We start from the raw sequence: 288,358 nt of genomic DNA, 5'->3' as shown, positions 1-288,358 counted from the left end.
CGCTTTTCTATCTTCAATAGAGTTCTCTCGATGATCGAAAATAAGCCGGTGATTCTCTCTCATAGCAAAAAGAGGAAACCTCAGACGACAGGAACGACTCTGGTATGTCTCCAGGAGATTATTCAAGTAATTCAACATCTCCTATGAGCGGACGATCTTTTTCAGTGGCTAATTGCAGTCTATCACCCGAAAGTGTTTCCTCGCCAGATTCCATTCATTTGGAATCTAATTCCGGTTACAATACGCAAGAAATGTTTAATCAATGCAGAGTATCGCAAGATTTACGACCCAATGGAGATTCTAATGCGACATCTAACGACAGCACTTGGTCAGATTCGTTTCAATGTCCCGTTTGTAATGATGTCAGTACAAATAGGTATGTCGGTGCAAAAGTATTCTACCATGTAGAAATATATATATATTTATAAAAATATAAATTATATAATAATAATAAATTAAACTATATAAAATATATGGATATTATTCCAGGATATATATACATCATTAACTTTTACCGCCAAGATAGTTCCGAAAGTATGATAGTAGCAGAAAAGTTTATAAAACAAAAATTGCATAAAAAATTTGGGAGTATAATATGACGTCAGTTTTTTTTTGCTAGGTATAGTCGCTTCCGAGATTTTGAAGGTCAAGTTTATTTTTTTATATAAATAATAAATAATAAATAAAATGCTATGTTTTGCATATATAAATAATAAATAATAAATAAAATGCTATGTTTTGCATAAATAAATAATAAATAATAAATAAAATGCTATGTTTTGGTACTTATTTTCTGATAATGACTATCGTGGCAAATCCAACTATATGCAACTAATGTTTACTGTTTAAATAAAATTAATTTAAATTTAAATAATTAAAAAATGTAATAAAGTAAATATTTATTAAATACGGAGGAATTCATCAAACCTGACTATGTCCGACTGTTCCGTTCTCTGTCGGACAACTGATGACAACTGAACAACAATGACAACTAACGAAATTCTGATAAAACCACGAGGCGGATGAGCTGTATCGTAGCTGGCTAGTTCGTTAGATTTGAATTTCGTTGGCCTTCAAAAATCTTAATATTGCACATCATTGGATTCGATTTAACAGCCGTTATCAGAAAATAAATGCTAAAACATAGCATCCCATATAAAAAAACAAACTTAATCTTTAAATCTCGGAAGCGACTACATCTAGCAAAAAAAACTGACGGAATATTGTAGTACCCATTTTCCCATGCAACTTTTGTTCTATAAACTTTTTTGCTACTATCATACTTTCGGAGCCTATCTTGGTGGCAAAAAAGTTAGTGACTCACCCTGTATATAAATTACATATCTACTTAATATATAAATGAAATATAATATTTTGTTATAAATAATATATATATTTCTACAAGGGTTATTATATAAATTATTATCAATTGGATTAATTAATAATTATTAGACAAATGATAATATTATTCGTTTGCTTAATAACAAATTCTAAATAAATTGTTATATTTTCAGAGATAGTTTCTCCGAGCATCTAATAAGTCATTATGGCAATAGAAGTGAAAACATAGATATTAGAAGAAACGGAACGGAAAGTCCCGTTCCGGGACCATCTGGAGTAAGTAGAAGACGTGGTTCGCGTAACCGAGGTGAACAATCGGAAAATCATGAAACCGAGGAGGCTGGTCTTCGAGTACCCCGTGTCAATTCCCAAGGAAGAGTCAAAACATTTCGTTGCAAACAATGTTCATTTCTTTCAGTGACCAAACTTGAATTTTGGGAACATAGTCGAGTGCATATAAGAGCTGATAAGCTACTTACATGCCCAAATTGTCCGTTCGTAACTGAATACAAACATCATTTGGAGTATCATTTAAGGAATCATTATGGCTCGAAGCCGTTTAAATGTGATAAATGTTCCTATACGTGCGTCAACAAATCTATGTTGAATAGCCATCTTAAATCTCATTCTAACATTTATCAGTACAGATGTGCTGATTGTATATATGCAACCAAATATTGTCATTCGCTCAAGTTGCATTTGAGAAAATATACTCATTTACCCGCGATGGTACTGAATGCGGACGGTTCACCAAATCCATTACCGATTATAGATATTTATGGGACCAGACGAGGCCCGAAAAATAAAACTAAAGCTCAAAGGCTTCATGTTAAAACTACCCGAGCTAGCAGAGCTAACCGATCTGAGAATGCGAGACGATCAAATGCGCAAGAAACAATAGTAACTACTGCTCAGACTCCAACTACGATTTCTTTAGAAACTTCAATGAATTTAGCCATCACCGGACCTTCGACCAGTGATTTGGTAAGTGATGTAAATAGTCAAACTAATGGCGTTGTCAATGATGCGAATACAGTTAGCCGTTCTCCGTTAATGGCTTACAATCCAGTTTTAACTGATATATCGGTACCGAATCAAAATCCTGTTGAAGAAACTCAGGAAAGGTTGATACCATTGGATCTTAGTGTACGCGAGCAATGTAATTCTAATGAAAACACCAATGGTATCGATCAATCAAGAAAAAGATTGCTTCCTTCGACGAAAGCAAAAAGTACTAGCAGACGAAAAGGGAAAGCTTATAAACTTGACCGTAGGCAAGTTATTTCGGAAAACGAGAGTGACGAACTTATAACATCTGAATTAAGACGCCGTTCGGAGTCTACTACAAGAGTAGAAAATCCTATACCCAATTTAGAAAATGGCATAGAGAAACATCAATCGGAAGGTTCTTCGGAAAATCATCATTCGGAAGATAGTTCGGAAAATCATCAATTGGAAGGTCCGAGAGAAAATTATCAACAGGCAGGTTCTTCTAATAATCATCAATCGAAAGGTTGTTCGGAAAATCATAAACTGGAAAATCGTTTGGAAAAGACTCAATCGGAAAATTGTTCGGAAAATCATCAATCGAAAGGTAATGAAATAAATTATTTGGAAGAGCTTCCATGTTATCAAATAGATTATCAGGTTCCATCGTGTTCACGTGATCCATGCCCCGCGACGAATCCTGCATCATTTGTCTGTCGGCATTGTGAAATAGCATTTGCTAATGCACTTATGTATTCGGCGCATATGAGTTTTCATACTCCTAAAAATCCGTACACTTGTAAACAGTGCGGCCATGAGTGTAAAGACAAAATAGATTTTTTCATACACATAGGTAATTCGGAACATTAGATAGGTTATCAAATTGAATAGTTATTAATTTTTCCTCAGGTATTTTTTTTTCAATATTACGCGCTTAAGTTTCCTAATCTTACCAAAGTTTACGTAGTATTCGCCAATATTAATATATATTAGATAATATATTTAGAAAATTATAATAAGAAACAAATGAAATTAATAAAGACGAATAAATCTAGCTTTGAGAACATAGAGCAAAAAGAAATTTCATTTGATATAGCTAAGTTAAACTTAGAAATGCTAATATTTAAGCGTAGAAGAAAATAAATTATTTTTGATATACTAGTCATCGTATTGTAAGTTCTTTGTAGGAACAATTATACGAACAATTAAAATAGTACAATAGCTAGTATAGATGATAAAATAAAACATTAAGAATAATAATACACTTAAATAACGTACCTAAATAGTGAAAAGTTAACATATTAATAGCTTTATTATTAAAGTTAATATATAATAACTGTTTGTGATTTCATAATCGTATGGTATATATGAATCTATAGTGAAAGATATATCTTCTAAAGCTATAGTGTTTTGCGATGTTTATTATTAGGTATATAAATAATATATACAAGAATATATATTTTTTGATTCCAAAGTATTTAACTATCTAAAGTTGAGATAGAGTAATTATTATTTTTTGTATCATAATATAGGATAAAAAATTATAGAGCAATCGAAAAATGACTGAAGAAACTTTGTGCCTGAGCTTACGAGAATTCATGTGCCTTTGTTAGATTGTGGTTCCAAGTTTGATCAGACGAATCGTGATGATAAACATTTTCTTTTTTGATGGACGACATTTTTGTTTGTATCCTATCGATTGACCATATGATCTTCTTTTCTTTATTTTTTTTTTCATGTTTTTCCCTTTACGTTGACATTTAACGCAAAATCGTTATTTACTTTTTCCCAACAATTGTTCTTCTTTTTTTTTTTTTAATTAATTCATACAACACGAATCACGATCAATCGTAATTACACGCGATTCTCGTTTTCTCAATTATATTAAAATGGCACGAAATATGTACAATGAAAATAAATAGTTGCCTTAAATGTATATCTTTAGTTTATATCACATAATTTCGACCTATATAATAATTATATATAAGAAAAAATTGCGATAATTAATTTGCCGACATTTTATTGATACATTAATATCAATAAACAAATAATCTATGCATAAATTTTATCACTACATTGTTAAAAAAAACCAATATCTGTACAATCATTGAAGTGAAGCATCTAAACGAGAAAACAACTAATTAAGAAAAAAGTTACAAATTATAATTATTTATTTTTAATGGTAGAATTAATAGCATCGAAATTTTTTTTGTATTCTGTTTTATCGATTGCAAATTGATAAGAGGTTGCAGTCCTACTATTAATAATTTTTTGTATATTAGCGAAAGGTAAACGGAGATCTAAATGATACAAAGTGTTGAGATATAATTTGAATATTATCGACTGTTGGAATATGTCGAATATTTCAATATTTTGTTTCCGTTTAATCAACTGATTCGAACCATTTCAATTGCGTAATATTTCGCATATATAAATCTACATTAAATGTTTACTGAAAAAATTAAAAAAAAGATGATAAATTCTAAAGTATCATCAAAGTATTAAGCTGATAAATGGTCAAGGCGTACGTCGTACCATATGACCATTTGGTTGACCATGTCGGTATTTCAGGATTCTACTGACAATTTTAATAATTGTTATTGATAAATCATGATAGTAAACTAATGTAATACAACAATTAAATGATGGTATATTGTATTTTCGATTATATACAACGTTCGAATAGAAATGTTATTTAATTTTGTACACTAATCTCATTAATATTCTCCAAAATTTATAGAATAATTTATCGTTAGTGCTATTATTCCGAAACATTATTAATGAGAAGGTTCAATTAGATGCAATGTTCATTTTTTCGTTTCTTCGTTGTAAAAAAGAAGAGACTTATTTCTCCGATAATTTTTCTATCGAACGTCAAACCGTATTAGATAATAACACGCCAATCAATTGTCAATCAATATGCAAATTTCTACAGACCGACACACCCATGGGAAATTTCTCGCCTAATTTCTTGAACCATTGGATACTATAAGCCCTGGAAAAGGTCTTAAATTAATAAAGTAAAAATTCGATCAATTTTTATTTCATTTTCTAAAAATTTTCTTTAACTCTAAAGTGATCTCTATTAACTCTAAGTTACTCTAAGTTAACTCTAAGTTCCTCAGTTCCTTCATGCAAAAGATAATTTTTAAGTGATAAATATATTACGATCTAGTCAATTAGAATGTATTTTCTGTTTATGTAAAAGACAAGAATAATTATAATAATAAAAAATAAAAAAAAAGATGGAAAGAAACATAAATTGGAATAATGTTTTATCTGTGTGTGTGTGTAGGTGTGAAAAAAAAAGAAAAAACACGTACACGTTGTGTATAGTTTAACTCTGAAAACGTGGATGCTGCAAACGAAGCTCTCCCTTTGTGATTTGCTAACGAACCGATTAAGGGACGAAACGAGCGGATAAAATTTAACAGAAAAAGGGTAGTCACGTTGTGACAGAGGTGATGACATTTTTGAAGCGGGGTGTCGTGACATTTAAAAGCGAAGCTTCTAATTTCGATCGATGGAAAAAGAAACAAAAAAAAGAAAAAAACTGATGTGTGTACTTATGTACGCACGTAAGAAGTTATACTTCTTTGGCGTACCAAAATGAATATAACATCAACAACCTCAAAAATAACTGCAAAAAAAATAAGTACAATCTTATTTATTTATACATGAAGAAGAAGAAGGGTTTAATTAAAATAAATAAGAAATAAAATAAGAAATAAAAAATTAAGTAAGAAATAAGAAATAAAAAAATTCATCAAATAATAAACTTTGAGGTAAATTTTCTTCGTCAGGTGCAATACGTAAATATTGTTCTTCATCCCACATTAATGTCGGTTGGTGCGCCGTAAGACTCTCTTCTACAGGAATGTGTTCGCTGACATCATTTTGTCCAACTTTGTCGTGAATTTGATTATCATTAAAATATTAATCATCAATTTTAATATCGTACATTCTATACAATGGAGACGGTATTAAAAATTGTAGCCAAGCTTTAATTGTACGCTTGTTAACAATGCCATGTAAGTAACTAGATCGGTCAATTTTCTTACGTTTAATATGTACATTTATACAATAATCGTTATCGATATTTCTTTGAAGAGATTTGACCATTGTATTAACTGAAACAGGCAGGTTAATTAATTGACCATAACTGGCGTATTTACCATTCACATGTCTCAGACGTCTGATCTGCATAAAAGAAATACGAGGCGAAATTAATCTTTCAAAAACTAAATATAAAGGTGGTAGATGCTAAGGTACATCTGGATATTTGAAGCCGTTATATGTTGATATTAGAGGAATATTCTTCTTGTTTAAAGCTTGTATGCATGTATTACAAAGCTTAGTATTTTCCATAGGTACATTAGGTATAAATTGTATTAGAATATCCTTATGTTCATTAGATGGCTCTTTTAAATCCTTTTTAAACCACAATCTGTCACATACTGAGCATGGATGTTCAAATGCATTGCCCAAGAATTTTATTTTAAATTCCTTATCAGCTCGTTTAAATTGATGATAATTGCTATATGGTAAAGAAGGATCTAAATCCATATCAATTTGCTCGCCAGTGGAATGATTAATTACTAACTGGTCTGAAGAGTTAGAATAAATAGAGTGTACATCTGATTGAGGTAATTCCTGATCCATGATTGTGTCTTGGTTTAACGAATTGCGTTCTTCATCCGGTACAATGTCTTGATTAGACAATACATGTATAATCGAAGGATCAGCTAAATATTGATTATTTCGTGCTTGAGATCGTGAACTTTGCTCCATGTTTGTTAATGTAATGTTTTTTGATGTTATACGATGATGACACGGCATAAAAGAATTTTCCATATGCACATCAGCTCGCACAGTAATATAGTTGTGATAGTCATATTTTGCAGTAGACAAATCTTGAAGAAGTAAAAGTAAAAAATAAAGACTAAATTCCCAAACGTACTAAAAGAAGTATAATTTCAAAAATAATAATTAGCAGTACTATTAGTTATTGCTGTGAATTTTAAATTATATAAATTTGTACCGGTAATCATAGGCTGAGCCGATGGTTCAGAAGTCACTAATAAATTCGAAGTCGATGGGGCGCATAAAGTTCCATTCGCAGACAATTGGTTTTCTTGAAGAAATAAATGTAAAATAAATGTCAAAAAATAAAATAAATGTAATAACTTCAAATAACTTCAAATAACTTTAAAACATAAAGACCAAACAAAAAGAAAAAATAATTAGCAATAATATTAGTTATTGCTGAGACATTTAAATTATTTAAATTTGTACCAGTAATCACAGGCTTAGCCGATGGTTCGCAAAGTAAATTAGAAGTTGACGGAGTACATAAAATTTCATTCGCAGGCAATTCATATGCTTTTTGAATCATTTTTCTTCGCAGCCAATGAACCCTACAATGTTTTGCATTAGCACGCATTATGTTTTCCTTATTTTCCTCATTATTTTCCTTATTTTCCTGATTCCTTTTCCTATGAAGACGATAATCTCTACATTTCTCTGCATTAGTTTTAGGCATATTGAAAACTTAAAAAGAAATTGAAATGTATACTGATCCTGGTCAATAAGAAAGCTGCAAGAGATTATAGTTTAATAATAAATTCAAAATTAAAATAATTAAAATAATTAAAATAATTAAAATAAAATAAATAAATTTTCAACAATAATTAATAACAAATAATAAAATTTAAACTATAGATAAATGTGAACGCTTAGTCTTAATTTTTGTATTGTTGCTAAGGAGAATAGTTGGAGATCTACGTCCGATCGGCACTATTGTTTTATTAATTTAAATCGAAACGTGTCCAGCAACTTTCTGTAAGATTTTCTAGCCAATCTTTAGTGAATCTGAAAACTTAAGCCACACAACATTTACTTCTCCATCTTCATTGTATTCAATATGAAATAACTACAATTTTCCCGAATGCCAATATATACTCTACATTTGTAAATAAAATAAAATATAACTTCAATAAAAACTTTAATAAAATAAAGATAATAAATATAATTTAAATAAAATACAATTATTAACAAAATTAATAAAATAAAACAACAAATAAGAAAAAGAAAAACTCTTGGTTAAGTAAATACAAAGTATAATACTATATTGGCTCGTCAGACAAAAAGCCTTGTAGCTTAAAAGCTCTGGTTGATAAATTAAACATAATAAGGAATTGCGGTTTTAACAAAAAATTAAACATGAATCTCACCTCTTGCTCGCTTCGCTTGTATACGGATTCAGCAAAAAAGGTTCACCTCGTTTATGGAAGTATAAGGAATACTTATACTTTTCTTATTTCGTTCTAGCTTAAATCGCTTTGTTCGTCGCTTTCTTTGTAAATTCTTCGCTGCTCATCTAAGACGTATCGTCGTAGGCGTCCAGTGGAAGAATAGGACGAGTGCTTTGTTTAATAGGCCCAGCAGGGCGTGCTTAGCAACGGTTTAAAAAGTGGGGAGGGACGATAAGAAAATTTCGTTATTTTCAATCTTTTCAAAATGATTGAGCCGCGTATTTCGAATATACGTTAAGAATCTATAATCTTTATAAATGGTACATAAATCGTTATTACGTTGAGTGCCTCACGAATTCTGAAGGAAATCCTCGTCAGGCTATGCTCGTTATTTAGTATTGAAAAAGAAGTATAACTTCAAAACAATCACAATAAATTCATATTGCACAATACGTTTCCATTTTTTTATGCTACACTCTCCATATTTTTATAATTAATTACAGATTACCTATCATAATGATAACATATTATTATTATTATTATCGTTATTAATTTTCCTTGTTAGTTTTTAATTTTTCTAGTTTATTAATTAATGTTATTATTACATTATTAGTATTATTATTATTAATTTTATTTTACATAGAATATAGTTGATAAAGAAACCTGTTTCTCTTCCCTGCTTGATGATCAATAATATTTTCTAATGTAAGAAGATTATTTTTCTTTTACTATTATATTTTTATTCTCATTTATTTATTGAGGTTATTTAATTTTATATAAATATATATATATATATATATTTATAGCGTGACCAGGTAAAAAGGAGGAGGATTGAAAATATGAGTAGATAAGCTACTAATTATTCTTTTCTATTAAGTTAACTAAATAACTTCAAAAAAAGAAAAGAAAAATATTTTCAATCGATCGATATATTATATATATATAAGAAAGAATAAAAAGAATAACTTCAAAAATATAAAAATATAGATATCAGTCCACATTAAATGTAAGGGAGATATATCGAATTACTTTATGCGTCAACGGCCATGGCGCGGTTACAGCATTAGTTCTCGCTCGATCATTTAAGTAAAGCAGCGCTGAGTACGATTAGTATTTGGATGGGTGACCCGCTTGAGAAAAAAAGGGGAAGAAGAAGAGAGACAACTTCATGCCGTAAACTTGAAATCGTATTTGTCGCGCGTCGTAATTACCGACAAACTTCATGGTGTCGTTTTCCCAGATGCTCGGAACCAAATCACTCCCCATTACATTTTCCCAAACGCGCCAAAAGAAGTATAACTTAAAAAAAAATAATAAAATATCTATTTAAAGTAATGAATCGAAAATTAACTGATTCGGTTTCTCGAGTTTGGTCGATATCATCAGAGATTGGCCTAGATTTTAACGTTGAGCCCTTTGAAACGAAACTGCCAGTTAAACGAATGCAATTTTCGATATGGAGTGTTGAGAGCCAGCACTTCGCTGACAATTTAGTTTTCCATTGGCATAGTAATAAAGGTGTCTTCTGTCTCGATAGTACAAGGAAAGCACATAATGTCATAAATAAAAGGGTAAAAAGGATTGCTGCTTTTATAAATGGTTAATGCCCTCACCATTTTATTGTCCTCCTTTCTATATCTCTGAATAATTGAATACCTCTTATCATTTTAATTTTTCATTGTGTAATATTATAAAAATAAAATTAGCTTATTTGATATTTTGTTCTTCTTCCTCTTCGTCAAAGGATAATTACGTTGATTTTCGAGCTAAGTAAATTCATTAAGATTCAAAGAGAATTTTAGGAGGATCGGTACGTAAATACGATGAATAAAAGAAACGGAGAGAAGGAGAGAAAACGATTTGAGTAGTTGCAAAGGAAGTTAGTAAGGTAATGCAACGCGAAAAAAAGGAAATTTGCATAAATAATAATAACGGTTAATAATAAGTAACTACTGTCAGTAAATTAAGGTGAACGAGTTTTATACAGCTAACTTCGAATATATATTCCTACTCTCGAAATGATCAATTCGTTTGATTGATGAACCGCGCCGTCGTCACGATTGATCGTCCATTCTTCCTTCTGCTTTTCTTCTCATTGTCACTGAGAAACCTCGAAACGATTCCTCTTTTGTTTAACGACATTCCTAAATATTTAAAAAAAGAAAAAAAAGGAGGATAATTAGGATGAAAATCGTTTGAATTTTTTATTTTTTTTTCATACGCAAAGGGCTATCGGAATTAATTAAAAAAGAGATGGTACGTTTTTATTATTATACACAATACTACCGTTTAATTATGAAAATTCGATAAACACGACGTTAAACACGTCGGGCTTCTTCGGATGCTTTGCCCTTTTTTTTGTGTGGTTTTTTATGTTTTTTTTTCTTTCTTCTTTAGTTTGTATCATTTTTTTTTTTTATTTTTTGTTTGTTTGTTTGTTTTCCGTTTGATATTTATATAACAGATCGAATTTATACACGATGATGTTACCGATTCGACAGTGAAAAGTAATTCAAAGTATTTCACAAAGTATTTGATTATACTTTGATTTGGATATATTACATGGATTTTTTGTTTCTTGAAAAATGAAACGTATTCTAATAAGTCCGTCAATTCGTAATAGGTGTATTAGCTACATCACGTATTCACATTCTCTCGCTCTAACATTCTTGAACAAATTTATTTGCACGATAGACGTACGATACATACACGTAATACATTCTCACATCCAACATTAAAAAACGAGTGGGCCATTTTAATCGTCGTTGCACACTCGTTCCTCTAATATATATCTTATCATCCGTGAAAAAACACACAGTCGCCGTATATACACATATTGTAATATATTTATATAATATATTAACATTTTATATATAATAATAAATTCGCGTCGATCGTGTCAAAATATGATTAAGATTCTTATCGATCTATCACACCTTTTTATCTATGGTTTACACATAAGCTAATACGAGATATATGTATATGTATATTATACATATATATATATATATATATGATATATATATGTATATATATACATATACATATGTACAAATCGTTTAGCATCATCGTTTGAACGTATTAAGAGTTAAAGTTATTTTCCAGGATTTAATTATCGATCCGTGTATTTTCTGGGTAGTAGAGCTTTTTCTTGATAAATTCTGTACGCTAAACTCGTTTTTATTATACATACCATACGTTTAGTCTGCTTCGTAAAAGTATTTCTTTCTAGGGGGAACAAAAAATTTTTTCGATCTAATGAGGATTTTTCACCTTAATTAAAATATTTTGAAAAAGTTGCGCGAAGTTTTATCCGTTTATTTCTTTTCTTTTTCATGTTTTTGTCGACGTCTTTCGAGACGAATACAAGCATACTACGATCGAACGAACGAATGAACATTTGTTCCTTAAATTTTTATTTTGAAATAAGATAAAATTAAAAAAAAACTTTTCAGACAAATCCGATGACTGGCGTTTCGATTTGATTGGCGTGAAAATTTTTCCAATGCTTGCGTTGGAACTTCGTTCGATTTGATAGAAATTCGTTAACGAGTTATCAATTCGTCAATATAAGTTTAAATCATATAATATATGTATAAAATAAAACGAGATCACGATCGATTTGAATTGTGAAATTTTAAACGAAATTTTCAAATCATTTTTTCTATTTTCATCCGTCCCTCCCTAAAATGAATTCAGTTATCGTTTTGAAAATTTAAAAATGCGTCCTACCCTTTGTCCACTTTTTTCTGTTTGTTTTCTTTTTTCTAATTTCTTTTCGATTTTGTTTGAAAATCGATAGCATTCGTTCAGTAACTTTGAACCCATTTTGTTATTGTTCCTCGTCAATATCAGTAATCCTACGTGTTTATTGTGCATTTTTATGATATTATTACGACGCGCCTAAGTTTAAATTTCGAATGGAAAAGCTTGGTTGGTAATATTGATATTCTTCGAACTCGGGTGTCAAATTTTCTTTTCATTAAGAATCCGAACGTCGAGAGAGAGAGAGAGAGTCCGGAAATCGGACGTACAGATCGGATTATTTTATAATTGCGTAACGTAGCTAAAGCTATTTTATACTTTTTTAGGCCATCGTTCTTATAGCGATACCTCTTAAAACGGTATAATAATTCACGAATCGGTCAGACTATAAACTTTGTCCGTGCTTCGTCGATAATCGTATTCGACGTTGCGAATAATAATTTATTAAGCTTTGGCAGTGATCGCTTCGATTTTGGTCCGACTGCAACGACGTACGTTTTTATTTTTATTTTATTTTTTTTTTTTATTTTGTTATTACATATATAATATATATATGTTTTATTATATTTCATTTTCGGTCGTCCCCTTTACGACGTTTCAACACTCTCGAACGTTTCGATAAAGCGACACTCGACGAGATCCAGGTTGCTTTTCCTTTTTAAAATTTTATTTCTTTTTGTTTTTGTTTCGTTTTCATTTTAAAACGATAAGTTTCTACGTAACGACTAAATTATTAATAACAAATTGTGTAAAATAAATGAATAAATCTTGTTCATTCTCTCCTATATAAATATCAATCAATCGATTTAACGATCGGTTCGCCTTATCGAACGTTATCGAAAAATAAAAAGCAAATCATGGATTTTTTCAATCGATATGTGTTTGACCTTTATATTCGAACGTCTTTCCCTTTTCTCTTTTATATTTGAATCCTCATTTCCTAACCATTGGACACAGGTATTCGTCGCGTTTTTCCTGTTTTTTTCTTAATCCGAGAGTTTAGACATTTGGTTTGTCTTTTTAATTGACTTCTTCGTCGTGTAATTTTATTACACGTTCGATGAAAGGAAAAAAAAACGAAATTCAACATTTCTAGAATTAAATAAAAAAGAAAAATAACGAATCGTTTATTCCTCTGGAATCGTTTGAAGACGAATACCTGCATCATGATCGGCGATAACGGATTCCGGAACTGTGCGTTCCGGGAACGCACGTTCGATTGCGTTACGATTGACGTAACGTCAGCAGCGGCAAAAATAGCGGCGCAAGTTTGCAGCGGCAGTTGCAGCGGCAGTTATCAACAGCAGGTTCCGTTAATCCTCCAAAGGAATAATAATTCGTTTTTCCTTAATTTCGGCGCATTTTTATTCGGCGGATATCGTTAGATCGTACGTTTCCGCCGACTATGTGTGCTATAAACACGTCTCCTTCTGGTCGATCACATTGATCACGACGGAGGCCTGAGTTGGCAGCTCATTCTGGACGGGCACACCTGTAGGTACCTCCTCTAGTATCGGTCAAAGGGTCGTGGTCCTCGAAACCGCTGCAGAGGGTGGCGGTGGTGGTGGGGGTGGTGGTGAGATTACCACATCTGGTTCACCCCCTAGATCACAATCGAATCTCCAGAGAATGCTCTCAGGGTGGTCACCTCCTGTTTCAAATTGGTATTATCTTCTTTTTAATTTTGTTTCATTACTTTTTTCATTTCCTAGTTTCACGATTGATCGTGGTTAATCTATTTGATAATTATTTATGCTTTTACCTATTCATACGGAATAATACGAATGGAAAATCATTTTTGATGGTAACGATATATGGTAAAAGGGAAAAAGAAAGATATGATGTTGCAGAGAAAGATAAAGAAAGAGAAAGAGAAAGAGAAAGAGAGAGAGAGAGAGAGAGAGAGAGAGAGAGAGAGAGAGAATTGCAATTACTGAGAAACGAGTCTTCGTCATCGACATCGAACGCATCTAACCTTGACCCAAGACGATGCCTGAAGAACCCCGCCTCTGTTTCAGTGGGGCTGCCTGGTGCTTGTGCGTGTGACTGTGACTGTGACTGTGGCTGTGACTGTGTGAATGAGAGTGGCAGTGTGTGTGACGCGTGTGCGTAGGTGTGACTTTGCACGCTGGCTGTGGTGGCTGCTGCTGCTGTTGCGGCTGCTGTTGTTGCTGCTGTTGCTGCTGCTGAGGACGAGGATGAGGATGAGACCTGTGCTAGGTGTTCCCGCCACGGGCCGCTCCCACTTGATCGAAGCTCAATGATTTCTTCATCTCCGTCATCGGCAATGCACCACCCTCCTGCTGATAAATCAACGAATAACACGTGTCAGCTATATATATCTCGGAGAGTATCTCAATAGATATATTATTTTTATTATTTTATAGTATCGTTCATTTAACAACAATTAATTCGTCGTTCGTATTAGACTTTTGTATCGATTATCGATATCATTGTTTTCCCTTTCCCTTTTTGTTATTTTATTTTTCTCGTTTCATTAAAATTTTAATCGCAAAATGTTCAATTTTAATTCCCCCCCCCCACCTTCATCTCCCCCGTAAATTCTCCTAGCACTTTCGATTAAATTCACCGATGAGGCTAAATCGAGACGCTGTTCCTAACTTCCCCCGATTGTGATTAAACTTTAAATCGAGGTGACAGGAACACGATGGGAGAAGATCGCTAGTAGGAGGAAACAGTAGACTGAAATAGTGAAATCTCATAACTTGTTCGTAATCAATTTCCCTGTTTACTTTCATCTGCAGTGTTTGCTTTCCATAAATAATGTAAGAAGTATACACGACCTACCGCGTGCACGCGCACGCGCAAGATTTACTTTTTTGTGTGTAAAATATCGCGTATCGTATTGCTATTAAATTGATTCTTTTTTTTATATTTATTTTCATCTCTTTAACCGCAACATTTTCTTTCACCTATCCATCCGCCGCTCATAGGTCGGTTGATGATCTTGAATGTGTGATCTGGTCTGGAAAAATCACTTCCGTACCGATCACGAGCACTATTCACGGATTTTCCTTTTTCCAAGATGGTAACAATTTTTTACGCTTCAGGACGTTCCTTTCCTACCTCTTTTTGAACGGCTCGTTTTAACGTGAAATATATATAAATATAGATATCTCAAAGATGCACAAAAAGCTATTCTTATCTATATAGAAATTCTACACGTGATATCGATCATATTTGTAATTATTACATTAATGCACATAAAGCTAATAATAATTTGTTATTGAAATAAAAATAAAGATAAACAGAATTATCGCTTAAAAATATTATTTTTTGCAAATGATGTTTGAAAATATTGCGACTCGTTGTTTGCCCACCAGGGATAACGACAACAAAATACTCTTTTAGTAGAAGAAACGCAAATTTAAAGATACATTTTTCAAAGAAAGAGAAAAATAAATTGGGAGAGAAAGAGAGAAAGAGAGAGAGAGAGAAAGACAAATAGATGCGGAAATACACAGAAATAATTTACGAATAAAACGATACTCTTATTTACGATACTTCCTTGATATTCATGACGGAATTCAGTTTTCCTTCGTGTTCAAGAGTGACTTACAATCCGAGCTTACCTGTCAGAGTTAAGCAAATGACTGGGTCCATGAGTGCTAGTACTATGTTTTCACGGTAACAAATAGTAATATCTTCATTGTTATCGAAAGGAATGTAAAAGTATAATATATATTACTGTGAAAGATCCAAATTGGAGAATGTCAAGATTCGCATGGTCGTTTGTCAACACATATCAAATACGTCGATGAAAAACCGAATATTTGGTTTTATTCTTATACACCAAAAAACAATACGAATCTTGACATTCTCCAATTTTGGTCTCTCACAGCATATTACGTATTATTTTTTTGTTCATAATGTTCACCAAATAAGATTATTTTCCTTCTTGTGGAAGAATAAGATTTTTGTAAGTTACAGAGTAGTTGAAATCGAATTACATACCATGAAAACGAGTACAGGCTTTGCGAACAACGAATCTTATTCTTTCGAGAGAAATGCGACTCGTTCGTGCTCGAAGTAACTATTCCACCCTTATCACTCGTCCCCTTTTCTACGTTTCTCCTTTCGTACGAGACTCTTGATTCTCTTACCTTTTTGATAAGAGAAAGAGGAGAAATATCTTTCAAGATATAAATAATGAATCGTATAAGATTAGGGAAGACGAAAAAAAAATTAAAAAAAAAATAAAAACGAAATAATCCGGCACTCGTGAATCGCGTTTGCATATTCCTTTATCTTGTTATATAAAAATTTGAAATAATAATCGAAAGAAGAAGGAACGTTGATCGATCGGGCCCTTTATAAGGGACAGGACTTACACCATTTAACCTAGGTATATCCAAGCTGGGTACGTAGGTTGTTTCTTCGTGTCCACTTGAATAATATCTCGTTCTTCTTCTTGTGACACGAGGACTGCATCTGCCACAGGATACTGGGACCGAGGAATTCCGCGATTTGGAAGCTGGTCTCTGCCGAGATCCGCAACGAACGGCGAATCGTAATTCCGAGAACATTTCGGCACACAGTGACTGCAGATTCCGTTCCGTGTCCAATCATATACCGCATGCAAGCACGACGCGATGGCAGTGTGTATATGCGTTTTGTATGCGTGTTTGTTTAATTGTATATAACGGATTGGAAAATGAAATAAGAAAGGAAAGGAAAAAGGGAAAGAAAAGAAACATTGAATACGTGTCGAAGGATAATTGGACAAGAGTACAATGTGGCGCGTGCGTTTACCGTCGTTGTTAGTCATCGATGATGATCGTGTAGGTCATTGAAGAATCCAGCGGGTACAGCAACACCAAGAGACAATACACAAATAAAATAATAACCGTCATTCGATCGCATGCAAAAAAACAAAAAAACAAAAAATAAGGGACCCACGATAATTTTTTTATCATCCCTTACATTATCCTTTTCAAAAATGAATTATTTCAAACATTTTGGATTCTTCTTATTATCGTACAAAATTACTGGCCGATTATAATTTTGCCATTAAAATCTAATGATTGAAATCAACATTGAACAAAATATATGTAGGTATATAAAACGGTTTATAAGTAGGGTCAACAGGATGAAGAAAAAATTTCATTTCGCTCGTCATGCACCGAGCGACTTAACGAGAAAGAAACTAGAGAAAACTTTTGCGCAATTATTGGCGCTGAAAGGGGATGAAGTTTGCTTACCCTGTCGGAATGAACGTTTTTCTTGGAATTCCAGCAGAACTCGAGGATAGCCACTAGAATCGCTAAAGCAAGACCGCAGAGCAACACGACGAAGACACCACCTAGAATGGCAAAAAGTGCAAGTTCATTATTTTAGTGCTGACTCTCTCTCTCTCTATCTCTATCTCTCTCTCCCTCTCCCATCCCCCTTTATTTCTCTGTTTTGCTATTGTTCTTTCTCTTTTTTATTCCTTTTCTATTTCTAATCCGCACGCGAAATACTTTCGGATTTTCGACCTTAGCCGCTAGCAGATTCCACGAACATCGAAATGCTGCACCGTTACTTGTTTTTCCTTTATTTCATCCCTTCATGTTTCTTTATCCCTTCTTACACCCTTTGTTATGTCCCTTTCTATTCTCACTTTCTCTTTCTCATTCTTTTATTCTCTCTATCTTTCCTTCCTTCCTTCCTCCTTTTCTTCCTCTTCTTCTTAGTTTTTGTTTTTCCTTTTGGTTCGAAAAAGTTTTACAAAGGAAAGACGAAAGTCGGGAGAAAAGTCCGAAGAGAAAAAGTTTGAATTGCGGGAAAGAATGAAAGATATATATATATATATATTTTCTCTCTCTCTCTCTCTTTTTATATATATATATATGAAAGTGAAGTAAACTAAAGAAAAGAGTAAGGATAAGGTAGAAGAGAAAATCGTGCGAGCAATATCCAAGAAGAGTAGCATCGTATCGTGACTCGTACGTAGCAAACTATCTTATTCCCTGCGGTATTAGCTTCGAAATGGTGACATTTTCGAAAACATTTTCTTTCAAATTGCGTTCATAATTCGAACAATTAATCATTATCCTTTTTCCTTTTGTTCCAATATTTTAACAAACGAATCGGTCATGCTTGTCGTGCTATTTATTCCATCTTAGTCATTGTTTATCTTACGTTAATTATCTCTTCTTATACTCTTGAATATATATATTTCGTTAACGATGAAGTATGAAGTCTCTACGTGGACTAAACTTTTATTTACCATTTTCGTGTAATCGCACAATCTCTGAGGATACGTGCATATACACATAACGTTTCATAAAGTATTGTGATAGGAAATTGCTGTTGATTTTAAATTATTGTTTATGGCATGTCTTGGTTATGATGTATCGTCGAAAGATTTCCGAGACGATAGATATAGAAATATATCACGAAATTATGACAATGGAATATCGTAAACAAAAAACACTGACAAACAAATAAAACCAAAAAAAAAGAGATTCATCTTCTAATTAATTTTATAATACAAATTATAAATTTATAATATAAATAATTGTAACATTAAATTAAATGAACTTAATGAATTTTTAATTTATTCACTTCACTCAGTTCGTTGTCATAATTATCGAGATAATATAAACATCGTAATCGTTTCCAACATTTTGCAAAGTTCTGTATTATCCAAACCGATAATACTTGTTTTATTATGTTTCGTAAATTTATGAGACCAAGTTGTATACGATTTATAGTTATGAAGAGAAAATTTTTCAAAGTTAGTTCCTACTCATCGATGACAAGTTTGCTGCGCATGAACGAGGAAAAACTTTAGAAATTCTTTTATACACGCGAAAAGAAATACGACGAGCGAGAGAGAGAGAGAGAGACACGCGTTTCCTCTTCAAATTCTTTCGCGCTAATGAACTCCTCTCGCTTGCTTTTTTATTTTTTTTATTTTTTTTCGAGAAAAGATTCGAACGAAAAGAAGACGATCGCAACGACTTGCACGTATTTTATCAAGGAACTAAAGTTTTTCCTTTTTTTTTTCCTACTTTTCTTCTTCTTCTTCTTCTTCTTCTCGCATGTCTCCATCATCTCGTTGAAAGTTCTCCTCGTTTGGTTTGTACTGATAACAGATTCGTAAAGAAAAGAAAATAAAAAAAAAAAAAAAAACCAGAAATAGGAAATGAAAAAGTTACTACACGTAGTAAATGAAAGACGCCTAAGTTGTTGGATACGGTGCTATTACTGCCAAGGTAATATCTTTTTTCTTTTTTCTTTTTCTTTTTCTTTTTCCTTGCCCATAATGAATTTCATGCGACATTTACGCCCCCAGAGATGGTCAGAAAAGGACTCAAGTAAGATTTGCATAACTGTGTAAAGCGTGATTTACGTGACGTTCACGACGTATCACCGGAAGAGAACAAGTTTCGCGGACCGTCGCGGATGAATTTATATACATCTATTTATTATATATACGTATACGTGTATATATGTGTGCGCGTGGCTATATAAATGTACTTATCTATGTGTATGCAATGGATCCAACGATGTAAAGTGAATCACAGAAATATTCGTACACCTATTGTCCATTTAAAACAATCAATATTTTAGAAATTTATTTCAGGATTGTTAAGCTTTCGAATTGATATATATTTTATTGCAGAAAAAAACATTTCATTATGAGAGAAGTAAAATTTGACACAACCGATGAGAAAGTTTACAGTGAATACGAGTACGAATTACTTTTGTCGTTTACTGTACACGTGTAGTTCTCTTATATTACTCCTTTTTTTTCCTGATCAAAGATAACAAAAGGCATGTCAGAACTTTGGGAAGATCCTGGAATTCTATGAGGTCCCTTTTCAACGTGCTTTACAGAAACACAAGTAAATACTAGCCATGAGGAAGACTCGAGTTACGCAAACCTTTCTCGCGAAAGTTCATAGAAACCTTCTCAAGTTATAATTACTGGGAAATTAATGGAGTAAGACTTTCGAAGATTGGATTTAGTACGAATGACCTGGAGAATTCCTTTCTAACTCTTTGCCCAGAGTTTCGTTAAATGTCATTATTAAATTATTGGTTAAATATAATCGAAATGTAGGTAATCCAATTTAAGTGATACGTTTCTAATATATAATAAAGAATAACATTTTCTAATCGAATTTATTGAAACCTCGATCGATATGATTTAAATTTATCGTTAATTGGGCGATGCACAAAATTAACTATTTCATAATATACGTTTGACATCTCTAATGAAAATAACATTTTAGCTTGTTCATTACCGTTTTCTCATGATGATTCAAAGCTTTACTATAGGTAAGTTCATTAAACCTGAAAGCAGATATTTGATTGCAGAATATATTTGCGGAATTAATTCGGTATGTTTGAAGTTACGATGTCATAAGTCAAACCAATGCTAATAGTAAGTTTGCTTATTTATCTTATATATATATATATGTAATATAATATAATATATATAATACAGTAATTTTCAATTATAAAATGTAATTAGATAATTAAACGTTTACTTGTAATCATGGATAGTGTTGTTTGCGTGAAAAATATTATACATGAGTCAAAACGATGTTGTCAAAACGATGATATGCAAGAAATTGTTAAAAGGTTGTACGGTTACAAATAAAACTTTGAATATAAGACGACAGCTAATATAAGATGTTACATTTACTCTGGTTTGAAAATAAACAAGAGCATCGTCTTGGCAGAAGAGCAATTAGTAGCACGTCTGCAATTTCTAGTAGGTTTTCCCAAGTGAAACGCGACAGTTTTCCGTCTCGTTGATCGCGAGAAAATTTGTCTCAAAGTTAAAAAGGAATATAAATATCCGGTAAAACGGACTGGGGGGAAAAACAATTAAAACGTTCTAAATATAGAGAAACAATTTTGAATCCTAATTCTTTTTTTTTTTATCCACGAGGAAATTTTTGCTCATCAAAGAAGTTCTTAAAGTTTTGTTCGATGATCGATTTATTTATTTCTTTTTTTTTTTCATTTTCTTTCGAAGTTTCATCTCTTCTTATATTCCACGTGACTTTTAACGGAAGAGAAGAGAATTTCCAGCTTACGATCGTTAGAGAGGTAAGACCGAGAGGTAAATAGCCTAGCATCGTCGTGTTAGGTTCTCCAAGGGCCAGGAAAACGGTAGTCGAGTTATCGTTGAAACATGCAATTAGCAGTTTTTCTACAATTTAGTAGTATTTTTCGTGGTAAAGTCGCGTAGACCTCTTTACACTCTTGTCGAGTATCTTCCCACCACTTGCTAAAGTGGATACTTATCTAATTTACGAAGTACGGTGGCTAAGGTGGAAGGTAAAAATAAAAAAATAAAGAAGAAGAAAAAGAAGAAGTAGAAGAAGAAGAATCGAGAAGGAAAAGATCATAAGGTAAGATTTCTTCGGAAGGAGGAGGTGGACTTTTCTACTAAAAACTTACTGAAAATAAGGAAAATATAAAGTTCTATTCTTCTCGGGAATGTTTTTAAGGTAGAAAGCATTATCTTTTTATTGTTCAACTAGACCTTGTCTTAGATGAACTACAACAAACTTCATATTTCGTACGAACGTAAAAGAAATATTATATTTTCCTTCGGTTAATCAAACTTCCTTCTCGTTATCTTTTTTTGTGTCAACTTAATTTCAAATTTTCCGCTCAACATTGAAATTATTTCCCGACGTTTAAAATATATCCATCGTACTAACGTTTTGAAATGATAGGCATACGTTTATCCACTTATAATAATGGAAACAAAACAATTGTAGTACAATGAAAGCAAATCAGGACTCTCATTTGATAGACGCTTATACTATAAAATAGAACTTTAGGGTTGGTTAGGTGAATTTGAGGCTTTCTAAATTTCCCAAAGTCGTCGTGAATACGATGTTTCTGGTTGGAACGATCTACGAGTTTATGTACCACCTTTAGATTTACCTTCGAAGTATGTAGTCAAGCATTTGCATGTTAACTCGTACGCTGCTTGCTATCATTTGTTGTGTGGTACAGTAGAATGGATTTACGAGGACGATCCGTTGTTGGATCGATTATATTTCCCGTGCAGTTTGCTTTTTTTTTTTCGTTTTACATGCCGTACGAATCATAAGAGATTTTGTTATTAAATCTTTTTTATAAAAAAGAAAAAGAGAGAACATTCGCGGTAATAAACTGTCATCAAAATTTTCATATTTTTCTCTTGAACGTTTATAAGAATGAAATTTATTAAAAAGAAATAAAATATATATATATATATATATATATATATATATATATATATATATATGTGTGTGTGTATTTATATTATTTATAAAAATCTTCTTACCGATATTTTCGACCCCAAGAGCATTAGCCTTACTCTCCTTATTCTTCTCGTCTCTGTTACACACGTCTCCCGTATTCTTCCACCACTTATCGTAGAGGATCTGTATTACACCTTTCTCCTGTAGCTCGAGAATGGCCAGAGATATTTTATCCCTCCAGGGTGAGCCTGCATATAAAAAGCCTTCGTTAGTTTGGTCAAGGATTCTCCTCGCGACTTGCCCTAGCTAGCTATGTGTTCTATCTACTATCTTTTTCCACTCGTTTATTTTTTTCTTTTATTTTCTTTTTTTTTCTTCTAATTTCTACGTCTTTCTTCAGTTTCTTTATATCTACGGTAGACGAATAAAGCTTCGGTTAAAATGGTGCTTCTTAGCGTAATCCCGACGAGATTATTACATTTTTTTATTCTTTCTCTCTTTCTTTCTTTTGGTTAAACTTTAAAAAGGATTATACGACAGCTTTGTTGATTTTGACTTTTATGTTTTATTTGATTTTAATTTATTTTATTTTTTTTTTTTAAATAATAGTAGACAAGAAGATATAACGAACAGTTCTTGGTAATAACGTTAGCGTGTACTTTTTTTATGGACAATTCCAATGCAAACACGTATTTGCAATTAAAAGAACTACCGAGTTTAGGCAAAATAGAGGATGGACCTTTGTGTTCTGTTTTTACATGTATCTTGTTGGAAAAGCTTTTTGCATATAAGCATGATTGTAAAGGCTAGTTTGAATAAGGTAGTCGGTATGTTGGTAGATATGTATTTCAAGTTTTTTCATTGCCTGATGTATTTTCGTGTTATATATATATATATATAAATAGATGGTTATAAACAACCAACAATTCTGGGAAATATTGCAAACAGAATAATAACAGAAATAATAATAAGAAGTAGCTGGTTTCTACATGAAAATTTAATGCCTCTAGATTATTCGAAATTACCTTTTGGCGTTGCAATTCCGTATCCCTTGCTATCCAATAAACCTCCGATTTGTGTTAAATTGCAATCTCTCTGGACTGCATAATCAAGCATCGTAGATTCCATGAGAAATGCGTAATCACCCTCCAGTACCCTCTTAACTCCTTCCTCGTATGTTTTCACAAAAACGGAGGGAGTTTTTGATTCCATGAAACTCCACATTTTTTGATAAGTTCCAATTTTCGAATCCTGACAATGAAGTAGGGAGAGGAGAATTTTGATTACAACTGACGAAAAATAAATCTAAATGATAATTTAATATATTGAATGCAATTCTCTCTCTTTTCTTTTCTTTTTTTTTATCTATATTCTAAATATTTAAAAAAATATTTTTTAGGTTTACCCTAAAGAATGTCATTGTACTGCCACCTTCCAAAGTGCCGTAAGATATCTCGGTTTGTTCCGCCAAATCCGCTGCATTTTCTATCGGCGTTATCATCCTTTCAACCGTTAAAAAGGCAGCGAGATTCGCCGTATACGAGGAGATTATTATAAGAGTGAAAAACCACCATATTCCACCGACTATTCTCGTACTGGTTGCCTGAGGAAGATAGTAACGAGGATCCTTTATGCCAAACGAAGAAAAAGAAATCTGCGAGCAATCCTCGATAACGATTGCGGTCATTTTTTATATACCGATTTTATTCTTTTTTTTTTTTATAACAAAATAAATCTTCACATCCGAAAGTAATTTATAAATCTTAACACTTGACGAATGAATTGTTGTATCTTTTTTTCTATTTTTCTCTTGTGTTTTTGATCGTTGCAATTTTATTACAATTATCGTCAATTATTTATTATTTAACACAAAAGTGTTATTTTTGTAAATCTATTACTTATCCAATCGTTAAGTGTATAAGAAACGGGAACGCTAATTTACTCATTTACATCAATTCGATGTTTTTCCGAAAGAAATTTCAAATTAAATTCGAATTAGTCGTAGTAAAAAATTTCATTGCAACAAAGCTGGTTGTGAAATTTTATTAGGAATATAAATCCGAGTTGTGTGATAGGGATGAGCAGCTCACTTTGAAAAGTCGAAGGATAATTTCTGATAAACTTTTCTCTTGTTTTAACTGTTAAATAATGCTCGATAAAGGGATAGACCCGTCGGCAATAGATTCGATTTAATTTAACAAACTCGTCGAGCGATAAAATCGAAACTACGGTGCATTAAAATAAAACTCCTGGACTATTCGCGCCTTTCCCATTAAAGGCTAAACTTTTTCCTTTCTTTCTCTTTTCTTTTCTTTTCTTCTCTTCTCTTCTCTTCTCTTCTTTCACCATTGAGATCATTCGTTAAAATTTGAGAGAGCTATTTTAAACACTGTGAGATTCGTTCATTCGACTTCTCGTTTGATATCATTCTAAATGTCTCTCTATTTTATGGTACACCGATATACTTGGAAAATAAATCGAAAATTCATGAAAACCAAAAGGCTTTTCAAATTTAAGGTATAGTATAATCGTGTCTATATTTCGAAGTTTATATCTTCGTGATATTCCAAAAATGTAATAATACGATATCTCTTTATGCGTTCGTTGCATTTTCAACGAATTTCCTCTTTGAAGATCGATTTAAACGTCTAAAAGAAAAATTAAATATATTTCTATCTTACAAGACGATAATCATTTTTCGTTCTTACTTTTTTTAACAAAGGAAATAGAGGAAAAACACTTTTCTTTATATTTTATCATATTCATTAATAATAAATAATAAAAAAAACAATAAAGAGAGAGAATTTTTATAATTAAAATTAAAAACAAATAAAGTATCGTTTGTAGTATCTTGTAAATAAGCAATGTATTTAACATGTAAATAAAATATTAAATTAACAACGTAAATATGTTGCACCAAATGCGTGTTCAATATACGCGTATCCCTAAAGAATCGAATACGATTTCCATTCAATGCACTCACATTTTACGATTTAATCATCATTTATGCGATGGATATTTTTGCACCTCTACTGAAATGAAGGTTGTACTCGATTGAAATAGTATAAACGTGCTATAAACGTAACTCGTTTTACAAAAAATAAAACGCTTGAGTGTAATAACGAGTTTAATTTTTCGTGGTTCACGTTGGTTTTCACAGTTTACGTTCATGATGGCGAAAAATGTGGGAGGTATAGAGAACGATACAGAAAATACAACAATAACGTTCTTGAATGATTTTCATTTGTACAACATTCGCATATATATGTTATCCTCCTATACTTTCCGTTTATCGAAAATCCAATTTAACGTTATATGGGAAAATAACTATGTATACACAGGCAGGAACGTACATAAAATTGTACTACGCGAGTATCACGTTGAATAGTCGATTAGTATGGAAATAGAAATGACTTATCGAATTAACAATTCGCGAGTGAGATTATTATCGTGTTTGTACAATCTCGATAAAAGTTAGAATAAGAATATTTGTTTTTTCTAAGTCGGTATCGTAAAGCATGGATGATGATAATAAAAGAAAAACAAACAAACAGATGAATAAAAAAGAAAAACAAAATTTTAGGTACTACGTTTAAGGTAGGTAATAAAAAAATACGACGGTTCAACATCGGGTGCTCAGCTGCAATGTGCATCTAGGATGCAATGACAAACTCAGCCACGATTTATCGTTTCCCGTGATGCTCACGTAGATCGTGGTCGTCTCGACTAGGATGTTCACCGATGCAAACTCAGCTTATGTCTTCAATTCTTCATCTTTTTTATCAACTTATTTATATATGTTTTTGTGTTACGTAAATACGTGCATATATATATATATAAGAAAAATAAGTTACGAAAAATAGTCGATAATACTTTATTTTTACAATTTCATCTTCCGTCCAACTTTGAAAAATAACATCCAAGGAACATCGTACATTTTTCCAGATAAATTTTCGAGATATATATTTCGATTACAAATTTCTATCTGTATGTATACGTAAATGGACAAAAACGATTATGAGGAAGTCGATAGTGTGTCGATATAGATTGAAAAGTTGCGAAACCCGGTAACTCTATAGTGACACGTTTACATTGAAGTTGAGATCATTGCACCGTTGCATAAGAGTACCGATCGCAAGAAAGAGAAGCTATTGACTACGGGTGATCTAATAATTGTCGTCTTGTTTCTTTTCTTTTCCTTTTCAATTACTACCAATTATATATTTACAATAAAAACGAGGCCGATCTTATCGCAAATATAATGCAAGTACATATATATAAAAAAAAAAAAAAAAATATTAGAACAATTGGATCATAGATAATTCGAGAATATCCTTCGTCAGTTCATTTAGTGAATTCTAACGGTTATGGATAGTTTCAAAAACGATCGAAAACTTTCCAGTACCTAGCAAATATGAGAAGAGCTTTCAGAGATGTTTGGTGGGTTTAAAAAAAAGCAAAGTTATATATGCGAGCTAGAGGAATATTTACCGACCAAACACCCGTAAAAGCAAAGAAAAGTGGACGTGCTTAGGAAATACGTTGAACAGTGATGGATTGTGAGAAAGGGAAAGAAAGAGAAAGGGCTAGAAAAAGAGAGAAAGAGAGAGAGAGAGAGAGAGAGAGAGAGAGAGAGAGAAACCAAGGAAGTAAGTTAACAATTGAAGGAGAATGGTAAGAGAGTGTGTTGGTCAGAGTAGGGGATGGGGATGGTAGTGGTTAGGCGAAAGTTAGAGAAGTAGTGCAATGGTGGAGCACCTCGTTTAGTGTACCTTGGGGTTGAGTCCGCTGCCCTGCCTGAGGAAAGTACCGGTGATGAACCAGAAGCTGTTGCTAACGCTAAACTGGTTTTCGACGACGTCGCTATCCGCTAAACAGGGATGCGGATTGTTCCACTCATAAGGACTGAATCTTGCCATCACGAACAGTGTGAAGCTAACTAGCATATACGCAGCCAATACGTACAACCAGATCTCCACAGCCAATGGATTCATGAAGGAGAACAGTCGTGTTGGCTGACTGGAGGGTACCTAAATAACGTTATGCTACGATTTTAATTAAAAAGAATCTCGCGAAATAGAAATATTTGTATAGATCGGTGGTTAGTAGACGAAATTATCCTTAGTTTACAATATTCTATTGGTCGATCGTTGTTTTGTCGATAAATCAAATTATTTAGTGAGTAGTAATGTTTATTTATAAGAATGTTTTCATGAAAATTATTAATTATAAATTTTGTTTCGTTTATATATTAAATATTTGTAGATTATAAAGCGTTAGTTTTGTAAGAATTACTTTTTTCAAAAATTTATGATAAATTGTTTATGTAACACAAATTGTTTATAATAATTTATTAAATTTATAATTGAGTGCAACGATAGCATTATGAATAATGCGATGATGGAATTATTAAAACAAATGTTTTCAATACTTTTTTTTTTACTAAATTGTTTATAAAAAATTGTTTATAACAAATTAGTAAATTTATAGCTATATAATATTTAGATAGCAATACGATTTACGGGATGAAAATAATTTTTGATTATTATTTATAACAAATTGTTTATAACAAATTGTTAATTAACAATTTCTGATATAATTGTAAAATGGATAAAAATTTATCCTTTAATGTGGTCTTTGTTTGAAGTCTCTATGATTTTTATTTTCAGAGATATTTCAATTTAAATAAAAACTATTTATGTTGACCCAGTAATCTATATAATTTCTTTCATAAATAGGCGTTAACACATTGACCTACATAAATTCTTAGAATTCAGTAGTTTATACTACTTTACTACGCTTTGCGTACGCACGCTACTACTACCACGCGTATCAAATGTCTATTGAGAATTATGAATGAAAAATTGAAATGGCCATAACTTTCGAACGGAATGTTATAGAAAATTAAAACCAAGGCCATTTTCAAGGAGAAATTATCCTCTTTTTATCTATCTACTCATAAAATATCCTTATAATAAAAGTGATTTAAACAAAATATTAAATATTATCATTTTTTGACACATAAAGATAAGAATACTGTAAGATAGAGATATCTAAAGAAAAAAGAAATTTTTTAATTTTTTTTAGCAAATATTCAAATTTTAACTATTAAATTACTACCAGTTTTATATAAATCGATATATGAATTAATCATTTGCTTAATAGAATTTAACAAACAAAAAAATAGAATAAATTGATAAAGTAATATATCGTATTATTTATTATTGAACGGTTATAAAAATTATTCTCATTTGTGTGTGTGTGTGGGGGGGGGGATATTAAACTTCATTATTTAAAGAGATTTATTTTAAATATAAAAGTTAAATAATGACTAAGTAAGTTTAAAATATAAAATTTTAAATAATTTTAATAGTTGTTCTGCATATAGATAATATTATTTTGTCATATCGAAATTAGAAAAGCTTGTGATTAAAATTTTATTCATGATAAAGACCTATTTTTAAAAATAAAATAGAAAATTCTCTTTTCTATATATATATATATATATATATTAGTAAATCTTTCTAGTCATTTTATATAATAATTTTTGTTTTAATTCATGCACTAACTGAGGAGACCCACAAATATTCCATTATTATTTATCAATTGGTTATATAAACATGTACATTAAAATATGTATGAGTTTATTTCATTAAATTTGGGTTAATAATAGTAATTCTAATGGTAACATGACTTCTAATAGGAAATATAACAATGTATATATAACTAATTTCCAAAGTAATAAACTTTATAAATATGTAATCCGACTATGCAGAAAATTATTTATATTTAATGTAATTTTAAGAATACAATTTTAATAAGCTATTTCATTAATTAATATTGAGCTTGTTATATTATTTCAACAAGAACAATAATCTCTCCGTTCGTTAGTACTATGCTATATAAAATCAATAATTTATACGAATTCAATTTGATTAAATTAGATGAATCGTATAATGAAAGAAAAAGAAGAAGATGTATAAAAAAAAAGAAATCAAAAATAAAAAAAAAAACACATTAATAATATTAAAGTTACCTCACCTTAAATAAGATTCCAATACCAAGATTCATGAAAGGCTTCGTGAAGTCTATCACGCTTTCTCTGGCATAATTGATCGTCATAGAAGCTACTGCGAGATCTGCTCTCTGTAAATTACAAACGAAATACGATAACATCTTATTTTTTATTTCAATATTTATCTTTAATACTTTCGAACGAATCTACTTTTTGAGAAATAGTAATAAAATGTAATTATAAGGAAAAACATTTGATGATACGACTCGCTAAAGTACACTTTTGATTTTCAAGAGTATTTTAAAGTTACTTATATTTATTTAATAAACGAACAGATATATATAATTCATGATAGGAAAAGAAAAATATATGAATGACTTATAAAAGAACGTTCTCCTTTTTTTACTGGCACTCACAGTGAACGTGCTTTCTAGGTTAATGTGCCGTTCTTTTTTTAAGAAGGTCAGATGCCTGTATATCTTTTATAAAACGCTGATCTTTGGGGTTAAGAAAGTAGCTTAGTCGGCACTATTATTACCGCGAAAGACGCGAATCCTTTAAGATTTATAGGTGAACTTATTTCCATAGTAATTTTTAATGTCCCTCGTCGAACGAGACTTTTCGTTGAATCTTTGAATCATTTTATTTCTCGAAGAGAGATGTGGAGAAATTATTCCTTTTTTTTTCTCTTTTCTTTTTCTCTTTACAGCTTCTTATATAAATTTAGTTTAATTGAAACAATTAATTGAATAATTTAACAAGAAGCTCTTAATTATAATTATAAAATAGTATAAATTAATTATATCTTAATTGAAGATAATAATTAAGTAAGATGCTATTAAAAATGAAATATTAAAATGTAACATTCGTATAATTTAATCGTTTGAACTTTATGATAATTATTGCAAACACTTGAAATTCGATAAAATATTTAGAACGGCATAAATGAGACTTTGGAAAGTCTCTTTGTGCTTTTAAAGTATTTCACTAACATCTTTTATGCCTTTATAACATCGAAATGCAACGTCGAAGTACTGTAATTTTCTTCTCTACGTTCGAAGTATGCTCATTTGAAGCCTTTCGAAGGAATGCTTTTTGTCTACATCTCTTTTTTAATGCTTCTGAAAGAAACGTTGACCTAAAAGTGTTACCGAAATAGTCAAATATTGTTCGTCATATAACATATTTTAACTTTATATTTTCGATCGAGAAATCTATTTGTTAAGATCACAAATAAGTTGACAAATAAATATGCATAATAGATACACGCATATTTATATACGAATATAATCCGTACAATATCTCGTAAAATATTCAATGCGTTTTAAACAGAACGTTTTTGTTTGAAAGTTTGAGGAAAAAAAAAAGTTATATTTTGAAAAAAAAAAGAAGCAAGAAAAATATATGTATCCACGTGGGCAAATACGTATCGGATTTTAATTTCAGTAAGTCGGTATTTTTACAATTCAAATAGCGCGCGTAACATCTGTCAGCCGATCTCTGCGAATCGGAATATTGGATACGTAGGTTTTTTTTTTATTTTTTTACTTTTTACTTTCTTTTCCTTTTTTTTTTTTTTTAAGGGAGACACATTAAATTAGATGATCGTTGTGTGGCAGTATGCATAATGAATTTTCTTTCGGAGGGACAGATTTATTGCGTTGGTAGTTGGGGACTGTTTTACATATAAAATTAACCTCCGCCTTCTTCATGAACATGACTTTACCGATTTTCGATATTACTTTTTCTACCACCTTTTTTTTTATTATACATAACTTTATTATATTTCGTTTCCTATATATTATCTTTTATTACTTCATATAAATTATAATATTTCATATTATGTGGAATATGATAGAATAATTTTATTCGTTAACAAAGATATTTATAATAACATCCAATTCGATATGCGGCTTACCTTTTCCATAAGCTCGCGTACAATGCCATTCCACTCTTTGGTTTCAGGATTATAAACTCCATACATATGGTCAGGTACTAGACGAATAACATACTGAAAACCAACTTGACCGGCAATCCATTTGAGTAAATCGATACAAAAACCTTCGAATCTTGCATTTCCAGTTAAATTTTTATCCTCTTTTACCATTACGTATGGTCTTTCCTATGAAAAAAAAAAATAAATAAATCTCGTTAAAAATAATGACTACATATAAAAATGTTTCTTCTAAGTATATAATAAGTATGAATTAGAAGTAAAAATTTGTAACGATAAATAAGAAATTATGATATATGAAAATATTAAACATATTTTTTCGTACATTGTCTTATAATTAAAGCGCAGTTCGAATGTATGACCTTTACATTATTCATTCTGTAAATCTCCGATTTATCTGTACATGTCGTGTTTATCTTGAATAATGGATGCAATTCATTTATAAAGCTTTTAAAATGAAACATTGCTATCGCGAATGTAATAAAACACGTATCATAAGTTTGTTTTTTATATTTATATAATATATACAATCATGAAAACAAATATAATGTTAACGATTCGCGATATAATAAATTTCGGTAATAAACAATAAACTTGATGAAGCAATCAGAGATATATTTATAGTGGAAATGATATTTTCGAAAATAGAAATGATTTGGTGGAAATTCATTAATTACGACGTCGAATATAATATCATTGATAATTTCTAGAAATAATATTTCATTTCGTAGTATAATATTTGACTTTTGATTAATTTCTTGCAAATAATCAGGTCTGAGCACTTTATTCATATTCTAAGATGAAAAATATTTAATTCGATTGTAGTATGATTTACTTCTCTTGTCATTACGACCAGGGTGATATTCGTCGCCGTCGTTTCATAAAAGGCACCCACATCCGTGATATTAACGCCACTTCCAGGCTTCCACTCTCCTACTTTCACAAGATCTTCCTTCTTCAACTTTAGTAGATCCAATTTGAAATTATTTCTCTTGCCTTCGTTGAACTCTATATGTCCGGTTAACCCGTGTAAGCCTGCCTGCAGCAGAAATTTCTGGAGCTCGATTACGTTCGATCCTGATTTATTATCAATAATATTGTTTTTCTAATTGACGCGAATTGAGCGTGGATGGGGGAGGGGAGAAAGGGAAAGTAGGGGGAAGTTTAAGCAGTTTGTTTTAAAAAATTTTCAATGAAAATTTAAACTGAACGTATTACCGACGATATCAAATTCTTTCTCAGAGTAATCAAATGAGAACAACAACAAATGATATATTATTCAACAATGTAAACGTTTTTGTTTTTTAACTTATCGTACGATTCGTGTTAATTAGCACCCGCGGCCTACGAACGAGAAAGTCTGTTCGCGATACGTCTAATTTATGGATGCTATCTGGTACCACCCCTTCCCTCTACCGCCCCCAACCATCGATATCTGGTCGAATCCCATTCCCCCCTCTCTCTTTCTCTGTATTTCTCATACTTCCTTTCTTTCTCGTACATATGTAATATTCGTCATTCGAAATCCTTATCGGTTGTAAAACTTTACCAATGAGAAATCGTTTATTCGTGGAACTAATCTTTAATTGGCATCGATTGCCTTTTATTAACTTGTCGGAAATAGGAAAAGGAAAAAGGTTTTTTAATGTTTAATTAAACTTCCTTTATAATTTCAACAGAATATAACGTATTTAAAAGGAAGATCGTTTCAGACAATTTTTTTTAAATACGTTAAGCATAGTTTCGTTTTAAATGTAAATTACTTTAAATCGTATGAGTCACATCGAATCGAAAAACTTCATGGCGGAAACATTGGTTAAAAAAATATGTCCAAGAGTTGACTAATGAGTTCTTATATTCGTGAACAATTTTTAAAATAGCTTCATTAAGCTGCTTGAATTATTACGAAAGAGTGAAAATATTTTGATAAACCTTCTGAATCACTTTAAAAATAAATAACGAAATAAATGTTCGCATAAACGATATATGTGTTCATAATTATGAAAATGGTCTAACAATAAGTCAAAATTACAAAAAAATAAGTTTATCAGTTATTTTACACCAGATTATTTTAAACTAAATTAATTCAATGTAACTTTCACGATATTGTCAAAAATGAACCGTTAGATAGTGTTTGTTATTTCAATATTATATAGAATTCATGTAGTGTTTAAATGTAATTCCTTAAATATCTCGAAACAATAGATATATGACTTAGACCACTTTCATAATTATGGGCACATGTATATATATATATATATCCAAATAAAAATATAATTTAACCTTTTATTGCATTTTATTTTTGATACCGTTTATTAATTTTTCAATCGTATTTAGATTTCGAAACAAACAACGATATAAATGTTAGCTTTCAATATATAACTTTTCAATAAAAATCAAAACTTTTCATCGAGTTCGTTTTTAATTTGATAATCTTTTTTCTGTTTTTTTTTTTTTATAAATTCGAAGTTATAACGAATAATTCACACAATCTTTTTATTCTTTCTCAATTATTCTCTCTCTCCCTCTCTCTCTCTCTCTCATAAATTTGATCGTACTCCATATTCGAAATAATTCAATTGAAAATGTCGTAATGTACTCCTAACAAAAACTAAAACAATATATATAAAAGAAAGAAGGATATGATAGGAGGTGAAGTCAAAAAAAAAAGAAAATATCAAGATCTCTCGAAGAGTGTGGAATAGCAATGAGGATCGATTTTCTACAAAATTGGACAGAAAGAAAGAAAGAAAGAAAGAATCGTAAGGGTGTATAAGGTGATGGTGGTCGTGATGGTGGTCGTGGTGGTGGTGGTGGTTATTCGCGTTTTACGTTCTCTTAAGGAATATAGAAAAGTCCTTCTCTTGGTGATTCTTTTACTATTTTTTCTTTTTTTGTTGTTCTCGAAGAAGCTTCGCGATTATTCGCTCGACTTTTTCTGAACTTATACTCGAGCACGTGGCCAATTTTCTTCGTACCATATCTACCGAATGAAAAGAAAAAAAAAGCAAGGGAAAAAAGCTTATAAAAAGCCGTACAAAAGGGAGAGGGAAGAAAAGAATGAAGGGACGAGAAGGAGGGTTGAGGAGGGGGGGAGGAGAAAGATAGGGATGAGTCGACGGAATAATTCGCAGGAAGCACCGATCGTTCCGTCTTGTAAGTTTCTCAGGACGTGCATCCGACATGGTGTGCTCGGCCGATTCAGGATGCGCTTTGATGCGCTTCCTGGTCTACGAACGTCAGGATCGGACAACTCAATTTCCATCTCGTTCCTTCCTACGAAACTTTCTAAATGAACGCGCATGCTTCGGATAAAGTTGATCGTCAAGAGAAAATTCACTCCTTATTCCATATTTTTTTTTCCTACAATTTCATCCTTGATTATTTTTTTAAACCACAAAACAAGCTTTTGATTAAAGATATATTAATATATAGGTAATATTGTTAGGTTGATAATTAAAATATAAATGCGGTTTGTAATGATTCTTGTATTTTGTTCTGTTTCAAGATTAAAAAAAAATCTATGTTCTCTTTTTCTTTTTTCTTATCGAACAATAATAATAATAATAATAATAATAATAATAATAATAATAATAATAATAATAATAATAATAATAATAATCGAGAGATAAAATATAAAGGATAGGATTGTTTCAACGAATATTGTTAAATCTAATTTTCTCACTTTGAGCTTAAGGGGGAAAGGCATCAGTGACACATGAATAATTAAACAGCGTATTTAGCAAATAGCTCGAATGTATAGTGAAACCTATGTTAACTTGTATTCCTATTTCTACCTATCTCGAGTATACCATCTTCCTCCTAACGTCTACGAAAGTACATAAACGCGGAACACAATGTTATCCAAACGTTATACAGGAGGATAGAACACGTAGGAAACTAAGCACGCTCTCTAGCTTCTCCTAGGAACACACAGAGACATTATTTCGTATGTCATGCACGGACACACATAAGGTAAGAACGTATATTAACTTCACATTACAGCTTGAAATTGAACTAACGGGATGGATTACATGGTCCCAACTTACACCCACACGCGGGGGCTGTTATTTTTCATACTTTTCCTGTGTTTCTTTTTTTATCTTTCAACTCTTCTTTCGAGAAAATTCTATAGGACAATAAAATTTAATCCTACATACGTGTAAAGTTTCTTTTTTCTCTCTCCTCTTTCTCGTTTTCTCGGAAATATTATTAATTCATTTGACAAAATATTTTTAAATAGAAAGGAATATAAAAAAATACTTCTCTTTGCTTGCGATTAAAACTTCGTAATAAATGGAATTGGTTAAAAAATGTATGGAAATTACTAGCGTTCGTACGAATTTAAAAAAAAGAAAAACATTACACTCTCTGTGTAAATTAGTTTCTTTTATGTTTAATTAATGTTACATTACATGATCGGATAAAAACTGTTGATATTAAAGCAAATTTACAAAAAAGAAATAATATTAAATAAAATCAAATAAAATGGAAAAAAATTAAACAAAAGCATAAATGTGAAAAGTAAAAAAGATAGACGATTGAAAACATTTTCTAGTTTCAACCGCGTCTATTTAATATGTACGAATTCAAAGGTCTGCGAGGACTCGTTCGTTCTCATTGAAAATACGGAAAATTTACATTTAGCGATTCGTCAACGCGTTCGAATTGGAAACACTCATCGTACTATCTGTCGTTTGATATGCCTCGTTGTTTCCCCGTTTCGAAATTGTAGAAAAGCGAAGAAAAACGCTCATTAAAAGAAAAAATACAAAAATATGCGTCCTTGTTTTCGAATACGTTTAAATATTTTCACTCGTACGTTTTATTGATCGTAATTGTTCAATAACCACATATCCTAACATATCGAATTTAAATTTCTTCTTCGAGTAAAAATCAAAAATATTTGTTGAAGATTTTCTATATTTCGTTTGTTTGTTTGTTATTTTATTAATACTCAATTCATATTTTTCGCAATAAAAGAATATTCCCATATCTATACGGGGTCTCGGTTATATTCCGCGTGTTACATGTAAGCTAAGAAGTTATATGCAGTTAAGAAGAAATATTGTCACATTTATTTTCAAGGAAAACGATCGATAGGGAACATCGTTTAATTCATTTAACAGAGAGAGGATTTTTGTAATTCCTGTCGATTTTCTTCTCGATTTTGTATGTAAGTATAATCGACGCGTTTATCTGTCTCACAGATTATCTAACTCTCTCTTTCTCTCTCTTTATTAGTTTTGGTATTTGCTTAAGAAATAGATAGAGAGATAAATAAAGAAAGAGAAAGAGAGAAAGACAGAGATAGAGAGGAAAAGGGAGGGAAGGAGAATCGTCGAGGCGCCAGACATAATCCAGTCTACGAACTTTAGTGAGATCTTCCCGAATCTCCCTCCAAGAGTTAGAGTTGGTCTACAAGTCAGTTAGAATTCGGATGACTTCACGAGAAGAGAAAGAGAGAGAGAGTTTGTTACAACGACGCCTAGATTTGCCCGCAATTCTAATAAAGAAATGACGAGAACCCAAGGAAACCTCGTTTGACCCAATTAAATCCGTTCGATAATCGATAGAAAAGAAATTGGTCAACCACCCCCTGTCAGAGACGCATAATATTTCCAACATCGGAAACTTTTTTCCCTCCTTCTTTTTTTTTTTCTTTTCTTTTTCTTTTTCAAATATCCCGAGTAATCGTTTCTCGTCTCGAACGTTCCCCTCGTGGCTCGTTACCTTTTCCCTTATTTTTTTTTGTTCTTTTTCTGTTCTTTTTCTGTTCTTTTTTTTCGGACCGTTTCAATTTCTCGCGTTTTGTTTCCCTCCGCTTACTTTTTTCTCTGCTATCTTTCCCGTCTTCAATCCGAAAATTTTCTCTCTTTAACGAGCTACGATTTTTCTTACGAAATAATAACATAGAAAATTCGTATTATCGTAGTAACACGGGTGTATACGAAATTTTGTCGAAGATTTATTAGTTTTTTTGGGGGGACGGAGGGGGTTGATCTTATGTTAGACCAATGATCGGAATTTTCGCGACATTTGGTGTAAAGTTTTGTCAATGAGTTTAATTACGAATGAATATGTATTTCGAATATGATCATAAAAAATATCTTCGAATAGAAGGATTATTAAAATTTCTCTCCGATATATTAATCCTATTAGATTAAGAATTTCTAATGTATTCGTAATGGAGAATACTCGAAGGAAGGAAGCTTTAGACTAGTTACGGTTCTTATTATTCCGCATTGGTCTCGATCCAGCGAATATTCATCTCGAATATCTAAGGAGAAACTTGTTACTACTCAGAAGTGCACTAAGGTTGCTCGTTCGTTCGTTCGTTCGTTCATTTCTACGTTGCATAACAACAGTTATATTTCCTCGCGTCGATGGACTTTGTAGATATAGGCACTAAAGTTATGAAAAATTTTGATTAGATTTGAACTTATTTGCGAATTCACGAATGGATCGATCGCTACGAAAAATCGATAACCAACGTACGTACGGAATTGATGTAGTTGTAAAGGGAAAGACCGTCGTCCCAGGGTTCTTCCTTTTCGCAAGATAAATTAGCGGGTCTTAAATCGTGGCTTCTATCCAGTGCTGCCAATCCATGGGCAAAAACTTGTACGCTGTCGTACACCAAAGCTGGTTCTGCCTGAAACATATTTAAACCGTTCGTGAGACAATAACAGATAGATAAATATAATATAATATAAAAAGATTTTATATTTCGCAAAGGATTTTGTTCGGCTAATTTTTCTTCTCTTGGGAACAAAATAACGGTTCTTTAAAATAATAACAAAAGAAAACGATTATGACGTAAAATATAAGGAATAGGTTCGTTTTATTCAAGAGTTCAATTTTGATAGGATGTAAAAGAGAAAAAATAATTCGAAAAGTTGTAACATCCGCGAAATATACCTCTCAATTTACGTTCGTAGGAACTTACGGATGAGATCGAGTTAAGGAACGCTTCAAGTTTCATTATGCGAATTGTATAGAAGGAAATACCAATTCTCGACTATTTGATGAAACTTTATTTTTTCTTTTCTTATATTAAAACCGATCTGTCATTAATAATTCTTAATATCTAAATGTAATTTTCTTTTTTTATTTAATTAAGGAGAAAGAGCGTTAGATATTCGCCGATATAAATCTAACAATTTATTCGTGCACGACGATAACTTGTAGAGTTAATATTACGATTTGAGGAAAATTCGCATTTTCATTTTTTAGTTCGAAGTTTCTACCAACCTGGATAATACCGGTTTTATTTAGAATCGCATGGCCAATCGGTTGGAAACGTTCCATCTGTCGAAGCGTCTCAGCGACCTTGGCTTCCTCGAGATCAACCAAGCGGAAGGCCGTCATGTTGACGCTGTTATACTTGAAATCTTCCAAATCAAACGTTTCGATATCCTGGAGACAAGGGACAGGTGGTTGGTTGATCGTGAACGATCGTAAAATAATATCTTATTCGAGTGAAACAATGTAAAAATATACGACGACGACGACACATTTCCATAACTCGAATTGCAAACTATTTCAATCGTATTCATGATGTCTCGTTGAGAAAAATTCTCTTCTTATCAAATGATTTTCAATTTTAAAACTTATAATCGAATAACAAATTCGAACGGGAGTTAAACGTAACAATGAATCCCAATCATTTGTTCATTTGATTGTTATAGAATTATTTTATTGAAAATTGTTACGATATATATATATACATTATTAAGTTTCCGAATGTTACTTTAAATTCTATTTGAATTCTATTTTTTTTAAGCTGCCATCGACTACTATTCCCGCTGACCATCGGAAGTCGACCGGTGGCAATGTGTCCAATCAGTTGGACGTTCGAAACGAGAAAAAACGGGTTGGAAAATAGGGGGAGAGAAAAAAAGAATAAAAATACGAAAAAAAAGAAAAAGAAAAAAAAGAAAAACAGTGAGGTTCGGTGAATGACACCGTAATCACCAGTTGTATGGTTCAACGATTTCAACTAGTCAACTGTCTACTCTTCTTCTTGTCCTTCTTCTTCTTTAGTTTTCGCGGCGAGGAAAGAGAGAAATAGAAATAGAAATAGAAATAGAAATAGAAATAAAGAGAAAGAGAGAAAAAGCGTCAGGTGATTTATAATTACACGGGGACGTAAGCCAGACGCGTCGCGACGCATTACTCGCGACGGGAGATCGTTAAAGTAAATAATGCAGTTCTCTTCAGAAGAACGCCGACGATTCTCGAGGAGGAATTCGTTTCGAAAGAAGGAAGGGAAGGAGGAGCAACTTCTTTCATCCTTTTTTTCTTTTTTCTTTTTTTTTTTCTCTTTGATTCCGTTTTTCCTTTTCCTTTTCATCCTTCCCTTTCGTCATTCCTTTATCTTACTGGCCCCTTTTCTTTCGAATTATAACGATAACGATTCTAACCGGGGGTCGCGAGGTCTGTTACCATTTTGTACATTGCACGCGTATGCTACTCGCTGTCTGTTTGTCTCTCTGCCTGTCTGCCTGTCTGTCTCTTCCCCCGTTAAGAAACTCATTTTTCTTTTGATTTATTCCAAGACAGTCGAGAGTAGAAACGAACCATTCGATCTTCGTCCGACCGAGTTGAGAAAAAAAGTAACAACAAAAAGAAAAATGGTCGACGTATTATCCCCGCGTGCCGGATTTGAAAACTCTGACTTCTTTTTCTTAAACCTCATTATTTATATCGTTAACAATAAAAACAATCTTTTATAACATCTTTAACAGAAAGAGTAAGAGAGACGGAGAGAGTGAGAGAGAGATCAATTTTATGATTTAAATAATGATAATTTTATTCTATAAACTGGTTTTTCAATGAAAAGGAATTCGATATCGTCAAATAACGAGTTTCTCCTATTTGCTAAAGAAATACATTCGTAACGTTTTATCGGTATTACGAAACTGCTTCACCGAGGATCACGATTGGGAATAGACTCGTATCGATAATCGATGAACTTTGGTAAATAAATTTTATCTATATTTGAATCGTAGTCCTCCTCCCCCATGTTCTTCTATTTCCATTCAATGCGACCACATGAATTTCATTAATTTTCATCGACGACGAGGAGACCCGATGCTTTTCACGTGTTTGCACTTCATTATTTGCGTCACTGCGTGTTCGTTGTACAGCAGATATGGTACTACTTTCATTGCTGTAATACTAGATCCTATAAACTTCATTTGACAAAGAATTTTCGAAATATAATTTGATTTGAATTTTAATCTTTAGTCGAATTATTAGCTTCCGCAATGATTGAAGGTCCAATTTCGAGAAATAATTTATTAATTAATTGGAGCTTTGATGATAACTGAAAATTTTATTATTTATATAATTTTAATATATGTTTATTTTATATTATATGTTTTATATATATTATACCTAAAATGTGTGCAAAATATCGCACAATATTTCTCATTACTTTAATTCCATTTGCGACTTTGTACGAAGTTGAGTTTTCAACAGTTGTTGCGACAAAATCTAAGTAAGTATTGCGGGAAAATTAATGTGGAGAAGGAAAAGAGAGTGGTTATCCCTAATTTAATTCCACTATTTGAGAAAATGTATTGCGAACAACAGGTTAATTTTATCCTACTAATAATTAAAATTTGTTAAATTTGTTTAATTACACTATTTTTTCTATGATATCAAAAATGCTTTTTATTTATTTTTATTCAACCATTGAAAAAAATTATTGGCTCTTTCGCAAAATGCACTTGTTAGCATTTGACATAGAACGCTTTAGGAAAATTTAGATTCAACAAAGGGTGCTAAGAATTGAAAAAGTTTAGGAATATTACTGTATTATATAATTTTTATAATTTATATATAAAGTATCACAATTAATTAGATGCCTTGATATTGATGAATAATTAATGAAGATTATTTCGAAGAATAACAGATGTATAATTATTTTATAAATAAATAATAAATTTGTGTTTTAAATTTCCCGTAACGTTTTCTTATCTCTAGAAACCTCGATAATATCATGGTAATACGTTTCGTCGGTATTACTCTGCAGTTGAATGAAATTTTGTGAATGTGTAGTTAGAGAAGTTATATATACAGAGAAATATATAGATACGATCTATACACTTTATAAATTTCTCAAGATTAATATAGAGTGAGTATTACTTAAAATTATGCACCGTTACGTTTACTAGATTTTCGCATGAAAATTATTGGTATAATGTAATTAAAATGAAGATAATCTAGTAAAAAATATATTAGTATAACTTTATTACATATTTAATGAGTTTTACACGAAAGGATTATTTATAATAAATGAATTAAGAAAATACGAAAATTATATACAGAAAACGGATATGGAATAAAACACATGAAATACATAAAAGTATTATATGTATAAAAGAGAAAGCTTTTTCTACGTATAGAGGGGTTGAAAAGATTTGTTCAACCTACCAATAATGTTCTATCTACCAATAATGTTCAAGAAAAAATTTAGTAAGCGTAATAGTTGAAGATTTGTTGGTTATTCAAATATTTGTCTTTGAATTTGTTTTCTTTTTCCAAATCGGATCAAAGAATTTCGTGGAAAAGTATACTTACGAACGTGGTGAACATGTAGTGGTATCTGTAGTCATTCATTTGTAGCTGCAATATCTGCAACAAAAAGGAAAAACCAGAAAAAAATGAAAAAAAAAGAAAGAAAAAAACGATCAGATTTCGAAAGCGATCGAATTGCTATCGAAGTGTGCATGTACTCGCGTTGCATTCGAATGACAATGACTATACGTTACTGGCTTTAGTTGAGTTATCAGATAAAAGCTTTTATCTTTAGGAATGTAAGAACATTTTATTCCTTTCTGGGGGATTTGGAAAAAACGAAAAATACATGCTGACTAAAAAGAGAGAGAGAAAGAGAAAAAGAAACAGAGAGAAAGAGAAAGAGAAAGAGAGAGAGAGATTATAAGAGATAAAAAAGAAAAAAAGAAAATATTGGAAAGAACAAAAGTAATATGGGAGTATGGGTAAGCATCGATAAAAATGGAACAATTTTTCAAAGCACGTCGATAGATTTTTTTCAACTGTGCAACAATTCGAATAACTATGACAAAGGAGAGAGAGAAAGAGAGAGAGAAAATCATTCGAGCGTACACATATACGTACGTACAATGACGCGTCGATGGTTCGTTGGATTATGCAAAATCTTTTGCGTTTTATCGTACGCAATCTGGCAATTGGAGAAAGAGTTGAAAATTTGGGAAATACCCCTGCTCCCCTTTTTTCCCCTTCCTATCAACCATTTGTGTTCCTTTTTACCTATGCATTATTGTATAGTATACATAAATGTATATATATATATATGTATATATACACATATGTATAATACGAGACACGAAACACGTTGTCACGAAGTTGGCCCAATTCGCATGAATTGTTTTCGACGTTTGTTTCGTTACCACTGACAATTCGCATGATTTAATTTTACGAGCTGGTTGCTTTCACAACCAACGAACGGCACTTCGCCGAATGAACGCTCGAAATGGACGGTAGGGTATTTGTCATTTTCCCCCTACCCTTTCTTTTCTTTCTCTCTTTATTTCTTTTTACGAACCTTTGTACCAAATACGAACGTAAGCACTTCCGATGTGGACAATTTTTCCCGTGCATATCGAATATTTATAAAATATCAGAGAACCGAAAAGAAAATCGTGTTGATTTTTAGTTTCTTAATTTATATTTTTGTCGATTAAAAAGGTTATCATCGATTTTTATTGGTAATTCCAGTATTATATAATATATAATATTTTATTTGAATTAATATTTTGTTTTTATTTATTTTTTTTTATTTATATCAAAAAATATATATTTATAATACCGTTTTTCTTTATCGATGACAATCGTTTATCGAGGTAACTCGATATCGGTATAAGATAAAATACGCGTATCCCTTGTTGAAGAACAAACAGATAGACAGATTACTTGACAGCCATGAAAACGCGAATTCTCGTTCGAATTTTGTTATTCTTTTTTTTTCACGAGTGTATGAATAGGTTCGAAAATTTCAACTTTCAAAATTTTAACTCATCCTAATAACTTTACATTCTGAAATAATATTATTTTTAAAGAAATTTTCACGTTTTCTTTGAATTCTTTTCTATCTTTCTTATAAATACATTAGAGAATAAAAGATATTATTATTATTATTATTTTTTTTTTAATTCTTTTGTTACTTCGAAGAAAGACGATTTTATACGTATACACGATATAAATGCATGATAATATTGAATATCAAAATAATTACTATCGAGAGTATTATTATTCATCGAATTTTTCTTCCAAATAATTAAAAAAAATTTGCTCATATAAACTGAAAGAAATAGAGTCACATCCTTTTCTTAGCCCTTTCTCTTTTTCCTACGATCTTATCTAAACTTTTATATTGTCGTTATATCGATTGAACTTTACTCCTGAACGTGCCAAGGACACGCTTCGATGAACCTTCCTTCAGAATAGTTCGATTTTCTCAAGAATCGATCGGTAGATCAACAGAGCCAAGTCTCGAATGCTTTTCTCTCTCGAAATATCGTTCTACCAACGTTTGCAATTTCCTTCCAACGGACAGAGAAAAATTATTACTATCGACGAGCTATATCGTAAGAAAAACAAAAAGTCAAGACAGAAAGTTGATTTCGCGAATATACAAGAATATATGAAAAATTTATTCACAAAGTTTTTGCAATTATACATATACATATATATGTATATTTATTACGAATTGTTTTTCCTCAAAGCTTATTTTTCTATCTTATTCGAGACATTTTATTTTATTTTTTTATGGTTACCGCGAACTATAAAGAAAAAAAAAACGTTTTTTAAAATATAATACATAGTTACAGATGAAAACTTTTAAATCGTACTTTAATACTTTAATTTATGATCGAAAAAGTCAAGATACTTACGGCACGAAAAAATTGTTGCATGTGCGCTGGATCCGTGTCGACGATTAATTTGAAAATTTCCTTGTGTCTGACCTCTTGTAAAACTTGTCTGTAAGATCCAGGACCTGCTTGACGTATATACATTTCTGTTCTCGCTGATGGCGGTGATTTGACAAGATCCTGTAGTTTGAATAAACCTACCAACCAAAACAGGTGCGAAACGTAATTAAATCGAATTTATCAATTAAATCGAATATTATTAAATAATTATTCGAAAAAATAAAAAGAGAGAAAATTAATTCAATAAATTATCAATCGTATAAAATATTTTTAATCTTAAGATTACGAGTACAGAAACCGTCGACTTATAAAATATCTTATAAATTGTCTGGCTCTTTCCTTTTTACGATTTATACCACGTAGAAATAATAAAAGACTATAAAAAAGTTCTTTCTTTGACTTCATCTCCGTTTTTGGATTATAGTATGTGTACGCGCGTGTACGTGTGTGTGTGTGTTTATGTGTATACATTGAGAAGAACACGATTTCGAAAAGCGAGAAGTCTTCCTTCGAGCGTGAAAAGTTAAAAACGTTTGGTCGTGTTATGCGCTTTAATGCGCTTCTGTCGTTCATGGTATGTCCGCAGGGAGTAGGAACAAAAGGTGAAGAAGGAAAGAAGGATAATTCAATTTGTTGGAAAACAACGGAGGCTTTGGTACCATACCATACGAAAAGAACTCGACGAAGTGGCAATCTGTAGTCTCTTTATAACAGCTTCCACCTTGTTCGAAAAAATTTGTTAGAACGGTGGTGGTGATAAGGGTGAGCGAAGGGTAAGGAAAAATAGTCCGTCGTCGGTCCCTTCATCTAATTCGATCTAGTGTACTTCTCGATCGTCACAGTTCCCTTTTTCAACACGATAATCTTGTTTTACTTCTATGTACTGTCTTCAACTTTTCCCGTTTATCTTTTAAACGAGAAGTACTTCATATATATATATATATTTATATATAATATTACATCTATAAATGAAAAAGAAAATAAAAGAAGAAGAAGAAGAAGAAGACGGAAATGTCGATAAAATCAGGTTACTTGAAAAAGAAAAAGAAAGAAATAAAAAATATTCCTTGTTTGTAAATTTTCATTTTATTTCAAAGTCACTGATTTAGAGTGACATCTTAAAAGAAAGTAAAATAGAAAGAGAAAGAGAAAAAGATACGAAAAAATACAAGAAATAATATTAGAAAAAGGAATGAGAGAAGAGGTAAAAGAGATAAATTACACAAAGAAATACACGGTAAAAATTATCGCTGAATATCTTTCCCTCCCGTTGTTCTTATTAAGAAAACGTTAAATTGAAAAATAACAAACTTCGTCTCTGTAAGATGCATCTTCCTCCAATTACGACGTACTGCGCTTGCTCATATCTATTAATTGCATTTTTTTCTTTTCTTTTTTTCTTTTTCAAGAGAGAGTCAAAAGAAAGGGAGGAGAGCTAAGCGCAAAGAAAAAGAAGTAAACGCTCAAGGGTATGAAGAAAGTCTACTTTATGGAGTAACCTACAAACCTGCCCCCCAATCCCACCCCCATCTTCACCGTCACTATCACGAAGGAATGGCTAGGGGTTGGTTTGCAGTTTGAAAATTTATGACACGATACCGAAAGTACCTATCCTCTACGTTAGGACCAGAAAGAATTTAAGAAGGGATACATTTCTTTCCCATTACCTTTTTTTATTTCCTTGAACAGTAATAATAAAGTTAATAACTAAACTCACTTACTCGTAACTATCGATCTCGATGAATTATCTAAAACATCACGAACTTTCGCGATTCTTATTTATTTGTATTTATCTAACGTTATTATTTTTTATTCATCTTAAAAAAAGTTTGCAAGAAGAATGTAATAATACGAATTTTAAAGATGGATCGTTAAAAGTGTTTTATTCTTTCGAAAGAAACCGGATACATATTTTCGATATAAAAGATTATCGAAAATAATCAGTCAAATTGTTATAATTGCTCGATATAAGATGTCGGGATTTCTTTTGCTCGTTACTTCGACGAAGATTAAATATTTTTTTCGCGAACTTTTATCACTAATCATAGGTAATCGATACGTAGTAATACGTAATGTATTAGCGTTTATTTTTCTTTATTTCTTTTTATTTTTTTTTTCGATTAATAAAAAGTGGAAATTCAAAAGTATATATAAAAATTTTCGTTTAACCTTAGCCACATATCATTTACTTTATATACTTGAGACACCATCATCTTGTTATTAGGATATTACTCTTTCGTAATGTCGCAACTTTTACGAGTAAAAGTCGAAAGGCCGGTGATAATCCGCCGTGAATTCGACCGGCTGCGATTTCGAGTAGTAGAAATTTTAACGCTGGAAATTCGTGGCATCCGAAATACGTTGGATAGACGAAAACTATTTTCTCCTCTTCAAGTTTTAACGAACTCTAAAACGGGACGTTACTCCACTGATGAATATTTGGATGGGAACGTATGCGAGTATATTCTCCTTGAAAATGTTACACCGTTGAAATACCCGGAATATAGCTAGATATGCAGATAAATATGTAGATAAGCATGTGGGTGAGCATCTGCATACGTATTTTAAGTTGTAATACGTACCTGAGAAAATTTAACGTACATATACAGATAGATAGATATTACGAGAAAGAATTATCGAAGATTTGTTTGAGGAAATTATTATAATAGATGTTATTAATATATAAGAAGAATAACGCGCGATTATGAAAATTTAAGTAACTTCAAAATATCTTTATCTCGAAAATGTACTTATTAGTTTTTATCATTCTCGTTGAATGAAGTTTTACAAATTGTACCTAGTTACAAAACTTACCATTGTTTCTTTTTTCTCGGTGTGTAACGTTTCTTTTTAAGAAAATATCTCGTTTTGAAACTTAACTCGTTAGATTTTTCGTTGTATTTAGATTAAATATACGAAAACTCGTTTTGAAATAATGAGATTCTTAAAAAAGCTTTGCCGTTTACGTTCACGAACATATCGAACCAATTAAAACGAAGTGGATGATAGTATACATGAGGAGAGAATGATATTACGATAAAATGAACGTATCAACAATAATTATATTGAATATCGATAAATTCGAAACGAACGAACGTTTCCGCGTACATTCGAAACTTTATTTTCGTTTTTGCATTCGTTTTTATCGAAGTGTAACAACAAATTTTAAGATTTTTAAGCTCGTTCGAGGAAATTTTTAGAGTTCGATTTGAAGTTCATTGTAAAGGTAAGAAAAAGAAGTGAAGGAAGCAGAAGCCTTTTTGGACCTTTCCAGGTGAACGATTTTTCTTTTTCTCATATTCTTTTAAGGTTAAGAAAGAGAGAAAAAAAAAAAGAAAAAAATTGTAGGTTCTACATTGATTTCGATTGTTAACTTCTTTTTCTTTCAAGAGGAACACTCTCGTTTCGTGAACCGAGTTTGAATCGTATTTAAAGATTACCATTAAAAACGGAATATAAAGGGGGACAAACGTTGGGAGTCGCGTTACGAGGTTTACAGAGTCGCACGTAAACATAGTTATATCCGCGTGGGTATGACAGCTCGACATTTTCTACGTTCCATTCACGTTACCAAGGGCTACCTAGTACTGTCCACCACTTATACCAACTGATTCCAACGTTTTATTTTCATGGAAAACTCATCCCCGTAACAACCAACAAATATTAGACGAAAAAAATCTACATACGATTTAATTCCGTCCTACGATTTTTCGACGAAATCTCTCGAAAGGCAAACCTTTTCGATAAATTTAAACAAACTCTTGCAAATGATCGTTAATTAATTAATTGTTAATGTAGTTATAAATTAGAAATAAATTGTTCGAATATCTGTGTACATATGTATAATATAAAGTTACGTTATCCTATTACGAGATATGAATATTAATTAACTATATTTTTCGTGCAAATGTGAACTCGTTGAAAAGGCACTGCACTCACCGTAATCTTCTTCGTAAATGATAGCTACTCTAGTCCAATTCAGAAAGGACATGAGGTCCTTAAAGGCTTTGTTGAGGTGATCCTGAGCCGGGTAGAGATTTATGCTAAATTCCTTGAACGTTGGCTCAAAGTCGACCCTTGCTTCGAGATGAGGTACGTCTAAAGCTTCGCATATACTTTGGATATGAGCTCCTAAAAGAGGATCCGAAGGTCCAAAAATACCTTGAACGGACCTCGATAACTGCTTACACGCTGAAACATCAAGATCCTTTTCTTACTTTTCAAAATACTTTGATTGAAAAATTACCTAAGAATATTTTTTATCTTTTTAAGTGATTCATTTTTTGTATTCTGGGAAATAGACGAATTTGAAAAATTAATGTCTCTGAAAAATTGATTTCATATAATAATTAATTATCAAACATACTTTTATCGATGATACAAATGTTCACTTCGTTGACAATAACCATTGTGGTATAGAAATGTTATTTGAAATGAAATTGAATCGATAAGGAATCGGAAAGAAACGTTTTCTTTTTCAAATGTTGAAAAAAATCCGTAATATTGATGGATGACGCCGTTCTTCAAAATAATTGATAAGTATTATGCAAAACTTTAGCGATCGTTTCCGTTTGGTACTCGATTCAGTCTGTTTATAAAGGCAAGCTACTTTGACGATCATCAATAGCAATGTATTACGTAGTGAACCGGACTGAACTGATGGGATACGGATGGACATGATTTACGACTCTTACGTGTACATATCACCAATGAAAAGCAAGAAGAATGACCAGTGAAATTGATACGTTTTCGAAGGGTCCATTTCCTTATCCATTATCCTTTCAGTTACGAAACGCACAGATAACGTTTTTTCACGATTTATCTTTATTCTGTATTCTTTTTCTTTCTCTTTTTCTTTTTCTTCTATCATTTTGATCAAGAAAATTATTCTTGGCACGCTATGTTATCGTCTATGTTGACGATAACATTGGCGTCGGCATCAATATATATATAGACAGGAATTGTTCCAATGGGGGAAATGGACGAACTCGATTTTGAAAATACTCTTGTCGCGTTTAAGCACAGACACCGCACTGTTTTGCGGACAACGTACGAATTATTCATGACTGAATCCGAAATTTCTTTATTTTGAATCGCAAGGGTGGAATCGACGAATGTATTCCAACTAGATCACCGTGCCGCCACACGTTGATGTTGTTACCAAACGACGATTTCGTTGACTGCTTGCTTTCTCTTGTATTTGACCATTCGTATTGTACGTGTGACTTTAATTTATTTCCGATTTTTACAATTATCGTGTTCCTTTTTTCTTTCTCTTTTTTAAATCAAATGATGAAACTATCATTCGAAGATTAAAGAAAAAGGATACCTGTTGCCTCCACGTGCGATAAAAGTGAAACTCGTATTATTATGTGGAAAATAATTAATTTATTCATCTATGCAGTGAGATTGTTTCTTAAAATTTTTCCTTGATAATTATTGATGTAGTGTGTTTAGGATTAAAACAGTTAAAAAAGAATTACATTATAGCCCAGTCAACGCGGGCCATACCCGGAACTTTTCTTGTTTATGCTTCAAAACTTGATCTAAGGGTAAGTTGACGACGCTGAATCGAATGGTGCTAATTATAATAAAATCAGCAACCGGCATCTTGGGGAAAAAGGGTAAAAAAGGGTAAAATATAGCCTTATCTTAGAATCTAGGCATTTAATCGAAAAAAGTTTCAAACAAAAGTTGTAGAGAATTAAAATATACATAAAAAATGTTCTATGAGTTATCTTCGTATTTTCAAAAATAAGCGAATAAAATTGGATTGAAGATGGGAACAAAATTTTAAGAGTGGGAGAAAGCAAGCTTATCCCTCCGTCGCGTTTTACACGCGAGCGAGCTAGTATGCGTGCGAGCGTCCGTGTGCACTAATACACAAACGAAGGATCTTCGGCAATCTTCGGGACTCTCGGTCTTGCATGCAAGTGCGAGTGAGAGAACAAACCGATATTTCTCTCTTTCTATTTTTTCATTTGGTAGCCAGAATTTTTCGTTTTGGCCATCGTGCGTCGAGCGTTTTGTATATCTATATATATCGGCGTATAAGCGCGGCATTTTTAAATCGAATCTTGATGCTTATGGCACGCCGTTTCTTTATTTATTGTCAAAAATAATGAACCTTGAGTAAAAAAAAAATAATTCATTTTAACAGAAACTATTATTATTTAGTTGAGAGTAAAAATAATGAATTAATTTTGTGTCTCGCAATAAAATTAATTAGAATAATTAATTGATATAAATTCGTTGCCTCACAAAAATTTATTTGTATATCAAATTGAATACGTATTCTCTTTAAGACAAAATTTAAAATTTAAATATTTTTCCTATTAAATTATGTATTTTATAAAATTTTAAATTACTGACTTTTTGTCTCGTAAAAATTTATTAGTGTATCAAATTAAATACATATTTGAAAAAGAAGAATTTTATATCCACACATAAAATTAATTCAAGATATATGAAAGGATATTCTAAAAACGTGGAATTTATTTTTTGTCTATACATAATTTTAATTCATTTTTATTATGTTATAAGAAAGCAGTAATGCATTCCGATTCATCTTCGAAGTCTTAAGAATTGTACGAAAAATATTGAGCAATTATCAATTGGTGCGTTAGCGTAAGTAGTAACGTCTTCGCTTCTCGCGCTGGTTTATTAACGTTCGATTCTTCGCGGGGGAATTATTTTTTTTATAAGTTTTTCTATCCTTAGGTTATATAAATTATTTTTACATTTCCTAATTTCTAATTATATATAGAAAAAAAATTAAAATTATTACAAAAAAATTCAAAGCAATAAATTTTTTTACATCCTGCACAAATAAACGAAGTTTATTACTTAAATTACAAATTCATCCTGTAAATATCATCCTAAAAAATGTATCGTTTCGGCACGTTAAAAATTAATTTTTGTTATTTATTTGATATTGTTTTATTTATAATTGGTAATTTTATTACTCGCGTAATAATGTTGATTTCCTAATAAAATTTATATCGTTAGTGCAAAATTTAAAAAAAATCTGAGGTGAGACTCATAGATCGTCTCCTTGTTAAGGATAGAAAAAGTTATAAAAAAAATAATTCCCCCACGAAGAATCGAACGTTAATAAACCAGCGCGAAAAGCGAAGACGTTACTACTTACGCTACGCACCACTTGGTAATTGTTTAATTTTTTTCGTACAATTCTTAAGACTTCGAAGATGAATCAGAATGCATTACTGTTTTCTTATAACATAATAAAAATGAATTAAAATTATGTATAGACAAAAAATAAATTCCACGTTTTTAGAATATCCTTTCATATATATCTTGAATTAATTTTATGTGTGGATACAAAATTCTTCTTTTTCAAATATGTATTTAATTTGATAAACTAATAAATTTTTACGAGACAAAAAGTCAGTAATTTAAAATTTTATAAAATACATAATTTAATAGGAAAAATATTTAAATTTTAAATTTCGTCTTAAAGAGAATACGTATTCAATTTGATATACAAATAAATTTTTGTGAGGCAACGAATTTATATCAATTAATTATTCTAATTAATTTTATTGCGAGACACAAAATTAATTCATTATTTTTACTCTCAACTAAATAATAATAGTTTCTGTTAAAATGAATTATTTTTTTTTTTACTCAAAGTTCATTATTTTTGACAATAAATAAAGAAACGGCGTGCCATAAGCATCAAGATTCGATTTAAAAATGCCGCGCTTATACGCCGATATATATAGATATACAAAACGCTCGACGCACGATGGCCAAGACGTAAAATTCTGGCTACCAAATGAAAAAATAGAAAGAGAGAAATATCGGTTTGTTCTCTCACTCGCACTTGCATTCAAGACCGAGAGTCCCGAAGATTGCCGAAGATCCTTCGTTTGTGTATTAGTGCACACGGACGCTCGCACGCATACTAGCTCGCTCGCGTGTAAAACGCGACGGAGGGATAAGCTTGCTTTTTCCCACTCTTACAATTTTGTTCCCATCTTCAATCCAATTTTATTCGCTTATTTTTCAAAATACGAAGATAACTCATAGAACATTTTTTTAGTATTTTTCAATTCTCTACAACTTTTGTTTGAAACTTTTTTCGATTAAATGCCTAGATTCTAAGATAAAGTTATTTTTGACCCTTTTTTACCCTTTTTCTCAAAAACGGCACTTTCCACCTCAAAAAAATTAGCACCATTCGATTCAGCGTCGTCTATTTACCCTTATATCAAGTTTCCACCTTCTTTCCTGAGATATGAAGGAAACGGCCCGCGTTGACTGGACTAACTGTGGAGATTACGAGAACGCTTTGTACGCACTCCCACTCTTGGGTGTTAGGTAGATTTGGAAGAAAGACGGTTGATGACCAATAATGGATCGGAAAAGGGACTAGGACCGCCCTTGCGTACCCTTTCCCCCTCCGTCGGCGGTAGGACCGATGCATAAGAAAGAGAGTTAGTCTTACGATTGCGCTTCGAAAAGTATTATGATTGCACTGGAGTTATGTATTATAATTAAGTATTAAGAAGTCTTATGGTATTATGTCGAGATATTAAGTGGTCGTATTATGTTGAAGTGTTATGTGTTCTTATTGAGTGATTATTAGTTCTTATGTCTTATGTGTTACGTCTTTTATGCTTTATGTTTTCTTACGTTTATGATTATGTTATTTTGAAGCCTTATGTTTAAGTGATTTTATGTATGATTAAATATATGTGTACTCTTAACTATTAATCCTGACAAACAGTTATCTAAATAGTAACGCCCTTTAATCCTTGCATCCAGACCAGAGAAGATCTATCATCATCTCGTTCTTTTCCTTTCGTTTACATAAGCAAATACGAAAATAATATACAGGAAACGTCTGTCATTAAAAAATTGTACGTGTTGGTATAAAATAAGAAAATATACGGTTCTTTTAACGTCTAATTGTTCTTTAGTATCAGAATCAATTGAATATTCATTAAAGTAAGACTAATATAAAATACATTTGTTAAAATATGACACACATATCTATAAATATACTTGAAATATTGAACAATTTTAATCTGATATTTTATTAGATGAAAATTTTCAAAACTCGAAGTCATCATTTGATCAGGAACGTTAAAACAAATGTATTTTAGTTTAAACAACCTAAAATATTAGTAAAGAATATTAGAATGTTCGATATACTTTAAATAATTATTAATTAAACGAAAAAAATGTATAATGTAGTCTAAAAGCACGGATTATAAATTCGACGTACCTTCCTTTTCGGAATCCACCGATAGACTGTCTCGTTGTCCTCTATGAAAGTTCCTTTATTAAATGTTGCTTATATGACTTTCCGAACGTTGCGCATGTGTATAAAGGAAATAATATACCTATTTAATAGAATTTAAGATTAAAACATTCTGATTTTAGTATTTTTATCTATTTTACGTAATTATTTTAATGCTCCTGCGAATGAGGAAAAATTTTCATCTAATAAAATATAGAATCGAAATTAATTTATATTCTGTAAACGAAAAAAAAGATTGAGAATGAATGATGATAGATCTTCTTCTGGATGCAAGGATTAAAGGGCGTTACTATTTAGATAACTGTTTGTCAGGATTAATAGTTAAGAGTACACATATATTTAATCATACATAAAATCACTTAAACATAAGGCTTCAAAATAACATAATCATAAACGTAAGAAAACATAAAGCATAAAAGACGTAACACATAAGACATAAGAACTAATAATCACTCAATAAGAACACATAACACTTCAACATAATACGACCACTTAATATCTCGACATAATACCATAAGGCTTCTTAATACTTAATCATAATACATAACTCCAGTGCAATCATAATACTTTTCGAAGCGCAATCGTAAGACTAACTCTCTTTCTTATGCATCGGTCCTATCGCCGACGGAGGGGGAAAGGGTACGCAAGGCGGTCCTAGTCCCTTTTCCGATCCATTATTGGTCATCAACCGTCTTTCTTCCAAATCTACGTAACACCCCGGAGTGGGAGTGCGTACAAAGCGTTCTCGTAATCTCCACAGTCTAGACCACCAGACGTTACTTGATCGGAAATAAATATTATATTCCTTTCTTAAGAGGACCCTTTCTTATGAATTCTACAGTTCTATAAGTTTTCTATTCTATCGTAAAACAAACTAAGATTAGATTATCCTATAGCCTATCCTAAACTAATATTACTCCGTTACAATTCAAAGTACGTCAATATGTATGTAATGCTTAAATAAATGTATATCTGTGTAAAAAATCTTAAATATAAGTAGAATGCATAAGAGTATTGGACATGACTTAAAAAATTGTTAATTAATCGAAAAAAATGTATATTGTTGTCTAGAAACACAGAGTATACGTTCGGCACACCGTCTTCTTTGAAATTCACCTTCAGACTAGGACGTTGTTCTCTATGAAGGTTCTTTTATTGAAAGTTGTTTATATGACTTTCCGAATAAGGAAATTCTATTAATTGGGGCTATTATTCCTTTTATACACATGCGCAACGTTCGGAAAGTCATATAAACAATATTTAATAAAAGATCTTTCATTGATGACAACGTGCCAGTCTGAAGGTGAATTTCGAGGAGGACGGTGCTCCGAACATATACTCAGTGCTTCTAAATTGCAATATACATTTTTTTCGATTACTTAACAATTATTTTAATACTCTACTGATTTATTAATATTTTAGATTGTTTAGACACATATATATTAGTTTTAACATTACATACTTAGTAACGTACTTTGAATATTAAATAATTTCGATTTTATGTTTCATGAGACAAAAATTTTATTCTCGAAGTCATCACTGCGCAGGAATGTTAAGAAAAAATATACTTTAGTTTAAAAAATTGCATAAAGATTAAAAGAATGATAAAATTAGAATGTTATAATCTTAAATTTACTTTATAACGAATATTATTTCCGTTATAGATATGCGCAATTTTCGGAAAGTTATATAAACAACATTTAATAAAAAGAACTTTCATAGAGGACAATGTCTCAGTCTAATGGGGGAGTTTTGAGGAAGATGGTGCACCGAACATATACACATACATTTCCTTCGATTAATTAACAATTTTTCTAATACACTAATATACTCTACTTATATCTCAAATTGTTTAAACACATATATATTGAATTAAACATTATATACTTATTAATATACTTTGCATATTAAATAATTTCGATCTGATATTCTATTAGGAGAAAATTTTATTCTCGAAGTCATCACTATGCAGGAATGTTAAAAACAAATATACTTTAATTTAAATAATACAGAATATTAATAGGATACACAATTAATGTGTTCGATATACAGTAAGTAATTGTTAATTAATCGAAAGAAATGTATATTATTGTCTAAAAGTAGGGAATATTAATTAGACGTACCGTTCTCTTCTAAATCTAACGATAAACTAACTTGTTTGTCCTCTTTGAAAGTTCTTTTATTAAATGTTATTTATACGACTTTTCTTAGGCTACATACATATGTATAACAAAAATAGAATTTATTCTTCTGAAAGTAATATATAAACAAGAATCGATATAAAAATGTTAATTATCTTCCATAGATGACAATAAACTAGTTCAACGGTTGATTTCGAAGAGAACGATGCACATCGAACTTATATTCTGTTCTTTTACTTATGTTAGACGTATCTCGTACATACATACACTCACACACGCTAAGAACTTCCATAATCTTGTTCAACTGTCGATCGTCTATGAATTTTATCTCTTCCTAAGGTATATCAATGTTCCATCTCTTTTTTATGTCGTTTTATATAATTTTATCGTTACCATCGTCTTAAAAAGTTTTACTCTAAAAAAAAGAAGAAACAAATTTAATCTATTATTTTATATCCTCATTATCATAATTCATCAACGATAACTAAAAATTTTTTCTATCCAGTTCTATATTCCTTGATATTTTAAGATAAATATATTTTACAATAATAAATCAATCAATAGACAATTAATCAACAACTAATCGAATTTTAGGTTAACGAGAAAATATTTGTAAAAAAGCGAATGTTGCTTTAAAAAATCGATCTTCCTGTTAATAAAATTTTCTTTGATTCAGTATAACGTCGTGTTCAAAGGAAATACATAAGGGTCGGCACTTCGTTACGATATCACTCACAGCTTTAAGGAACTGTTACTTACTTATATAACGTTCTAAAAAGAAAAGTTTTTTTGTTTTTTTTTTACTCAACGTTCTAACAGTTCTTCTTTGATGTTTACTTTCCGGTTAATCTCTTTCGATTATTAGAAAATGAATGACATGTCTTACAACTAAATATTGTTGAAAAAACAATTCTTTTTCTTTTTTTTTTAAATTGAAGCATGAAAAATCTGTACAGGAAAAAAGATACATAATATATTATTTCGTAAAAAATTTTTTATATGAAATCTTAATGTATCCATAGCTTTCAACGATTTCAATCAAGTTCTTTGATCAATAGTATGGAAATCGATGACGTCGAGGAAGCCATTTCGAGTCAGTGACGAATCTATCGACTACCCTTCGGCATTTGATTCCAAACAAGTCATCGACCGATGCTGATATCTACAACCTATTCGAGTTTAAGCGCATTCTTTCGGAAAGCCCGCTCGTGCTCATCCCGTAATTGAGTTTTTTTCTTTTCTTCTTTTTCGTATTTTTACCATATACGAAAGTACTCGACGTAAAGTAAAAAAATGAATGGAGTCAATGCGATGTGCGTTTCAATGTGTAATTAAATCGATGTGTACTTTTTTTTTCATTTATAAAATACCTACTTCAATAATTATCCATTTAATATCATCGTCCAACTTTAATCCTATATATTTTTATTTTATTTTATTTATTTATTTATTTACTTCTCACAACAAAAACCTTATTGCACTTAAACTCTATTGCAGCTAATACTTTTTCTATTACTCCGGATATAGCTTTGCCATAATTGCTTTCACAACTTTGCTCTCTCTCTCTCTCTCTCTCTCTCTTTCTCGAACCAATACTTCTATCGTATTTCAAGATGACTGTCTCGAACGGTTGATCGTTTCACGAAATTCATGAAGATTCGTATTAAATCGATATTTCTAACGTAAATTCAATTTTCTAGACGTTTCACGTTTTACTTCGATTCTTTTTCTTCTTTTTTTTCTTCTTTTTTTTTTGGCAGACATTGCTTGCAGTCTTATAAACGAACTACCCCCGATGGTAAGCACTCGAAATATAAAGAAGATTCACCTCGTATAAATAACAATTTTCTACCAGACCTTCTATAGAAAAGGATTTGTATGATTCTAAGAAAAATTTTTACACAATAGACTAGTTGCAATATACCGTGTCTGGAGATTCACTCTACTTTTCTATTGAGTATAATATGTCTGTTGTATAAAGTAAAATTATTTCTAAGGTAGATAAGGAATAAATGAATGAAAGAAAGAAAGTAATAAAGAAATAAAGAAAGATAAAGATAAAATGAAAAAGAGATAGGTAAAGTATTGAAGGTACTGAAGTATTGATATCTTGAAGCAAGAAAATTTACGAATAATATAATTACTATTTATTCTCATCGTTAATTAAATGTAAGTTTATTTAAAAATATTTAAAAAGATATTTTTTTCACCAACCGACCTATCAGCCGGACAATATGCAAAATAAAAATTTAGAAAAGTTTGAAAAAAATCAGAGATTGCCCTTGTTATATTTCATTTTAATTTCGTATAAAAAAAAAGAAAAGAGAAAAAATACTTTTTCAAAAAATTCACGAAAGTCCTACATGAATACAATATTACGTAAAAGACCAAAGCCTGAAGCAATTGCTTCTAAGAGAGTAGTAGTCAGTCTTAAAGGGGATGTTCGAGGATTTCAGCCAATCAGGGCTTTGCTCGAAAAGTTGTCGACCCTTGTGTCTAGTATGACATAAAACGAGTCAGCAATAAATGTAATGCATTGATAAACACTTTTTCATTCCAGTGAAATTACCCTTTATAAAATATTCGATTTTTTCCAACATTTTTCAAATTCAAATTCAAATAATTAATTTCACGTTAACGTAAATTATATTATACGAGTTACTCGTTAGGTAAGGGAACAAAAGAAAAGAAAAGAAAAGAAAGAAAATATATAAAGTACATACTTGAAATTGATTCAAGCATCGTCTGCAGATCGTTAATTCGTGTCTTATCGAAATATGTCGGCCTGAATTTCTGAAGTATTTAAAAAACATCTTACCATTTGACCATGAGTATGCGTATTGAACGTGCCATCTCAAAAGTAAGGAAAAGCTTTTTCTCTTCCGAGAAAATTTAATATATAAATATCGTTAAACTCACAACGATCATGCTTATGATGCATTCTCGTTTAAAAAAAACTCTTCCTTCTCGTTAATGACTATTTGTATACAAAAATGTTTTAGAATAAATAAGAAAAGATTGCAATGTTGAATCCAAATGCACGAAGTAATGTAAATTATAAATGTATATATATATAATATATGTATATAATATTATATAATAATATATAGTATTTGTGAATTATAATTTTGTATTAATTTTTTAAATTATTCGAAAATTATATATTTATGTTCTAATTTCTATTCCCATATTTTCCATTAGTCGGATAAATCTCAAAGCGTAGTAATTAAACTACTAATTACGTGGTATGAAATATCGATTTAAATCCTTATGAATGATTTCGATATGTTAATGCAAGGCATAGATTATTCGCTTTACGTCGATATAAATTGAAATACGCGTGTTTATGACGTTACACGGGATATAGATATATTTTTAAATTTGTTTCGTTTCTTTATTTTTTATTATTTTTTTTTTTAATATTTACCTTTTTTTGACGTCCGAAAAGAGTCATCCTTAGGCACATATTGAATATCGTAGACCAGCGTTGTATTTGGCAAAAGTGTCTTATCCTTATTGATCTTATAAATTGCGTATTTAAAAGCTAGTTCCGAGGGACTATCCTTCTGATCCTCCGTGAAGATAGCACCTGTAACAGGTTCGAAACAACTATGTTATATTGCTTGAATTTTTCATGGAATAAATTTAATTATACAGAAATAAAAAAGGACCAAAATTTATTTTAAGTAACAAATTTAATTAAAATTAATGTATAAAAAAATCAAAAACATTATTGTCAGGATGTCACAGTTGACGTAACATATTGCTTGATTGATATACGTTATATATACTTATATATACGTTAGATATACTTTTGGTAGGTATATGTGGTGCATACATATACTTACATATATACATTCCTATATTACCATCCTACTTTACTTTCAATTAATGATTTTACCGTGGCACAAGAAGTTAGAGAAGTAGTTTTAATTAAATTCGAATAATTACCGTACTTGGTGTCATGCTTATCCTTTAAGAAATTGCACTGCTCAAAGAGTTACTATCTGTCGGAGAAGGAAGAGTTAAACATTTTCAAAGATTATTTTTTCATAAAAAGATTTTTATATTCGATCAATATTTTGTTTTTAATGTTTTTTTCTTTCGCTTTAAGCTTCGCTGTCGACATTATTTATTTGAATAAATAATATTCTTGTTTATTAATGTCATAATTTATTAACGTTTCATTGAAAAACACACTACATTTTCTATCTCGTTGATACATCGGAAAAATGAATTTTTCCGATGATCGTTTATTCGTTTTTATTTCAATGAAAGATAACCAATTCGCAGGTTATTATACTCGTACCTTTTAACCAATTGTAATAGAGTTCATTCGATAAGAGTGATATGAAATAAAATTTTGAACTCGAAGTGAAATTAAATTAATACAACGATAACCGAAATTATTTTATGTTCTTGATTAGTAGTTTGGGTAAGTTTCTTCGGGGAAAAACGAAACTTCATCTTCTTCGGTGGTAAAACTTTCTTAAGAGTTAATTCACCGAAAGAACGAATCAATCTTCCGTTCTTCCATGGTATCGTTCTCCCTTTGAGCAGTAATTAAATGAAATTAATTAATCAAGTTTGTAAGACATCAATTTATTGGTCTTATATTTTTTTATTTCCTTGTTTTTTTGTTTTATTTTGTTTTAAAATTCTTGATATTATAATGATCTTATCATCTTCTTGTTCGAAAGAATAAAGAAGACGATGAAAGAAAAAAGAGAGTTATAGTATCGATTGTATATCTATAACAGATGGATGTTATATTCGATGGAATGACACGCCTGTTAGTGACATTAAACATGCGTACATCTGTCGTATAATTATACAATAAATCGCCTTTACATTGCTACTATGTATATCTAATTATAATAGCCGTATGTGAGCGGCTGTAAATCAGACTGGCTAAGCGTTTCTCAAAACGATGTACATTACTGGTATATATATATATCTGTATATCTTCGTATATAACAAATCCCGTTAATTATCATCTCTTTTAAACCATTAACGAGTGATAAAGAATACATAAATACATATATACGATGAAATAATAATTATATTTTCGGAAAGAAATTGATCAAGATATTTTTCACGATTATTATCAAATGAAAGCTCACAATTGGTACATTGTCGGTATTTTAAACGTTGAATCGAGCGAAAAACGTAGTCGTTAAATCTTTTCCCTAAGGATTGAAGCTTGGGAATCTGTGTTTCCCAGGTTCCCTTTTCTCTTGTCCTTTCTTTTTCATATTCAATGCACGATAGGAGGAATATGCTTCGTCCCACGTATTGGCACTTACCTTACAACTCGCATTAACATTCGAATAGGAATATTCACCTTTCTAGTTTATCGAGATTTCAGCTTAACCTCGGACGCGACTAAAAATATTATTTTATTACTATCATTTATACGGTTTTTTTTTTTAAATATTATAATATTTATATTTGTTAGAATATTTTTATATCGAGCGTTTAGATTTGATATATTTGGTATATTGATGTTAAATGAATTTGTTAAACACGCGTATTGTATTACCTCGTACTCGTATATAAAATTCGTCCTTTCTTACGCAATTTTTGAAATGCTAATCTAAAAAACGAATATATATATATATATATACATATATTATTTTTCTTTGAATAAAAGCTAATTTATAGAATTGTATTACACGAATGGAATTGTAAACGATTGAGAAGAGTACTAGAAGGGAATCGAATTTATTGAGATTCTGAAAACTCGATAAAGATTCCTACGTTGAGAAAGGCTCTACTACTATTCTTCTCGCACGTGACAAAAGAACTTCTTTATATACATACATACATACATATATATGTGGATAGATAGGTGACATACTTCGTTCTATTGTAGAATCAACTCATCCGCAGACAAGTAAATTGAAAAATTCGAGACGTATGTATGAATCCCATGGAAAATTTCCCTAAGCTTTACAAAATTTAATACATTTCTTATAATCTATTTTGAAACTTATTCATCTATCGAATGAGTTATCATATAAGAAAAAATGTCATAAATAATAAATTATAATATTTTTTTTAGCTATCCTTAAAAAATAAAGAAACAAAATAAATTAATTCTACGTGTTTTTCTTTTAATGAGGTGCGAATAAAACTTTAGAAAGAGAATCGAAGAAGGTAGTATTTTTCTTTTTATCCTTTCAAGATCGTTTCAAAGGAGATTTCAAACAAGTCTTTCTCTTCGGAGATATCTGAACTCAAATGGTTATTGAAATCGAGTGTCGTGACTAGATAAAGAAAGATGAAGTCACGAATAGTAGTTGGTGTTGCTCCGTTCAAGTTTAGGTCGTTCCAAAAGACGAAGGTTGGTCCTTAGAGATCGCAGGGCTCCACATCGATTTATCCAAATGCGAATACTTTAGCTACTTTCTTTTTATTTTTTCCTCCCATAATGAAAAATCAATCTTATTTTTGTTAGTTCGCATTTTTAAACGAACATTTCTTACTATATTGTTGATTTTGTTTTGAATAGTAATAATCGAAAAAACATTTATATACAAAAATTGATCTAATCGATTATAGAAAATTATCGATTGTTTCTCTATATTTTGGGAATGCTTTTAATCATCGGTTATCTTCTCCGAAAAGAGAAAGAGGAAAAGGGCTGAAAACATGACGTTACCTCCATCGACCAATTTATTAAGTTTACAAAGAACATTGTCATTGTGATTTACGAAGCTTCATCGTTTCAAGCGTTCGTTGCTTCTGCGGATGGGTAAGCTTCCTATTTTCGCTTGAAAAAGAATTCCTTTTCATCAATTTCGGTCAAAGTGTATTCTATAACTAGAAATATGTCGTATTTCGAAACGTCATCGTGTTGTACGAATGTAGCAAAATTCGTACCTTTGATTTATTCTCAAAATTGAACATTTTGTTTTATATAGTTTTGCTTTTTTTCTTCTCCTTTTTGAAGTTATACTTCTTTTGGCGCGTTGGGGAAAATGTAATGGGGAGTGATTTTGTTTCGAGCGTCTGGAAAAACGACACCATGAAGTTTGTCAGTATTTACGACGCGCGGCAAAAGTTGTCTTCTCTTCTTCTTCCCCATTTTTTCTCAAGCGGGTCACCCATCCAAATACTAATCGTACTCAGCGCTGCTTTACTTAAATGATCGAAGCGAGAACTAATGCTGTAACCGCGCCATGGCTGTTGACGCGTGAAGTAATTCGATATATCTCTCTTATATTTAGTGTGGACTGATATCTATATTTTGATATTTTCTTTTTCTTTTTTTTATGCTTTCTTATATATAATAATAATAATTATATTTTTTTTAAGTTATTTTTTTTCTTTGAAATTTTTTTTTGAAGTTATTTTTGAGGTTATTGAGGTTATATTCGTTTTAGTACGGCAAAGAAGTATAACTTCTTACGTGCGTACGTAAGTACACACACCAGTTCTTTTTCTACGAAATTTCTTTTTCTCTTTCTTCGAATTTAATTAACGAACGAGACAATAATTTCGTAGAAGTAACCGAATAAACAAGCCCACTGACGAGACGTCATTCGCAGTTGCAACGAACTTTGCGAAAGACCCGTTCCGAAATGTACGAGACTTGGTTTTCTTTTCTTTCAACGGAGAAGATTTATGCAAAGTTTATCGATCGTTCGAACACGGTAGTATACTTTGTTCTTCTTCGAATATCCGAATGTTCAATGAGCGCGAACGTTAAATTGGATTTTCCAAATGTATGAAATAAAATATCATTCGTTTAACATTATAACTTGAATCTTTTCTTCATCCGTTTGCATATGTGCTGCTATTTTGTATTATATTTTCAAGATTAATTAATAACGATGACAATAATATCTACCTTTTTGTTCGCGGTTAAATCTACGTTAAATATAGGAAGTGATGAGAATCTAATTAATCACTGGTAGGATGCAATTTCGGTATCTTTCCGCGATACAGAATAAATCACGTCAGCAGCTGTTATCAAAGTTTCAACCCTTGGAATTTCACCGACGTTTTAGACGTAATTGGTAAAGTAACTATCTATTGTATCTTGAGAGAAGCTCTTTGACTCTCTCTCTCTCTCTCTCTCTATTTCCTCTCTCTCTCCCTCTATGAAACATCCCCAAGCTTCCCCCACTCCATGTCTTATAAGATGTACGCACCAGAATCAAGAAGATCGAAGGAAGCAAATAGACTATTGTTTCAGCTTGATCCATCTCGATCGTATCGTTTGTACACATACCATTCTTGATATTGCATGAGCCGATCTGCAAATATTTTCTCTACCAACTGGCCAAGAGAGAATGTGATATCGATGAATAGAATAATATTACCAATCCAAGAGTTTAATATTATAGAAGGTTTGCTTTGCGAAATAATATTTATTTTTAGATAATTTGACAATGTTACTTGTTGTTATTTTTTCTTCTTTTTTTTTTGTTTTAAAATAGTAATAATATATCAGATCAGAAATCGACGATACGATGATAATGTTTAAAGGATGAAAGTCGTGTAAAAAGTATGAAACGAATGCACCATTTGCAAGAAAGTATTTCTAACGGAGCCTATTTGCTTGTCGAAGGAGAAAATTTCGTTTATTTATTTCTTTGAGGTTGATTCATGCGATTGACGTTAAAGCTTGAATATATGTATAATAAATTTTTATGAAAAGGAAGGAAAGCATCGACAATTTTACATTAACGATTTTCACTCTCGCACGTTTCATGCTGTTAAGCCTGCTTTACGTTATACGTGGCTTTTCATCGGTATAATATTCTATCATATGAATAACCTCGTTGGATGAAACGAATTAAAATAGAGGAAACATGGATATATAGATAAAATAAAATAAAATCTACATTTATATAGCTTCTAATGCGTATTGAACGTTCAGCGTAACGGTTGCGACAATTTTTCTGGTATTTCCGATTAAAAAATTCCGTTCAAAAATTTGTAAAATAAATGCTATTCGTAATCCGTAAAAAAATATATATATATACATATAGCAAATGTTTTCGCTGATTAAATTTTTTTATAGAAATATCGAACGGTAAGATAATATCATATAAATCATGGATAAATAACAAAGGAAATCCGTCTTTGACGATTTTATTTGGTATCGTTGTGCATTCTGATCCTTTTCAAAAATATTCGAACTGATATATCGAATAATATCGATGCTTTATATTAAAAATTTCTTCATGTAAAAAGAGTTATATCGGATTAAAAGACGACAGAAAAGATATATAATATTTTAACAAGTTAATAAATCAAAGTCAGATAAGAGAAAAGAGTCAAAAATACACAAAAGAAACGTATTACATTTACGCAATGATATTAGCAAACGAGAAAATATGTTAGTTGTCAAGAATGAGGATGAAAGCATTCATGGAAATAATAGGACGGTAAGTCTCGCGTACTCGGGTGAGGACTTGAATTATCGTAGTTCGAAGGACATTTCATCCCCCGAGGGAAATACGACCGACCGGATGCAACCGGAACCGATAATGTTCGGACGTTGGGCAAATGCCTGACCAGATACATTGTGCAACTAACGTTCACCTCCCTTTTCCCTCCTATATCTCTTCCCCTTTCAGCATATCACCATGTGCGGCTCGTTCTACCATCTCGTTCGTTAAGCTCAAAGCTTTGTCGGTCTACACCCTAAGTTATCTTCCTAAAGATTAACGACTAATTACAGTAAAATAACAATCCTGATCAATCCGTAGAAGCTTTCGATCGAATGGCATGATGACGCATTATTCGGTTTATTTGATGTAAGGGGGGATATGTTGATAAAATCTTGCAAAAGCACTTTCGAATTAAGCAGACTGATTACGTTACAACGATGATCCTGATCAATCAATTAAAACGTTTTATCAATTGAAAGTTTGGAGATATTATATTTATTTATAATAATTATATAAGATCATAATATTATTAATCCATAGAAGCTATCGATTGAATGACGTGTTAATATATATTATTATTTATTTGATATTAAGCAAGTGTAAATGGTACTTTGTAAAGAACATTGAATTAAATAAAGGAAAATATAAATGATAAGTATTACACTGCTATGTGGTCACGACAACGATGAGCATAAGCGAGGAAAACGAGCACGAAAGTGACGATAAGAAGTTTCCTAGGTGCCTCCGAAACTCGTTATTCCGTTTTCTTAATTACAAACAGCGTAATTACGATTCTCTCTCTTTACGATTATCGCACCGTTTCAACGATATCTACCTTACTTACTTCTTCGTTATGCTATTGCTACCTCGCGCTAATTATCCGTTATTCCAACGTGTTTTATTAACATCTTCATCGAGATAAATCTTCTACTTCTTCTCCTTTTTTCTTCTTCTTCTTCTTTTGTCGGTTTACTTTTTCAAAGAGGAAGATTATACTCTTCTACTTGTTCTTTTAGTTTAATTATTTTTTACTTATTCATTATCGGCCCTTTATCGATGGATACATTTAATTCTATAGAAAAAGTTATTTTAATTGGAAAAAAAATTTCAATCGACTTTAATATATATTTTAATCAAAAGAAAATACGTTGATTGATATAAAATAAATAGATTTATTATATATATAGATTAAAAAAATAAAATGTGGAACCTTACATTTACCGCGAGAAATCGATCTCCAGTATGACGTTCACTTTATAACGACTTGACTTTGACTGCCGTGCTGAACAAAACATTGAGGAAAGAAAAATAGTGAGGGTTCATTGCTTCATCATTTCATCGACCTTAACGTTCGGTCGATGTCAATAAACACGACAACGTTCTCAAGGGACTTATCAAAGCATACTGAAAATGAAATTAAACGTTGTTTCGTATTATTTTCATTATTTCTTTCTTATCATCCATACGAATAAATCTTCTTTTGAATTAGTTACGTTGATGATATTGGTTACGAAGGAAAATTACAAAAATATTGGTATGTTTGCATAATAAATGTTCCTTTTTTTTTTGTCAGAATACTTTTGTACTATTACGAGTTCTCCTCCTCACTTTACACGCTTGCATTCGTTTAACGATTTTATAAAATCCCATTGTACATACATATTCTTTTTCACGTGTTCTCGAACAATTATAAAGTATCTAGCTCAAGTGGAAATACAAAGTAGAGTTATAGATGGGTGAAAGGTGAAAAGTGAAATAAAATTTTTCTACAAAAGTTTCATCGTTAATATACAGGAGAAACTCTGGGGTTTTTCACTGGACCCTTGTTCACGTGGTTGGAATATTTGTGTTAAAAAAGTTGAAACTCGAGGAAGAGAGAGCTTTTCTCGTTTGTTGAAAATTTTCAGGAATCCGTTAGAAGTTTTCTATGGAAAAGAATTGTAGATCTCCACTTTCCAACTGTATTAGATTAGAAGACTTTTCTTCGACGTAAGTAGATTATCTACTGAAGAACGATATAATCCTTCGTGATGAATCTCGAGGACTTTTGAGATTACTTCGTTTTTTTCTCCTTTCTCTCTTTTTTTTTCTTTTTTCTTTTTTCTTTTTTTTGTTACAACTAAGTTCGAAAAAATTTTGGAAATCACTGGACAGCTAATGCTTACTTGTTAACGTTCGTTCATTTGAATTGAAAACGATGATAAATATTATTCTAATGTAGTATCATTTGAATATTTATAATCTGAAAGATTCCAACCTTACAGCGTTGTAATAAAACGTTGTATAAAAGGAGAGAGAGAGAGAGAGAGAGAGAAAAGAATACGTTTCAATAGAGATAAAAAAGTAATTGATAACATTTTTTTTATTCTTTTTATTAAGGAAAAGCAAGCTTACTTTTGAATATTCATCGTCAGTTCAATCGAGGTTTTTTATGTAAATGCGAATTCACGAAAAAAATTTCCTATTGCAGTTATGTTCTAGGATCTTTTAAAATTCCGATATCTGTGCGTATTCGTATTCGAACGCAAAGTAATGTACAGTAGATGCACTCAGCTAATGTTGAATGGTGTAATAGCTATCAGTATACTGACTGGCAGTGAACATGAAAGAGTATCTATCTACCTATAGGGGCATAGTAGACAACGAATAACTGCCAAGTTTCAGGATGTTTTTCTCTTTTGATTACATTGCTTATCATATGGCTCAAGAGTTAATATCTTTAACTTTTAAAAGTATGTAATACGTTCGTGAATCGAAATAATAATTAAAAAAAAAAAGTAATAGTAATATGCATTATTCTCACAGCTTTCGCCAAGAAATAATTTGATTTACAATTATGTTATATTCACACATTCTTCCACACTTGGAATGCGTTTAATGACTATGAAAAAATGAACAGAAATAGATATAAAATTACGAAATATTTAATATAAAACAGAAATAAATATCAAAACGTATTTTTGGACATAATTATTTATAAAACAAAATTTTATAAACACGTGGAAGTTTTAAACTCCACGAATGATTTTGTTCTAAGCGCAAAGTCGAGAAACAAAGTTTCGTAAACTCCGATATCTTCTTATTCTGGAAATATACTCGTATATGGATTTCGCGCGCAATCAGCGTAAACTCTGCTCGAAAGCTCACAGTTCTCACAGTTTCCTAGCAGTCTGTCGACTAACATAAGTAAGATACCAAAGTTTATCGTTGAGTCGCGAACGCCACGAAATCGCGAGCGGGAGTTTTCGAATCGAAACTTTTCTGTGAAATCTTTCGAAACGATAAGACCAAGACCCAAAACCATTTTCTTTCTCTTTCTATTTCTCTCTTTCTTTCTCTCTCTCTGTCTTTTTCTACCTTACATCTTTTCTATTCCTCTCGATATAATTACTTCTTTCTATCCCATCGAAAGATTAATCTCGAATGGAGTAGGTACCTATAGATACCAACCGGCTGGCTGAGCATCGTTGGAAAAAGTTTTTCGAGTAGGCGAGCAGAGTCCGATCGTCTTGAGACTAGATTCATTATCCCGAAGTATTTCGCACCTTGTTTTTTTGCCTTATCTAGATTACTTACTACTTTCAAAGTTTTTGATTTTTTTTATGTTCTTATTCTTTTATTCCTTCCTTCTTTTTCTTCCGAGAAAAAAGTACGAAGAAACCGTACGAAGAAACTAATTCTTTGATTGCTTTCAGACCAAAGGAGGAAAATCGTTCCTTTTCTTCTCGTGAACTCTACTAGTCTCTCTCTCAAACTTGCAAGAACGAGCTGACTCGACTACGACGACGACGACGACGACGACGACGACGACGACAAGGAGGCTCGATTTTAGTTAAAAGTCATTTAAAATACGTTACAGAAGAATACCGTTTGAAAAATACTTTCACTAATGTTAAACGTTACAAAAAGAAACTCGACTTTCTTTGGGAACTTGTTCGATCTTTGTTATCTTTGTTAAATCATTCATCATATTTACAATATATATATTTACATATGTAGATTATTTAAAGAAACGGTGCCAAAAGTATATATTCGTGACGTCACTTGACAATCGTAAAAGACAGCAAGCAAAAGATATCTCGTACGCGTAACGAACCGTTTTTCATTCTTTATACCGTCTTTAACGCGCGCTACTTTCCGCGCCATTTCTTGGCAACTATGGTTGCCTGTCTGGCTGGCAAGCTTTCGTCTTTAAGATGCAACCCTACTTTGCTTTTCGCCTAGTGGCTCTCTTTTTACTCTCTCTCTCTCTCACTCTCTTTTTCTTTCTCTCTCTCTTTCTCTTGCTCTCTCTCTTTCTCTTTCTCTCTCTATCTACGACTTTTGTTGTCGAGTATTATTTCCGTTTCTCTCGATATTCATCTTCCTTATATTCTTTTCTATCTGGAACAATCTGAACGATTCTCTTTAAATCTTACCATTCGTTCGTAAATATTCTTCATTTTAAGTTACGACCACGATACTATTCAACCCCGTTATAGATACGTACGCACACACACACGCACGCGTGCACGCACGCAAGCGCCGAATCCATTCCGATCGATGTAGTACGCCTCGTCGACTTATCACAACCATAATTTCTTATCTACACGCGAAATATCGAACAATAATGAAAACGATTTATCTACGAATCGATCGTAACATTTTCTCTTAACATATTTTTCAATTTATATATCTTGAAAATCAATCTTATTTATAGATAGATTCATCCTACGATTATTATTATTATTATTATTATTATTATTATTATTATTATTATCATCATCATCATTATTATCATCATCATCATCATCATCATCATCATCATTTTCAATTTCTCGTTTCTGTTTGTAAAAAATTGAAAAAATTATTCCATAGCATAGTTTTTCTTCGTATTGAAAAGAAATTTTCTTTCGGATCTCTCGAGTTTCTTCATTTCGTGTATGAAGAAAAAGAAAAAGTAAAGGGGACTAACAATAATAGAAGAATAGTACGAGTACCATTAAAAGTGAGGAGAATAAAGGAAAGGAAAAATCTTGCAACTTGTAACATCGGTGCAGTAAGGGAAAACGTCGCACGGGGCATCGAAGTCGAGGGAAGACGCAACTTTGGCACGTTCTTCGTACCCGACAGCTCGTTACACCTTTCAAACCTACAACTAGATATAAAAATGAATACTAAGAATGAAAAAAGAAAATAAAATAAAATAGAAAGAGCAAGAAAAAGAGAGAGAGAGAGAGAGAGGCGGACGTTTGCCAGACAGATAGACAGACAGACAGAGAAATATAAGAATAAAGAAAAAGACAGATAGACAGACAGACAGACAGAGAAAAAGAGAAAAAAAGGAAAGGAGAGGATAAGAGAAATCCAAGGCTTAGGATAATCGTAAAAATGGTGGTCGCCTTTCGTGACGTTTCTTTTCTCTTACCATTGTCCGTACGTTCTTTATATCCCATCTCTGCCTACGTTATTCTACAGTCTAATCTCTTTCCTTTCCTCTGCTTTGTATCTTCGTTTCATCTTGCACTAAAACAACCTTTCGTATCTCTTTGATCGTTATAATTTCGGTCGGAGGATATACTATGTACATTACGCGAACGAATCCCGTCGAAGAAATTGTCCACCTTCGCAGATATAGATATATCTTAATAGAAAAAATTTGTTTAGACCGTTGTCGAGTTCATCTTACAATTCATTATTCCAAAGAAAAAATTTTTAAGTAGACACGTGTAGATAGAGATAAATTTGGTATACAATTAACCGAGAAATATTGAAAAGAATGAATTTTCCTTTTCTCGATTTTGAAAAAGATAAATTTATCTTTGTTTCGCTTTTAAAGTTTCTATGCAAAATGTAGGATGAATGAATTTGGAAACACGAGTGCTCACTTTTCTTCTCTCTCTCTCTCTCTCTCTATCTCTCTCTTTCTCTTTCTCACTTTTGGTGAAGTCCGTTTGTGGTCGGAAACGGAAAAGGAGCAGGAAACTCTCTGGAGGATCTCCTAATGCTTTCGTAAATGTTCTCTACGTGAGCCGAATGTTAGTTATGCCAGTTCAGCAAATACGATTCGTTGGTCGTTACGTCCGTGCATGGACATCGTCCGTCAAAGAACCGTGTCAAGCGTTAGGGATACGAGATATACGAACAACCGGAAAATAGACATTTCTCGGTTGATGGATTACTTTCCTTTTACTTTTATTTTAATCTATTTTAATGTTATTTTTATCCTTCGTCGTCGAAATATTATTCATCGAATTTTATCGATATTCGTAATAATTTCAACATATCGAAAACGGATTTACGTATCGTTGATTTTGATAAACAAAAAAAAGGAAACACACATATATACACACACACACACACACACAAAATGTCTTTTCTATCTCGAATAAAATTTATTTTATATATAAAATAAAAGAAAAATTCAAATGAACGTGTACGATACGCCCGCAGAATTCGTTTATGGGGATCGTATTATCAAATTATGTCTATCAATACACGTATCTCTCGATCCGAATAGAAGAATGTTATCGATGATTGGATGAGCAGAAACATACTCGTGTCGTTTTTATGCGGTTAATTAAACACATCGATAAGAAACTCTATGCTCGTTTTATCCTGATTTTGATGTCCTTTTTTCTTTTCCCGTTTGTTACCTACAAATCGATTTACATTTGTCCAATTAACAAACTTCTACGTAAAGTTTCATTATTTGGTTAGATTTTCTCTTCTCGATGATAATCGATAAAGATGTTATGTGTGTCATTAACTCGGGTATGAAATTCATACTACGATCTACTGGATAATATTTCGATTAATATCTATTGTTGACTAACGAGTAGAGATACATATGACCGTTATATACATGTACACTATTGACCGAAAGTTTCGGGTACACCTGCTGCACTTGCATTAGATACTTATGTGCTATGCAAATTATAAGTTCCATTTGATCTAAGGTCAAGAGAAAATTGGTGGTATCTTCTAAAAAATAGTTGGAATAAGTTGCAAATGGAAAAATTGTAAAAATTATTTGTACGAATGTCAACATTATGTGAAATATAAAATACAGGAAAAGTGTGGTTGCGTTGATGAACGGGATGTTTAGATACATTTAATAATACTTTACTAAATTTTTTTACTATAGTAAGTAATCCTAATTAATTACCTATTTATATAAAACAAGAATTTATATATATTATATACATGTTGGAGTTAATTTGTGAAATTTGTTAATTCGCGAAATAATTAGCTATAACATGAAATAAACAATTACATAAATACATAGTAACAAAACACGCAAATGTATACGCGAAATAAATTTAATACTTTTTTAAATATCACTTTTATATAATATTTCTCGAAGTTAGAAAAAGATGAACAATGAATATGAAAACAACTATGCAATGCATTGCACGAACACCGAATCACCTTTTCAACGAACACGAAGGTTAATGTGTTTACAAGTTCGGCGATGAGATTCTTAATAGAATAAAAATGAAAAAACAGTCGAATGTAAATATCGGTCGAGGAATGAAATATGTATATATACGTATAAATAAGATATTAAATAATCGATAAACACAATTCTTTTGTTAAATTTAACCTCTAGTTACCTCTTCCTCTCAGTTATTCTTCTTGGCTTCTAATAAGACGTGTTCCTGTATTAGTTATTAAACATTTTTCTAACTCAGTTTTCTTTTCATTTACATTAGATACGACATTTTATATCCTTTTTTTTTAACGATATTCTAATGAATAATATTTTAATAATTAATTACTTCAGGTGTATATTGTCTTATATTATTATGTCACTTTCCAGCAGCAAACTAACTTGTGTATGGAGAACTAGTTAGTTTAGTAATGACATCTAGTGGCTAAAAAAGGAACCAATTTCGGTGCGTAGTATAATAAATTATTAACGTGTAAGCACGAAGCGTTCGTGTAAGATTCATTAAAATAAAATAAAAAGACAAATAAATATGTTTTAATATTACTGTGGAAGTGATAATATTATATATGTGTAAAAAAATAAAAGTAGAGCTTATTGTGTTGTGAATAATTATCGTAGTTAATCACATTAAAATTTAGATATTAATTTTTCATTTTGCAATTCCAAAGCCTGGTAGCAGTTTTGTTTTTTGTCGAAAATATATTTGGAAAATTAAAAAAGATCGATAGACTAAAAGCCTGACAACATGTTCTAAAAAGAAGTCTAAATCCGAATATGAGAGTGTCTTCGGTGCATTTGGAAAGAAGTAATTTTTGATTACCAGGTAAGTTGAAAATGTTTAACCTAAAAGATACATGTTGATGCAAACAATTCAATGAATTGCAAATTTGATTAATTTTTAATATTTTGTGTAGATATTATATCAAAAAAGATGATTTTTTAAGCACAGTATTGTAAAACTCACAACATCACTGATATATTTTCGTTACCATTTCTGCATTTTATTAAAAGACCAGCTTGGAGAATTTTTTCAACATTAATATTGGGTTGGCAACTAAGTGAGTGCGGATTTGTTGGTTGGCAACTAAAAGTGAGTATGGTTACTTTAATAAAAATCTACAGGTTCCTGGAAGATCTCTCTTTCTCTCTTTTTCTTTTTATCTATCTATCTATATATCTCTCTATTTCTTTGTATAAATAAGTACTTACATAAATATATATAACTCCTCTAAAAAAAAAAATTGCGGCTCATAGAAACAACACTCTGCCTCGGAATAAGTAAGAAAAAAAAATGGAACGAACATATTAGCAGAATGGACAACAGAAGAATCGTCAGAATTGCACGGGATAAGTCACCGATTGGCCGCAGAAGTATGGGGCGCCCACAAAAAAGATGGTGCGACAATTTAACAGTGCAATAGGCAGAAAAACGTCGTTACGAAACAGGCAACTTGCCTAAACTAAAGAATGAAGAAGAAGAAGAAGAATAAATATATGTATATATGAAGAGATTATTAAAATAAATTTAATATATTATGATATATTGGGTTAGCGACTAAGTGATTCCCCGAGACCTATGTTTTCAATAGGTTTTTGTTAAAAGTAACCATGCTCACTTAGTTGCCAACCAAAAAATCCGCGATCACTTAGTTGCCAACCCAATAGAAATTTTTTTAGTTGCATTCAAAAGCATATGAAAAGAATGTTATTATGTAGTAAAACTAGTAGTTTTAAGAAATAGCGAGGTTAAATATGAATTCACAAGAGGCGACTAGTTAAAATATGAGATTGAAGTTTCATCCCAAATATAAGACCATTTGAGAACATAATATCTAGTAATCTCAAAATATTTCATAAAAGAGTAGGTGTATTCAAACTTTTGGTCGGTAATTTATTTCTCTTCCTTTCTGTTATGTTATCTCCGTTTAGCTTAATGTGCATGTTGCAGTCAAGTAGTATCAAAGTGAGAATTGTAAAGAATCAACGTCTAAAAGATAAACACAGCAGTTTTAATATGTTTTTTCTTATATAGACATAAATACTTTCTTTTTTGATTAAGCAACGTATTATTATATTTTCTATTAATAAAAATATACACAAAGAACAGATTGTACTCACTGAGCAGGAATGATTCTACATGTAAAAATTAGTTGATAAGAAATAGAAATATATTTTTCCTTTGAGATCTTGTTTTCGTTTAAAAATTTATTGGAGTAGAAGTGCATTGAAATATTTCTTCAATTATTTATCAATTATAAAATATTATTTTCAAGGCACACGATCGATACTTCATTTTTAATATTGAAAATATACTTCCTTTATAATTAATCTTAACACCACTAGACAAGAACAATTGTTATGGCCGTTTAATAATAAATGATAGCATATATTGTATAATATTTTACTTAATCAAATTTGTCTAATCTTTGCTTTGTGGAGTTAATCGATTTCGCAAATGGGTTGGGTCATATCAGTTACATTTGTTTTATAGTAATATAGAAATAGGATAATTTGTGTTAGAGGAAATGTGAATTTCTTACTGGTGTGAAATTGACTGGTATGCTGTTATTGACTGCTGGTATACATCATCTGGTACAGTACATAGGGTCAGACACGAACGAAGCCTGTGAAGCCTTATATTGGCACGATTAGTTAAGTCGACGTCCACCTATATAAAGCGTTATACACAGGACCATATTCTGCAAACGAGAAACTTTCCTATAGACTGAAATAATATTTTATAAAGATTAGATTTATTTATATTCATACAAATGGATTAAATATAATCGTAAATATAAAAATCTCTGAACGACGATTCTGATATCAAATAACGACGATATACGTGTATACGTATCACATTCATAAATAATACATAAATCAGATTGATGATAACGAGTAACGAAATGTCAAGAATTTATGTATAATACTTTGGATTTAATATAGGAATTTGTGATAAATTGAATGTTATTAACAAATAGATATAAAAATATGGAGCATCTATATGTATTATATGTTTCGTATCACGATAAGCTGATCAGAGTATCGATCAGAGTGCCTATTCTTTATTCCGAAGCTACGTTTGATCAACCACGACTGTGAGGTTTTCATTGTCCGATGTCAAAGGTTTCTTAGTATATATTCCAAAAGAAACGTGCAATTGTGCCAATGAACAAAATGGGAAAGAAGACTCGAAGGAAGAAATTGAACTATAGTATATAATAAATTTGACAAATACTTTGAAGAATTCTTCTTATTTATTATCAATTTTTTTTCTCTTTATTGTTTATTTTTTTTTCTTCAAAAATGAAGACATGACTGTGAAGATAGGTGGGTTAGAATTTCACAGAAGACAGATAGTACACTTGGAATAATGCATGAGGCGGAATCGAGCGTAGTCAACGTCTACGTTACGTGTTCGAAAAGAATGTGCATCTTACTTACTTTATGGAGGTCGATCGAGTGTTGGGATTCGCATCGACCGGAAACACAGCTCTTATTCTTGTCGTTTATTTTTTGTAAAGAATAGTACAACGAGACTATCTAGTTTCTCAACGATTTTTAAACGATATACTATAAATAAAAATTTTCAAACAAAGTGAAAAGATTTAACGAAAGAGATAGAGAATTCATTTGTATCTTAATTAAAAATTTAATGTCGTCCCACAATATTACTTTTTTTCTTTTTAGTAAGTTTCGTATGCACGATATTTTTTTTATTTCATTTTATTTTACCGTAAATAATGTATAGTATCAAAAAAGTAAAGGTAGCAGAATTGATTTTATATATTATTCGGTAAAATAATATAATATAAAAAGATAAAATATTGTTCGTGCAAAACTCGTTGAGATAAAGTAAGAAATTTTGTAAAAGATTTAAATTTTAGAACGATATTTGGTAAATTATGATCGTTATAAATATCGAGGAAGTATTTTATTGACAATTAGAAATACCTTCAATCTAAAAACAATTATTTGCATACATCGATTTACTTAAAAGCTACCAACCAACTCTCGGTCGATCGTGTCGAGTGGAAACCTGGAACATCCTAAGAGTGCACTTCAGTTCCGCAGATTTCAGCAGAAGAGTCCGAGCGTGTAAGCCTTGGGTGATATTGTACTAGGTAGGAAGCAGGTAGAGAGACAGGTAGAAAGAGAGAGAGAGAGAGAAAGAGGGAGGAAAGGGGAAATTTCGCAAGGTCGAACTCTCGTCTTCCATGTCTCTTCATGTCAAGTTTAAACTCGTGGAAATGGTCGTCGTATTTGGTAGACAAGCACCCGTCAGTTGCGAAAATTACTCCTTGCGAGCTCTCGTATGCTTCACGAGCAGTAAAATGAGGAAAAAAGTACACTTTTGAAAACAACATGGACACGATCGATGATAAATGCAATTCGAATATTTCATTTTTTAACGTAATCATTTTTTTTTATATAGGTATATTTGTACGATTCTTTTTTTTTTATTGCTGTTTCAACGGTGCTTCAAAAATAATTAAATTATATTTTCAAAAATAATTAAATTATATTTTCAAAAACAATGGAAAGAATAATGTGATTTGCGTTACGATTAATAAAATAATTTATTGAACAAATGATGAAAAGTTTCAATCATTTTTATGGCTTAAGGTAGAAGTAATTTTGAAAGTGAAATATTTATACAGGATGGATCAAAGTATGTAAACGAGCTTAAAAATTAATTTTAATATTTTTAAACTATAAGCATAGGGACAGTTTATAACGTTTGAAAAGAAATTTGGAAAGATTTTAATCGATTTTTAAAATCACTGTACGAGCTTGGGTTGAAAACTTTTGAGCCTTTAATGAAAAAGAATTTTTATATTTTTTTCTTGAATAAAAGTGAATTTGATTAAAATAATTTGTTTCAGGGATAAGTTGAAAACTTTTCAACTCACCCACGTAGTAGAATGTATTTGTGGTTAAAAGAGATACGTAAATAATTATGCTAGCTAGCATCGAAAAATATAAACATAATTTGTCTGCACTTAATTATGCAAAACAGTAGAGATGAGTAAAATTTCTTCTTCCTAGGTAAATATATTAATCAAAAGAGAAACAGTTTTGATTCTGCGCAATGTCAGCGACTTTATTCGCTTCATGATCATTGAAATTACGGAGTGGAAATTATACATAGTTATAGAGAAAGAGATTTGTATAAAAGCAAACGTAGCATTACCCGTTAGAATGTTTGCGAGAAAAGCTGTAAAGTCAAAAAGAAGAATTCTCCGAAAATGTTCAACGCACAGAAGCCACATTCTTCTTCATTCAAGTATTCTCGCCTTTCTAGTCTTCTTTACGTTCCTTCATCTTCTACTTTAGCTTTCTGCTTTATTCTAGCAACGTATACCTTTATATTCAATCCCATGAATTCCATCTTTCTTGCGTGGTTTTCGTGCACGTTACTATTTGTATTTGTCTTTTCTTCTTTAAAAAAGAAACGAAGGAAGGTAGGAAGGAAGGAAGGAACGAACGAACAAACCAACGAACGAAATAAGCGAGCAAGGAGGCAAGCAAAGAAGGAAGCAGGCAAGGAAGGAAAGAAGTAAAGAAGGATGGAAAGAAACGAAAGGAAGGATATAATGTGTCAGATAAACAAACAGAAAGGATGGTGTAATATTGTAAGGTTAGTTGCAATATGAATCGGTTTTTTTCTAGAATGGATAGTTGCTCAATTTCGAGCTATATTATCTTATCCGTATAAATTCTTTCATGTTGAAGAATGTTATATCCAAAGTGGCATTTGCAAGACTCGTTTTATACCTATATGCAGATATATGTAAACACCCATATACATAGGAAAATTCTTTGATATTCATTAGTCCTAATAAGAAAGTTCTATATTTTTTTAATGACACATAAAAGCGTATATGTTCATATAAATCTTTAATTGAAGTACTACCATTGAAGAAATGATTCAGAGGTAATTTATAGAGATGTACGATTTTTATCTGTACCATTGCTAGCTATAAGAGGATAACAAATCCAGTAACTGTGATACTGGCTACTCAATCTCACAACTTTTTGAACTTTTCCTCTCGCGAAAGATAATGTTGACCGCTAGGAGATCGCATAGGAGGATCGCCGAGTCGTGAGTCGAGAACGGAATCACGGGAAAAATTCCACGTAGTCGGTATCAGTCATGATCCATGTTGAATAATGCATGCTGCTTTGAAGCGATAGATGGAGAGGGTAAGAAGAGATGTGGGTAGGGGCTCGAGAGAAAGAGGATACTTCGAATAGAGAAGGAAAGAGAAGCGAGTTGGCATAACGCACGTTGTGGATTTCCTTCCTGGTTGGTTTCTTCGCAAAATTCGGTGCTATTCGTTCCTTTTCTACGCGAAAATAATGCATCAGACGCGAATAGAAACATAGTCGATATCGCTAACAAAGATTTTCAACGTAAAAGATATAATGTGAAACTCGGTCACTTGATATTTACCATTCTCTTTCATTTTATATTGTTTTGTAATATATATATATAAATTTTCATATATTGTTGTTTTTTTTTTCTTTTTTTTTTTTTTTTATTATGTAGAAACTCTATATATATTTCCTATTCGTGCATAGTATAAAAATTCGTATACCATCTTCTTGATTGAAATATTTCGAGCTTAACCATAGAAAGAAAGAATTTGTTTTTCGATCAAAACTTTTCAATCCATAAACGAACGTATACTACGAATCATAGAAATTTCGCGTGATCTAATTTTCTTATTTTATTATTTTTTTTTGAAATTTATCGATTGCTCAACGTCGAGCGACGAATAATAGTCGAATGTTAATACAGCGTAAGAGCTTTTATACTTGGGGTTCTCGCAAATCGTAGTCAGCAGTGATAATGGAAAGCAGCTGCGTTCGTAGTGTTTCTCGAGATAGACACCTTTCAATTTCTCGAAAAGCAGCACGGAATCGGGTCGTGGCTTGGATCCAAGAGTCGGACAGACTCGACGGTTCGATAGCAAACCGACTGGTGACTAGTTTCTCTTGCGTGTTCAAAACGCATCTCTCGTCTAGTTCGTTTCACAAAATTTTCCGATAACTCGTTCGATTTCGAGAACCTTTCGAGGAAGGCCGGCCGACTATAAACGGCATCATTTGAAATTTACCAAGCTCTTCTTCGCGTTTTCTTCAAGGGTTTTTTTTTCAACGAGATAGAAAGAAAGGAATGGAGGGGGGGGATGAGAAGATAGAAACGAAAGTTTTTTTCTATTCTTTTTCTATTTCTTTCTTTCTTCGATGATATATCCACATATGCTATATGATGAGGATGTAACAAGAAAATTGAAATGGGTTATATATGTTGGATCGTGAAAATATAAGAGAAAAGAGGATAAAGAATTTTGCGGCGATTTACGGAAATTGCCGAGTCGGAAAGAGAATTGTCGTACATACCCATTGTAATTCCATAGAAGAAGGGAAAAAAAGAAATGTGGACAAAAATAAAATGGTATTTAGTTTATTTGTATCCTAGATTCCGCAAACATTCTTTTCTTTATCCTACTTATTTATTCGAATTATATTTTATTTATTCATCGGATATGGTTAATCTTATTATCCATAGGAATCATAAATACTATTAAAATACGAATTTTTTTGATACAAAATTATACTTACTTCGTTTTCTCTGTAGAATAAAATAAAATAGATGGACGAAAGGAAACTTCTCGTATCAGCGTGATATTGATTAGTACGTTATTATTAACTTTTAATGTATTTGTACACGTACACGTACAATACACGAAGATTAAATTATATTGTAATTAATTTTTCTTAGCACAAGTTGGATTGATTTTAAATGGCATGTTGTTTTTATTACCAGTAAAGGAGTATGGATAAATTGTGTTAATAAATGAGGAGCGTCGATTGCAGGCTCGTGTTTAATTAAATAGAAATGTAATTTGTATATAAATTAAAGAAAGTATGCATTTCTTTGAAAGAGTTCCATTCAGAAGAGAATCGAAGGTTAATTTGAAAGTGGGCAGTATTATAATACTGCCCACTTCGTATACGTCAGTGGTAGTTTGCCATTTTGTTCGTCCAACCAATTAGCTACGTGATCCGCATTCCCTTTCAGAGCGGAAGATGGCACGCGGCATCACGACTAAACGTTTCAACGCTTTTCAGGTGTCCCAGGTGTTCGATAACGATTCGACTAGACTGCTGCTAAACAATAGTAGGGGGAATGACGACGACGAAGACTAGCAATGTAACCTATCAACTTGTCACGAATACGCACGCGATAGTCACGAACCAGAGCTTAATTGTGTTTGCTAAACGCACGGTCTAATCATCCGGGTGTATAATTATTCAGACTATTTGCTCGTTCAATACCGCTTCTCGATGTAAATTGTAGTTCGAAATGTCATCCCTCTTGTTCCGTGTCACGTTTAATCGAACAATCATTTCGAGAAAGATACGATGGATTAGAAAAAGATTTTTATACGTTTATATTAGATATTATTAAATTCAATATATATTTATTTATTTAGATAAAAAAAAGGTATTTAGAAATTTTCCAATATACTTGCACGAATATAAATGAAATGGAAAACAAGGTTGTTTTTTGAATTATTGAAACTTTCTTTGAAAATACTATGAATGAATGTAAAATTGTATGAAAATGTTTAACCTGATATTTCGTGAATTCAATAAAGAGGAAAATAAACGTTGAATAGGTAACGTTATTAAATGTTAATTAATGCAATCATTCGTTGATTTATTATTAACGATACTGAAAGAGATTTCATAAAAGATCCTCTCTATTCTCCTACCGATTACACTCGCAAAAATCTTTGCTAAACGTATAGGTACTGAATTATACACTTTAACAATAAGAGCGTTAAATGTCTTGAATACTTGATAAGTTTCCTCTCTAACAAGTTTCTACTCATTGTCAGGTAACTTCGAACTTGCCTCCGGTAGTACAAATTTTAGGCGAATACGCGTATACCAATGTACGCGTACTCCCTTGATATTTCAACGTAACGACTAACGAGAATATAGATACACGATCGGTCGTGTTAACGCTTAATGTCCTCCTGTTATTCCTAAAACTAAATCGAATGGGTCTACTGACACCGGACTATACTTTGTGAAAACTTAACGACGATCTATCGGGAACAAAATGGGAATTTCTAAACGAATTTCTCTACGAATCGATCCGACCTCAACATCGTATAGAAAATTAATTAATGCTAAAACCTACAAAGAGTACTTTAGGAACTTATCTTCTTACATTTTAAACTATAGAAGCTATTACGAATGAGATAATGTATTCGTAATGAAAGAGAAGAATGTATATGGAAAAGAGAGCCACTAAATAGGATTAGTATGAAAAGTTCACATTGATCCGGTCGTTTGGTTTGGTGAAAATACGTCGGTTCTAGAAAAAACTTAAACAATTAGCTTGGAACGAATTTCTCTGGTGCAATGGCTATTAATTAAAGTCGCCAAGTACATACGTGTACAGTTGAAAAGAATGGGTTTCGAGTCGAGTCCACGTCGAAGGTATCAATGAAAGGAGGGGAGAGTCATTAGGGATGGGGGTTATTCTTGAAAACCGGAGAAAAAGGAAGCAATAGGAATGTTCTTTTTGCGAGTGGAGCAGAAACAATTTCGTTTCTATAATTTTTAGCGGTCCTTCGAACGAATTTTCTTTTTATATCATACATTTCTTCTTACTCTTTTTTTTTTTATTTTCATCTCCATACGAGAAGATCCGATCCATCAAAGTCAGTTCGTCAGAGTAAAACATCCGTTGATAGGGAGAAAATCGACGAAGAATTACGGATAAAGGACCCTGGTGATTTCTTCGAAAATCTTTCAAGATAAAAAATGCCACTCCATTACAACATCGACAACGCGCTTTTCGATCTTACACGGATCGTCGATTTTCCGCCCATTCGAACGAAAGCTCGTTCGAGCATGTAGGACTTATTGCACGGCAAGTTCCTGCAAACGCGATGTATTTAGTACTTTTTAAAGGCTTTTCATGCGAGTGGTCGTCGAAAGCAGGACTACTACCAATGTCTGTCTCTCTTTCTTTTTTTTTTTTTATGACTTTGATCGATAACAACGATAACATTGAAGAGAATCAAATACCATTGTCCAATTATGCATAATATCACAAAGTAGCATTAATTAAAGTTTGCATCTGCTTTTTGAATTTGTCGACTCTTAATATCGCGTTTTATTGGAGTATAAACATCGTTTGCCTTTATATCATTATCATCATTCTCTATCGTTTTGTATCCTTTTAACAAAATTTTCGAGCTTTGTGTTTTAATCGACAAAGAAACTACCTTTGAATTTATTTTATCGCGATGCGATCGGGAGAAAGAAGATTGCCCGTTATTTCAATTTAATCCGACTAAAAAGGGAGAATTCTACTTGCGAAGAATCACCTGTCTCAAGAACATCCTGAGTAATAGGAAATATATATATATAAGTAAGCGAAGAAGATTAGTCTCCGACACTCAGCTCAGTACTTTCGACTCTACAGAGACACGAGAGACTGTCAACGAGGGATGCATGAAAAAAGCGTAGACGCGGCGTAAAGCTAAAGGAGGCTAAAGGAGCCTGTTTAAAATTCGTTGAGGAAGGGGTTGAGGAGGAAGGGGTTGAGGAGGAAGGGGTAAGGAAGACTCATTCAATGTCTCTCGAGGGGAGAAATTGAATTGAGGAGGAAGAGGAGGGTAGAGATTCGCGTAAAGTCAGTGTTACTAAATAACAGAGCCACAGTCGTATTCAATTACTTTACCTATCCTACTGGATTGGGTAGATTTAATCGAAGCTTCGAATTTTCGAAATCCAATTAGTTTCGTCGGAGTTCATTTTCTTGATATCTCGTACGAGTTCTAAGGGCAAGAAAATAACAAAAAAATAGTAGGAGAGAGAGGGAGAGAGAGAGGTTATCGAGAAACATTGGTGCAGTCCGTGCGTTTCAAGGCTAAGTGTATTTTCTACTTACTTTCTCGTTTGATTGTCTTTTGAATTTTATTCAGTAAGACAGTATACGCGAGAGAACGAAAGTGCGTATTTTGAGATTGCATTGCTGTCTTATCGTGGTTATCTCCTATCCACTACATACTGCAATTAGATTTATTCTTTATGAGTTTAAATAAAACAAATGTACGTATTTCTTCTTAGTACATACTTCCTTGTCTGTCACTCACTGCACAATTTTTCTACCGAAATTCTTTCAACTCCGTTATCTTAGGATCTAACGATCTCACGAACTTCCCTTCTCACTTCCGCGTTCGTTCCCATTATACTGAAGTTTTTCTCTACCTTCTCTCTTCTTAAAGAAGAAAGAAACGGACGTTGTAATTGCAAGTTCTTCTTCCTCTCTCGATAAAGATCTTTTTTACGAAAATTCGGAAAATTAACTTCAACTAACTTATTCTTTATGATTTATTCCTTCCGTTTTCTTTTCTTTTTTTAATTTTATTTTTATTTGAATCTAGGACTTCTTTTACGATTTTTAATTTGCATCGATTTGATCATTTTCATCTAGCAGAAATCGTCAAGTTTTTATACCTTTTCTAATGTAATTGAAACTTTTCTATCGCAAGGATCTTTCTAGTCATATTTATTTCTTACTAGGCTTGTATCTCGTTGATAACCTTTTTCAAAGAAATATCTTTTAATTCCTGAGATGGAACATATTAATATATCTTATGTAGAAGCTTGCTCCCTGTTGAATTTTTAATTGCCATAGGAAATAAATAACATTATGTTCTATATATATCTATAATTAAAATTGTCAGTGACAATAGACCGTGTATGTTGTAACGTTTTATCGTTTAACTGATAATATTTCAGTAGCTTCCAGCTAGTGGTTCGCTAGTAAAGCACTATGAGTAACGGACAAGCTTTGTAGAATACAAATCAAACAACACGCCGTTGTATATTGAAAATGAAATGTTCATTGTGAGTGAGGTCGAGAAACGGGTAGCAATGAGTGCATGAACAAACACATGCGATTTTCATAAAACCCATTACGTACTAGAACTATGTATATATATATCAACTATTTAGTTGTCCTGTAAGCGTAAGTGCAACAACCAGACTAGAAAAATAACTTTTAAGTGAACGAACTATATTTGATCGTTCATCATACAAGTTGCAGGTGTACTCCAAGCTTTTAAAATAAGAAAATAACAATGATAGAATATCATATTTTATATGATATAATAATCTATCCAATCTCCGTAAGGAAAAGAAACAACATCGATATATCGATGATCTCAATCACGAGTTAGCCATTAAGGAATGAACTTGTTAAAAATGAATTTAGTATCAAGAAAGGGAATTTAAGTTACGATGCACTTTCATCTTCGAAAAAATTCGTTTTGTAACTAACGAGCTTTCGATCATTCGAAATAAGGGACTTCTCTTCGATTGAATATGTTCTGCTTGATGTAGCAAATGCTTTCGATCGTTCGCCAAGGATCAAAGGAAGTGCTCGTCTATCCGGCAAATGGATTGCCAGACATGCCGTTTATGGTATGTTAAGCCAATTGTCAAAATGGAGGGCCATTATTGCGTAGCCTTCGGTGAATCTAATTAACCTAGTGTTATGTGTGAACTTGCGATTCTAACTTTGACATTATGTCAGATTCTATTTCTCTTTGTATTTGTGTGAGTGTGTGTGTGTGTGTATCTCTTTCTCTCTTTGTCTATCTCTTTCTCTTTGTCTGTTTGAGTCTCCCTATGTTTCTCTATTTCTCTCTTTCTTTCTCTCTCTCTCTCTCTTTTACTGTCTCTTACTCCTAAAATTAAAAACCTTGGTGTCAAGGTAACTTTCAAAATGTTGATTAATAATACCACACATGCATCCTTTAATAGGTCACATGGGTACATTTCTAACACACGAGTCTCTCAGTTTGCTTTTGTACATCGTAGGGTGAAGTTGAAATGCAGATTGGTCTATCTTTTCGCATAATTATTATTTTTAATTTATGAATTGTCTTTTCCTTTTTTTATAGAAGAGATTTACATAATGGAAAGATGGACATAATATGCGTGTAGATTTATTTTATGTATATATAGATATAATTATTTATTTATTTTTTTTTTTAATCGTATCTTTCTTTATTTCCCTTTTTTTCTTATCATAAAATACGTTTCATCAATGTTCCGATAATTTCTTTAAAGAAATTTCGATATTTCTTACTGCGAGAAGCAGACTTACACGTTCGTTCACTCATTCGAAGCAACGTTTCTTCTTTCGTAGAATGGTTCCTCGTTACACTGGAAAAATCATTTTCTTCTTGCGATACTCTGTTAAGGGCTTTGCCTTAGCCATTTCTTCTTTTCATTCGTTTTACGATCATTCATCATTTCTTTGTCTCTTTTGTGTAAACGGGGTCGATATATGTAATATAAAAGCGACTGGTATTATTGTAAATGTAATATATTTTCGTCTATCGTTAAAACTCACGTTTTATTTAACGGATCGGTTCGCTTTTAATTACTTTAATGTAATATTATACCTTTGTTATGTTTCTCCTCGAGTGTTCGAATAGTAAAGAAAGTTCAAATGTGGCGGGTATAATTTAAATATAAAGTATTAGCTAAGCACGAAAGAAAATTAAAAGATGAAGAGAGAAAGAGAGAGAGAGAGAGAGAGAGATGATAAAAAAGAAAGTGTAGGGATGAATAGTGAATAGTCTAAAGGGTGAGAAACGAGAAAAGTACTGTTAAAGAGTTACGTGGGACACCAAAAAAATCGAAGGATTTGTAAGAGTAGATCCAAAGCTTAGTTATAGTGATAGAGCAAGAAAGAGAAAGAGAAAGAGAGAGATAAGTAAAATAAGGACACTCCAAGTGAGAACAGAGAACTATCCCAAAGTTGCGAAAGGGATTTTAGATTAAGAATAGCACGTAGTATCTAGTTTCTATTTTACTTCTTTATTAACCTTTCCATTGGTCAATTCGATGGATTCGATAAATAACTTTAGTCAATCGTGGTTCAAACATTAACTCAACGGTCAATGAAAAAAATTGAAAGATTGTTTCGTCTTCAGATTTTGTTCTTTTTTTAATTATTTTGTTCACGAAGTATTTCGTAATTTTATCTAACGTTATATAATACATATTTAAATAATAATTGCGTTTGTTTAATTGGAAATATCAATCTTGCTAGTCGATTTATACGATCGTTAATAAAACGTGCTTTTACGTATAGGTTTGAGCGTATAAAGCGATTGCAAATATAATCGTGCACGTAAATTAAGGGAGAACGGAGGTCGAAGGATATCCTAAGGGATATACGGTTAGGCCGGCTTTTCTTGCCGCAAGGTAATTTCGTTGACGTATGTTCTTTGAACCATTTCTCTCTTGCCTCTCTCTTTCTCTCTCTCTGGAGCAAGTGGAAAAGCATGTCGCTCGAGTGTCCTTCGATTCGACGACTTTACTTTCTACGTCTAAATTAATTGGACGTTTTTTTCAAGAGAGGGAGAGAGAAAGAAAGAAAGAGGAGGGAAAAAAAAGAATAAAAATTCGTGATCAAGCAGTCGAATAAAAATTCAAGATGACTCTATCTTTCCGCTGGCAGCGAATGGATCTTTGTAAAATGGGAGGCATAAAAAAAAATTGATAAGAAGAAAAAAATAATAGGAAGAATTGTTGTAGGTATATATATATATATATATATATTATGGTACTTTAACGGTGGTTATCGTCCTAACATTTTTTCTATCTTTCGCTAAAATAAATTTTCATACAGCGTTGTCACCATTTTCATTGCAGTGTGTGTTGCCTTAGTCGTCGTCGTTCGTCGTCGTCGTTCGTCGAGCATCCTTTCTCAACTGCTAACGACCAGCCAACTCTAGAACGTGTTACCTGTGGCTAAACTACGTTATGCGTTTTAATTACGGTATGAATTATGACAGAGGATACATTTTTTCTATTCCGCGTTTGCGTTTTAGGTGTACCGAGGCATAATGGAGCTCTTGGTAAATATGCATCGAGAGTACCGAAGAAAGTTATTAATCGATGAATATAATATTCTTCATCCTTTTCCCTTCATCTTCTTCCTCTTCTTCTTCTTTTACTAGTTATCCTCTTATTTATACGAAAAGATAAATTTCGATCGATAGATACGGTAATTCTTTTTGTATTTTTTTTGTCTTTTTCGTTAAATTGTACGTAAGATTAATGTTTGAAAATGTGTTGCAACATCGAACATAACAGAATTAGGCACGCTTTATCACAGGTGTGTAATATGTGTCGGAAGTTAAACGCGAAAAGGGAAGTTTATTGGTGGATTAGTTCGAATGGAGCGATACGATTATGCTAACTGATTCGAAACAATAGGTAATCTTTTAAGACGATTAGATATGAACAGTTATATTCCATAGTTACGGATAATTCATTCTAACAGATAAACCATTACGTATAGTTTACGATTAAATCTATTCAATCTGCGGAGAGAGATAAAAACAATTAGTAGGATTCGTTAATTTAATTAATGGTAATTAAAGATGATTCGTTTGTAGTTGGAATGCTCTTAAATTGAGATTGTAGGGTAACCTAGAAAAGGGGAATGTATTAATGAACACGAAATTTGAATTATTCAGAGAAATGACATCTACGTAGATTACAATTGAATTATTATTCAAGATAAGACGTATATCACAGTTTCGTCACGTCTCAGTCAAAGTTACGCGAATACTAGTTAAATATTAGGCTACAAAGGCCGCATGGTTAGAACGACTATCGGCCGAATCGAAGTTACATAGCTAGGAAGGTCTAGAGCATTATTAGCCGGGGCACGGTCTATGCAAATGAAACATCAGTGGACTGCGCTTTTCGCTTTTCCCGTTGGTCTCTTCCCACCGAGGAAATTTCCTGTGGCGAAGCAACCAAAATCCCTTTAATGATCACGAGAGCTTCCTTTCATGGGATGGATCCATTCGAGCTAGGAGATCAACATCGTGGCCATGTTTCGGAATGGCATTGTGTTCCATTAAGGGACCAACATTCAAGATTGATCTTTGTTCATTCGAACAGAGAATGGATACATTAACAGTCTTGCGTGGAAAATACTTGGAGGTAATGTATTCAACCAAAAGACAATATTGGAAATGAAGGATAATTATTCATTATTTTCAATTATTTATTTTTGAAATTATTTCGTTTTATTTTATTTTGTATATGCCTTGGATTATCTCTATCGATCGATGCAACCAACACGTTCTAGTAATTCTCTATTTGGGAGTTAACCCCAAAATTTTGCACTCTAAGATGAGGATTTCCTTGATCGGATTAATAATATTAATCAATAAAGTTTTCGAATAGGGAATTTGATCTAAGACGCGTTCATGCTTTAGAACAGTAATTTACTAAGTAATTAATAATTAATATATATATTTTCGAAAACGAAAATAAATATCTTTCTTATATATTAACGAGATCTTATTTCTATACTCGACAAAATGAAAATCAGACGAAGAGATTCTAAAGAATTATTCAAAACCGAATTCCCTCTAGACGACGCGATTATTATACTCTATAATACGATATTGCTTCAAACAATATCGTTAGGGAACAAAAGTTTTTTGCTTTCTTTGAAGAAAATTTTCAAGAAAATTCAAAATATTTTAATGATCTCATTTCAAAGAAATTTTAAATGATTATTTTAACCTTTCACGATGATAACGCTTGTGTGCATTTCATTTTTTCGCTTCGATAAACAAAATTGAGAATCAAATTATTGTTAAACTCATTTAGCGAAATAGCTTTGAACGATGTCAATTATTAATTTTTGGGTGTTTTTTCCTTTGGGGCTAGGTGGGGGAGCGGGGGTGGGTGTAGGAGGAAACAAAATTTGTTTACAGGTACCCGTTGTGTCGTCGTCGCCGTCGTCGTTGTCTATCGATTTTAATGTTATGACGTAAACATCCTTACGATCGATTTCCATTGTGCGACACATAATTTCATTCGGCCAGTTTGTGGAGATCCTATGGCGCCGATATCGAAAAGGAACATGGAGGAGGAAGGAGAGAAAACACGAGAGAACATCGACATAACCAAGAGAAAGAGAGTGAGAGAGTAAGAGAAGGAAAGAGAGAGAGAGAGAGAGAGAGGAAGATTAAATCGAAAGCTAGTGGATCTCTGACGAGAATTGTTGGCAAATAATACCTTTCACGATAGAAAGAAAGAAAGAGAGAGAGACAGAGGGAGAGAGAGTTCGTGGGATTAAACCACAATTTAATCAAACCGATTGTAAATCCTACAAACTGTACGACGGAATCAAGCAGGGAATCAAAAAGATTCAAAAAATGTCGTTATGTAGGTGTTAAATTTTGTTTTCTCAACATTTTCAATTCTTTCCGTGCTTGGGTGGTAATCGGAAACACATCATAAAGGAATATAATTGTTTTTCTTCTTTTTTTCTTTGTCCTCTTTTTATCTGGAAGAAGCTTCCATTTATTTATTACATTTGTAAAATAAAAAGAAGAAAGAATTGAAGGAAAGGATTTTCCGTAAAGGTATACTATTCGTGACGAACACGTAGGAAGATTCGTTTCTATATTTGTTTCATTTATTCACTTTTTAAACGATGAATATTTCGTACGAGAATGTTTATTGGAAGTAAAAATTAATCGAAATTTTCACGTCCGCGGTCGCTAAATCGGAGCCTACCTATGGGATTCCAAAATAAGTTGTAAATAAATTGCGGCTGCTTTGACAGCTGCGGGGGAAAATAATTCGTTGGCACCGATGCGAATAAATCCTCGTGACCCTATTCTGCTTTTTCGTTTTTTCTTTTGATTTTTTGTTTGTTTGTTTTTTTAAATCCTTGTTGTATTTAAATTCTACGTTTAGTGAAATATCGTCACTCGGGCGGATAGACGGACGGATGAACGTTGGTACATACTAGAAAGAACGAACGGCAATGTTCGAAAAGTCGAAGATACCACGAATGGACAACATTTTTCAATTAGAATCACATTATTTCTTCTCCTACGGTTTTAACCATTTGCCAAAAAGTTTAATCAAAATAATTGTAATTGGTCGTGAAACTAAATTGAAATAAACAAAATTCTCGGCATATTTGTTCTTTTCGAATACAGATAGGCGGTATGAGTAAAGGGGAAGGGATTTTTTAATTAAATATTTTTGCTTATACAACATAGAAGAAAATATTTATACGGCACAGCTTGATTTCCTTTTTGGCGAAAGCTTGAAAGCTGCGAAATCAAATGAAGCAAATGAAAATTTCGTCAAATCGCTCGAATTCACACAACTGATCGCTCGCGTAAACACACAGACGATAAGTGTTCATCGTATTTACTCTCTCTCTCTCTCTTTCTCTCTTTCTCTCTGTTCAAAGTTGGATTCGTCGGATTCGTCGGATAAACGATGCACCCGAACCGGACCAATGAACGAACGAACGAACGGACGAATGAAAGAAGGAAACACTTGTTTCTTTTTTCCTATCGTTGGAACGAGAGGTGGTTGTAGTTTCCCTTTTTTACCGCGTTTCTTTCATTCTTTAAATTTTGCTTTGGACTCTTTCTCTCCTTTCCTATCTATCTATCTATCTATCTATCTATCTATCTTTCTACCTTTCTCTCTTCATCGAATAGGTTTCACCGTGTTACACACAGAGTTCGGACACCCGCGGGAGCGGTAAAACAATTTTATGACCCTGCCTGGAATCGCGGAAGCAAAAAGGAACGTGCGTGCGTTCCCGACCCCGACGATAAAGTATAAATTATGAAGCCACCTGTATACAATCGCTGTTTGTTTGATTTGCCGCCATTTTTTACGGTCTTATTAGAACATACGTAATTATTGTTATTGTTGTTCAAGTTATTACTACTAGATCATTTGTCTTTCTTTAACATACAATTAGTCGACACGAGTCATTTGTGTATTATTTTAATTAATTATTGATTTTTTCCTTTTTTTCTTCCCCCCCCAACCTACCCTCCTCTCGTAAATATTCCCACGAGACGTGAAAAAAAGTTTTCATTGGGTTCGTTAACTTAACAACACTTTCTTTTCGTTCGCAAGAATAAAGAAGGCAAAAACTTGTGTGGTCCGTGGAGACGCATGCTCAAAGGGGGAATAAACACGCCAAAAGGAAATGTACGATCAGTGGAGATACTGTTGAAAGTGTATCGTAAAGTGTATATTGAGAAAGAAAGACAGAGAGAAAGAGAGAGAGAGAGACGGTTTGGAAGATGGGGGGAACTTCGAAAGCAGTATGAAATCAATACGAATATATATTGACGAGTCTAGTCTCTAGAGTATTATTAACATTCGATTCATACATGTTAGATTGTAGGATTATAATAAATTTTAAACCATTTTTATTACATTCAACAATAATGCAAACATAATTCTGACATTGATAGAATGTTAATTCATTGACGATGAATCGCATAAAATGAAGGAAGGAAATCAATGGAAAGTGTCGTCCAAAAAGATAAAAATAGAAAAAAGAGAGAAAGAGAGAGAGAGAAAGAGACAGACAGTGAGAGAAAATCCTTGCTCGAATCCTAAAGGTTTAACCGACAACGATGGGAAGTTGGAATAAGTCCTTGATTGGATCGCGAATTGTTAGCAACGATAGTTGTCGAACTTTCAAACTGCAATCGCAAAGTTTCTATCATTTCGCGGCTTTTTAATTAACGCGTTAGACTGATAGATGCTTTGCACTTTAATACGATAACTTAGATATTATAAAGTAAATATCTTTGATTATTAATATGAAATTTGATAAATTGGAAATTATCGATGATGTATACCAATTTTTGTCTTATCCTTGTTTTTAGTTTTAATTTTTTATTGGGAACAAATTTGAGAATCTTTTTTTTCATTGAAATAATTTAACGAATTTTAATAAAACAATCTTTTTCAAAGAGTCACGCGTTATTAGCACGTGTACAAATGTTTTTCATTCATTTATGTAAAAAGCGTTACGTTAAGTCGTCGAGTAATTGGAAGAAATGTTTCTAGAATACAGGTGTAACGCGTTGAAGAGAGACGCTTAATTTCATTAGCGCGTTCCACTTTTTCATCGAATCGAAGAGACTTGATTGGCGAAGAATTTCGCAATTAAAATATATTGGAAATAGATGTATCAAATACTCAATTACCCCTCCCCTCTCTTTCCTTCCTTCACGTAGAACTAGTGAAATAATCAACGCGGAACTTTAACTTTCATTAAAATGGAATTTCGTATGACTTGTTGAGGAGAGTAAAAGTCATCGATAAAATTGCCTTCGCATTATTTTTTGTTTTCCTTCTTCTTCTTCTCCTTTTTTTTTTTTAATTTGTCATATTTATTGTATTGTTTTCAGTTTTTGTTTTTTTTTTTTTTTTTTTTTTAAATTTCTACAGATTTAAGGAAGTTCAGTAATTACTAAAAGTTTTCTTAATTTCTTTTAATTAATGTAAGTACTTAAGCTTCTTTAGATGTAATTTCATTTTCGTTTGCAACGAATCGAAGAAGAAGAAGAAGAAGAAGAAGAAGAAGAAGGATCGAAGAGAAGTGTCTAAATCTTTGGTGGGCTTGGCAACGAGGATAATGAAGAGCAGATGTTCCAAAAGAAAAATCCTCGAGACGAAAGGTTAGTCCTTTCCTTTCTTTAATCTTTCTTTCTTTTACTCAACAATTGTTCTTCAAGAGAGAAAACGGTATTTTGCTAATTCCTTTTTAATCATCGATCGATATAAGAAGGATTGCTGGAAAATGTACAAAAGGATTAATAATTGTTTTATTGTCGTTAATTGTTAAAAAAAAGGGTAGGGGGGATAAGTTAATAATTAACACGATTAAAATATAACATTGATAAGTAAATAAACGTATTTTCAAATTAGCAAATACATTTTTTATTGTCATTATAATAATATTCATAACGTTTATTATATTATTCTACATAATACTATTTTTTTATTACTGTCTTTTTCATAAAATGATAAATTTATTAAAAGAAAAAATGGTATGACATATACTAGAGTCTTTCTTATTGACCACAATTCTCCAAGGACTCCAAAGCTGGATATATCGAAGATCCAGAAAAAGGATTTTCCATCACGACTGAAAGCTTTTATTCCACTTGGACAAATAGAACATGGCGCAGAGTTCGACAGGCTGATCTCATCGCCGAAATGACTGCTTGTTCCACATCCCGCCCGACAATATCAGCCTGCTAACCCTATCCTTCTTCTTTTATAAAGAGAACAATTCTTAACGTAGTTCTTCTTAAGTCACTCTTTTCCGTATTGATCAAGCAGTTGTCAGCAAGCTTCCTGTATTATTCACGTCGTTTCTTAATTAGATTATCCACGTTTTATCACTATTTATACGATAATTATTTTTCTACTTTTTTCCGCTTTTTTCTTTCTTTATTTTTTCTTTTTTGCAGTTACTTAACATATCGGATAATCGATAATATCGTAGTTTAACACGTTGACGCTGACGTGTAGTAGCATCGGTCGCTCTCACATGTGAGCTTTTCATCGGGTTGTTTGCAATACATTAGATAATCGCGTTAGATAATCTTCGAATGAAATGAATTTAGTCGATGTTAAAACGCTTTTTATTGTTGAAAAATAATTAAATATTAACGTTGAAAAGTTGACAAGTTTGAAGTATTAATTATGAAAATATAGTTGACAAATTAAGTAAAGTAAATGAAATATTTAATATTAAAAAAAAGTGTCAGTAGATAAAAGTAAAATAACTACTTTTATTGGCACGTTCGATGAAGCGTAAAATACAAAAAGAAAAAAAACCAACGTATTGAAATAAAATAAACAAGTATTCTCTTTTAAAACGTTCTATTATAGAAGATTTACGAACGAATCGAGATCGAAGACCTACGATTTGAACTTTATCGAACCAGTTACGAAATCCTTTCGTGCAAATTCTCCTGTCGGATATAAGAAAGGATTACGTTCACCCGCATCTGGTTATCAAAAAGATTTCGATAGCTTTGGATTCATTCTTACGTCTAGACTAGTATGAACTGAACCCAACGTATTTATTTTTTCAACGACGAGTATAACAAAGCTTTCCGCTCTTTGTACGTGGGTCAAAATTTTCGAAGTTTTTTTGTTTTTTTATATTTATTGTACATACAGGATCAAATTCGATCTATGAAGAGTCAGTAAATACATACGCGTATCGGTATTATCATATATTATATATTTATATTATGGTCACATTATACAGGGTTAGAAAGGCCAGTAGTTTACTTGAACCCACGTATAAAAAGCAGAAAAGAAAACCCTTGTTTTTTCTTTCCTTTTCTTTTTTTTTTCTCTTTCTTTTATCGTAATAAATGTTGGTGACAAAATTTCTAGGGCGGTTACCACGAGAGAACATTTCAAATGAAACGATTGTTTGCTGAGTTAGGAGTGGACGCGTTCGTTTTCCCTTCCGCAAGCACCTATCTTTCCGCCATAAAACGGTGAAAGAGAAAGAGAAAGAAAGAGAGAGAGAGAGAGAGAGAGAGAGAGAAAAAAGAATGAGAGGAGGAAAAAAAAATCGAGATAGAGAGAGGAGTCCGAGGAAAATAGAAGGTAGACGCGATTCCCGTGAAAGAAGACAAACGTCGATCTAGATTTTGTGCTAGGATCGAATCCACGCTATGTTTGCAATTGATTGCACCATGCTTGGATTTATTTGACAGTTAAACAAAAATATTGCATCCCACTCTTTCGTATATTCCGATCACCCTATCTTTCCTCCCCTCCCCCCACTTCTCCGGTCTAAACGTATTTTTCATTAAATTTTTAGAACGAAACCAAAATAAGAAAGAAAGAAATAGGGATCGAGGGGAGTGATGGGGACTGGGAAAAAAATTTGCGTATGAAAAATTCGAAAATTGTCGCTTTACCACCAGGAAATGGAATAAACAGGGAAATCGTTCGAATCGTCGTCCGTCCACCCCTCTTTCCCCTCTCTATTTCTCTTGGATAATTATCCTTCTTCTCGATATGAGAATTCTTCGTCGAGTTCCTCAACGTGAACAGGATCTTTCTTAACGATAATCCTTATCTCGGGAATATGGGAATATTCGATTTTATTGCATAGTTACCTCGTAAAGTCTTCATCGTTCAAATCGACATTTTCTTTCTTCACTTCTTTTTTCTCTCTTTTATTTTTTTTTTATGTTTTTTTTTAGTATCAAATCGTTCGCAATCATTTGATATTTTCGCTTGAAAAATTGTTCAATGGAAATGTAGTTATATATTTTCACCTTTTCGTCTCCATTTTTGTTTTATTATCCTTTTATTATCCCAAGGGAAATTAATATTGATATTTTATTATTTTTATATATATACATAAATATTTATATTATATATGTACAATATTTTATTATTTTATTATTTTGTAGTTGTGGAGAAGTCAAGGGAATAGAGAGAATTATAAATTTCTAATATCGAGTATCCAGATATCAGGTATCGAGAATATGTCGTTCGATCTGTAGTCTTCGTTTGCCTTTGTCGCACCTCGGAGATTACATTATTTGTAGGAAAATCTCGTTAATGTAATCCTTGTATGTTCGTTTCGTCTCTACGCTACACGGGGAGTCGATCGTTCGCGTTAACGACCCTGGTTAGAGATTACGGTTAGCGTATTATCGCGTCGTTCTAATAAATTATTCGCGATAACGTTGTTTAATACTCGAGAAAGTAACCTTTTCTTCTTCATTGGCGTTTGTAAATGCAAAATTCGCGAAATCATCGCGTTTAACGTTTCTCATTTAAAATTCGTTTAATTAAAAATGTCGCGTATAAAGTTTGTTTTGTTCACATGCGATTAACATTCGATTCTGTTTTTAAACGAACTTGTTTTTTTTTAACACGATCTATCGACAACATTTTTCTAAGAAGAAAATCTTTTTCGTTTGATGCAATATATTTCTTTTTACATAAACACAATTAGATGTATCTTGCATATTTTTGTGTCTGTGCGAGCAAAAGCAAACCGAAAATTATTCCTTCTCTCTCTCTCTCTCTCTCTCTCTCTTTCTTTTTTTTCTTCTTTTTCTTTCATAAGTGTAATCAGATATGAACTTTGACAATCAGTTGCCAGGATTGGACGGTGGACGATAAAAAGAGGCTTCGATATTTGCATTGAAAGTATCAACTTCGATTGCTAGATTCTAGGTTAAAAAGCGAATAATTTATGGCACGTTCGATTTATCGCTTATAGATACGTTCTTCTCAAGAATAAATTAAAAGGTGCCTTCGTATACGATAGATAGATACCTAGGCGGCCTTTTATAAAAAAGAAAATGCCGAGTTTGCTTCTTCCCCATAAATTTTTCCACGATTTTGTCGTTCGATCAACTTTTATTCGAAGACTGGGAAGAACGTGGTTATTGTTCTTCATCGATTATCGAACATGAAATTACTATGACGAAGTAGCGTTAGAAAGAAAAGAGCAAAGAGAAAAGGAGAGATTGGGAGAACAAATTAGGTGAGAAAGAAGAAAAAGAAAAAGAAAGCTTTCAGTGCGAGAATATTACTTGAAATATTCTATATTATACGGAATCGGTAATAACCACGAAAGAGGAGTCACTTGGAATAATTTTCCTTCCCGATTTTAATGGAAATTCTGATGGTATCTCGTCGGAAAAAGGGAAAGATAAGAGTCTTTTTTTATTAATTGTTTGGCGTTCTTACATTTATGAGATTTTTTTTTTATTTTTCATTTTTCTTGTTTTTATCGACATCGATAAAATTCTCTCGTATGGATCACATTTGAATGCAATTAAGAAAAATGTAATATTTCTTCTTCCCTTTATTGTTTCATTTTTCTTTTTTTTCGGAATATCCAAATTATCAACGATCAACATATTTTTACCGAAGCAATTAAATTACTGGGTTATCTCGATTGAATATCTTTTTATACGAGAATAAAATTAATTTTATTATTCATGTTTTCTTTTTTTGGGGTTTTTTTTTTTCAATATTCGAATATCACGCCAACAACGAAGACCGAATTTATTATAAATAATTAATCGTTCTAATTAGTTTTGATTGTCTTGCATTTGATAATTGCATCGATTAAGATGAAATAACTTTAGAGGGAACAACGGATCTCAATTGCGTTGAGAGAGGCAAGAAGAAAGTCGCCTTATTAACGCGGTCGAGATACCACGTGGCTGAGGTTGACAATGAGTAACCGTATCTTTTTAGTGCTTCTTCTAAGCATATTAAAATTCTTCGTACCACCACTCGTAGTTATAAATCCTCAATGCTGTTACCTCGATGGAGGGTTCATTTCCGCTCACGGCATGCCGCCGAGAACTTTATTAAGCATGGATTTTACGAGCGGATAGTCAAGCTCGCGTGCCGCTTATATATGATAAAATTGCCACTACGACGCCGGCATTATAATAATCCTCTGGCTTGTTGGAAAGTTTAAAGAAAAAGAAAAAGAAAGAGAAAAGAAAAAAGAAAGAAAGAAAGGAGAAAGAAAATATTTCACATTTTTTTTTCATTTTCTTTCAGTTTTTTCTTCGCTTGTCGTGTGTAGAATTCAACGTCAGTGGCTTTTCAAATTTTTTCGAATAATAATTCTTTGATTATTCTTTAAAAAGTAGGAATTTAATACGTTTTTTTTTCTTTAAAGAATTCTTTAGCATATTTATTGGAAAGACGTCAGGACGAATAAGTGAAAAATGCCATGAAGAAACTTTGAAAATATTCATGAAGTTTTATGAGGAAATGCGTTTTTCGCAAGACAGAGGGAAAGGGTACCGAAGGGAGAACGAGACGGTATCACACGTGACAGAATTATAATGCTCCCTTAAAACTTTTACAAACGGCTTTTCTTCTATCTTTGCCTTTAGGTTATTTCAAAAAATGCAATGTTTGCGATATCTTTGCTTTTCTTTAGATTCAATTCGTTCAGTTTCGAAGTTAATTAGATTTTGTTTTATTTAATTATTCACATCATTGACAATAAGAAATAGAAAAGAAATATTCTTTCTATAAAACTTTTTTCATCCGACCAACGATATTCATCATTTGTGATTATGAGGATTGAATTATGTGAGAATTCAAGTATATTTCTTGTGATAAATTAAAGTAGATAAAGCTTTTGACGTTTATTCAAGCGTATGACTTGTACGAGTTCAGTTATTTGCATCAAAGTAGTCATCGCCAAGAGTAATCATCACCGATAATTTAATGAAATATAACGTTTATTAGAAATTTTGATATCTGACCTTTGTCAGAAGTTAACTAGTTGCTTGCGGTTTTTGGTTCAGACAAAATAACGACATTGTACATAATGGAAAAGTTTTCTTATTACATTTTCACTTTCGTATTTTGTATTAGGTATCGTAATAATTAATGTTACAGGAAATTTGACTTTGATCACGAGTTGATCGAAATAACAAATTTGTTTGACAAAATACAACGAAATTGTTTCACGTCGGTGTCGTGGGTTTCGGCTTTTATATATTTTTTCTTTTTTTTTTACTTTTGTAACAAAACAGAACGTGTTCAGTTCCCGTTCGGCTTTCTTTGTTGTTTAAACAAAAGGTATATGCGTCAGTGCTTAATATCAGGGAATAACCGTTGTCAGTTTGACACGACCTATCGGCGTAGAAAGACCTATGTATAGTTTGAACTTTTGTTTTGTTGACTAGTATAGTCTTCGTTAGCTTTTTCATTTTGAATACATACATACTCTGTGGTATTTCTACCATACCTTATTTTATAAGTTAATAAAACTTGCGAAAAGAAGAAAATTATTTTTATATGAATTAATTGTTGTTAATAATATATTTTTTGTATGTATTAGTAAAGTTAAAACGTCTATCAAACACTGTTAAACGATCTGTTTAAGATGAAAATTGTCTGACAATGAGTTATGTACTGACCAATTGCATTTGCTCACGCACGATTGAAACAATGGTCGATACATAGTTGAAGCATATCAACGCGAACATTTAGCAAATAGAACATTTCCTGTCTTGTACACACATAAAGGGGTGTAAATTCCGACCATACAAATTCCACATGGTAGTATAGTATGAATAACGCTGATGGTAGCACCACTTTATTCCTTAAACTTCAAAACTTAGACAATTCGCATCATAAACAGATCACCGAGCAGTATTTTGGGAAACGTATTCAATTTTAATTTTATTATTACATAGTAAAAAAGAAGATGACCTAAGGTTTATTATGATTGTTTACTTTCATGAAGATAGTAACGAAGTTTATAGCTTTAACCTGTAAAATAAAGTTTGGTAAGGGTATTGTTTTCATTTAGTCTGCAAGTATTGTTCAGAGAGTTTAATTTATTAGAAATAGTTTTTCTTATAGATTTAGTTTTCAAAGATAATATAAATTTAGCTTGAAGGGTATTATTCACTGCAAGCATGTCAAACTCATTTACCATAAATTTTGAACCGAGAAGAAATTCATAATAGGGAGGGAAATAATGTTGTTATTATTTAATATAATAATTATATGTTAAAAGAACGAAAATATATAAAAAATTTAATTAAATTACTAAAATACACACTGGAGACACGAAAAATCATATTGATTATTAAATTCGTTGCGCCGCAGGCAACATATTGGCGGGAACGAGTGTTTGATATGCCTGAAATACGTTGTCAAGAAATTTGCTACTCATTATTAGATACGAGAAACGTATCGAACTTAATAAACGCTTTTATAAATACGTCAGGGTTGAGTTTCGTTTACGGAAAACATATCTTTTTTTCACAAGAATTTAATTACAACTAATTAATTTAATTCTAACTTAACTTTAGGTCAAGCACAATCAGTAGAGATTATAATAAAATAAAAACGAAATTTGATTTACACATTAGCAATTACCAAGATCTCTAGCTCGTAATTCATGAAACGTTCTTCTATCAGCGTAGTCTGGTTGGTGCAAAAATAATTGCCGTTTTTATAATCTTATATTCGACAGTGGTTTTCCAGCTACCTATTATCCAGTTATGCTCATATAATATACCATTGTAAAGGGTGAAATCCTCTCTACCAAATACGACTTATACTGTTATTTTCATTGTTTAATACTATAGAATTAACGATCCCAAATTTGTCATCGAAAAAAAGTAAATTCATGCAAATTGAAATAGATAAATTAAGCAGCAAAAATTTATTAGAATTTAAACCATGCTTTTGACCAATAAATAATTATCTCGCGTACAGTTCAATTTCAATTTTAAACGTTTCATTATGAAAAGAAAATGTTGAAGATACGCGAATTATTGTAAAATAACGATTTAAGAAGAATTATTAAAACAAATCATCGTAAATTAATACATATATATGAGTTGATTGAAAACATTTGAATCTAACATAGAAACAATTAGGTTCTCTTGATCAAAATTTGTATATTTTTCGAAACAGTTTGAAAACTTTTTAAACGAGCGTAATCTGAAAACTCGTTGACTAGTTTTTTTTTATATTGATCGTGTCGTTAGGTGTTACGTTAATTAAAGATTAAACTTACCAATTCTGATGACAGGTGGCAGCGACATGGCAGTGGTGACTAGGATGACGATTACGGCGAACAACAGTGCCATCATGTCCGAACGTAAGCTCGCATTCGCAGCTGCACGGTTACAGCATCGTTCTTGTTCGACACACGTTCGTATAATATGAGAGTGAACAAAGTAACTCGACAGAGCGTACGAACGTATGCACGCGATACAACACGGTTTATGTTAACACTTTCACATCAAATTACACGCCGCTAACGAAGATCCATCGAAGTACGCTTACGTTCTTCCGGGCCACGCGATCTTCCATCTTGCACCAAGCCTGCAATCAAAAGTAGAAATTATTTTCTATCTTCATCGAACACTTCGATCGATTTTTCTTTCTTTTTTTTTTTTTTTTCTAAATATTCGAAATAAAATGTTCTTCGTATATGTGTCGTCGATCGAAAAGTTTTATCAATTTGATAAATTATATGCAGTGAGGGACAAAAGTATTCGTACAGTAATTATGTGAAAAGAAAAAGATCTGTATTTTCTACATTATTAATTTTAATAGATATATATTTGCAGGTCACGTACTAACATTAGTAATAAGTAATATAAATGAACTAAAGTTAATTATATTATTTTGTAACTTATATGAGATTTGAGTATTCATCGAATGGTAAAATTTCACCGGGACATAAGTATTCGTAATTAATATAAATGTAATTGTTATTATTTCGTAGGATTCTCTTTTTGACGAATAACTGCATCTAATCTGTTTGCTATGGATACGAATACTAAGTTTTTAATAATATCCGATATAGATTTTTTGAAATATCGATAACGTTCTGTCAAATAAGAAATTAATTGTTTAACTTTAATTATTCATTGTTATTTTTCGTCAATTTTAGTATAAAAGTCGAATGGATTAATTTTGCTCGATATATTATTTACGACGTACATACATATATACATTATTAGTTGCAATTTTCCGTTTTCGTTAGTTTTAAAAATAAATTACGTACAAGTGACGTACGTATTAGTTTACGAAATTACACCGAGTGATCGATTCTTTTTACTAAAGAGAACGAATTCAATTCGTCGACAGTTTGCTTGTATTTTTCGTAGGATACGCGTCTCGTAATTTAATCGAAAACGTGCCGTAGTTACATTCTTATTAAAGAAACACGATTGGAATAAATTTGTATTTTTCTTTGTTTAATTTTAAATATCGATCAATTAAAATAAGAGCAATTTATTGATAAATCCTGGCAAACATATAGACATTTTCTAAATGACAATTTTATTGTTTGATCATCGTGAAAATATAAAATTAATGAAGGGAATCTTTTAATGAATTAGTTTCGATAAAGATAAATATACGTTGCATGGTCGTATTTAAGTTAAAGTTTCGAAAGAGTAGGGGACAGACGAGCAAAGTACGTAATCTCGTTACAGAGACGGTATGATGGTAGAGTATCTAATCGAGAGACCTACTTTTTGTAGACGGGGAAACGTACAGCAGCACACAAAGTGCAATTGAACTTATCGATCTCTTCCTTTGGGTAGATATATACGATATATATATATATAAATAAAATGAAAATTAAATAAAAATATATTACTATTATATATATACGCGTATAAATTCAATATTTATTTATCGAAATATATTTTAAAAATATATTTTTCCAAATATTCTAATGGATTTCGATCGGTTACACAATATGTACGATAGTACGAGTATTAAGCGTGTTTTATATGTAAAAGAAGTTCATTGTTATCCACCTGATAGGAGCAAGTATATATACTATGATATCTCTAAGGTGAAATCACGCAAACTATCAAACTCATTCCCAAAGGCGCGTTTTCCGTTAAAGCAAAAAGAGAAAATTCAGTGTGCTTTCTGTACTACTACCTTTATCTAAGAGGAATGTCAAAGGATCGCTTTGTTATTTATAAAGGAGTATCATTCGAAAAGCGTTTTCGACCTTCGAGACGATCCCGACTATAAGATAAGAACACTCCCTCTCCTTAACTTGATATCTTCTTCGTCTAGTCAGAGAATCAGTATCTCTCGTGTCTTAGATATCGATGATATAAAAGAAACGTGAAAGCAAAGTAAGTATGTACTATCATTTTGAAAGTAGAAAATATCGATAAAAGGATAAATAAGAAAAAAAAAAAAAAAAAAAATAATAATAGTAATAATATTAAACCCTTTTAATAGTATCGGACAATGTGATATATCGACGACGTTCATTTTTTTTTTTTATGATTTTTTTACTACGATTTTTAACAAATATTTAAATACATTTTCTATTGGTTTCCTGATACGTTTCTTTTTTATTTACTTATTAAATATCTATTTTCTAAAAAAAATACCTATTTGCTTGAATCCTATTTTTAATCCATTAACTTGGATCGGTATTTTTTTCCTTTAGGGTAGAATTTTTTTCGATCGGTATTTAAAAGAATTAATACGTCGAACATCATTTTTATTTTCATTCGTATCTTTCGTAACATTTACATAAATGGCAAATGTAAATAAATTTTCATACATGCTATACAAATAGCGATACGATTTTAAATTATTTTTATTCTCTCTCTCTCTTTTCTTGGGAAAAAAAAAAAACAAAAATTGAGTTGCGATCTGGAAATAGATATCGGAATCAAAAAGCCGTGATGCATCCTTAAAGCATCGAGCATCGAGCAGTAGCAGCAGAATCTAGTGTCGACGACATACGGCTCTACTGTTAGAGTTAACCCGTAGAGCGTAAATTGTAAAGGGATTCGTGTTAACCCAATTTAGCAAGAGGCAAGTTTGCCTCTCGCCAAGCTAGGTTTGTTTGCCCTTCCTCCACGCGTCGTGGCCTTAAACGCATGACCGCGCACGCGCTCAAAACCCTTTCGATCGAATACTGACCGTGTGATCCAAGTTGACAAGTTCGTTGGATTTGAACTTGTTCACTTAATACTTGAAGAAATTTTTGAAATGATTGTAGATAGTATCGATTGTTATATATATATATATTATCTTTAATTATTATCGTCGTTTGAACTAGACAGGACAAACAAACAAACAAACAAACAAACAGAAAGAACAATCTCAGGGTAGGAGACAAAAAACAATCTTACGGTAAGAAATATATATATATATATATATAAGGAAGATATTAGTAAAACTGAGATAGTAGTTGGAACTGGATAGGAAACGGTAGCAATTCCGGATGTAAGATATTCAAAGAGAACTCACGAGTCTCTCGAGGCGGAACAGCTGCTAACGAAGCTTATCGTGCGCGGGAATAGAAACGGGGCCGAGGTGAGGCTTTTAAAGCTCCGAGTCCGTACCTTTCGAGAACGAGGGGTGCTTTTCGTCTCGGGGGACACAAGAGGAATTTCAGAGAGAGGGAGAGAGAGAGAGAGAGTGAAAGAGAAAGCAACAACTTCACTTTACTTTACCGACGATAAAAAGTGAACAGCGTTGTCCCTTTGCAGGCTTTACGATCACAAGTGGAATTAACGGACTACGACTGCCAACGTCTTAGATCGTAAATGAAAGTAGGCCGATTCTGATTGTTAGTGAAATAACGATTTAAGCTTTTTGTCTTTGACAAAATGAAATTGTCTAATATATCTCTTATTATGAATCTACAGATATATTTTCTTAACGTGTTTACTTCATGGTCAAATGATTAACACTTTTGGGAAAGAGTTTTCCTATTTTCCTTTTTTTTTTGTTTTGTTTCTTAGAAATAAAGTGATATGTAGAAAAATTGTATGCAATAATTATAGATTATCTGACATATTTTAATAACTAACCCTTTATTAAGTGTAATTGATCGTATATACATATATGCGTGTACGGTATGTTTGCAAGTGTATGTGTATGCCTGGTATACGTACGTATCTATACAAATATGTATTTACGTATTTCACAAAATGATATATTTTTGGTTGGCTGAGAATAAATCGTCTAACACGCAAAAGGGAAATGTGTAAAGCACGAAGGGTATGCTCGACAAAGTAAGGGAAAAGTTCATGTTGTTTCGCTCGTTTATCTAACGTGTAAGAAAAGAGAGGAATGTAATTTGAAAGTTAGAAAAATGTTCACCCTTATCCCGGAAAGTGTAAAACCGTATGTTATTTATCGCGTTTCTTTTTTTCAAGTTTTCATTTTTTTCTTTTCTTATTTTTCTTTCTTCTTATTTTTGTCACTTTTTTATACACTCGTATTATAACTGTTCAACGTAGTTATTTAACAGCTAGCAAAATGTTTTCTTTATTAAAATCTTTCTTTCCCTTTGTCTTTTGTGAAATAGTAAAATATCGCCCTCAACTTCTTTTTAACGATCATACTCCACACCATGACTTAATATTTTTGGAAAGGGTTTTTTGCTTTTAAGGAGAAAAAACAAAACTCGCCGAGACAGAGAGCGTGTATGTGTGTGAGAGAGAGAAAAATAAAGAAAAAAAAAACCGTATACTACCTTTAATGTTTTTTTTACTTTTACATTTGTTTCCTTTTCCAATAATTTTCTACAAAAATACCATGCCGAAGTTACCAAAGAAAATTTATCGCTTTTTTTCTTTTCGAAGTATATTTTTTATTTGTTGGTAAACGGAGAATGAAAATTTTTTTCTTTTTTTACTTCCTTTTTCCTTTTTCCTTTCTTTTTTTATTTTTTAAACAAAATACATTTAACGAAAATAAAAAGGAGGAATAATTTTTAATTTAATGCGATCTCTCGTAATTCATTAAATGCAGCATTGGCAGCTTACTTGCAAATACTAGCGAAGTATTTTAAATATAGTTCCTGTTGTTTTGTTTTGCAAATGAACAGAATCGAATTTACGATGAATAGGTGGTGCCTACGGTCGAATGTTACAGTACAGTATTCATCGCACTGGCATATAATGGAGTGGATATAATGCACGAGGAGAGACAAAGAGAGAGAGAGACAGAGAGAGAGAAAAAATAAAGAAATGTTTTAGCGTAATTAGAAACAGGATTCTTTAGAAAAAAAATTTTCAACTTCTCTTTCATGAAATATTTAACATTCGGTTTTATTGTAATTCTACGTAATTAACAGCCTATTTTGTTGTTTGTTAACATAAAATCAGTTTCCCCGCGTCGTGTTTCTAAATTAAAAAGTGGTGCACGTAGCAATAATTAAAATCTGTGCGACATTAAAGGAAGAAATAAAAAAATATATTTTCGTTACAATAAAATCATGTATTGCAAAAACGTTTAAAATTGAATACTCGCTATATTTCGAACAACGTAAATTCATGTTCATTTAATTGTTACGATATGGTGGTAAACGTTTAAAATGTTGGATATATATTCCGCATGAAAAATGTTTGCAATTGCGATTCTCATCATAGCGCAGAACGTGACTCGTCATCGAATAACTAATGATAAGAAAACGTTGTACCTTTTCCTTTTTTTTTTCCCCAGACCTTACCCAACGATTGTCGTCTCATCTCGAATCTCGGTGAGATCGAGGAAGACAAAATGAGAAATGAACAATGGAAATGGAACAATTTTTATCTCGATTCCAGTTTCTCGTAATCATTCCAGAATGACTCGAGACGTGCATGGTTTTTTTTTATTACATATATGTATATATATATATATATATATATATATATAACTGCAAATATAATGAAATATAACAATAGGATAGGTTATATAAAACGTCATTTAATGAATTTAATAGAAAAATGTCTATTGGGAATCCTAAATAATGGGATGAATAAATAATAAAACAGATAATGCGAAGAGATTAGAAAGTAGCAAATGAATGGAGTTAGCATAATACCAATATGATAAATGAGCATAGAGTAACGAAAGTGATTGTGGTGTATGTACATGCATTGTCTATGTATATACACAACACACATATTGTGTATCTATGTATGTGGAGAGAGTGAGAGACCGCGGTTCCGTGTTCATTAATTGCCATTCAATTATAGGCTGATTGATTGAATTATGCGTAACTCAAAATGTAAAATCTAAAGACATTTTGATTCTTTGCAATAGTAATTAGCTGTTACAATCTTTTTAATCGATCGTGCCAAAAAATATCCTTAAATCGTGTATGTTATTTTTAAACGAAGTGACATTTATCGATCTACCTTGTGCGATTTCTTTCAGCGAACGTCTCATTTTCGTCAGTCTAGAGAAACTCTTTGATCATGGTCACTTTATACATTGTCCAGAAGTGTTTTTTCTTTTTAACAAATGTCTATTTAAATTGGAAATATCATAAATCACAAAAATTATAAACAACGTAGAACGAGTAGTTCGTTAGTTCGTTCGATCAATCTTATTAAACACTCACTCTTTCGTACGAAGTCGTTTAATTTTAAAAACTCTTTCAACAACTTGTCCTTCGTAACATAATTATCGGGCATTTGAAAAATTGACACAAATGTTTTTTCCAAATCACTAGGCCTAGTCGTCATTCACATAGCGCATTCGAAGATGATCGATCGTGTGGTCCGCATTATATATAGAGAAAACACTTCGACGAACGAAAGATTCAAAGTTGGGTAAAAAGAAAACTTAATTTCACTGTAAATTTTTCCGTATAATAATTATTATTTGATGATTAAATGTGAGAGTGAAGAGAACATATATGTAAAAAGAAAAAAAGAAATAAAAAAAGGAAAAATGAAAGAGTATTTAAAAAAAAAAAAAACCCGTGAAAATTGCTATATAATCTTTCGACGCTGTTAAATCCTGACGATTTCAAATGAAATTATATTAAAATAATCTCTCCACTAAGAGTTTCACCAATTTTCACTGGAGAATAACGTTTCCTCGTTCGTATATTTCCCAGAAATCTCGCATAGAAAACATTGTTATCGTAATCCGAATCACTTGCTCGTATAGCATATATTCATGCACGCATTATCTCATTTGTAACACCATATACTTGTGGACTTTAGTTATATTTGATCGAACACGCACATACAAATTAATATGAAAAGAGATTTTTCGTTTTCACTTAATGTTTCGATCAAGTTCAAAAGTAATTAACGATTATTTTTTATTCAAATTCGGGTGTAAGGAAGAAACGTCCTAATTGGTGGATACATGATTAATAGTAATAATAATAATAATAATAACAATAATAATAATAATAATAATAATAATAAAAAGAACAAAAAAAGCAAACGAAATGAAAAAATTCTAAATTTCTGTTTGTTGTTGTCGTCACTAATATAAAATAAATCCACAAATCCAAATCCAAATTCAAATCAAAATGTAAATGTAAATGTAAATGTAAATGTAAAAGAGGGTTTAAAGTAGACAATTGAGTTTGGATATTGGATAAGATAAGAAAAGAAAGGGGATTAAATTATTTAAAGGTTTCGAAAGGATATCGTGAGGATGGCACACGCACTATATCTATCTATCGAAGGTTGTGACACGCGAGTAAGAGAACCTTGGAGTTTTTGGTACGCGCGGTCCGTTGATCGCGAAAGACGCGCGGGCACTGGCTCCGGCAGGACTTGCCGCCACCCCCGGACGAGTGCGCGGACCGAACGGTGGAGGGTGGCTGCCTAGCTTACAACGGGGTTCGTCCACGGGGGATGACTGTTGAGCTCGACTTAGAGAGAGTGAGAGAGAGAGAGGGAGAGGGAAAGAGAACGACGACGATGACGACGACGACGGCGACGGCGACGACGACGACGACGACGACGACGCCTAAGGCCGATAGCTAACGAGTAAGAGAGAGATGGACGACGAATAGAGGGGTTGAAACCCAAAAGGAACGAGAGTGGATAGATGCCCGAGGGTGGGAAGCAAGCCACACGCAACTTGCGCGCCCTCTCCGTATCATTCCTATCTCTCTTTCTCTCTCTACCTATCTATCTATCTATCTATCTATGTATCTACATATATATCTATCTATCTATCTATCTATGTATGTGTCTCTATCTACCTCTTCATCTTTCTCTCTTTCTCTTCCTCGTCTTTTAAAGAAGGACCAAAGTCAAGATCTCTGCGAGTTGGTCGACTCGAACGACCCTGACCATCGCACCAAATCGAGTACTTCGTTAAATGTTTTATCAAATTTTCTCTCTCTCTCTCTCTCTCTCTTTTTTTTTTTTTATTCCTCACACTAGCTATCATTATTTTTTTGTTTGTATAAATGACCTCAAAAACATTCTCTCAAAAAGTTATGCGCGAAAGAGAGAAAGAGAGAGAGAGAGAGAGAGAGAGAGAGAGAAAAGAAATGAAGAATGTAAAATAAAGTATAAAATGTAATACAATTGATAGGACATTAATTTTCATTATAGTTCGTTTAGAGATTTGTTTCAAATCAACTTAGGAGAAGTAGAATATAATTTGCGTTGGAAAATACAGTAGAGGCGACGAAATTAAGTGAAACGTTAAGGGTTGTTCAGCGAACAACTCGAGGGTACGAGCCGTAACCACGAAGCCAGGCAAGAGTGAGATGGAGAGGGGTGGGAAAGACAGAGACGGAGAGAGAAACGAGAGGGGCGTAGAAACCGAGGCGACGATGAAGAGGGTTTATACGAGTGTTTGAGTGAGACAAAGAGACAAGATATAGAATAAAAAAGTAAGAGAGAGAGAGAGAGAGAGAAGAAAGAAAGATAGTACGCGCACGCCTAAGTCGTCGCCTCCTTCCGACACCCCTGGAGAACCGAAGATACCATACCGAGAACCAAAGTCGTTTTATCTGGGTTAGTGAACGTCGACCCTGACCACCTCCTACGTAAAGAGGATTGAAATAAACTCACATTTATCAAGCGTTCCATTCTTACGTAAGCGTATATACTTTTCACTGCTATCGAGTTAGTAGTAGTAGTAGTAGTAGTAGTAGTAATACTACCAAAAACTTTGCTGAAAGATATAATATAATACTTTTTTGGTTTTACGCACGCTTTACTCTTGTTATCATTTTTTCTTTTTTTTTTTTTCTTCAATCTAATAGAAATATCTTTGACTTTTTTTTGTCCAAGTAAATGTGACAAAATGAGAAAAGAATATGGAATAAATATGAGAATATATGGAATGTAATCTTTCGACGATTGGGACGATCTTCGATTGGATGATTAATTATCAGTTAGAGTTCGTATTATCGAGTTTTACTCGTTAACGACCTTTTTTTCTTTGGTTTGTTTCGGAATAACATTTATTATCGCGATTAAACTTTACTCGTGAACGTGAAAGAGAGATAACGATTGGAAATACGATTAATTGTTACAATAATAAACCGACCGTTCTCGTTTTCTTTTTCATTTCAGGAGAATCTTTATATTCTTTGCTCGAAGAACGGGTGGAAGGGTGGGTTGGGTGGTTGGTAGAAGGTAGTGGGTTGATGCTGATGGCAAACGGCTGTTGTTTTCCGACTGACGAGTGAAATTGAATGAAAACGGTTGAGTCGGCTAAGAGCTAATGGCCGAGCATATTTCTCTTCTCCTCTTTTCTTCATTCATTCATTCATTCGTCGCGCTAAATCGGAACAAAGAAGAACTTTTAATGAGTTTCTATCGTTCCTAATTCTAGCGACTTTCAGCCCTCCAGGTTTATCTTCGAAGCATCGTAATATCGAGCATTGGCGGCGGGAAGGGAAGGGGGAAGAGGCTTTACCTAAGGGATTTTTTTTTCATTTGTCATTTTTAAAAGCGACAATTTGCGAATTATTACAGATAATTCTTCGCCGCTTAATTTTTACGAGTAAATAACGCATACCTGATTATATATTGTGAATTATTAAAGGATAGAAATTAATTATCTCAAATGGTTTTTCCATGAATTTTAAACGAATCTTAATGGCTCGTTGTATCTTTCCAAATGTTAATTACAATTGTTTTAGTTTGAGTACAGGTAAGTAAGTACGTAGCCATCGTACAAGATGTCTATTCGATGGGACGTCTTCAGAAAGGACAAGAAGACGTCTTGGCACAAGTCCAGGAAAACTGCTGACAAGCTCTTCCGCAAAGATGTAGCTCGGTTTGCATGACACGCTCGACTAACGGGCTAGCAAATTCGCGTTGCAGCATGTGTGCAAGAAAGGAAGATATTACTCATCGTCGAGCATAACGTAAGGACATTACCGATAAGGATACCATTTTCCTGACAGTCCAACTATGTCTGTTAAATTTCGTCGATGGAGAGTTGAAATTAAGTTTGCTTCTCGATTAGAAAAAAAAAAAAAAAAGAAAAAAAAAATTAAAATAAAAGAATGAAAGAGAACAAAAATATAGGTATATAATAAAAAAACATTTTAGAAGGAATGAGTTGGTAGTATGATATGTCGAAATGATAATGTTAACTATAAAACGTAAGGTAGGAAATAATAGAAAATTAAATCGAACATTTTCTCGCTTTATGATGTTTTACGTTATCGAGAAAGTAATTTTTCATAATTTATGAGTCGCAATATTCGCTGGGACTCGTTAAAGGAATGAGCAGGCAAAATTGAACACGTTTTTAGTGAATATTCAAAAATCCAGGGAGAAGCTCGAACAATGAACGAGAGGAGACACTATAAAAGCATTTAATTTCATTATACGTATTTGCAGTACGTGAGGGTCCAGAGGTTTTTATTATTTACCGATTCAACTCGTACCGTACCAGTGTCCTTGTTCGCACGATCGCAAAAAAGTTTACATATATATATATACATACGAGTGCACTCTGATTAAATAGCAAATAATATCACGCCCTTCCGGATTACAAATTCCCTTTCGAGTGTTTCATACGAAGTTTCTCGTGATTTATACGATACGAATAATCGAAGAAATAAAATAGAACTTCCATCCTGTAAATCTGAACGGCTAACATAATATCTGGACAAAATATTCACGATGGATAGAACGGAGATGAATTTTTTTGTGTTTTGATTGAACAAAATTTCGACAACGAAACTTCCGCGCGATACGTATTATCTTCTAAGAATGAGAATATTTGATTGTTCTATTCTCTCGGTGGACAAAACAATAGGAGAACAACGAAAAATATCATTTCACTTAATAGGCGAGAAGAATAAAAAAAGAAAAAAGGAATAAAATTAAAAAAAAAGAAAAAACAAGCAAAAACAAAATGTAGATCGACCTGAATTGTTATTTTCTCGGAGGGGGGAGGTAAATGAAAGGAAAAAAAAATGAAAGGAAGAAAAAACAAGCAACGCGTTAATCGTTTGCTTCGAAAGGATAAAAAAAAACTGAAAGAGAAAAAACGCACTCTTTCAGCATCTCCGCGTCATCACTTTATCTCTTTTACTTTCCCACTTTTCGAACTTTCTTTCGCCTTGTTTTTTTGTTGTTCTTCCTCCCCCCTCGTATTTTTTGTCCTCTTTACGCATTTTGTGTTGTTCATCTTTCCCTCCCCCCCGTTTGTTCCTTCGCCATTTCCATCGAAACGTTTTCGAAGGAGTTCAGCTCGGTGTTGAATCAAACGGGACGCGTTGCCCGAAGGTACGAAATATCTCGTATCCGCGCGCTCGTCGTATCCCTTTGGATTATTTTCATCCCTCGTTTCCCATTCGCTCACCACACTACACCACACCACCCGCCGCCACCCCTATCGCGCGTCATCGTTCCTCCTGAAGCGCGCATCTCATCGTTTTTTTCTCTTCCTATATTTTCTTTTTCTCTTTCTCACTTTTTTTCTCCCCTCTCTTTCCTTTTCTCTCTATATCTCGTTTTTTTCCCTTGTTTTCTTTTTTTTTCTTTCTCTTTATTTTTTTTTTCTTTTTCGTCGCAATCAGACTGTTCCAGTTTCGACAGAAAGCTTTATGATCCTATCTCCCCCTTTCTTTCTTTCTTTTTTTTTTCTTTTCTATTTTTCTTTTTTATCCTCTTTTTCTCTCTTCTCTCTACTTTACGCTTACGATCAGCCGACATTACGCGAGAGGAGGTATACCATGAATACGATGTTACTGTCGAACGGATATCTTTTTACTTTTTTCCCCTTGAAATGTGTACAACAACCACCGACATTACTACTAAAATGATGGAAGCTTCGAAATTGTTTTTTTCTCTATTTTTTCTTTTTTTTTTTCTTATTTTTTTTTTATTTCCATTTTACGATATCGTATCAAAGAAACGCGAATTCGATTGATTTCGTTTTATGAAATATATATTTTTTGAGAGAAGGGAGTGCTCAAATTTGGTCAGTTAGTTTTCATCGCGGATGTTCGTCAATCCTTGTCACGCAGTTTACGCGCAAAATAAGTTCGGAAGGAAATTTGAACGACTCACTTGCTCACACACTCACTCACTCACTCTGTGTACGATTCGGTTCAGATCGATATTTGAAAGCATTGTTCATAAAGCTGTCTGTCGCGTTTATATCGATTGCCAGGACCTTGGATCGCAGCCAAATTGTCCGCTACTCTCTCCCTCTTTTTCTGGCTCTCTTCATTTCGTTCTTCTTGCCGACTAGGAGAATTCATCCTTGACTGGGTATATCTCCTTTCTCCCTCGTTCTTTCATTTTTCTTCTTCTTTTTCTTCTTTATCTTCCCTCTCTCTCTCTCTCTTTCTTGTTTCCCTTCCCTTTTCATCGTATCCTGTTAACGCTACTTCTTTGTCTACCACTTTCCTCCACCGCCCTTTTTTCTTTTCAACCCTCTCATAGAAGAGGCGCTAGAAACGCCGGTTAGAATGGGAGAGGGAAAAGTTCAAGGGGGAGGAAGAGAGCAGTTTCATCTACACCCTCGAGCATCATCGTCCTTTTCGTTTACTCATGAATTCGAGTCCCTCGATCTTTTTGTCATCGTATAACATCCATCTATCCATCTATCCATCCATCCATCCATCCATCTCTTGGTTTTAGTTTAACTCGTTGCAAAATACTCGCCTTTTTTTATATCTTTCTTTCCATTAATTCCACATTACTATATGCTTGTGTGTACATTTGTTTCATATTTGTCTCTATCTAACTATATCTATCTTTCTCTCTCTTTCTTTTTCTTTTTATGAACAAATAATGAATTTGTTCCTTAATTATGATTTACGTGTCAAGAACGGTATCATAGATTTCTATAGAAAAAATAAAAAGGTCCTTATTTATGTTGAAATAATTAAGGAGAAATTTAAAAAAAAATATATGTATATATATTTATGTATACATATTATATAATACGTCGTTTAAGCGACCATCCGATATAGTCCTCTCGTCTAAAAAGGTTAAAGGAAAGGGTAGGCAAAGGGAATGATATACGTCGACACCTCTTTCTAGACTGGCCATTAGATAGACCATTAATTAAGATGACAAAAGCAAAGGTCGACTGAAGGTAAAGATAGCGCGTTGAGGAAAAAATATTTTAGAAAAAGAAAATAAAAAAAATAGAAGAGGAAGGAAATGAAAAAAATTAAGGGAAAACAAAAAAAGAAAAAACTGCAGAAAAAAGAAAACCCCCAAAGCCAGGAAGAAAAAAGAAAAATAGGAGGAAGGAGAAGGGATAGAATGAAAAGGATTGGATGGAAGGAGTAGGGGCATTCTGAATCTTTAAGAATCATCTTCTTCTTTTTAGCCTTCTGTTCTCTTCCTCCCTCTCTTCCTTCCTTCCTTCCTTCCTTTCCCTTTTCCCTCCCACGTTGTTCGACAACAAGGGTCGTTTCTTCTCTTATCATACCGAAAATAAATCTAGAGAAGGTTTTCGCGGAAGATAAATTCGAGAAACGCAACGAAGCGAAGTAACTAACGACTTCCCATCATTCAAGATTCATTTTTTTTCTTTTTTTTCTTTTTTTTTTTTTTTTTTTAAATGAAAATGCGGGATAATATCGAGGACATTCACGATTTCTTTTCTGGGATTCTCTGAATCCCTTTCCCTCCATCTTACTTCTAAGATTAATTAATAATCGTGTAATAGACTACGTTGGTAGTTTGATGATATTTTTAGAATGGCCTGGCGCCTTTATGCGCATTCAGGAATCTTCGAGTGATTATAAGAAGGCTTTGCATCGATAGACATTTCTCATCCCTCTCTTTTATTATCCTATCTCTTAGATAATTTTATACCGTTTCTTTCTTCGAAGTTACCTTGAATTAATGACGAACGAACTTGGCACGTTCAATGTCACATCCATTTAGAAAAACGCGAATAAGAAATAAAAAAATAGAAAAAAAAACATACGAAAAAGAAGAAAGAAAGAGAGAGAGAGAGAGAGAGAGAGGAACAGAAGAAATAGTAGTTTGGCTTACTGTGAGAGTTGGCTCTCAGTGATAAAGAAAGAAAGAGAAAGAGAGATAGAAAGAGAGAGAGAGAGAGAAACCATGTTGGCGAAATGAACGGTGAGATTCGTTCTTTCGGACTAGTGTATAATTCATAGTAGCTGGAACACGATCCCGGTACAGGAGTCCGAGGATAACCCGGTTAAGTTGTAAAGGATGACGTACGAGCACAATTCTAGTCCGGCCACGCAGATTTAACGAGCCTCCACACCACGAGGATAACCAACCCCTCATACGTACGAGTCCACTCGATGACAGCAGGATAACGTCGAATAATTTTTCTTCTTTTTTCGCCCTTCCGATATTCTTCCGACCTTCCGATAATGGGCATCGTACCGATAACTATACTAGGACTTTTCAAAAAGAACCATAACAAAACCATTCTTGGTATCTGTGAAGTACGTTTGAAACGAGTGATAGAAATGTTCGACTATTTCTTATTTCTTTTTTTTTTTCTTTAAATTGTATCATCGTTACTTCGAAATTTTACGTCTGTCAGGGTTATTTTAGGTGTGCGATAACTATTTGGATTTTTCAAAGTATCGTAAAAATAATTATCGGATCTACAAAATTACGTTTGAAACGAAATAATGAAAATATTCGATATTCTAATCTTTTATTTTTTTTTACAAATTGTATCACGTGTGTTATAACTCTGAAATTTAATAATTTAATATTATATAAATCCGTGACAAATTGTATGACTCAACACGTTACTTTACCAGCAGCCTATTAATCTTTTCTTTCTTTAAATTTTCTTTAATTAATTAAATCTTAATAATTAAATCTTATCTTTCTAAAGGATATTCGTACAAATAAACCATTAACAATTATCAGAACAAATGATGTCATAAGTTTTAATATTATTTCATCAGCACGAAACCATGTGTTATTATCATAAAATTCGTTTTTGATATCTATTCAAATTACCATCCATAAGTAATGCGTACAAAATGAATTAATAAATTTACGAATAAATGAGATAAAATACGAGGTAGAGTTTATAAAAATTTGAGGCTATTCTCTTTAATCATTTGAAATAATACGAATGCGCATATATGTTTCAAAAAAGAACAATGATTAAAAGGATTCTTCGTTCAAAGTGTTGGCATTAAAACGGGGAAAGCAATGTGTAGATCTTTGAACGAGATCGTTGGACGAGATCATCGAAGCGTATCAACGACAACGCCTTCTTCGCAAGGTTACGTAGTTACACGTTGCCACAAGAACGAACGAGCGAACCGGAATCATACTATAGAGGAAAGTTCCTCGTAGGTGGAAATCGATACGTCGTGACACGAATTCCCCTTTTCGTATTTTCGTTTGATAAGTAAGAATTTTCGTAAATTGTCCGATTTAATTTTAATCGGATCCAATCATCAATCAAAAATTTCGAAAGAAAATTGTTTTACTTCGGTATAAAAAAAAATAATCGTATCTATTAACTTTTTCTTTTTTTTTTTTTCCTGACAGATATTTGTTCATTAATTTCTTCGATCTTACATATATTTTTCAATTTTGTATAATATATGTAGTATAATACTTTTTATGTTTCAGGTATTTGAAACAGGGTATTTTTATATTCAAAATTGCTTTCAGAAGAAGAAGAAGAAGAAGAAGTAATAGAAGTAAAGATCGTTTTTATTCGTAAATCGAATTAATTTAAGTGTAATAATTACGTTAGTACGTGAAAATCGATTACACGAGAATTATCTCGAAAAGATATATCTAGTTTTCTTTCGGTATAATTTAGAAATAAAACGTAAAAGTATCATCAAGCAGGTTCCCGTTGACTGATTCATCTCGTTACATTTAAGACGATTTTGTTCGCTGCACCGAACTGACTTAAAGGAGTAAAAAATTTCTTTTTCCCGCACGTGAGTCTCATTAACGGTTGGTGTCTCGTGGCAACTGGTTTACACGAATGCATTCGAATAAGATTTAAAAAGAAAAAAAGAACGAAAAAAGGAATCTTCTTATTTGTAAATTGAATTTTTAGTTGAAACCGGTTATTATTCGTAGAAGAAGAACTGAACGATATTCTTAATGATCGTCGGACTTGGAATTGCGATTTCCACGTTGTTACCAAATCCCTCGTTTCGCGTATATATCGCAATAACGTTAAGTAAACTTAAATCGCACAATCAGATTCGATCGAATTTGAATTGAAATGAAAGAAGGAAACAGTTCCACGAATGTAATTACCTTTGAAGAAAAGATAATTAATGGTAATAATACTATCTTCTATGATCGAACAAAGATGAGATTAAACAAACGATCGAAAAAGAAAATAAAAGAGAGAAAAAGTGACACTTAATTTATTTCCCGTCCCGCGTTGTCTATGTTAGTTAGGTAGAAGTAATATTTTAGAGCAACCGAATGAAGCGTTCTTACATTTACAATGCAAATGGGATGGATAGCTTTTCGTCAATGGTGATTAGTTAGCTCGAGATTTCCGTATGCTCGTTCTTCCGTAGCTCGTAAAGTGTTCTTCGTAATGGCGGAAATGTAATGGCTATTCCTATTTAACCAACGATTAGAAATTTGCATTACAAAGCAGTTTAGAATTAAATTACCTTATGCTTATCTAATTATTCGTTGATATGTAGAGAGAGATTATTTCATAACGGATCACGTTGTATATCGTATGGATATTTCAGAAGTTCATTTTCATAATTAGATGTTTGTTCTAACTTAAAATCTATGTATTATAATATATATATTTTTAAGAAATAGATAAATTATAACAAAATAATTTTTGCAAACTTTTGACCAATTGGATTATTTCTCGGTGTTAAACATTCTTCTATTACGGTTGAACAAGATGGGAAAGATTTTCACGACGTTAGACGGACTTAAGTTAAAAGCCAGTGAAAGTGTTCCTGTGAAGCATGACGAGAGTAATGACACACATACAGTTGCAGCCACATTTATGTGTGTTCTACCGGCTCAACCAACAGCCATGCCGACGAACGCGAAACGTTATCGCGAAAGGAGAACTTATGCTAGAAGGTAAAAGAGAGACGACTCTTGAACTGGAAATTGTTCGATTATAATTTATTAATAATTAATGCGAATTTTATATATTCGATGAGTTTTGTTTTGTTTTTATCGATTGTAATCTTCGTAACAAAGAAAACCATACATAATAACAAAATGCAAAGAAACAAAATATCTAATTACGAATTCGTATCAATTGTCCTAACCGTCTTGCAAATGTTTGATCGCGATTATAATTTTTCATTAAAGTTTAAAACTTCCATTTATGCAAACGTTAACGTTCGTGTACGAACAATGGTAGGAAAATCCGTTGTAATTGGTGATGAAAATTGCTCCAGAGGATTACGTATTTCGAAAGAGTTATTGCAGACGAACGAAAAAAAGGAAAAAACAAAATAGGAAAAAAAGAGAAAAAAAGAAAACAAGAACGTTGCCATAATTACGATGCAATCGATATCATTGCCCAATCTACTTTTTTATTTTCTTCTTTTATAATCTTTTTTTTTTTTTATTTTTATAGTTTCTTCAACACAATGCATTTAATAAAACGCGATGCAACTGACTGATTAATTATCCTATTAAATAAACGATAAAGTATCGTGTCATAAAACATAGGCTATTTGTTACAAATTTTCCGGTATAGCGATTCTAAAAGTGATATATAAGCTTCTCATATTCGTTCCTATATACGTTACAGGATGCCCCACGCCTGTTCTGATATTATGAAAGAGAAGGAGATAGAAGAGAAGAAAAGAAGAAAATAAAGAGACGGAATAACAAGATCGAAGAAAATATTCGACGCGGGGGAGATCTAATTTTTAGAAATAACGTTTCGTACGAGAGCAACGAAAGGAGAACAAGCTCGTAGGAAACAGGGGAAAGGACGGTAGATATAATACGAGGTCCGGTTTTATTACGGTGTCTCTCTAGGCTTCAGAAATGTGTTCCCGCGAACGGACATGCACGCATGCACGTATGCGGCGAACCATACGAACACGAATGTGTGTGTGTGTGTGTGTGTATGTATGTGCAACGATGCACATATCGATCGCGCATGCACATGCCACGTGATTACCATTCGATACGGAAATTTGAAATACGCGCCTGATAGGAATTGATTTGCTTTTTTTGGGGGTTTTTTTTTCTTTTTTTTTTTCCTCTAACAATAATCAAATCCTTCCCCGTGTTGTTTTTATTTTTCCTTTTGCATCGTATCGAAAAAAATTTGACGGCGAATTAGTTGGTAATATATGTAATAATATTTAGGATAAACAAATTTTTGTTCAACATATTGAAAAAAATAACGACGAAAAGATTATAATACAATTTCATGTATAAAAAAATGTACGTAGATACATATAAAAGTAAAATATACGAACGCGTTCGGTTAGTTTAACAAGAAAAAAAAAGGGAAAAATAAACGAGCTTAACGTTGTTAAATCGAGATAAAAATCGAGACTGTGTTTATCTGTCTTCTTTATGAATATAAAGTTTGTTTAGTATTCATGCGATTTACTTTATATATCAAGTAACGCTGACTATTATTATTTTCATAGTCAATCATTATACCGTATACGCGTGAATCAACTGGTAAGATCAAATTGGTTAGTAAAAAATAAATATTCATACAAAAATTTACAGGGGCAGAAAGGATGGAAAGGAGGGAGGGAAGCAGGGGGAAGAGGAAGAGAAGGAGAGTAAATAACGAAAAATAAAAAAAAATAAAAATTGTGTCTGTGCATCATAAAGAAAAGCGTCATTAACGTTAAACACGGAGTCGAGCGTTTAGCACGAATAGAAGATAGAACCTAGGAGAATGAGAAAAGTGAAAGAAAATGGCAATGCGAATTATTTCGATAGTGAAGGTTCGTGAGGGAACGGGGAGGGGAGTGAACAGCTGTTGCTTGCTCGCATATTGCTGAGATTTGAGCACATGGCGCCTCTCGTTACAACGCACTTGTGAAACGAGACTCACCTTGAAGCACGCACGAGGAACGAGAGTAATCATGGTTTAACGACCGATTGAAATTTTGCCCGAAATGCTTTGCGATGGATAGTAAAAAGAAAAAGAAAAGGAAGAGAAAAAGGAAGAAGAAGAAAAAGAAAAAAAAATATAAAATGGGAGGGAAGAAGATTCGTTCAATAAGAAAAATTTTCAACTAATGGAAATAATTGGAACAATTTTAAGCAAAGAGTTATTTTCTACATTACATATATATATATTATTCAGGTATCTGTATACTGTATAAAATGTACTTTTTAGGATAGTAGTTTTCTTTTCCATTTTTCCCGTCTTGAAAATTTCGTTCAGCTACCCTTACAGCTTTCAAGCTTTCCCCTTTCAAAGCAATCCCCTCCTTTCCCCATAGCGCTCCCTTCTACTCGGCTTTTCCACTTTCGCTTCTCATTCTTCGTCACATCTTTCAAGCTTGTCTAAGAGTTACGAACGTCTTTGAGAAAAGTAGGAGCCCCGACTTATCCTCGTAGAAGTTCAAATCTAGCATCCGTCGGTAGCTTTCCCTTTTAGCCCAGTGAAATTTGGCCAGAATGCCTTAATTTTTTCCATACTGATGCAAACTTGATATAAGGGTAATTTGACGACGCTGAATCGAATGGTGCTATTTTTTTTGCAATTTGACTTCAGCGTCTTAAAAAAAAAGGTAAAAAATAGCCTTATCTTATAATCTAGGCATTTAATCGAAAAAAGCTTCAAACAAAAGTTGTAGAGAATTGACAAATACATAAAAAATGTTCTAAGGTTTATCTTCGTATTTGCAAAAATAAGCGAAAAAGAATGGTAAAAGTAATTGTAAGAGTAGGGGAAAGCAAGTCTTACCCCTCTGTCGGCTTTTACACGCGAGCGGGCTAGTGTGCGTGCGAGCGTCCATGTGTACTAATCATAAACGAAGGATTTTCGGCAATCTTCGGGACTCTCGGTCTTGAATGCAAGTGCCAATGAGAGAAGAGACCGATATTTCCACCCTTTCTATTCGTTTAAGCAATAGCGAGTATTTTTTTTCCATTTTTTTTGGCCATCCGCCATAGTTGAGCGTCCTGTATACGATTTTTTCTTTCGGTAGCAAGCATTTTTCGTTTTGGCCGTCGAGTGTCAAGCGTTCTGTATATCTATATATATCGGCGTATAAGCGCGGCGTTTTTAAATCGAATCTTGATGCTTATGGCACGCTGTTTCTTTATTTATTGTCAAAAATAATGAACCTTGAATAAAAAAAAAACAATAATTCTTTCTAATTTTCTTAATAAAATTTATATTAAAATATTTTCTTTCTTTTTAATTTTTTTTTCCTAATAAATTTTTCTTAATAAAATTTATATTAAATTTTTCTTTCTTCTTAATTTTTTCCTAATAAATTTTTCGTAATAAAATTTATATTAAATTTTTCTTTCTTTTTAATTTTTTCTTAATAAATTTTTTTTAATAAAATTTATATCGTAAGCCAAAAATAAATTCGCACTGCTTATAATACAAATGCATTTTTTTTTAATTATATTTTCTATAAAATTATTATAAAATACTATTGAAAAAATAGAAAAAAAATTTATTAAGCTTACTTCACAATAACGAAAAAAGAAATAAGAAAGCAAAGAAAAAGAACGAAGAGAAAAAGAAAGAAAGAAAGATAAACATACTTGTTAGCGCTGTCAAGATAAAATATAGGTATCGGTGACGTGAAAAACATACACACACTGTAGCTACTGTAGCCACTACACTACTACAGTCAAAAGAATAGGTTAATAAATTTTTTTTCTATTTTTTCAATAGTATTTTATAATAATTTTATAGAAAATATAATTAAAAAAAAATGCATTTGTATTATAAGCAGTGCGAATTTATTTTTGGCTTACGATATAAATTTTATTAAAAAAAAATTTATTAAGAAAAAATTAAAAAGAAAGAAAAATTTAATATAAATTTTATTACGAAAAATTTATTAGGAAAAAAAGTTAAAAAAAAAGAAAAAATTTTAATATAAATTTTATTTAAAAAATTAGAAAGAATTATTGTTTTTTTTTTATTCAAGGTTCATTATTTTTGACAATAAATAAAGAAACAGCGTGCCATAAGCATCAAAATTCGATTTAAAAACGCCGCGCTTATACGCCGATATATATAGATATACAGAACGCTCGACACTCGATGGCCAAAACGTAAAATTCTCGCTACCGAAAGAAAAAATATAAAAAGAGAAATACCAGTTTATTGCCTCACTCGCACTCGTATAAAGAACGCTCAACAATCGATGGCCAAGACAAAAATACTTCTTATCGCCTAAACAAATAGAAAAGGGAAATATCGGTTCTTCTCTCACTCGCACTTGCATTCAAGACCGAGAGTCCCGAAGATTGCCGAAGATCCTTCGTTTATGATTAGTACACACGGACGCTCGCACGCACACTAGCATACTAGCGCGCTCGCGTGTAAAAACCGACAGAGGGGTAAGACTTGCCTTCCCCTACTCTTACAATTACTTTTACCATTCTTTTTCGCCTATTTTTGCAAATACGAAGATAAACCTTAGAACATTTTTTATGTATTTTTCAATTCTCTACAACTTTTGTTTGAAGCTTTTTTCGATTAAAAACCTAGATTCTAAGATAAGGCTATTTTTTACCTTTTTTTTAAGACGTTGAAGTCAAATTGCAAAAAAAATAGCACCATTCGATTCAGTGTCGTCAAATTACCCTTATATCAAGTTTGCATCAGTATGGAAAAAATTAAGGCATTCTGGCCAAATTTCACTGGGCTATTTACCCTTACACAATTCTTTCTTCTATTATTTCGAAAGATCGCACGCTCACCTCGTTCACCTTCGTTCGCCTCGTTCACATCGTCGGGATTCGTAGATTATTCTATCGAATAAGAAAAAAAGTTTCTTTTACCAACAACACACGGTATTTTCCTTTACGTACCGAATCCTATTTTCTATAACCCGTTCGATTATTCTTTCAGACGATGAGAGAATAAAAGAGATGGCGGCTGTGTAGGGGTGAGGGTGGAGAAAAAAATAAAAATAAAAACACGTTGCGCGTTCTATATCTCGAGTCTCATTTTTAAAATTATATTGGATACCGAGCTACCGTTATTATTACATCGTTGAATATTCAAGAGACCTTGGCTCGATACAACTTTTCCAACTTAAAAGCATTTTCTATTCTATTTATTTATTATTTTTTTTTTTCATTTCCTTCCTTTCTTTCTTTCTTTCTTTACGTAATCGCGACGCAAATATACGAAAGCCTTATCCGTCGATTTTATTTTCTTTAAAAAAAAAAAAAATAAAAATGGGCGCGCCAAAAAAATAAAAAAAGAAGAAGAAGAAGCGAAAAACAAGTAGGTAATACGCGTCTGTTGATTTCATCGAAATTGCATTTTTATTCGTAGAATTTTCTTTGACTTTTTTCACCCGTTTCTTTTTCTTTTTTTTTCCTCTTCGAAATATGTTATTAGACCGATACCCTTTCCCTTCTTCCTTCCCTTTGGCATATACCCCTCTCTATGGCATATCAAAGAATAACGACACCAGGAGAGAAGTGAACGAAAGGATTTATTTCGTCGTTTCTTCCCTTTCTTAAAAACTTCCTCTTGCTTTCTCCTTCCGTGTTTCCATTTACCTGTTCTCGTCTATATTTCCGCACCGCGATCGCGGGAAATCGCGAAAGAAGTTTTTACGATCGTAAATATAGCAAGATCTCTTTACGATCAGGAAACTATCTACCCCGCATTTATGATCGCGCATTGGGGGCTTCTTGTTTATAGAGAAGTAATAAAAATTTCATACGGTATCTCCTCAACCGATGACGAAATGTGCGATATCGTTGGTAGAATATCAACGAAATAAAGAAAAGAAGGAAAAAGTAAGACTGAAATATTTTATAAATTATTTTTACATGATTTCAAACAATTTCATTATGTATTTCATATTATTTTATTACATTACATCGAAGTACAATTAATTATCGTATTTTTATTCGATCATTTTTTTTTTTCAAAATAATGACAAAAAGGAAGAAATAAGAGTGAAATATTTTCAAAATTATATTTTCAAACGATTTCAAATTTGTTCGGCAAACGATCTAACAAAGTTTCCGTGCTACAGTATAATGCATTAATTTACTTGAATCGTTTGTTTTTAGGGGATGATATTAATATTGAATAACCTCATCTTATATTCATTTACGGATGTTAAACTTCTCCACTAACTATGATTGGGAAACTATAAAATTAACCCGAGAAACGTACATCGAGGAAACGTCGAACATGAATAATTGTAATGCTTAGGCGGGAGGAGGGTTACTTTCTAATAATATAATGTAACGCTTAAATTTGCTTCGATTAATAAAAACAAAAAAGAAAAGAAAGGAAAAAAAAATTGATGATTACTTTTATTATCACAACTGTCGTATCCTCGATGTTACGTGATCACTATTATGTATAACGAAGGTCATTTGTTGTAATTTGCAACTTTCACCACTGGCCAAGACAATTATGATTAGTCGACAATGCGTTTGAAATGCATTAGGTGTAATTCATTCTCATGGGTTCAATTAAATTTTTTAACGAACCTACTACGTTTTAATAGAATTAATTAAACTAGCTGTACGGCATAATAGACGATTCTACGTACGTTAATCTCGTTTTATCAGTGACAACAAGGGAGTTATAACTTCTCCCTGGACAGCATATTCTCATCATTATAATTTTTTTTTCCATTTTTATTTCGTTAATATATTATTATTATTATTATAACATTCGAAAGTAACCGAGCGTGCGAGCGAGTACCTCTATTTGTTATAAAAAGAACAAAAAGAAAAGAACAAAATAGAAAAAATAAACAGAAAAGATCTCAACGATAAATCTTTGAGATTTACAAGTATGATCGTGTTGCGTTTATTCGAAAGTAAAGTAGATAGTAATTATTTACGTATATTTGTTTAGGTTAAAAAGAAAAAAAAAGAAAGAAAAAAGGAAAGAACAAAAAATCGGGAATAGGATGTTCCTCGAGATTAAATCTTATTACACGCCGCTTTATTATCTAAATCGTAATTGCGTCCTATCGAGATCATGATAACCATCGCTTCGCGCGGTTTCACCTTGGGCGAATAATAATTGCGCGAAAAGTGGACGAACGTGTACGAATCGGCAAATAATAATTTTGCAATACTCCGGTAAAGAACGGTTATGTGCGTTATATCTACTGGAAACTTCGTAAGTTACATATAATTAACTTAAATTATATTACTATTATTATATTATTATTATTATTATTATCGATACTAATGACGTAATCAGAATTGTTGTATTTTGTTTTTATTTTCCGAAAGCTTCAAACATATAGTATAAAACTTAAATATCTATTATTTAAATATCTATTATTTTATTATTATAAAAGCAAGTAAGCCGTAATTAACGCGATTTGCAACATCTTTGGAATCATGGTAAAAAAAAAAAGAAAGATTATGAAGAGGAAGAAAGGTAATTGTCTAATTTGGATGTTTCACTGATATTAAATATAAAATAATATTTGATTTATATAATTTTCATTGTATATTTGATAGATCGATCGTTAGATTGCAATCGATTACGGAAGCATCGAGAATCAGGAAGGAAGAGGGTTGTAAGGTCAACATTTTCATTTCCTTGGGTATGGGATATTACGTAACGAGAATTGAGAAGTTCGCGACTAGATTTGAACGTCGCCTTTCACTTATGAGGAAAAACTTTAACGTGTACTCTCGGTCGCGTTTACTTTATCATTTGTTCAAAAGGCTAAAAAGGGGGTCGAATAATTTTTCGAATTAATTCAATAACGATGTATGATGATTTTGTAATATCTAATTAGTTTAAAGAGAAAAATAAAGTAATGCGTAAACCTTATCTTATTTTAAAGTCTTGACACGAGTCTCGGTGAAATTTGAAGAAAAAATTTGATGAGAAAATTTGATGCGAAATATTTGATCGAAGAAATTTTCCCGGACAAACTTCTTTTTTCAGGTGTAAGAACGTAATTTCTCTTTCTTTTTTTTCTCTCTCTCTCTCTCTCTCTTTCGGTCCAGATAGTGAATCGTAGAAAATGTTAACTCGTTTTACTTTTATATATACCGCTTTCCGATCCAATCAAAGTATCGCGTGCCTCGTACGCGTCGCGAAATTAAATCGTTCTTAAGAAAAATTCCTATGAGGATTGCTCTCGGATATATCGCGTAACGCGACTTTGTTACTTTATAAATTCTCGAGAAAGTTTCTTGGATAGATATATAATAATATAATCGATACAATTAATAATAATAATAATAATAATAAAATACCAATGAATGAGAACGTATCATTACAATTAATTTATTTTTTCTTTTTGCTTCCCTTTTTCTATCTACGAATACATCCACAAATATTTTTTATTTATAGGTGATAGTTGAGATTATTTAACACGGATTAAGGGATACTTTATTTATTTATTTTTCAACAAATTTTTGCCTACACTTTGCACAAAGGATTTTATCTGTCCAAATTCGAAAGGAATTTTCAGATAGGACGATCATGCTCGTCAATTAAACGTACTCCGGTCTATAATCTTGATAATCGCGATTACGAAATCACGCAAATAACTTGGAAATTTATGCTCGAATGGATTATTTTCTTCCATTATATGTCGGCAAACGAAACTAACAATGAGAACAGCATGAATAACAGCTCGCTTCTAGGCGGAGGTCTCTTACGTAATCGATTTCTCGCTGCATTATTATGTTATCACGACGAAGTTCATCGAGTTCTGCGTTTCCTCCCAACCCACACTATTTTTTCTTTATTTCTCTCTCTCTCTCTCTATCATTCTTTTTATTTTTTTTAATTTTCTATTCTTTCTCTTGTTGCTTTATGTAACAACACTTAATAAGGTATTCGCGTCCTCTCAGCTTTTTTCTAATACCATAAACGTTTGAAAAATGAACAATTTCAAATTATTTGAAAATCATATCGAATAATAATAATTATTATTATTATTATTAACTAGACTTCCTAGGGATAAAGAATATTATCGAAAATCGATTTGTTTTCGACGAACCATACATAGATCATAAATACACAAACACAAATTTCAATGCGTGCGTTCGAATGTGCAAGGTCAACCTTGCCGCCCCAACTTCCTCCCCCATTTTTATCCTCTAACTATATAATATATTTCTATATTTTCTATCGATGATAAACGATTATATCAAAACGATCGATCGATATTATATTTCATGCTATAGCATTGAAAAATATTAAACGATTTGGTCAAACCGTAATCGTCGAGCTATCGTTTGCACGTTCTTCCGTTCATTCGTTCGCGATCGTTCTTCTTTATCGGCATTTTTTTTTCCTTTCGTTTCTCCCACTGTCTCTCTCTCTCTCTCTCTCTTTCTCTCTCTTTCCTGTCTCGTAGAGCCAGTAGAAATTAACGAGTCGGAAATTCTAATTCAATGGCAAGGCTGCCGAGAGAGTCGCGCCTTTCTTCCTTCGTCCTCCTTTCGAACCTTCTCTTTCTCTTCTCAGTGGGTCGAACGTTCGTTCGTTCACTCGTTCATGTTCGGTTTCCCTCTCGGAGGATTCCCTCGTCGGTTTCTCGGGGTTTTTTCTTTTTTTTCGATGAGACCTTTTTATCACCCTCTTTTCTTTTTTTTTACTTCTTCGCTGTTCTTCCCTTCAAGCCACAAAGCTACCGTGAGAAAGGATTTTTCTTTTTCTTATTTTATCTTCTTCTTCTTCTTCTTCTTCTTTATATTCTATTTCTTCTTTTTCTTCCTCATTGGTGTCGGGTATTTTAATCCGACACAAAACCAAATCTTTACCAAGCTACGAAAGATATACTTCGATGCGGACACGCTTTTACTCGTCTCCGGTGATTAAAGTTGCAACGCCCGTTGAATAATCGCACGTTGGATAATGTGGCCTCGATCCTCGACAGACGAAGATCGATAGTACAAAACGACCAAACGTAATCCTTAAGAACGTTCGTTATTTTTCATTATTATTTGGTAAGAAGAAAAATATAGGGAAAACGTAAAGGAAAATCGAATAAAAATAATATCGTAACATTTCTATATTCCTCTTTGTTTAATTATTTAAGGATTTTATTAAGGATTTTAATAAATCCTTAATTAAAGATCATTGATCGAATTGTCGGGGGGAGGGGATAGAAAAAGAAAAAATTTGACAAAATATTAGGACGATTGTATCGGATTACAATAACACGTTTTATGATTTAAATTAAAATTATACTTTTTGTTTTCAGCGTCAATTACGTCGTAACTTTTAAATACGATAAGTGATTAGAGAAAAAGGGATGTTTAAAAATTCTTAGGATAAATAGAAAATATATTTATTCTAATATGATTTGGACAGAAATAATATTACGAAAAAGGAATTTTAATCGTATAGGAAAAGTAATTAAACGAACAGAACTTTCACCCTACGTTCGATCGAGCTAATGATTACTTTGCCGTTACTGTGAAAATCATCGATTATACTTGTAATCGGATTAACTTTTCTGTGGTTCGGAAAACGCGTGCGGGTTACCGTGAAAACGATTGCATCACTCTTCAGTTACCTGCGTTTGACGCTTCGTATTCGTTGTTGTCCGACGAGCTCATATCAATCGATAAAATAAAATCAGGAATATAAATAGAGAGAGAGAGAGAGAAAGAAAGAGAATATTAGCAAAAGACAGAATGAAACGCCCAACTCGAATTCGAAATAATTTGAATGATGAAAACGCATAGCATTTTTTGAAAGTTCGAAAACCATAATTATTTCTCATATTTCACACGGAGAAGGAGCAACGTAACCTTTGATTGAACTTTTCACGTGGGATATATTAAAATTAATTTTCTCTCTCTTTTGTTAGCGATCAAACGAAATTAAATGAAACGAAAAGTAAATGCGACGGAATAACAATATCTACGTTGAAGTCAGAAAATCGATTCCGCAGGCTCGCCCCCGCGCACGGTCACGCACGGTCCAGTCCGGGCCTATCGTGCATGAAAATACGAAGGTACATAATAATTTGCTAATAACGACTATTCGAAGCGAAACGTGTTTTCAAGTAGAGTACATACCTTGTTCTAATAACAGAGTTATTGAACTTTGATTTCTACCGCAACATTTACTTCGATTTCACTCGCACTATCGCAACGCATACACGTTTATATATATATGTATGTATATATATTTGACGTGTTACAAACACATTTGAAAAGCAGCCACGCTGAGTCTCGTCGGTTTAGTTTATGTAATGCGTAGAATTATAAGCAACTGCCGGTAAAACCGCAGATCTGTTTATTCCTTGCATAAATGTGCGTCCGGTTTGGTTGGTATCCGTGCACGAGCGAGAGCTTATCGGAAAATAATGTGAAAAAGAAAAACGCACCGTGGCCTATTGCGCAAGATAAAAGTGAAGTAAAGTAACGGGAATGGTAGTAGTATTAGTATTAGTAGTAGTGATATACACTAGTTGCGTTATTTTCTACGCGCATTGCCCGTGAAATTAATTATATTTTTATCATTATACAAACCTTAAAGATAAGTTGATCATTGCTTTAGAAATATTGTCCGATGTGACCCAATTGATTTGAATTTTTTTGTTTTTATTTTTCTTTATCCTAATTGATTTGCATAAATCGCGTGTAAGATATTTTCCAAGGAGAATATGTTTTAACGTAATCTCTCGTTTATATTTTTCTTACCTTTAAGTACCTACCTACTTGTACCTAGTACTTGTTTGCCATACGTTGAAAAATATTGTCTGACAAATCGTAAAATGATTTCTGTAAGGGAGGTTTTTCTTTTTCTTTGCCGATACCGTTACATCAAGTTCGATCGATGAGTTTGAAAAAGAGTTTGTTTTTCGAAAGAAAGTAGAAATAAAAAAAAAAATTATTGTTATCAAGAATTTTAGAAAGCAAATTTGTTCAATAGATAAATTGATCGCGACTAATCGGGTTACGTTTTTAATTAAATCTAGTATTTTCAAATCGATCGAAAACGAGCAAACGGAAGTTAAATTTCCTGATTATGAGTTTCTCGAATAATAGTTTTCTTCATTTTCAAAATCTCCAATTAATTGAGACCTCTTGAGATAACAGTAGATTTATAGAAAAACTGAAAGAGAGAGAAAAAAGAAGATATAAAATAGGGGAAGAGGAAAATATACGATCCAACTATCGATCATCATTCATCACGATATATTTGAAAAAGATAACGTTTCTATTTTCTCCTAACAACTTTCGATACGACCTTGAACGAAGATCAGCGTCCTTGAGACTATAAGCATCGTAATGAAATATCTTAATGAAGCATCAATTAAAAGAATTTTGTAAAAACAATGAACGATTTCATTAAATGTATTTAATTTATATAATACAAAAATACATTACCATTACACATACGTAATATTATTTCTACGTGGCAATCGGTTTAACCGTTAAAAAGGGTTGACATTTCGTTGCGAAAGTTTAACAGTCCAAGTATAGCTAGTTACGTAGTACACATTCTGCGGTTAGTGCAGTGTGTAACACTGATACGCATGACTAGGTATACCGAACGTATATCAATTATTACTAATGGGGATTGATATGACACGCTTGAGTCGTGAACGAAGTAAAGACCTCGAAACGTAACGCGATATACGTTTTTTATTATTGATTTCTATTATTTTCTATAAGGTAAGAAGGTATTACTTTATTTTATCACTAAATCATCGGTGTATTTTGATTTCTGTTTGATATCTTGACTTCTGGAAATCATGAAAAAAGGATGTATTAAGAAAGACGACACTGTCTTTGCTCTTAGTCAAACTGAAAAGCTTAGACACAATGGAGTTTACTACTGATGGATTGCACCACGTTATTCCGAAATAATCTACATTATATTCGCTAGACGGGTGCATATAATAGATGAGTTATGTTACCAATCTATTTCATTCGTCCACAGTACCAGCACTTACTTTCCTACAAAAGCATCCCACCATGACGTAGAATCTCTAACCTTTATATCGATCGAAATCGTCTTCTACACAGGTTTGCCGAACCCGTGAGTTCTTACGATTTTAAGCAAATCTTACTTTTCACGGAGACACTATAATACTTGGGATATAAAAAAGTGAACCTTTCGTAAATGCTACCATGTGGAATGGGAAAGCGATATCGGGATAAAGCCTTGTTAAAATAATATTCAACTTTTCTTTTTTATATCTCATGATAATTTTAACCTAACTCGAAAACTTAAGATCGTTTGCGATCGAAGCGAAGAAAAGAATGATCGAAGTTATTACATAAAAATTTATATATAGTATACGTGCAACGATATTACGATAAAAAAACAAAAAAATACACTGAAAAATCTCATTTATTTTTACAGGCTCTTCAACGAGTATCAAATGATACTTTTTTTTTTAAATAATTTAAAAAAATATTTGATAAAATCTAATATTTAATTAAAAATATTCCAATTAGATCGGAAATATTTTTATCTAGATATGAATCTAATGAAAATGTACCTTACCGTGTTTGCTAATAGCTTATAAGCTAATGCAAACTCTAATTTTATTAATTAGCTAATTAATTAAGAAGAGGTAGAAACGTTACAAAAAATCGAAAAAGAACAAAAAATAATAATGCAATGTATAGTACATACAATCAGTATATTAGAATGTTGTAGATGTAATAAGATAGTTGTGTGTGTGTGTGTGTGTGTGTGTGTACATACTAATCAAGAAATCAATTCGTTATTAGAAATCAACTAAAGAAAGATAGAGAAAGAAAAAATAATAATAGAAATAAGAATAGAAATAAGAATAAGTTGAAAACTAACAATCGAAGCTGCGGCAAGGCTCGTGGAAACAAGCGTGAAACTCGATTAGAATCTGCATTTTAATTTTTTATTTCCTAAATAACACTTCCCCAGCTCCCACTCGAAGCATAGGCGTGGATACGTATCTTGCGTAACGTAAGAGCAAAGCGAATTCAGTATGATCGCATCGAACTCGCAACTTGCAAACACAACGCCCGCTATTTACCACCAACTCGCAACAGAACGTTGAGAAATAAAAAGAAAGAGAAATAAGCTTTTGTGTGTGCCTGTGTGTATGCGTGTGTCAAGTATTCTTTCTCTCTCTTATACACACTCTTTAGTTTTCCCTGCCCTCTCCCTCTGGTTCCTCAAACACAACTCAAACACGAATACGCACTTATCTATTGGTTTGTAGATGTATCGTATTTCACGCATTAATTCATCTAAGACATCGACCTTTCGATTTTCACCACGCCTGTTTGCGTCACTTGCATCTAATGTTAATATTATTCTCGATACTTTTCGTATTTATTATAAAACAAATGATAAGTTTCATACTTTTAAAAGAGGAACAGTCGACGTTAAAACTAACGAATTTTCATGTTTTACCATAATTGAAATAACGTTCACACGTAGAATGGGTCTCATCTCGTATACACGTAGAGACATGTTTATGAAATAACCGATTTACGAGTAGGGTGTAGGTTTATTACAGACGATGGGAATGTTGTAGAGACGTTCGCAACGATGGTTTATAGGATACCTACGACTCTTTGATAACGGTTCATGAGAATATACGATCATGATGGGCTTGATGTATTATGTATGTACGTTAATGCTTGAGATGAAAAATGATCAATTTTCATAATTATCATTGATTTTCCATGATCATTTCCATATTTACGATATTCTGTTTTTATTATAAAGAAGAAGAAAAAGTAATGAAGACAGAGTAATAGGGTTGTAAGATTAACATGATGGATATTGTTCATCAGACAGTATAATTAGGAGTCTATTTATTAGTGTGGGATGCGAGCGCCTCCAAGCCAAATTTAAATAGGCATTCGTGAAATGATTGGACGGTGGGCCCTGGATAGCTCAATGGTTAAAGAGCAGTCAGCCGCCCGAAAAGCGGAAGATCCGGGTTCGAGTTCCGGTCCAGTCAGTCCAACAGCCCAATTTTTTCACGAATTCTACATTAGATTTATCAAAAGGAGTACATACAAATGAATGATATCAAGTGGTTGCTCTTTTTAAACGTTCAATTAATTCGAATATGGTCAAGCATTCGTTAGAACCGAGAACTGTAAGGGAACACGATTCGAGAAGCTGAGAGAACACAAGCGCGTGCGTTAATTGGTGTGGTGTGGCCAATGGACACGGGAAGGGGTTAGTCAATTTAACGATCTCTGTGACTACGACGTCTCTTCGAGGTTGTTTGAGCGAAACTATATCAGAGAGTTTCGCGTTAATCGATTCGTTACTAATGCGATGCCAGATAACTAGTAGGTATAGTAGGTAACTTGTACATACATACTTGTATATGATATATGTATAGTAACATTGTGCGAGTCCTATAGATCGTGGCACGATCGGAACAAGTTATAGAAAAGAACTAACGTTGAACGTTAATTGGTCGTTACTACGACGTACATATATGTAAACGTTAATTGGTGTGTTTGAGAAATCGAACGATTTCCTCGACTTATAGTTCGTTAAAGGTCGAAATCGAAGGAAGTAACGATATAGAATCGTCTTAAGAGAAAATTCTGAAAAAACGTCTATGAATTTCTATGATATCATATACATATATACATAATTGAAAAATATTGAAAAACTCGTGTATTATTTTTCCAAACGATTGGATAAAAATTAATCGGTAAAAAAAAGAGATATGGTAATAATTTTGCGATTAATAAAAAAACGAAATTAAGAACAAGATGCGATATTTTTTGTAACGAAAGAATACATTATATTAAAAGACGAGGAGAAAAAAGTAATCGACTTAGGATGAGAGAAACAAATCGAAGAAGCTTCCGGTGATTCCTTAGAACGGATAACGCCTGATTCCCGCATCCGGAGACACCTGGTTATAAACGGGTAGTGGTAACGCCTTCGGCCTAGATTCTAGAGCATGAACTTATCGGGAGCGAGCCGTGGCTATCGTTGCGCAAACGACCACTCCACAATGCCTTGGAACATAGCAAAAAGTAAGTGGCAAGCTCGTTCGTTCACTCGGAGTACCGATCGAAACGACACCGCCGATTGGTCGATCGAACGATTCGCGTTCTCGCGTGCACGTTTCTCTATACAGTGCAGATTCGATCTCTGCACTATCTGTCTGTCTGTCTGCTAGCAGCATTCGAGTTGCACGACGAACGATTTTTTTTTCTTTCTTTTTTTCCTTCTTTCCATCTCTACGCGTTCTTTTTCTTTCTCTTCCTTTCTCTCTCTCTCTCTCTTTCTCTCTGATTTTTCACCACACCATTATCTCTATTTTTCACTCTTTCTTTTCTTTTCGTTCGTTGATCGATACCATTCGATGAGTCAATTAACGCGACGCATCAACTTTATTTAGTAATGCATCATACCTTGTTATCTTAATAACCAATCTAAAGTACTCGAAAGATACATGGAAAGATAAAGATGACATGATGGATTTGGATTAGTAAAGATTTTTTATTACTTCTTTTCTTTTCTTTTCTTTACGGAATTTTTTATTTATAAAAAGAATAAGGTGAAACATAGTTTAACAGGTTAATGTTATCGGGGTTGTTTATGCGGATGAAACGTCTTTAGCCGACAGGAAGCTACTAACCCCCCCCCGGATGCCGCCCCGTTTGGAATTTTACTTCGAACTACCTGGTGGTAGTATATTGGTATATTGACGTATCGACTTAAACCACGACCCTCGTCATCTTAAGAAACTGTTATCTTTCCTTCCAGTTTTAACTCTTTCGTAAATAAATATTTACGAAAGATTGGAATCGTTAATAAGTGATCTGGAATGTGAAGTCGAGTAATTATTTCGATTTTTCATTTCTTTTTTGCTCTTTCTCGTTTTTACTTCTTTTTATTATTATTATTATTATTGTTATTATTAATGCATCAATGACGTCAATGTTCGCATTAACCGATATGTTCTATGTATATTCATACGTAATGTATAAGTCATCGAGGAATCATTAAAACATTGAATTTTTTTGTTTCTATTTATCGCGAAAGTTTTCCAACGTAGTGTCAGACAAATATGCCGGTAAAAGGAGCAACTAGAAACGAGAAAAAGAAAGACAAAGATAAAGAGAGAAAGAAACAAATCGAACGTTCTTTAACGTATCTCTTAGCTGTCTCTAAAGTGGTAGAAACGTTTTTGTAAGAAACTTTATAGCCTGTAATCGTTAGAACGTTTGGTTCTGTAGTCAGAATAACCGGCTATTACACGAACCAAGGAATTCAGGTTTTCGCGTGCTTCTGCAATGTCGCGAATGAAAAATTCAATAAGTTTGATGTTTCTTCCGAAATAATTGTGAAAAATGATTAAACGTCAATCCGCAATAGCGTACGTAATAAATATAATAAGAAAATAATCGTTATAACAGAAAATACGATATATATTTTTATCCATAAGACAATAAAGAATAGAAAAGAATCACGCGATTATGCAATCGACGAAAGTTTTTTTTTTTTTTCAAAACTCATTTACACCTTAGTTTGGAACAATGGTTGGGGAAGGTACGTAATCCAGATAAATGCATCGATAGATAGATAGATCGTAGGTATCGGTTTGGCAATATTTAGCGCGCGCGCGGAAAGAAAGTGAACGGAGAAAATTGTTAGTTGTAGGTATGTAGATGTTACGCAATCTAACGTGCTAGCCGGCACGTTTATTTTAAGAAAACTAGACCCTAGGTCTAGTTTTCCTATTGCTCATTTCTCTTAATCCACAGTTGGAAAAGTTTTAATCGAAGGTTCTCTTATACGTGGGGTCAATGTCGAAAGTCCATCATATTAGATTCGCGTGTTTATGGCGTGGAAATATGGTGGGACGACGCGGAAGAAACGTAATGCGATTTCGCAAACGAATATCACATTTTAAGGGATGGTGTCGAAAATGCTCGACTATGTTATGAGAATGTATCGTGTTACTTCGCTCGGAAGAGCGCGTTCGTTTACAAACGAACTCGCGTTAACGAGCTCGCGATATTCGTCGTAATGGGAGTTGGAAATAATTTTCTAACGCGTATATATATATATACTTGGTTATTGGACGGTTATATATTAATAATATTAAATGAAAACATTTCGCTAACGAATAACGCAATTATTACAATATCATTGTTCATTTTAACCTTATATCATGACAATAATAAACTAAAAGAAAAAAGGGAAAGGGTAGGTTTTTTGTTGTTTTTAAGAACGAAAAAATGAGTTATCTTGATTCGCATGAAATATAGAAAGCTTCTCATAACACAAATACCATTTGCTTCCTCATTCAGTGAACACCATAAATGTTAAGCGTTACTGTATTATTTTTTTCTCTCCTTTTTTTTCCATTTTGTTTGATTCCTCTTCGAAATTAAATACGTAAGAATAATTCGGACAAATTGATTTCATGTAATCCATCTTGTTCATCTTGAGATATTTTTATTTTTAAAGCATATCCTTTTAATGACAATTTGACACGATGTCGAGTAAATTGGTGTTATCCTCGTTCTTACGTATCCTTAGTATGGGAGACGAAATTTCATCAATATTTCATATATACGAGCAAATATATGTCTCTTCTATTATTTTCGTAGCTTTGTTTTTTGAAGAATCGTTATATGTCTGGCTGCGTTCTCTCCCTTTGACGAGAAAAATCGTTAGATAAACAAATAGTGCTTGTTAAGAAGGTAAAGTGTATGAGTATGCGTGGATAGTCGCTAACTATTACGAAGAAAAAATATTGGGATATTGGCGTAGCAACTAATTAACGATAGAACGAGTTTTTAACCAACGATACGAGATAAGGACTCGTATCGACACTTTGCAATTTCAAACTTAACGAAGGGTAACCAAAAAAAGAGGAGTATTATCGCAAGGAAACTGGAACGGGAGACCCACCCAATGCTAAAAATGTTTGACAAGAAGACACGTAGGGGGAAGATGCCTGAGCATAGGAAGCGAGGTCTGATCTATGCTTTGCCTGTGGTGTTGAAGAACACATTATCCGTCACTGTACAAAAGCGTGCAGATAAAAAGCGAAGGACAATATGTTCGTCGAAAAAAGTCGGGTGAAATTGCGATTGTCTCGGTCTATTTCCCTTCACGTAGAAACGCAATCATATTCGTGACATTCCTTGACTCCATTGAAAAGAAAATTCTGCTGAACCATGAGATCGCAGCGGATAATAATTGTAGGAGACTTCTACGCCAGACTTCAACGGAGGTCTGGGGGGGACCCAGAAAGGTCTGACAAAATGTCAGAGGGGGAGAGTTAGAGATGGATTAGAACCTGGGCACAGGGGAATGGACTGGACATCATAAACGTAAGAGGTAAGACAACCTGTTCGCGGCCGCACGGGATTATCCGTGGTCGGTTTGACATGGGCTACGTTTGCTGTTAGATTGATGATCGGGACATGGACAGTAGATATCGGGCTTAAGGTTGCGTCCAGCAAAACGGAAGACGATCATGTTTACAGGACGGGAGGGGGCAATGATAAAAGATGGGAAAATCCTGCACCCATCTTACCGCAAAGTAACAGGGTTTAGCGTGCCACCTGCCCTCACCTCTCCATCCAGTGGCAGGAAGACAGTTTTTTAGTCGGTACAAATCCGACACAACCCTCTAGGATCCGGCCTAGGGGAATTTTATAGATGTCTACTTAAAAGATTTTTCTCCCTGTCGCAAGAAAAAAAAAGAAACAAGCTAGCTTGCCAGCTAACTTGTTAACTTAGATCAGCTTGACTTGGCTTATGGTTAGCTCGACTCTATTTAGCCGCGGCGATCTATCGTTTTCTCTGTCCGCCCGGCCAATAGATCCTGTCCACTGTTGGTTGCATTTTATATGCGTACATGGTACTCGTGGTGGTGGTGGTGGTGGTGGTGGTGGTAGTGGTGGTAACTAACCCAATCGGCTCCAATACGAATTGCATGCGTGTAAACTACAGAGACGAGGTCGAATCCGAGAGCGTTGCTGAGAACGAAGTTGAACCCAACTCGAGAACCGTTCTAGAGATAGAAAGAGAAAGAGAGAGAGAGAGAGGGAGAAGTACTCGTGCCAACGTTGCACCGCCACGGAATGCAGTTATTATTCAACGTTTACGCGACACGCTCTCGCGAGCGCCGTACCACTCCGTTCATTAATATGCGGCTAGCTATGGCATACACACAACACATACACGTACACGTACACCTACCTACATATGGATTTATCTGCATACGTCATCCTGTAAATTGCTCTCTCTTTGGACTAACCTAATAACTGATTTATTCAAAATATTGAAAAATTCCAGAGAAATCGAGGTGAGAGGGATTTGATATACAATTAGTCAAGATTTTTGCATGAATTTAGACAAGTTTTTAATGAAGCATGTTGATAAGCTTGCTCGAAAGTGAACGAAATAACGCCTTAAGGACGAACGAGATTAGCTTTAATAGTGTGTGATTACGTGTTTATATAATCCAACTAATTAGTATGTAATTAGCGTAACTCGATATTGTGACTGGGTTTCAGTGGGTTTTATCTTTTGTTATAAGTAGAATCGAGATGGGGGAGAAAATGAAAATTTTATTATCTTTTTTCGTAAGGTTCTAGGTTACGAGTTCAAAATGTATATTTTTATGTTTGTGCATATGACAAAAAGGATAGACAATGGTGTACGGTTTATAATATATTTGGATTCCCTGGTACATTAGTAACATCAAAAATTCATGTAGATCGGATAAAACCTAAAAGCACGTAATCCCTCTAAATAAGAAAAGTATGTTTTTTCGGAATAATCTATTTTTCGTTGATGCGTCAAAAATGAAAAATGCTAACAAGTAATGTTTATTTTTAATAACATTAACAAATATTTTTTTTATTATCTTACTTATAATATAAATTTACTTATATAATATAAATTATAATATAGATTTACTTATAATATAATAAATAGATATTATTTTATTATTTTTTTTATTATACTATGTTTAGTGCTGAAGAATGAGCATTCGAAAATCTATTTTTTCGATTATTCCGATAAGAGAAGTTATCGATTTTAGTGAAATAGACGAATAGTAACAGTTACGGAGATCTTTGAAAAGATCGAACTATCCTTAAATATCGTTTTTCCATAAAATACGATTAGATGATACTTATTCTTATCTATTTCGATCGGTCCCATATGAAGGGAATTATCTTAAAATAAATTTCTTAGATATCACCAGGTTCCCCAACGGCGACAGAAGATTGGAACATAAGATGGGATCTTCAAATTGTTTGGAACTTCGTAAGAACGTCGGAATCGTTCGTTCCTTCACGACACTCGAAAAAGCAAAGAGTCAAAAGTGTTTGAAGAGTACCGCATCCTCAAGAAAGTGAGTTTAGACGCGTATATTGGTTTACAAGCCATGGATACCTTGACCACTTCCTCGGAGAAGATCCGGCCAGGAAGCATCCTCGTAATCTCTGAAATAAGATTTCAACGAATCGATCACAGATATCGCATGACTTGCCACCACGTTCGTTCACTGCATTCCTTGCGGTCTCTGATATTTCTCTCCGTATCCAAGAAAACGGATGTTTACTTACTACTCGTTTTAAAAGTTTGGACATTGATCGACACTCGTAGTTTGAAATTTTTCTATCATCGTCGAATAAATAAATGTCTTACCAGATTTTACGATAGCTCAATCGCATTATTCGTGATTGCGTTAAAAAATAATAAAAATTTAATAAAATTCGTGTCTATTCGTATTTTTCCTTGTTTTTCTTTTTTTTTTTTAATAAAAATAGATACCTTATAAGCTCAATAATAAAAAAACACCAAGAGTTAGATTTCAATCAATCGAAATGAATTTGTAAAACAATTGGGAGATCATTTTCACGTTCTGTATTCCCTCAACGGGATAGATTTTAAAATCTCGATAGGGTTTTAAAGAATTTGTAGGGATTTGTGAGAAGACACGTTTGGGGAGGGAAGAGATTGGTCGAGCATGACACGAAATGATACGAAATCTTTTTCTCGAGGGAAAATGTTGTTCACGACTGTACCGAAGTAGAGATACCCGAGGCCATTGGATGCCAAAGTAACTGGGGGTATTCCCAGAGCGTAAACCGGAGCATTTTCTACACGCATAGACACGCACTCGGTTACCGATCGCTACATATAAGCGCAAGTATAGGCGTGTCTCTCGTTTCTCTCTCACTCACACACACACACACGAATACATACACTCTCTCTCTCTCTCTCTCTTTCTCTCTGTATTTTCCATTCGGTTGGAGTTCGGTCGTGTATGGGCGCCCTCTCCACGTGAAAAGGAGAACTGGAGAAAGAGACCGGTGCTAGCTAGGAGTCGTTTATTTACCCTCCTAAGCACCGTTCGTAGACCGGAAGAACATTGTGCAATCAATTAGCATACGCATTCCTCGTTCAACTGGTGCAACCCTAACTTCCATTCCAATCTCTGTGAAATCGATGCCAAGTACCTACTTTTAATATTTACTAAACACGATTAATCGTGTCTTTTCAATCCCGTACCGATCATCATCCGATAGTTTCAACGACGAATGTCCTATTTTAAATCGTGGGAAAAGAAGTTTTAATCCATTCTCCCCAGCTAATCCTAGCTATTCCTTTTAATTCGTAAACGAAATCAATGGATTTAGATCGATAACATTTTCCTTTCGAATCAGCCAATGTTTTAGCATTTAAATCGAACGCTTGGAGTATATTAGAGACTTTGTCAAGAAATTTGATATCGGTTGGAAAAATTGAAAGATAAAAGTAAAAAAATATAAGAAGTCAAAAGATAAGGATAATCAACTTTTTTCTAACATATTTTTGTTACAAAGTATGAAACTTAAGCGCGCTTGAAATACTCCAAGAATGTACTCCCACGATATCTTTGTAAATGTAAGGTTTTACGTAACGTTCTTAGTAGACAACCACCAACGAGTATGGACATTTCCCTAGCGAAGAGCATTGATATTTATGCAAATTATCGTGATACATATTACGGACAATACACTCGAGACTCGATCACCGGAACGCGGAGAAAGTATAAACCGATCTTGTAACGGTTAAGTTTAAAAGTTGATATTTTTTATAAGAACAATCGAGTCCCCCGATCGTATTGCTGACGAAGAATTAAAAATGCGAAAGTTAAAACGCAAGTTAAAGTATTGAACTCGATCGTTAAGCGAGTTTCGTTATATGACCTAACACTTTGTGTTTCATAAATATATCTGACAGTGGGCTCTTTTTTCTTATTTTTTTTTCTTTCAAAATCATAGATAGGCGGCACGTGAAATTGAGAGGTGATAAATTTCCCGTCAAAACGGGAACGAATAAAAGGTTCGCAGCGATTACACGAGGATACACACTGGTGATTATGTGGCCGAAGGAACACGGAAATTACACTTGGTTTCTATACCGGTCGGTTTGTTGGTCGATCGGTTTACGCGGTTCGACGCTTGAACCGACCGCTAAGGATAGATGATCTTTCGTGAGCTTAAATGTCACGATACGTATACTTTATACCGAACTCGAGATAATGCGATCGTTTAGACTGCCCATTTCGAATTTTTCAATAAACCAGAGTAATAATATCTAGTCCCAAGAGAAAAAGAAACAATTATTTTTGATCAATAAGGAATTCATAACGTTAACGTTTGATATTTAAAAAAAGGAAAGAAAAGATCTATAAAATCTTAATCGTTATTCGATCAAATGATAATTATTCTTTTAATAAATATCTTAAATAAGATAATAAATTACTGTACCCCCACTTCTATTAAAAATTGTAGTAGAATTGTGTCATGCGGTATTAATACGAACGTGGGTTGAAAAGCTTAAAGCCTATTTTCTTTAATAAAAATTGTAATATCGTAAAAGAGATATCAACCCACTCACGTAACTTACAATTAGTCAACTATTCCATTTAAAAAAAAAGAAAAAAATGTAAATAATATATGATACGATAGTTTCGTATCTTATAAATAAAGATCAAGTTAACGAATATCTTGGATAAAATAATAAACTATTGTATTATATTATATATATATAGAAATATATCATAGAGTATTTTGAATAAATCTTTTGAATATTAGACAAGTATTATATCCGAAAGAAAATAGATAATAACGATAACTCATAGTCGTATAAATTAGTATCAAGTTGTCAGTTGTTAATTGAAAGTACTTTATTTAAGAATAATATTAATGTGCATTAGATAATTTCACTATAAACGTATTAACGTTTAAGGAACTCGGGTTAAAATATCGACGTACGTGAAATCAAGGCGGATAGTGTAGCAACCGTCAATGTATACAACATAGTAATAGTATATATGATAGAACGATGCGAGAGTATGTCCGAGCTAGCAAGCAAGCAAGCAAGCAAGCAAGCAAGCAAGCGAGTCAGCGAGCTGCAGAACACGGAAATGATGGGCAGTTCTGTGCTGGACAGCGGTAGCCCACACTATCCCACTGCTCCACCTATTGCGTAAGATACTTTCGAGCCTGGTTGCAGTTTCGAAGCGAAGTGTAGCCACTGCTTGAAAGAACTAAGGCACGGGATCCTTTTTTTTCCCCCCCTAGTTTTTTTTCTCCTTCCAATTCTCCTATTTCTACCTTCGATTTTTACCCGTTAAGGTCGTTCGATCGAAAATATTTTCTTTTTATTCGTATTCTTTTTTATTTAACTGCCCTATTATTTCGTTACAATTTGTCTCTATGATGATTTTTTCTTTTCTATTTCTTTTATTTTTGTTTTATTTGAAACGTAATAATTCATTCATTCATTCATTCATACTTTTTCTTCTTATTATTCTTCTTCCTTTTAATTTAATTTTGTTTTTCATTTTCTTTTTCTTTTTAGTTAAATCTATTTATTATTACGAGCCTTTCGAGTAGACAAAACTTCATTCGTATTCATGAGCTCGCTAAATTATCAGTCGGCGAATTTTCACAGTAAATATATCTCTTCATATATTTAGTCCAGTTAGAGTTGCCTGAGCTACTGTTCATTCGTTCGTTCGTTCGCTCATTCTAATTTTATTCATTTTTCATATTTTTCTTTCTTTGTTCTTCTTCTATCATCTCATTGCCAGTTTCTTTTTTCACAAGAGAAATAATGAAATTCCTTTTTAGCAAAAGATATTTAATTTAGCGAAAGGGAAACTGATAATTTTGCAACATATGCAACGGGATCAATGTGATAGAATTAAACTGTGAAAATAGAGGTCTAGAGTAGGTAAAGTTACAGCGTCCGGTACATTTACAGTCAATAAAGTTATTCCATCAAAATTTTAGGCTTATCTACCGTTATAACTACGAATGAACTAGGTATGAAGAATAGATATATTTGGATAAGCACTTTAAAACTTATAAGACATACATTATAAATGAATCAAATAAAATATCATTTGATCATTGTAACAATCATTCGTGTCGTTAAATAATTTTTCTATCAAATTAACTAACGAAATATAATAAATTATTATTCGTAAATAATAAATTGTATGGTTGTTTAAAAAATGTAAACGAGTTAAATATTAATCAAGTAAATAATATTTGAGTTAACGTACAATAAATGAAATTATTCGTAAAAAGAGATGATTCAAATCTAACGACATTGGTAAAGTTAACATTTCTACTATTTCTAATAAGAGATGACCATTCTCGATGCAATTTGCATTCTGATAGATGCACTCACGCTCGTCTATTTTCACGGTGTAAGAAAGAGAAATTCTTTATAGAGAAAGATAGATAGAAAGAAAGACAAGGATAGCAGCTGGTAAGACTAGCAGACAACTAAGAAACCAGCTAACCGGGCAACCTACTGACTGACTCTCTCATATTCCCGTTTGAGTTAAGAGACGTGAACTAGACGCGTTTTGTTTGTGTGTGTGTGTGTGTTGCGTCTCTCTCTCTTCTTCCTTTTCACTTCTTCGCACAATCAACTCGATTTTGTTTTCTCATCTATCGAGATGATCTCGATTTTAAAATCGTACCTCGTTACAATATCGATCTTTTACGAAATACGATGCATAGTTAAAAGAAAACGTCAAAGTCGAAATCGAATAATCTAAACGAATAATCTCGAATACCGAAGGAGGAGCACGTAGTCATGAAACAAGACTAGTTTATGCAGTGGCGTAAACGAATAATCGAGTTTTCCCATGAATATCCCTACCACTCCTACCTACTCGCTATTACTTTACTTTACTTCTCGTTCTCTTTTATAATTTATAGTATATAATTTCTCTCCCGTTTTCACATCCTTTCGTTGCATAAAATATAATATATATCTCTGATGAAATCGATCTAATTATTGTGTAGTATATACTATATATTTACGAAAAATGTATTATAATTTCAATCTGTATATGCGTTATAAATATTTCTGATGAAATACTTCTTAATTATTGTATAGTATATACTTAAAAAAAAAAAAAAAAAAGAAGAGAAATTTAACATTTAACATAATTTATATCAATAAATGCTTTTTATTTTTTTTTTGTTGATTATTGTTATATTGTAAAAATAATTTAACATATTTCCAAGCTCTTAGCTCTCTTTGAAATATTTTATTAGAATGTTCTAGTAGTACCTTGACCAATTCTCATTCGACCTTGCGTTCTTGGATATATTGCAATAATTTTTAACTAGATAACGATTGGACGATAAAATAGAATAAATAGGTTGATCTAGAAGGGAGGATTTTGTGGGTAGGAATACGTTTGCGCCTTTGGCACAGCATCGTACAAACAACTTGCCGTTTCTCTCTAGTTGGTGTACCTATTCTGCTACGTATGCATGTACTATTATACATATATATATATCTGTATGCATGTATGTACTATGAGAGAAAGAGCAAGTAAGAGAACGCATGCACGCTTGCGCGCCTCGATTCGTTTAACCGCGCATCGTTGCGCAACCATTTGCCTTTTCTTCCGTTCGCACGGAACGAAACACGCGCGAACATAGAATGCATTATAGAAATAGTATTAATTTTCCTTGAAATTTTTACATATTTAACTTTTGGATACTACTTTCGATCTATCGATAAATTTGTAAAAGAATTTACACGTTGAAATATTTTTATAACAAGAAAATATATTTCCCGTTTTTTTTTTCTTCTCTCGTTTCTCGTATTATTTATTCATTTTATTTCTTTGTTATATATATTTATTGTAAATTATCGGTTAAGATTCGTCACTGTTGTACTCCCATGGAGAAAGGGATACGCTCCGATTGGTACACTCTCGATGCATAAGAACTTTATTGTCAATGTTGCTATACTATAAGTTGCTTTGTCCCTGAAGCAGGTACATACACCACCATGCAATGTCGACTTGTACGAACTTTAATAGATCCCTTCGAACGATCCTTTTGACTCAAACTATTTGACTTTTTTTTCTATTAAACGTTTAACTTTTATTCAATAAATCGATGGAAACTCTCTCAACTATCGTCCCAACACTTTCTTTCTTTTTTTCTTTTTGTTTTTTCTATTAAATAAATCAAAAAATTTTGTTCTTTTCTTCAACATTTATCGAAGATACGAAATAATGTAACGAATAAAGTAATCCATAGCACCTATCGTTCACTTTCAATCCGTTAATTATCGCACGTTCGTTAAGTAACAGAAAAAGAAATGAATTAGTTCGTTCGATAGGAGGACAAAAAAAAAGAAAAAAGTATTTAACGATCTATGAAACGTCAAGGATCGTTACCGTTAAGCGACACTATAGAGCTCTCGACACCTGTATTTGAATTCGGTTCACGGATCTAACAACTATGTAAGTGGTCTAGAAAGTGGACTTATCAGAAGCGGATGCGTGAATACCGATGGCCCGAAGCATGTGGATAGCGAAGATCGATGAATTCGCGATAAACGTTCTCTTATTCGGAAATACCGTGGAAATCGACTTTCATTTTTATTCGTCGTGTTCGTTTGCCAAAATGGAATTCTCTTTCCCGATAATGTAATATATGAAATAGAAATTCGCATACGATAATATCGAATGAAATTATACGAAACTGACAATCAAACGATCAATTTATTTCTTCGAAAACGTGTACGAACACGCACGCGAGCGCATGTTAGATAATAAATGGGAATAATCATAATAATTAATTCAAATAAAATAGATAAATATCGAGTTTATCAATAACATAACATCACTGGAAAATTATTAGGACAAAATTAAATCCCTCTGTTTATTTATTTTCTTTCTTTTTTTGTTTTCGCGCAAACAAACCGACGAATACGATAACGATGATGACGACGACAACAACAACGACGAGATTCGATCAATCGATCGATAGATCGATGTAACACGACCGGCGCGTGCGATCACTTTCGCGCCGATCGAGCAACGATCGAGAAACGATGGCGGTGCACGAAGGGTGAACGAGAACGCAAAAGAATCGACTTGAACAGCGTACCCGCTTTATATATTCCAAACCGGTCAGGGCTGCCGTGCCCCAGCTAGCTAGCTAGCTAGAAAAGATTTGTACGGGCGACTTTCGCGATCGGGGAACATTTTTCGTAGACTTCAAATAATATAATGGCTTTCACTTTGCAAAGTAGGAAAATTATGCGTTCGTGATAGAACATGAAATAAGACGAAAAGTAGTAAGCTAATAAGCACGATGTAACGAACTAACACATTTTTTTCTCTTTTTAATCTCGTAATAATAATAATAATAATAATAATGATCTTCCATTCTCTCGTAACTCTTCTTTTTTCTTCCACCCTGTCCGTCCGACTCCTTTTTTACCACCTCTTATCCATCGTCTCACTTTATCTTTCTTCAAATTCCGTCGAAATTGACAATAATCCGTTCATTTAATTTAAAACTCCTATCATTTCAAAGTAGATTTCTACTTCAAATTACAAAGTAGATTCTCTTGGATTTTACTAGTCTTCGCGAGAAACCTCTGATCGAGGAGGAAGGACCCGAGAAAGGGTTAGCAAGAGGGATCCTCCATCTCTACTTCGTATCCCTTGGTTTTGAAACGTTCAACTCCCGTTGCTCAGAGACGGTTATTCGATAGTTGAAATTAGTAGGGTTGAGGTAATAAGTAACGAACGAGGTACAGCAGTAGCAGCCAATCTATTGAGAAAAGAATTCAGGTCTCTTAAGCTCATTCAACGACCCGTAATTCCAACTCTTTAGAACGTTTCGCGTTGCTCCAAACGCGAAACTCCTTTTCGATGCAAGGTGCCTCGTTTCCACGTAACGAGCGGGCCATAATCAGGACTGCGCGTCGCCATTTTGGGATCCCTTTCTCTCTTCCTTTCTCTCTTTCTTTTTGTCAACTGTAAACGACAAAGTTTTTCCCTTAACGACTAGACTAACTAAATGAAAACTTCGATTCGGTAGTTTAGACGATCTTCTAGGATATAAGAAGCATGCCTTGGAATAAAACTTTTTTGAATGAACAAAGTCAATCTTTTTGAGTATCTTTTAATTTTTCCTTTTTTTTCTTTTTTTTTTTATCAAACTTTATCATTGTCCGTATCTATCTAAGCAAAAGCCTATATTAAACGACTATATAGGAAGAAAAATTAACGTTTTATTAAATTCAATTTTATTAAACATACCGTGACCTCGTAAGTATTCGTTCGAGGTAAAAAAGATTACGACCGTGAAAAGGAAAAGACTAACGTTTATTACGTTTTTATTCTTATCTTTGCTTTCGGCCCTCTCGGTTGCATTTCTATGTACGAAAGAAAGAAATATAATTACGTCAATTATTCGAGGATGCACGCGTTTAAACACGAATGGAGATACGCTTATTCCAGAATACGTCACGGTAAAGGTAAGGAAATCATTCGTAAAGAAAAGGGAAATAAGGATTTCTTGGATGAACGTGTGGCGAATCATGCGATGAGAAAAGAGAATAACGAAGAATCATTATTCAAAGGGTCAAGGAGAAAGAGCCCTAGTAGATAGACAAACCTCTTTTGGGTTGTCACGACCGGGTGGTGCCAGGTTGCACTCGGTGGTCGTGTCTCCGGATTGGGGGAGCGGAGCGGAATCCTATTCGAGTTGCAAGTTGCCGCCGCGAGTATAGGCGAGCAAAGGCGAATATCGACGACGACGACTAGTAATGGCCTCCCCCCGCCACCCCCTCACCACCCCCACGGCTCCCGGCCACTACGGAGCCACTACGCCGTCACTGGTATACGCAAGGATTATAGTTTTTCTGGGGGGAGGGTGGTGGAGCGCCTTGCTTTCGAAAGGATGGTGATTGTGGAGCGTGGACAGAGTAGAGTTAGGCGTATATAAGGCCTGCCGGCCCGGCCCAAGTCAGTCATTCACCGGTCTACCAGCTCACCATACACACACCAAACATGAAGGCCTTTGTGAGTATCTACGGATTCCGATACGGGCTAAATTACGGGGCTGAATTACGGGCTATATTACGATCTATATTACGGGCTCAATTACGAGCTTCTTCGATACGGGGTGATTTATTTCGCCGGGGTGTATCGCTTTCTTATATTTCGCAAAATAATCGTGTAGTTTTCTCGTGCCACGAATCGGTCTTTAAACTCGCTTTATTATTTTCATTTCTTTAACCCCTTTTGCTAAATCATTTAGTTTTCAAATCAGTATTCTTTTTCATACTTTTTCGCTATAACTCTTTCCGATTGATTTCGTCTTACATAGAATTTGTTTCGATCATTGCAATTCCGAGCTAAACAAATGTTCGTACACTTCGATTATCGATTTTGTTTTCCTTGTCAACGCATTAATCTCTAACGCATTAAACCCTAGCCGCGTTAAAAAGAATCGCTTATCTTGTTGAACGACGACGATTCAATGTCAGGGTTCGTTTTACCCATTTCTCTTTGTTTGTCGTCCGCGAAACTCGAAAGTAGACTCAGACGGATCGGCACCATACAACTGTTACGACTTTCATTCATAAAGTATGCAATCTGGTCGTCGTCTATTGCGAGTCAAAGTAAAACCGGTTGTAGGTATCATCGTTCTCGTCATTGAAAAGGAATCGTATCGGCGACCGGTTGTTACCGTCCTTGGTGAATCCTTTGCTGATTCTTCATAGACGAGTATCCCGAGTATATAACTTAGAAGTTACGGGATGATTTACAATAGATCGTGCTTTTCGCGAGATTTCTAGACATTAGAGATTACGAAATGCGATCTTTAGAGTCGGGAGGGTCGCGGGAACGTTCGGTCAGACTCGTCGCACGGCTCACGGCTCACGGCTCGCGAACCTTCGTTCCGCGTTAACGGGATGTGAAAGTTTCGAGAAGTCGTTTTTAGATATGCATAATTCCAGGTCGCGAAGCGGTGCCATTTAAGTGCAATGTCTTAAGTCGGGCGTGACACGCGAGTTCATCATCATTCAATCTAACTAACGCACTTCCTTTCGAACTTACTGAGATAAGATGAAAAAGATAAAGAAAAATTGGCTCGAATAATGGTCTCGAAGAAACGGAAAAGAGGATTTCTAGTTAAAGCTCTTGCTCGGTACGAGTTAATTTATCGAATCTCGTGCAATCTCGTGCAATCTCGCGGCTGGCTTAGATCGTGCGTTCGATTGCGTCCAAGTTTAGTTTCGAACGATTGCATAAAATCCAAGTCGACTTCTTTTTCTACGAGTATACGAAAGTGCCTATTAGCGAACGGAACGGTTGGTCGGCCAGTCGGTCGGTCAAGAATTTCTTCCCCTAATATGGTTTTGTCGCGTTAGGCGTGGTAACCAAGTCAAAACGAGAGAGAAGTTGGCTGCCTTCGGAGGAGTGTCTCCTTAACTATGAGAAAATGCGATCGGCGCGCGCTATCATTCCAATTACGAAACGTTACGGCACAACGTTACGAGGACTAACATTTCGCGAACAAAACATTTCGCAAAGATATTTTTTTATAATATATCATAATAATTTGAGGACAAGTATCATGAGCGGAACAACGAATCGGATTTAATCGGGAAAAGATTTATCGCAAATTTAGAGAGACGAAGAGAAACAGTTACTTCGAACGGATATATTCATACGGATTCCGGGAACGGAGCAATCGCGATTCCGAGTGAAAGCTAAACTGGCGCGCGGACGGTAGTCGTCTCGTAATCGCCTACGAGCCAATGAAAATAGAGATTCGCGTTGGTAATAGTCGGTAGTAGAGTGCTTCCGTAAACCGATATAACTCGAGTTGCAACGTCATTTGATATAGGTACGAGGGAAATCGGTTGGCGTAAGTGTATCGGAAGCACAAGGAGTGTGGCGAAGCTTCGATGATGACCGATTGGTTTAGGTCGATCGGTTGCAATCGAAGTTAGTAACCGGTTTGATTCTTTGCAGATCGTGTTCGCCTGTCTAGCAGTAGCGACGGCCCGTGCCGGTATCGCACATGGTGGCTACGGTGGTTACGGTGGATACGGCGGATACAGCGGAGGTGCTGGTTTGGCCATCACCGGTCATGGAGGAGGTCTCGGCAGAGGTGCCGGACTTAGCGGTGGACTCGCAGCTGGTGCTGGAACCGCTGCCTCCCTCCAGGGTGGTGCCTCCAGCTTGGGATCCGGTGGTCTTGGTGCTAGCTACGCTGCTGGTGCCGCGGCGGCTGCTGGAGCTGCAGGAGTTCAACAAATCGTCTCTGGAGGAGTAGCAGGAGGAAGGGCCGACATCGGACCTGCTGAAGGACCCAAGGCTAATGTAGGACCCCAGACTGGCCCATCCGATCTCGCTGGACCCCAAGAAGGTGCCAAATCCGTAGGTGGACCCCGTACCGGACCATCCAGCTTGGTAGGACCTGCTGCTGGACCATCCACCCTCGTAGGACCATCTCAGGGAACCGCCACCCTCGTTGGACCATCCCAGGCTACCGCTAGCCTTGTAGGACCCAGCTACGGTGGAGTTGCCTTCTACGCTGGTGCTGGTGGAATCAACGGTGACGATGGAAGCTCTGGCTCTGCTGCCGCTGCCGCTCCAGGTGGTGGTGCTGGACTCGCTGGTAAGTATCGAGCTCCCTTCCGACAATCGTCTACAATTACCTAGAGAATCTCATTTGATCCGAGCTCTTCTATTTTTCCCTACCTCTTTTCTCTCAAATCAGGACTCGCTTTGGGAGGTGCCGCTCTTGGCGGTGCTGGTCTTGGCGGTGCTGGTCTTGGTGCTGGACTTGGTGGCCCTGGTGCCATCGCTGTCATCGGAGGTGGACCTGGAATCGCTGGTGGCATCGGCGGACACGACGCCGGAGTTGCTGTGATCAACGGCCCATCTGGCGCCATCCACGCCGGACTCGGCTCCCACGGAGCTATCATCCCCGCACCAATTGCCCACGGTTGGTAGACGGTTCAAGACCCCAGCGATCTCGGCTCGGCGACGGCGGCAAACCCACCACAGTCACTTACCGGTCTCCGGACGATCCTCAAACGCGCTCACAACGTCTTCTTCCCAAAGCTTCGTCCAATCTCGGAACATGGTAGGAACGCGCATCGGTCTTAAAGTGGTATAACATCTATACTATCTTCGGTGGTAGGATGCGCTCGGCGCAACGGGATTTTCACTTCAACGAATTATCCCGTTGTTTCACCGATCCGTCCTAGCCTCCCCTCGATGGATGATAGGCCGGCTCGTATCGGCCTCGAGAGAAAGAAAATGAAATAGAGAGATGAAAAAAAAAGAGAGAGAGAGAGAGAGAGACGGAGCAAAAGAGAGATAATATATCAGAATCAGAGAGGAAGGAAGAGAGATAGTGAAACGGGAGAATACGCATCGTGAGCCCGGCCACTCGTGATTCGCGGTACGCACTTTCCTAATATTGGAAATTTTAGTCAATTGTCGCTTCGTACGACCAAAACGATCGGTCGTTACCGCGGTCGCCGGGCTCGAGATCTCGCGCACCCACGAGCCGGTCAGGAATCGGCCGCATCCGATCAAGATCTAAGGACGCGTGCCTGTTGCAAGCTATACACGCAAGCACGATCGACCGGCCGCCGCTCTCGGCCATGCTCTCGGAAAGTGGACAAGCTTTGGCGCTTCGTCGTCGGACCAACTGGGTTTGTTCTGTTTTCTGAACACCCCGCCGTTGCTCCGGCTCGAACTCTTTTTCTTCTTTCTACGTCTTCTTCCACCATCCGTAAGGCCGCTCTTCGCGCACATACACTTTTTTTTTTATTACTCTTCTCTCCCTTCGAGCGGGGCTCGACGCCTCGTGTGTTGTTATACTTACTGCCGCACCCAAGCATACATATTATTATTACATTGCTCGTCCATGCGCATTATATGTTTCTATTCTCTTTTTTTTATATATATATATAAATATGTATACATACTACTATTACTATTCTACATTTCTTCGCGTAACTATATATATACATATACATATATATATATATATAAACACATTGCCACACACGCGCGCACACACACCATTTACCATATGTGTATTCGTACATATACACACACTATACATATATTATATTATTATGTTTATATGTTAGTGAAAAGGAGAGACCGGTAGATTATGGTAGGTCAGCCCTTCCCGTGAGCGAACGAATGTATATAGATGGCGCGCCGCCGCCGGCCCCCGACCCCGCCCGCCCTCGTCATACCCTTTCTTTGCGATCACGACTAGCACCCCACCACCACCATAGATAGATACCACGTATTTATAGCGTTTATACATTTATACAATACTTTATATAAAATAAAGCATCAGTATTTAAAAAAATATTTTCTTTTTAATCCTCATAATAATAACCAACCTCGTAATCCTTAATAATTTTGTAATCATTTTCTTATTTTCTTTTTATAGTTACTAACTCTTGCGATCTAACGATTATTCTTATTCTATATTGTATCAACATATTTCTCAATCATGAAAAATCATCAATAACTACGATCGAATACTAACAAACTAATCGATTCTGAGTTATTTTCATTTTGTGTATACAAATATTGACCTATCTTAAATCATCCATTCCTATGTAAACACTGCATCGATATCGATATTGCACTCGTATCCGCGTACGATTGGATCAAAAAACCTCGTTTGTTTTATACGAGAACAAAGTGTATTTTTCGAATGGCAAATAAAGAGAAGCGGAAAAGAAAATAATTCATTTCGGTTATCTCATATCTAGTGCAAGGGTGCATAGGTGTAACTAAACTTGATAAAGTAATCTTGTTTTCATTTTTTGTTTTTTCTTTCGCTTTTGCTTTTGCTTTTCTTTTTTTTTCCATAAGAATCGAAAAATCTCACTCACCCATCATTTTTTTAGCTCCGTTCTTCTGCTCCAGTCCGACGAAACAATAAAGGTGGATATCGATTAATCGATAGACCAAATTTCGACCATAGGAATTGGAAAGAAGAGAATAGACCGGAAAGCAACGGTTTTCAACCTGCACACGAAAAACGTCGATTAATCATCGAAGTTAAATCATTGTACTAAGGTAAGGCTTCTTCTATGATTTATAACAGTCATAGTTTGTTTCCTCGATATTATTAGATTAATTTCTATAAATTATAAAAGACCATTCGTCGTTTTTCATCTGCAAAATCCACGTATACGTGGTATCGACGTTTTTTTTCGGAAAACTCGAATAAGTGACTTTTGTACATCTCCTCTTTACCAGTCGATGATTCGTTTGCAAATGTGTCGTGCCCAGAAAGAAAGAGAGAGAGAGAGAGAGATTTTATCTTCGATAGCTACTCAAAATATTTCATTTCGCTATTCGGGAAATATAATTTCCTTTTCGAGAAGTAGTTTTCAAACTCGACGAACGAAACGATAAATTAATCTTCTATCTCTCTCCCACAATCTCACTCTCTCTTTTTGACTGAATATTTTCCAAAGTGGTTTAGTGGCTTTTAGCGATACTTTTTCTATTTGTATTTTTACATAGGGAACCAGGAGACCATTCGTGGAGTCTCAAAAAATTTGCATTCGAACGTAAAGCAATTTTCAAGGTTGGTTTGGATTTATCGTAACAAATTTTATCCGATTGTTTTTTCACACGATAATGGAATTAGTTTCAATTCAAAATTGTTGCGATTGGCATATTATTCGTTATTAATTTATGCAGATAGATTTATTAAGAAACACTTATGTATATGCATAACGATAGTCGTTTCACATAATGTTTACAAACATTTTGAAGTTTAGAACTTTCGCGTAAAATAGCAGAAGAGGCTTTCAGTAAGGTTAGCCATATGAAACGGAGGCATATCTATACCAGAATATTCCAAGTTCTGCTTAACGGTTCACTTCCTTATTTCCCAGGAGATATTCATCCATATTAAACGCTTCACAAGATATGTATATATTAAATATATATATATATATAAATATATACTGGGTGGTCCAATAACTATTACCATCCTTAAAAATCTCGTTAATTCCTGATTTTATAAGAAAAAAAAAAAGAAAAACTTATCGAGACAAAGTTGTATTATTTCAAGGATTATATCAATAACGGTTGAAAATATCTTCTTGATTCAACTACGATATTCCAGGATTACTATTATTTTTATTTACTTTTCAAAGGAGAACTTAAAAAGTATTATTTATACGAATTAATTAATTCTACCTTTCCGAATAAAAAACTTGTTAAATACCAATTGCGTATCTTGAAATAACGTAACTTCGTGCTAATAATTTTTTTGCTAAATTAAAAAATTAGAAAGATATTTTAAGTGATAATAGTTTAATGAATCACCCAGTATACATTATTGTACCACCCAGTTACATTTCTGATTATACTTTAGATATTTAAACCGCAATCTGTCGTATTTATCTCTTCCTATGTGTTAAATAAAATTGGTTACTTTTCTAGAAAAGTTCTAGTCTATTACAGTTAATTTTATTTTCTAAGATGTAATCAAATAAACGAATCATCCAGGAACCGAACAAACAACAACACTTTCTATTGGCATTAACTCGAAAAGATTTCACCGTTTATAGATTTCATGCTACGGCAGCTAAAAGATTAATTGATAAACTTAATTTTCTCTGTTACGTTTGTTTATAAATTTAGTTCTTTTTTATTTTAATCGAATTATTAATTTTTCTTCTTTTTCTTTTTTCTGTTTCAGGAAAACAATCGAGAGAAATCAAGATACAACGAAATACGTCAATTAATTACATACAACGCAACGAATTGCAACGAATCACTACAGAATATTATTTGGAAATAACTAATAAGTTTTAATTAATATTTAATAAATTATTTTTAACGAGATCAGCAATCATTTATGTTCCGTTAGTAGTTAGGTACTTAGCAACACAGTATCTTTCTTGTTTGTAATCGAGATTAATGACTGAATTCCTGTGAAATCGTTTAAGCGAATGTCTTGAGATATAAATAATGCTTTAGTTTTCTATCTCTCTTTCTCTTATTCTCTCTCACTTTCTTTCTCTCTTCCGCGATATATTGCTTTAGCGTTCTGCTGGAAAAAGTTTTTATCGTTTGTTTTGTTATATCTTACAAAAATGCATAATCCTCGTAAAAGATTTTCTGCCATTAGGTAACTTTTAAAAGTATAATAATATAAACAGCCATTTTAAAAAAGAATTTATAGACCTGCAAGAAAGACTATTAAAACTTATAAAACATTATTGTAAAAATGAATTGTCATTTATTCGAATAAATAAAAGATAACTTGGCAAACGTAAATAGTAAATCAATAAAATAAGGAAAAACCAATTATATAAGTATTCGCTAAGGCGTGATAAACGACACAGAGATAATGTTTTAACGCGAGCATTAAAAAAAAACATTTCGTAATTTCTGCCATTAAGTACTTGGAATTCAAGCAGGCCAATAGTAATAATGACCGATCGAAGAGGCGTAGTCCTTTCACTCTCGAGGGTGGTAATTACAGTTGAAGATTATTCTCAGAAGAGTTTGTTTACAAGTTATTATGACACAGAGAGAAGTTATTTTGGGGCCAAGGTCAACTATCTTTGAAGAAGTATCGTCGTACTAAATCGAAGAAGCATACCACTTATTCTTTCAATAATAATACAATTACAAATTAACAACGTCCACGATTTCTCGTGATCGGTTAGTATCCGTTAAACTATTATATAAATTAATGAAGTTTTCTGATCGATAATATCTCGTGTTTTAAACGTAAACGTTTAATCATACGATTAAACCGTACGTACATTCATTCTAATTCAAATCGTTCCGAAATTACCACATCTGCCGAACTTTCACGAAAGTGGTAACATAACGTAGTAATCGTTATCGCAAACGCTTTCGACCACGGATCCCACAATGAGGTACGATCGGAGGTTACTCCCATAAGCCATAACGATTGCGTTGAGTCCGGTGGTGGTGGTGTGCACACCAGACAATGACTGCAAATGTCAGTCTCACCATTAACATCGATCACGTTCAATCGTGGTGTTCTTCCGATGAACGGCAACCTACGAATTTCAAAGCGAGATTTCTCGTTTCTTCGGATAAAATCGAGAATCGATGCCACCACACCATCGATAGAGAGAATTGTGCCAATCGAATGGAACTAGATCGACCCACAGTCTCTCTTTATATTTTCTCTTTCTATCTGTTCTTCTCTTTCTCTTTGTTAAACGTCATTTTAAAGGTCGACAATTCACCTCTTACGAGCTTCTTTGTCTTCCATGAACTTTAATCGTAGAAATACTAACGGACATTACACATCTCATTTCCTTTTGAAACATGAGGATACATACATACATACATACAAACATACATAGCAAATCACGTTATAAATCGAAAACGTTAATGATATCTATCTGTATATATAGTTAGAAATATTATGTTCCCTTCTTAAACAAATATCTACTATTTTTTCGTTAGTTTTTAATTTAACAAATGATCGTGGTAATCGTAAAGTATAAAATTATCTGTGTACGTGGTGAATCACGACGAATAAAAGACGTTCTCTAAGATGTTCGTTTAAAACACTTTGGTTGAAATATTTAATTGAGACAAACGAATGAATAAGTATACCTATAAGTATATATAGTAATCTTTCTGTCATGTATGTTAGGATAATATCAGTGAAGCTAGATGAAAGTACATTTCGAAGGAATTAGAACAGTATAGATCACACGATATTTCGCGATTTAAAGGTCGAAGTCGTATTATACTTTCCTATGAGAATCCTATTAATTATTGAGAACCTCTTTATCTATCTTTTCACTCGACATTGACTTTAATGCGAAGTGCATATAATTTTTAGTCTTCCGAACAATTTAGACCGTGATATAACGTTAAATGGTGCACTCACCATTTACCATTATTTTTATGAAAAAAATAAGAAACTGAAAAAAAAATTCCAATCGTTGTGTCCGTTGAAGCATTAAGAAGATTCACGACTCTGATATTTCTTTGAAGCATCTCGATGGAAATTTGCTACCTTTGAAAGTAACGTTTAAAGACTCCTCAAGGCGCTTTAATTTTGCGGTCGCTTTGATCTCATCCTGGAGAGAGAGAGAAAGAGAGAGAGAGAGAGAGAGAGAGAGAGAGGTAAGAGAGTATGAGAAAATTTGAGAGTTATTTTACGAAGTAATATGAACTCGGATGGATTTCATCATACGGATTCTAGGTTTACAAATTTTATAATTTTAACCTAGAATATATATGTCATATATGTATATATATCATATATAGGTTAGTTGTTATAATTTACATTTCAAATAACATATGATCTTTAATCCATTGTACATATGTTAACGATAATTAATAATTAATAAATTATGATACGCAAATGAATAATTGGATTGCACGGTAATACGATATGACATTGATTATATCGAAAGCAAATAATTATTCGGCTGTAGATGTCACCGCGTTGACAAATAAACGGTTAAAATCTCACCGATGATAAAACAAAATTAATAGACGCGATATAGTGTATTTGTAAATCCCCCCCGTAGATAATGAAATAATTATTAGTTCATTATTCGAAATGATTAATAAATCAATTCAAGGAAATTAGTAGGTAGATAAATATATATATCCAAAGATAAGGTTTAATATCATCATTTTCACGCGTTATACTATTCTTGGATGACTCCGAAGGTCATGCGCAAGAGGGCCATATCTTCGAGGGTGGGTGTGCCGGATGGCAGCAAGTTTCTTGCACAATGCTCGAGTCACCACCATCGACGGATATGATTTGAAGGGATCAACGGGGGCGCGGTCGAGATTCTACACCAGGTGGTATATAAACTCCGTCGAAGAAAAGCACGAGTACACTCGACGATCAGAACTCGGCAAGATGAAAGCTTTAGTAAGTATTCCATATTTTATTCGATTTTCAAAAAATTCATTAATTTCGTTACGCGACTTGTAATATTTTCTTTTCTTTTTTGTTGTTGTTGAAAATTCTTCTATAATCGTTTTTCACTTTCAAATTTATATATTTTACGTGTTATTATATCTAACAAGAGAATATAAAGTATAAGTATAACGTACACACATACCAGCACGAATTTGTTAATATTCAATTGCGGAGTATTCAAATTTGTTTCTAAATTATTAATAAAAGATAAGACAAACTTACCCCCGAGCAAAAGTTCCTATCTCAGGTTATCGTTCTCGTGGTGTGCATCACATTTGCAACCGGTGCACCGTCCTCACGAGAACGTCGTGAAATCTACTCTGGTTACGGACACGGTTATCATGGTGGATATCCTGGACATGGGGTCGCCTTGGCTGGACCATTACTAGGTCATACAAGTGTGGCTGGTCCTCACGTTGGAGCATCCGTTCTTTCCGGACCCTCGATTGGACCAGCCAAATTATCCGGATCAGCTTCTGGACCGGTTCACGTATCTGGTGCTGTCGCTGGTCCAGCCGTTGTCACAGCTTCCGTTGCCGGACCGGCATATGTCGAAGGTTACAATGGACCATACGATGGTGGATATTATTCCTCTCCTTCTCTAGGAGGTAATTATTTATTGATATAATTTCTCGATGTTATATTTCAAATCTACGTTTTAAATTTTATCTACATTTTAATACGATTTATATTATATATTCAATTCGTGCTAAATATTAATATACAAAATTTTTATATAATTCAATATATTGGTTCATTATCTATTCATATCTCTTTTTTTCTTTCTTTTTTCTTTTATTTTAAATAAAAGATACATTATTAAATTCATTCACTTTCTCCGATTTGGATTTAACTTTTATTTAATTATTCTATCGAATTGTCAAAGAGATTTAACAAATAATATTGAAATAAATTTCAACGATGGAATTAATTTGAATCATTTAACGTGTTCATTTTATAGCAATTAAGCAACATTAATAATTTACTACTTTCAGGTTATGCTTCTCCTGGCTATACCGGTTACGCGGGATACGCAGGACCCGCAGGACACGGTGGATACGGTGGATACGCAGGACCCGCAGGCCACGCAGGACACGGAGTAATTCTCGCAGGACCTGCATCCCACGGTGCAGTTGTATCAGGACCCCATTCCGGTGGCTCGTCAGTCGCCGGTCCTCATGCCGGTTCGGTGATCATCGCCGGTCCCTCGGGAAAAATCACTGCTCATGGTGCCGGATACGGTAGTGTTCATGCTGGATTACATAATCACGGTCATTGGTAATGAGAGTGACGTCCCATGAAACGCGTTTAATACTCGTCCCTAAAATGATCGATTTCTTTTCTACCCTCCCTCCCCCCTTTCTAATCATTATTACTATCTTTTTCTTTCTATACATTTTAACGATAAGCTACGCTCGTTTACTTATACGTTATTATTTTATTTTATTTTTTTTTTATGTTTTTTTTTTTTTTTTATTACTTTTCTCTTACTTTTTGGATCCCATCCAACCTTTTCTCCGACGCCAACCAAGTAATTCATTAACTTGATATTATTACTTTTTCCCTTTCTATCTTTTTCCATCTCTTTCTCTTTCTCCTTGTCTGCCTTTTTTCTTTTCTTTCGTTGTGTCTCTCTTTATCTTTTCTTTTGAAATATCTTTCGCACGGTTTTACGACGACGCTAGGAGCATTCGCGGTGCTTTCAGCTGAATATGCGTATTTATAACGATGGTTTCTCTTGTAAGAGAAGAATAAATGTGCTCTCCCTTTTCTGTAGAAACATTTCCAGGAAACTAAGAGATTTCCAGGAATTAGAGATTCTTTTTAAGGACGCATTCCGTTTTTAAATCTGTTATAATTTCTACGCAAGATGTTTGCGCAAGAACGAACGATACTCGTATGCGTTAAATTTAATTAAATTTGCTGCTAAAGAGACTCGAGGAAACGAAAAAGAAAGTGAAGAAAAGAATATGCGACGGTAGAAAAACGTGTTTTTAATAAAAATTCATATTAAAATAAAAAAAAAAAGGAAAAGAATTTATTGATGTTAAAATAATTTTCATCTCCAGCCATTTGTTTTGAAGTCAGATGAATTATTTCCTACCTCCTTCGTCACGTCTAAATTTTTTTATCCTTCCATTTTTATGTCAAACAAATTTGATAGAAATAAATTAACATAAGTTGTTACGTTTTGTTTTCCATTTTCGTACCAAACAACTTTGAGAGAGATCGATTTAATATAAGTTATTATATTAAAAAAAAAAAAAAAAACATAAAATAACTAAAGAGATATTCTTCGCACAGTACTATATTTAAAATATTTTATCGAGATACTCACAGGCCACAGCGTTCCCATCGTAGTCCGATCGACGTGCACCGTTTCCGATGCATCAAGGCGAATGCATCTCAGTGCATTAGCGCGAGACTCAGACTACCGTTCCGTAATCCCTTTTCCTCTTTCCCTCCCCCCTTCTCTCCTCTCCTCCCCTTTCTTTTCCTCTTTTATCCTGTCGTCATCCCATTTGCTCGTGACGTATTGCGAGAATAGAACACCGCACCCCCACGAATTCCAAAAGGTCACTCATTTGTATCAATCGTGTTAAAATCAACGATGCCCATCTTAACCGAAAGAAAAAAGAATTAACCACTGAGAATTGAAAATTCATTTCCAATGTATTTTTTTTTTTCTCTTAAATATTCCGACGAATTTATACTATGAAAACGAAGAGGAGAACTTTACTTCTTGACACTTCTATCATCTTTGTTAGAATTTATCTATCACGTGTTTGATTGCACGTAATTATATATAATTATTTCTTATAAAAGTACGGTATTATTCGTGCTAGAGCACATGATTATATTATATTATTCGATTATTTCGAGGCAAACAAATAATAAAGATAATTTGTTTTCTTCTTTTTACTTTTCTTTTTTTGATATATTTTATAAAACAATCCAATGTGTACATTTGTGTATGTTCATTGTCATCATCGTAATACAATGATCGTTGGAATAAAATAATTTCATACAAGTAGTATAACGTTGTAAAATATTTCTCCTCTTTGCTTCATTGTAATATATTTATTAAAAATACCTTATAATATAACTTGAAACATACATCGATATATAAATCACATATTATTGTAAAATTAACATTTAATAAATAAATAAGTGAAAAGAAAGCATGTTAACGAGTTCTTAGAAGAATATGAGGTAGATAGTAATACAAAATATCGAAGTTGAATTTTTGTTCTTTCTTTTGTTTCCTTTTAAACATCCGCATAGAATGATAGATAGATATATATTATAAATTTACCTTGACGTTATAATAAATTACTCGACACGTCACATAACACAGGTCAGAGTTAGAAACGTGTCGCGAGACGGATAGATCCTCGGCTTTGGCTACCGTGTGATATTCAAGACGGCATTCCTCATGATCGTTCCTCGAGACTCGAGACATAAAATGAAGAAAGTTAGCGCAATTGTTTTCCATCTGTCCGTTGTCGTAGAGCGTGAAAACGTAGTAGAAGGAAAGGCGTGGCCGATAATAACGATGTTTTTCTATCGTTGTCCTAGATCATCGTCTATCCATCGACAATTTTCGTCGTGTCATCATTTTCTTCGTATAATGATGAACCCTTCGATAAAAAAATAAACATTCGGATAAGTATGAAAAAGATAATTCGCACAATATCGATCTCTGTGTTCAATCAAAATTCAAACTAACTTTTTTATCGGGTTTATTGTTCGTTTGCTAACATTTTTTTTAATAAGATAAGTATCATCAGCTTTAAACAAAAAAGTATTCTTTCAGTTAATTTTTTGATTCTTTTCTTATGAAGTATAGGTTAATAAATGAAAAAAAAAAAAAAAAACGAAAATTTGATCTAAACTACACAAGTAATTTTGAATTAAACGTATAGTTAATACCAAAGAGGACCATATGATCTATCTCAATTTCGACCAGAACGTAAGAAAAATAGCTAAGGTTAACTAACGATGGGGTTACTTAATTTTTAGTTTTGTTTTTTTTCTCAAAAAAAAGAGAGAGTAAAAAAGAAGGAATGAAAGAAAGAGCCGGTTTGTCATCGGCGCACGCTCCTACGAGATACAGGACAAATCACAGGAATGAAAAAAGAAGAAAAAAAAAGGGTAAAGGGTAGGACGAGAAGGAAAAAAGAAAGAAGATTTTTCTTTATCTTCCTCTTGTTGTAGTCTGATTCAAACAACACAACCAGAAAACGAGTATCCGTGATATTCCCATTGTACTCACCGGAAGAAGCGAAGCTTTTTTCCCTTAACGAGGAATTCGAAAGAGGGTCGAACAGTCGAGTGTCCGGAAAAGCTTGTTCAACTACTGGGCTTTTCAGCTTTCATCTTGTGGACCACCCGTCTCTACTACCATCAGGATTCGTTCGTTCGATTTGTATGAGCAACCGATCTCTAACTCTCTAACTCTCTCTCTCTCTCTCTCTCTCTCTCATTCTCTCTCTCGATCGATCAGCATCAGCGCAACTTTCCATCGAGCATCGCGACGGGACATTGTCGCGCAAGCTGATGCTAAGTGAGCTTTTATACAAACGGTGATCACCGACTACGGTAACGCACGTGGGTCGGTGAACTGAACTTGTCGAAAGAGAGGAGGGTGAAAAGGCGGGGCTGGTTCTTCTAACCTGCTTCGCTATTTCTCCTATAGCAATGGCGAAAAAAGGAGGGAATCATAATAGGAAAAAAAAAAGAAACAAGAATAGAAAAATCCTTCGTGAAGGATAGAAACTCGTTGTGACGCAAGTGCGTTCTTGATTCTGGTGGACCCAACAACGAACGATCTTATTTGGAATAGTTCACGATCCGATCGAGAATCTTACTTACGCTACGGTATTTGATTCCTCTTTTTTTTTTCTTCATTTTCCTCAACAATTTGCTCGTTGCGTCGTGAATAATTTTATCTGGCATTCTATTATAGTTTTATATCAGTTTTGTACAATATTTTTATTTTTTTATTCTCCTCTCCTGATCACGATAACAACGAAAAATGTCTAATATCGTTTGTATTCGAAAATTCGGATGAAAAATATATATATATATATATATATGAGGAACATTTGTTAGAAGAATTTAAACTATATGCCAAATAAACAGATCTTGAAATTGAACAAAGAAAATCAAAACTTTGACCACAGCTTTGCAGCCTTTTATAAGAAAAAGAAAAAAAAGAAGTTTTGCTTTTTCTTTGGAAAGAATTGGATGGGTAAAATCTGAAAAGTTTGCCGGTAAGTCAGTCGTGAAACGATTACTTACGTCGAACGTAAGGAACTTTGTTCGCTCGATTCCAATATCAAGTTTGGAAAAAGTGATAACACGTCTAACGCGCATATTTCTTTTAACCGGGAAGTAGAATTCCGTAATATCGCGGAATTACGGAAAATCTTAACGAAGTATCCTCTTAAGGAATGTTAAAACTTTAACATTATTCTGTTTGTTGTTTTTATCTTCATTGTTATTTGAATTTTTTCTTATTCAAGAATTATACACCCCCACATATTATGAGTTTAATTATTAAAGATAAACGATTAAATATAATCTGTTGATCTAATCCTATAACAATAGGTGGTAACGCTAAGGTTGAACTTTCGTAGTCGAAGGAAACGACGACAACGAGGGTGAGGACGAGGATGATGACGACAAAAAGAATGAAGGAAAGGTGCGAAAGAAATTTGCTGATCGTAATCACCTTGTTGAAAGTAGAAACATAGTAATGATATTCCAAACGCGATCCATAGAACACACTCGGTGATCCATTACGAACTTGGCTACGCGACAGGACGTTCAACGCGTATCTGTCACCAACACCACCACCAACACCACCACCACCATCACAACTTGCGCCACTTGCGTCGGACTACAATGGATCTCGATATTTTTTTTTGTTTCCACTATCAACGTTGAGAGTGGGCACCGTGCCTCGCCTAAACGGATCCAAGATGGATAATGCATTTAATATCCTTGTGATTTGATATTTTTTTCTCTTCCTTTGAGAGAAAAAGAAATTTGTTTAAAAAAAAAAAAGATAAATCGAAGGTGTGATACTTGTTACAACAAATATCATTCCAGATGTTATCCTCTTTGTCGAGGATGTAAAATTACGATATCGAGATCACGACGAAACTTCGAAAACTCGTTTAACTTCAGAATCCGGGATAAATGATAGCGATAAAACGTTCGCGTAATCGCCGCAATGTTGTACGTGTACGCTCGTAATTATTCTTTGTTACGTTTTAATACTCGCATAGATCTCGAGAGAATAGATTTAACGGTATTATAAGGGTACGATCGTAAACGCGAAAAAGATTTATCCGAGGCTTGGTATATCAAAAATAACATTTCGATTTTTATCGGATAAAAAAGAAACAAGAGAAGAAAGGAAAAAGAAACGATGTTACACGTATAAGTAAATCTCCAAGGGAAATTTCGATACTCGTAGGGCAACGATGTGATTTACATGTAATAATGCGTTATCGATCCCCTCGTTCTTGTATGCTAATCGGTATTTCGAAACAATAGTAATTGTCATTTACTTCCTGTTGAGACAAATTGTTTGCGTTCCTGTCGAATATTGAAAATCAATCGTGTGACTACAGGTCAATCAAAGAGTATTTTGCAAGATGGATAAACAAACAACAACCGGACGTGGATGCTTATCATTTCGTTGTATTGAGTAAAGGGAGCAAATGTAATGGAATGGAGACTGAATAAAGAAAAAAAAAGAAAAAAAGCCGACAACGTGTATGAGACACGCTTAGGTAGGAGGTAAAATCGAGGTGAGGCGTCAGAGGCATTTGAGCGAGAGACACGGAGAGACTCGATGGGTGGTGGTTCGAGGTTGATAAGGTGTCCGTTGTGTCAACGGCCACGCGGGTAGCCCCGCGGAGAATGTTTGGCGTGTCCCGTGCCCCGCCTTAGGCTTCGAAGAATAAGAGGGAGTACGGATCGTCGAGCTAGGCCGGAGACAATAATACTCGATCTCGTATAAAAGCTCGTCGACGAGAGCGTTTAGGTAGATCAGATCTGCCTTAGCTAGCAAGAACAGCTACGAGGAGTCACCGAACAACAAATCCAACAACCCTTTCCGACAACCCACCGAACTCAACAATCACCATGTATACCGTAGTAGGAAGCATCTTAATCGCCATCCTTTCGGCAGCATCAGCTGCACCTTCGGGTTGGGCACCCGGTGCAGCCCTTGCTGGGCCAGTACTCGGTGCGGCGGCACTAGCTGGCCCAGCTTTGGGACCAGCAGCCCTTTCGGGACCAGTCGTTGGACCTGCTCGAGTATCCGGAGCAGTTGACGGAGGTGCCGTTGTCACCGGTTCCGTTGCTGGACCATCTGTAGTTTCTGGCAGCGTTGCTCCAGGTACTGCAGTCCTTGGAGCCGCCTATGGATGGCCAGCTGCTGCAGCTCCAGCTTCGCTTCTTGGTCTCGGATGGCCTGGTAAGTCCTTTGATTAATTCGTATTGCGGAATAAACATGTCATTGCTACGTCGGCTTTACTTATTTTCTTTTTTTTACTATCTTGTCATTTCTTAATAATGAGTTAACAATACCTTCGTAAATACGTCACAGTTTGAAAACAGTTTCTTTCAAAGGTGTGACTTAACGAATACCGATCTTGTCGGATCTAGTTAGCGACGATAGATCAGCATGACACTTTAACATCCATTCTTCCGCGTTCAATAACTCTCTCCTTGTGACATCTAGGCGGACATGTATTAAAATGGCACGACGTGTTTTTTCCAGGTGCGGTTCTTGCCGGTCCAGCGGTTGGACCTGCTGCCCTTGCCGGTCCTGTTGCTGCTCCAGCACTCATCGCTGGACCCTCCGGTAGCATCGCAGCCGGACCTGCTGGTCTCGGTGGAGTGGTTCGCGGATACGCCGGTCACTACTAATTTCAACTTGGTTACCCAATAACACCAACGACTCTCGACTGATCTCTCATATGACTTATGCCAATTTAAGATCGAACGCAACGTGATCTCCGCCATTATACCGCAAATACCTCCCTATCGTTCGAACCTCTTATGTGTTTTATGTACATAACAAAACGTTCATATATTATGCAAACATAATAAATATATAAGCAAACATAATGAAAATATTTCTACGTTTCATGAATCCAAAAATACTAATTAGTAGAGGATTTATTGGTGCGGACGATCCTATAAGTCGAAAACAATTAGGACAAAATACTGAGTTTTAACATTTATCCGAGATATCCGTTATTATATTATTTCGTAAAATTAAAATGAAAAATTTATGAGTTATTCCGTCAGACTTATAGGAAAATTCCCTGTATCAAAATTGGTCGTAATTAATTTACAATTAGAAAATAATTGGATTTACCCAAATGACACGTATAATATCCGAATTGTGAGATAGATATGTTATTGAATCCAATGGAATCTATTATTCCAAATGATCACAATATATACAGTGAGTCATCCATCTTAGAATTAGACTATTCCATACCGGAACAATGGCATCTTAGAGGTGAGTGTCCGTCTCCATGCTGTATTTCGCAGGCCATTGTGTCAGCGTCGTCGTCGTCGTCCTCGCATTTGTTGGTCTGTTGCTATCTTCGGCACAACTGATCGGAGTCCACCTTTGATTTCAATCCGTTCGTTTGCCGCCAGTAATCGTAGGAAATTGCCTCAACGTTAGTGCAATCAGCCGAGTATTCTCCGTTCGAACATTGCTGTTGAGAATAGAGACGAACGAAAGTTCAAATGCAATACCGATAGTCATGTTGGCAGGGAGAAACGGGATCGGTATTAACGATATTTCCTCGTAACACGCGTTTTTCTCAATTTCCGCTTTCGCTAACGTTCCTCTGTGCTTCCAGATAGGGACAAACGTAGAAGTGGCCTGGCTCCAGGATCGACGAGATTTATTTATAATACTGCAGTGACATTTAAATGGAAGAAAAAAATAAAAGGAATTGTTATTCAGGGTCAACGAATGGTATAAAAGCATTAATGTCGATCGTATAATTATTAGTCTTTGAAAGATCAAAGAAAGAGCAAGAAAAATGACACCTTTGGTAGAAATATATATATATACATATATTATCATTTCATTAATAATATCTTTAAAAATAATTAACTCAATGATGGACTAATATTGTAATTATATCAAAATGCAATAATCGAATTTTTTTATAGATCCTATTAACAATTATCGTCGGAGCAGTTTCTGCTGCACCGAGTGGAATCGTAGGACCTAGTACAGCTGTGGTTGGTCCCCATAAAGGAGCAGTAGCTGTTACTGGTTCAGTCAGTGGACCCGTTAGCGTAAGTGGTGCAGTTTCTGGATCTGCTGTAGTATCTGGATCGGTTGCTGGACCATCTGCGGTAATTGGTTCCGTTGCTGGTCCTACTCTTGTCTCTGAACCATCTTTAGGTGTGAGTGCGTTAGTCGTTGGTAAGCATCGTTGGAATCTAACAATTAACAATAAAAGCGTGTAACGTTCAATTATAAAAATAAAAAAGAAAACAGAAATAATAACCGTAAAAATAATAAACGTCTAATAAAAATATGTTTGTAAAAATATTTTTATACTCGAAAAAAAGTATTTCATTCAAATGCATTGTTTCAGACAACGGATTGGAACATGGCACGGTAATCACAGCATCTCACGCAGCAACAGCATCTCTTGCTGGGATACCGCTAGCGGGAACTACTGTAGTCGCTGGTCCGGACGGTGGAATAATTTCTACGAATAGCGTTACTCACGGTGCTGTAATCCCTGCTGTCAATGCTCTTCACGGATGATAAAGAAAAGTTAATTTATATTTGAAAAGCTCTTTCGTCGTCCTACTACATTTTAAAAACGATTAAATAAAATTATAAATATGTAGATTAATATATATATACCAATTTATATAGTTACATCAATTAAAACGTTTAATATAATATATTCTCAAAGGATTTTTCCCTTTTTTCAATTGCTTCGTATATTTCTCTACTTTACATTTTTTTTCGTTCATTATGAACTATTTTTTCAAAAGTCAAAAAGAAGCAGCCCTAGGAACAGAATTTTACAGAATTTTATGTTGGGAGAAAAGATAAAAAAAGAAAAAGAAAGAAAAAATGAAGTAAAAAAAGTAAAAGTTATGAGACTAGAAGTTGCACCTGCATCGTGCTGTTAAGCGCCTACGCTATGAAAACGAATAGATACGCGTGTAAGTGTAATCGTATATGCATATATATGTGTGTGTATATGCGCATAGAAAGAAGGAACATATTCAAACATGAAGAAGCGAGTAACGATCCTCGTGGCACGTGGCAAATGATACACGCGACACACGAGATCTCGTACACGGTCGTCGTAATTGTTTCGCCTCGTTACACGACGAATCTAATGGTGTAACGGAGCAGTAATCGTTTCATTGCCAAGTACGGCTATCTCAACTAAGCTCGTACACGTTCCTTTTCGCGCTCGAACGAGTCCTTTTTTTCTCGTACCTACTTATTCTTTTATCAAGGACAGTATAATAACGGTAAAGATCGCAATTTTCTTCTCTCTTTAAAATGAGTTAACGGAAGGTATTGATATTATATTTCATTATATAGAAAAAGTATATATTAACAATTTTGTTCCTAATTTTGTTTTTTGAAGTTATACTTCTTTTGGCGCGTTGGGGAAAATGTAATGGGGAGTGATTTTGTTCCGAGCGTCTGGAAAAACGACACCATGAATTTGTCGGTATTTACAATGCGCAGCAAAGCGATTTCAAGTATACGGCATGAAGTTGTCTTCTTTTCTTCTTCCCCCCTTTTTTTCTCAAGCGGGTCACCCATCCAAGTACTAATCGTACTCAGCGCTGCTTTACTTAAATGATCGAAGCGAGAACTAATGCTGTAACCGTGCCATGGCTGTTGACGCGTGAAGTAATTCCATATATCTCTCTTATATTTAGTGTGGACTGATATCTATATTTTGATATTTTCTTTTTCTTTTTTTTATTCTTTCTTATATATATAATAATAATTGTTTTTTTCTTTTTAAGTTATTTTTTGAAGTTATTTTTGAGGTTATTGTGGTTATATTCGTTTTGGTACGGCAAAGAAGTATAACTTCTTACGTGCGTACATAAGTACACACACTAGTTTTTTTTTTTTATAATTAAATCTCAAATGATATTCCTTTCGTGTATATATGTAATTTTGTAAAGAATATATTCTTTACGAACAATACATTATCATATTATTATTATTATATAATTTGTCTCTATTCAATAAACAGATTGTCAATTTTACGAAGGAAACATTTCTCAACTTATATCCGAAGAATGTATGAATAGAATCCGATAACGGAGATCCCTTGTGAAACATCGATGGTGCAACAATGGGGATATTTATTAAAGCGTCCCATGTTGAAAACGTGTAATTTCTCCATCGATCGTTATCTTCGAAATTAATTGTGATTATAATGTATCATTAAAGTTAATGTATCATTAAAATCTTTGGATATCTCTACTCGTTAATATAAACCGACGGAACTTTGGTTTTCCGCATAGCGTTGATTCACTTCCGTAAAAGATAAACGAACCTTGCCGGGTACTTAATGAGTCGACCCGTTTAACATTTTAACGAGTGAGTGTCATAACTTATGGAAGATGTCTTTTTTTTTTTCTTTTTTAATCTTAACTCAAAGATTTTACGCTAATTAAAGGATAGATATTATAATTAAAATTAATAAGAATTCGAATAACGTTAAATTAATTCATTGTTTACTTTCGTCATAGCCGATTCAACCACGTGGGAATGGATTCTTCTATTTAATTCTCCGTTTCCGCGTTTTCATTCGTTGCTTTATTGGACGCACAGAGAGGACAGACATATATATGTTCGTACGTACATACATAGATACATACATACAATTATATTTACGAGAGAACGAAGCATTTGCCGAAAACCGTTTGCTTCCGAATCGTGCCGATATCGTGGCTGGCATCCGTTCACCGTTGGCACCCACTCGATAATTGTTTCACCGCACTAATTATTTTCAGTCTATCGTAGGACCGTTGTATTTGCGCTTCGATGCTCCCACTCCCCATATCGAGCGATCGGATATATATTCCGCAATTCGATATTGTCCTATGCCGATAAAAGTACATACTTCAAAACGAATGCGACGTTGTCCCGGACCCCTTTGATGATGTTGTAATAATTGTTAGAGAGATGAATTACGTTGAAGAATTAACAGAGTGACAAAAATTCAACTGATAACTATCTGTGAACTGTAATAGTATAATGTTACAGTAAATGAAAACAATATTTGAACGTTTTAAGGAATTTAGAAAATGCACGTATATAAAGAAATACATTCGAAAAATGAATTTCCTTCCAAAGTTTATATTATATTTTAGATGTTTTTATTAAAAGAGAACAAATTTTTGTTTAAATTTAAGAGAGAGAGAGAGAGAGAGAGATAGAATGAAATGATACATTTCATAAAGCCTACAAATTTAAAGATTCTTTATTCAATTTAAGAGAAGTTATTTAATTTTGTAGAAGATATCAGAATATTTCAATGACTCCGCTACTATACACATCTATATACAGAAAATATCGTTCACCCTAGACCGGAATACTTTTTGAAAAGGAATTCATCGCTTCGAAATCGGCACAAAGGGGCTTGGATCTATGAATTTTTCAATAACTACCCTTACCCCTTAACCGCACTCTTCCCTAAACTTCCTAGGGCAATCCTCTTTCGTAGCTTCTCCGAGTCTTCGTTGTCGGCAAAAACTAAAGATCCATCCAAGGAGTCTAAGAATAGAAATTCTCAGGGAGAATTCCCGTATCGAAAGTCGCGTATCAAAAGTTTCGAAGTTTCATCGTGCTTCTTCTTTCAAGGATCCAATTATATCTTTTCTCGAAGAAGAAAATAAAAACAATATATTGATCGTATTCATTTTAATACGAATATCAGAACAAATACATTTTGTTGAAAAAAAGTTTTGATTTTCCTCTAAAAAATATTTATATTACAAACTAATGACAAAGATCGAGTTTAATTAAATCCTAACGAGAAGGATATATAAAGAGTATTGGCTATAGAAATAAAATATAACCGGTCGTTCAAGATTAGAATTATGCAAGTTGTTAACAAGAAAGTAGTATAAAGGTCTCGGTCGCCGTCGTCGGTGGATCTGGAATTTTCATCTAATATTTTAATGTCATTTAAAACAAGAACCACACCTTACCGTATCGACTATTGATAGTTTGAAGAAGGGGTTGAAGGTTAACAAGAGTGATAGTGTTATTGAGTTGGTATATAAGAGCGATGGATCGAAGGGTTGGATATCAGTGAAGCCTACCAGGACTCATCGACAAGAACAATCATGAAGTGTTTGGTAAGTGGTTAACTTTATTGATTAAAGAATTGATTAAAGAATCGACGATATAAGAATCTTGATCGTTTTATCGATAGATTCTCATCGCCGCTGTAATCGCTGTCGCGACGGCTTTGCCGGAACGCGAACGTCGTTCCCTTGGTTTGGGACACTTAGGCCTTCTCGGCTTGGGGCATGGTGTTGCAGTGGCCCCTGCAGCTGCCGTTGTTGCACCAGTTGCACCATCGGTAGCCGTGGTAGGTCCTGTAGCCGGTTCTGCAGCCGTGGTTGGCCCTTCAGCTGGATCCGCAGCTGTCGTTGGACCTTCCGCAGGTTCTGCAGCGGTAGTGGGACCTTCCGCAGGCTCTGCTGCTGTCGTAGGACCAGTCGCTAGTGGTGCTGCTGTTGTTGGACCCGCTCATGGCAAGTTGAAATTATTGTGTTATAATTCGTTAATAGAATATTACTTAACTATAATTTCGAGTTAACGGCCTTGTCACGTTAGAATACTAGTTCACGTCACATCACTCTCTTTGATAATATTAAACAGACCTAAGAAGGTGTTCGTAGAAATGTAACTCGAACCCGTAAAAAGGGAACATGAAAAGTCACAATACTTAATTATTGTTTAAAATTAATTTAATTAATAACATCCGATATTTTATAGGTTCCGCTGTAGTTGCCGGACCAGCTGGAGCAATCGTCGCTCCTGGTGTAGTACCTCATGGTCTAGTGGCTCATGGCCTTTGGTAAAGAAAAAAATGTCTCGACTCTACCCTCGCCTTGCTTTCTACGATTTCAACAATTTTCCGCCTGGCCTTTAACGTTGATGCGAGTTTTGAAGAAAATTCGTCTCGACTCAAGACCAACTTTCTACTCTCGACTGCTTCGTTTCGGCGGAAGGACGCGCTTGAGATCATGGAAACGCGACTACGAGTTTTAACCTTAGGCAATTAAACGCTATCCTCTCGAGCGAAACTTATAACGACCCCCTTAAACGGCTTATTAGCTCCATTATTATCGCATCTCGCTCAATGACTCGCGAGAATAATACTCTTAAAGCATCTATTATTATTTTTTTTCTTACTCCACGATGCGCCTTTTCTTATCAAAATAAAAGAACTTCCGCACCATATTTTTGTTTCGATTTTCTTCCTTCTTGATAATTGACTTTTGTCTTCCCAGAAAATACGAAAATCCTTAATTCCAAAAATTTTCCATTTAAAAACTATTTATTCTACTTTTTATTTTTATCTTACAATTAACATTCTCACAATTACACGTTTTAACTTTGTAAAGATGATTAGATATTTATGTCTAAGTAAATATTATTTAGCAATAAGAAAATAAATCTGTTCAAGCATTAAAAGGTTTTAAATACAATGCATTCAATTAAATTTTTTAAATTTGTCACCTTGTATTGTCTAAATTAACTAAAAGAATTTACTTAAAATGATCCATAAAAATCGGCACGAACTTTTCCGAACAACTAAATCCATTACTTCTTCGCATTAAATCATGAAGAAGTACATATACAATAATATACAAAATAATTTGTAATAAATTAATGGCCACTGGATAAATAGAAAAACAAATTATTTCTTAGATTATAAAAAATAAATTCAAAAAAGAATAGCACGTTTGGTAACACCATTTAAATACAACGTTCCAATTATTTCAATTCTTTCTCTTAGTTATTATCAACAACAATTCTATATTATCATAGGGCGTGACGGAACGCCCTTTATTTATTTTCTTTCTTCTTCCTCAATCTTTGAGATAAGGATTTCCTCCAAATTTTCTTCTCTAGTAAACATCCCGCGGGATGTTCGTTTTTTGAGAAACTGCAAAAGGGCGGGGCCTTTAATACGCGTAGGTCCCTCTCTTCTTCCCTTCCATTTCTCCTTTAAACTAGTTAACCCAAGGGGGGACCGGCCACCCCTCCCTACGGAGGAGACTTGATACCCGGTGGGACTTGAACCTGCGACGACAGTTATTCCAGGCGAGCGCTCTAACCATTCGGCTATACAAGATAACCGGTCAGTACGAAAAAGTATAAAAAATATAAGGGCTCGTTCTTATAACTTAATGTTACTTTTTTTAAAATTGTAAATTTTAATATAATTTAATTTATGTTAGTAATTATTACAGAAGACTAAATTGAAAATATTGTAAAAATAAATTGAATGATTTATTTTTTATTGTAATTATTTATTCATATTACAAAATAAATCATAAAATCAATTTTCAATATTATTAAGAAACCGAATGTTTCTTATTGCTTTTTTGAGTTATATAAAATAAAAATTCAAACAAACTCAATATATCGAAGGGAAAGTATTTCTTAATTCCAAAAGTTTAATTGTTACGTTTTAACAATTAGTTATAAACAACTTATTATAAACAAAATTTTGAAAAATAATTTTTATAAATCTACACAACACAATCTTTCACTTGTTATCGATTTTATGTGTTACAATCTAATTCCTATTTGTTTCACGATTGAATTTGTTTTAATTAGGAAAAAAGTAATATTAACAATAATTGATTTTTGTATCATCAAGAGAATTGATTTCTAGGTCGAGAACGATATAATTGAGATTGTTTACAATAAAAATAATTTTCATAGGTGATAGAACGAATAATGAAATAATCTAAGATATTTATTAAACGTGTATTATTTTTATTGAGTAAATATCAATAGTATTATTGAATTACATACTGTTATTAAATAATTTGGACATATCGAAAAGGAAAGAGATATTTTATAAAGCGTAGTATATTCTTATTAGAAGCATTTTATAATTACAAGAATCGTAAAAGCTTGGCATTTTATATTGTCGAGGGAAATCATCGGTATAGTGAGGTAGTCTAGCGACGAAGGTGAACGAGAGAGTTCAACATCGAGAAAGTCGAACGACATCGTATTCCATCGTATACATAGTGACGCGCAAGGTCCGTATAATTATTCCAGTGAGGTTCAACTGTGGTTAGTATCCCCCGATGATTATCCGACAACGGCTCCATGGGCAAGTCCAGCCACTACTCCAGCCACTACAAATGTCCTTTCGTTAAAACCAATATCTTACGAAAATTTCATGAATTAGATCATAAATAAATACATCTATTTGGTTGTGTGTCTGCAAAAAAAAAATTCTTTTATAGATTAATAACATTACTAATTTTTGAACATATCCGCAGGGTGAAATATTTTAATAGCAGCACACAGTGAGTATACAATAGTACTTTTTAAGAAAATGTTTTGTTCAAAATTATTTCTTATTAGTAACGAATTAATGGGTTTTTAAAAGAATGACTTGTGTTGTATTTTTATCGAAATTTGTTTTTTTGTTAGAAACAGATCCTATGTAAATTTTTTCTCTCTCTCATATGAAGTTTCCTATAAAGTATGAACCTTCTTCTAGGTAACTATTCAAATATTTCTATTAAAATTATACATTACGTGAAAATGATGACATGAACATAATGATAAAACTAGATGAATATGTACATTATTAAATATTTGACTGTTTACCAGGAACATGAGCTGCCACTACCCCGGGTGCAACTGCAGATACAACAGCACCACCATGAGGACCAACCACGGCGGCTGGGACAGCTGCTGGACCAATTATTGCAGTTGCTGGCCCAACTAAAGGCACACCCAAGACACTACGACGTTCTCTTTCCGGAAAAGCTGCCACCATCGCGAACATAGCAAGTACGACGATCTAAAAAAATAAAAAATAATAATATATTTTTGCGTTCAATTCTTCTCTATATCTCCCCAAATTTTAAACGATTATTTTTACCCCGTTGTAGTATGAAAACAAAACAAAAACCAATAAGCTTTAGATATCTCCGAAATATATATTTTAAAATCGTATCCTTTAGAAAAAGAATTTCTCAAGGTATTATTTTATTTTTATCCGTTGATTTTTATGCAACACACAAAAGTCTTCCTACATAGATATACTTACTAAAAATTTCATGATGCTAAAGTTGTTAACTGCGACTTACTCCTGAGGTAAATGCGGTCAATCGATGAACATCATTCGACCTGCTTCGTCTTTTATAGTACTCCTTCCCCTAACTCGTAATAACGTGCCGTAGATAGAGATCAAGGTAACGCATATCATTGACTTTCCAGGTGGTAGGTATGCTGTTATCGAAAGGGTGTGGCTCGACTAAGAACGATAAATCAAGAACCGTTTGTTCATGAAACGACCACCGCGTCTTGAATTCAACATTGCTTTAGAAACTAATCCAATCTTATGAGGATCATTCGGAAAGCCCTTTAGTCCTTATTCGGTTATCCATAATACAGTTAATTCTATAACCTATTTGGAATCTTACTCTAAGGATAAATCCATATTCAAGTAGATTCATACAATGCCGTAACAATGGTAGGATTAAAGACTGGAAAGGAGGAATGTGATTGATCGTGACGCGTTACAATATTACGAGAATATCTTCCTTCATTTTACGTTGTCCTTCCTTTCCAAAGAAATCATCGAGGCGATGATCCAAGGTACAGTGATTCCTTTTTTTCGTTTCTCCTCGAGTATATATAGTCGTTGGAATATCTCATGTGGAATATCAGTAACGCAGGTGTAATCGAACGTTAACGTGGTGAGGTATTAAAAATTTTTTCTTTCGAGAAGATTTAGAACAAAAAAAAGAAAAAAAATAATAGCCTAACGCATCTCTCGTCGCAAAAGAACAACAATGAAGTTATCGGTAAGAAGAATAGAGGAAACTTTAATCGTACTTCGTCAACCAAACTGGCCGAACTAAAGAAGAAGAAAAAAAAGAATAAAGAAAAGAATGACAAAAAAATAAATTAAAGAAAATAAAGAAGGGGGTAACGTGTTGCGATAAGGGAATTCGCGTTGGTGGGCGAATAACGTTTGAATCTTGCCAGATGAGAAAAGTTTAATTCGTTTGTTCGTAGTAACGCAATGGCCGGTGTCGTCGATGAAATACGAGCGACAAAGTATCGAACTCTCGTCTTCGTGTACGTTCAAACTAGAATTACTTATTTCTTCGTTCGATACGTCCGTTAGTAGAGTATCTTTCTCAAGCATCGACTACTATAGTATACGTATACCTTTGCGGCGAATACTAGCTACGTAGTCCTCCAAAGGTTCTTTATCGAACATCCTTCTCGATAGTTAACAGAGAAAATTTATGTTCTTCCTTGTTTCGAACCTTTTCCCTCTCGAGTTACTTCTACATCCAGAGATATCGATTTTTCAAAGAAGTAAATCACCAATTACCGAGACTCTTACAACTCTTACACGATATCCAACTTATATATTATTATCGTTTTATATCCACTAGATGATAAAACTGTAATAGTATATAACATTTTATATATATATGCAACGTTTCATAATTAATTTATTTATTACAATTTACAATATTGATTATTTATTATTGAGAAATATAAATCAAATCTTACGAACGTTATGCGTTACAAGTTATGTACGTGTTATATAAAAACGTTACGTCGAAAATTGCATCGCGGAAGTCGCGTAATCATCGCACGTTTCTCCGATACGTTCTCTACGTGGATATTTGTTCTTTGTCGAAAGAAAATTAATTGGTATTATTATTTGTTCGAATTTTACTGTATATATCTCCTACGTTCTTATATATATAAAAAAAAAAAAATAAAAAGAAGAAAAAAAAACTATCTCCGTGAATTTCCATGCATTTTTGTTTTTTTATTTCTTCGTTTACATCGATTGTACATTTTGTTAAAATATTCTTACGTATTATTTATTAATGGAAATATGCAAATTGCAAGCGTAGATGATGTCACTACTCTCTATGCATTTATATGTACATTTAAACTTTATAAATACGAGTATTTACCTTTTGCATATTGTTATATCCATTCAAACCTGATGCAACGATATCCGAAGGTCGGATATTGTTCTCTAATCATAAAACGTGCTGACGCGAGACACGACCATAAACTCGTAGCGGAAATGTAAGATGATCCGTTAGATAATTTGCAGTACATTATACCACAAATGCATAGTAATACATTTCTACGAATCGCATTATCCATTTTGATTTAATAACTACCATAATATAAAAGATTTAAAATACAATATTTTATACTATTAATATAAAAATAGTATAAAAAATAAGGAACGTATTAATAAAATTTGTTCTTCTTCCCAGCTCTTGACATTGACGTTATTCTCTTTCGCTCGTGGAAATATTTGGCCTAATCAAGAAAGAGAATATGTTACTGAAAATCCACATAATATTTTATCCGATTATAACGTGCAAGATTCATCGGTTCGTTCATCGAACATTCCGATCTTATCAACGTCGATTCTTCCACCCTTAAGAAAAGGTATTTCAATTTCAGATATCATATTAAATAAATTAATATTTGTTATAAAAATAAGAATATAAATAATTCATATTATCTTTTGTGTGATAGATTCTACTTCCTGGGCAGGATTTTCTCGTAATAACGAAGGATCTACGAAGAAATCTTCTTTGATCGTAGTCAGTCCTACAGAAGCAACTTTCTCTAATGAAAACGAAATGATGATCGAGCCTATAGCAGTAAATACAATTCAACGATACAGTACCTCATTTACAACACCTACTGAGATAATTTCACCAGAGACAAGAACACCCGTGTTCGAATCGCTAATCAATCCAAGAACGATAACGGTAGCTCCCGATGGAAATGCAAATATAATTGGTATCGAAAGGAACGATGAAATTGCATCAGACGATAGATCGAAGAAACTATTTCTATGCGGATCTCTACGGAACGAGTTGATCGTGAGCAGACCTGGAAGTGGCTCGGTGTTTATCAAAGGTGAATTTTCCCCCAAGTTATTACGGTTGCGCAATGAAATTCTCTAGTTAGTTTCTACCTTGGAATTCTATTTCAGGTGCATCGAGAGTTGCCATAATCGATGATGGCGCTCAAAATTCTGTTATCGTCTGTCCACCAAGTACGAGTTTGATACCACCATCGTTTACAGATGAAAGATTACCAATGGATTTAGAAAGGAAACCATTGACACTAAGACCAAGCGTTATTCTATCCGAGATACCTAAAACTCGTGGTTCCAACGAACGACCTTCGACAATCGTATTAAAAGATTATCTCTTACCACCGTATACCAATTGAAAAAGATAAACATGCAAATATGTTTCGCAACATTTTTTTCATTGAAAAACTATTCGACCTATCGAACGGTAAATGAATGCTCTTCTTATCGCTCGACATCGTACGGCAATAAAAGTAACTCGTTATATTATAAATCGTCGATTAATAATTTGTACGTTGACCTTTACCACAAGTAAATTGATTGAACGTAGATGTTAATCAAGCAATAAAATGTTAGTAATGACGTTTCATCGGATAAACAATATATACATATGCACAAAACATTAAATAGAAAGCAGCAAGCAAGGACAATAAGATTAGAATATTATTCATTAACATCATAGTACCGTTAACTGATTGATTTCCCAAATTAATTATTACCGATAATATAATCTTTCCTATTATATACACTAATTGAACAATTCTGTTAACAATTTTCGATTTTCCGATCGTATTTTATTTAATTTATTGATGTCATTTTCCTTTTGTTTTTGAAATCTACCAATGAAATCAGGTTAAAAGCAGATGAAACAAGGCTTGACAATTAAGCTTGGAACTCAATTATCAGTGTATCCTTTTCTCTGGTTTTCTTTCTCTATTTGTTTCTCTATTTCTCTGTCTGTCTGTCTCTCTCTCTCTCTCTCTCGTTCTTTCTCCTTCGAAGTAAACGGACTGTGTCGAGTTGGCTCACTCTTAGGGCTCGTATTTGCCGCGCAGTTTCACGAATATTTATTCGTTTCATGCTTGAGCTTCTCTCAACGATTTTAAGCGTGGTCGTCGGCCACCAAGCCAAAACACTTTTGAACTTTGTTTCAATGCGACGTACAATGGAGGAGAATATCTTTGAATGTTATATATACATATACAAGATGTTAATGAAATTAATTGAACATTATACAAAAATAATATTAATTTTATTCGAGTTTGTCAAAATATTACAAGCTTTTAAATCATATCATTAACAAAACATTTTCATAATTAAAAAAAAAAAATTCCAAGGAAGTTTTTAAGCTGGAGCTAATTCCGAAGCAGTTTCAATATGCGGAACAACTGCAACTTGCGAAACAGCCGCAACCTACGGAGCAACTGCAACTTGCGGATCAGCCGTAACCTGCGGAACAGCCGCAACCTGCGGAGTAGCTGGAACTTGCGGAACAGCTGCAACCTGCGGAACAGTTGGAACTTGCGAAACAACTGCAACTTGCGAAACAGCCGCAACCTGCGAAATAGCTGCAACCTGCGGAGCAACTGCAACTTGCGGATCAGCCGTAACCTGCGGAACAGCCGCAACTTGCGGAACAGCCGCAACCTGCGGAGTAGCTGGAACTTGCGGAACAGCTGCAACCTGCGGAATAGCTGCAACTTGCGGAACAGGTGCAACTTGCGGAATAGCCGCAACTTGCGGAATAGCTGCAACTTGCGGAACAGCCGCAACCTGCGGAATAGCCGCAACTTGCGGAACAGCTGCAATCTGCTCAACACTTTGGACCGGGACTATCGCTGGTGATTCAACAAGAACAGGTTCGATTACTTTTTCAATTATTTCTGGAGACTTGATTACATTGCATCCATTGGTGGGTTCTAAATGACCTCCTCCTCCATTATTTGGACTAGAACGTAAATTGGTAAAGTAGGATCTATAATTGTTTAAAATTGATCTTAATAAATCGGCTGCAATTAACGTGCTATTGTGCATGTGTCTTCCAAAATTACTCAAATTTAATTTTTTAAATATTTTTCCTATTGAATGACCATGATGGCGACAGACTACCACCTGTGACAGATGAAATAGTATTAAAATTTTAATTATATTACATTACATTTATTTTTTTTATTTCGTTTCATTTTATTAACATAATACTTACGTGCATCGATGCGAAGAGAAAAATAATCGCTAATGTTACTTTCATCGATTTCATTTTACAATTAAATGGAATCGATCCTGTATGTAACTTCTAATGCAACTCTTTAATTTCGTACTCTGAAATAAATTACGTTAAACGAGTCTCTTTTATATGTATTCCCAAACACTATACACTAATAACAAAAATATTCGGTATTATCTTTCGAGTTTTCAATATATCATTGATACAAAATTTATTGTTTTCAGCACGTTTCGTCGGTCAGCCTCAACCGATAAGATGTACTCTTTTCATTCTTCATTTACGTAAGTGAAGACCTTTCGCGTAGTCCAAGTTCGAGAAAGTTTTCAATTTCTTAGATTGTTTAAATGTTAAATAATATTTGTAATTAAAATCGATATTACCATCCCCCTTCAATTATATAATATATAAAGAAAAACAAGAATTTAATGTCATTTATTATCATACAAAAGCGTTCGAACGAAATGAAATTAAGATTTATAATTGCGGTGAAAACATAGAAGAATTTCTTTCTTCGTGCAAGCGAAATTTAATTAAACCGTAGTTTAAGTTTCTACGACTTCGGAGAATATATTTTTACTTCAGATTGAAACTAACGTTTCGAACGCGAATAATTTGATTATTTTTCGAATGATCAATGATTACAAAATTTATACGTTGAATTTGTTATATTAATTTTTTTCTGTTAAACATTTTTTATTGATTCATTTCTTTTTTTTTTCCTATGCCGTGAATATAATTACGGGATAATTAGAAATTTGTAAAAGCATATTTGAAATTTTCTGATAGTCGTTTGTAAAGGGCACCTGCAAATGTTCAATTTGGAAAACGATTAATGTTCTCTCATTCGAATGAAAAATTATTTTTACACAGTTTCGTTGGTTCAACGCAATTAACCCGGGATTAATGTATCCGATATTGTATAAAATTGTAAATGAAAAACAATCTCGCTTTCATGAAAATATAAATTACTGCTTTGTCGTCGTTAATTCTTTAATTCGTGCATTCAATCTTCAAATAATATTTATTGCTGTAATTAAAAATCATTTTCGAAATAAGCAATGGTACATTATCTTACCCGATTGGAAAATTATGGTAGGAACAAAAATACAACTGTTGAATTCATATTGTGTTTAATAAAAAATATCATGTTATAAATTAAACTCTTTGAAATAACCACAAATAAATGTTCGATCGAATTTAATATGCGAAATTAAATTTGTATCGTTCGATGCGATGAAAAAGACAATACTTCTTTCGAAATTATTCTATAATTCGGATACATAATAATTTATCGTTTATATGTGACAACAGTAATTTAATATAGTATTAAGAACAATCTAGCATATTTGTAAAGATTCTCTTTTTGCTTATAATATTATTATTATTATTTCGCGATATGATGAACGAGGACAAAAGCTTTATAATTATCTACTTAATAATCTCTATATATACGACAGTTTAATATTTGTCTTCATTTTTCGAAAAAAAAAGTATTTTAAGTGAACGAATTAATAACGATATGACATGAATAAGCGATAACTTCATTATGTACTTTCATTATCGATGCATGCCGAATACGTGAAACGAATCGTAAAATTGTTTGACCCTCTTTTGAAAATGTTATTCCGGGTATTTGTTGAGTAATCTGGTACCTCTACTTTGCATAACGATAAAATATTCTCAAATCGATTTAATCTCAATCAACTAATTATCGATTTTACAAATATTTTTCCAAAAGTAATAATCAATCGTTATTAATTCGTTTAACGAGAACGTATCTATTTATTCGTAAGATAATAAATATCGTACTTTTTTCTCTATGGAATCGTAAATGTTTCAATTGTTGTGGTATCTCCGCACAATTAGAAATAACAACGTATATTCTTGTTTCAGGATTAATTCATTAAAAGAATCATCGATAGATACACGTAAATATGGGAGCACTTTGATATTCCGATTATTACAGTTAATTTGAATTTAATGATTACCAAAATCATCAATGCGTGAACTACGATAATAACAACCGTGTGAAAATTGATCCCTTAATATTCAAATTGATTGCTGAAGTAACCTTTATGATATATTTAATTTCATTATTATCGCGAATCCGATATTCTTTCGAGGTCGTTTAAAGTTAAACTTTCGACATTTCGGAACAACCATTAGCATAACAAAAGTGTAAAAATAGAAAAGAAGAACCGTAAACGTGGTAGAAGGTTTACGAGGCAAAACATGTTCTCGGTTAAGCATAAACGCTGTTTCAACCATTTCAAATGATTCCCATAGTTTAATGCGTTTACACAGGAAGTCGATGCACTTTTCTTCTTTCAAAAGAATCGTAAAATCGAGCGTAACGGAAGTCCGTATCAGCGGTTGCAAGAGCGAAAAAAGAAAAGTAGGAAAAAAAATAAAAATGAAAATAAAAATACATTCGGTGGGAAACGTTGAAACATAATAGCTGCATTAAGAGGATTTAATCATTTCCGAACGTACGAATAAACAAATATGTTACCGATTTATCCGACGGTTAATGAAATAATTATAAAAGCAAAAAGAATCCTCCTCCTCTTTCGCCCCCCACTCCCATAAAAATAAAATAAAAGGGAGAAACACTTTAACCATGGACAATTCGCAGTGTGGTTACAACGTTCGATAGAAAATTAAATAAAGTCATTGGGAGCTTTTCGGGAATGGTCGTGAACGGTAGAGAACGCACGTCCGGTATTTTGTGCTGGTAGGTATTATTTTCGAAGCATTTTCCCGACATTTTCCTGGCATTTTCGAGCCAGAAGCTCGATATAGTCGACGAGGGAGGAGATAGTGCATTAGGGAAGAGAGTGCACGGAAGAGCACGGATAACGTGGGCATGGTGTACGACCATTAAGAGAATTACCAAAGGTGCGTAGTTGCTGTTCCTTGTCGGCCCGAGCATGGGGAAAATTGGCTCGTTTATTGCGTTTTACGTTGTCCCTCGACGTTGTATCGATATAAAAACAAGAACGTTTGATCTACCGTAATAGTATTTTAACCCTTTCACTACGAGTGTGTTTTTCGCGGCGGTACTCCTACTGAAAGGGCCGCTGCAACAAAACTGCATGCACGTTGCGCGAGAGACCGATCGTCAACAACCGAAACTCATTTTTGACGTATTTTGTTGGATATTGACAGTTTTTTGTTCGAAAGAAACAAAATACTAACACTACACGTCCAGAATTGGATATTTGATGTGCTATAATTGCATACGCTCGTCGTATGTAAAATACGCGAAATCTTATGTTGAACTATTGTAGTTGCCCGTAATAGTGAAAGGGTTAATCAGAAATTTCTTCTTCTTCTTCTTCTTTTATATCTTCATTCCATCCCTACTACTTTGTTCTAAGAATCAAAATAAAATTCCCTATCATTTCGTTAATTTTCTTTTTGTTTCTTTTTTTCGATCGATTCGATAATACGAAAATACATCGAACGAAACTTTCGAAATCGTCTTTTAGTTAATCGTCGTTTAGAAACGTTACTTGGCAGACGGGTTATTCGTTCTCGCTATACTTGGATCGATGCCATCTTTTCTAATGTCCGTGGGCTTAAAGGGATCTTAAAAAAGGATGGATTTCATGATGCCGAACTCGTAAAGCGAAATTCTCCAGTTGCAATTTCTACGGTTCCCTATCCTTCCCCAAAGAGGATTAAATCTACCCATCGAGAAATACTTATGTGTCTTTCTTTTAATCTCGCCAAGCAGGCTTCTATCTCAAAGATTGAAACGTTTTCACATACATCCAATCAACGTGTGTTACCATTTTCGTAAATGTTCTTCCAAATCATTTTTCTCTTCCTTTATTTACCACCAGCATCCAGTTTCTACCCTTCCCCCTTCTCCTCTCTTCCTCTCTTCAATCATTTCTATCCCACAGCTGTTTTGTTTATCACGTTATTCCATTTATATTTAGTTTTACGCCCATTTACTTTTTTATTTTATGAAACTGTAATATATTATATTGAAAGTAGACATTAAATTTGTTATTCGTTGAAAAGAATTTACTGGTCATGAAAATGTTACTTAACATTTCATGCGATGAACGCATACGCGTATTAAAATCATTTATTTATGTCATTATTTTTATCAAAAAATATTGCATCGTCAGATTATATTTCATAATATATTTTACTTGCGTTTACGATGCAAATAAATTTCTTGCATTTGTATTGCATTGATATAATACAAATTTTAATATAATACAAATATGATAATAATGTAATCGATAAAATTTGATCGAATTTTCATAGTATTGTAATTTTTATTTTTATATTTAACTTGTAAAACTGTAATAATATCTTTAAAACTTATCCAACGTTAAACGAAAATAAACAATTCGTCGTAGAAATATTTGAAGATGATATAGCACGAAAAATAAATGTTCTCAAGGTATGAACAATTGCAAATTGTTACGTGTAGGAAATAGATAAAAGTCAGTTTAATTTCGTCATACAATTGACGAAAGTCGTTCTTATCTTTTTGAAGACAATACCGACGTGTCTTACGAAAGATCGAGCATACCGTTTATCTTCTATCATTTTTAAATAAAAAAAAAGTACTCAATTATATTACGTTTTATTCCTTTAACGATAGTAAGAAAAATTAATATATACCATATCAATATTCTTTTACATAAAATCACTTTATTACCAATATAGCGATAAAATTTACACCTTCGAAATGTAACAGGTTAATATTTTTACAAAAGGATTTGTAGCTTTCGGAATAAATAACGTATCACTTATTCGATTGTAAAGCTCAATTAATAAATTTAATAACGCAATATCGAAAACTAATAATATCATGAAACATAAAATATATTTTACCTTTAATTTTATATAACAATAATATCAATAATTAAATAAACCTTAATTATGGTATAGGATAATAAAAGATAAAAAACGTACGTATTTTAATAAATACCAACGGATCGATCCATCGGTTTTTCGTTCTTGTATTATTTTTTTATTTTTTTATTTTTTTGTTCGAATAATAAATCGATAACGCGCGCTTTAGTCCGAGACGACAGTTATAAATTCCTCGTTCATCATTTTTGCTATCTTCATTCGTCTTCGCTTGTCTCCGAACCGAAATGGAATGAAGCTTTTAATGAAGCGAACATTAATTTCAAATTTTCTTCATATTATATCATTAAAATCGTTTGCGTAAATGATATTCAACGATTGTTCTCAATACTGACGAATTAATCATCTTATAGATTTATTCGTACGAATTGAAAATGAAACTAAGGATAATTGTAAATCGATAACCGACGGATAAAATAAAAATGATTATATTATAGATTCCGGGAATTGGAAATAAAGGAGGGCGGGGGAGGGGGTTGTTACAAAAGAAAAAAACCAAAGCAAAAAGAAAGAGAGAAAAAATAAAAAAAAAAAGAAAAACCAACGAGAATTTAAAAAATCGAGCCAACAAATAATGGCGATCAGTGAAAAAACAAAAGCCCAGTTTATTTTTGTTGTGCCGGGAAAGAATGGAACGTAGCTGCATCATACGATCGGCTAATTGCCTCCCATTTAACTGGCTTTTAACCAGCCGCTTATCGTTTGGCAACGATATTCCCAAACTCGTTTCGGAACCATTGTAGGCGTTCACCTTCCCTACCGAATGCCAACGAGAAAATGCCTTGTAATCCAGAGTAATTTAAAGATAACGAAAAACGATATAGTCCTTACAACGCACAGGTTCAATAAATTTTCCCAAAACCATCCCTGACGGGGGATAAAAAAAAATCTTGGATTATCGTCTCATAAACGCGAACGTGCATCTTGTTTTCCAATATTTTTCGAACAAAAATTGATAACGTCGATTATTGTCTTTCTAATTCTTAAACATAATTCAATATTTTTTGATAGGATTTGTTCGATTTGTATCGTTGATTTATCAGCGATATCAACAAGATAAAGTGTCTCAAAGCTTCATTTTTTAGTTCTCATAATTTATATCTGGACTAGCAATAAGCTTCTAATATATCATCATTCTTAACTGTCATCAGTTTGAACATATTTATGGTTAGTTATAGAAATAAAGAGATCAAAGTTTCTTAAGCTTCTTTTATGTTAGTAGAAAACCGTTAGAGAGGACGACTCTAACTGTCCGAGACCAAAGCTTTTCGATAAAACTTTCTCACCAGCGAATACGTTAGCAAACACTTTTAATCCGTCGAGGCGTAACTTTTCATTGGCTTTCTGCGACAATGCCGAAATCGATGACAAACTCGTTCCTCCATTTCTCCATCCGAAAATAGATAACCGGCTCTTCTGAAAACGAGAACAACTTTTACCAAGTTCCAAATAGAACGTGTACGTAAGCACTTATTTACGTTCATCGAAAGAAAACTTTTCTAATCTAGCACAAAATAGGCGCAACAAAAGTGATTACAAATTTATTTCCACGTTTCATGATTTATTTAACAAAATATATACTTCAATTAGTGTCTCCTTACTTTCCTCCCCCAGCATCCCGGAAAGTTCTGAAAATGAATTACAATCGAATTTGGGTCGTAAAAGATTTTGTAATACGGTTTTCAACGTTGTACTAAAACACACGTGTGCACCACGTAGCATGTGCATTAAGGAATTAAGGATCTGTGTTATACACGTGTATTAACACATGACAGGAATTAAGGATCTGTGTTCTTAACACACATGTACACACTGCAAGTAAACCGTGTTTTTGGATTCGCGAACACATGTAAGTATACATATATACATGGGTATTCAGATACGCGGATCAGTTAAAGTATTATCGTGAAATAAAATATTTGCTACAAGTATATATAAATATATTAAAGAGTTGTTCATTTCTAGTTATTATCAAGATAAGATTTTTTATTTTAATGTTCAACTGCTATACATGTAATATTATATTTATATACGTGTAACACAAATACACACGGATTCTTATATTATAAATTACACGAATTAAAATTTATATTTTTTTTTTTTAGTCGCAAGATATCTTTACTGTAATGTACAATTTTGTGAAAAAGCAAATAATAAAACACAAAAACGGTGATAATCTTTGATTATCTAATAGAAACAACAACTTTAGACAAGGATTATGAACATAATCCTTTCATTTGACCTCATTCGCTTACAAATAGAATATATTCCACAGAGATTTTCAGAAAAAAGAAGGAATGAAAGTAGAAGGAAGGAAAATGTAGAAAGAGAAAAAATAGAATAAGATATTTCCTCAGGATTTACCCAGGAAAGCTTCCACAAGGTGAGCGGAAGTAAGATACGAAATCCCTAATTTTAATAAGCCAGTATTATGCACTAGGTCAATGGCTACGTCGAGATTTAAAAAAACAAAATTTTAATTCTTTTATATTTTCGAAAAAATTCTATTTGCACGTTTTCAAACAAATTTTATTTTCCAACTATAATTCATTAATCAGAAATAAATTAGCCAAATCGCAATACAAATTAGAAGATAATATAATACTGTAAGCCTTGGGAATGGATTGTCGTTTATTCCCTTTAATAAATGAACAATTACATTTCTATGTAACTTTATTAAAAAGAAACGAAATGGATCTAATTGTAAATAATCAGGAAAATAACTACTTCAATTTTTCCCGCTTGATACAACGCCATCGGCCGGAGAAAGTGGCAAGCAGTAAGTTCTTTAGAAATCTCTGTTACCAACTTGGAAATAGCTTAAAATAATATGAAGGTTTGTGTCTAGACTAAAACTTTACTCCGACATCGCGAAAACGCACATGTTGTAAGACCTGTTGCTCGGCTTATCAAGTATGCGTGCAACTTTAATCGATTCTAATTCAACTCTATCATACAATTTCGAAGAAAATAATTCATTCACTATATCCAATTAAAATCGAAACTATCGATTAAAGAATTAAAATAGAATTAAAACAAAATAAAATATATGAATTCGTTATTATTAAAATTGATTTTAAACTTGCCGTATATATATATAAAAAGAAAATTTTTTTTTATTTTATGTGTAAAATAAACGTATGATAAAATATACAATTGATATATTAAAACAATCAATTTTTCGTTTGCGAACGAATCTTCGTATAAATTAATTAAAAAATTAGAAAAAAAAAATAAAATTAGAATAAACAAAGATAAAAGATAAGAGAGATATTCTCTCCCCTGAGATGTTATACGTTGTAGCACGTGGTAACAGGTGACGCATGCGCAAACGTTGTCGGAGCACATGGCCGGCTCGAGGAGGAGTATTAGATGATCGGGTAGATTCGGATAGCTTCGCGAGTCGACGACCGAACTACCGACAGTCGTGCGCCGGCCGCTGTCACGGAAGGATGTGTTTATTTATGTTTGTGTGACGATGATTCTCGAGTATCCTTACAGGTTATGTTTACGCGTGTTGTCGGGATAAAACGAGAACGAACGTTTGAATTGCTGCGCGTCTAATAAATTATATCACTCTCATCTATTGCAAGGAACTTCAACCTCATCTTAACATCTAATTTTACTACTTTACGAGGCAGATCCAAGGAAATTCTCTACGAGCAGCGTTCATCAGGAAAATCCAACTTTAAGGAAGGATCGAAAGGAAGATAGAAAAAAATTGTTCCAAGTAAACGATTATCCTTTTTTATCTTTTTTTCCTTTTTCATACCAACAACTTAACTTTTATATTTTTGATCGTTAACTTATATGTACTCTTTCTTTTTTTTTCTTTTTTTAAACTAGCTTATAATAACTCGTGCGATATTTTTACCTTTTTCTTTTTTTTTCTTTCTATTTTTATTTCGTTAATCTTAAAACAAGAAATTCGTGAAAAGTACCTGTTCATCGATCATCACGTGGTGTCTTTTGAAAATACACGGTAGATACGTTTTTTATTTTGTCTTTTTTCTTTTTTATTTCGTTAAGAATTATATAAACAGGTCAAGTATACGACTCGAACGTCCTCCTTTTATCGGGGCGTACTAGTAAGTTAGTTAGGCGAATATGGAGCACGTCGAAGGAAGGAATCGTTGACCGTTCGAAGTCTTACGATTTCAACTACGAAGCTTCTCTATATTTTTTTTTTTCTTTTTTTCTCTTTATCTCTCCTGTTCTCTTGAATAAACGACGACGATATTGGGAAAAAACTTTCTTCTTCTAACGAATCGAATTTTCTTTTTTAACTTTTACACGTTAACGTTCGAGCAGACGACTAGTTACTAAAAGTACTTTACTTTTATTTTGTATTTACGTTTTAGTTCGTATTTAATTGCATTTTTTGAAAAAAACTTCGAACAAAAGAAGCATTTAATTCTTCTCTCTTTTTCTTTTTTTTCTTTTTTATTAGAGAACTACGAGAAAATGGACTACGATAATCGCAGATAATTTTCTTCGAACTAGTACGTTTACCTGTAACTTAATTACCCGTATTATATTTATATTTAGAATACATTATCTTGATAATTGTTAAAACATATCGAATATAAACGACCGTTGACCTCTACAACACGTGGTGCCTATCCACAGTACGAATTTAAACCGTACAAGAGTTTTATGCAGTGGTAGCCATTTGTCAGAGCCTGTAGTATGGGAATCTGCGAATACCATTTTCAGCTGTATATATATATTTGTATATATGCTACACATATATGCCGCTAATTTTATAATCGACCATAACTCTGTTGTTGTTGTTGTAATTGTTGTTACTCCGACTGGCTGAAATGAATTTATGGTAGATCTTTTTAAAAGGAAAAAAAAAACAAAAAACTCGTTGCATAGATTTTAATTGTATCGAAAAAAAGGATACGTTGTTTTCAATTAATACGCGTTAATTATCTATTTTCATTTAGTGCGTGCAAACTAAAAAAGAAATATACCTTCATTTATATTATTTTCTTTTTTTTTCTTTTTCATTTCTTTTCTTTCTCCTTTAAGAGAGACAACCCCCCGCCTCCCTGTACAAAATGTCAGAGTAATTCGATTGAAAAGCAGTTTACGACATCGTAACTATCGATAAGTCTTCTGCGTTTCACGCGGTAAACTACTTTTCACAGAAAACTAGACGTGAACTATTTGTCCCACGTGCGAGTTGAAGTACCGGCAAATTAAAGTGAAACGTGCTCTCGTGTTACGTTTTCTTTCTTTTTCTTTTTTTTTTCTTTTCTTTTCTTTTCTTTTCTTTTTATTTTTCTTATTCTTTTCTTCCACGCGCACCTGCTTTTCGCGTATCTTTTTCGAATAGGGAAGACCATTATTTTGTATCCTTTTACTTTCGGTAGGAGGTTAATCGTAAGAATAAAATATGGGGTACATCGTCTTGAGATTTATTTATTCGCGCGCGAACGGTGGAAATAATTTTGGTAATGTAATATATAATCATTTCCTTTCTTTTCTCTTTTTTTAAATACCAATTTAAAATGATTTAAATTATATCGGATATTTTTACTTTATTCGTAATAACCATAATAATAATAATAATAATAATAATAATAATAATAATAATCGCGGTAACTGCGTTAGTGTCGCGTTTTAATTCCACTTTCATAAAATTACAGAGATATTTTAACGAGTTCGCGGTTAAAAAGTTTACAGAGTCATTAAACGTTATCTCCATTTAGAGTTAGTAATATACTTCGCTACCTAAATTTTTATTTTTATCACGTAATAATATAACAAATCGTAAAAGAATGTATACATTGAAAGAGATTGAAAGAAATAGAGAGAGAGAGAAAGAGAGCAGAAAATTGTCTTGAAGAATGTCTTATACTAGTTTTCTTTCAAAATATTTCATGTATAGAAAAACAGTAATGTGTAAACAAAAGTGTAAACAAAAAATTCAAAAATAAGGAACATGCGTGACCTCCACGTGCGATTGTAGTAAAACTCATTTTATCACGTAGAAAATAATCAGTTTATTCGTATATGCAGTAGCTTTTTAAAAATCGTACACCGTTACGCTTATCAGATGTATTACATATTTAATGAGTTTTAATTGAAAGGATTATTTATAACAACGAATAGTTTCGAGTCTCACACAACGACAAAACTTTTATTTAATTTTTTCTTTTTTTCTTTTCTTTTATAAAAGTAAATTCCACCAGAAAAAAAATACCAAAAATTTGTCAACCCATTCCCATGTATAATACTATATTTAATCGATATCGCAATATCGCAAAGATGTTTTGGAAGGTCGATGAATTATGAAAATGGGTAAAAAGGATGAGGAAAAAGTGCTAAGTGAAAAATATATATTCGTAAAATAGTCTTACTAAGGTGACCAATCTTTTCGTTTTTCTCTTTCTTTTTCTCTTTCTATCTCCGTCCCACCCTCTCTCTCTCTCTCTCTCTCTATCTATCTATCTCTCTCCTTTTCTCTCAATATCCTATACTTTTTCGAGTTCTTACTCATCCTTTTTCTCTCCCTCTTTCTCGTGATTAAGGCGTTTCTATAGCCACGACGAATTATCGTCGAATAAAGCCGCTCGATTAAGGCGAGCTGCGAGCGACGGCAAACGAATCGGAAGAATTTCGTTTAACAGCTCTCTCTTCTTCTTTTCAAAGGACTCTCTCAAGTTGGAATTCAAGAGAGCAAGATCGAAAACAAAAAAGAAAGAAAAAATATCTTTCAATGATGTCAACTGTCTCTCCTTTTTTTCTTTCTTTTCTTTACGTATTAATTATAGGAAAATTGACCGTTAAAATAAATTTTTAAATATGAAAAGAAGTAAGAGATATATATTTCTTTCTTATTATTATCATTTGCCGAACGCATTTAATATCATTGACGCGAATGAAAAAAAAAATAAACTCTTTCTATTTCTTCCACTACGATATACTCCCGAGTATGCGTACAAATTTATGAAAGAGTACATACCGTTTATATTACTTGTCGCATGGAATATCAACGATATTAAAAACCTCCTCGTTTTATTACATTTTCTTGTTCCTTTTCTTTAAGCGCTTACCCGAACATTATAAATTCTTTTTCGTCTTCTGATAATATAGTCGAAAGTTCTTTTTTTTTTCTTTTTCTTTTCTCTTTCCTTCATTCAAATAAATTTATTATTTTAAATTATAAGAAAATCGTTTCTCAAAAGTAGATACGCAAAAGTAGTTATGTAAATCGTAAAATATTGATCTTCAGAAAAAAACATAAAAAACTTGTAAAGTGAAATTTATCCAACAACCAAAATCCAATGATTTTCCCAACGTTACCAGCTAAGAACAGACAAAACGATTTTAAATTAGAATCTTTTCATTTAAACTGTTGGATAAATCACGTTGTAAGTTTCCTTTCTTATTCGATTCTTATCGTTTCGATTTTCAATGGAAAACTTTTCTTCCCTCAATGTCGTGGAAAAGAATTGGGAGTGTAAAATAGGAAACATTCATGGTGATTGGCCAACATCGGGGGTGATTCGACGGCGATTCGATGACCGCATTGAAAACTTGTGTATACATAGATACATACACACATACATACATACATACATATATAGATACGTTGTACATATATACCACCTTATGTAGGAAGTCGGAGTAGGAACGAACGAACCCTGACTCATAAACTCCAGCCAATGGATGTGCTTTGAAAACACGCGCTTTCGAAAAGTCGCCAGCCAGTCTGCGAGTTGGCACCACCACAAAATATACGACATCGAAATCTTTCCACGAGCGAACTAAAAGTCGTACCATTGTTTCTTCTGAAGCGAGGCGTATACCAAAAAGAAAATCGTTTCTTTCCTCTTACCGATCTACCACCCTCTTTTTCCTCTCACCATTTTCACGATTCTCCTCCACGAGACTCATGAAGGAATCACGACATTGAATTAAAGTCCTCGTACACTTGCTTTTCCAAGCTCATTTCTCTTCTCGTCTTCTTTTAATCCGAGTCATTTGACATCACGCTAGTATATACGTATATATATATATGTATATACGATAACAAGAGTAAAGACCGAAATCAATTGTGTTGGTGAATGAAAAGAAATCGAAAAATGTAATTGCGAGAACATTTTCAAGAATGTTATTAATCTCGTTTATTTGATATTATTAATTAATCTTATCGATTATACTCGTCTAGAAGACAAAATTGAGAAGAATCGAAATATCGGATTGTTAGAAAAGTAACATCGTTTTTTCGTATAGAAATTTTGTTAATCGCATTTACCGATACCGAATTTTTTTATTGTAAATCTCAAATATTATTTTACATTTTAACAACAGAAATTTCTCATCAGACGTGATTTTAAATCCGACGAGTAATGTTTCGTTGGCATCGCATCGGAAATGAAAAATCAAAATCAGCATTTTCGTTATAGTAGTTTATTTTACTATTATTATTATTATTATTATTATTATTGTTGTTGTTATCGTAGGGATAATAATGCAGTCCAAGCAAGAACAAAATGATGTGCCATTAATAAAATTACTTTACCGAATTTCGTTATGATAATTTCGATTGGATAGATGCATCCACGTTAAGATCGTCCAATTGAAGATGATGACGGCAAAATGAATTGAACGCACCGATAGTTTATGCTGATTGTCGCATAAACGAAGCGAGAAATATCTCAGAAATTTAATTTATCAAATTCACGATGATTTAAAACGCTTTTTTTTTTAATTGTTTATACGAAAAAATCTTATTTGTTTTTCTTTTTATTATTTAAGAAACGAAATAATTGTTCAAACAATTTAATAGATATTTATCAGTAATCTTGTTAGTCGCGAAGTTTTCTATTTTTTGCATCGAAACTCTGAAACTAATTTCTTTTACAAAGAAGCCTTTTCAAAGCACTCACGTTTCTTTCTCTCTCTCTCTTTCTTCCTATCTTTCTTCCTTTCTTTCTTTCTTTCTTTCTTTCTTTCCTTCTTTCTCTCTCTCTCTCTTTCTATTATCGATACGATGTAATCGTACGCTCCCTTCGTAGCTCGTTCGCGGTTTTACTTGTGTTAACTTTAAATAAAGAAAACAAGGAAGGTAGTATTAAAGGAGAATGCGTCTAGACAAATTTCTGGTGTTGTATTACGAGCCAATCCATTTGCTAGATCGCTGTAGACGTATCGCACAGACTATGGAAGGACTCAATAGTTCGATGCAAAATAAAAAAAACCGCTGCAGAACTAATGCATCGATATCCTTAGTCCTTTCTTTTCCTTTCTTTCTTTCCTTCTTTCTTTCTTTCTTTCAACTTTCAGAATATTCAAGATATACTTACGCCCAATCAATCTTATCGATGGAAATGTCCATCTTATTTATTGAACCATCGAATATAATGTATCTTTTACTCATATATATATATTTTATATGCTTATATATATCGATGCTGCACACGACTTTGAAAGCTTTTCAAGATAGTCGTAGCAAATCTTCTCTATCATTTGAACGTTACATTCTTCAACGTATATATTAGATTATCCTTCCTTTTTAAAGTTTATTTTCTTTTTATTTTGTTTTTAAATAAATTCTATATGAATAATAATATTTTATATGGGATGCATATACAGGATAATGAAAATAGAATTGATATTTTAAATTAACGAATAAAACAAGTTTTCTTTTTTAAATGTTCACGTTTATTGGTGTTTATGTAATTAACGCGCATGAGGGGATGGGGTAATTATACGTGGAAAATGGTATCGGTAAAATGGTAATTTCTGCTTCTGTTAAGGCTAAATTTTCAATAATGGATTAAAATTGCAAGTTTTATTGCGCCATCATTCTACACAAGGAAAAATGGAAAAGTTCTGAACTTTTACTAAAACAACTTTTATTTTCTTTATTTTTGTTGAATAAAAATTAAGAGTTGGTCGGTAAAAGAAATTATTTTTACGTTAAGTTAAAAAATTATAGTTAACCCATATCATTGTATAATATGGAAAAACGTAATAGGACAAAAATGTGTATTCAAATAAAATTAAATTAAAAAATATTGTGCACGTAAAATTAACTATCTAAGAAAACTTTTTGGGAACGATCAAATACATTAGAATTTTACAGTCTTCCTTTATCATCGTAGACATTGTCGTCTCCTTCCATCTTCATTATTGATCGTCACGCGACGTTTAACGAAAGTCTCCGAGACGAGAAACACTTTTTCAATATTTGTTCGTTAAAATATCATTTGATTCGTAATGATTGGAAAAGCATTAAAAAAAAAAAAAAAAAAACGTGCAGCTAGTTTCCTCCAATTCAATCGGAATTTAAACTCTTCCGCTTCATCTCTATGGAAAGATAAAAAAAAAAAAGAAAAACAAAAAAAATTTTATTCTTCGTCAGAGATTTATATACGACCGTAAAGAATAAACGAATATATGATATCCTTGTCCAGACAGGACAAAGCTATAGTTATTTTTTTTTATCCCGTGAAAGGTAGTTTCAATTGAGATCCAGGGTAGAATTACGATTCCGAGTAAAATCAGAAACGACTAACCTCGTAGCAATGTATTTTCCACTCGTAACTACCAAACTCCAATGCATTTCGATATTTGAAAGAGCTTCGAGTACTATCGATATTTATCGGTAAATGGCTAAAAATACACGAAAGACCGCTTTTGACTCTCCAAATGCGAAATAATGTAATGTAAATAATATACACATACACACGCATGTTGTATTCATGTTAGGTATATTATTATTACTGTCTATCGATAAATAATTTCAAAATAAAAATGTAATAATGTACATTATTTCCTATAAAATTGCACCATTTTTCAAACTTTATTTGCGTTCTGTTATATCGGTTGGATTGTAAAAAAAGAAAAAAAGAAAAAAAAGAAAAAGAAAATAAAAAAAATCGAAGAGAAAAAAAAGAAGAAAATAAAAATGAAACAAATAAATATTGTCTCGTTCGTCGTTACCTGTACGAAGCATTTCGATGTTATGTGTCCAAACGCGTATCATTTTTTATAACGACAAGTAAATATACGCGATGGTAAACGCGTAAAATAAATCGGGGGAATACAGGAAGATGGTCTATCAATAACTTTGAAAATATAGGAACGAATCGTGTCACCTTGAGATACACGAGATCGTATTCTCGATGCATGTAATCGTAAATATTTTTGTCCACGGATAGATATATAACGCGCATTAAAAAAAGTATTCTCAGTATCTTTCAAATGTTAAATAACGAAAAGAAAAAAAGACAAAGAGATAAATAACGCAAAGTACAAAAGTCAATCTTATCGTAGTGTTATTTTTTTTTTATCCTTAGTTATCTCGATAAATTCAACAAATGGATTTATGGTAAGAAGTAGGTAAGAAGAAAAATTTATCTTCTGATTTTTCCAGGTAAATGCAAGAGAATCGGAGAAATTGCGTTGCCCGTGGGCATAGACGCGCGTGAAAAGGGCCATCGAGGGTCCGGGACGCGCTGGGTTTTCGAGATGAGCTATGAATCTGGGCTATCTGGTAGCCTCCGCTTTCGTCCTTCAGCTGCTTCGGCTGCCGTTTGTCGTCGAAACTTTACCCTCAGTCGTGAAAATCGGTGAGTACTTAAATAGATATATATATTTGTGTTGTTTTATACATCCCCGATCAAAATCCGATAGATCAAGAGTCACAAGTTCAGGTGAAACGAATTCAACCGGCAAAAACGGTGCATCATTTATATTTACGGATTGGATCAAATGTTAAAAATAGGAACACACACAAAAAAAGACGAAAACGTGAAGCAGCGGCAAAAGCATCAACCGTGTAACCTATTCGAATTTTTAAATTTTAATAGGGACAGATTGAAGCTATTTAATTTTTGCCTCACTCTAGACTTCCCACTAGAAATTCAACGTGGGTTGTTAATTAATGAGACTGTTCTCGCTGTGAACAGTCGCTGTTGTTGTCTTGCCGTGACTAAAGTCACGGACCGAATACGGATGAGTAGCATAAATTATCGTAGGATGGTATAAACCATGAATCCAGAGAAAATCCACTAGAGTTGGCAATTCGTCAGTATTATCCACGATTATGAAACGTTCTCGTTAAACTCATTATCGGTAACTATTAGTTTTCATTTAACTGATTATTCTCTCTTCGTGAAATTTTGATAAATAATCGAGTCTGATTAAGGATTCGATGAATATTAAAATTTAAATAAAATATTAATATTTATAAAAGAAGAAGAAGAAGAAAAAGTATTAGTCTACTTTTCTTATTCATTTCATTCCAAGAAATTAAATCATAACTCGATCTTCTGAAGAAAATTGAAACTATTCTTATTTGTTTTCAACTCATGAAATAATGGAAAATGGCGAGATATGAAAGAGACATTAAAATACATCAAATAATCTCTTTAGAAGACAAGAAGACAAAGTAATACCTAAGTAAAAAGTAAAACAATGCAAAACAGTTAATGAAAAGATGGTTTAGAGTTAAATTTCACTACGATAATTGTGTGTGTGTGTGTGTGTGTTTGAAAAAATTTGTTATGTCTATCTATACTTTATTATTTATTTCATTTTGTCAAAGAGAAATGTTTTAAAGTAAATTCTACATTGCTCTTACAATTGAAAAATGTCTTTTCCCCAAAGATAGTAGTAGCACGAATATTCTTGGACGGACAAGCTGAGTGATATGTGAAGCTCAACTTTTGCTTAGATTTCTATGGTAACGACATTCTTATTATGGTGTTCTCTCTTGCTCGAATAGATCTTATTCTTCTTTTCTTCCTTCTTTTTCTTTTTCTTCTACTGCTTCTCCTTGGAAATGTCGGTGCCCTTTTTACATTGTGGGTTTCTTCCAAATGGAGAAAACGACGAGAAAATACGGTGAACGAAAAGAAACTGAAGTGGGAGGAAAAAAGAAAAAGAGAAATCTAGTAAAAGAACGATTTTACATGTAAACGTGCTATAATATTCCTGACGAATTTTTCTTATTATTCGAAAGTGTATAAAAATTTGTTCGTTTTTTGTTATAAACGTATAAACCACTCTTTCCGAAACTTTATTGTAATATTTATATTAAACCAAAAAGAAAAAAAATTTGTTTTTGAAATAATAAATTAAAATATATATTTTTCATGTCAATATTTTCATTTACGAGTGGTAATAATTCATAAGATTGTTTTTTTATATCTCGAATGGTTTCTCTCACTTAACTTCTCGCTACTTCGTTTCTCCAGTAACTCCCTACGGTCGGTTTTGAAAAAGAGGAAAAGAAGGAAAAAATGAAGAAAGAAAAGAAGGAAAAAGGAGAAAAACGAGGAAGTGAATCGTCTATCAGGGATACGAATCGTGTAGAAACATCGTTTCAAGCGTTAGTAGTATTGTATGGGCCGAGAAGCCATTTCTTTCGCAGTAAATCCGTGTATGAAAGAAGAAAGGGAAGAGATAAAGAAGAACGTTTTGAAAATGAGGCGAACTCGAAAAATGCAGCTTTTCGTTCGCGAATCTCTTGAAACGAATAACTGTGTTGGCTTCTTCCTCTCCTCCTCCTCCTCCTCCTTCTCCTCTTCTTTCATCACCTTACTCTTGTTACTTCTCTTTCTCTTTTCTTCACCAAGATCTATCCAAGCTCTGGCAGGGCTCTTTCGTCCCTCGTGAAACGCAGGCTGGATAACAACGTTTACAAGCGCCAATATAAACACCAGGCAAAATTCATTTCCCTCTCAAAAACGTGCTACACTCTGTCGCGAGCCGCTTACAAAGCCTCGGTGCACCTTTTCCTTCTTCCTTCTCTCCTTCACAAACAATTTATCTTTTCTCTTCTCTCCGTAAGTTTCTCGCGTTTCTACTCTAAGATGAGAATAAATTCGTTGGTGAGAATGATGACTCCTTCTGCAAACGTCCTTTTCGAAAAGTAATGTCGTGGAGTTAAAAATGCAAATTTATTTAATCAGGTTTTAATTTACTAGCTCTTATATTTTAGTTTCAAAGTATTATATAATGTAGAAAAATAAAAAAAACTGGTGTGTGTACTTATGTACGCACGTAAGAAGTTATACTTCTTTGCCGTACCAAAACGAATATAACCTCAAAAATAACTTCAAAAAAAAACTTCAAAGAAAAAAAAATAACTTCAAAAAAAAAATAATTATTATTATATATATATAAGAAAGAATAAAAAAAGAAAAAGAAAATATCAAAATATAGATATCAGTCCACACTAAATATAAGAGAGATATATCGAATTACTTCACGCGTCAACAGCCATGGCGCGGTTTCAGCATTAGTTCTCGCTCGATCATTTAAGTAAAGCAGCGCTGAGTACGATTAGTATTTGGATGGGGTGACCCGCTTGAGAAAAAAGGGGGGAAGAAAAAGAGAAGACAACTTCATGCCGTATACTTGAAATCGTTTTGCCGCGCGTCGTAAATACCGACAAACTTCATGGTGTCGTTTTTTCAGACGCTCGGAACAAAATCACTCCCCATTACATTTTCCCCAACGCACCAAAAGAAGTATAACTTCAAAAGTATAACTTCAAAAATATATTTATTAGAAACGTATAATCGTTTAGTAGTAGTAAGTAGTAGTAGTAGTAGTAGTAGACCGCTATCGGTAGAAATTATTCTCGATAAGGCAAGTGATTGGTCAATCGTTTCGGTGTTCAGAATATTCGACCATCGAAATGGTCGTTTGCTTTATTTAGGACACGAGTTGGAAGGTGATAGTTGGATGGACCTCAACCGGAAGGTTATCGACCAAGCAGAAAGTTCCTTGTGAGGAGATCATCCGGCTATCGTGGCTAGCCATGAGATTCGGTTTCAAATTTCGTTTGAAATTCGTCTTCGTTCGTTCATTCGTTCGTTCGTTTGTTCGTTCACTCAGTCACTCACACTCACTCACTCACTTACTCTTTCGTTTATTCGTTGGAAGAAGAAGTACTTTACCTTTTCGTTAAATGTCTTCCGGAACTTGTCGTTTCACGAAACTTCCTAGTTCTAACAAGAGTTTCGACGTAATCCTACAGTTTATTTACAAAACAACTTCGTCTTGTGTAAAACCTAAACTACCGCAGTATGGCTAACGTTAAATCGCTTTTCGATGGACTAGAATATCTTAGGATTCCAAAACGTCGTTTTGGAATATAATAGAATAAATGTATTTATTTATAATGAGACATTCGAATTTTATTAGAAAATTTCGAAAAATTGATCGGTAAGAGTATTATTTTTTTTAAACATTCGTATCGGATGACGTATCATATGCATGCATAATGGGTGTTTTATATTTAAGACTGGATAACATATAAGTATTACAAATATTTGAAATTTGAAATTAACTAGTGTCTTTGAAATAAAAGAAAAAAAAAATAGATAAAACATTTTTGAGTCAATATTTCTTTGCATACACCAAAAAGAAAATAATAATATTACATATCAAGAGTAAATAAAAATTCGAACGTCGAAATTGAGGTAGTTGGTTGATCATGAGTCAATTTCGAAACTATCATTAAAGTTTAAGTAGATCGAAGTAAGATGTTTTGTTTCTATTTGCATTTTTATCGCTATTGTTAACCGTAATAATATCGGAACGCCTTTTACCATTTGCATACGAACGATATGAAGGGAAAACTCGTTCGCAAAACCAATCTCGCGGTCATTGAACATCATCGTGGCCTTATCGTGGTCTTATCCTGGCCACTTGCTGTCCGAGACCAGTAGCGTGGAAATCGGTTATCTCGAACAACAGGAGCAACTTTGTTTGAGACAAACTTTCGATATAACGACAGTATTCTCGTAAAAACGATCGCGATTTCGTTTTCTTTACAACATATCATATCACAACACAATATCGTACACCCTTATGATTTATTATTTCATTTTCTTTAATCGATCTTTAATTTTACTACTCGTTTTACAAAAACGAACGGAACGTTTCGTACTCATATGGGGCAAAAAGAAAAAAAAGATAAGAGAAAGAAAAATAGTCACTGTGTGGTGTAATGAGAGCTATACGCTAGGGCTATAATGCGATTATACTTGAGGGCTTCACCAAAGTACCCCTAAAACCGTCCGATTCCGACTATCGCTTCGTTCTAGCTAGGATATCGTCCACAATAAAATTTGTCGATAGAAAATTGCCGATTCTAAAGCCGCAAATACTTTTTCTTTTTATCTGTTTTTCTTTTTCTTTTTTTTTTTTATCTTTTTCTTTTTTTCCCTTTTTTTTCTCATTACTTCCATACCTGATAAGAAACGCGAGTAACTCGTAACCATTTTGTGGATTCCCCTTCTCCATTGATGGAACCGATGAAATCGAAATAGAATTTTTCTAACTTTACGTCTTCGCACTAGGGGAGGATCGTATAATAGCTGACATTGTCGCCCCACTTTGTAAAAATCGATAGGAAAACAATGTGAGATATAAGAATTAAGAATAGAATTTAGAAATGACTTATTAGTATGCTAACTGTCTCCAATGTGGAACGCTTATTTTTAAAAGATTACCATAAATTAATAAAATTTCGTATATCAAATAATTAATATTATAAAAGATTTAAATATCTTAAAATTATGATAAAATATATTTTGAAAAAGTACAAAATGACGATTTGAAATATATAGTATCCAATATTAAACATCCAAGCAATTGGATATCCATATTGCGTACACACGTATTTTAATAACAAAATAATAATTATATTACAAATCAAAAATAAATCTAACAGTACGGGATATAATCCAAAAAATGTATTTCAAAGTAATATAAGTATTACGAAAAATAAAATATATTTCACATAATTATCGATAGAATTAACGTTGTTTTATATTCCAAGGTATAACAATGTTTCATATCGGTTACAGTTACCGTCATAACGATGATTTTAAGTGATATAATAAATTGAGTAAAAATTATGCACGAAAGCGTAGAAAAAAGATATACAGATAAAAAATAAACAAATAGTTATTAAATCCGTATTTAAGCGTACAGAATGAAGATAACCTTAAAAAATAACAAAGGAAGATATATTTTTGTTTTCAAGAATAAAGAAGATCGTTGAGATAGGCGTCTCACGCTTTCCCATTATTAGAACCTTTCGCAGATAGTCCCCTCAGCGTTGATCTAAGGAACATGACAGGAACGGTAAATATTTTCCAGGAAATACATCCATAGTATACGGTGGATGAGACTGGATAGTTGCCAGCCACGAAACTCCGAACGTTGACCCAGCAACTTCTCATAGCATCTATCGAAATATTAACGCGTATCTTCGCCTTCGATGCTAACTTATCGATAAATGTGCATATCGAATCGTTTACTTTTGTTGTTTTTTTATTTCTTATTCCTCCTTCTTTTCTTTTTTACTTATTCACAGTCAGCACTTTCCTATTTCCTTAGAAACGACACAACAACCTCGAGAATTACATTACAGTTTTACGCGAACGTACCGGGTGGGGGAGGAGAAGGTAGATGATAATTTTAACAAATACTTCTTTCGTAGAAAGTGGCAATTTGGCGAAGGAAACTTTTATCTGATAGATTATAAAGAAATCACACTGGATATATATTGAAATCTGATATTGTAGAAAAAGAAAAGAAAAAGAATAAAGGAGAACGATGAAGAAATAGATGTTAATCGTCAAAATTTATCTTATATATGTTATCGTGAATTATATCGAAATTAGATAATGTCAAATTCACATGGTCAGTTGATATATTTCAAAAATATTAACGTATAAGAATAAGCCCAAATATGTATATATATATATAGAACGAGAGGTTGTAAAGCTATTTGAAAATTTGATGATAAAATAAAGGTTTATCGGGTAAACATTGATTTTTCATTTTACAAATCGATCGTTAATTATCGTTCTTTTGGTAAAAAAAAGATCTAACCGTCTATATTAACTTTATAAAATGTCCCAGCTGTCGTCGTAGTCGTTTTCCTTTCTGGATAACGTCTAAATATAATGGCAAAGTCGAATAAACACAGTAGGAAGGGTGGTGGCACGCCCATTAGCGCGTAATTGTCTTCACGGCCGTTCGTATAATAACCATCCTGAGACGACAACGAAAACGACGATGGTGACTATGGCTACAAGGATAACAAAGACGAAGACGATAACGAGGAGGATAGTATCCGATTGCTAGACGAAGGCATCATAGAACATGAATTTCTGACGTCTTCCCCTATCTTCCATCTCTGAGTGTTATGTACAATACCCAAACCCTCCATCCCCGTCCTCTTTTCTATCATTTTCTAAATTTAACATTATTTTATCATTGATAGAAATAAAATCAAACGATTCTAATTAATTTCTATTATTCTTTATAATCGTATTACGAATAAACGATCTTATTGTTAAACGAATAGATGATCTTATTGTTAAACGTTTATTTTCATGCATTATTTTCGCGTGGATTTAATTACTATATATATGTAATATTTTATTTTATTATACTTTGACAAATTTGTTCTCGTTTTCTATCATGGATTTACGAAGGATTTGAATACGATCGATGATTATTCGAACAACTTAATCGAGAAGTGAACTTTCTTTAAAAATTGTTAATCCAACGGGAAATAAAATATTAACGAAAAAATTGTGTCGATAATGTAAATAACGTTCGGATGGTATTACTGGGTTAAAGTTTAAGGAGTATCGTTAAATACATTATGGCGTAATATAATGGAAAAGTTCGAAAGACGATTTGATTTATACAACGTTTATACTTGGAAGTTTAAGCATCCCAAGTTCTTCCGGCCAAGTAAATTTAATATCAGTCTTAGTTTCGTTTCGTTTCGTTTTGGGTTTTCCAGTTTTACCCCACTCGTCATTTCCAGTAACGCAATAACACTGTTATCGCGAAACGTTGCTTGGAATATCCATAGACATTCCGTAGAAATAGCAGGGATGGCTTTACTATCCTTAGATGTAGAAACGGTCACGTTAATTTCAACCGCGAATCTCGTTGCATTATTCAACAACGGGCGCATTCGTCTTGCCAGTTCACAGCTTCATCCATATAACCAACTTGAATTAGTTTGCAGGTGCGTAAACAGTCCGTTACTTTACCAAACAGATCTATACTTTTTGTCATGATTTACTTTATTTACTTATTTATTTATTTATTTATATATTTATATATTTATATATTTATATATTTATTTATTTGAATAAATCGCGATCGAGTTTCGTTTACATTTAGAAAAGACATTTTGTTCTTGAAAAATATTGCAAACGATTTCTCGTCTCTGCTGCATCTTACAGGCTCACGCGCAAACTTGGGAACATCATATTTGCGAAAGCCTGATTCCGTATTCATGAAAAGCGTAGAGATTGAATCAATTCGCAGGAAGGTTGAGACGGAAGAATGATGAAGCCGCGAAAAAGATACTTTGCTTTTATAAGTAGGTATCTGTGTACGTATATATATATTGTGTATAGATGTTACGTACCTGGTATCGACGAACTGACATAAATGAATTTTTTCAAATTTATTTGTTAATTTTTTCTTCTCTTTTTTTTTTTGTTTTTGCAAATGCAAACCTTTATATAATCGAGACTAATATATAAATAATAATGGAAAGTTACGGATAGGAAAACGTTACTGGATAATGAATATTTGGTGTCAGTTAGGAAATATCGTTATTCTTCTATGTCATAGAAAGAAATTTTGATTCTAACGCGTTAATGATTTATTGAAATTACATAATGTTGTACCGGTTGTAACGTTGTAAAATTCGATAGAAAAAACTACATTTCGTTAGTTAGTCGTAGACAGATTTAATCTAATTTATGAGTTTAAGGAAAAAATTGTACAACGTGTTACCCTCATAGATAGAATTGAACGTAGGAATAATTTACGTTAGAATATTTATCGATTCCGTTTTTACGATTGTTTAGAAACCTTGTCAGAAACACTTTAATATTTTCTCAAATAAAATCGATCGTTACGTGTATTAGAATTTTTCCAAAATATAATTGCAATCATAATCTCTTTCGTTTGTTAAACTATATCAATGGTATTGTAATATAAACAAGAAAATACGATAAGTTTATTATATAAAAAAACAAAAAACCATACAAAATGAAAAACAACAAAATAAATAAAACGTTAAACATTAATCATAGATTCGTGTGGACAATTTCAAAAGAATTATTTCAATTTAACAAATGTTTTATGGATCAAGTGTTTTCAGTAACTCTAGCAAATACGCTTTTCAGTCCCAGGAGCGTACCGAATGGAAAGCGGATTGTGCGTTTAATGATGCAGGGAGTGGTGGTGAGGTGATAGGAAGGATTGGTGTCCTGTGTGAACGGCAAGAGAAAGAGAGAGAGAGAAAAAGAGAGACAGAGTGAGAGAGAGAGAGAGAGAATGTCGAGAGTGGTTACGGTGCCGAATTTGACACGTATGTAATACATACGCATGTATCTAAATACACATATACGTGTAGAATACATAGAAATGTATGCGGGTATCTTTGCGCGTGCGCGCGTGACAGAGTGCTTGTAGCACCTCGTAAATGCTTTTCGTTGTGCACGAAGCAATGTGGTATCGTTAATGAGTCTAATTTCAAATGGTACCATTGGCTTAGAGAGAAAGAGACAGAGAGAACATTGATGACAAAGATGAAGAGACAGGAGGTACCTTAACATGAAAATTAATCGTATTCGTGAGTAATGTAAACGATGAGAGAAAATGTTGAATATATCGGATACTATTTTATTTTTATATTAGGTGTACAAATAAGTTTCCGCCGTTTTAATGTAGATAGCGCGGCGTGGAGTTTCCGTTAACTTTCGCAGATGATATCCTGCTTAAAAATTAGTTTGGACGTTTAAGAACAACATAACCTATTAATATTATTGATTTCATATTGGTAAAATATAATTTTTTTTAGTTGAAAATGTCCAAATTTAAGCCAAATAAGCGTCATTTGCGGGAAATATTAGTTTACTTCTTTAATATAAAGAAATCTGTTGCTGAGGCGCATCGATTGCTCGTAGAAGCATATGGTGAGACTGCTTTGAGTGAGAGAACGTGTCGTGAGTGTTTTCAAAAGTTTAAAAACGGTGATTTCGACGTAGAAGACAAAGATCGCAGTGGAAGGCCAAAAATTTACGAGGATGCAGAATTGGAGGAAATATTGGAGGAAGATTCATCTCAAACACAAAAAGAACTTGCTGTAACATTAGAAGTCACTCAGCAAGCAGTCTCACATCGTTTAAAATCATTAGGAATGATTAATAAACAAGGAAATTGGGTTCCGTACGAATTAAAGCCGAGAGATATTGAACGCCGATTATGTTTAAGTGAAATACTGCTTGCTAGACATAAAAAAAAGGGTTTTTTACATTGTATCATCACTGGTGACGAGAAATGGATACATTATGATAATCCAAAAAGAAGAAAATCATGGGGATTACCAAGCCATGCGTCAACATCAACAGCAAAACCGAATATTCACGGAAAAAAACTCATGCTGTGTATTTGGTGGGATCAGCTGGGTGTAGTGTATTATGAGTTGCTTAATCCGAGCGAAACAATCACCGGAGCCCTCTATCGAACACAATTAATGAGATTGAGCCGAGCTCTGAAGGAAAAACGCCCTCAATACTATTCTAGACACGAAAAAATTATTCTCCTGCATGACAATGCTCGTCCACATGTAGCGGCTCCCGTGAAAAAGTATTTGGAAACACTTGATTGGGAATTGTTACCCCACCCGTCGTATTCACCAGACATTGCACCGTCCGATTATCACCTATTTCGGTCCATAGCACATGCTCTGTCGGAGCAGCGGTTCAAATCATATGAAGATACCAAAAATTGGGTTGATTCGTGGATAGCCTCAAAAGACAAGGAGTTCTTCCGACGTGGGATCCGAATGTTGCCTGAGAGATGGAAAAAAGTCATTGCAAGTGATGGGCAGTATTTTAAATAACCTTAAAATTACCATTCTTCTAGAATAAATTCTTAATTTTTAATAAAAAACGGCGGAAACTTATTTGTACACCTAATATAATTTTTATTTCATGAAAATTTTCCTTAACCCGAAAGGGTAATGCAACGTTAACAAGAAACATTAGTTTAATAACTTGTTAGTAGCGTTTAGAAGAGCACCCTCGGCATTCTCGTCGATTTAATTTCGACGAACTCGGCGCATCCTCCCGAAATTCGATACGCCATATAGATAATACTAACAGTGAATGATAATAATACATAAATAAATCAAATAATAACAATCGAATTAACGTTTAATCGGATCATATTAATGTTTAATCGGATCAAATGGTTTGATCGAATCAAATCAAAATCAAATATTCTATGTTCGTTAATGCATCTGGTGTATGTAATATTTATATTTTGTGTTTCTTTTTTCTTTTTTTTTTCTTTTTTTTTCTTTTTTTTCTCTTTTTGAAATAATGGATTAGATAATGAGATTGAAAATTGATAATTCCTCTGTGTGTGTGTGTGTGCAGTCGTTGAATACGTGTGATCTATAGGAGTCCGACTGACCTATTAATTCATACAGCTAACGTAAGAGAAATTTGGAAGATTAATATGGCCACAGGTCGCATAGGCGGTTACTATTAATGGCCAAAATTATCGGCTACGTACACGGTACCATCTCAGTCGCCAAATAGGTATATCGACTTTGTTCGATAAAGTACTTTTGTCGTTAGGAAATCCGACCCAGAAACGACTTGGCACTAACTCACACACCGCTACGGTTTCGATCACATCGAATTAGGGCTACGAGAATCTTTCCCGAGGAAAAATGATTTTGACACTTTGAATAAGCTTCGTTATTCTTTATAAATCGATTATTTTTAATGCCTACGCTTATCTTAAGTTCATCTTAACAACATTTTATTACAATTTAATAATGAATTTCGAATAACGTGACAGAATTACTTTTAAAAGGTATACCTACCTGTTTTTTTCCCACATACGATGTGGGGGGAGACCAATCTTTCTACTAATATTTTCTCCATTTTATTTTATCGGTGTCTCTCAAAGGACCTAGTCCTAGTCCTAGTCCTAATCCTAGTCCTAGTCTTCTTCATCGTCGTCTGGATATAACATTTCGATCTAACAGAAAAGTTTTTCTTAAAAAAAGAACTTTCCGTTCAACTTTTTTAAAAAGTCGCTTATCCTCTAACTCCCTCCCCCTCACCCCTCCCCATTTTCACCCTCTTCATCCAACTCACCTTTCTCAACTTATATGTACCTACTTCTTTTCCACTTTTCTTTTACACCTCTCTTTCTTTTTACTTATCTTTGATCAATCGTTTCGCCATCTGTCTCTGACTTGAGCTCGTTCGATAAAAAAGAAAAAAAAAGAAAACTTTTTGTTTCTCTTTTTTTTTATATTTTCTTTAGTCTCTTCGCTATCATCATCCTATCTGACAATATTTTGCTCGGGAGACTGACTGAGAACATTTTTTTAACGAAGAAGAAGAAGAAGAAGAAGAAGAAGAAGAAATAAAATAAAAAAAAAAAGCATTTTCCGAAATATCTTTCAGATGATCTTCTTCGTGTAAGGAAGCCAACGTCGTTTTTCCGTCTCTCTTTCTATCTTCATTCGTCTAGTTCTTCTCGTTTCAATTACTTGCCATCTTATCCTCTCGAGAGTCACTCAAGTCCTCCAGAATTTTAGTTCTTCCCGAAATATGTTCTTCGAAATATGAGGCTTTTATTATTACTCTTTTTTTTTTTCTTTATTTCAAAATTAATATAATCGTAATATAGTTCGTCGAGAGAGAGAGAGAGAGAGAGAGAGAGAGAGAGAGAAAATACTCTTAAAACTAAGTTAACATGGGTACTGTACTTAATTACATTTACTTTTTAACTTCGAATATTCTCTTATATTTGTATATTAAAAATGTATTTTCAATAATAAATATAATTACAATTTCTCTCTCTCTTCCTCTCCCTCTCTTTGGTTTATGGAGACATAAAAATTTCTACTAATTTAAATAGCATTAATTTTGAATTATGTAATTAATATTTAAATTCACAAGTGAAAACCCAAAAGGAGACGAAGACAAATTATAAAATAATTCTATTATATGGAAATATGGAAAAATCGCAAGTAATTTAAGTTACGTTAATTTTAAATTAAGTGATTAATATTTAAATTATTAAATTGAAACGCAAAATGAACGAAAGAAGAAAAACTTGATCTATTATCTATTAAAATAGTTCCGTTGTATAGTAACATTTTTAAATGAAATTAAATATAAATAAAATAATGAAAATTATAATTATTAAATGAAAATTATAATTTAAAATTAATAAGTGGAAATGCAAAATTGACGTTAGAAGAAATTTGAATAATCGTGTATAATACATAATCGTTTAAATTATAATCCTACAAAAAAAGAAAAGTAAGAAAAAGTATCCAATTGGCGAATAACGTTAATCCAGCAAATCAGATTTTTGTAGTCGATAACTAAAATGGATATCTCGACCTTACTCGAAACTTTTTCCAAGTTCATACCGAAGTTTCTGGAGTGTTGAGAGAAACTCAACGATTACGAATTTTAGTACTTAAATAATGTCGTCGATCTTTGCACAGGAAGGGTAGTATATAGTAGTCCCTACGTGCTTCTTCTACTCGATAAAAGTTTTAACGACAGGTTCGTTACCAATGTCTTTTGATAGGAAATACTTCATATTGGAATTTACCGAATCTATAATAAAAAAATTTTTATCCTGTAAAAGAAAAGTTTTACGATCTAATTATTTAATAGAAAAATTTGTCGATTTGTTTGACTGGAGAAAATAGGATAAAGCAAAAAATTGTTGGAATTTTCTACGAGCGAATGGACAAAATATTTTATATGATTTGATATATTCTAAAGCGTATACACCAATTTTATATTTGATAAAAATTGATATTACTACAATCGTGTCGATATATAAATTAATCGTTGTATTTATCATTTTGTATTAATCAATTTATTTTTACAGATATAAATGTATATATAAAAAAAGATTTTTATCAAAAAGAACTAATTGCAGTAAGTTCATCGTGTGAGAAATATACTCAAGTTAATTGCTACCTTGGTAACTAGGGAAAAAAAGAATTGAAAGAGAGAGAGAGAAAGAGAAGAATACTTTCCCTCTTCGTTGGTTAAAACAATTTGTGGTATTTCAGAAGGGCAAAAGAAAAGTTGGCGTAAGTTAGACACGAAACGATACAAAAACTTGTCCACCCTCGGGGAAAAGATTGTTCCGATAGGAAAGTTCATCCGACCGTTTCTGAAAGAAACGAGAAATAGTCTCTAGCACACGAATTTATCGCGTTGCAACACGAACTAACTTTTTTTACTATCGACAAAAGGGAACACGAACGAGAAAATTCGATGATACGAGTGTTTTATCAAGGGAACAAACTTTAATAAACAAGAAACAAGATATATATATATATATATAAATAACAAAAATTACTATGCATCATTTTCTTATTTCCCTCGAAATTAATAATATTCGTTAATTTTTGTAAAATAATCCGTCCAAAAAAAAAATCGGATTTAATTCGAAGAAGAGTTAAGTTTACCACCTATATCATATTTCTAAATTTGTATTTTTTCTTTCAAAGTAGATAAATTAAGTACGACCGATAATCGTTATCCATCGTCACAATCGGAAAAGAATTTTTCGCGAGAAGTTCTCTAACGAGTTCAATCGGAGTTTTAATCGATAAACCGTATCACGATATACACTATAGGTTTGTACCCGTGAGAAATTAGTAGAATTAACCTGTATAGAGATAGTAGCAGCATGTGTGTATAGATCCACGTTCGATATTCTACGATCCACCGGGATTGTCCTCGATCGTCTTGAAAATGGTTCTGGGATAAACGTGAAAATGAGGGTATCCTCAATTCGAGCCAATCTGCGACTTTTCGATTACTTCAGATCTACTTTTTTTTTAGATTCTAAAACTCGTTGCCCTAATGTCTTGGGACATTCTCCGTTCACCAATAAAATCATCCACGTATATATATATTGTATATATACAGGGTGAGTCAGCAAAGATTACATTTTTAAATTATTTCCTACTATTTCAGTTTTAAACAAAAACAAACAAGAAATTTGTATTAAATCAAAATTGTTTTTACAAAGGTTATGTTAATTTCGATATGAACGTACGACCTACAATCATGGGATTATATAAATATGGCTAAGATAAATAATTTAAACGTTATTCAAAGGTTTCACAGAAAGAAAAAATTGTTCCATGATATTCTTGCAACGAGGAGTATAAATTTTTTCGAAAATGAATCGTTATGAATCATAAAAGGGTTAATCGTATTGGGGACAATTGGATGATCTTAGAATATAATAAAACTATATTTAAACTCGAAAATGTCAAAATATCGATATTAAACCGTTCATTGACGTTCGAGACACGAACCGATGGCAGTAAAAGTGAAAAAGGCGAAAGAACGCAATAAGATAAAAGCTTCCGGAGAAGTGAATGTACTTTTCTTTAGAAACCACACATATACACGTACATACATACATATAGAAGTATACGTATTAGTTTCAAGGGTACAGTAGGATACAGTAAGGATCGTTAGACAAGCTGTAGTGTTCGTTTTCTTCTTCTTCTTCTTTTTTTCTTTTTTCTTTTTTTCTTTTTCAGAGTCGTTTGTACTCTCCGTTCTTTCAAGTTGTTAAACGTTGCTAATGATTAAGTGAAAGCATTACACGTTGGACAGGAGGTATTCGAAAGCATTGTAACGAAAGAAGTCGTCTGTGTTGATGGTGAAGAAAGGAAAAGAAATGGAACGCTTAACGCGTTAGTTACGGAAAAGAAAAAAATAAAATAAAATAAAATAAAATAAAATAAAAAAGAAAAGTGAATAAATGAAGTGAAGTCTATTTGAGCTTTCGAGACTAGAAAAGATCTGATTTCCTACGCGTATGTAAGAGTACATACGTACGGTAAATGTACGGATTAATGGGGATTAGTTAACTGTAGTTACGTTTCATGTTACAGTTAACTATAACATGAAACGAATGGTAAAAGAACATTGAAAAAGAGAGACAGATAGAGAGAGAGAAAGGAAGAACAAAAAAAGAAAACTAAAAAAGATGGATTTATGGTTGTGAACGTTGAAAGAATTCGATATTGAAGTTAATTTGTCTAAAATTTTGAAAGAATGTGTACGACGTATCGTCAATTAATCGTTAGATTTCGTTGGAAATTCTTTTATCGTTCTAACACATTTCTTTCCAAAATATATTATCTATTACCCAACGAAAGGAAAATAATATTTTCTTCTTTATCAAAACTATTTTTACCATTAACAAATCTACGAACGTTTATGTAACAATACTTTTCGTAATACCAGGTAGTTGTTATGTAAATTTCATATTATCGTTGTGCGATAATAAAAGAAATATTCTTTTATATTTTCAGTCCTGTTTTTATCGAACGAACGAATTATACATTAATGAAATAATTTATTTTTAACATTAAAACGTATATTTCTCATACACACACACACACAGAGTAATAGTAACAGTCAATCAAGAGAGAGACATCTATTTGAATATGGAATTGTAAAAAAAAGAACGAAAAATAAAATAAAAGAAGAGATAAAAAACAGGAAAGTAAATATGTTTATCTCGGCAAATGTTATTAATTATTTAAACACGATCGTAATTCACTTTCTTTATTACCCTCGGGTAAATTTATTAAAACAAGGAAATTTGTATTTGACCGATATAATACGTATATATAGTCTCCACAAAAGGCCGCCTTCGGGAGAATAATTGAAAATGCAGTACGTTGCATCACGCGTATAACGAAGAATCTGGTATATGTGGGTGGTAAAAAAAGAAAAAAGAAAAACAGAATGAGATAGAAAGAGTAGATGCAGCAGCAACAGCAGTTTCGCGTCATATCGCAGGGACGTCGCGTCGCGGAAATAACTGTATATATTTTTGGCTTGTTAAACTAAATGCAAAATCCCCCGTTGCAGACGTGCATGTGCATGTTCAGGGAAAACGACTAACACAACGACCACACCGGTCTCTTTTATTAAACAGGACACGAGTTTTCCAAACTCGATGTTAGTAATAATTTAACCCCCCAACCCACCCAGTTTCCTTTTCACTGATTGTTTCTATTTTCTATTGTCTTATTGGTTACCGCCGACTATGTATTATTATATTAGTGTATAATATTTATTTCGTTCGAGCTCTTAACGTTGTTATAATATGATACGAACGCGGACATTAAGTATACGAGAAATATCTCTAACGGGCAATTTATCAAACGTTATTAGTAGAAATAATTATTAAATCGTATTAGGGAATGAAATATTTTCAACAGAAAATAATTCTCGTATAATAAAATATTTTTACCTTATTCTTTGAAGATTTGTAAATTACTGCATTTGTATTAAAGTAAAAAGGTTAGAATCACCGCGGATAACCTGAGAAACAGAATATTTGTAAAGAAAAAAGAAAAATGAATAAATAAATACTTTTAAAGTAATCTCGAGGTAAATTTATTTGCCAACAAAAATTCGCGAGTAATAGTAGTAGTATCAAGGAATAAGTATTTTTCTTCAAATTATCCTTTCACGAAAAAAAAACAAGAAAATTGCTCTATATTTTTAATTACAACTTGAAAATTCTCGTCATACTGGCAATTAGTTTTTCGAGTGTTTCTAATTTAAAATATTCTCATACTTCTAACATAAACATAGAAGTTGTCAAATATTCATTCAGAACATTTCAAAAACTGATATTAAATTCACTCATCCGAGTGTATAAAATATACAAGAGCATTATTGACGTAAAAAAACATTTAAATCTTTAAAAAACAAAATTCAACTTGTCAATATTTGATATTATTACGTTAAATTATAAACTCCTGAACTTTCGCCCTGTAGCGTAATTATTTTAAATATTCTTGTTTTTATTTTTCATCGTGCAGAGATGATTTGAATAATAATATTTAATTTCATATAAAAAGAAAATTTCTTTACGACGTATTTCACAATTCACAAAAGAATAATGACATCTTGTTCGTTGTTCTTATATCGTTACCACTTTGAACGCGTGTTTTGTCATATTTTTGTTAAAGAAAAAAATGAGATAAAGAGAGAGAGGGCGAGAATATTTTACAAATACCTTGAAAAACATATTATGCCTGAGGTGGTAGAACTAGATAAAAATGAAAGGAGGAGGAGAAAATGGAGGCGGAGGAATAGCAAGAAGTAATCGGTTTGAGATGACGACAACATATAGCCTTGTTCTATCATCCAAGCCTTTTCGCATAGCTTTCCATCAAGAGAGCTTCACTTCCATTCATCAGCACTCTTCTTCATGCTAATCCTCAAAGTTTACTCTATCGTGGTTCGTCGAAACCGCAACGCCGAAGGCTCTGGGTCAAACGTTTGGCGGAATCTTTCTTTTGGCTCCTCCTGTCTTTTACAAGTAGAAAAAACTATCAAAGCCATCGTCGCGGACTAGTTAATCGTTCCTACTCTTGTAAACTACCGCGAGCTATATGCGCATGCATTTCGAAAGACTCTCTCTTTTTTTTCCTTCTTCCTTTCTTTCTATAAAAGCAAACTACTATCTTTGATCCTTCATAATCGACGGTAGATTCGTGTGAAACTTAAAAAAGAGTACAATCCTAGATTGGATGACCCCTTTTACTTCTTTTATAAAACATTTTTCCTTTATTTCCATCTCTTTCTCTTTTCCTTTCATTTATAAACGTTTCCGACGACAAGTAAATCTTTATTTTAAGATACATTAGTTTCTTCGAAAGTATGTCAACCCTTTTCGGTGGATACATACAGATATAACTAGCTTATTTTTAACATTATATAAAATGTTAGAGAAAGGAAAAAGAAGGTACGATACAATTGAGTCCTTGACATCGTCGTATAAATTTCAGAACATCGATCTTGTGCTGCTGCAGTCCGTAAACGAATTTGTTTTACCACTCGAGAACCCTTTCAACCTGGTGTTTCACACGGAACGGATTGCTAAAATGCAAATCGGTGTTGTCGACGAGAGGGATGTATGTACACGGATTCGCAAGATCATTCTATCGTGAGAATAAGTAACTTCGAAGCCGTTTAAACGTGATTCCGTTTCAGAGGAGGCCCACTTACGTCTTAAATAGAATGATTGCGTTTTAAATAAATTTCCGAATTAATCGACGTTAAGTTGTACGCTTTTAAACGCTAATAGAAACGTTTCCCATCAAAGAGATAGAGAATTTTGTATAAAACAGAAAAATAAATCGATCTTTTTTTGTACGATATATTTAACACGAACGCGGGTCAATTTCTTCAAAAATCAATAAAAAAAGAGAACAAGAGGAGAGAAAAAAGAGTTTTATATTTATGCAAAAAACTTGGTCAAATTTATTTTTCCATAAAACGATGCGTTAAACGTGACTGGGATCTGTAAGTTGATACGAAAAATGACTGTGGGGGCTTAACGTTACAACGATTATTTAGGACAATGGCCAATGGGGTATGCCGATCTTGCATAGACAGTCACGGTCATGCGCTAAATGCTCCTCACCGTGTACGATCGATACCCAAATTGGAATTGGAAATTTAAATGAATGGACAATGTTTTTCTTCGAATCGTTGGGAAAATCATTGATGTTAAAATTAAGGATGTTTCTGTATTCCTTATTGTTTTTACATTTATCTAATTCCTTTTCTTTTTTTTTCTTTTATATTTTTTTTTTTCTATTTACAGGAGCTATTTTCACTCATGACCAAAAGGATAGCAGTACGGAATTGGCATTCAAGTACGCCGTATACAAGATCAACAAGGACAAAATTATTTTGCCGAAAACTACGTTGGAGTACGACATTCAGTACGTGCCCAAAGATGATTCCTTTCACGCGTCGAAGAAGGGTGAGTGAGAAATTAATCAAATGAACGTAATAATATTATTATCGTTGCGATTATTTGATCGATCTTTTGTTCTTTTATGTTTTTTTTTTTGCATGAAAACGACGACGTACCATTGTAATAACTAATTGGAACTATTCGTTCTTAGGAATACACGAAGAATTTTATTAAGCGAAAGAAATTTTTCTTAGCAAGAAAAGCGTCTCGTAATAGGATTTAATTTTCTCTCGAGGCAAAGAAAATTCGCTGGTTACTAGCGGAAGAGGAATATTATTTGTACGTACGTCTAGCTGAAAGGTAGATAATTCTTTTATAAATGCATCAAAAGCAAATGAGATACAAGATACTTTCGTATTATAATTGTTTGTCTCAAATAGAATATATATTTTTTCTTTTTATTGGCTCGGAAGGGAAAAATATTTATTCATGTTTTAATGAGAATACAAAATCAGTTTTATTAAATTTTTGTTTGTTTTCATATTTTATATACAGTCTTCTCCAAACTGTATTAAATTGTTTTGTAATCGACGTGATCAAATCTTGCTCAATTTTTTTCTATGATACTGACGTCATTTTCATAAACATCACCAATTGTTTTACCAACTTGGATCGTGTTTTCCCTTTTTTTTTAAATAAAATTTCTTCTCTATTCTCATTAAAAAAAAAAGTTTACAAGACGCAATAACTTTTAACCGAACGAACTAAAATATCAGAATTTTATTTTTTTTTAATTACTTCGTACAATAATATTTAACGTTTTAAATGCACGCAAGTATCGCCAGTACCGATTAATATTATTAAATTGATATCAACAACAAAAAAATTCTTTTTCCCTAACCCAATATTTGTACACCTATTTTAAAAATGGTACATGTACTTATATTCTCGAAAGTTTTTATTATAATATATTCGATTAACGCGAACAATCAAAATTTTCGATAATACGCGAATACATACATTTATTCGTGCAGATAGATTTATACTCGTTATCGTTTATTTATTTATGTTATAATTTGTACGAATTCTCATTTCAATTTCGTCGACGCGCACGATGGGTAGGGAAAATAGAATGGGCAACGGGAAAATAGTACATTTTTTTCCTTTTTTTCTTTTTCTGTTTTTTTTTTCCATTAACCAAAACAGCTCGTCGCGCGTGAGAATTTTTGTCGAGAATTCAATATCAACCGGTAATCCTTCGGCGAGGAGGTAGGTAGGTAGGTAGGTAGGTAGGTAGGTTTGTTTCCATTTTGTATGCCGATTTACGATTACATGCAATCCTGCGAGAGAGAAAATCAGATAAGTGAATTTAATACTTTTTTTTTCTTTTTGTCGGACGAATCGTCGAACGTTCGAAATCATTTTCGTTCAAAGTCTCTTGCCGTTGAGTTCCATCAAAGTGACTATACACATACCATTTTGCTCGCCCTCTTCTCCTCCTATATAACCTTTTACCATTTTATCATCCCATTCCTCTTCTTCCTTTTCATTTCTCGTCCTTTATACGGAAATACTTTTGCCACTCACGTCAGACATATCATAGATTCATCCAATAGAACCAGTAACTTGTACGCATCTATTTGAAAAGAAACTTTAACGATATAGAAATATGATATACAGTGACTCTCAGAAATATTCGGACACCAGTGTATGGCAAGCTTTACGACTTAATATCTCAGTTATTTAAAAAGGAATCGTCTCCGTTCCTTTTTCTAATCATGAGCGTTCTATTCATGTCACTAAAAACATATGATTAGTTTATAAAATGTACATACTTTATATAATAGACATGAATAAAGGAAATAATACCACATTTTCGGGTCACAAAAATATTCGGACACTTCGTACGCCTCGCGATTCCGTTTTTCTCAGAAACCGCTGTTTCGGAGAATGGTAAGTGTTTGTATACAAACATAGCTTTGGTCGTTGATACCGTTACAATAAGCTTCAGTACCAACTCTAATATTCATGAAAATGGGTCGCAAAGGTAGAAATACATCGTTTGAAATGCGTCAGCTCGTAATATTCCACCGGGAAAAGGGAAAATCGTATCGGGAAATAAGTTCCATGCTCGGTGTTAGCAAAAGTACTGTGTCGGACATTGTGAGAAGATACAATACTGAGGATCGTATTAAATCTATCCCCCAAATCGGCCGACCACCTGTTTTAAACGCGAGAGATAGAAGAAGAATCGTAAGAAAAGTTAAGTGCAATCCATGTTTAAGTGCACCAACACTAGCCAGTGAGGTTTTCGTAGAGACGAAAAAGAAGGTTTCGGCAGAAACAATTTGACGAACTTTAAGAGAACATGGCTATAATGGTAGGGTTGCTAGGAAGAAACCCTTTATTAATGAAGCAAATAGGAGAAAACGAATAAACTACGCAAAGGAGTATATTTCTAAAGAAAATTCATGGTGAAGTAATGTTATATTTGCCGATGAGAGTAAATTTAACATCTACGATTCCGACGGAAGACGTATGGTGTGGCGTAAGCCGAATTCAGAGTTTCGGCCTGCCAATATGAGAGGTACGGTGAAACACGGAGGTGGCAGCGTAATGGTTTGGGGCTGCATGTCGACTTCCGGCGTTGGAAATTTAGTTTTTATCGTTGGCATCATGGATAAGAATGCTTACTTGAGCCTCCTGAAGAACAATTTAAAACAAAGTGCGGAAAAAATGGGGATTTCAGAAGACTTTAAATTTTACCAGGATAATGATCCTAAGCATAAAGCACGTATTGTACAGGAATTTTTATTATACAATTGCCTCAAAGTTCTTCATCCTCCTCCACAGTCGCCGGACCTTAATCCCATAGAAAACTTATGGGATGAATTGAACCGACGGATTCGCAGGACGCCCATTCGCTCAAAAGAAGAGTTAAAAATAAGGATTCAAGACGAATGGTCATCCATATCCATAGAATACGTAAAAAAAATAATTTCTAATATGCCGAGTCGATTAAGACACGTCATAAAACAAAATGGTTACGCAACAAAATATTAAAGTGGGGTGGTTAATGTTAAATTTTGTGTCAAAGATGTTATTTTTGATAGTGTCCGAATATTTTTGTGACCCGAAAATGTGGCATTATTTCCTTTATTCATATCTATTATATAAAGTATGTACATTTTATAAACTAATCATATGTTTTTAGTAACATGAATAGAACGCTCATGATTAGAAAAAGGAACGGAGACGATTCCTTTTTAAATAACTGAGATATTAAGTCGTAAAGCTTGCAATACACTGGTGTCCGAATATTTCTGAGAGTCACTGTATATACATTCGAATATGACTTACAAGCAAATATGAATTATATCATATATAATAATCCGAAAAAAATGCTGCAACAGCTCGATCGTGTTCTCCTATGAATAGTTAATTGTTCTAATTCGATATTCTACTCAAAACTGAGTGATTGGTTAGAGTTTGAATCAATATTAACACGATTCTCTGCAACGTTCTAACATTAACTTCAAACTATATCATTTCGTCTATCAATATAATTGTTTGACCGGTAAAATAATCATATTTCTTATGTGAAAAATCGCATTTAAATCTAAAGAGATATCAGGATGAACCAAAAGTTCGTGTGTTTTTTTTTTTATTAAAATTTTCAAAGTAAATTTTACAAAAAAAAACAATTCAGCAGTTTCATAGTAAAATTTCAACACAATAAACGCACGAATTGTTGGTTCACTCTAACATCTTCAAAAGTGATTAAATTAGCGTTGATATTATTTGACGGATTTTATATCGTTGTTTGGACTTGGAAGTATCATAATCTGCGAGCCGAAGGGACATTAGGAAGAAAGAGGAGCACACAACGTCAGCGACAAAAATTGTCAGATAAGGGGGGGGGGAAGGAGTGGGAGCTTGAGTCTCGTTAGTCAAGGCAAAGTCTTACAAACGATTATTCGGCGGTTCGTTTCGTGGCTGGAAGCCAGAAAACGATCGTTCGACCTTTTGCTTTCTCTCTCTCTCTCTCTCTCTTTCTCTCTCTTTTTTTCTCTAGTTTCCTTGACGACCACCAGTTTTCACAGTCTTTCTGTTCAACATCAAAAGATTTTGCGTTAACGATCGTTCGATCAGTTTATTTCGAATCATTCTTGGTAAGCAATTTATTTTGTTATAATTTTATCCAACGATAAGTCCAAGTCCTACGAGACAAAAAGAGAGAAAGAAAAAGAAAAAAAAGAAATAATATAAAATATCGATCGTTCGGTTGTGGCGATTATGACGTAAGGCGTTTTATACCATATATATATATAAATATAACGCAACATATATCGGCTAGTGGAAACGAGGTGCTCCACAACGGCATGTCACGTGTTCGAGAGCAGCACTTGAGGGTTCTGTTCCCGATCCCTCGCACAAGTAGTACTGCTGCTTCTTCATGTTACTAGGGCCCTCGATCTTCGATCCTTCCGTCTAAAACTTCCATGGACATGAATACATAAGCGAATGTATTTACATACCGGAAATAGGGCTAGTCATGTAAAATCAATATAATCGATCTTATGCTATCTTCGTTCAACGTGCTATCATCATTTTTCAAATTTCAAATTATATTCAGATAGCATTAAAATATGTTTTTTTAAATTATTCAATTATATTTCTTTTTTCGTTAGTTTGTAATACATATCGTTTAAATAAGTTCGTTGTTTCGAACGTGCAATGATTCGACGTGAGTATTTTTATTGAAAAAAAGAAAGTAATCGATTCTATTATAAGAGTATTATTTAAGTGGACGAATAAAAGGAAGATATTCCACCCTTTTAAATAGTCTAGGTTTGAAGTCTCTGCGACTTTCCGTTCGGAAGATATGGATATTTTAATTTATCATTCATAATTCTTAATAATCTCTTCACTGTACGCGTAGTAGTAACAGTATGCGTACGCAAGGCGTAGTAAATAGTAAAAACTACTTGATTCCAAGAATTTTTATGTGGGTCACCGTATGAATGACTTTTTGTGAAGGAAATTATATAGGTCAGTGCGTCAACATAAATACTTTTTACATATATTAAAATATCTCCGGAACTAAAAATCGTAAAGACTTCAAACAAATACCATTTTAAAGGGAAAATTATTATCTTTTTTTTTTACAAACGTATCGTTAATTGTCTATTAACAATTTATTATAAACAATTTGCTTTAAAGAATTGTCAAACAATTTTTAATTTCATTGCATAAATAATATTGCTGTCAATACATGTACATGATAAAACATTTAATAATTTGTTATTAACAATTTGTTATAAACAATTTTTTTAAAAAGAGAAATATTTTGATGAAAAAAAAGAAATTTTTTAAAATCTAACATAAAAAAATACAGCGTTCATAAAGTAAATTGAAGGACATTTCTAAAGGTTTTAGGAAGTAAGCTAAGGAAATAGGAAATTCAATTTTGAGTTCTAAATGTGTACAAGAAGTTGGAGTATAGAGAAAATAGAGTGGTTGACTAAGCCTTTGAAGATACACAGCGTAAAGGGAAGAGTATAAAGGGTCAGAATGTGATAGTAGTAGTACGTAGAAGGAGGAAAAATACACAAATTCTTGATTAAATAAAATTGAATTAGATTTTTGTCGAATTAAAATTAAACACAATATCCCAAGAAAACACGCACACCACATACACACCCAAGAGACGTAAATTATTCCAAGTAATAATTAACTTTCCAACAGCGGAATACTAGAATATATTCAATATTTGTTAAATAAATTAAGGAAATTCAGTCGCGCAGCCAAAATGAATACTAACGCTTCCGGCAATTTATTTCGTACGAATTAAAATGCACTTTCAAAATGAAAAATATATTTTACACTCGTTTGTGGTAATCGATAATACGTTGTTTCAGGAATAAAAAAAAACAGATCAGAGAATGGAAAGTATACGTAAAAATAAATATTTTCGAAACAATTAATACCAAATGTTATTAACAATAAGACATCTGATTTGATAATAAATTAATTTTTGAAGTTCACTTTGACAGGAACTCTCTTACTTTTTCAAATTGAATTCTGGCAAATGCTTTTTTTGTAATATTTTTTTTTTTATTTCTTTTTTCTTTTTTTTTTTGCTAAAAGAAGAGATTATTTCTTACTTCGCGAAGTAAAAATCAAGAAGAACATCGAGAGACGGAAAAGATAGGAGCTTTCAATTTTCTTTAGTAAGTTCGGAACACCTTAAAAAGATAGCTTTTTTCCTTTCGAGTATATGAAATGTTTCGTCTCTTGATATTTTCCTCGTTCAATGTATAACACGCGTTACAAAATGAAATGTTCCTTTTAAACAAAAAGAAAGTAGGGGAGCGGGGTGGTGGAAAGAGGGGGTAAAAAAAAAGAAATGCCAGGGTAGTCAGAAAAATACTCGCTCAATCAGACTGAAATTGTGCGACTCTTGGAAAAACGTCGACTAGGATGGCACAAAATTGATTCCCATCTAGTTGGAAAAAGATTTAACGTAAAATTACTCTGATTGTACCACAGTTCTTAATAAAGATATTTGTTGAATATTTATCGACATTTTATTTAACTGGTATTTTTCCAACCATCATTATCGAAATCTTTATATTAGAGAAAATCAAAACGTAAATCAGTAGTTGCTTGATTATTTCATTTCAAACACGGTAGGTGAAGATTTATGAATATCTTTTTTAATAACTAATTACAATAAAAATATATTTAAAATTCGATTTATACGCGTTACAATTAAAACATGACTGATATAAAGTAATCAATACAATTAACTAATCATTCTGAGAAAGTCACTAACGCAATTACTTTACGATTTCCAATTGACAGATAAGACTTTATTAAGCCGTAGTATTACGGTTTAAGTATTAAATACCAAAGTTACTTATAGATTACGATGAAACACGTTCCATAAGGTGAAGAAGGTTAAACCGACTAAAATACTTTGTAATTTTAATGAGAAGCTGTGGGCTTTGTCAGAAGGAGGAAGAACGACTGCCTTTCCACGTGGAGAAAGTTTCCTGCTAGGGGAAAGTTATTCCGCAGAAATTACTGCTACATTGCTCGTAAAAAGTGGAGCCAATTTGCGTTTGAGAATTCTGCGTTTCCTGTTCTCCCGTAAACGTTTAAGCTTGTTCTCTCGTACTATGTAAATACGGAAAAGCTGAAACAGACAGCAGGTAGGTCGTTCACCGGAGACATCTGAAGTGTGCAAATTTCTCACGATAATTTTGAAAGTGATTTTCTCTATAATCGTGACGCATTTAAATCACTATGATACCGTTCAATTAAATTATTACTCTTCAATTAATGTCAATCTGACAAGTGAATAATTGAACGTTACGGGGTTTTTTCGTTATCATATATATTTTTTTTCAAATAATTAATCATTTAATCTGACGTTAAAACTTGTATTATCTTAATCTGTTTATTTTTTTTTAAATTAATTATAGCAATGTATATTTGAACGTTCATTTCTATGAGGGACAATTTATACGCGATGTCAACTTTCTGAAGTTAGATGAAAATGTATTTGCCAGTATAGTCAAGACGAATGATAAGACAATTGGTAAGATAGGTACAATTTCAAGGAGAATCCTCGTCTAAGCGACATTCTCGAATGGACTGGCATTCGTCTCACTTCCATTACTTGCCAAGAGACAAGCCCAAAGTGATATAACGTAACGGAGCAGAGAATCACCGCGCGAAAGCTAACGATTATAATCTAAGGTTAACATACATAGAACTGTAAAGCATAGTATAAGGAAAATGAACGTTCTGAGAATCCCCCTAAATCCTGAATAACGTCGTTTTACTATATTACCTCTGTATATATATATATTCGAAACTATTGTAGAAGTAAATAATACTAGCTAAACTAGTATCTAGTAGGGTACTACTAGCATCTTTCAATTTACAAGAAAATCGTAGGTAAATTTAAAGTCCAAGCGAAACGAATCCTCGTGATAACTTTGTGAGCGAGTCCTTAGGGAAAATCTCAAATTTATCGGTATTACCTGCACATCCGAGAAATTGGATTTCTCTTAATGGAAGTCACGAAAAATAATTTAAAAAGAAACGAAATATAATTACTACTGCTAATACCTATAAAAATACCAATGTAAATTATTATTCTTAAAAATATCAATAAATTATCCACAACATTTTTCAATTACGATTTACTTAAATGATTTACAAACTAATTCGCGCGTATTCGATTCGTTTTACAAGAACGTAACTGAACAATGTGCTTCGATAGGTAGTTCTGATATCGCTCGAGGTAATAACGTTATAAGCATTGAAATTCTTAAACGATGAAAGAAGAAATTTATTCCCGACAGGAAGCGTCCTCGCCGTCGTCGTACTTTTACGTTTACGTGAGTTCTCCTCCGTTCCATTTCTCTTTACGTTTTTCTTTCGTAATCTATAAACGAAGAGCTTATCAAAAAGACTTCTGCGATTGAACGGATATTAAAAATACGATTTTATATATATATATATATACGTTTGCACACACGCGCGCACACATATGCATAATTGGATATAGAAACGGCTCGAGAGAAAATATATATTAATCTTATTGGAGAAAAAAAACGAATAAATGGAACGATAATCATGATAAATATAATAACATTTCATATTAATACGCGATATTTATAACTTCGACAGTAAAAATACGTTGCAAAATGATTAATCGATCGTTCGTAACTTAATTGAAAGATTTACATGTTGTTAAATTAAAACCATTTAACAATGTGAAGTTAATAAATCGAAGATCTTCAATGAGATATTTTACTTACATTACAAGGATGAACGGTACAACTTATGAGAGTAGGGTCGCCAGTAACAACCGTTACAACTCGTGTAAGATAACCTCCGTATGCCGGAATATCGGACGGTCATCGGGTACCCTACGTGTACGCATGTATATACGTAGATACGTAATATATACGTAACTACATAAGGATGTATACATATATAAGTACATACTACTTCTATTACTACTGCTACTACTACTACGTTCCTCATGCTCATCCGCAGTAACCTCGACAAAGTGGAGCAGACGATATTGCACCGTATCGAACGATGTACGTAGGACGGTTTTAGCGAAACATTAAGTTAAGTTTAATAGAATGTCAGTAGGGGATTCTACTATATTAAATTCACCAACATCATAATTAATAATAGTTGTTAATATTTAATAATATAAATATTATTTCTATAATTTTATAAATATTATTTCTTTTATAATTTTTCCTATATATCTTTTTTAATTTAACAATGTTTAAATATGATTATTCAAATCTAAATTTCTGACGACGAATGTAAAATAGATGTGTATGTGTGTATGTGTGTGTACTAATCTTCTAATGAATAAAATAATCAATGGTTTCTAGCGTGCCATCAAGTCAAGCACGGTGTTCAAGCGGTGTTCGGTCCTTCGGACCCTATACTCGGTCAACACATACACAGCATCTGTGACGCACTCGACATTCCGCATCTCGAGGCCAGGCTGGACCTGGACGCGGAAGCGAAAGAGTTCAGTATCAATTTACATCCCGCACAAAGTTTACTCAACGGCGCTTATCAGGACGTCATGGAATTTCTCAATTGGACCAAGGTGGGAATCATTTACGAGGACGATTACGGTAAGTCGGATAATTAATATCAAATATTATTATTATTATTATTATTATTATTATCATCATTACTACGAGAGAAAAAATCTTAACGTTACGATTATACGGGATAACGCTAAAAATCTCTCATCTGTGTCCTTTTTTTATAAGGAGAAAAGAAAACCGGTTAACACTTAAGAAATCACCGGTATAATCTTCGTTAGAATGGTTTTCCACACCCCGTCTAAGAGATAAATCGTATACGATAAAATTTGCGAGAGAAGATGGAAAGACCTTTGGGTAATAATTCTCAGTCGTTGGCCATAAAGCCTTTTTTTTTTTTTTCTTTTTTTTTCTTTTAGGCATTTGGCAGCTAGCTCTATATTTCACTTTCATGACCCTAATTCAAGAAGAAGAAGAAGAAGAAGAAGAAGAAGCTTTGGCTCTGAATATCCCTTCTTCGTTTCATTAATCGTTTCTTTTGCATACACCCTCGAACCATCGTGGAAGTAAGTGAAAACGTTAGAAGAGAATCCTTTTTTTTTTCTTGTTTTTTCTTTTTGTTTTTCCTCCAAGGATTCATCCTAAAAAAGAATCTTGAAAGACACACACCAGGATGATAGGAGAAAAAAAGAGAGGCCAAGTACTCTTACGTTATTTTCCATGTTCCATTTTTATCGCGGAACATTAAAAAACGTAGTTGCATATTCATAATCTCGTCGTGGTGAGGTTCGTTGTTAGGTCACATAGGTAGATATTTAGAAGTACTACTCAATCAAGAAGACTCTTGTTATCGGATTTACGTTCCGAACGCTTGACGATTTAATCTTACTTCATTTTTTTTTTTTACGTCCCTTGCAGATCGTTCTTCCCGATTAAAATTCAAATTAAAGCGTAAACGAATAGAGAGTGGTGGGTGACGGGGGAAGGGGGGTAGGAGGGGTAGAAGGAAAGAATGGGTAGCTCGATTTCTCAACTTTCTTCAAGAATTTAGCATAAAAAAGTATCATCTACCTTTATATATATTATATATATCCAACGCATCTCGAGAAATTAAACGAACTTTTTTTATCCCCAGAAATAAGATTTCATTTTTAAAGATTATTCGAAGTCAAATAATAAGACGTAAAACAATATACATACTGAGAGATTTTCAAAACGAGGGGGTAGGGAGGAAAGGGAAATACGAGTAAAACTCGTCCGAAGCCATAAGTCAACTCGATTCGTAGAGCTTCCTGTTTCCTGGAACATGTAGGTGAGTGAGAATCGATCGAACATTTCGGAAAGAAGAAAAGGTCCGTAGTAACAACATCGAGTCCGTGTCGTTCACCCTAAGTCCTTTTCCGATCTACGAACTTTTCCTCTGTACGTTCATTTTAGTTAGTCCAATTCTTCGATGGGCTAAATCATCAAAATGACATTTTTCTTTTTTTTACAACCGATTTAATGGTATATTTGAGGAGAGGAACATTGGTTGGCAAACTAATTAAAAGAATTTGTATATTCAAATAAATCACACACTACAACACGTGTTTGATGAATTTGTTTTTGAGAAAAGTTATTCGTATGGAAACGTATGAAGGAAGAAAGAAAGGAAGAAAGGACCGTGTCTCGTTCGTTTTCGAATTTTCGGTTTTATTCTAACTGTGGCCTCTAACGATCCGTGACCACTTTGAGCAGTAACACTTGTTACTACTAACACGTTTGTTCAAATTTCTTTCAAGAGAGGAGTACACTTTTATCTCGACAAAGGCGTTTTAGCTACTGGCAACTTGTTTGAATAGACCACACACGAACTAGTTTTCAATTCTACCCTAGGTTTCTATTTACTTCGAGTCACGCATCGTAAAAAAAAAAAGAAAAAGAAAAAGCAAGCAAGCAAACAAACCGATATAACGTAATTCGAATATTCGAAAAGATTGTGGATTAAATGTAAAATATGAACGTGATATAAAAGTTCTTCATTTATTTCAACGTTCATTTAAACCGCGTGACCTTTTTTTTTATGATAAAGATAATTCAGTATCTTCCATCAAAATCGAGAAGAAGATCGACAAATATAGTTACCTTGACAGAAGAGATCCCTATTTTCTTTTTCTTCCTGTCGAAGTTTTAACCCTCGTAATCCGTGCCACCCTCGATTACTTACACTCTACTGAAAAGGGGGATTCGAAGGCATCTCTTTATAATATATATATTTTACGATATCCGAGAACACCTCTAAAGAAAAAAGGAAAAGAAAAAAAAATCTAAAATTCATTCAATGTAAAGTTTTTATAAATTTTGTTACAACTTACACTCACTCTCTCGAACCATTTGAAATTCGTTCGACGAAAAGTTTTGTTGTCTTTGTTTTCCAAGCTTATTTTAATCCTTCTTTCGAATGACAATTAGTTTTAAATGGAGAAAAACAAAAATGCTAATATCCATGACAGACATTTACTTCCTTGGATTGAACTGAATCGAAACGAAGCTTAAAAGCTTAAAGCTTCAAGCATGCCCAGGGTATCCTTCTTTATCGTAGAAAAGCAAAAAAAAGAAAAAAGGATATTCCGCGAAACCGTTTCTTCAAAGACTGGTTCGTACCCTTGCCAACCTGATTCCGTGTCCCTACGCCCTAAGAATCGGCAATGAGCTTTCGAATACGGCCATCACCAACCATTGTGGAACTTCCAAGACTCTTATTCTCCCGAATAAGCTTGCCCTTTTCCTTCAACCTCTTACATTCTATAGCGCCTTCCTTCATTTTCCTCCTGTCGGCCTTTTCCCCCGTTTTCCCTTCTTCTTCTTCTTCTTCTTCTTCTTCTTCTTCTTCTTCTTCTCTCTTCAGCCCCACGTTCCTCGAGAAACATCCAGGACAATGGAGTCACGGACGAGAAAACGAATCGTCACGCCGAACACGCGGTTTCGTATCTCGATATTTCGTTCCTGCGAACGTTCCTAACTTTGTAGACTTTTTTCAAATTCTAACACGATCGTACCAAGTAAGAAAAAGGAGAAGAAGAAGAAGAAGTAGATTCACTTCGTAACATTAATTCGAGCTTGTCTGATAGCAACAAGGAGTAAAAAAAATCAAAAAATACAAAGTTAAATAAAGAGGAGCAAAATAAGAAATAGTAAAAGAATGAAGGTAAATGAAGGGAAGACAAGATTTCAGAAAAAGGAGAATTCCTGACTGAAAAAGGAAGAATCGCTAAGTTTTGGAGAATTTTTATATTTCGTTCTTGAGAAAAAGACTCTCTATTTCTCTCTCTTTCTCTCTCTCTCTCTCTCTCTTTCTTTCTCTTTCTCTTTACCTTCTCTTTTACAACGAATGTCTATAAATCTCTCTGGAAAGCAGCTCACCCTTTTTCTCGCGGCTTTCAACTTGAAATAGCGAAACACACCGAGAGACACGAAAGACCGGTAAATGTGAATTCTTATCACAGTTTTCTACGAAAGATAGAGAATGCAAGACACTCCTCGGGAGAAGTAAAAAATTACAAATGACTCCCGGTTACTCGTTTCTTGGCACTATTTCTCTCTCTTTCTCTCTCTCTCTCTCTTTCTTTCTTTCTCTCAATGTATTCCAAAGAAATAGAAAAGTTTGGAATTCGGTACCAAATGATTCTTTCGTACGATTAATCGATCGAGAAACTATCCAAACTCTCTGATTATTTTTCAACTTAACTTTTATCGATATTTAAATCCAAGAGCTATTCTATTATCTCGAATCATTTTCAGATATACGATAAAAGAAAAATAGAGGATAACATTCTCTTTACCTTTTTCTTTTTATTTTGATTTTATTTTTATTACCTTTTTTGCAGTTAGTCTAATTGTACTTTTTGATATTTGATATGGTGTATACTATTCCTTCTTTTTTCTTCTTTTCTTTTTTCTTTTTTCTTTTATTACCACTCATCCATAATTCTATTCTTTCATCCATCCGAGATTTTTCTTCTTTCTTTTTTCTACAATACAATTTTGTTCTCTCTCTCTTTCTCTTCCTTATATTTTATTTTCTAATAAGATAGTGGGAATATTTCGTTTAGAAGAAGATATATATCGTAAATGGATGTCATTAAAGGGAATAAGAACCGATATGTAATAATTCCACTTTCTCGAAAGCCACGGGCACATTCTCGAAGCATCTCCCTAGAGAAATTATATTTTTCGAAGGACCAGCTGTCGCTTCTGGCTACGACGGTTAGTCCCTTTTTCTTATTTCGTTTTCTCGTTTCGTTTCTTTTCTCTGCATACGATTTCCCCTTACTCATGTTCGAAAACCCGAAAACGAGAAGATTCGGTTTCACCGATGTAAGATTTATTTGGATCTTCACTTTGTTACCTTTAAAGGATCCATTCGAAAAATATTTTAATTAAATTTATTACGTCAGAAAGTTTGGAAAATTAACAACAGAATGATTCCTATATTTAATTGTAACAAATTAAATTTTATTAATAAAAGTGTCACAGGAAAGTTGGACAGGTTAAAAATTTTTTCAAACGTTATTTCGATCTTATTAAACATTTCGTCCCTTCATTGGGACTTCTTCAGCAACTCGATCGTTAATGTTCAGAGTCTTTTACATATTACGAAGACATACTTTCTTATAAAGAAACTGTACTTAACATTTACAAATCGTTATCCTAAAAAAGTTATATTTAAACACGTAATCAAACCAATACTTTTAGTAGAGTATTGGTGTGACACTTTTATTAATAATTTTATTTTTTGGACACGATAAACAATTAATTAAATTAAATTTTACTTATTTTATTAAAAACACATACATACACAGACATTCCGTTTACGGTATCCTACATTGTTATCCACTTTTGAAATAAATTTGAGATATTCCTTTCATTTTAATATTTATATCGAAAATTTGTAATCCTAATTTTGTACGTTTCAACGTGCCCGAGGATTTTTTTCTTTTTCTTTTTTGTTTGTCATCCTCGATCATTTGTTAAAGTCACTTTTCTCGAATGTTGTCAAATAATTAGAATTATCATAGACATATACTCTGTTATGAATTATAACGGATAAAACTCGTTCGTGCGCGTTAACGAAGTAATCCCGAAAAAGTTATTCGTTTAAAAGAGAACAAGAAAGAAAGAGAAAGAAAAGAAAAGAAAAGAAAAGAAAGAAAAAGGGGAAGAGTAATACCTGAATGTCTAAAGTTAGAGCAGGATGATGAATTTGCTTATATTTTGTACAGTACACCGCAACAAAAAAATAAGGGATGGAAACTTATGTAGAAAAAGCATTTCACGACGTGAACAAAAATATTCTAATTTTAATTTGGTAATTAATTATTACGCTAACAAACTGGCTTATTATTTCTCCCCCTCCCCCTTCCTCTTTCTTCTTCTCTCCTCTCCACTCCTGCCTTTGTCAAGAATAAAAAACGATCGTCTGCGCGCGCGCGCGCGCGTGATGAGTTTATTTAAAAAGATTGATAGACGCGATGTTTATTTATCTGAAGGAAAATAAAAATAAAAAGAAAAAGAGAAAGAGAAATATTTATATATAATATTGAAGAGTTGTTGGGGTTAGGTAGAAAGGGTTTGTTGGGGGGGGGGTAGTAGGCGGGGGTTGTGGGCTTAGTAGTTTGGTAGATTTCGATATGTGGATACAACGACGAGAGAGAAAGAGAGAGAGAGAGAGAGAGAAGCAAGTAGAGACGTTAGACGTAGAGATAACGTAATACGCTTTCGAACGGGGATTTAGAAGATCCATCAGGGTTTCGTTTGCGCCGTAGACGTTTACCTTGAAAGATTAGCTTGACTTCGGATGTTCTTGTCCACCGGGAGAAGCAGAAGAGATCGTATTCGATGTCGTGCGATCCTTCGATGTTTGCGAGGGGAAAGTAGGAGGTGGAGGTGGGGATGGGGTGGGATGGGGTTGTCTAGTAAGTAGAAACGAGGGTTGAAAGTAGAGAGAGAGAGAGAGAGTAAGGAAATAGGAAGGAGATGAAAGTAAGACTTGCGACGAGTTGAGTTATCCTGGATCTACTTCCTTCCTGGAAACGACTAGGGAGACTTGTAAGAGAGTGTGAGAGAGAGAGAGTGAGTGGCGAAATTCTCGCAGGAACTTGGATGCGAACGAACTCGAACCTAAGGGAAGACCCACAAGTCGAGATGATACCTTGATTACTCAGGCACTGCAAAGTATTGATTTCATCGGATAGCGCGATTCACGGGTTTCGGTCCCCATTAAACCGAAAGAGCTAATAATAGACGACCAATTACTGAACTACTACAAACATAGACACACGCGCGGGCACACACACACTTCTTTCTCGTCTCATTCATTCTCTCTATTTTTTTGTTTTTTTTTTTTTTTCTATTTATCTTTAGTATATCTCTATTGAAAACTAAGCTTCAAAATTGTCCCCATAAGATGACACGCGTTAAATATTTCGTTTCATTGTGAATGTGGTGCAAGGTTTTGGTATGGTACGAGTTTATGCATAAATTTTCAACCCCACTCTCTCTCTCTTTCTCTCTCGTCTCTTTCTTTCAACCGTAAGAGACCTCGAAACTTCAATATTTTATCTATTCTAAGTTTATCGCGCTTTCATACACGCTCAATCGACCCGTGTACGGTGAAATCTCTTTGCTCGCTTCTGTTACACACCCTGAACCCGTAGACTAAATTATTACTTCTCTCTGGTGATCGTATTAGAAAAAATCCGTAAACTAACTATTTTTTTTTCCTTTCTTTAAGGGTGATTTTATTCGTTCGGAGAAACCACAAAATTCACGTACTCTTTCAATGTTCAACGAGTTTATTTCAATCGTTTGTCAAAGATTTGGAAAAAAAAAATTATCGTAAGAAGTACAATTTGACGACAAAAAAAAAGAAAAAAAAAAAAGAAACAAAAGAATCGATCAATCAACTAAAAGTTCGAACGTGTTTCAGGATTGGTGAAGTTACGTGAACTCGTGAGATCGCCCAAATCTTGCGAGATGGAAGTTCATCTCAGACAAGCCGACCCAGACTCTTACAGTCAAGTCTTGTCCGAGATGAAAAGTAAGGAAATTCGAAATCTCATCGTGGATACGAGACCGGATCACATGCATCACTTTTTACGAAAGGTAAAAGGGAAAAAACGTTTATCGATTTAAACGGCTTACATTCTCTTTCTCTCTCTTTTACATTTTTAAAACTTACCATTTATTCGCAATTTTTACAGATATTACAGCTCCAGATGAACGACTACAAGTATCACTACCTCTTTACGACTTTCGTAAGTAGTATTAACTTAACAGTACGTAGACGAGGGTCGGGTGGGCGATTGGGAGGGGGGAGGGGGTGAATAATGCGAAAGTCATGTAAGAAGAAGGTTTTGTTTCTTTTTTATTTAAGTCTCGTTTTTCTTATTTCTTTTTCTCATGCTACTTCTTTTCCACGTGGCGTAAAGGATATCGAGACTTTCGACCTCGAAGATTTCAAGTACAATTTCGTCAATATCACTGCCTTCCGTTTGGTCGACGCCGATGACGTGGGGGTGCGAGGCATCCTCAGGGATATGGAACGTTATCAGCCAGCCGGAAATACGATTCTGAATAAGTCGAAAGTTATTCAGGTGAGTATACGATTGCTTATCTCTCACGTAGGTATCGTCGCTTGCTTTTATACGAAATCTAGAATATTTTTACGATCTGTTTCACAAGATAAAAAAAGTATATATATATATATATATATATATATATATATATATATATAGTATATATATATATATATATATATACATTTATTTATTTAACACGTTCACGAAAGTACCGTATTTTCCGAATATGTTTTGCCGAATATGTTTTACCTCCTACATTTTTCTTTTGCCGGAAGGAGAATGCAGATTTCAATGATATGATTTAATTGGAACATTTATTGTACACAGTAGTAGTGATACGAATCCGTCTGATAGTAGGACAATCATGCTGCATGTATCACTGATGGTACAAATTGGCGTGAACGTTTTCAAAAATAATGATTGACTAACTCGAAGAAGAAGAAAAAGAAATTCAATTTATTCTTCAACAAATAACTAACAATAAGTATATAGTTTCATTTTATATTATAGCATATCGTTTTATTCGCGTTAACGTTATACGCGCGGATAACTTTGTTGGGTATCTTTCTCTCTCTTTCTCTCTCTCCCTCTCTCCCTCTCTCCCTCTCTCTGAACAAAAAGAATATAATGGGAAAATAAGATTGCAAAGCGTGAAAAATAATAATAATAATAATAATAATAATAATAATAGTAATAATAATAATAATAGTAATAATAATAATAATAATAAAAGTTGTTCGAAACGACGATGACAATGAGTGTAACACGACGACGGCTATAGCAATGACCAACAACGTCTCTCGAATAATATCGTGTTATTAGAATTATAAGAAATCTTTTTTACGAGAATCGAGTATTTCAAGCTTTTTTAAACAACGTTTATTATTCCCTCGTCACGGGGATTTTACTTGAAAAGGATAAACTACGGCTGAACTTAACGCTTGACCTTTTGTTCTTAAAAGTAACAATTTTGTTTCCTACATCGCGGTTAAAAAATATTTTTAAAAATCTGGTTATAACGCTTCTCGAAAATATTAATTAATATTAAAGTTTTATATTTTCAACGAAATGTTTGTTTAATTTTTCTTTTTTTCTTCTTCTTCTTCATCTTGATGTGGCTTGAGAAGAAAAAGAAAAATGTATCTATTCGAATGAGTCGTTTAATTTGAAATATTTTGTCGACTAGTCAAATTCTCTTTTTACTTCCGATCTAGGTAAGATCAGGGGTATAGGAAGATATGTATTATTATTATAATATATACGTTGGTGTTATAGCTATCTTTCTCATCGTTACGCGATTATAAGATCGTAGATGGAAGTAAGGTTGGACAATTTTTTGGAGGATAGTTTTTTCTCTAGAAAAACGTTCTAATCTGCATAGAAATTGGATGAGAAGCTTGTACAGATATATTATGATTCACGCGTGATGAGTAGATTATACGGTCGAAATTTTGTCGCTTTTCTCCTTATTCTTTTTCTTTTCTTTTCTTTTCTTTTTTTATTTCTTTACTCGTTTCTTTTTTGGAACGGTCACACAGCGGTTTTCTTCCTATATATTAACAAATATTACGTAAGGATACTTTGGTCCTACGTGTTCATATTACAAGTCCTTCCCCCTGTTCTTGTCGAGAAAAATTCATCGCACGTAATTGCATAAATCGGGTTTAGTTCGAGCAGAGGGGAAAACTCTCTCTCTTTTAGTTTGGCCATGCTCCCATTTCATATCCGTAGAAGCCGAATAGTATTCGGAGAATATCTAGTCATTCATTTTACGAAAATCCTCGATCGTTACAAACTATCATCATCTCTTTACCTTCATAAAATCGGTTAACATTCAATCGACGTTTGGATCAGTCGTTTTCTTTTTTTTTTTTTTTCAAAAGCACGCTATAAGTAATTTTTGTAATTCGAAATTACGATCGTATCGATCGATTTCGTTATATAATATATTACTAATATATTTTATCGTGTTTAAACATTAACAAAAATATTCAGGACGATAATTTAGTTCTCGTATACTTATGTAAATATAATATTCGATTAATTATTAACAAGTAAACTCACTTTATTACGATTCTAGTCGTTTTTATGTAGAAAAGCGAGACAAAGAGAGAGAGAGAGAGAGAAAATGTAATTGAATTTGAATTAATATGAATTTGAACCAAGTCTATTGTCGTTAATTTCTTTGTAAAGGAACATTATTATCAATCGAAAAGAATAATTCTCGACGAATAGCGGCTAACCTTTTATTTTATAATATAACACAAAATTGTTATTAATTATTGCAAAAAGTTATTACTACTTATCATCTGCGAATTCGTTCTAAATTAATCCTAGTTAAAATAAAAGAAAAAAAAAATTGAAATACTTTTAATCGCATATGCGTCACAGTTAAGTCAAAACAAGAAGAGTTATAATAAATTATGAAACTTGAAAAAGTGTAGTTTAAAAAATTGTACTTCCGTTGTTTATAACCTCGCAACAACTAGCGAGGTAGGTAATCGTTGTCTTAACATTTTACGCGAGCTTGATGATCTACAACGAAGTGAAAAGTTTACAAAGCTACGACGTGGGACATCGGGGAGGGGACGGGACGGGTGGAAGAGGTACGACGCGCGGAGTTTGCTTTAGGATAGAAAATGTGTTTACGAAGAATAATAGGAACAAAGAGGCTCGTACGGAATAACAAAATGTTTTCGTAATAAAAAAGGAAAAAAAAAAGGAGAAAATGTGAAAGACTAGAAACGTAGAAAGAAAGTAAAAATATGAAGCGGGGAAAGGACAAGAGAAAGAGAGAGAGAGAGAGAGAGAAAAAAGGAGGAAAGAAGAAAATATAACTAGATTGTATATTTTTCTTTTGAAAAAAAAAAAAATGATAAAAGTATGAGAGGTACTAGGAATAACAAAGTTTTTCATCCATTTCATATATTAAACTTCTTATCCCTACATTGCATTCTTACATAAGAAAACGCGTTTATAATAAAAAATTAATCAAACAAATAAAAATGATTTTTAATTATCAATTTTACTAGCTAAAACGAACGTTACAATTGTTCACATTTCGCGTTGCTAGACTCGTGAAAAATTTGCCTTCTTATTTTCTTTCGTTATTCTACTTTTAAAAACGAGATTATTTTATGCATTAACAATAAGTCAAGTATAATATGATAGAAAGGGAGAAAAAAAAATGTTAAATGAGTAAACATCATATTATTTTCGATAGTTACGGATAGCTAAAACTTGGAAAGATAACTTACGTAGACTAACGGGGGATTCTTTTTCTTCGAAATAAAAAACCAATATGGTGGTGAATGGGAAAGTAGACGAAGTTTGTCCTTTTACGAGAAGGACTCCTTCGAGTACGATACGAAATCACAGTTTTGTCCGGAAACGCATTCCCCTATGGCCGTTTTACGCACACCACTTAGCTACTTCTTCTAAGTTCCATCAAGCTCTGAATTTTTCTTCTTTCGTTTAGTCCTGTATGTGTTGTGTATGTGTATATGTATATATGTATATAAAGGAACAAGCTAAGCGACCGCTTTAACTTAACGATACCAAAGCGTCTAGCAAGAAGTTCACTCGCAATCAACGTCGTTACATTACCGAGAAAACTAAAGAAAGCAAAGTCGAGAGAAAGAGGAGTAAGAAAAAGTAAAGGAAAGAAAAAATTTATATGTATGTATATATATATATATATATACTGTAAGAAAGAAAGGGAAAGTATAAGAGATAAAGAGGCATCTTTAGAGATGCGTTTGCTAGATAAGCGTAACTAATCCTGTTTTTGTGCGAATCTTGAAAAGAAATGTGGACGATTAAGAGAAGGACTACTGCGATCTTTAATCTTGAAAAAGAAAAAAAAAAAAGAGGAAAAAGGAAAAAATCATAATAGAAGGAAATAAAATATGAACGTATGAAAAATATCAAAAATTTCCGTTGCAACTTCGTATTTATTACACTTATGGAACAACCAATAATTATCTTTTTGATTTCAAATCATATTTTTCTTCTTTTTTTTTCAAAATAAAAAGAAAAATTAAAACGTTCTGGAATGTTGGCCAAAGAATAGGATAGAATTTAATTATCGTGTTTTAATTACGACGACAGAAAAGGGAGAGAAATCTTTGACGAGTGAATACGTTTCCCATTCCCAGAACAGAAGAGAAATGAAGAGAAGTGAAGTGAACTCTCTATGAGCTTTAAACGAATTCGTTCCAGCAGGCAAGCAAGCAAGCAAGCAAGCAAGCAAGCTAGCAAGCAAGCAAGCAGGCAGGCAGCAGGCATCCCTATCCAATCCGAGCGACCAATGAATCACCGAATTCCCTGCGCCATGCTGGATAACCTTTGGCTGTTGGCGCCATAAATCAGACTATCTCGTCCTCCTTCCTACCAAACGGTTTATTATTTTATTTGTCCGTGGCGATAGGCGTCCCAGAGACGGGTTGCTTTTGCCTGACTAAAGTCGCTTCCTGAACGTTGAGAAAACTCTACGCGAAAACTTCACCCTTCGCCTCCACCTCTGCCCCTCAAACACACACATACGTACACACACACACGCACTCATGCGCACACTTGCTTTTGGACTCGTATAAATCAATTATGGTTTCACCGATATCCGAATCCTCCCCGCTCGTTCAAATTTTTTTCCGTTATATTTTTTTTATTTTACTTTCTTTTCCCCCCTTTTCTTCTTCTTTTCCCTTTCACTTTCACTTTCGAAAGATCTCTTTTCACGCATATTATTTTCTTTACTATGCTTTTGTGTTTTTCTTAAAAGGAATATTTGATCGAGTAGAAAGAGAGTTAGGGAGGGGGGGGAGTGTTGGGATGAAAAATGTCGTCGTTTTAAGTCAATAGAATCGTAGGAATTATTTAGTAAGGACACGTGCAGATTCTGAATCTGTCTTGGAAGTACCCACTCGGTAACGTCAATAATTTAACCAAAGTATGCTCGAGATTTCGATAGGGCAGGAGTGGACTTTAAAAATTTAAACGATAGCTCTAACTCTTTCGGTTTACTCTATCTTGGATTACCAAGTCGATAGGATAAAACGTTCTCGAACAAAGTTCTTTTCTTCTTTTTTCACGACGAGTAGTAAGAAAAGTTTTATTTTTTGTACGACGATATTTGTCTTTCGATTTAAATCAAACAGTGGGTTATATCGTGTAAAGAAATCTTTTTTGCATATTGTTTGTCCGGTACGAAGGATTAAAACTTTTGTTTTTTTTTTGCGGAATATTAAGATGTTCGCGTTTAAAAATCTTTGAAAATAATACCATGAGAACGGAAAGAATATATAATATAAGAAAATATTAATGCGTATAATAAATACTGTTTTTTATTCTGACGCAAAGAATAGTAAAGCAGAAAAGTGAGAAATAAGTTTGGAAAAGAGAAAATCTGTATTAAAGAGTTAGCCGGAATCATTTACATTTCGTTTTAAATGCTAATTACTTACCATCGAGTCAATCCAGATGAACAACGGGACTGGTTGCTGTAAAAACCGTCACTTTTAATAAACTCTCTTACGCGAGGTAACTTATATATATATACATATGTGTATACAAGTATACAGGATGATTCTTGGAACTGGGACACACAGGCTACTGTTCTTTATTAAATAAAAATAAAAACAAAATGATAGAGGAAAAATATTATACGTCACAATACGTTCTAACTTCTTGTTTTCTTATTTTTTTACGCGGACGTAATTACTGACACAATTATCAAATGCAATTGCACTTCGTTCTCTAATGCAATCTAACTTTTTTCTTTTTTGTTTTTTTTTATTGTACGTATAAAGGTACTAATCCAATATCATCAATATTGTCAATACTTTACATGATATTTGACACACACATTTTTCTATCGTTATTATTCTATTTTGTACTTAATAAAGAACAGTGACATGTCCCACTTACAAGAATCACCATACATATCGAAAAAAAAGTATAATAAAGGAGTAAAGGTTGACAAACTCTTATTAAAAAGAAACAAAAAGAAGAGAAAAAAAATAATAATAAGAAGAAGATACAAAATATTCGATAATATATCATAAAGTTACAATTACTTTAAACCGTTCTTCCTGTTATTTGTTCTCGCAAAATTTGCTGTGGTAAGAGGAGGAGGTGGTAGGTACAACCGTCTCTCTTAAATCTTCCCCTTTCCTTCTCTCCCCGTACTTTCCTCCCACCCACCCTCTCCCCATCTTTCCGTCTTTCTCTAACCATCTATCCATTCGACGCGTATTCCCCCAACTAAACCAAGCGTGAGGCAATTAACGGGATACTCGGAACTCGTGTACATCGATTCTTCCTGGTGTGTATAGACCAGTTGTCCAATTTACCGAACACCGTGCCAACCCTCCAGGACGAATTAATTGCTATTATTAAGCTCGTCCTTGATCGTACCGATTCTAGCGATCTTTCGTTTAAAGTTCTTCAACAAAGTTACACATTTATCTAAACGTCGAGTTATGTTCCAATGATCCGTTAACGAAAGTCACTCATTCGACTATGATGAAACTTATTTCATTTGTCATGGAATGCCTTACTTACATTTTATGCAAATTCGAAGTTCTATAAGAGAATCTTTGACTTGCCGGATGAAGAAGAATATTGTATATACTTATCTACCAAACGTAGTTACTATGTATTTAACTTTTACAAAGTTTCAGTTAAATTCATTGTTACCCATTGCACGCAACAATCGAAAAGGAAAACGTCTCTCTCTCTCTCTCTCTCTCTCTCTCTCTCTCTCTCTCTCTCTCCTTCTTTTTCTATCTCTCTTTCTCTCTATACTTGTTCGGCTTGCGTGAATCGATCGTGAGAGACACGCAAAAGCTGAAACTTTGTCCTGTTACAGTAAACTTGGTCCAATTAGAAGCACGCTTTAATTAACTTGGTATAGCGTACACGTACCACGACCAGCAACTATCATAACTTTTGGAAAGTTAAGAGATTCCTGATAATGCTTTTGTATTATTTTGTAACTTCATCAAAGGTCTATGCATAATCGTATGTATATATATACATACAAGCAAATTCTATCTTACTTTTTGTAATATTTCCTACTATTTGTAATATTTTATATATAATATTTTGTATATTTTAATTTCTGTATATTTTAAATATATAAAGATTTTATTACCATAACCCCATTCCAATAAATTTTTATTTGGTTTTGAATTACGAATGGTATGCTCATCATGCTAATGTGAATTATGATTTAAATCATAATGATAATAATCATAAAGAATTTTGTTTATAAAAATAATACAAAACGAAATAATGAAAGAGATACCAACTCGGATTAGTTTTATATTCTTTTTTTTTTTTTTCTTTCAGAAATATACAATTGCATATATGTACAGACTCTCATGGGAATGTAGTACATTTTGTATTACTACTGCGACAACTACGAACGCTAGAGACATATTTGCGAATGACAAACTGAAGGATACATCTTTTTCAACTTTTCTTCATCGTGTATTTACTACGTTGTCGAAAGTAATTCATGTAACGAATATGAGTAACACGAAGTCTCGCGACTTGAAATCGCGTGTCAAGCTTTTCTTTTTTTTTTCTTTTTAATAAAAATAAGCTCCTGCCAATGTCACATCGACGACTAACATGGGGTGTGCGTGGGAATATCATCTTGAAAATATCTGTCAATAACAGACTTCGAATATAATCAGGTGAAATTCGGATCGATATTATTCGTGGGCACTCAATTATCGCATTACAATGTTCGATACGATCGAAGATAGATCGATGGCTGCATCCGTTTTCATTTCATTTGATTCGATTTGATCTGATCTGATTTGATTTGATTTGATTCTATTTGATTTGATTTGATTATATTTTTTTTTTCATTTATTCATCGTAATTGTTCCAACTAATACGTAATAATATTACATTTGAATACTTTAATAATCATTATTCATAATTTTGTCCAGTTATAATAATGGAATATCGTATAACCTGTACGGTTAATACTAAAACTTGTCTACACAATGATGGAAGTAACGAGTATGCAAAATTAATTGCTTCGTTCCCTTATCAAGATAGATTGAATTTCTCTCAGGTAGAGAAATTTGAGACAAAGACAGTTAAATTGTCAGAAGTGTTGAAATCGGTTGGAAATGTATACATAAATTTACTTAAGTTGAAATTTCAATAGCATTTGATTGTTGATGTTTAAAAATTCTCTGTTCATCCCCACCCTTCCCCTTCCCTTCTTCATCTTCTTCTTCTTCTTCTTCTTCTTCTTCTTCTTCTTTATCAATGTTATTTAATTATAGATAGTAATTCTTGAGTTGAACAAATTCACATGATAAAGAATAAATGTAGAAAGTGGGAAAAAAAAAATGTGTACTTTGCTATTGTGTAGAAAGATCAAATCGAGAACTCGAATACGGCGAGAACATAAAAGCAAAGTGCCCAGCCGGTACCACAAGCAGATGCAACCGAAACAGAACACGATACTACGTTGAATGTAATGTACTTTTGCATGCAGACCCTGACTACCGACATTGCTTTTTATAGCCTTTCATATTTTTCTACTTTCTTCTTTTGCTCATCGTTCCGTAGCGGTTGCATGAAAATCAAGGGAAAACAGGGTTGGACATTCGCACAATGAAACGCCGAAGTGAGAAAGGTTGAAACGAGAGAAGGAATGCCGTATAAAGTAATGCGAACTATTTTCCATGCGCAAAAATTTCAAAATCTGTAGTTATTTTCGATTTGTTTTTGGGAAAAGTTACTAATTAAAATTTCCGTTATCCTCGGCTTTCGACATTTCGATGAAAAGGAGTGATTGTCGAAAGCACACACAAATTATCGACTATTTTATTTACCCAACCATTTTTCGAATTGGTTTCCATTGAAAATAAAAATAAATAAACAATATTACGTTTTTTATATCTGAAATTTAGAGAATAGATAATAGATAAGATAATAATGTACATCGATTAAGTTGTTTTTATTATTTCAGGCGGAACCAGCTTTAATGTACGACAGTGTGCAAGTTTTCGCAGTGGGTTTAAGGACTCTTGAACAATCGCACGCTTTGAGGCCTGCCAATATTTCCTGTGAGCTCGAACATCCCTGGGATGGTGGATTGTCTCTTATTAATTACATCAATTCCGTAAGTCTTCTTATAGATCTTTATTCATTCCAATCGCTTTTAAAATTGTAAAGAGAAGAGAAACAAAAATTAACTTCCGTTGTTATCGCTGATTAAAAAGTAATTCAAGCATACATTTACAGATATTTCAAACTCTTTATATATATATAGGTATATTATAATTATATAACTTTGAGTAGATAATATATTCTATAAACTTTAAATAGAAATTGTTCGAATGAAAGTTTGCTTTAATCCCTATGAATGTTGAAAATGTTATAACGTAGAAAACATTTGATTCAAATATTCGTAATATAAATTAAGAATTCATTATATTATTTTATCTTATATTATATTATATATCTTATTATTTATAATATGAATATCTTACATTTTTACATTTGATTCTTTTTTTTTTATCTTTACGTTTAAATAATGTTCCATTGAATAACGAATCCTACGAGAGTTTCGATTTTAAGACTTAAAATGTTTATCTTGAAACACACTACAGCGAATTTTTTTTTTTCATTCGAGGATTGGTTGACAGATAGAGCGTGAATTCAACTAGGCGCGTTGAACTCTGAGAGACCTGTTATTCGTTTACACGTTCGTTCGGTTTTTTTTTCGTTTTTTATTTTTTTTTTGTCTTTTGTTTTCTCTTCCCTTCCTTTTATGGTTCAATCACCGATCGTTCGGACAAACTAACATTCCCCTTTCTAAAACTCGTGATTCTCTTAATGCTATATCATCCTTCGACGTCTTTAGAGAATGCTGATACTTTTTAAAGAATCAACGGGCTTCTCCAAAGGTGGATCATCGAGATTTTTTTTTAGAAAGTTTCCAAATTCTTTCCTTCGTTCGAACTATCTCCAGTGTCTTCAAACTTTCGACGAAAAACGAGAGAGACATACTAATTCGTAAATCATTCTAAATTCAACACGATATCTTTCGGTGTGTTTCTGCTTCTATTTTTTTTTTTTTTTTATTAAACTACAGTTTATTTATTCTCTAACCTTTAATAATATTACTAAATATTTTCTTCGACGCGTTTGATATTATCTTTTAAGAGAGAGAAAAAAAGAAAATAACTTCGCAAATATTCTCAACGATTTTTTCCTTCGACTTTTCCCAATGAAATTTTGTACTTACCAAACGTTCCCTATGAACTTCGTAGATGAGCGTTCTGAATTCCAATTGATAGATCGTTCCGTTCGTTCCTTCTTTCTAAAAGATGTTGGAAACTTGACAAGAGTTACTATATTTTTCCAACTTTTTTCTTATCTATCTGAACATCTTTTGCATATATTTACCGAACGACGTATACCGTCATTGAATAGTATTCAGTATGTAATATACTTTCTCTTCGATTGACGAAAATTGACTTACTCTTTTCATCTTTTTTTTTTTCTTCTTCTTCTTTTTCGTCGTAACTTTTATCCAAATCTTCGAAAACTAGAAAAAGATGAAACGAACGTTAAGAGACACATCGAATCTTGGATACTGGGTTAGTTCCCTTGCGGGCAAATATTTGATACGACAGAACGATGGGGAACGGACAACGAATCGAAAAAATACAAAAGGAAGAGAAAGAGAGAGGCAAAAAAAAGATAAAAAGAAAGATAGGAAAGCAATCGTGGGGAGGAGTGATTGTGACAAGATATATTGTTCCTCCTTGCTTCGTTGGAGAAAATTCAGGTGTGTCGAGTTAAAGAATCGAAAGAAAAAAAAATCAACAACAACAAATTCGCGCTTAAATCGTTAAACGAAAAGTATCCGAAATAATAGCAATTATTAAATTTACATTGAATAATAGGATAACAAAAAAAAAAGAATTTCCCCCATTCTCGTCAAAAGTTATGACTTAGCGAATTGTGTATCGAAAATTAACGAGATTTGTTTTTATTAATTAATGAAAAAAATAAAATACGGTATTAAACGTAATATAATCATTTGCTAAATTTTAATTCAACGTATAACAAAAATCGCGCGCAGTCTTCGGACAAAACAAAACAAAACAAAAAATTGTTTCTAAAAGAATTATGGCCTCGCGTATGGGATTTCGAAATTGACAGCGGCGGGAAAGGGGTTCAGGGGTGGTCCGGTTTTTTCTTGAAAACGAACGAAAAATCGCAACGACCAACAAAAAAAAATAAAGAACGAACAAACAGAAATAAAAGTAACTTCTAATAAATTTCAATCAACGGTTCGCACTCGCGAAGTATGGTGCAACGTGCTGTGCGACAGTCTCCCGTGGATAAATTGTTTAATACCGTGATGAACGGTTTTCAAAGCTGCCACGAACAGAAATCACATATCTTTCCGTGACATTGCACTTTTTCCTATCCGATTTAACGACCGTTTTCAACATTTCGTTTTCTTTCGTTGTTCAACCTGTACCTACTTCCAACGCTTTTCTTTTTCCTTCGATTTTATTTTCTAATCACTCTCGAAACGATATCTGTGTGTGTGTGACCGATAATCGTAAATCTAGTCGAAACCAAAAAAAAATAAAAACAAACAAAAAATAAGTTTCGCGAGTTATTACGAATTTTCAAATATTCCCGAAATAAATTCTAATCCTCCGACGTTCGTATTTTTCGACACATCGATATGCGTTTCTTGATAGTTACGCAAATTTTGGGACGAACGGGAAAAGTTACAGAGACGTGAAATCTGACATACGTGTATCCGTAAATGTATACGCTTTACGACTTGGTGCTTTGATGGAATTCGTTAAACAAGAAGAATTTCATACATTTCCCCTTACCTGTTCCCTTTCACAACTGAGATTTGCAAAAAGCATTCTCGTGACTTAGAAAATCGATGAAGGAATTTTCAACGTAAGAAAGGAAATACGTATTTTAACGATTTATATTAAAAATTTGTTTTCTTCGTTCTTTTTCTTTCTTTTCCCCATCCTCGAATTTCATACGTTAGCTCTCTACTATATTTTCCTAGCGCGAGAGATTTGCAAAGTTTGCATGACTCGAAGAAACGGAAAAGGAATAGAAAATACACATTGTACCGGTTTGTGTTATAATCTCTTTTCTTTTTTCTTTTCTCTCTCTCTCTCTCTTTCTCTCTCGTTTCTTTCCGATAACAGAATAAATTTTATTGCTACGAGTGGGGAAACTGAACAAAGATCGGAAATCATATTTTTTTTTTCACGCGCGTAAAAAGAAAAAAGAGAAATAAATAGAATGAGGGTGATAGAGGGAAGGGGGAAAATATGCGTTTCCATAACCGTATGGATGGATTGAGTACTATTTGGAAAGTATAGAAGGAAGGGAAGATCGATACATAAATGCAATTTCGAGTGGGTCAACCATTTCCGTGTTCCTAGCGGTCATCTACCGTAGGGGTATCTCTTATTTAGTGTCCGAGTACGCGATTATCATCGGATGTATATTTAGAGTAGCTCTTTATATGTGTTTAAGCAATGCAAATTTAAATTCACATAACTTTGAAATAAATTTAAATTTAAAATTATATTTATTTTTCAAAGAATGCCTTCGTTTCTTCCTGGTCATTAATTTTCTTCAAGAATTAACTTCTTCTTCTTTTTTCTTTCCTTTCCCAAGAGGAAAAAGAAAACAGAGAAAGAAAGGAAGGAAAGAAACAAAAATTTGCAAAGTATAATAATAATATATTAGAAGGAAATGGATATATAATATTTCGTATTCGTGAAAAATATCTTCCCGGTTGTAATACTTTTTTCTCCGTTTAAATGCACTTTCATGCATATGCATCTGTTCTTGCATATCTCGATGCGAACGAAAGTTCTTCTATATAACCTCGACTTCTCAACTTTTCGTTTCCAACATAAAACGCATAGCAGCAGCTTCTTTATCGAGCATTCGTTCTTCTTCGAGTAAATCCATATCATATATCTCACGTTAAGTTCTCAAACCTTTTTGCTATTAAAGAAGCTTAGTTGCTCTTGTTCTACTTTGCGCCAAGTTTCGCTCTGATCGCGAATGTGGTAATAGTTATCATATTTTTTCTTTTCTTTTCTTTATCGTTGTTTCAAGAAAAACGACGCGAAGTATAACACGAAACGGTTCCATTGTCGTTGAAAGCTCTATTAATTTGAGAAATGTATTCTAGTTAAATTATCGATCGAAAATATAGACTCTTTTTTTTACGATGTCAATTATTATATTTTTAATTAAATAAATTTCAACTAAAATATGCTCTTCGAGCTATATCCTGTGAATTATCATTGAAAAGATAATAATAATAATTACCGAAAAAAAATGCATTATGCACCTATATATATATATCAATATAATTGAGATTAAGTGGAGATAAAGAGTTTTTAGAATTATTGTTCACGTGTTTAACATTAAACGTATCACGACTGGTCATTGAAAATTAAAAATAATCGATGTAAGCAATCGATGTAGCATTACTTCAGTTCAAAATCGGTTTTCTGCATTATTGCTTTACTTTCAAAAAATTGTTTTTTTTTTTATTATTTAATTATGTATTATAGATATATAATTGATTATTATCTGCATTTAATCGTATAAAAGAATAATCATTATTTGATCAATTACAGTATTAATAGGTAGAACATAAAATGTGGGAAGGTTTAGTGTTAACGAGTCTTCGATAATACGTTCTCTGACCTCTGTACTTACAACTTAAATATATATATTTTATATATATAAATATATGGAATTTCATGTCAAGGATAATTCACTCGATACTGCGTCTTACTTATTAGACGATTTTTGTTCAATCACGGCAAGTCGAAACCAGTGCAAATTATAATAGACCGATTCTAGTTTCCGTTCGTTCGAGATTATCATCTTTTCAAAGTTACCACCGTGGTTCAATAAACCAAGATGTTATCGTGTGAATTGTAAATTACAATAAGGAAAAGCCGTTTGATAACAACAAAGATTGAGAACGTCTTTAATAAATGAAATCAAATCGAATTGAAAATAGTTTTTATACAAAATATATATCTCGTAAATTATTATATTGTAAAACGACTTTTGTAATTTATGAAAAAAAAATTTAATTCTTGTTTAATATTATTTACAACTTAATGGTTAATTGTATTTTTGATTGTTTTAACAAATACAGTATAAGAACGGTAGTTTAGTGTATAAGTAATAATTGGAAGTTTGTATGTAAGGAGCCCGCTGAGTAGTTCAGTAGGCATAGCGTAAGATTTATAATCTGAGAATCCAGAGTTCAAGTCCCTGTGCGGGCGAAGATTTTTTTTTCTTTTTTTTTTTTCACTTTTACATCTCTAACTCTTTTCTTATTCTTAACATTGTCATTAATTATTTAATTTTTATTCTTTAATTTTTGTTTTATTATTAATTAATCATATTATTCTCCAATGTTTCGATAATAGAAATTAATTCTACGTTTTTCTATTCGATCCATTAATGCACTTTCTTCAACCCTTTTTTTCAAATTTACCACGATAAAAAGAAATACGAGCACAAATTTCCAATCGGTCAACCAAATGGGAAATATCGTTAAGGTTAATGTATTAGGCCAGTCAAAAAGAGCCAAACTGGAACTTCTTGGAGCTAAGATGCGTAAACTTGATCTAAAGGTAATTCGATGACGCTGAATCGAATGGTGCTAATTTTTTTGCAATCGGATGGCGCGTTTTTGAGAAAAAGGGTTAAAAAGGGGTAAAAAATAGCTTTATCTTAGAATCTAGGCATTGATTCGAAAAAAGTTTCAAACAAAAGTTGTAGAAAATTAAAAAAATACATAAAAAATGTTTTGAAGTTTATCTTTGTATCTGCAAAAATAAGCGAGAAAAAGATGGTAAAAAATAATTGTAGAGTGGGGTGCAAATCCCGCCACTCTCTTGGTCATCGAGTGTCGAACGTTCTGTATACGAGTGCGAATGAGACAAGAAACCTACATTTCTCTCTTTCTATTTTTTCATTCGGTAGCGAGAATTTTTCGTCTTGGCCATCGAGTGTCGAGCGTTCTGTATACGAGTGCGAATGAGACAAGAAACCTACATTTCTCTCTTTCTATTTTTTCATTCGGTAGCGAGAATTTTTCGTCTTCGCCATCGAGTGTCCAGCGTTCTGTATATCTATATATATAAGCGCGGCGTTTTTAAATCGAATCTTGATGCTTATAGCACGCCGTTTTTTTATTTATTATCAAAAATAGTAAACCTTGAATAAAAGAAAAACAATAATTCATTTTAACAGAAACTATCATTATTTAGTCGTGAGTAAAAATAATGAATTAATTTTGTGTCTCGAGACATAAAATTAATTGGTATAATTAATTGATATAAATTCTTTTCCTCACAAAAATTTATTTGTATATCAAATTGAATACATATTTGAAAAAGAAGAATTTTATATCTACACATAAAATTAATTCAAGATAATATACAGGAAAGGATATTCTAAAAACATGAAATTTATTTTTTGTCTAGACATAATTTTAATTCATTTTTATTATGTTATAAGAAAACAGTAATGCATTTTTAATCAGCTTCAAAGTTATAAAAATTGTACGAAAAAAAATTAAATACTCGTCAAGTGGCGCGCTAGCGTAAGTAGTGTCGTCTTTACTTCTCGCGCCGGTTATTAACGTTCGTTTCTTCTTGGGGGGAATTTTTTTTTTGAATCGTTTAATTAAAGTCACACAATATTATTTATCTATATTAATAAACATATGTACTGTGTGTTATTATAATAATGCTTCTATACGTTTTAATATTAGAAATTCAATTTATACCGACAAATCTATGAATATTTAATCGTTTGCTATCGTATACATTGCTGAGTTATCTACTTCAATGTATTTAAAAATAGGAAAAAAATAATAAAAAAACATATTTTATTTATTTCTTTTTTTTTTCTTCTTTTCTTTTTTTCTTTCTTTCATAATATTTATTTTTTCAATGAAAGGAAGAAAAAATATAAAATATATATATAAATAAATAAATAAATAAATAAAAATACCATGGGGTGTTAAAGGGAAAGAAAGAAAGAAAGAAAATGAGCTATTTTTTTTTTTCATAGAAACTTATGTATGTCGGCAACGTTTCTTTTCCCTTCTAATTTCGAAATCTACCAACGGAATCTAATGGTGTATCTTCGAGCATGACACTGCCACAAATCTTCTTCCCTCTTTGTTTATATGATTCAGAAGACTTCCCGGGCTTGTCGGACTCCTACGTTTTTTCTTTTTTAACCGCAATGCTATATTCGACAATTTCTATTTCTTTTTTTTTTGTTTCTTCTTCTTTTTACGAAATAAAAAATACCGAGCACATGTTAGCAGTAGCAAAAGCAACAGCATAGAAATTTTCGTGAGCCGGAAAACCTCTTCTTTTTCACGTAATAGACTCCTTTCTCTGTTCTATGCGGACGCACGTGTTTCTTCCATCTTTTCGTTTTATCTCTCTTTTATGTCTAATTGAAATGTTTTTTAAATCATCTGACCGACCGACCGACCGACCGACTGACGTTTGACATTTTTTTTCAAATGAATAATTTTAAGAGCAAACGTATGATATAATAAATTGCTACCTTTTCTTTCTTTTTTTGTTACATAAATTTTTTAACACGCGAATCTGTAATATATTAATATAATATTTATATATACGAAGAAACGGAAAAAAAAATACTCAGTCAGAAAAATTCATTCTTTGGATATGACATAATAATAATAATAATAATAATAATAATACTTTATTGCATGTTTAGCCAAGAATAATAGAAAAGATCATCGAGGATGTAATACCGTGATTACTTAATTACATAGTGCCGAGATCAGGTGCAGATAATATAATACAACGTTGCAAATATGCTAAACGTTGTTAGCTCTTAAAAGGAGAATCTCGTTCTTGTCCTTGACAGAGAACGAACTATCGTGAATAATGCGGTACGTTGTCCTTGAAATCGAATACGATTCTCGATTCTACAATCTTATGCTATTCTATCTCAAGATTTGATCTACCTCTTACCTTGTTTTCTACATTTATCTTAAGATTAACAGCTACTCTTTGAATGCGTTCATTCGATTTTAATCTTTAAACGATACCTACGTCACGAATTATCGTTTTATTTTATTATTTTTTTTAATTTTTTTGCGTCAACCAAAAAGGATAAATCATTTGCTTTCCTTATATTTGTATAAACGAGTTAATCGATCGAGAATAAAAATTGATAATTATTAAAATGCAATTAAAACAAAGACACACACGTGGTATTAATAATCGCATTTGAAATTGATTTATTTGTAATATTTTCTAAGGTTAGGTAATGAAGCGTGCAATTAAATAATCGGAATGTGTAGGCTCAATTCTAACGTTGAGTCATGATAATTCTATCAGCGGATAAGAAATCGCCGTTTTTCTTCGTTCGCAAATGATTGGCTTACGTGGTTACGCTCATGCAATCGATCGACCGCTACCGATTTTGAATAATAATCTAAACGTTCAGTTTCTTTTCTTTTTTTCTTTCTTTATATATTTTCAAATTGCATCGCATCGAATCGCATTGTCGAGAATAATTAATATCGATATATATATACATACCTATTGAATAATTCCCTAACGAATAATTAAAAATACTTGTGCAATGATAGATTGCATTGCGTTTAGCATTTAATTGAAGAACGTTATAGCCTGCTATAAATTTGTGAATCTATCAGGAAACGCGAATATCAACGTGTTACGCATAGAAACTGATATTCCCTTAGGAAAAGAACGTAGCGAATAATAATTTATTCGATTCGATGATTCTCCAAGGAAATGATTAACTAGGAGTATCATAGTTCGATCGTGTTATATCTATCTCAACGATCTACCGCGGGTTTACCAATGAATTTTCCGTATCGTATCTACCTTGCTGCGTACAATTTTTAGTGGTTTTCTTTTTTCTTCTTCTCCATCGAGAATCAAACGTAATCTCCGCTTTAATGGTTCGCTCGATCGATCACTTCCGGATTTACCAGGATGAAAAAAACACTTTCTAAAACTCATCGATCAAGGTCTTACTCTTTTCGATCGATCGTTCGGCAACAACAAAAAATCGATTGAAAGGATTAAAATCGAAATGCCGTGAAAAAGACTTTTAGTCGATGAACGATTTAACATTTCCGACGATGGAAGAAAAATAGGTGAAGGAGAGGACGATCGGTCGAAATCATCATCATCATCATCATCATCATCATCATTATCTTTGCAATGTTCTTACGATTAGAAACGGAATGTAATATCTAATAAGGATAGTAATGAACATATTGACCGAAAATCGCTCTTGTTCGTTTCCATGGTGAAGAAAAAAAAACAAGAACACTTAAACTCTGACACGCATTAATTTAATAACGTACCGGCACGTAATGAAAGAGAGAGAGAGAGAGAGAGATTCCAATATCGGTTGGTAGTTCTACGAAGGGCTCTAATCGACTCAAGATATTTCCATCTTACCAACCCTTCGTGGAATTTCAGAATGGTCCAGAACGAATATCAAACTAACGCGCCTATCTAATATCGGATTCTAAATTATGATTGATGTAGGTCGTTGTTTAATCGAATGATTTAAATTAGCATCTTTTAATGTTCCGTTATCCATTCGATCATTCACAATCGTCGATAATCTTATCGTTAATCAATGATAATCGATTATGTTAGCATTCCCTTTTTGTGTAAATATATCTATTATCGAATTAGTATTACGATTATTCTCGAGATTATTATCGATATTTTAGCCTCTTGTATAAATGAAAAAGAAAAAGAAGAAGAAGCATTGAAATTGAATATATACCGGAATAAAAGGAACAATAAAGGAAATATGAGTATGGTAGCCCATTGCGAGTCCATTAGATAATTGCGAAGTTGCATATTGAGGTAACCAAGAGAGAAACTGCGAGAGATATTTAAACGTGTTGGATAAACGTGTTGGTTTTCATTTTACAAGACTATTGTAACTTGATCGAGTAAACGATAAATTAAAAAAAAAAATAGAAGAAAATCCTCTATAAAGCATACTTTTTATATTATTTTTTTTACTGTGTGTAAATACTGTTCCTCCCCTTTGTCTCTGTCTCTATCTATCTTGATTTCTCTCTCTTTCTCCCTCTCAGTATCTTTCTCTCTATTTAAAAGCATATCTGTGATAGCGCGAAAGCCATAAAACTACTTGGCGTAACTCCAAACGCGTTTATTGCGGGATTAGCTGGTCTCTCTCTCTCTCTCTTTCTCTTTCTTTTATTTTGTCTTTCTTTCTCTTTTCTCCGTTTCTATTCTCTTAACCGAGCCATCCTTTCTTCTTCCTTTAAAGCATCTTCCCTAGATATAGGTCGATTTTGGCACAGGTGCAAATTTTTGTTTACTCTTCTTCTTCTTTGGCATCAGTTACATATTTACACGACTACCTTCCATCCTCGTTGTTTTCGCGAAAGATACGGTAAGAGCAAGAGGTGGATGGGAAAGGGGCGCGAGAATGAGAAGACGAGAGAATATAACACCGAGGTTAACCTTTTAACCATGTAAATTGACTCACGCTGATACTACTCTCCCAACTACTCTCGTAGTTTTCTCGTTATGCAAACCGTTTAAACCGTTTTAAATCTTTCCGCCTGTAGCGTTTCCGGTGGTGGTACGTGCTCCTCTACTATATATATTTTATTTTATTTTTCTCCCTTTTTATTTTTTTTATTTTCGCAAAATAAAAAAATAAACGTAAAAGGAAAGAAAATAAAAATAAAACAAAAGTAGACAAGGATAAAATACAAATGCATACGCTGTAACGTGCACGTTTATGGCGCGCCTCGGGTTAGTATAGGGAAAAAAATTGATAGAGAGAAAAGGAAAAGGAAAAATGATTTATTTATATATCTATATATATGTTTTACGATGATATGATACAGAAGGAAAGGAAAATTTTTCGTCGTCAATCGTTAAAGTATAAACGCGCGGCTACATATATTCCCCCCCCCCTCTTTCTCTCTTCGATGGATCAAAATTTGTCGATCGTAGAGAGAAATAGATTTTTACCTTTGTTTTTTCTACTTCTTTCTTTTTTTTTTTTGTTATCCTCGTTCTCGATTCAAACAGAAAAATCCACGGAAGGATGCTTGAAATTTACGATAAGCGCGGCCCTATCCCACTACCGATGGAATTTCGCGCATACTCGTTTTACGACCTACCCACGTGTCTGGTAGAAAAAAAAAACGAAAAACAAAAAGCACCGTCTCCATCCCCCTTCTCTCATCCCCCATACGCTCGATTCTATCGACAGGTGTTCGAACTTTGCATCGACCGCTCTTTTATCGTAGCTAAACCCGTACCAACCAAAACCCTTTTTCTCGCATCTCTCTGCACCTCTAGTTACGGATAATCTCAAAGCTGAGGGGATTGGTGGAGAGGGCACGGGGCCGGGGGTGCCGCGCATTGTTATCAAACTCGCTTGTTTGCTGTAACAATGTTGTTATCCTGTTTTCGTAACTATTTTCTTGTATGTTTTTCATTTATTTTTTTATTCATTCTTTTCGTTAATTTTGTTCTTCGTGTCAAGCCTCGTTAAGTATTAAAATTTCCAATGCTTTTTATATCGAGAGAAATTGTTGGTTTTTGATAAGTCCAAAAAGAAAAGAAAAAAGTCGATCGATCGTTCGTTAACAAATTCTAAATACGTATTCTTAACGAATCAGTGAACTGTATTAATTAAGATTTTGCGGTGGATTCGCGTGCACTTATCGACATTAGCTGTTTAGTAACGCAACACATAAACGACATCATCGAACGTTTCCATCTTCAAATCCCGGGGACTAAAAGCAGCTTAAACGGGACTATCTCTTGTTCGGAATTGTTAAACAGGATAGAAGGAGATCGAGATAGAATGAGAGAGAGAGAGAGAGACAGAGAAAGAGATAGAAAGAGAGAGAGAGAGAGAGAGGTGGGAGGGAACAAAATGACATCGTTGGAAGATAGAAAGCAAGGTCCAAGTAACGCTGGTAAGCCCATTTGTCAAGGGTTCCGTTGAAACTTGCGATTAACGGGTCGAAGGACTAACTTTCTCTCTTATCTCTCTCTATCTCTCTCTATCTCTCTCTATCTTTTTCTCTCTCTCTCTGTCTCTCTCTCTCTCTCTTGTGCTTAGTGTTAACAAGTATCTACATTCGTGAAACAATAACGTAGACGTTGAGAGAGAGAATCAAGGAAAGTGAGACAGTTAAGGTGGGAAAACGCTTTTCCTGCTGTTTGTTATGCACAAAGGACTTATGGAAGAATATCCATGGTATAATGCATTCTCTTGGTTTTGCGAAATTCTCTGGTATACTTGTTAGGAATGATTGTGACGTTTCTAAATTATAATTCATTTCCGACTGTGTATGGTTATACGATGGTATATTATTATACGTTAGTAAAATGTGTCTTATGTGCATGTTGCACGTGTATGCTGTTCTGATAACGATCCTTGTATGTTCGATGTAAAATTAATAAACGTAGGAAGGAGTCGTGAACGTGTAACGCAGGAAATGAAATGTCGCGTAGTAAGAGCTTTCGGTATCGGAACTCAACCGAAGGAAACTCGTATGCATTGGCAAACTTCCAAAATGGTATCCTAAACGTCACTCGACTGTCATTAGCATCGCGCATAGCACACGCGTTACCAAAATGCTATTCGCACTCACGTTTATGCGTCATAAATAGCGAGGGACCGACAGATAAATAATGTTCCTTGCTAGAAAATGTACGACCGACGATAACGTTTATCAATGGACGAGATATAGATATGGCTATTAGCGTCATTATCCCATAGACACGAACACAAATCATTCTTCCTCGTTTCGATATTTCAAATATTCTTTCTCCATCGACTTATTTTTTCTATTCAGTTATTATAATTATAATAATAATAATAATAGTAGTAATGGTTACAGTAATAGCATCGGAACGATTCGAGCACGTTCAAGTTCATCGCTCGTACACGAGGAAACCTTATGAAAACGGACGGCCCTCTTTCCCTAGCTAACTTAATCCCAATTACATAGAGAATAGCCACCTTAGAATGTCGAGAGATATATCGGCTGGAATATCGAGCTCCTCGAAATAGACGTCAACCCTACCTACGGGGTGGAAACTTCTGAGTCGGAGCAAGGTAGAAATTACCGTTGGTAACTAAGTTAGTTAGCGGTCCCTGATGTACATTTCGACGCATCGCTAAATCCTCGCCTAAGACGATGTTCGATGAATCGCTCAATTGAATCGAATCAAATTCAATTACTATCTCATCGATATAATCGTTCGCGTATGTATTCACCGATCAATGATTTTCTATCTCTGTCGAATCACTACTCATTACTCACTGAAACTAAATGAGTTACGCTTCAAACGTATGTACTATCTACACACACACACACACACATTGGTTTTTATTTATTTATAATTTTTGTAAAGCTATTCGGTTAGATATCGCACGTATACAGTTTTGTGCATATATAGTCATACAGAAACTACTTCGTAAAATTTTATATCACAGACGGCAGTCTCGACAGCAGAGAAACCCATGAACACGCCATGCACGTAATATCGATACAACCGGAAATATAATCTATCCAAATATCGATAACCGGCTTGTATAAGACCATGGATTCTGCGTTCTCGAAAAATCGAGATTTAAAATGTGATCCAAGTGACTTTTCATTCGATTCTACACGTTCGTAACTACGAAAATTCTCAATACTTTTCTAGAGACACAGTTTTTTAAATTTTATATTATTTATTCGTGCGTATTTATTCACTAATTAAACACGATTCTCATAAGAGACAATGCAATTAATTTTCATGAAGGTCATTAAAAACTCTTCGAGGCTTTTGGATACGCAAAAAAAGAGTTTCATTTAAATGCCGTAGAAAAAACTCTTTCCATTTGCTAAACCGTGACAACAACAACGTAGACGACGACGACGACGACGACGACGACGACGATGATGAATATACAATTTTAACTAAATTCTTTTTTAACCGAGAAATAAATCCCAAATGTCATAAGTCAAAAAACACATTTTATTTTCTTTATTAAAAATGAGGGGAAAGAAAGAAAAACCAAAAAATAAAATAAAATAAAATAAAAAGTCATCCTTGTTATTATTAACGTAATAAAAAATTCTATCCTCAAAGGATCAAATGAAATAATTAAAACGCGTGTTAGGGGACGGGGAGTGGGAAAGAGGGGAGAGAAAAAAGATAACACGCGTCACGGGAGGACAATTGCACATGTGTTATCTGCAAATTGAGTGGTCTCTTTTTATTGCATCAGAGAAAAAAACACGTTTGTAAGTACGGCCCGAAGAAAAAAAACAAACAACAAAAAGCAAAAAACAAAAAACAAAAAAGATATAATCGATGTTAAGCTCGAAAAGCGGGCAAGAGCAGGAAGATAGAAGGGTGAAAGGGAAAAAGCATCGAGAGGTAGTGATGGTAGTAAAAATAGGAGAATAGGAGGTTGGTGGTGTTGGAGGAGGAAGAGAAGGAAGTGAAAGAGGATAGAAGAGGGAGGGGGGAGTTTCTACTTGACGTCTGATTAATCGTGCAAGCACGAAGTACGATAATAGGATAGTGGAAGCGAGACAGAAAGAGAGAAAGGTTGAGGTTTTCGCTAATTAAGCGCTTCCTAGATAAGCACTATTGTTGTTGATGTTTATTCTTTACACCGTAACACGACTCGTTTCTCCTTCGTCGACCTTTGTCACACATACAGAAGAGAGAGAGAGAGAGAGAGAGATAAAGGGAGAAACTTCGTCAAAATTGCTTTCACCGAAACGTAGCAAAAGAAATAAAGGAAAAATGATCAAGTCCAACGATTCATAAGATAATTTTGTTCTACTTTCCTTTCAAAAGCAAATGTTCATTCATAATGTTATTTTCATAGTAACCGAGCTTCTTCTTCTTCTTCTTCTGCCTTTACTTTTCCTATTCTTTTCTTTTTTTTCTTGCCCCCTCGAATATAAGAGATCATGGTAAATCTAATGAATTCTTATAACTTTGTTCACTTTTCTCATACATATTTATTAAGATATAAGATAATAGAATCTAAATGTTATTAACTATTTAATGTTATTCAAATATTCAATACATAATGTGCGACAGACTATTACTGTGTTTTATTATACCGATATGTAAATATCTGTTTAAATAAAAATAGTATAAGAGATTTATTTATAATCGATTTATCGAAAGAATATATCAAACTATCAGCTTTTTAAACATCGTAAATTAATTTCAATTCGTTTTTCTCGATATAATTATTCGAATCGTTCGAAAAACGTGATGGAACATCAATGACAAAAATCCAATTGGTCGAGTTGATTTCTTCGAGTATTATTGGTCTTATTCTTCGAGGAAAAAAGAAAAAGAAAAAGAAAAATAGAAAAAGACGAAATAGAAAGAAGAAGAAAAATCACGACGATTCTAAAGAAATTTTCACTTCAAAAAAAAAAAAAAAAAAGAAAGAAAGCAACGTTAGAATAATTAAGCGGTCGAGGTGGTTTTCGTAATTCAGTCCTCGTCCAGAGCCATAGTAGTTTCTTTTTAATCCCAGCTAGAGTTATATGGGGAGGGGGGGGGAGGAAGTTAATGACCACTCGTGTAAGCGAAACACAGGAGGGAAGTTGTCCTTGGCTATTACACGAATTCGCTCGGAAGTCGGTACTTTAAAACTAGGCCAGCAATGCTTGCGTTGGAGAGAGAATGTACATTAATTTACGATCTTACTATGTTATACCAAGTTCTCCCTAACTTTACAGATACACGCGTCTTATCCTTTATACACTAATTTCTTCCCACCCTTAACTTTACAAAATGTCACTTAAAAGTTCTCTTTGTTTGTTATTTCATTCGTTGCTTCATTACGCGTTCGTTCCTCTCATTTGAATGTAACTTTTCTAATATTAACTTTGTATTGTAGGAAGAAAGAAAGAGAGACAGAGAGATAGAGAGATAGAGAGAGAGAGAGAGAGAGAGAGAGAGAGAGAACAGTAAAATAAAATAAAAAAGTAATAAAGTCACGACTATAAAGCTAAAGAAAATAAAAAAAGTGACGAAGACAATCATCAATAGCAGAGCAACCATTTCGATCTTGGTGAACATTAGCTTTCATCGATGCGGTTTCTAGGCACCTGCTTCTCATGGAAATCCCCGTGGTTTTACACTACTATATTCCATCGAACAATTTGACTCGATTCACCGACCACATTCACATACGCATTGACGTTTCGATCGATGTCCTGTTCTCTCTTCTCTTTTTTTTCCCTTCCCTCTTTTTATTTTTTTTTTTTCTATCCTCTGTCATACACACACACATATACATATTATATATATATACATATATTCGTTCTTCGACAAGCACAATCGTAAATTTAAATTCACGCGACACGATTCATACTCCTCGCATCTCTTCTCTCTTGTACTCATTTTAACACCGAAATACTATCACCTTTGAAAGGATAGGTGCGTTCCTATCACGAATCCAAGCGAATAGTTCACACGCTCGCAAATTTGCCCGTGAATTTTCTACATCGAAAATATCTGCTATATATATATATTATAGTAGGACACATTCTCTATTATTTCGAACGTAACGAAATTCAATATTCGATAGCCTTGATTAAAAAGCTAATTTTCATACGCACGAGATAAAAATACGTATCTTCTTGTATCTCTTATCAATAATTAATGCTTTTACTATGGTCATAAAAGTAACGAAATTATTATTTCACTTATCGATACGCGAATCTTCGCAAAGATAGAATATTCACGATAGGGGTAATCAATTAAAAAGTAATTTTCTCTTGTTTTTCTTTTAAGAAAATCGATTAAAATATTTACATATGAAACGATAGTCGATAAATTTAATACTCAAAATCAATTAAACGAATAATTTCATTAAATATCAATCATTAAAAATCAAATAAACTCATTGCATTTCGTATATTTTTAACTTTGGTTGTAAATGAAATAGCTTATTAAAATAATATGCACGAGTTGACGTCTGTAACGGTATTAGTTAATGATAAAGCACATTTTCACATAGCAAGTAAATACAATATCATCATCATTATCATCATCATCATCATCATCATCATACGTTCATCGATTCATCTTTATTAATTGCAAATTAACTTTTGCGCGAATGTTATCCGGTATATATATATATATATATATACGTCCATACATTTATTCTATCGCAAAAATTCATTCTCCTAATGTAAGTGTACAATTTGGATAGAGTTTTTTTTATCGTGTATGATTTTAATGAAATTCTCAACACGACGATGGCGTATTAGAATCGGTCTGACAATGAAATAAAAGAAAAAAAAATAAGGTTATTTAATCCCCGTGACGAGGATAATGCAAAAGAAGAAGAATCTTGAAGTCACGTCGAAAGGGCTCAAAAGGATAACGGTATTAGCTACCAAAAGTAACCACTGGCAGTATCACTGGTAGTAACAACAGTAAAAGATGCAGATTTCGTAGCGAACACGAGACGCGAGTGAGGAAAGAAAAATAAAAGAAAAAGAATAAAAAAAGAAAAAATAAAATAAAGAAAAAGAAGAGAAAAAGTAGAATCACGTATATAAAACAAGCTAGAGAGAGAACTGTGTGTGAAATCCTTCGCGGAAAAATCCTCTGCGTTTCGTTTTTAAGCCACAGGGGGGGGCCTCCCCCCTCTTCTTATATTCCGTACGCGTGCGAAGGATATAAGGTAGAACTGCTGGTCTTTCTCTTCAAGAAGAAACGTCTGTTTGAACGACGAAAGACGAGCGTACGAGATTTCAAAACGACGTTTTTTATTTTTACCCAAAAGGTAGGAAGATTCTCATCGACAATTTACAATTATCATTTGGTAATCGCGAAGATTTGTATTTCTTTCTTATTCGTCTTCATTTTAATTCTGTTCTTCCCGTTCAACGTGAAAAAATTCTAATCACGCTCGCGAATCGTTATTTTAACTTTTGTCCTTCGTATAATTAGATTTCTGTTTCTTTTCTTTTTTACTTCTTTCCCTTTTTCCTTCTTTTTTCTTGAAAAAAATTAGCAAACGTACTATGTGCAATTAAATATAACATCAAACGAACGCTTAGCAAAGATATCCACGTTTGGGTGGTTGTCTATCAAATAAAACGCGTTATTTTTTGTCCCTGGTGAAAATTACGTTTTCAACGGCAAATCGTGGATCCGTCTCTTTTACTCTCTAAAGCAAATAACTCCTCAATTTACGATGTTTGTTATCACCTTCGATGGCAGAAGAGAAAATGCCGTGCACGAAAATCCCTGGTGAAAGTTTGGTAGCAGCTCGCGTTAGCCACATATGTATTATATATACATATGTATATATAGATCTCTCTATGTGTGTGTGTGTGTATATATGTTTACAATACTATCATATATATATTATATACGTTGATCATTGTACGTTGCAGAGAAAATAGTGCGAGCTTTGAAAACATATAAACCACCGTAAGGTACGTCGTCGAATGTCCAGCAAGTCATTACAACTACATGTGATTCCGATCACGTATCACGTATCGGTGGTAACTTACGCTTTAACTGGAATTAGGACGAGAGACTTTGTCGCTGACGAGAGTAAAACCTACGAGAGCGTTCCTATTCCGTTGAAAAAGTTTTACGGATTTTAAAGCAACTCCTCTGCTGATTACATCGCGGCCATTTACTCTTCTTCTAATTAAATCGTTCGTTCCTCTATCTCTCTCTCTCTCTCTCTCTCTCTCTCTATCTCTCTCTATCATCGAAAACTCGACGAAAGCTTTTTATCGCTTCTTCTAACTAACTTCAATAAAATTTACGAGTACTACACACGTATATATTACCTATATATATATGTATTGTTAGATCGACAACTAAGACGATAACTAATAAAAATAAGAAACAAAAAGGAAGGAAGAAACTTTGAAACCAACAATCACTTAATTTTATTCGTTCTACCTCGAACGACTCTGACAATAAGCTTGATCTTTCCTACGTGCTTTGAGAAACTAACTCGTAAATATTTTATGACATTCGTATCTTCTTGCGTTCATGTGTTTTGTGTCTCTTTAAAACTTCTATAACTAAAAAATATATTTTACTTCTTGACTTACCTTTTAAAATCAACACGGTTAGATATAACTATATGTATATATAATAATAACAATTTTAACGAGAGATCAAAGTTTTCTATCGTAAACGAACGGGATCGTCATTTCTTATACTTTTAATCGATCAAGTATAAAACGAGATTGAAATACGTTATTCTACTAAATAAACGTTGGACGAACCTTCTCATTTCTTCGTTAGATACTTTTGCAATTTCGTTAATAAAGACGGAAGTTAGTTTTTCTTTGCTTTATCGATTTACGAATGAGAGAGTATATGAGTATAACCCTCGTTATTCGAAATATTTCGAGGAAATTGATTGGAAATATAAATAATATAAATCTAACTATTTTTTTTTTATCCTTTCTTTTTCTTTTTATTTTCTTTTCCTTTCTTTATTTCCTTTTGTCTTTTAATTAATCAAACGATTTCTCGCATAGATTCAAAACGTAGACGACTAAAGAAAGCTGGAAAGCCTCAAGATTGATCGACTTTCAAGTAGAATCTATCTTATCCGAGTTAGGGTTCGATTACACTGTCCAAAGTTAAATCACTTTTCTCTCGATGTAGTATAATGAGCTTTAAAATGTCCTTTCTGAATAGTATCTCGCACGATGACGACGACGATCGAATCAAACGTTTTTATTACGTTCTTTTTATACAAAAAATTTCCCAACGGTAATTGCAATAGTATTTTTTGGACAATTTGATTACAGGTCGAAATGAAAGGAATTTCCGGTCCAATAGAATTTAAAGAAGGCCGCAGAATTCAATTTAAATTGGACTTACTGAAGTTAAAGCAGCATTCCTTGGTTAAGGTACGAGTATAATATTATGAATAATCCCTTTTTGAGAATACATAAACTTTTTACAACGAAAATGCCTCTTTCTTTCCGTATGATGAATATTTTACATTTCAATGAAAACATCATAGACGCAATAAATATTATATCTTTATTGAAAAGTTAAGAAGAATCGTTTGATCGTAACTTCTTAACTTTCTATCGAATTATCTATAACAAAAAAAAAAGAAATATATATATATATAAAATCATATAACATACTTGTAAGTGATATTATTAAATGTGAAAATTAACTTGTGGTAACAGGTAGGAGAATGGCGTCCTGGTGTTGGGGTCAACGTCACGGATACCGCAGCATTCTACGAAGCAAGTTCGGCCAATGTAACACTGATAGTTATCACAATATTGGTAAGTTATCGTAGTCGATTAGTATTGTATTTACAGAGTTAATTATAAATTATTTATTTATAATATAATACGATAATTGACTCTCTGAAATGGTTTGTTTTTCTTTTTCGTTTTTATTTTTTTTTTTGGTAACATTTATATTATCATTCAATTCATTGATTACAAATAGATATTCGTAGGTCGCTCGAAACGAAAGGTAAAATATCAAACAAGAACGGAGTTTTGTTTGATTTCTTCGCCATGACGGAGGAAAATATTTTCATTTGTTATTTTATTCCCCCCCGCCCTCCTATGGAAAATGTTCAATTGTATATTTTCTCCTCGTCGTCATACATGGAAAAGAAAAAGAAATAAAAATAATAGGGCTTTGCGAAAAAGGTTTCAGCCCGATGATCGAATATCATCGAATTCTATATTTCTTGCATGAGTTTCATTCGTGGACAGGAAACCCCGTATGTGATGATGCACTACGAAAAGAACTACACCGGGAATTCGCGGTTTTATGGTTTTTGCGTGGACCTGCTCGAGGCGGTGGCAAGAGAAGTCGGATTCTCGTATCGACTGGATTTGGTACCTGACAGGAAGTACGGTGCAAGAGATCCTGAAACAGGCGAATGGAACGGCATCGTCAGAGAACTCATGCAACATGTATGATTTGGTTTGTTTGATTTATTAGATTTATTCGATTCCAATCAAATTCATATATTTTGATTGCTCTTATCTTTTTTTAGATAATACCCCCCATTTTTAAATTCGTTCAAAAGTTCTCTTTTTTTTTTTTAATCTCTTTTTGATCTCGTTGTAGTTGTAGTAGTATTATATTTCACCTAACGAGTAGACATCGATATATTATACATCCCAACACGTTCCTCCCTTTACCACTCAATTTTATTGCACTTATAACTGCTGATTGATTGTTACCTCGTTTAATACGTATATATGCTCGTTTTATTGTTATCTCTCTCTCTCTCTCTCTCTCTTTCACACACACACACACACACACACACACTCTTTGTATTCGTTTAATCGATTATGCTTGTATACTGCTCTTTTTTCGATTTTTCTATTATACGTAATAATCAAATAAATCAATCTCGAAACGGATAAAACTACGGAAAACCTTCGAGAGAACGCGTAAGCCATTAATTTATAAAAATCGATCATTATTTTTAAATTTCATCGACGTATAACGATTTTAGCTAATTAATTTTCCTTCTATATTTCTTCTTTGCACACGAAATTAATATTTTATATTATAGATATTGTTATTACACTTTAGATTTAAGATGCACATGTTGTCGTGTAGATATTATATATCTCTCCTCTAACCCTTACCAACCCCCTCCCCCTTTCAAACCCTTTGAATTATGTATTCTGCTTGGCTATTCCTCATAGTTCTCAGGAACGTGCGAGAACGTCAAAACTACGACGTGCATTTATATCGAAATAACGCCATTTAAAAAGTCTTAATATTAAATTTCAACTCCTACGTAAAAGAGATATTCGTTTTGCTAAGTTTAATTGCTTGCTCTTTCTCTCTCTCTCTCTCTCTCTCTCTCTCTCTCTCTCGCTCTCTCTCTCTCTCTCTCTGTAGTTGATTTGATATCGTAGAAACAGTAAACTGGAACAAAGAGATAGAAGCTGTGGGACCTTAAGTGTACATTTTTAACGGTGAGTTTCAAAAAATTTATTTCACATTTTTCCATTAGAATTAACGTTTATTCGTGCGATATTATATTAAAAGAAATAACCATAATAATGATGATAATAAAAGTCTCGTCGATGTAAAATGTTAATATGGTACACGTTGCTTAAAAATTAGTAATCTCTCGCTAGAGCTGCCATTGAAGTAAATGCATCATCGTCCCGGCTTAATGTAGAAAACTCGCCCGATAAAATGTACATAATCTTTTTTTTTTTTTTACATTTTTTCCTTTCTTCTACATTAATCGTAAATGATATAAAAGAGTTGGGGAGTTTCGGATAGGGGGTAGGGAAAAATAAAACATAATCTCCTAGATTCTACGCGTAAGGTATCTGAACGATGTCGACCATTATCGCAAACCAAGCTTCCTGTGTATGGACCTTTCCTCGCGTAACATTGACTCGTAACGATGGAAATATCACGTGAGAGAAAGTTAGTATTATACATTATAAACTTATCGTTTAAGTAAATTTCAGGAAAGAGGTATAGGTAGGTAGGTAGGTAGGTAGGTGGAATAGATTGTGTAAATATTCGTGAACCTTAAACTAATCGATGCAAGACAAGAGGATAAAAGTGTGTCTAAGTGATCAGTGGTCAGAGTGAAGACGAAAGAAAACACATAAAAAAAAAGAAAACAAAAAAGGTTATTTGCGTTTTCATTCTCTATTAGCTTTCTTTTATTTTTTTTAACTCTCTCGAAGATTTCATTTCTTTCCGATCAATAATATTCTTTGAAGTATGTATAACGTAAGGAAAACCAACTCCCCATTAATTAATTCACATGGAAATTCCAGTAAAACAAACTTCACGATATATCCGTGTGAGTTAACACGAGTAGTATTCACTTATCATCTCGCGAAGTTGGTTCTCGGTATCTTATACATTCATGTATAACGTGTTCTTCTTAACTTCTCTGTCTTTCTATTTCTTTCTCTCTCTCTCTCTCCCTCTCTTTTACCACTGAACATAACGAGCTTTGTGGAATAGTAATCCATTTAAGTGGTCGATCGGCATCGCTATCGAAAGAGAGAGTGAGAGAGAGAGAGAGAGAGAGAGACAGCGTAACACTTCGACCAATCGATTCATTCTAATTTCTTTCCTATCCTATCCTATCTCTATCTTTAGCCCCCCCCTCGCCCCTCGTTCTTTTTTCTTAAAACACGATCGAAACGACTCGTTGGAAAATAGAATAAGAATCGGTGAAAGGAGGGGAAAGGGGGGGGAAAAGGTGAGAAACCGAACGTACGATAGGAGGAAGAAGAAGAATAAGAAAAGAAAAAAGGAAAGAAGGAAAAGGGTTCGAATGAAAATGGAAGAAAAGGGTGGATTGAGTTAAAGACCGAAGAAAGTGGTGGTGGTGGTAGCAGCTCCTTTTTATGGTCCCTTCCCCCAACCCATAGGAGCAGCCATACGTAATGCTGAGGAGCAGAGGGAATTTCAGTGGAAATGAGCGTTACGAGGGCTTCTGCATCGACCTGCTGAAGGAGATAGCACACATGGTGGGCTTCACCTACAGGATCGAGCTCGTGCCGGATGGCAAGTACGGCGTTTACGATTACGAGACCGGCGAATGGAACGGAATAGTTCGCCAACTGATGGATAAGGTGAGCTAGCTCTACGTGCGTTTTCAGTCCAAGGCGTAATTACTAATCGCAAGATGATTATCCGACCCCTGACCCCTCTGCCAACCCCTTTACCAACCTCGCTTCTAACCCCTTTTTATCCATCCTTCTTCTTTAAACACTTTCACTATTCTCTCGATTCTTTTTTTTTTTTTTATTTATATATAACAATAATCATTGCGTGTAATTTCGTCGTACGAATGGAATACCACCAATAATAATAGGTACGTGTCCGATAATTTAGCACTCTCGTGCGTTTAACGTTATAAAATTTCTATTACGATGCGTATGACTTTTAACGATGGTTCTTACGTAGATCGTATATTTACTTTGAAACGCATAAATAATTATAATTAATTTTCTTACGTGATCACACACACACACACACACACACACACACAATTGCAATTAAAATGTTTATTAGATTATCATAAAAATATGTAAAAAAAAGATGTAAAAACGTATCGATCGTATTTATTTAAAATGAATCGCGCGAATAGTACTTATACATCACGTATTAAAAATCTCAAAGTTGGCAAGAAGAACTAAACGTAAGAAAATATCGTAGAATATAAAAGAATATACCATCTTTTTGGCGTGATATAAAAAGACAAAAAAGGGCTACGTATATTCGTCGTTTGACTCAGCGATTTGACTACTCGTCCTCATAATATAAAGGTCTCCTTTATATTATATATATATATATGTATATATGTTCAAGTAAAATAGAAAAACTCAACGCTGAAGAATAAAAGAAAGAAAGGAAAGAATCAGCAGAGAATCTTTTGTGTTACGTTATCGAGTAAGCATCGAGAAAAGACAGGTATCTTTATATAGACATATCTAGTTTCTACAGCGACAGAAGGTAGGAGAAATAAATCTACCTAAACTGGGTATGGTGTGGTGGCACCGAGTGCTTCAACGGGGAAAAAGTATGTGCTTTTTCAAACGCTGAAAAAGCAGTTACACACATACATATATACATACGTACATAGGATAGATAGATAGATAGGTAGATACATACACGTAGAAAATTTCAAGTGCGTATATTATACTTACTTTGTGAAACTCGCCCTCCGTACTTACCCTTTCTTCCCTTTCTTTTCCTTCATTTTCTTTTTCGTTTGCTTTCAATCCATCTATTTTTCTTCCTCGTTTATTTCGTTTTATGTCTTTCTGCGTATTTCCCCTTTTATGTTTTTTATTTCATTCACTACACACCACCCCCTAACCCCCCTACCCCCAATTTACTACGCATCCATCAATTTCTATTTCATTCATTGGGTTTTAATATATTTTACAGTGGTTATCGACTTTCCATTTCTCTTTATTTTTATTGTATCCAACACGGAGAGGCAAGGAATGCTATTTTTCAACTATTAAATATTATTTATCGGCAAATAACGTCTATCGATCTATTCACTTTGTACAATTCGTTATTTGATCTAACACATTGGATTTCATTTAATAATTATTTTTAATTTCCTTGTTTCCCTTTGTCTTCTTTATTTTCTTTTAATGAAACACAATGGATTATTAAAGTTTGAATCGATAGAAAGATAAAGAAAAGGTAGGTAGGAATAAATAAACGAGAACCCGAATGTATCTTGGGCAACCTAAATGAAATTAAACTTTTATCATGTAGCAAAACCCTTCCGTTATTCTGCTTTTAATCGTGACTACATATGCACGTACACGCATTTTATATCTAATTATATATTATACATTTATTTTGTTTCGTAAACATGTGTAAAAATGTCGTCACTTTTTTTTCCTAATTAATATGAGATGCTTGGATGTATTATTAAATAGCAAGGTGCTATTGCTTCTTTAAATGATTTACCTAACGATTTTGAAAATATATTAACTTGTATATATGACATATATTCATCAAAGATGACAAAACAAATTTCACAATTTAACAATCCTAGGTTACGTAAGAACATTTGGATCCTGAGAACGATAAAAGGCGTGGCAAAAAAAAGGTTTGACAGGAAGTAGATAAAATTGTATAAAGCATGCACGTTTATTAAAAAAAAAGAAAAACAACGATATTAATTGAATTTATTTTCCTTGCAACACACATTTTCGCATGCATTTTTCGTATTCTTTCGTATTTGAATTAGACGTAGACCAATTCATAGACGTCGTTTGTTAGTTTTTATCAAATTAAATTTATCAAGAAAGATTAATCAAAAAGGAATCTTCGTCATTTTAGTTTAATAACGTAACAATCAATTTCGTAAAAAATGTGATAATAATCTGAAAACGAACAATTCTAAGGTACTCGTTAAATCTATTTTTTTGTTCTCTTTTTTTTACAGAAAGCTGATTTAGCAGTGGGATCAATGACGATTAATTACGCACGAGAGAGTGTCATTGACTTCACGAAACCCTTCATGAATCTTGGAATTTCCATTCTATTTAAGGTAAGAACGAAGTAAAAGCACGTGCTTTTTTATTTTATTTTTTTATATTCTTTTTTTTCTTTCAATTTGTATTTTTTCATTTCATCTTTGAACGTCGAGTATGGTAGAGTTTATCTACTCGGAACGAATAAACTATTACCTTTGTTTCACACACTAGGAGAGAGTCGTATTTAAAGAAGGAAGGAACCAGTATAAACTACCCCTTTTAATCCTAGCTCAAGCTCGCCATTGGAAATTGCACCCCGCGGCTGAATCTCATATTTTTACCTCATCCGGATTTCCGCATTGTTGATCTCGCAAAACTTGATTTCTTTACAAAACTATCTCTCTCTCTCTCTCTCTCTCTCTCTCTCTCTCTCTCTCTCTTCCTTCTTTTCTATTTTTTATTCAAATACCTTTTACATTCCAAACTGGCTGATTCATCATCACTTTTATTTAAACATACTCCGTTTGTCTATGTTTCTACATTTTTTCCCCCTGGGTCTATATTTATCTTCTTTTTTACTCCAATTCTTTTTGAAAAACTCAATTAATACCACTTGCGTTTAAAGTATTTCATACGTGCACCGTATGCATCAAATGTTATTCACTTGCTCTCTCAGGCCCCCAGCCCCTCCTTATTTTTTTCTATCTTTTTATTTCCGTCTTCGAATGCGGGTTGAGCCCGTATTCGAAGAGTATTAATTGATGATCTCTTTTTGATTCTCTAAAAATGCATCGTCGTAGAACAAATACGATTCATATTTCATCCTTTTTTTTCTTTCTTTTTTTTTCTTTTTCTTTTTTTAGATGCAGAAGAGAGAGAGAGAGAGGGGGGAGGGGATCTATTCACTTCCTTCTGCGAATATTATTAAATAGAGATTTTCAAAATAATAAAGAAAGAAGAGATAGGACCGAGAGAAGAGTATATTCAATAAAACTAGAAAAGAAATGATGGGGGAAAAAGAAAATAAAAAAAGAAATGCACACACACGTGTACACGCACAAATACGAATCGTGAACGCATCCGAGTCGAGGATATGAAACGCTTTGTTAAATTCTTAATGAATGAACGCTTTCTATCGAGTGCAGCGGTGCATTCGCGAAGCTTCTCGATGCGACAGTAATATCGCGCGCACTAGCATGAATTCGAGGACCGTATGCACACGTTTCGGTTACTCGCGATACACGTGTCGCCGGACTAATTAATGGTAGGCACACCTGATGGCGCATCGATGATTTAATATACGATCTTTGTTCTTTCCTATTGTTTCGTATTTTGCAAGCATTGACCATTCAAAACATCGAATTCTCGAATCTCGCGTCGGTGATTGTTTTTTTTCTATTTTTTTATTTTTTTTATTTTGTATTTGCTATTTTCTATTCGTTCGGTTTCTTTTCCTTCTCGTACTCGTCTCTAGGAATATATATATATAACAAGAACGCGTTTTGGATACGCCCATCAGTTCCGAGCAATTGGAATCACTTTTGTTTCTAGGTTCGTTTCATTCTCTACTCCATCTCTTTCTTTCGTTTCTTTCCGTCTAACGGGAAATTCACTCGACCGTTCCGATAGAATTTACGAGAATTAGGTCCGCTCTTATTTCTTCTCCCACTCTCTATACTCTGTACCCTATACCTCTATTCTTTTCTTCTCTGTTCCTATATTTCTTCATTTTTTTTTTTTTAAATTCTTTCAAAAGAACCAAATAGAACCTCTAATAAAAAACCGAAAAATTCATCGAAATATTTTCAAAAATACTTACGCGATTGAATTTGGTTTTATTTGAATTTTTATTTTCGCGACAGATATACCTAATATTTTTTTTTACATATTTTTTTTTTAATTTCTTTTTACATAAATATATATATATGTATAAAGAATATATATATAAGAATATATATATTATTTATAACCATTTTGATAAAAAATAATTAATTTTCCAAGTAACATCGAAGTAATTACAATGAGTAGCATTTCCTTAATTATCTAATCAAGTGTTAGACCACGAAATTACCAACACGGCATCTAATTAATGTTAGGTGATTAATTAATTATAGTTAATGTTACTCAAGAGATGTGGTTACTCAAAGTGACCTTTAATCATTTCCCCTTTAACGTCGATTACCATTTTCCATGCGTCTCGTCTAATTTCCCTACGTGGTAGTCAAATATTTCCGAGATAACTTCTCTTACTTCAAAGTTTGTATTTAATTTGAAACGTAAGAAAAAATTTTTCGTAGCATCTTTTCTGTAAAAAAACAGTTTCTTTTTAAAATCTCGGTATTTTTCGTGCCTCTCTCTCTCTCTCTCTCTATTTCTCTCACTATCTCTCTCTTTTTCGACTTAAATTTAGCTCCAACCATCTGGAAGGATTCCTCTTTCATTTTTCAACATTGTGTAGTACCTTTCCTTTTTCCATTAGAAGAAGAAACGAGTGGTAAATTTTGAATCAACCGATTCTATTTGCTCGCTGATGCGTCCACGAGAACCAAGCATCTGCTTTTACCCTGGACCTTCTAATATTTTAAGAGGTGGTACTGTGTTATTAGGTCACACTTAAAATACTTTCAAAGACGTATTAAGGTATATAGTATCGTCATCGAACATATTCGTTACCTCTTTGTTCTCGTTCCTGTAACTCATGAAACGTTAAATTGTCCCCTCCTTCCCTCTCGCTCTTATTCGCTTTGTCTCCTCTAATTGTATATATATATAATGTAGGAATCGATAACAGAGAAGTCACATTTAACAAGGCAATTTACAATTCCCTTTTCTAGATTGGAAACAATTACATTTATTAATTAATATTATTATCAAAGATTTTTCATGTATTATATATATGTATATGTAATAAGAAAATAATAATGGACTATGTATCTATCTCCTTTGTGATATTGATCAAAGAAAATTAATCTGTTACGAGAATGCATAATTATCGAGCTAAGGTATCCGCTTTGATCACATTTACCTATTATCGTAGGAATAATCTATCTCGGTGATGAAAGACCTCTGTTCTACAGTTTGCCACAATTGAAAACTTAATATATCGTAATAATATTATCATTTACTTAGCTTCTATTTCTAATGAGCTTTCCTATACTGGGGATATATACGTTTTGAAATTTCAACTCTAATATAATAGTTTGGTGGTGTGTTCGGTATAATGTTTACACTCTATTTAATGAAATTCAATCTTTTTACCCATTTTACAATCAATTTGCAAATTGTCTGTGTTGTTCTGTATTGATTTAACATAATATAAGCGAATATTAAATTTTCCTCTAATTTTGGAACAATATTCAAGAAAACGTGGTAAAATAACAAAATAGTCTTTTGTTCATTCATTATATAAAAATAATGAATGAAAGTAATAAATTATTAAAAGGGAAAAGAAACAAACAAACAGAAGCCTATTTTCAAGTTATTAATACAGTGTTTAATTTTTAATAATAATTAACAGTAGTTGTCGAAGAATACATATGTTACCGTCATAGTCGGAAATCCGTCATTGCTAGTAATACCCTGGCATTGTCATCGATGCAAAGCGCCTTTTGGCAAAGTCGGAAAAAGAAAAATTCTTACAGATTTTTTCTAAACATTTCAACATAATACTTTAATATCCTATAGAATATCAAATTACTATTTAAACATTGTTGAGAAACATACATTATCGGGTACAGGCACACACAGGACATACGCAACTCCCCCCCCTCCACAAACAACCCACAACCCGCTCACACACACACAAAAGCAAGCATGGTGCGGGTGTTGAAACTGTGCATGTCGCTATACTATGCGTGCAATGTTGGTGTGTTATTATGTAGGACCCACTGTTACTTATCGTAGAAGAAGATTATATTACGTTTAGACCGATATTCATAGAGATTTCTACGGAAAATCTGTATCTTTTGTTCCTTATCGTATCGGAAAATAAGCGGGTTTAGAACGAAATGTTTTACACCTGCATTCTATTAAAAATCATTCGAAGAGTGTAATAAAAAACAAATATTTATTTTTAACTAATTAAACATCTTAACTGCTCCGTGAGGAGAGATTTTATTGTACGGGTTTTTATACACGAGTTTATAAGACTGTGCGCACTTGTAGAAATTGGAACTTACTTTATATCGATGTGTTATTATGTAGGGCCCATAAAGATTGCCATGGAAAATCTGTATTTTTTGTTCCTTATCGTATTGGAATATAAGCGGGTTTAGAACGAAATATTCTAGGAAGAATTTCTAGGAAATGTGAGAAATATGAATACATTTCCGATTTTGTCAAAAGGCGCTTTGCATTGATGACAATGCCGGGGTATTACTAGCAATGATGGATTTCCGACTATGACGGTAACACATATATATATATTATATTAAAAATTAATTAAACAAAATGAGACTTGTTTCTTTTTTTACCATTAACGCGCGTTTCGCATAATAACTTGAATATTTCCGGGGAAGATATTTTTCTTTGTTCTAAATGGCTCGACAGGTGCCAACCAGCCATCCTGCGCGACTATTCTCGTTTATGAATCCATTGGCGATCGAGATTTGGTTGTACGTCTTAGCAGCCTACGTTTTGGTATCCGTGACGATGTTCGTCGTTGCAAGATTCAGCCCGTACGAGTGGAATCATCCTTATCCTTGTCACGTAGGCCCAGAAGTCATCGAAAATCAATTTTCTTTGTCGAACAGTTTTTGGTTCACAATTGGTACACTTATGCAACAAGGCAGCGATTTAAATCCAAAGGTACGACGAGATACCTTATCTTTTATTCATTTTTTCTTCTTTTTTTTTTATTATATTATATACATTTATTCAGAAAAAAAGAAAAGAAAAGAAAAGAAAAGAAAATATATTATTCGATAATTTATTTGATTGAATTCAATAGGCGACCAGCACGCGCATAGTTGGTGGTATATGGTGGTTCTTCACGTTAATAATCATCTCATCGTACACGGCTAATTTGGCGGCATTTTTAACCGTCGAAAGAATGATCACACCTATAGAAAATGCCGAAGATCTTGCAAGTCAGACTGACATCACTTATGGTACTCTAGACAGTGGTAGCACGATGACCTTTTTTAGGGTAACTTTTTAAATTACTTTTTTTCAATTTACTATTAGGGTGAACCAAAAGTTCGTGCGATTTTTTTTTTTATATTAATATTTCACTTGTATATAGAGTAATTTTTATTGACTTCGCAAAATTGTACTATCTCTAACGACACAATAAACGAACGAAATTTTGGTTCACTCTAATATAACGATAAAAATGATAATAAAAAGGTTATTATTAATTTAATATTAAAAGGATTCGATGATCGAAACGTATAAGAAAATGTGGCGTTTTATGGAAAACCGGAAACCATCTGTATTCGTGCCAACTTACGAAGAAGGAATTCAACGAGTACTTCAAGGAGATTACGCATTCTTGATGGAGTCAACGATGTTGGATTACATCGTACAAAGGGATTGCAATCTCACGCAAATCGGTGGTCTTTTAGACAGCAAAGGTTACGGGATAGCTACACCTATGGGTAAAAATCATTGATTTTTTGTTCTAACATAAGTGTCAAGTAGTTTCTAAAGAAAGATGAAGCAGATATGATAGGAATAAATCTTGAGAGTATTATATTATCGAAGTCACGTAATCTCGTAACACGTTTTCTTCTAGGATCTCCTTGGCGGGACAAAATATCTCTGGCGATTTTGGAACTTCAAGAAAAGGGTGAAATTCAAATGTTATATGATAAATGGTGGAAGAGTCCTGGCGACACCTGCATGAGAACTGAAAAAGGAAAGGAAAGTAAAGCCAACGCTTTGGGAGTCGACAATATAGGTCAGTAAAGAAAATCTTGTCTACATTGTTCTTATATTCTTTTCTGCGTCTGACATAGGTCATTATTATTCTTTATATTTATCAAATGTGTCATGCAAAAATATTTATATCTTGCATTTTATATATATACAAAGTGGTAAGATAAAACGAAACAAAAGGGTTCGATATTTGAAGGATTTATGATACTCACCGAGACGAGTTAAAAAATGTCTAATTAATATGAGTTCTAAAATCAACCCCTTCAAATTTGTGTATTGTATTATATATATAATGCACTTAAGTGTTTTTAAACTCGTGTAAGTGAAACAGATTACGAAAAAATTAAAAAATTTGTCTATATATACAAGAACATAGCCAACTGAAGCATACATTCTATTAGATTGATCAAAACCCTCTGATAATGTTATATCAAATCATGTACTTCCAAGGAATACTTGATTATTTGAACTCATCGGTTTGGTCATCTATAGTCAATTATTGATAACCTTATTTCTGACACAGTAACGCGAAACAAATTTCCCAATGGTACTTTTTCGATGTAGTTACGGTGGTATCATACGAATTTTGTGTTCCTTCTTAGGTGGTGTTTTTGTGGTTTTACTCTGCGGATTGGCATTTGCTGTGCTGATAGCAATCTTCGAATTTTGTTACAACTCGAGAAGAAACGCACCAGCCGAACGAGTGAGTCCATTCTCATTCATGTACATGATCTATAATTAATTCTTGTATAGAAAACTTTACGTACACCTTTGTATTTTTATTACCTTAATCTATTATTTTCTATCGTTCATCTTTATCGCATTTGAATTTTTTTACTTAATTAATTATCAATCGTCCTAGATTTTCTCGTTGATTGGTATATAAATACGTGGGATTGTAATATGATTTTCATTGAAAAGCCGTTGATTTTCAGTAATCATTGATAAACAGACAGAACGTGTCATTATCGAACACAAAAAGAAGGACGATATTATATTAGTCGGGACTTCGGATACATTTGGTTTGCATGAAATTTTCTCGGTTTTGTGTTTCATCTCGACACAACGACACGACCGACACAACACTCTCTCTTTCTCTCTCTCTCTCTCTCTCTCAGCATGAACTCATCGTCCATTGAAGCATGTCGACCGATCTTCAGTGTTCTACGTTCCAAAATAGACGAAGGTCCGTTCAATAATAATAATAATTATTATAATAATAATAATAATAGTATCATAATTTTATCGGACGTATCGTGAGAAATATTATATAACTTTTTCTTTTAATAAATTATAAAATATATTTTCGAATTTATATTAACACTTTGCAGACGGTACAGACAGTGATCCACATTCCGGGAAAGAACAAACGTTGAAAAGGAAAAACCGTGATTTAACATCGGTGACAAATTTGATTTTAACAAAAATGACTAATAAATCAATGTATATATATGTGCCCATAATTATGAAAGTGGTCTAAGTCATATATTTCTTGTTTCGAGATATTTAAAGGATTACATTTGAACATTAAATGAATTCTATATAATATTGAAATAACAAATACTATCTAACGTTTTATTTTTGACAATATCGTGAAAATTACGTTGACTTAGTTTAGTTTAAAATAATGTGGTGTGAAATAACTAATAATCTTATTTTTTTTTAATTTTAACTTAGACCACTTTCATCATTATGGGCACATATGTAATCGATCAATTTTATATTAACAAAATGAAGATACTTCCAATCAATAACATTTCGTAAATTACCGAGTCGATTGACACGCGTAATATTAGGGTGAACCAAAAGTTCATGCGTTTATTGCGTTGCTTCAGATAGTGCAATTTTTTTGAAGCCAATAAAATTACTTTATATGCAAGTGAAATATTAATATTAAAAACGCACGAACTTTTGGTTCACCCTAATAACTTACAATCAGATTTATCCATAACACGTGTAAAATAGCGACAGTCTGGAAAGTGTTAAAAAAAAAAAGGAGAAAAAGGGTATAATAAAATAAACATAAAAATGGATAAATGATTCTAATGTAATAGAGAGGGCCGATAGCTATGCCTACCTGTTCGGGGTCTCTACAAGGTATTTCTCAAACGGTACAACAACAGCAGCAACAACAACAACAACAACAACAACAAACGAATCAACAAAATCAACAACAACAACAAGAATCTCTCTGCTCGGAAATGGCTCGAGAATTATGTCGTGCTTTGCGTTGTCACGCGTCCTCTCGACGGCGCCGTGCATGCGAAAAATGTTCGACCCACGTAATCGGTTATCCGCCGGATAATAACCCCACTGCCACCCCCATCAACGGGATGAGATCCCAGGTATACGTAGGACAATTTCTAATTTCACATCAATGTTTAGATTACCGCGTACTGTCAATCGCGTTTCCTGTTCTGATGACAGTAGGACGACTGTAACGATGACGATGACGATGACGATGACGATGACGAAGTATCGATTTTACGAAGATTAGAATATAAATGATTGATGAATCCAAACGACACAATTCTACACACACACACACACACAGAATTTAATCCCGTGTTATTATTATTACTTTACAGAGAAGCAGCCTGGGTATGCCTACGGTCGAATTGCAACCAGCACACATTCATGCGCATCATCACGCATCGCCGCACGACTATGATGGCAATTAAGAGCTAAAACGCTCTGTTAACTATAGACGATCACAATAAGATAATCCATTAACGGGTTACTACCAGAGGACGAGAAATATCAATTCGATGATCCTATTTTAAAAAAAAAAAGAAAAAGAAAAAACATCTTTTCGTGTCGTACTCGTTCTCTATCTCGTGTGTCACAGTTATCGATCCACGATTCCTTATCTTTTTTTTTCTCTCCCTCCCTCTCTGTTTCTCCGTCTTTCTCATTTTTTTCTATTTTTTGTTTCTCTTGGGGAGAAGGGAGGGATTTGAATACAACACCGCTGCACAATTCTTCTCGATAATATTTGCATTCCATAAATCCGTCGACTTACGTACGTTACGTCTACCTCTTTTGTAAGAATAATCAAATAATAATAATAATAATAATAATAATAATAACAATAATAATAATCCAATGAAATGAAAGCGCGTCAGTCCGTGTATATATAGTTTTTTTTTCTTATTTTTATTTATATTTTTGTTTGTTTTCCATAAATGTATGAACACGCTACCGACGTTGCATTCGCACACGAACGAACCAACGAACGAACGAACGAATTCGCTGACAATGAGACGAAAGAGAGATAAAAATGAATTATTAGTTGATTTAGAATTAATGTATGTGATTTTATTTATTTTAAAACGCAGTCCGGATAAATTATTTCCTTCTCGCTTCGCACAAATTGAAAAATATACGGTGCACTAGAAAAAGCGAACGATAAATTAAAAAAAAGAAAGTAAAAGGATTTTAGAGAAAATTTTATTATTTATTACATTAGATAGATCAGAGAATGAATATTTATGATTTAGAAAATATTCTTTATATTCTTTCTGCAAATTCGTACGTGTGTATATAATATGTATGTACACAACATCACCAACACCAACGTTATCATTATTTTATCACCACCACAACCACCACCACCACCGTTTCCAAAGTGTTCGTGAAAATTTTGCATTAAAAATATCTTGAAGATATCACATTCAACTTTCTTCACCGTCGTGTAATATTTACATATTAATAATAATGATAATAATTAAAATAAAAAAAAAATTAAAAAAAAACAAAGAAAAAAAGAAAATGCAACCGGGTTACCCACAGAACTATTTTGTGCACATGATGTGACATTCCAGTCATAATAAAACCACCCCACGATTTTACGAAAAATAGAACAACAAAACAAAGGAAAAACACACACACACACAGATATACACACAATGGACAAATGGATTTATTTAGCGACGAGATAGAGTGGCACCCTAATCTCTTTCCTGTAAATATTTACGGCCAGAATGAAACGAGGAAGTAGACGACGCAAGTATTTTACTTAAGAAGAAGAAGAAGAAGAAGAAGAAAAAACGAGCGAGAGCATGTGTTAGCGCTAAACCCAAGTACAAGTTAGACTTTTGGTGTCATATAACGTACTTATGTATTATAATAAACAAACTAGATGAACGAATAAAAAACTAAAATGATGATATAAATAAATATCATACTTTGGCGTTTCGTACTTCCCGTATATAAAATTTATAAATAAACGTGAACGAATGGACGAAGAAGGTAGAGACAAGATTGTATAATAACAACAACAAGAACAACAACGTGAATGGGTGATATAAATATCCACCCTTTTCTATCCCCACTCCCTCCGCCCCTCCCCCCCAAAAAAAAGAAAAAAGAAATGTAAAAAGTCGTTGAATATTTGTGTTCTTTTTTTTTATATAACATCATTTATTAAGGGATAAAATAAATGACAAATAACATATCACTTATATGAAACTATAACATTTCTTAGTATTCATTATTCATTATGATATAAAAGAAATCACATCACATACGACCCTTCGCGCACGGTTACGATCGCTCGTATTCGAATCGTTTTCATACCTCGCGTTTAACGTGTCGTTTATTTGTTTAATTATTTTTCTCTTTTTAATCATTTTTCTGTTATTCTTTATTTCTTTATGTTTTCATTAATACGTGTAATGCATTTTGTTTTTTTTTTATTTTCTTTTTCTTTGTATTTCGCGCGAAGAGAGCTGACAAATATAATAATAATTACAAATATTACGAAAACGAAACAAATAATAATAATACTAATAATCAAGCGACAAAACGGTGTGTAGTACAAATAATAATAATAGTAATAATAATAATAATAATAATGATAATGATGATGTTGACGATGATAATGATAAAAATAATAAAAACTAGTATACGCCTGGTCAATTGTAAAACGGCGAAAGCGAAAAAGGGTGATTATATCAGAGTTTTCTTGTCTTCTTTTTAATTTATTTTCTTTTCTTTTGTTTTTTGTTCTAAACGAAGCTCATCCTTAACCCCATGATTAGATTAGGCGTGGACCGCATAGCTTAATCGAATCATAAGAGTTGAGATAACGTTTCGGAACGAGCCTCGATTTGTTTTCCCTCGTAAAAATATATTTCATATATAATATACAATTCGATACGAAAAGAAAAAATGAGAAGAGGGAAAGAGGATTGATTATGAAAAAAAAAAAAATAATAAAAATAAAAAAAAAAAAAAGAAACGACCAACTATCGTAGATCGAGATCGAATAAAAAAAGGAAAGAAGAAGAAAATGGGTTAAGGGTGGTAAACGGAGGAAAAAATATAATAGGACTAAAGAAAGTATCGACAAGTAATGGGAATTATTTATCAAAAGGATAACTACTACTACTACTACTACTACTACTACTACTACTACTACACTTTCGATCACTTTCAAATCGACGAAGGATAAAAAAAAAAGTCGTAATTTAAAAAAGAAAAATATTTAACGATGTCGAATTATTTAAGCGAGAAATACGATATAAAAAGTAAAGTAATTACGATTCGAGCATGAGCGATCGCGACCAGACGATTCTCTAATATAATATAAATCGACTTATAATCTTAGAAGGGTCTAGTCAAATCACTTGAATTATCACACGATCATACTCAATACCGGTGGAGCATTTACAATATTTTGCAAATATGCTTCTTTCTTTACTACATTCCGACTCGTGGAGGCGGTATTCTTCAGAACACGATTATATTTTTTCTCCCTTTTTTTTTTCTTTTTACGATAAAGGATTCATAATTCAAGTACCAGATAGGGGGATGATAACGACGACGAAGACAATAATGACGATGACAATAATGATGATTATTATCTCAAAATATTAAAATCTGAAATTTGACGGATTCTATATATATATATATCATCCCTATTTTCACTTTAAAATTCGCTTTTTTCTTTTTTTTTATTATTATTAACGGATCTCTCATCGTTTCGTCTTTCTCTCTCTCTCGAGGGAGAGAGATTCGTTGCAGATTTTTTTTTTTATTTCTTTCTTTCCATTTATAAATGGTAACGTAACAAAAAAAAAGAGAAAAGAAAAAAAAGACAAAAAAGACATAAGAGAAATGTGGATGATATCTCATCGACGAAAACTTTTTCGATGATCTTTTCAATCTTAAGAATTAACCGCCTCCTCCTCTCACTCCCCCTTCCTCTCCACTCACTCACTCTCACTCTCTCTTTCTCTCTTTATCTCCCTTTCTCTTCTCGTTTTTGTTACTAAAAAACGACGGATTCGTATTTCTCATTTCACGAGTCTCTTACACACATATATATATATGTATATATAATATATATACATATATATATATTTCATTTTCATATTTATTTTGTAATATTTTACTCCATTTTTTCCGCCTTTTTAAATCATTCGCATCCTTTACCGTTCATTTATCTTTCGCTTTCACGCTATTTCTTTCTTTCTCTCGCTCTTTCTTTCGACATTATTTTTCTTTATTTATTTTTTGTTTGTTGGTTTGTTTGTATTTTCTCCCCCAAATCTTTCACTCTCATCATCATCCACACGCACAACACGCATACCCTCTCATATCTCCCTTATGAGATCAATTCGCACTAAGCGAACAACATATTTCGTTCTTAGTTCGTACAACTTCTTTTTTTTTTTTTTTCAAATTTTCGCAGCGAAACGAAAAAGATTTTTCTTTTGTTTTTTATTTCGCATTTTTACGAAAACCCGAAAATATACGAAAAAAAGTCTTCTTCTTCTATCTACTCCCATTTTTTACTCGTCGATCGCTTTTCTCTTTCGGTCTACAAAAACAATCGGATATATCTATTTCGAATAATAATTTGAGAACATCGAAGAAGCATGATCGATTAGAAAGAAAAAGTATAAGAGAAATCAAAGTGAAGAGAAAGAGAGGATCCGAAATGATATCATTAATATAATATTATAAAAAAAGAACAAGAAAAAAAACAAATTAAACGAAAAAGAAAATATATATATATATACATGTTATATATATGAGAAGACAGAAAGGAAATAGAAATTGAGAAGTGAAGGGGTTATAAGCTCGGATAAAAATTGTAAAAACGCGCGTTTTAAAATTACTAAAGAAAAACAAGGGTGTGTCACGTCGTTTGATTCGATTAAATTAATTGATTGATTGATTGATTATTTAATAGCATTTACAATCGCGAGTCTCTACATTCTTTTCCCCGAATATAATACGTACATATATATATGTGTGTGTGTATGTATACATATGTCGACGATACAAATAAAATATGAATAAATATTTAAGCGACATTCAGTCGATTCCATAAAAATTTGATTATCACAAAATATCACGAAAAATTTCGAAAGGGAAAATTCTTTTATTTATCTTTTATCATTCATTCTTCTTTCGAACATTTATCGAACATATCTTCGAATCGATTTTTCTTTGTGAAAGTAATAAAACGATTTAAAGAAAAAAAAAGATAAAATAAATGAATAGAAAGAAGAAACATTATTAATGGGTAATTGAAGAAGGAGAAGGAGAAGAAGAAGAAGAAGAAGAAGAAGAAGAAGAAGAAGAAGAAGAAGAAGAAGAAAAAAGAAATTATTTGTCAACGTTTAATTAAAACGCGAAAGATTAGACGAATCAAACGAAAAAAAATGTAAGATTTAATTGTTAAATGAAAATACTAGCGTATGTATACATATATATAATAGTTGATCATCGTCCAAATCTTTCGAGATCTACTAATTAATAATCGCAAGTTTTACTCAATGTTTGTATCTCGAACTGCTTGCCGGTAATATTCAAATAAAATATCAACTCTCAAAATATTCGTTGAATGAATAATAATCTTTAGAAAAATTAGGAGGCAAGTTACTAAAAATTTACAAATACAATCGTATTTTACGTTGAAACGTCCTAGTATAATATTAAAAGAAAAAGAAAAAAAAACAACAAATTACAAATGTTAAATAAATAAATTAAATCAAGCATGAGAATAGTAATGATCGAGTCAATAATTTAAAACACATCGTTTAACCGCGTTACGTACAATAAATAATTTTTATTTGAATGAAAACGAAAACGAAAACGAAAACGAAAATGAAAATGAAAATGAAAATGAAACGGGCATTTAATTGTAAAAATGCACGATATTTAAGAAAGTAAATGATTAAAAAGTAATCTCGATGAGGGAGGGAGGTGATAAAGAAAAATTAATATTCTAATTTATGGGATTTGCCGTTTCAACGTAAAAAGAAACGAACACACTCCACACGGAGGTGTGTTGATTCGATTTGAATATGTGCTGAGAGAGATAAGCATGAAGAAAACGATCGTGGTGTGTGATGATCGTTGTTGCTTTCCGGGCGCGTATTGGCGCCAAGAGCGAGAGCCACGATCGAGGAATAACGTTATTTTTTCTTTTTATTTCGAAAACTCTCCAAGTGATATGTAGACACCGTTTAAAATTGATTTTAAACGGTATCGATGTTGGTCGAAAAGCTTTCACCGTTCTTTCTCTTTTTTTTTTCTTTTCTTCTAAGTTTCGCCTCGTTTCGTCGATGTTTAAAACGAAAGAAAGCTGGACGATAAACTTTTTCAAAAAATTTCCTATCTCTATCTTTCTTTCTTTCTTCCTTTTTTCTTTCTCTGTTTTTATATATCTTTCTTTCTTTCCTTCCTTCCTTCCTTCTGTTGTATCGTTGACAAAAAATTATTTCAAAAATTGCACGAATGCGAAGACGATTGCGTGCTAAAAATACTATTAAAACTGTTGTTTAAAGTCTATTCTCGTATTTTAAAATGACTAAAAACTATTATTATTGATTTTTGTTCGCGTGAAAAAATTTGCGATCCAGCGATCTATCGATCATCGATCCTAGAAACGCGAAATTTGTGTTTTACGTTGCTCCAAATAGTTTTATACGAGAGAATCTTAACACACTCTCGCGATTTAGAGTACGTAGATCATTACATTGTTAATATTATAAAGAGATGTTTGTTATATTATTACAAACGCTACATTAATCTTCAAATATTAGTCCTCTTGCACGTATAATACGGACAAATATCTCTTTCCTATCGCGCACACTCTTTCTCTCTCTCTCTTACATTCGTTCCTTTCTCTCCCTCTCTCTCATACTTTTACGTTCTCTTTCTTCCTTTCTATATCTTTCCTCCTTTTATGTTAAACGTAAATAACGAGCGTGCGTATATACGTCTTTTCTCTTTGTGTTTGTTTTGTTGCATATTCTATATGTTTATTATGTATGTGTATTATCTGCGCTCTTCTGTAAATGTACGCATAATCGATAGTACGTACAAGGATAATAGCAGTGTAATTCATGTGCGTGTATGTAATGTATGTAATGCATGTTTGTATGTCGTGTGTGTTAATGTTTGTTATATAATATTTATATGCCATCACAGAACGTATATTTCGCGTGTATAGTTTGTGCCACGTTTTTTTTTTTATTTTATTTCTTAATTCTTCGTGTATCATAAAACGACTTATGTGAATTTGATTTGTTAAAACAGCCTCTCCGTTCTCTTCTAACTTTCTTTTCTTCTTTTCTTCTTCTCTTCTTATTCTTCTTCTTCTTCTTCTTCTACTTCTACTTCTACTTCTTCTCTTCTTTTTCTTCTACTTCTTCTTTTTCTTTTATTATTATTATTTCCTTTCTTTTTTTTTTTATTTAATTTCTCTCTCTTTCTCTTTCTCTCCCATTTCACCTAACGAACGTAGCGAGAGATATTAAATTCGCCGATTTTTAAGGGTGATAAAAATTTCATCACGTTCGCATTTCTCCTACTCACACGACACAGGACAAATTATATTTAAAAAGATAACGAGATATTTCCCACTTTGCGAATTATCGAAATTGTTTTCTTATTCTTTTTTCAAATGATCGTAATACTTTAAAAAAATTTTTATACTAACATTTAAAATTATTAAGATTTCCAACGGAAAGAAGGAGGGAGATATTAATCGTTGGGAATAAAAAAACATAGAAAAAAAAGAGATCGATCAAAACGAAATAAATTCGTAAAAGATGGGAATTATCTATAAAGTTATTATTATTATTATTATTATTATTAGCGAGTACCGATCGTAAAAAGGCATGACAAAATTTTGTTCAATTAATTTCCACGCTACTTTTTTGTTCTTTTTTTTGCTTTTACGTATTGGATGTTTCCCCCAAAGAGAATCATCTGTCCTTCTTCTTAATTTTTTTAACTACAAAATTCCATGCCCCTTTGAATTAATCATTAATGCTTTTTTCATCTTTTGTCATTCTCTTTTTCTTTTTAATCGTTATTCTTACTAATTTTTCCTCGTTTACAGAGCCATGGAAAAGTAAGTAATAGAACAAAATTTTTACAACGAAACCTTGACAAAATTTACCGTCGAAAGTTAATCAAAAGATCCATACTTTTTTTTTCTTTAATAATAATAATATTATTATTAATAGTAATAATAATAATAATAATAGTTTCTTTTTCCACAGCCTCTCACGCTAACTTTCCTCTCTATCTCTTTCTTTCTCTCTCTCTCTCTCTCTCTATCTCTTTCTTTCTCTCTCTCTCTCTCTCTCTTTCTCTCTCTCTCTCTCTCTCTCTCTCTCTTTTTTTATATATATAGATTATGATTGCGAAAGAAAGAACAAGAAAAAAAGAAACTATATAGCCAACGCTCGTTTCGCCGCCTATTATTACATGAAAATATATAAAAATACGAGTCTTCCTATATCCTAGACTAAAATGATCGGTCGAATAATCTCTTCTCTTGTAATCTTTTTATTTCCACTTTTAGAACTACTAATCGTCCTTACAATTATTTGTTTTTTTTTTTTTCTATTTTCTTTCTATCTGTTCTTCCTTTCCTTTTTTTTTCGTTTCTTCTATTTTTCGATTCCAATGATGAATATAAGAAAAACGTTCTCTCACTATTTGATTTTTCGAGGCGTTTTGCTTTGTCTTCTTTCTCGGTCATCGATTCAAGGACAACAAGTTTACAAACGGAGTGACCGATTAAAAACTTTTTGGAAAAGCGTGTGTAATATGTTTAAACTTGTGTGTGTGAATCATCATATTATACTTTTCTCCTGTCTCTCTCATTCTTTATGTGTGAACAACGTGTGTATTTAATATGTTTAAGCATTTTTCAAATTTTCGTGAGTAATTTTCGTACGTATTTTTAGTATTAATTATATCGGTGTCACGTTTGCTTGTTTCCTTCTGGTGCCGTGTACAAAAAAGCCTCGCTAAAGCAACACGCGACTCGAAACGTATAAAATAATAATAATAATAGTAATAGTAATAATAATATTAATAATAATAATTAATTAATTAATTAAAAAAAAAAAAATAAACGAATGGACGAGCCGATCGAAGAGACAAGACCAGCCAAGCGAACGAAAGGACCCGAATTGGATTTCGTTTAGGTCATATATCTCATAACTGCGCGTAAAGCATACAATAATTCCGCTTGCATGCGCGCTTCCAATATCATCAAGTTCACGTGCACCTGTGAACAACGAAATAAATAAATCATTAGTTCGATATGTATTGATTTTCATATAATTTATCATAGAAAAAAAAAAAGAAAAATATGCGAAAAGTATCTCGTTTCACGTAAAATACGTGGGGGATTCGTCATCAAAATTATTAGATTATTAATATATATATGTTTTGTTAATAAATAATATATTTTAATATATAAATAAAATATAAAAATACATATTGAATAAGTTTACTGTATAATAATATCACGTTATTTAACATATAAAGAAAATAACATAAAAATATATCCTCTTGTTGGGTGAAACGCATGATATACGTAAAATAATGTTACAAAATTTATTTAATAAAATGAACAATCCACTCACACGTTGAATTTCTAGTTTCCCGGCTGATCATTAAAGTTAATCAACGTGGGCACGTTTAATAAAAATGGATTTGATGACCCGTCCGGGGAAACAAAAAACAAAACACAAACCATGTACCCGTTGATACTCCAGAAGAAGAGAGACAGTAAAAAGGTAAAAAGAAAAAGACACGGTGATTCGAACCCGTAAAAGGAAAAGAATAAAATGAAAAACAAAACAAAATATCACCATACCTTTTCACTGTGCTTGAACTCCCTCATGACACGATCATAATCCTTTTTAGTAACGCGTTCCGGATAACAAACAGCGCTCTTGATAAATGTTTTAAGACTTCGTTCGAGTAATTGATTAACCTCGTTGTAATCGTAATCATCGTGCCTTATACCAAACATACATTGTATGTAATTCCATATTGCCCGTCTGAAACGAGACGTGTCGACTTTACTGTGCGTACCCATCGTATAGTACGTCAGATTATAAGTCGTCTTGAACTTGTCGTCGAGAAAATTGCCGACGTCGTTGTAAAGCCGATTCACCAACGAGTAACCGTGGTCATCCCAGGAATAGTCTTGCACGCGGAAGGTCGGTATGTCGTTCAGTTGACCTCGCTAAAAATAAAAGAGAGAAAAGATTTAATGAATATAGGCGCCCCACAGATATTTGAATACATTTCATTTTCTTATTGGTTTGTAAAATGACGAATCCATACGTTTAAATCTAGATACGCGTGAGATTATCGTTTTTTACTCTTCCTTCCTTATTTTTTTTTTTAAATAAAACATAAACCCGTTATATTACATAAAACACATAGAATAACTAATAATTTTTACATTTTGTATATTTAATTAGTTTTCAATATGATAATATATAATATTTGTAATGGAAAAAAAAAAGAATAAAATTTTCTTATTAAAAGAAGATAGGAAAGAAATTATTTTATTGACTTATCATCCTGTTTTTCTTCTCTTTCTTTTTCTTTTTTATTTTCTTCACCGTCAAAGTTAAGCGATACGTGAACGTTTATCATCTTTAAAATATTCATCGTTGAGCAAGGAAAAAAACAGCACGATCACATCATCGAGACAAAAAGAAAACAGGGGTTGAGGGAGGGGAGGTGGTTACAGGGGGAGAAAAATTGATGTATTCATCGTAACCAACCTTGGAATATTTTTTTGACATTTGGA

At 33.1% G+C, this 288,358-nt stretch overlaps 9 protein-coding genes and 3 long non-coding RNA genes across 32 annotated transcripts in view; 9 read left to right on the top strand and 3 right to left on the bottom strand.

Annotated features, from left to right (window-relative positions):
- LOC122519383 (protein hunchback-like) overlaps positions 1-3,198 on the top strand; it is a 3,572-nt gene extending 374 nt beyond the window's left edge. The window contains exons 2-3 of the mRNA XM_043638788.1: positions 66-376; positions 1,515-3,198. Coding sequence (XP_043494723.1) covers positions 66-376; positions 1,515-3,198 — 1,995 coding nt within the window. The remainder of the gene's footprint in view (positions 1-65; positions 377-1,514) is intronic.
- A 3,122-nt stretch (positions 3,199-6,320) lies between these two features.
- LOC122520191 lies at positions 6,321-6,569 on the top strand. The gene is made up of 2 exons (XR_006304470.1): positions 6,321-6,359; positions 6,468-6,569. It is a non-coding gene; the product is annotated as an uncharacterized LOC122520191 (long non-coding RNA).
- A 4,674-nt stretch (positions 6,570-11,243) lies between these two features.
- Positions 11,244-108,855, bottom strand: LOC122520187 (glutamate receptor ionotropic, kainate 2). Of its 14 annotated transcripts, none has more exons than XM_043640214.1 (21): positions 108,685-108,855; positions 108,072-108,359; positions 107,411-107,849; positions 101,296-101,606; positions 59,383-59,544; positions 48,465-48,716; positions 44,487-44,662; positions 42,130-42,183; positions 38,794-38,958; positions 38,038-38,194; positions 32,375-32,574; positions 31,504-31,707; positions 29,612-29,716; positions 27,343-27,600; positions 23,976-24,173; positions 23,596-23,821; positions 22,654-22,818; positions 17,570-17,670; positions 16,702-16,909; positions 14,282-14,650; positions 11,244-13,998 (listed from the first exon to the last, which is right to left on the bottom strand). In XM_043640214.1, the coding sequence occupies exons 4-21, from the start codon at positions 101,369-101,371 to the stop codon at positions 13,865-13,867; spliced, it is 3,210 nt and encodes a 1,069-aa protein (XP_043496149.1). In that variant the 5' UTR covers positions 101,372-101,606; positions 107,411-107,849; positions 108,072-108,359; positions 108,685-108,855; the 3' UTR covers positions 11,244-13,864. The 14 variants fall into 14 exon arrangements, with proteins under 14 accessions (XP_043496149.1, XP_043496154.1, XP_043496148.1 ...); XM_043640219.1 differs by having other exon boundaries at positions 14,282-14,647; positions 32,375-32,578; positions 38,042-38,194; XM_043640213.1 differs by having other exon boundaries at positions 32,375-32,578; positions 38,042-38,194; positions 108,685-108,854.
- Positions 73,221-74,087, top strand: LOC122520190. Its single transcript, XR_006304469.1, has 3 exons — positions 73,221-73,617; positions 73,709-73,884; positions 74,049-74,087. It is a non-coding gene; the product is annotated as an uncharacterized LOC122520190 (long non-coding RNA).
- A 9,496-nt stretch (positions 108,856-118,351) lies between the features above and the next one.
- LOC122519863 lies at positions 118,352-119,251 on the top strand. The gene is made up of 2 exons (XR_006304383.1): positions 118,352-118,510; positions 119,196-119,251. It is a non-coding gene; the product is annotated as an uncharacterized LOC122519863 (long non-coding RNA).
- A 19,371-nt stretch (positions 119,252-138,622) lies between these two features.
- On the top strand, positions 138,623-155,738 carry LOC122519770 (spidroin-1-like). Its single transcript, XM_043639453.1, has 7 exons — positions 138,623-138,849; positions 139,746-139,905; positions 148,470-148,911; positions 150,874-151,522; positions 151,625-151,852; positions 153,795-153,966; positions 155,609-155,738. The coding sequence occupies exons 3-6, from the start codon at positions 148,900-148,902 to the stop codon at positions 153,827-153,829; spliced, it is 924 nt and encodes a 307-aa protein (XP_043495388.1). The 5' UTR covers positions 138,623-138,849; positions 139,746-139,905; positions 148,470-148,899; the 3' UTR covers positions 153,830-153,966; positions 155,609-155,738.
- Positions 155,739-158,700: 2,962 nt separating this feature from the next.
- Positions 158,701-160,255, top strand: LOC122519771 (cuticle protein 64-like). The gene is made up of 3 exons (XM_043639454.1): positions 158,701-158,800; positions 159,087-159,459; positions 159,847-160,255. Exons 1-3 carry the CDS (start codon positions 158,789-158,791, stop codon positions 160,131-160,133), a joined length of 672 nt encoding a protein of 223 aa, XP_043495389.1. The 5' UTR covers positions 158,701-158,788; the 3' UTR covers positions 160,134-160,255.
- Positions 160,256-166,012: 5,757 nt separating this feature from the next.
- On the top strand, positions 166,013-167,008 carry LOC122519826 (dirigent protein 10-like). Its single transcript, XM_043639562.1, has 2 exons — positions 166,013-166,346; positions 166,653-167,008. The coding sequence occupies exons 1-2, from the start codon at positions 166,013-166,015 to the stop codon at positions 166,799-166,801; spliced, it is 483 nt and encodes a 160-aa protein (XP_043495497.1). The 3' UTR covers positions 166,802-167,008.
- Positions 167,009-172,236: 5,228 nt separating this feature from the next.
- On the top strand, positions 172,237-173,387 carry LOC122519698 (protein FAM71B-like). Its single transcript, XM_043639338.1, has 3 exons — positions 172,237-172,273; positions 172,351-172,675; positions 172,920-173,387. The coding sequence occupies exons 1-3, from the start codon at positions 172,262-172,264 to the stop codon at positions 173,003-173,005; spliced, it is 423 nt and encodes a 140-aa protein (XP_043495273.1). The 5' UTR covers positions 172,237-172,261; the 3' UTR covers positions 173,006-173,387.
- Positions 173,388-175,030: 1,643 nt separating this feature from the next.
- On the bottom strand, positions 175,031-176,307 carry LOC122519775. The gene is made up of 3 exons (XM_043639460.1): positions 176,233-176,307; positions 175,788-175,983; positions 175,031-175,306 (listed from the first exon to the last, which is right to left on the bottom strand). The coding sequence occupies exons 1-3, from the start codon at positions 176,242-176,244 to the stop codon at positions 175,260-175,262; spliced, it is 255 nt and encodes an 84-aa protein (XP_043495395.1). The 5' UTR covers positions 176,245-176,307; the 3' UTR covers positions 175,031-175,259.
- A 13,290-nt stretch (positions 176,308-189,597) lies between these two features.
- LOC122519900 (glutamate receptor ionotropic, kainate 2) lies at positions 189,598-278,072 on the top strand. Of its 8 annotated transcripts, none has more exons than XM_043639687.1 (20): positions 189,598-189,917; positions 197,586-197,781; positions 216,941-217,102; positions 226,471-226,722; positions 233,603-233,778; positions 233,877-233,930; positions 234,105-234,269; positions 243,253-243,405; positions 263,212-263,313; positions 263,605-263,706; positions 264,151-264,354; positions 266,812-267,015; positions 269,358-269,462; positions 273,937-274,194; positions 274,337-274,534; positions 274,760-274,985; positions 275,123-275,287; positions 275,868-275,968; positions 277,320-277,610; positions 277,854-278,072. In XM_043639687.1, exons 2-20 carry the CDS (start codon positions 197,688-197,690, stop codon positions 277,944-277,946), a joined length of 3,105 nt encoding a protein of 1,034 aa, XP_043495622.1. In that variant the 5' UTR covers positions 189,598-189,917; positions 197,586-197,687; the 3' UTR covers positions 277,947-278,072. The 8 variants fall into 8 exon arrangements, with proteins under 8 accessions (XP_043495622.1, XP_043495621.1, XP_043495628.1 ...); XM_043639686.1 differs by having other exon boundaries at positions 273,928-274,194; XM_043639693.1 differs by lacking the exon at positions 277,854-278,072 and adding an exon at positions 276,384-276,451 and having other exon boundaries at positions 273,928-274,194; positions 277,320-277,432.
- Positions 278,073-286,093: 8,021 nt separating this feature from the next.
- The window catches only part of LOC122519895, a 95,210-nt gene continuing 92,945 nt past the window's right edge, over positions 286,094-288,358 (bottom strand). Inside the window, exons 10-11 of the mRNA XM_043639679.1 lie at positions 287,408-287,782; positions 286,094-286,813 (exon numbers count right to left, since the gene is read on the bottom strand). Of these exons, the coding sequence (XP_043495614.1) occupies positions 286,727-286,813; positions 287,408-287,782 (462 nt within the window). The 3' untranslated portion in view covers positions 286,094-286,726. The remainder of the gene's footprint in view (positions 286,814-287,407; positions 287,783-288,358) is intronic.

This window comes from Polistes fuscatus, unplaced genomic scaffold, assembly GCF_010416935.1.
Source record: "Polistes fuscatus isolate 324 unplaced genomic scaffold, CU_Pfus_HIC Scaffold3, whole genome shotgun sequence".
Taxonomy (NCBI): Eukaryota; Metazoa; Arthropoda; class Insecta; order Hymenoptera; family Vespidae; genus Polistes; species Polistes fuscatus.
The sequence above is the reverse complement of the archived record's forward strand: the minus strand, read 5'-3'. Positions and strand labels throughout refer to the sequence as shown.

Bases quoted from the DNA above. Each gene is read 5' to 3' on its own strand.
- LOC122519770 (XM_043639453.1), top strand. The intron at 151,523-151,624 runs GTAAGTATCGAG...CTCTCAAATCAG, and splicing joins TGGTGGTGCTGGACTCGCTG to GACTCGCTTTGGGAGGTGCC. The intron at 151,853-153,794 runs GTTGGTAGACGG...TCATTTTTTTAG, and splicing joins CCCCGCACCAATTGCCCACG to CTCCGTTCTTCTGCTCCAGT.
- LOC122519900 (XM_043639686.1), top strand. From the start codon at position 197,688: ATGAATCTGGGCTATCTGGTAGCCTCCGCTTTCGTCCTTCAGCTGCTT. The intron at 274,535-274,759 runs GTAACTTTTTAA...TAATATTAAAAG, and splicing joins GCACGATGACCTTTTTTAGG to GATTCGATGATCGAAACGTA. The intron at 277,611-277,853 runs GTATACGTAGGA...ATTACTTTACAG, and splicing joins TCAACGGGATGAGATCCCAG to AGAAGCAGCCTGGGTATGCC.
- LOC122519826 (XM_043639562.1), top strand. From the start codon at position 166,013: ATGTATACCGTAGTAGGAAGCATCTTAATCGCCATCCTTTCGGCAGCA. The intron at 166,347-166,652 runs GTAAGTCCTTTG...TGTTTTTTCCAG, and splicing joins TCTTGGTCTCGGATGGCCTG to GTGCGGTTCTTGCCGGTCCA.
- LOC122519775 (XM_043639460.1), bottom strand. The intron at 175,307-175,787 runs GTAAACAGTCAA...GGACATTTGTAG, and splicing joins AGTGGCAGCTCATGTTCCTG to TGGCTGGAGTAGTGGCTGGA.
- LOC122520187 (XM_043640214.1), bottom strand. From the start codon at position 101,371: ATGATGGCACTGTTGTTCGCCGTAATCGTCATCCTAGTCACCACTGCC. The intron at 42,184-44,486 runs GTAAGTATCTTG...TTTTTGTTGCAG, and splicing joins TGCAACAATTTTTTCGTGCC to ATATTGCAGCTACAAATGAA. The intron at 38,195-38,793 runs GTTGGTAGAAAC...AATATGTTTCAG, and splicing joins ATAAAACCGGTATTATCCAG to GCAGAACCAGCTTTGGTGTA.
- LOC122519698 (XM_043639338.1), top strand. The intron at 172,676-172,919 runs GCAAGTTGAAAT...GATATTTTATAG, and splicing joins TGTTGTTGGACCCGCTCATG to GTTCCGCTGTAGTTGCCGGA.
- LOC122519771 (XM_043639454.1), top strand. The intron at 159,460-159,846 runs GTAATTATTTAT...TACTACTTTCAG, and splicing joins TTCCTCTCCTTCTCTAGGAG to GTTATGCTTCTCCTGGCTAT.